General features: G+C 40.9%; 17 protein-coding genes and 1 long non-coding RNA gene across 27 annotated transcripts in view; 8 read left to right on the forward strand and 10 right to left on the reverse strand.

The window, feature by feature from the left end:
* wnt10b (wingless-type MMTV integration site family, member 10b) overlaps positions 1-3,192 on the reverse strand; it is a 6,802-nt gene extending 3,610 nt beyond the window's left edge. The window contains exons 1-2 of one of the 3 annotated variants that reach the window (XM_080899963.1): positions 3,089-3,192; positions 1-111 (exon numbers count right to left, since the gene is read on the reverse strand). The exon at positions 1-111 is cut by the window's left edge and continues 77 nt beyond it. In XM_080899963.1, the coding sequence (XP_080756089.1) occupies positions 1-86 (86 nt within the window). In that variant the 5' untranslated portion in view covers positions 87-111; positions 3,089-3,192. The other 2 variants (XM_080899962.1, XM_080899961.1) reach the window with 2 other exon arrangements.
* A 431-nt stretch (positions 3,193-3,623) lies between these two features.
* Positions 3,624-8,906, forward strand: wnt1 (wingless-type MMTV integration site family, member 1). The gene is made up of 5 exons (XM_080899964.1): positions 3,624-3,756; positions 3,988-4,093; positions 6,110-6,363; positions 6,562-6,827; positions 6,936-8,906. The coding sequence occupies exons 2-5, from the start codon at positions 3,993-3,995 to the stop codon at positions 7,425-7,427; spliced, it is 1,113 nt and encodes a 370-aa protein (XP_080756090.1). The 5' UTR covers positions 3,624-3,756; positions 3,988-3,992; the 3' UTR covers positions 7,428-8,906.
* A 13,558-nt stretch (positions 8,907-22,464) lies between these two features.
* On the reverse strand, positions 22,465-29,253 carry ikzf4 (IKAROS family zinc finger 4). Its single transcript, XM_080899568.1, has 8 exons — positions 29,133-29,253; positions 27,536-27,590; positions 27,330-27,437; positions 26,926-27,216; positions 26,629-26,796; positions 25,624-25,776; positions 25,354-25,485; positions 22,465-25,103 (listed from the first exon to the last, which is right to left on the reverse strand). Exons 2-8 carry the CDS (start codon positions 27,573-27,575, stop codon positions 24,283-24,285), a joined length of 1,713 nt encoding a protein of 570 aa, XP_080755694.1. The 5' UTR covers positions 27,576-27,590; positions 29,133-29,253; the 3' UTR covers positions 22,465-24,282.
* Positions 29,254-29,562: 309 nt separating this feature from the next.
* Positions 29,563-31,150, reverse strand: dnajc22 (DnaJ (Hsp40) homolog, subfamily C, member 22; the record flags this gene model as incomplete). Its single annotated transcript, XM_080897669.1, has 5 exons — positions 29,563-30,057; positions 30,144-30,436; positions 30,557-30,751; positions 30,849-30,910; positions 31,125-31,150. 5 exons carry the CDS (start codon positions 31,148-31,150, stop codon positions 29,881-29,883), a joined length of 753 nt encoding a protein of 250 aa, XP_080753795.1. The 3' UTR covers positions 29,563-29,880.
* A 1,792-nt stretch (positions 31,151-32,942) lies between these two features.
* On the forward strand, positions 32,943-46,374 carry lmbr1l (limb development membrane protein 1-like). The gene is made up of 17 exons (XM_080899903.1): positions 32,943-33,180; positions 38,094-38,178; positions 39,842-39,875; positions 40,195-40,334; positions 40,779-40,882; positions 40,997-41,120; positions 41,214-41,282; positions 41,373-41,437; positions 42,090-42,162; positions 42,430-42,516; positions 42,625-42,701; positions 42,818-42,895; positions 43,004-43,077; positions 43,310-43,400; positions 43,484-43,550; positions 43,965-44,126; positions 44,692-46,374. Exons 1-17 carry the CDS (start codon positions 33,118-33,120, stop codon positions 44,775-44,777), a joined length of 1,479 nt encoding a protein of 492 aa, XP_080756029.1. The 5' UTR covers positions 32,943-33,117; the 3' UTR covers positions 44,778-46,374.
* A 5,389-nt stretch (positions 46,375-51,763) lies between these two features.
* Positions 51,764-56,487, forward strand: dhh (desert hedgehog signaling molecule). Its single transcript, XM_080899904.1, has 3 exons — positions 51,764-52,790; positions 54,893-55,154; positions 55,323-56,487. The coding sequence occupies exons 1-3, from the start codon at positions 52,482-52,484 to the stop codon at positions 56,126-56,128; spliced, it is 1,377 nt and encodes a 458-aa protein (XP_080756030.1). The 5' UTR covers positions 51,764-52,481; the 3' UTR covers positions 56,129-56,487.
* Positions 56,488-59,857: 3,370 nt separating this feature from the next.
* kmt2d (lysine (K)-specific methyltransferase 2D) lies at positions 59,858-90,154 on the forward strand. 2 transcript variants are annotated; one of them, XM_080899228.1, is made up of 55 exons: positions 59,858-60,618; positions 62,901-62,983; positions 63,165-63,273; positions 63,361-63,563; positions 64,687-64,796; positions 64,883-65,045; positions 65,489-65,660; positions 65,793-65,907; positions 66,126-66,304; positions 66,403-66,680; positions 66,822-66,941; positions 67,097-67,890; positions 68,017-68,139; positions 68,293-68,406; positions 68,530-68,634; positions 68,719-68,900; positions 69,203-69,367; positions 69,522-69,631; positions 69,764-69,808; positions 69,909-70,097; positions 70,197-70,379; positions 70,485-70,607; positions 71,144-71,265; positions 71,361-71,490; positions 71,574-71,660; positions 71,743-71,820; positions 71,918-72,076; positions 72,210-72,279; positions 72,442-72,680; positions 72,786-72,859; positions 73,125-73,175; positions 73,284-74,900; positions 74,993-75,151; positions 75,476-75,594; positions 75,746-77,664; positions 77,751-77,874; positions 78,259-78,340; positions 78,433-78,499; positions 78,642-78,874; positions 78,985-81,891; positions 82,101-82,250; positions 82,358-82,522; positions 82,622-82,769; positions 82,863-82,944; positions 83,034-83,206; positions 83,436-83,560; positions 83,651-83,786; positions 84,145-84,266; positions 84,359-85,739; positions 85,839-85,975; positions 86,204-86,334; positions 86,745-87,030; positions 87,150-87,223; positions 87,328-87,436; positions 87,512-90,154. In XM_080899228.1, the coding sequence occupies exons 2-55, from the start codon at positions 62,935-62,937 to the stop codon at positions 87,602-87,604; spliced, it is 15,180 nt and encodes a 5,059-aa protein (XP_080755354.1). In that variant the 5' UTR covers positions 59,858-60,618; positions 62,901-62,934; the 3' UTR covers positions 87,605-90,154. The 2 variants fall into 2 exon arrangements, with proteins under 2 accessions (XP_080755354.1, XP_080755355.1); XM_080899229.1 differs by having other exon boundaries at positions 69,767-69,808.
* Positions 90,155-93,105: 2,951 nt separating this feature from the next.
* On the reverse strand, positions 93,106-108,541 carry acvr1ba (activin A receptor type 1Ba). The gene is made up of 9 exons (XM_080898112.1): positions 108,346-108,541; positions 98,732-98,968; positions 98,375-98,635; positions 98,003-98,233; positions 97,669-97,836; positions 97,416-97,572; positions 96,568-96,692; positions 96,342-96,472; positions 93,106-95,759 (listed from the first exon to the last, which is right to left on the reverse strand). The coding sequence occupies exons 1-9, from the start codon at positions 108,407-108,409 to the stop codon at positions 95,634-95,636; spliced, it is 1,500 nt and encodes a 499-aa protein (XP_080754238.1). The 5' UTR covers positions 108,410-108,541; the 3' UTR covers positions 93,106-95,633.
* A 2,789-nt stretch (positions 108,542-111,330) lies between these two features.
* acvrl1 (activin A receptor like type 1) lies at positions 111,331-121,713 on the reverse strand. The gene is made up of 10 exons (XM_080899107.1): positions 121,056-121,713; positions 116,252-116,323; positions 115,197-115,433; positions 114,677-114,882; positions 114,467-114,566; positions 113,951-114,097; positions 113,577-113,852; positions 113,239-113,436; positions 112,384-112,514; positions 111,331-112,274 (listed from the first exon to the last, which is right to left on the reverse strand). The coding sequence occupies exons 2-10, from the start codon at positions 116,319-116,321 to the stop codon at positions 112,131-112,133; spliced, it is 1,509 nt and encodes a 502-aa protein (XP_080755233.1). The 5' UTR covers positions 116,322-116,323; positions 121,056-121,713; the 3' UTR covers positions 111,331-112,130.
* A 3,383-nt stretch (positions 121,714-125,096) lies between these two features.
* Positions 125,097-132,993, reverse strand: ankrd33aa (ankyrin repeat domain 33Aa). 2 transcript variants are annotated; one of them, XM_080899588.1, is made up of 5 exons: positions 130,902-132,993; positions 129,036-129,353; positions 128,764-128,893; positions 128,538-128,678; positions 125,097-127,538 (listed from the first exon to the last, which is right to left on the reverse strand). In XM_080899588.1, the coding sequence occupies exons 2-5, from the start codon at positions 129,291-129,293 to the stop codon at positions 126,733-126,735; spliced, it is 1,335 nt and encodes a 444-aa protein (XP_080755714.1). In that variant the 5' UTR covers positions 129,294-129,353; positions 130,902-132,993; the 3' UTR covers positions 125,097-126,732. The 2 variants fall into 2 exon arrangements, with proteins under 2 accessions (XP_080755714.1, XP_080755715.1); XM_080899589.1 differs by lacking the exon at positions 130,902-132,993 and adding an exon at positions 130,470-130,576.
* Positions 132,994-138,957: 5,964 nt separating this feature from the next.
* LOC308408093 lies at positions 138,958-141,851 on the reverse strand. The gene is made up of 3 exons (XR_013973753.1): positions 141,714-141,851; positions 139,824-139,925; positions 138,958-139,215 (listed from the first exon to the last, which is right to left on the reverse strand). It is a non-coding gene; the product is annotated as an uncharacterized lncRNA (long non-coding RNA).
* A 421-nt stretch (positions 141,852-142,272) lies between these two features.
* LOC308408092 (uncharacterized protein) lies at positions 142,273-149,410 on the forward strand. 2 transcript variants are annotated; one of them, XM_080900174.1, is made up of 11 exons: positions 142,273-142,397; positions 142,499-142,607; positions 143,426-143,550; positions 144,357-144,767; positions 144,858-144,943; positions 145,344-145,480; positions 145,949-146,008; positions 146,340-146,578; positions 146,692-146,839; positions 147,488-147,597; positions 148,037-149,410. In XM_080900174.1, exons 2-11 carry the CDS (start codon positions 142,568-142,570, stop codon positions 148,346-148,348), a joined length of 1,668 nt encoding a protein of 555 aa, XP_080756300.1. In that variant the 5' UTR covers positions 142,273-142,397; positions 142,499-142,567; the 3' UTR covers positions 148,349-149,410. The 2 variants fall into 2 exon arrangements, with proteins under 2 accessions (XP_080756300.1, XP_080756301.1); XM_080900175.1 differs by having other exon boundaries at positions 145,344-145,468.
* Positions 149,411-150,242: 832 nt separating this feature from the next.
* arhgef25a (Rho guanine nucleotide exchange factor (GEF) 25a) lies at positions 150,243-192,879 on the forward strand. 3 transcript variants are annotated; one of them, XM_080898793.1, is made up of 17 exons: positions 150,243-150,798; positions 151,725-151,863; positions 178,512-178,819; positions 179,328-179,438; positions 182,952-183,076; positions 184,217-184,283; positions 184,710-184,813; positions 185,018-185,087; positions 186,523-186,612; positions 186,898-186,990; positions 187,297-187,347; positions 187,820-187,897; positions 188,024-188,215; positions 188,460-188,640; positions 189,580-189,809; positions 190,050-190,184; positions 190,953-192,879. In XM_080898793.1, exons 1-17 carry the CDS (start codon positions 150,703-150,705, stop codon positions 191,076-191,078), a joined length of 2,196 nt encoding a protein of 731 aa, XP_080754919.1. In that variant the 5' UTR covers positions 150,243-150,702; the 3' UTR covers positions 191,079-192,879. The 3 variants fall into 3 exon arrangements, with proteins under 3 accessions (XP_080754919.1, XP_080754920.1, XP_080754921.1); XM_080898794.1 differs by having other exon boundaries at positions 150,244-150,798; positions 190,956-192,879; XM_080898795.1 differs by lacking the exons at positions 150,243-150,798; positions 151,725-151,863 and adding an exon at positions 160,558-161,137.
* A 939-nt stretch (positions 192,880-193,818) lies between these two features.
* sp5l (Sp5 transcription factor-like) lies at positions 193,819-196,450 on the reverse strand. Its single transcript, XM_080898337.1, has 2 exons — positions 196,000-196,450; positions 193,819-195,642 (listed from the first exon to the last, which is right to left on the reverse strand). Exons 1-2 carry the CDS (start codon positions 196,207-196,209, stop codon positions 194,602-194,604), a joined length of 1,251 nt encoding a protein of 416 aa, XP_080754463.1. The 5' UTR covers positions 196,210-196,450; the 3' UTR covers positions 193,819-194,601.
* Positions 196,451-216,667: 20,217 nt separating this feature from the next.
* slc26a10 (solute carrier family 26 member 10) lies at positions 216,668-224,180 on the forward strand. The gene is made up of 18 exons (XM_080897859.1): positions 216,668-217,307; positions 217,708-217,818; positions 218,907-219,064; positions 219,154-219,318; positions 219,410-219,562; positions 219,638-219,720; positions 219,826-219,973; positions 220,050-220,163; positions 220,362-220,439; positions 220,524-220,619; positions 221,769-221,875; positions 222,067-222,136; positions 222,300-222,482; positions 222,608-222,662; positions 222,839-222,927; positions 223,055-223,109; positions 223,242-223,348; positions 223,434-224,180. The coding sequence occupies exons 1-18, from the start codon at positions 217,043-217,045 to the stop codon at positions 223,470-223,472; spliced, it is 2,076 nt and encodes a 691-aa protein (XP_080753985.1). The 5' UTR covers positions 216,668-217,042; the 3' UTR covers positions 223,473-224,180.
* Positions 224,181-228,254: 4,074 nt separating this feature from the next.
* On the reverse strand, positions 228,255-250,089 carry b4galnt1a (beta-1,4-N-acetyl-galactosaminyl transferase 1a; the record flags this gene model as incomplete). Its single annotated transcript, XM_080898658.1, is given in 12 exon segments — positions 228,255-229,725; positions 229,904-230,141; positions 243,059-243,199; positions 243,767-243,954; positions 244,057-244,149; positions 245,018-245,198; positions 245,297-245,334; positions 245,663-245,769; positions 246,134-246,316; positions 246,391-246,602; positions 250,026-250,058; positions 250,060-250,089. Coding segments are annotated over 12 exon segments (1,656 nt in total). The 3' UTR covers positions 228,255-229,513.
* Positions 250,090-266,054: 15,965 nt separating this feature from the next.
* Positions 266,055-273,258, forward strand: c1galt1la (core 1 synthase, glycoprotein-N-acetylgalactosamine 3-beta-galactosyltransferase 1, like a). Of its 2 annotated transcripts, none has more exons than XM_080898182.1 (4): positions 266,055-266,244; positions 267,370-267,624; positions 268,038-268,702; positions 272,395-273,258. In XM_080898182.1, exons 2-4 carry the CDS (start codon positions 267,414-267,416, stop codon positions 272,728-272,730), a joined length of 1,212 nt encoding a protein of 403 aa, XP_080754308.1. In that variant the 5' UTR covers positions 266,055-266,244; positions 267,370-267,413; the 3' UTR covers positions 272,731-273,258. The 2 variants fall into 2 exon arrangements, with proteins under 2 accessions (XP_080754308.1, XP_080754307.1); XM_080898181.1 differs by having other exon boundaries at positions 266,055-266,475; positions 272,395-273,257.
* A 75-nt stretch (positions 273,259-273,333) lies between these two features.
* On the reverse strand, positions 273,334-275,592 carry tac3a (tachykinin precursor 3a). 2 transcript variants are annotated; one of them, XM_080898184.1, is made up of 7 exons: positions 275,404-275,592; positions 274,947-275,062; positions 274,596-274,692; positions 274,281-274,310; positions 274,144-274,197; positions 273,993-274,059; positions 273,334-273,727 (listed from the first exon to the last, which is right to left on the reverse strand). In XM_080898184.1, the coding sequence occupies exons 2-7, from the start codon at positions 275,046-275,048 to the stop codon at positions 273,709-273,711; spliced, it is 369 nt and encodes a 122-aa protein (XP_080754310.1). In that variant the 5' UTR covers positions 275,049-275,062; positions 275,404-275,592; the 3' UTR covers positions 273,334-273,708. The 2 variants fall into 2 exon arrangements, with proteins under 2 accessions (XP_080754310.1, XP_080754309.1); XM_080898183.1 differs by having other exon boundaries at positions 273,404-273,727; positions 274,596-274,695; positions 275,404-275,588.
* Between the last annotated feature and the right edge of the window lie 10,750 nt (positions 275,593-286,342).

A 286,342-nucleotide genomic window follows, 5' to 3' on the forward strand; every position in this document is an offset into this window, starting at 1 on the left:
AGTTGGTGCTGGCATTCATGGATGGCCACTTGGATCCCCTGCAGAGCAGATGCTGTCACATCAGGGTTCCTCACACACATCCGCATCTGACGTTTACTGAGGCCTGCCAGCCTGAGGCACACAGAGTTAGGGGTTAGCACTGGATCTCCTGCCACCTTCAGGCTGAGGATATCATTACACAGCACCCTGCAGGGAGAGTGGGAGAAAGAGTGGGGAAGTGAGATGGTGTGTGTGTGTGTGTGTGTGGGGGGGGGGGGGGGTCATCGGAGATGGTCAACAGTTCATTAGTCAAGCCCAGAGGAATATGAGGCAATGGGAGGGGGTTCAGTACACTTAAGAAAAATACAAACCCAATAAATAATTAAGAGAGATATGATATAATTCATTCTTTATGGGAAATACACCTACCAATAAAATGCGTCCAAAAGTATTTGCTGCACTGTTTCTGCTCCAGTGTCAGTTGGTTAAAGGAGGGAAAATATAATTCTAAACAGATTATCCAGCTGAGAAATATCAAAAACAGATTTAATGGCCAAATGCATCTTATAAAGAAATAACGAGACTGAAAGTGAAATCACTTTGGAATTATTTTGACTCGTTTAAAGCTAAACCACTCAATTAACACTGATTGCACTTTTTTTAAATTTAACTTTACACGAAACCAGACTTCGAAATACAATGACTAATAATTCGTTTTTAATGTTTTTGTTTTTTTTAAAAATAGCTAAATTATTCATTTGAATAGTAACCTATGCAAAGAACTTCCCGCAACTCTGCCGAATCTCGTGCAGCCACAGTCTGCAACTCTCCTGGCGCTCTCAAGTGCACTTACGTGATTGCAGGTGACATAAGTGCTGCTGCCAAAATCAGGAATTGGTCCCAACGGAGTTTGTTTGATAGCTCCATTTTGTTGTGCGTCTTTCGCGACGTGACATTAAAACACTGGTAGTGATGGTCCGCGTCGAATAAGAAAATCGAAAGGACGATGTCTGCAGTATTATCGATGCACCGCCAAACGACCGAGGAGTGAAGACGGAGAGCAGAGGAGGTCGGAGGAGAGAATGAAGTGGAGGAGGAGGGGGAGGAGGGGGGTGAAAGAAAGAGGGGAGGGGAGTAGATGCCTCTACAGGCGGCTGTTTGCAAAATATTGGCCAGGATGAGAATTGGATCACCAGTTGATACTTTAATTATTCGATAACGGGATCATTCACCCAAGCGTAAAATGACGTCTCCAACATTTTACGCACAAGCACTTTACAAGCATTGCGGGACAGCGATTTCGAATTAAGCAGGTATTTAGAAATACTGGATCCAATGATCATATTTATAAGGATTAAAAAAATACATATTTATATATGCATGTACTTGTTCCTACTCTCTTTTGGTGTGATGGGAGGAATAAGGTAATTTGGTCCTACATTTTGGGGGAGAACACAGAAATCCTCGATGAGATGAAATATGGAAACTCAAGGAAGATTTTGTTCATAAAGCGGTGAGTTATTTTAAATAATGAAGGGGGAGGGGAGAGCTGCTGGTTCCACTGTACGACAGGGAGGCAGCAGCAGGCAGGCGGCTCCGCTAACAGACCCTCCAACAATACTGTTTTTAAGTCTTGTGCTCCCCCTTCCTCCCACCTCCATCAGAGCGGCTGCGCCTCATTGTTGTGCTTGAAACAACTTCACATTGTCAATCTAAAGTCTTTATTTCAAAGCAACGAAAGAAAAAAATGGCTAGAGTAACAGACTGTTATTTACAATGTTGTGCAATTACGACCGCTGACAAAACTCTAATGACAAATTATTTTTAGGGATTCAAAAGAACTGACAGACTAAAACACCTTATTGGAGACAACATATCTATTAAAAATCTTTTCTATGGTCACTGTTGAGTAAGCTTATGTAGCAAGTTGCCCGGGCCTTCAGTGTGGACGCGAATCAATCCGTATATCGATCCAGGTTATCCAAAATTAAACATAACATTGCTGCTGGGAGCGAAAGGTGCTTGTGTGCTACTTTCATAAAATTAAGTTAAAACCCCCCTCGAACACGGTTCGCTTAGTGACACCAATTCATCTAATCTCCTTCCATTCCCTAAGCTGCAGCAATGAAAAGTGCATTAGCATTCTGCCTTGGTGTGTATATCTAAGTGGCTTAAAAAGTGATTTGAAGTTGATTTGTATATAAAAGGCCCCCTTTATCCGGATTGAAGCTCTAATCTGCTCGGTGTCGCATGACTGCTCCAGGAAACCCGTTTGAGCAAATTCATATAAGGCTCGGGTAAAAACGTAGGGTGGCTGTCATTAAAGCCTTTTTTCTCTCTTTTTTTAAAGCCTACTTCCTTTTACTGTCATCTGAGGGAGAGACAGAGAGGTGCGGAGGAAGGGGGAGAGATTACTCACCTACAACCTCTGCAATGACTAATGTGGAATATGCAAATTAGCAGATAAATGTCACAAAATGAACCAATATGGAGAAGTTTGGGGACATTTAAGCTTGCTCCTAGTCTGGGGTTTGATGGAGATGCCGCAAAGTGGCTCAAGCTGTGATTACACTGGGTTACATTGCGTCGAGGGAGGTCTGCAAGCCAGATGTTTGGACTGGTTTTTATCCTTAGTCGTCCCCCTCTTTTCCTGGTTCATCATACATCAAACTTCTGATTGGAGGCCATATTTCATGTCTTCCGTGTTTGAAAAATATTTAAGTAGCCCAGCAGGCAGTGTGAGTTATAGGACAATTACGAGCTTATTATTGCTTCTGCAGGCATTCACGTTTCGCTGTGCGTGTGCGCGTTCGCTCTTATATGATAAAGACGGCTGATAACACGTTTTATTGAGAGGAAAGTAACCTTAAGGGATAACATTCACTTTTAAAAATACATATATATCATTTACATGTAATAATGAATAAACTCGATCTGTAGGAGTTTAAGTGTGAAAAAAAGAACATGTGCAGAAATGGCCTTAGTCACTGCACATTTTAAGAGCGCATTTGGAGAGAGGAGGAGATGCGGTTAGGGAGTAGGCTAATCCAACCACCGGGTAAAAAGGGCAGTTTCAGATGGCTCATATTGCGCTGTAACTATACTGTACCGTGACACCAGCTTTGAGCAGCGGCGAAGCACCAAAGCGGGCGCACCCACAGCATCTGTACCAACTCATCACTGCTCCAGGGCTCCGGGGGAACTTCTCTCAGCAAGACTGGATGCGGAGGCTAGCTGCGCGGTCACTGAAAGGGGAAGAAAATACTTTTAGCCGTACACGTTTACAGGGAATCGATTCTGTGATGACCGTGAGATTCCACAATATGCGTAACACCGTGGACTGCCCTGCTTTTCTCTCCCTCTCTCTCCCTTCCTTTCTTTTTTCTGCTCAGTTGTTTCCTTATTCATTGTGCGTCCTATGAAGAGCATTAACTATCCCTCCCTCCAATCCTATTGAAAAGGCTCCGAAAAAAAAAACAGGGAGATGAGAGCAGCAAATCCCTTTTTTATTCCCCTCGTAGCGCTCAATAAGAGAAGAATGTGTTGCCTATCAGTCACCGAGGGGATCAAGTCTTCGGAACTGTCCCACGCGTTCAATGCGCCGTGCAAAGCATCACTGAGAGAGACAGAGTGAAGAGGACTGCAGCAGCAGCAGCAGCAGTAGCATCCTGCCCGGACACCTCACAGCACAGCAACCTGTCTCCACTCAAGAGCCATTTAAGTTAATTAGGACTTCCTTCTCTCACCTTTCAAGTCCTCTCCTCGGATTGTGGCGTGGTGAGTATATCCAACCTGCTCATTTTCAAAACTCAGAACTCAAAACTCAAGTTGATCATTAAGATAAAAGTGACACAGTATGTTTGCATGTTTGGAACAAGAAACAAAAGGTGTTGTATTTTCTTGTTTTTTTTTTGTATATATATATATATATATACATATATATATATATATATATATATATATATATCACCAAATAATGACATTCTCCTCCTCATTTTTGAACTGAAGCCACGATGAGGAGTCTGGCGCTGCTGTTAGGGGTGAAAGCCGCTTGCATCCTCTTGGTGTCTTCGCTCTCGGGCACAGGGGCAGTCAACAACAGCGGCCGGTGGTGGTGAGTTGAGCAGATACTGATGATGCACTAATCGCGTTATGCCACTGGAAAACCTCATCCGCAAAGTTAAGTGCCAGCTTATAGGAGCCCTCTGGAAAACAGGGCGTTTTATTGAGTTGCCACATTTCGTGCAGCTTGATCGAAATAATGTGTTAGTTTTGGAGCCGCTCGCAGCTTCTGTTTGAAAAAAAGAAAAAGAAAAAAAGGGCAACCATATAGGATTGATGCTTAATGCTTCCAGGTTGCTCTACGTGAGCGAAACAGCCCCAAAAAACATTTAGGGTGTTTTTTTCCAGTCTTTAATTTATTGTGCCTGCAGTGAAATTAACCACAGCACACAGTTTAACAATAAAATAATTACATAATAATTACAGCATTTTTATTTGCGGTTGATTTAATTCCCTCTCTCTCGCTTTCTCTCTGGCTCCTTTTTTGGACACTGCGGTTTGAACACGAGACAAGATTTTTCAGTCCAGTGTGGAATAAATTGAATATGGATTTAGAGGGGTTCTTTTTATTTGTTTTTTGTTTCTTGTTTTCCGGGGACACGTTGATCTAATACTGGATATAGTTAAGCGATCATAAACTTTGCGGCAACGGTACAGAATTTAGATTTTTAAAACCAAAATAAAACCGGACCTATAGCTTCGCACATTTTCTTGTTTTTAACAAAAAACTGTGGGTCAGGGGTTTGTTGAGGTAACGATTCAACAAACGGTTTTTGCGGTTTTATTAGATGGACAAGGTTTTCGCACAGTGGCAGTGCGCTTTCAAGCATTTGAAAGATCAGCTGGCATCCAAAAGACGCCTAGAAAGCACACACACACACACACACACACACACACACACACACACACACACACACACACACACACACACACACACACACACACACACACACACACACACACCGGTGACTTTGGGAATTAAGAAAATATTCAGAAGATGAGATTATTATTTAAGTTCCCAGGCCTCTCACCGCACCACTGTCTGGGTCAAACCTCTAACAGGCCCAGGCTCGCCCGCTTTTCCGGATGATAATGCTGAACAGCAAAACGCCGCCAATACACGACACATGAATGAAAAATGTTGACACATAAACCACAGAAAATACCAAATAAAGTGGAAAATTACACAGCCTGTGTGCTGAAACGCCAAAAGTGTTCTAAAACCAGCGAAATGGGTGCATTTAAACCCCGTTCAGTGATCCAAGATTTGGATAAAGCTGAAGACGCACAGGTGCCACGTTTGGGCACAAATATGGACACGACACTTAAAAAAAAGAAAGAAAGAAAAAGCAACATCTCTCTCTCTCTCTATGCTATAGTAATAAATAATTACAGTTATTTGTTTCTATATGCTGTGGATGGATGACAGCATTTTTATAGCTTTTTAAATATTTGGCACAGAGGGGTGTTTAAAGGCCTACGTCTTAATGACATTTTGACAGAATGGACATATTTTTAGCTGAAGTTGCACCTTAAATCACATTTGGAGGAACCTTGTATGCTTATCTTTAATGTGATTTAACATATATGTAGGGAATCTTAACTGCCAAGCTAATAACATTAATTTGATACTACACAGATAAGAAATCTGTCAATTATTGTAATCCTTTATTATTATTATTATTATTATTATTATTATTATTATTATAACATAATGGATCCTGAGTATTTAGCAGACAAATGTGCTTACATATTCTAATTGTGAAACTGACAAGTAATCGCAGCCAGTCCAAGTTTTTATGAAGACATAAAAATAGCTTCATGTTATCTGCCAAGAGTGAAATATACACTGTTAGTCAGAGACAAAGTGTCTTCTCATGATCTTGGAACTGAATGTGAGACTCTGTTTATTACTTTAGCACATAATGAAAACTGTAATTTCAAAGGAGCAACACTCATTGGATGCCAAGAGCCATCAGTTAATGAGTTTAGAGGGTCACCTATAGAGCTTCATGCATGAACTGCCAGCTCCTTGACTCTGAATTCCCTTGTCCTTATGTTGCGCCAGGGGTATTGTCAATGTGGCTTCCTCGTCCAACCTCCTCACCAATTCCAAGAACGTGCAGTTGGTCCTGGACCCAAGCCTGGCCCTTCTGAGCCGTCGCCAGCGCCGGCTGATTCGGCAGAATCCTGGCATCTTGCATGCCATCGCCGCTGGACTGCACACTGCCATAAAGGAGTGCAAGTGGCAGTTCCGCAACCGCCGCTGGAACTGCCCGACCACCCACAGTCCAGCAGTTTTTGGCAAAATTGTCAATCGTGGTGAGCCCCTCTTGTCTTTCTCACCAGGAAATATTTGGACAATTTTGGACAGGATGTAACAGAATCGCTTGTACGCATTTGAAAGGCTTTGTCTGTAAATGATTTCCAGTTTTGGGCAAAAAAGAAAAAAAAAGGCAAATATAAAGTCCAAAACGCTGGATATGGTTCTGATGGGAAGTTTTTGTGTTGTTTCTTCAGGTTGCCGAGAGACCGCATTTGTATTTGCCATTACCAGCGCAGGAGTGACCCACGCTGTGGCTCGTTCCTGCTCAGAGGGGGCCATTGAGACGTGCACATGCGATTATCGCCGCCGAGGTCCTGGAGGACCAGACTGGCACTGGGGGGGCTGCAGTGACAATGTGGATTTTGGCCGGATGTTCAGCCGTGAGTTTGTGGACTCCAGTGAGAGGGGCAGAGATCTGCGCTACCTCACGAACCTGCACAATAACGAAGCCGGCAGGATGGTAAGACTTGCTTTACTCGTCTACTAAGACTGTTTGTCCGAGTTCTACTTGAAATGAATGTATTAATGAGTGAGATATCATGAGTAATCTTTAGTCTTCCTTTCTCAGACTGTGTCATCAGAGATGCGTCAGGAATGCAAGTGCCATGGCATGTCTGGCTCCTGCACAGTGCGCACCTGCTGGATGCGCCTGCCCAGCTTCCGCACAGTGGGAGACTTTCTTAAGGACCGGTTTGATGGCGCATCCAGAGTTGTTTATGCCAACAAGGGCAGCAACCGTGCCTCTCACCGAGCCGATCCACGCCATCTAGAGCCTGAAAACCCAGCTCACAAACCCCCTTCGTCTATGGATCTTGTCTATTATGAGAAATCACCCAACTTCTGCTCCTACAATGGCAAAACTGGCACTCTGGGAACATCGGGGAGAACGTGCAACAGCTCTTCTCCGGGCCTGGATGGCTGTGAGCTGCTATGCTGCGGACGTGGGTTTAAGTCCCGGACTGAGAGCGTGACTGAACGCTGCCACTGCACATTCCACTGGTGCTGTCATGTCAGTTGTCTGAACTGCACCAGTACAAGGACGTTACATCAGTGTCTATGATCAAATATGGGCACCTAGGCACACATGTGCTTTAAGATGTTAGGCTGAAGCTGGAAAAGGTTCAAGGCGGGTAAACTAATACAGGGAAATTCTGGCACAAAAATTCAATCAGTGTTTTTAAACTTAGGAGAAAGGGAAAGCACAAGTATGTGAACAGGGTATAGAAGGAGTGCATGTCTTACTCTTTATTACTTAACCTTAAGTAAATTAACACTACAACGATACTTGTAGAATGGGAATTGTCCCTCAAGTGTTTACATGCTAGATAAATAGGAGTAAATGGACAAAAGGATGTGGTGGAGAATTGATCGTTGTAACCAGGTACCACTAGGGCCTTGTTTCTCCCCAACAAAGGGCAGAAACTGGACACAATGTTTCACAGATGTTTCTGTGGCCACAGAGCCACAAACATATGCTCTCATAAACTGGCGAGGACCTCTAACAAGAGGAAGCTTATTTAAAAAAAAGAAAAAAAAGAAATCTGTGTTTTGTTTTCTCTTGCTGAAGTTTGGCGTCCCTCCCATGAAACTGGCTGAAGTTTATCTCCCTGGATGGGATATCTGTTCCATGCTTGTGTACTTAGGAATTGTATGCAACCCAACCACTTCTAGTTTCCCTGCCACATTTGCCCATTTTGTTTAGATTTCTCCAGATCTGAATTCACCTCAGCCACATGTACCACTCCAGCTTGCAACAGGATGGTCCTTATTGTACATGACTAGGAGTAGGGAGCACAGAAACCAAGTGAGTGAATCTTACTGAGGCAATGTAATTTGAATGTATTATCAATACACTGAATATCACGACGTGATTTAAGCAAATCTGAGGGATCAATAATGAAAATATCATAAAACACTAATAAAACAATGAATAGAAATGTGACCAATATACAAATTTCCCACAAATGCATGCAGGAAGGATTAAAATATTGCAGGTTAAAGTAGGCAAATGGTGCGTTGTTGGGGTTTTTTTTTTCAAGGTAGGTTGAATGAAAATATTTTAAAGAATACAGACTGAAAAAGAAACAAACTGTGTATCAGCTAAGAGGACCAAAATCTGTAAATATTAAAATATCTGATTATATTTATAAAGATGTCACTTGTATGTTTTCTAAATGATTTATGTGCCTGTCAGTGGCTGGAGAATATGCTATCAGTAGAGTCAGGTCAGAGGATGTTTTCATCGTTTGGCTCTTTCTATGTAGGTGTAACGTAGCGGGTTAAAAAAAAATACTCTTGATAGAAAAAGACTGTTATCACTTCTTTGCTTTTTTTCTGTAAAAAAAACACTCATGTTTGGTCATGCACTGAATATTTCCCTTTTTTTTTACTAGTGTAAATATATAAAATATTTATTTCTGAGGATTTTTATACTGTTCTAGAGAGTAAGAGAATACTTTTTTTTTAGATTTTAATCAAAAGACTTAGGTTCCAGTTGGTTTTGTACTGTACGATAGAACAATAAAGTCTATATTTTCAATTAAGCTGCCCTTGTGAATGTGTCAACATTACAGCCATTATGTGTGTTGTGTTTGCTGTATTCGAGAGTGTTTTGACTATGGACCGAGCCAACATATAAGCCTGTCCCTGGGTGTCCTTTGCTTAATCCTATTACCACCACCAAAGCAGCCTCTTTCTCCAGCTCCACAAAACATCCCTGCATCTGTGCGACCAACCACAGAGACAGACTGTTTATCTGCCCACATACCTTATTTTATACAGTATATGAGTTGCTTCATTTGCTTAAGGCCTGAAAGAAATATGAAAAACTTCAACACCTGGCAGTGTAGCTAACCACAGGAGTTTGGAAAGCGTGACACTTCTCAGTTCACCACAGAGAAGGAGCAATCAGGGTCATCCAGAAAGGGCAGAGTGGAGGAAAAGCAGTAACATGCAGGGACGAGAGTGCTTCTGAATTAGCATCGTATTACAGTGTAGATTTAACAGGGGTTCGTGGGCTTGTGGTATAAAATTAGAGAAAACATTATAAAAAATAAGAAGAGAATGGCTACAATATTACTTATCTGGAAGAACAGATCAGAGTGAACTGAAGTAAAAGCAAAGCAAATTCAGAAGTAAAGTGAGGAAATGTCTATAAATACAAAAAAACAACAAAAAACTAAGTGATTAGAAAAAATGTTGTTGACCTATACATAAGTAAAGCTCTGTCTTCTATCACTGGAAAACAGGGGTTAACACACCAGAACATGATATGGCTTACTGTGTAATAACTGACAAACTGAGAGAAAAGTCAGGAGCTGACGGAGTGAAAACACACGCAAAACGAGGCAAATCTGGCTGGAAAGAGAAATAATCAGCAATCATGGGCAGACAGAAACAATAGAAAGTAAAAGTGGTTGATTTTTTTTTTTTCAGAGTTCAAATCCCAGGCATGAGAGTGAGGTGGGAGAGTTGGTGGAGAGTGAAGTGGAGGGGGCGCTGCCTGTGGGAGTGCTAAGGAGTCAGTGATAATTAGCTCAATTAGTGACAAAGGCAGTGTAATAAATACCGACTTAGTGTCTGGGTCCCTGCTGGCCTCTCCCTGCGCAGCCTGCGATGTGGCTCTAGCCTGACGGACAATTCATTAAACTGACAAAATACCCCACCGTCCAGGCGTGACGCAGCGAGTTAGCCCCCTACAGGCCCAGCTCATTGTTCTAATTGTCTGGCCTGGAGTCACTTTGTGGCCGCCTCCTCTTTCACCCACCCCGCCTTCACACTCTGCCTTCAGAAAACCCATGGAGTTAATGCCACTACCTTACTCTGCAAGTAGGTGATCGGCAGGTTGGAAAAAAAACAGTAAGAGTTCCTTGGGGTGGGGCTGCTGGGAGGGGGGGGCGGTGGGTAGGCAGTGGGATTAGCGAATGGAGGTTGCCTGGGAGTGCTGGGAGCAGCACTGATCGGAATGTAGGAGAGATGAGTCCAGAAGCTCGGATGTGGGACAAAGCGAGAGTTAATAAGGAAAGATTGAAGGGGCTGGCGACAATGGGCTGCCACCCGAGTCGAGATGAAATTGCTTCCGAGGATTATTGGGAGAGGGTGTGAGCGTTGTAGGGTTTTTGTGTGAGTATGAGTTTAGTTGGGTATTTGTGTGTTTGTGCTTCAGTGTGTGTGCAGGGGTAGGGGGAGCGCTGGATTGATGGCTGCCCCTCTGGTTGGGGAGCAGGGGACCAAGGAAGGCTAACCGGCTGTTCCCACAGTCTGTTCTGCTGTAGCCACCTTTGACACACGGAGCTGTCAGGCGGCAAGCAGGCAGCTATGGTGTATGGTATGGTGAGAGGGGCACAAACAAAAACAACAGCTCCACTACACAAAAGTCACTGGCTCTATGGAAGGCCAGTGGAGAAGCGCAGACTTGGAGGAGGGAAGGAGGACAGGAATGTGTGACAGGGAGGATTAAAAAAGAAAAAAAAAGAAATAGAGATGGTACAAAATTGTACGCTTGAGTCCCATTTTGGTTTTGGTTCCTGCCAGCTACTGTTTTGCCAATATCTGGAGATAATAATACCGCGCTGACATCCAGTCGCAGCCTGCTCATAAGTGAGATACGTGGTGCATCGAAACGTTAGTTCCTTTACACTTTGTTCCCGTGGCTTGCTCATGGTTACTTTTCACGTCGCTGTAAATTCGCTTTCTATTTTTATGAAGAAAAAAAAAATCTCTGGGTAGTATCATAACAGGCCACAGCAGCCTAAAGGGTGAAGGTTAATGGGGCAATTTTGCTAATTATGTAACTCGACAACGAGAATTAAAAAGCCACGCTGCCTGCAACTGACCTGACAGCCACGAGAACACGTGCACAAATCCAGCAAGCAGGTCACATGCAAGAAACATGGCATACTGAAGGCACAGCAGCTTCACATTAAAATTCCTGCTACAGCTAGGAAAAATGTTTGGCCTGTTGGGTGGAGTTGGCTGTTAATTCGAAGGCAGCATGATAAATAATTGGGGTGGGCCACGGCACTGAATGAAAGGCTGTTTACAGTGCTTGTGATTGACAGTGTGGTGTGGCATGAGTCTGGCACGCAGTAGTGATTTGATTTCTGTGCTCGCTCCATGTCTCATTGTAATCCTAGCATTCAATTATGGGTCAATTTGAAATTAATTTGGGGCATTGTTATTATAGGGACACCCATATCAAGCTTGTGTAATAATCAGAAGAATTGAGTTTGGTGCCATTAGGTGACCACAGGGGTATTATGTAACAAGATGTGCAATTACAGCTTCGTCACTCGGATATTAAATAAAGAACTCAGACTTGCAGAAAACTACCAAGTGGATTAATAGCGGTCAGTGTAGTGGCTCAAATTTACTCAGATTCAATTCAGGATTCTAGGAAGTGCTAAAAAAAAGAGCATGCGTGTGCGCATGTGTTAAGTTTGTGCACACAGTCGAGCCAGTGTGTGCGCGTGTGTGGGTGTGTGGATGGCAGCTGGGAGGCAGACACGGTCCAGGAGAAGAATCATCCCCTAGCAACTGACCTTTTCGCCAGATGGCAGCTCCGGAGTAACAGCCACCCAGCATCACAATGGCCGTGGCCTCCTAACATCTCCATCACTTCATCATCTTCTGGCCTTCCACAACCTGTCACACAGGAGAGGAGGGAAGGTTAGATTCACCCCAGCAGATATACAAGCTCGAGCGTCCTGTTTGTGCGTCTCCTCTCGCTTCAGTTCCAGAAAGTTCCAAAACATCGCTTTGAGCCTGCGTTCGCTTGTTCCCATGTTTCTGGGGTGTGCGGTGGGCCAGTGGAAGGCATGAGAAGAGGACTGATTTAGGAGAGACACAGCGAACGCTCACTGCTGTCCGCAAACTTTCAGACACTCTCAAACCACTGTTTTCCGTTGTTGGGTTTTGTGCACAAAGTGAATCAGGGTGGGAATGTGGACAGACCACTCGACCATGGTGAGCAATCAGTATGATGTCTGTGGTCAGGCTCAGTGCCCCTATGGAGTGAGCTGGAGAACTAGCCCTGCAGTTAAGGTGGGAGGGATATAACTGTGCAGCATGTATATATATATATATATATTTATATACACACACACATATATGTGTGTGTGTATATAAAAGTGTATTGGGGTCTGTGTGTGTTTAATAGGCCAGCACTCTTCACACATGTATAAAAATGTTTTCAATTGCGGCCTCCTGCATGTGAACACACATGAATGAATGTGCTTGGGGTGATAATATATTTTGAGCTATCAACACGCTCACACGCATACGCACACTGCAGGGCCTCTGGATTGTCTTGGCTTGATGGCTTTTTCTCTGCTGGCCCATTTTTTGTTGATATTAAATTCTTTGCTAAACCTCAAAACTCCTGAGACGAAAACCTCACCACCATGGAACATCACCTCTAACTAAACACCAAAGTGTCCCTAAGTTCATCTAAACCACTGACGTCCAGCTTTAGGTACCATTTGAAATGCACAGGCAATGATTCTGTGAGAACCATTATGGAACAAGAAAAAGTAAAACTCTCTCGTTACACATCTGTGAATGGTTAACCTGGCAAAGCCAGATATGGGACAACAAACAGATAAAGTGCCATGTCAGACCGTGTCCCACTGAAATTAAGCGTTTCAGATGGAAAACTGTGCGTCAGAGCGCGACTTTAAACCGCGCCGTACTCCAGGGGAGACAATATGCTAGCAAACACTGTAAGAGCTCCCGTAAACAGAGCCGTAATGATAGGGAAAGACTTTGGGAAAGGACAACCAACAGTAGAATATGTTTACAGACATCTGACAATGTACGGGTACAGCGCAGCAACATTTCAGCTCTGAGATCCACATGAAACATGAGCACAAACTGTGGTGGAATCCATGTGACACAACATGAGCCTGTGCATAATTTCACCTGTCAGCATGGATGAAGCACACATTCGGTTAAATCAAACAGACAAGCCAGTGATAAACTTCACCGAGACGTGTCTGGCTACGCTGAACGTTAACACTTCTCCTCATCCGAACGTATCTTCGCGAAACTGTCCGCTGCTGGATTTCTTTTACTTGCCTAAGTGCGAGATCAAGGAAATCTGAGTGACCACAGCACAGATGGAGTAATTTACTGCTCTTCACTTAACCAGATGAGTCAGCTTGTTTTATTGTCTGCAGGCCATTGTCTGAGGCCCAGCATGGCCTCATTTGAATCAATAAACAACACTGAGACATTTTTGACGGCATGTGCTAATTATCTCTGTTCTAGTAATACTCGTGGGGACAAAAAGAAGAAGTGCCCTGCTTTTGGTTTTAATTCCGAGCTGTGTTTTACAGCGACAGTGGGCGAGCGCTCCAGCACTGACACAGCAGCAGAGGAATGTTTATTTGCTGCAGTTAGGAGCTGGGTGGCTTGCAGGAACTATGACACATTCCTGTGTCACCGGCTATCCCGCTCACAGACACACGTTGACATTCACACATTGGTGCCCCATGTGTTCATTCACAGCTTCATACAGAGACATAGACACACACAGCTATTCCTTGCCATTGTGTTTTACCCACGTCAACAAAACGTGGCACCTCTGGGTTCTTAAAGCGTGCCCAATCTGCATGCTCATTCACTTACTACTTAGTATGACATGCCTTACTAGGCCTAACACTTCCCCTGTGTGTAACAGAATGCATGTGTGGCAGTCGTACAGTGACTTAAAGATGAATTATTCACAGCTTACTTCAGCGCTACAGGGGACCGCTGCCCACAAAGTCTGCTAGCGTGCACGTGTTTGTGTTACGTGTATGTGTGCACTTTTGGTGTTTGTGTGGCTGGCTGAGCGCACCTCTCCATCTTTCCCTCTGCAGTCCTATCCATTATCCCCAGCATCTGGCAGCCAAAGCCTGTAAAGAAGACATTTCTCTTGGCAAGTGTTTTTTAAAGGCAGTGACACAGGGGACAGCCAACCACAGGAGCCACACATCTTCCAATCTACATTCATACTGAGAACTGCTTGCATAAGAGAACCGCCCCAGTCTCCTTCTCTTGCTCACTCGAAACAAACGCGCACACACACACACACACACATTCTCTCATCGTGTCACACTTAAAACACACACAAGATACTACTCCCACCCGCTTCTGTCTCTCTGCAATATATTCACCCAACCTTTGAGGTCTAATCACTTCCAGAGCCACAGCTATCCTACAAAATGTGCCGGCAACCTTTCAATACTTTTTACACTCTGAAAAGGTCCTCGGGGGCTTTTAAATGCATATCATTTTATTGCTGATTGTAACGTGTGGCCCGGCTATTTGGTTTAGAGACATTGAATATCGCATCTTCGTGACATGCAATACCCAAGGTGCAAATTTAAATGAAGATAATTGAGCTTTAAATGTCATGGTTTGGCATGAAAGGCCCTGAACCAACAACGCCGTCTTGAATATTGAAAGAATAATTACACCCTGAGAACACCTGAATGTGACCTTGCTCGACACTCATCTGCTCCATAAACACATTCTTAGCATAAGTGAAATGGCACAATAAGAGCATTAATTAATACCACATGCATCTTGTCGCTTGTTGAGGGTACAGCTGCAGTGAGGAGCTTCTCTGAACAGCAAGCATGTGGGAAGACACTTTTGCTTTACTTGGCGCTAGTCGCAATGTTTTCTGGCATCTGGATCTTTTAGAACACAAATGGGTGTGTTAGCTTGATGGAATAATGATTCTGATTTTGATGGGCTACCAGCTACCCATCTTTCTTGCAAACAGATGATTCTGATCATAAATCTTCTGGGATAGAAACAGCTTTGTTTGACAGCAGCTTGATTCACTTTTTAGAAGATGGATGACTTGTGAAAACCTGCAAGTCAGGTGAATTGCTGTTTTCCCTACACACTAGCCTAAGTTTAAATCTGTGGAAGTGTACTTCCACGGAGACCTTGGAAAATAAATGTTAAAGGCACATAAAGGAAGATAAACATATCCGCCTGAAGAAACTGAACCAGTACTCTTGACCTATCGTGTCTCTGAGGTGGTTCTGTGGATAGGACACTCTGTGATTGTGACAAAATAAAAGAAAAAAAACTTGATAGTTTTCTTATGAGTTGTTCAACGTGAATGCACAGATGTCAAATGTGACTGCTGATCACATCCTGGGTTAGAATACATGTCTGAACTAGTCTATGAACCTCTGCACTGAGGCCCAATTTGAGAAAGCTAAGAATAACATGTCTTTGTGCATGTCTTTTTTTAGTGCTGTGTATACACAGGTCATGTGTTATGACGAATGCTTTAAGACAGTAAGTGCCCTTAAGGAACAAAAGCCATTCTAATCATGTAAGCGTCAATGAGCTGTGCTGGCCTGGAAATTGATAAATGCTGCCACCTAGTGACGACATTTCCAAATTACAAGCTTTAATTTGGTTTGTTCAATTAACTTGATAATATTCTGATAATATAACTCGCCTGACACTTAAACTTGCTGGTACCAGGTTGGACCCCCGTTAACCTTTAGAACTACCTTAGATTTTCACAGCATAGATTCAACAGTGGAAAACTAAAGGCATTTTTGCCCATGTTGACTTGATAGCATCATGTCAATGAAGCTGTTGTTGACATGATGACAGAGATTTCCTGCACATCCATGTTGGCGATCTCCTGTTCCATCACATCCCAAAGATGCGCTATTGAACGTAGATCTGGTGACTCTAAAGCGTATTTGAGTACAGTGAGATGATTTGAACTTTAACATCTTATCCTACTTGAAGCAGCAATTAGAAGGTGGGTACAGTGTGGCCACAAAGGGATGGACGTAGTCAGCAACAACAAGGCTCATCAAGATTTTTCCAATCTTCTACCGTCCAATTTTGGCGGGTCCGTGTGAATTGTAGTCTCAGTTTCCTGTTCTTAGCTGACATGAGAGGCACATAGTGTGGTCTTCTGCTGCTGTAGCCCATCTACTTTTGCATTCAGAGATGCTCTTCTGCATAGATAGATAGAAAGATATTTAATTTATCCTAAAAATTTATTTTAGTATAAATTGGATAGTCTAGTGTGAGGTAGGGCAGAATTTTATATACAACAGTGATCAATCTAGCAATGAATGCTTGGATTTGTAGTGCAAATGGTCATCATAAATAATATGTACTTTATACATCCCAGAAAGAGAACCAGGAAGGTTTGATACAGAAAGGTGTGTTCACCTGTCACAACCTGTTGTACAGCTTCACAGAGAACAGGTGGACTGGTTCTCTGAAGAATTCTTAATGGCAGCCAGGAAACATAAATCTGAGAGAGAGTAAGCTGCTGCCTCAGTAATGTGGAATGGAGTGGGTGTGGTGTGATGGAGAGCAGTTTGTTCAGTGACCTCCTGTCTCTCGCTGACTCAAACACCCCCAGATTCTGGTCAGTTATGATTCCAGTCTTGTTGATTAGTTTTTTCATCTGCTGGCATCTCTGGCACTGATGCTGCACCCACAGCAGACAGCAGTGAAACACTCACTACCACAGACTGGTGGAAGATCTCCAGTATCTTGTTTCACGCATTGAGCCTCCACAGAAAATAGAGTCTGGTCATCCTCTTCTTGTACACAGCATCACGGCTGGTCCTCCAGTCCACGTTGTCATTCAGTGAACTCCCAAATACCTGTAGCTGTCCACTGTTTCCACCTCATCAGCCACGTTTTTAATGGGCTTATTCACATTTTTTCCTCCAGGGAGCCAACCACCATCTCCTTCATCTTACAGACATTCAGAAGGAGACAGGACTGTCTCTATAGTGCTAACCAACTTAACCACAATGAAGTTAGCTATTAGCTAACAGAACAGTATCCAAAATGTCTTGATGACTGTGAAAAGAGCAGGCTAAAACAGACAAAGTGAAAACGTAAATAAATCAGTAGGATGACTTATTTAGCTGTAAACCATTCATATCTATTAAAAGAGGGGTTGTTAATTTAAACCTGAATTGCCCGAAGCTCCTTCTCCTTGGAGAGCTGCTACAGTCTGCACCAGCCAGCTATGCTAAGGTAAGCTAGTAACCTTCCTGGAAGCAGCTTTAAAACACAAAATGTCCCAAGTAGGGTTGCCAACTCCCTGAAAAATAAATAAGGGACACCTCGTGGCCAGGGCCGGGCGACCCAGTTGTCTTCACCCTTCCCAGTGTGGTGAATTTTCTAGCTCTTTTTTTGTGTGTGAAATTATTTTTTTAACCATTTGACTTGAAGTTGATTTAAGTAGATGCATATTCTATTCTTTGTGATATGAACACATGTGAAACAAATGATCATTTAGCCATTTATTTTTAGCTCAAAATGACAACATTAACACAGTAAAACAGGTCTCTTTCTTAAACAGAAGCCTGTCATGCTTAACTTTTGAGAATATAAGTAAATCTTTCTTTAAAAGAACTCTGTCCTGCTTAACTTAAAATAATAGAAAACAATAGAAAGTGCACTGTTACAAATATTCTTGTAACAGTGCACATTTAGTGCATTTAGTACAATTGGCTTCAGTTGAGGTATTATTTCAGCTTTTCTAATGCTAATCAGCTGCTCCTGTTTGTAAACCCGCTTGTTCCCATGATTACGCATCATAACTCATCATCATTATTCATCTATGTATTACTTTTATGTATTAGTCATCAATTTGGTGTAATCATCTATCCTTGCAGTTGTTTATTACACAAAATAAATTATATTATCACACTTCTGGCCACAAAGCGCTGATATTCACTGCACATGCCCATATTAACGTTTTCCAGCCAGGTGTTTTCCTTTTCCCATTCTTCCCTTTCTCTGAGGGGAACAAACATTGCTGCTCTAACGCTGGGCTCACACTGTGCGATTTTTGGCCCATTTTGAGCCGATTTTTGAGTGATCGGACCGATTTTGGCCTTCATCGTGCATCGTGTAGTATACGTGGGGTAACGAGAAGCGATTAACACCTCACGACCAGCTCCCGATCATCAATCGCTCGTGAGGGTGTCACCACAGCCGCTCACACTGCGCACGTGCAAACACGTAAACGTTGGTGAAAAAGACGGCGCAGCACGGCTGTGCAGCGTGTGATCTGGACACAAGCGATGGAGGCACAACTTGTAGAACTTTGGAAAGCTCATCCGAGCCTTTTCGATGTGGCATCACAAAATTATCACGACCACAACAACCGTGAAAATAGTTGGATTTACATGCTGCTCAATCACAGCTGCCTGATCATGTTTTTCATTAGCAATTTAGCAAAGTTGATGGTAGTGGTGTGTCTGTGTGAGTGAAAGACAGAGAGAGCGAGTGACAGATTTTCTGTTATAACCTTCATGTTATGGAGGCACAGTGTGAGCACTCAGGTCCCATCAGAGCATCGGGCGGTATAGTGTGAGAGTACATCGTGACCTACCAACTTCTAACCCCTGCGAGTCAATCGTGCAGTTTGAGCAGGAGCTGAATAACGTGACTGAAAAAAATCGCACAGTGTTTGCCCAGCTTTAGGTGTACTGTCATCCGAGACTTGCACCGCAGAGTCGGCGTTTGTTCCCCTGTTGGCCATGCTTCTTGTTGTGGTCATCTGTTGTCTTCCGGTATTTTCTCCGCAAGCGACCTTTCCTCGACCAATGAGATGAGCGGTAATCTGAATTGTCATACTCGAATTGTCATAAGTGTGCTGTCAGCTCATTGGTCACAAAGCAGGAGAGGGGCTGGGAATTATGTTTTCAAACAAAGTGTTAATTCCATAAACATTTATAGACTACTTTTGATTCTCACTGTATTACGGGACAAAGTGCGTCCCTTATTAGCTCAATACGGGACGTGTGCTTTTGTTTCGAAATATGGGACGATTCCGTATTTTAAGGGACGGTTGGCAACCCTAGTCCCAAGTAGATCACGTTTTTTGCAGATAGTTAACACAAACTGTCTGCAAGGTATCTCCAAAACGAACTCACTCTGAGATCAGCTCAGTTGTATAAAGCAGAGATGTTTAGCTAGATAATAATTCATATTCAGCTGCACTGTCAAACAATAACAATAAAAGTAACAAAAATAAAGGTTAGACTAATTAATATTCGCATTTATATTAATTAATTAGTCATTGTAATGTTAACACAGATTAATTATGTGTCTGAATTATATATATTATATAAATAATGCAATAGACAGCTGTAGTGATTTACTGGAAGTGTGTAAGGTGGGTAAAAACGTGATAAATAACCATAATAGAGAATCAAATGACAGTGCTGACTGAAAACTTCCTGTTGAAGACAGGTGGCATTTCTTTGTAAATTCACTATAAGGCAGAGTACTCGCTCAAGTATTGTAAGCAGACTGTTTTCTCAGAATTGTACTGCACACCACAGATATATGATGTTTTTCAGGTAATTTTCCATAAAGAGCTTGTGCACTGATGCACGGAAGCATTTTTGATGAAATCAAAACCATTTTTAAAGCATTCAAAATACTGCGCTTGGTTAGTGGACATGATGATGTAGTATTTATCTTTTCCATTTAAAAGCTGAAGATTACAAAACTAATGAGAGGAGAACTAAGAAGTGGTTTTGAACGGCACATGCAGTCAAGGGTTAAAGTGACAAGAACTCCACCTGTCAATAATGACACTCTGCACTCTTCTTCAACATAACAACTGCCTTCATCAGAGAGTTTATGGGTGCAATGACATTTGCCTTTTTTTGTTGTTCTGCTTTTATAGCAATATCCCTCAGTATATAGAGAGCGTTGCAGTTTATATATAAAATAATAACTTATATTAACTCATATAACTTAATCAGTACACATCAGAGCATAATCTATTTAAGTTAAAAGATAACTTACCAACAATAAGTTCAAATCTTGTTTATTACTTTTAACATTAGTTTACAGAAAAACATCGATACAAAACATTAACTAAGGGATTATTTAATCCTTTGCATTTAAACATTTTTTGACACACATACTGATTGTTTGTGTCATGTTATTATTTGTATAGTTATAGTGTCGAGTTTGGCTTTTATTTAAGTAAAAATACTGTTTCAGTTACATGGAATTTGTATGTGCAAGCAGCCAAAAGAGATTTTCCTTCTGCAAAGGACAGAAAAGGTTAAAACTAACCTGAAACAGGAAAAGCAAAGAGCTGTGATATGGGCGCAAAGGTCACATGAGGAGAGAGCAGTAATGTTTAAGGTTATCCCTACTTAAACCTGCTGCAGGTGTGCTTTAAACAAAAACTACACTGCTTACTCTATGAAGGCAGAAAAAAACTGAAAAAAGTGCCATGTATTGGATTTTAAATCTAAAATATTCAACTTTTTGTGTCATGTAGTAATATTAAAAACACGTGTTTGAGGGTTAATCTTCTCTGTAATGTACAATATAATGCACCTCCTGTGCTGCTAAACTAATAAAACATTACAATTATAATTATATACATAAATTATTGTTCTTTCTATCCACATGTTTTTGTAACACCTGGGTTAAACAATTTTAAGTGATGCTCGTGTTTGATGCTGATTAAAATTGATGGTGCTTTACAATCCGAACAGACTGATTTGTCCTTTTTCCCAAATTTTGAATGTTAACACTCTTCATCAGAGCTTGTGGCTTCTTGCAAGATGTCATATTGTATATTCTGTCATTTTCATCAGTCATTCAGTCAAGCTAAATGATCAGATTCCCTGCCAATAGTAGACCAATAAAATATTACCATTAGGCTAATACGTCTAAAAATGCCTAAAATTTAAAATGGAAACTTGTTGTGTATATTAAAATACAAAAAGGCAGGTATGACACATATTTCAGTATAATTGTTAAATGAATAACTCTACAGTTTCTCTTGATCAGTGTGTCTGAATAGTCGTCTGAGGCTACGACACCTGACCTGCAGAGCAACGACGTTCACCAAAAATTAGACTTTTTTTAAAAGTCAGCTTAAGACGTGTCTGTTTACTCGAGTACAATGTACTTGTAACCCGTTTGTACCAGTTCTGCTTAATGCATATTACATTTCTGCCTTTTCATTCCCGTATTTGTCGTAAATCCTCTTTTATTCATAATGCATATCTTTTTTTTTTTTTTGCTTTAAATTAGAGCAGTTTTTTTATTTGTTCCATGTTCTTTGTTTTTTCTTTCATCTCCCATCGTCTTCTTTTTATTGGATTATTTCTCTGAAAAACACTCTGTGGCTGTCTATGAGCGTTATAGAAATAATTATTGCGTGCATCCTTGGATAAATCTATAAAGCCATATCCTGTCAGTCACTGATAAAAATGTTTTTTGTTTTGTGTTGCATACTTCAGCTGCTCAGTTCTAGTCTGCTAGCTTTTGCTCAAATGTGACACCACGAAACACTTCAAAAGCTGGCTTTTAATTTATTTATTTTGAAGCATATGATAAAATTTAGTGCGATGTGAGAAATGCGTTTAAACAACCCAAACTCGCTGTCACAACATAGCCCATTATAGGGCATCTAGTTTTCAGCCCAGGTAGAGCAGACACCATATTTAACCTCTGGATCTGTTAAGCGATTGGAAACATTTAAGATCTACAACATCCAAACTCAGACATTGGAATGTCTTTGAAGAATGAAGGCATTTAGATAAAGCTCAGAAGTTTTGCAAAACGACATTGACGTAGTTAAATTAGTTAAATTAGCCTCCCACACAAACACCCATTAGAAATAATGAATTAAAGAATTCACATTACAATCTAATTGCATCAAACAATTCTGGAAAGCAACATTTCACCAGCGGATTGCGATTCACTCAAATGGTGAATACACGCCTCAGATTAACATTTAAACTGGTTAATACAAACATATGTAAATCGTGTCAAGTTAAATTGTATTAAAACTACACTGTACATATTTGCTAAATGTATTGTATATGTCTAATATAGTCTGAATTTGATTTGTATCCAAAAGAACACGGCTGTAATAGATAAAATATTAAACTCGCCACTAGAAAGGATAACGTGTATCTTTGTCATTTTGTAGTTCAAATCTGTATTGTAACATTATTGATCAAGATTAAAAGAAGATATTCTTGAGAGGAAAAAAAATGTAAAAATCCCATTTACAATAAATGTAACTTTATTGACAGTAAAAAGTTTTTTAGAATATCGAGGGGCGCGCATTTGTAACTGCAAGAACATCTTTGAAAGCAACATGACTTTTTTTTTTTAAATAATGAGGCAGTTGTACATCTTGAACTTTGAGGTAAAGTGTTTTGTCATGTTACATCATTCACAAAATATTGTATAACATTGAGTCCACACAAGGAGACAAAAACCCATGCCTCACTTTCACTTCTTGAAATTACTTCACATTTCAAAAATAATTCACAATTTAGATAAAAGCAGAAAATGACAAGCACACATGCTATATTCCATTCACACGCACACACACGTTTCTCTACTTATCAAACCAAGTGCATTTTTAGATTTACTTTTTTTCTCAAACAGTTTCAAGTACATTTTGCTTGCTATTAAAGGAAATCAAGTTAAAACTATGAAGCAGCAAACCCACAATAACAAGAATACTGAGTTTGGTCTCATTCATGTTCCCAATATTAACATTGTCAGATAACTCACCATACTGTAGCAATAAGGTATTTGGGTGCTATAAAGAAGCAGGAGGTAACATTTCATGGACTTGAGGAATATGCTGGATAAGTTTTGGAATATAGCTGATTAAATACACCAAGGCTGAAACAAACAACACTAAATAGATAACCACAAGTGACAACTGAACATATCCAAAGTGATTCATTGTTAATTATTTTTTAAATAATTTATTAACTCACTTATATTATGGAAACTGTCTAAAATCTCAGCTTTAACCGCTGAGTGCGAAACCACAAAAGGATGGTTTTAGTTGAACTGATATTTAATTATCAGTCACACAATGCAGCAAACTTGAGTGCAGACCGCTGTAGGACTCTGTAGAAGGCCGGCTTCGTTAGAAATATACTGGCGTTGCAAATTAGAGGACCAGTTGTTGTGAGTAATATGCGATTCATCAGTGCAGTCGAACAATCAAGAAAAAAAATTGTAAAAGCCATCAAGTGCTTCAGCAAAGATGTTCATATATAAGCAGGGAACCTAAAAGTGCAATCCTGTATAGGTATAGCACCCTGGGCTATCTCAGTCGGGCTCTTAATGTACACTGCATGGCTCATGGTCTGATCTGCACCAGTCTTCTAAGGCTCACTTTAAAATCCAAAGCCAACTACTTTTTAGCTATAATTCAGCCCTGAACTGCCATTTTTGAGTTCATTTCCTCTTCGATTTTCCTTTGAGTTGACTCCACAAACTGTTAAAACCATGCTGTAAACAATATGTATTCCTACAGCAGCGCACCACTGTAGGAGTTAAGGCAATCCCTTTCTGTGCTTTGTCTGTGACCAAAGCTCCTCCTGAACATAGAGGCACAAAGCTCTCAGTGCATATTAAGCGTACCTGACACAATTCACAAAATACCCTCCGCAGCAACAAAAATGAAGCTCTTAGTGCACGCTAAGCAATATATTTCTTAAAATGTACATGCCATGTTTTTCTTAACCGCATCTCCTAAAAGTGCTAACTACTCATAATCACTTAGGAAAAGATGGCTAGTCAAGATTTTTGAGCACCAGACCCCCCTAATTTTTTTTTTCACTTAAGAGGAAATCCCCAAAGAAGGCACTTTTAAAGCAAAACCAGGGGTTTTGCAGTATGATTTGATATGGGAGTGCAATCAATCGTAATTTGTCTCTGCTAAACTTTGACTGGTGCAGTACTAAGTTTCTTCACTCGCGTCTGCCTTGGTACAATAAATTCTCTTACAATAAAATCACACAGGATTTAAAGCAACTGATCTGGTGCAGAACAAACGTGAGCCAACAACTTTATAGAGCAGCAGTCACCTCTCCTCATCCTGCCAGCGTCCCCTCTCCTCAGCCCACCTGGTGCTCTCCACGGCTGATGTGTGATGAGAACTCGTAGCGGTCCTGACTGCGGTGGCCACAGATGTTGCATTCGAATGGCTGGCGGAAGCCGTGGCAGCCCATGTGGATGGTAAACATGACATGGTCCAGAAAGAGGATGCGGCAATGCCGACAGTGGAAGGAGCGCACCTGCCTGCCATCCCGGTCTAACACCTGCACAGTGTCCCTGGAAGAAATGGGCGAGCCAGGGCTCCTCTTTACTATGGTGGGGGGCACAGGACACGCTCTCTCCCACTCTGGGTCCAAGTCTTTGGCCTGGCTGGGGCTGGAAGTGGGATGGCTGCGGGGCAGTGCTGAGGTTTGGTAGTGGAGGTGGTGGTTGTTGGAGGTACTTGTCGGGGCAGCAGCCCTTGTGCTCTGCTCTTCTGCTGTGCTCTCTGTGTCTGTGGAGTCGGGGCAGCCGTTGGGTGAGGTGGTGTGGCTGTGTGCTGTTGGCTGGACATCGCGGCCTTCACCTGCCTCCCGCACAGCCAGGCCAAGAGACATTGGTGCCAGCCCACCTCCGCCATGGGCCCGAGGGCCATGAGGGGTCACGTTGCTGCCGATGGAACCCATGACTGTGCGGAGCTCAGACAGGAAGGTGGGATGGAGCTGAGACAGAGCAGGCGACTCGTGGTTCTCACCTTTAACCCTGGCACAGTGTAGCTGTGAACCGGCCAGCACAGTTGAGTTGCCAACAGACTGTGAAGTCATGAGGTCTCCCTCTTTTTCAGAGCCAGACGACAATTCGTAAGGTGCTTCGAGTGGGTCAAGGTGCATGTGCTTTTCGCCTATGAAAAGAAGAAATATCGGTTGAAGCAAAGCGTGCCCCAAATTGTTAAAAAAAAGATATTTGACCAGCTGTCTTGGCACAACTGAATCCCAGTGTCTCCATTTGGCACAAGGATGTAAAACTGCTTAGCTCTTATGAAGCTAAAAATATATGTCACTTGTACTGTATAACATAACAAAGATATCAAACAGAATAAGAATAGGCTTACTAATATATTTCTACTTCTACTTCACTCAAAAAAAACTCACCCAAAAACTTCTGTGGCGTTGACCTCTTACGTTTCGTGATGCTTATAGCCAGTCGATCCACAAACTGGATTTTGTCATTGGTTGGCTGGAGTTCAGGTTTAATAGCTGTCCCCATATTTACTGACTCTTCACCTACGAACAGAAAACATCAGTCAAACATTAATCTATTGCCAAATTATGTGTAAGCTAGCATTTACAATATGCATGAAGTCAGAAATGAGTTAGTTTTATGTAACAATAGTGAGTTTTATGTTATATGCCATGTATTACCCTTTGCTGTCTGTGTGTTGACAACCGCCTTTTGGTCCAGACTCTTTTGATAAGTATGGCAGCGCTCCAGATGTTCCTCCAGTGTGCTTTGTTGCTTGTAGCTGCGGCTACAGTAGCTGCACTTGAAAGGTTTTCCCACCGTCGGAGAAGGAACTGTAATTCAAAGAAAAAAACATTATATTGATTTCATCTAGAATAGCTAATAAGTTGCCATAGCTGGTGGAACTTGTTGAATAAATATAGGACTAATTGTTGTTTATTTATTTATAGTTGGGGGAATTTTTTTGAATGAAAAAAAGGTTTGGATTTCCCCCCTGACTAGCAATTCCTGAAACTGACCTATGTTACTTGACAGAAAAAAACGCCTAAACCTTTACCGCAAGGTTCCACCCTAGTAAGCTGTCGGAAAGACTGACGTCAATTCACTGAAATCCAGTTTGTAATCATCTTTTCTTTGAAAATGAACCTTTTGAGACCTGAGGAGAGCGACCAAGACCTACTGTAACAAGACTGTATTTGAACACCTGTGAATATCTGTTCAAGAGCACCAGCAGGATTTCCTGTTTTGATACTGTTAAATGTCATATTCTGTCATGTGTTTTACAGAAAACTCTCATAAAGACCTATTTCCTCTGAGATAGAAAGAAGGGGGAAATGGACCTTTCTAATAGAGCTCCACTTTTACTGCTTACCTCTGTGTCACACATTGCACGTGTTCACGCTATGGAATCGTATTACTTTGCAGCAACAATAACTAAACAAGTACATTTGTGAAAAAATCTCTCCATGGACTGTATATGATGTGTTAGGTGCTGTTGTATGGCTATAAAAGCCCAGAGCTCTCAGCTGATTCTGGCTGTTCTCCATGCTATCCACCAGAGTTGTCTGGCCAGATTATGTATGTAGATTCCAAACTGTCCATATGTGATGTGAGTGTAGCACTTGACAATCTGGCTCAAGTGTTAAAGAAGAATAATTTTGCTGTTTGGGAGGTCACTCATTTACCTGCATGTGTGCGCAGATGTCCAGCCAGTGCATCTCTCCGACGGCAAGCGTAATTGCAAACGGGACATTTGAAAGGCTTCTCTCCTGAATGCAATTTAATGTGGCGCAACAGGTTTCCCTTCTGGGTGAAGGAAGCTCCACACTGGTTACACTGGAATGGTCGCTCCCCTGTGAACACATGGATGGAAAGAGGATGTGAGATGCAAATCCCACTGGGCATTGCACTCAACTGATACTTGTCTTTCATTTATTTAAAAACTGCCTTGCTGGGGGGGGGGTCCTTCTTTTTTTTCTTACCTGTGTGGCTACGCTTGTGCACCATCAGCACGTTAGGTCCAATGCAGATCATCCCGCACACCTCACACTGGAGCTTCCCATTGGGCAACCTGATAGGTCCTGGTGAAGCCGAATTTGGACTGGCCATCTCACTGTATATGCTTGCTAGGTCTCTTCCAGCCCCAGCGAACTCTGCACTGGCTTCTTCCATGGGGTCTCCCTGGTCATTATTCCCGCCGTCGATCCTCACAGCCTCTTTCTTCTCTGGCTGTGGAGCGCCATCACTGCACAACTCAACCTTGATGGAGTTTGCTTTGTAAAGAGAGAAGGAGAGGAAGAGATATATATTTACTTACTTATGTAACATGAAAAAGGTATTCTATACAACCGTATGGCTGCAATGTAACAAAGGAATGATAACTAACCACTAAGGGAGCGGTGTGGTGAGGACTGCTGACTGTTTGGAGATCTCGCAGAAGGGCCCTGCAGCCCGCCATAAAAATCCTGTTCTGTTGATGATTCTCCTCCATTACCTGAAATACAAATATGCCCACGTTATTAAAGTAAACATGAAAGTCTGTAGACAGCACACACCAGCGTACAGTAGTTTTTCCTTTATATCTACAATTACCTTGTGTGTATGAGCGTCCATTGCAGTCATCAGCATTCATTCTCTCACCAGATGCCTACAGAAATACAGTTTAAAGGCAGACTGTAAATACTATGGTTTGCCATTCATAGTTATACTTTCTGAATCAAACAGACTGAAATTGCACTCCTGTAAAAATTCTGTATCACACCTTGGATAATTATATAAAATGTACTTTTACACAACAGCCTGTTGCTTCAAGAATATGGTTCAAAAATAAATAAATAAATGTATGCTTTCTCTAATAAGTTCACTTAAAAAAATGACAAAGTATTATAGTAAACTTCAGGTCTCCCCTACGATGTCTGTATCCTTTCGATTCTTCTCCGCCAAGCAAATGACTATGAGAGGCTCCACATTTATGGCCAAGAGAGCTGAAGGAGGAGTTAAAGCTCGCAGAAGTAGAGAGGATAGCTGCCGAGGCTTTAACTATGAGGCATTCCAGTGTGCAACCACAACAAGACTATGTGCCTGATTTGATACTAACAGTGCACTGTATGTATATTAGATTACATTACAATGTTGAAGTTATACTGCATTATGCTGTATTACATTACATTATGTATGAGATACAACATAGTTACAATATTATTTTTTATTGATGGATCAAGTTTGTCAATTTGCACTTATTGTTTTTATTATGATGATGATGATGATGATGATGATGATGATGATGATGATGATGATGATGATGATGATGCAGTAGGCTGAATCTATGCCAGGCCTCCATAAAACGATTGTTACACAGCAAATAAAGTGAGGTATGCAGACTACACCAAGACCAGACTACACAGGCGTTGCTGAGTTACAGCGTCTTCAGACATACAGTAGCCTGTGCTCACTGTCATTGACCAGAATAGGCGATGCTGTAACGATGAACACAATTTCAAAGACGAGATAAGCAAAAGCACAAGACGTTCAAGGCTGCACCTTTTGCTCAAATGGATGACAGCAGTGGACAGAGGAGACTTTGGAGTGATCGTGGAGGGAGGGGGGCGGAGACAACACATCACAGGGAAAAAAAATTAATATCCTGTCATTGGCCGCGCATGGGGAGCAACAGGCGCTGATGCAGCCGGGAGACGCGCCAGTCACACCAGGGCACGGCGATTAAAAAAAACAAAAAAGAAATAAAAGAAAAAGAATAATAGAAAAAAATAAGGGACGCGCACCATTGCCGCCCCTTGCTTGACAAACCTTGCTGCCCCAACCCGAGCGACTATGTGCAATAAAAGATATTCCTGCATTTACAAATAACTGCCATGGCTCTCCACACGCAGGGTAGCTACTTGTTTTAGCTGCTCGCTGGATTTGCTTAGTTCTGACAACAATCGGCTCGCGGACGGTCGAGACAACAACGAGACACAACGGCAATTTGTTGCAAGAGTTGCGATTGTCCACATCCTCCGCATGAACGCGGCTGTCATCCAACACTGAGCACGTCAAAACTGGCCTGGGCTATACAATGTTTCTCATGAGCCGTTGCTATGGCACCCGACCACACGACAAATGGCATTCACCCTACCAACTACTAAAAAACATGCCGTACCTCCAAATTAACACCGACGGATGGTCTTACCAAGAGCCGCAGCGGAGTCCACGAGCCTCTTCCTTACCTGGCGACCGATCGGTGTTTTCCTTTAATTGTCTGAATAGCTGTTTGTTTTCCCAGGCGGCGACAGCATCTCCGGGATTTTTTTCTTTTTTTTTCTTTCTTTCTTTTTTTTTTTTTTTACCTGGGAATCGGAATCCCAAACAACTTCCGGGCCCATGCTGGGATACAGACCAAATAATTGTACAACAGAGCTCCTGAGTCGGTGATTGCCGAATTCATCGATGCGTGTCTTCTTTGCGGAGTTGTGGTCATAATGAGGGTGAAATGTGTGCTTTTAGATCATGTCGGACTCTGCACCGCAAATTGCTGCTGCGCATGAATATATTTTGTGAAATACTTGATGCAATACGCTGAGTGACCCTCAAATGTTTAATAAAAAACAAAAAATGGCATATGTAAATATACAGTGCGCCTGTATAAACACTACATGTACACGCGTCTTACAGAAAGCAAGCAGATATTAAAATAAAAGCAGGTGAAAATTGTTATCATGAGGTGGTTTACAATTACACTTCATCTTTAGCCCCAGGAGGTGGCAGCAAACTGCTGCATGGTCCAGAATTGAATAATGGACTGGACAGCTGTGAAACACACAGTCGATAAGTGTTATAAACCACAAAGTACAAGTGTCTGTGCGTGCCCTTGATTTATTTTTTCATGAACAATAAAAAATAATGACAACGCAAGCAAGCCCCCAATGAATAAAAGGCAACTAATTGAATCGATTGGGCCTGTGCCAACGTAGAAGGACCTCATAAGCCTCCTGGAGCTTCACAAATATTTCCTCAGCATCCTTGCTGGGGTTGTGGTCCGGATGCCACTTCTTGGCCAGCTCCCTATAACTTCGGGATATCTCCTCAAGAGAGGCCTCTGCTCCCAGAGACAATATCTGCAACATAAATACAATAAATCCAGATGAAACGGGCTAAATGGCAAGCAGAAAATGTAGACCTATTTACAGCATGCATTTCTTACCTTCAGTGCCTCTTTCTCTCTCTCAGTGTATTCTTTGAGCAGTATTTCTAGCACCTTCCTCCAGGCATCTTCATAGTACCCTCCTCCAGTAAGCACACACAATATCCGATATGGCATTAAAAGAAGGTACTCCAACACACTTCTGAGCCAAGGCAGGAACCATAAAATATCCAGCAGTGCTGCTATAGAGTCAGACAGATAGTACAGGGTGGCTGTGGTGTTGTGGAAAATACAGTAAGCCAGCGGGGCAGAGAAGGCCAGCCAACCTAGACCGATCCTATAAAGCCGTGGACCTGAGGTTGGAACAAAAAATATTTAACTTCAGGAAGCCACTTAAAACTGAATCAGAATGATTATTATCGACGTGCATAGTAAAATCATCCAATCATCTCAGATTGGTGAAACCAGCCCACCTAATTTCTGTTTGCTCCCAGGTGTCCGTGGAGGTTTGAACGTGCGGTGCTTTGCAGCAGTGACACTGGCAGCCAAGCTTATAGGAAGAGGAGATAATGTGCTGCCATAGAATAGCAGGGAGGTTGCGAGACAAGAAGTCAAAGTCTTTTGGAGATCGGATGTCTGCTGGCCAACATTGGACACCAGATGCACCCCTGCACCCACACATAAAGGCAACACAATCAAGTAGAAGAAACTGAGGGAGTTCAGTCCTATCATGGCCACAGTGCCAAAGTAGACTCCAACACACACCTGTCCTGCAAATCTGACAGGACTCACAGGAGGAGGGATTGAGGTGGGAGGCCTTTTTCTCTCTTTATTTCCTTCTTGATTGGCCTCACTAACATAAGCAGGGATGCGTATAAATTCCCTGACCCACCCAAATCCAAATCCTCCTAGTGTTAGCATCCATAGCAGAGCATGGGTGTCTCTACCTAAGTACAAATGGTGAAGGCCCAAAGGCCCACCTACTGCCCACAGGGTGTAGGCAACAATTATACTTTTTACCATGAGGCCTCAGAAGATTACCTCCTGTACAGGTGAATATTAGTCATCCTTGATACATACCTGCAATAGAGTAACAAAAAGTGTTAGTTATACCTCCAAACCTCCATCAGTGTTTTATAATTATATTATACTTTAATCAAATAATTAAAATGGAAATGTTCAGCTTATAATTTATTGGCTTTGATCTTTAATCCCATGCGCTTACATCGCCTGCTAACATTTTATTTATTTATTTAGTTTCATAACTATACTGTGTTACACCCTCCTCTGTGATCTGTCTGTTGGTCTTTGCCAGGACACTCAGATTTTTAATCTCTGCCATCCACTTCCCTGGTTAAATAATATATTATATAAGGGGGGTTTATCTTAGCTCATGCTGTGTATTGTTAGTTTTACTCAACTCATTATGTGATCCAAAACATACCATTTTTGACAAAGAGTGCAACTATCTTTTCTGATCAATCGAAGATATTTGCTGTTCTTATACATCCAAATTGTATTTTAAAAAAGAGTTTGTTACTTACTGAGCCCATAATTTCAAATCCTTATCCAGAGAAATCCTTTTCCAGTGCTTTCCGTAGTTGAAGTTGCTGCATGTTGTTGCAATAGTTGGACTTTGGATCATGACAATGGGATTGCGCAGCGGCCTGAGTGCACAAAGCACATCAACACGAGCCTGTAATCATTTAAACTGATAAGACAAGTAAAAAGGCTAAAAGCGACATTTATGAAGAAAAAAGGACACTGTTGACAATGCTTCAAAGAGGGCTTAAGTTTATTTTGTAAGGAAAATAAGGACATAGCCTTAGGCCTGTATGCTAAACTTCAGCATAGGATAAGAGTATAATCCTGCTCCCCAGTGAAGCCTAAAACAACTTCACTTTTTCTGTACAATTTTACTTAAAGGTGTATAATACAAGCTTAAAGTATAAAACTCAAGTTATATCGTATTTTTTTAAATCAAAGCAAAGCACTTTTATTTTGTAAAGTGATATTCATTATCATATAAGCTAAAATATGAGATAAATATTATTAATACATCAGTAATACTTAGCATTATGCCTGATTATGAGGCTAACTGTATGTGATATAAGTAGTATCCTTGTGTGCGGGAATATATTTGTTAATAATAATAATTTAGTCCAGACAGAAATAAAGGTTTAAAACTTATTAAACTTTTGCCTATGATGGTATTGTTTAGCCTTCCATCAAAGAATTATCACCAGAACTATAATAGGGGAACAACTTGCTTGATGTTCAATTTCCTCAAGAATAAAAACATTTTGTTTTGGAAAATGGCCAAAAATATAAAAAACAAAATACACATACTTCAGTGATGTAACCTAACAAAGGCTCCTTACCTTAACTATATACTGACCAGGGGTATTTATGTGTGCAGAACCCCAGTGACCACTTATGAGCCAAGAAAAACCCCAATTGACCCTGATATTAATACCCCAATAGTCAGAAAATGTTTGATAATATATTAGGCACACCAATCTAAAACAACCATGTGCATCTGAAATAAACCTAGTTTTCATTAAGGTCATATTCCGTTTCGTTAAAGGTGTCTAGGAGAGGAGAGGAGATGATTCTCATTTAATTTTTTAATTTTTGTACGTTCTGTGCACCCCATTTATATCAGTGAGGGTAAGTTAATGCGACCAGCATCTCTCTAAATTAGTTTTAGCCAAGTGTAGCTACCTGTTCAGTCAGTGGGTGTGGACCACACGCATACCTGGAAAGTAGGCTGGGTCCACATTAATATTTCATATCGCTGGACTGCCAAAACAATAAGCTCCCGTGGCCCCGCCCCCTGCGACCCCTCCTTTGCTGGGCTTTCGTCGGAGCTGAGCAGCCTTGCAGCAGCAGGTTAGCTCTTTAAAACCGAGCGAGCTCTGCTAGCTACACATCAACAGCATATCCAGAGAAGATGCGAAGTCGCTCAACTTTTTAACTATTCCACCCGCCTCCAGCGCTTTTAAGCCTGAGGACACTGTTATGGTTTCGGAGAATGGAAACGGACGACGTGTCGGTTAGAGAGCAACTTTTCCACAACCGTGTCCGGGAGACTATAGTAAGTAACGCCGAACCAACCTAACCGTCAGTGACTATGCTTATGAGCCCCCCGCAAACGTCGCATCACTGTAAGAAAGTCGCCTCAGTTAACGCTGTTTATTTCACTTTACCTAGCGGTAGCACGACTTTTGTTTCTCAGCTGTAGACTGCACGTCTTACTTTCTCAAGCGATAACAAGTTTGAAGTCACTTAAATGATAACGATTGAAATGTGCTCGCTCCCTGGGCTAGCTTAACCCATGTTCAAACTTTAACTGTTGCACGGATACAGCTGGTGAGCAGGCAGCAGAGAGGCACAGCATTTTGTTACTGTTGATGCTCTTTTTTCCCCCTCTGCTGTTTTATCGCAGTTTTGTATAATAGCAACAGCAACTATTTGAACCTTAGACTCGGTTCAGTTACAGCAAAGCACACGGCTCCTGACCTTTAACCCTCACATCACATCAGACGGGAGCCCGACTACTGAGATTGGAGATTGCTGAACCAGCCTATCATAAAAGCATCGTCAGGCAACACTTTATCACCTTCGTATCTTAGCATCAGGAGTCGATTCATCAACTTGGTTTGCTTTGCTCAGCTCCAGGTAGTTCGTTCTGGTTTGCAGAAGATCATGAGGTGAAAAAAATGTGAGGTTTTAAGGAACAACGTGTGTGTGTGTGTGTGTGTGTGTGTGTGTGTGTGTGTGTGTGTATAGATGAGTTGTATAATATGAAAAATAGTGATTCCTGTGGGAGATTGAGTCACTGCAGCAGCAAAGAAATCAGAACAGGGCTTACTGAATCCAAAAGAACATACATTAAGATTGTGATCAGTTAGACTGCTTTTATTTGTATGACGAGTCAAATTCTTGCTTTTAACTGTGAAACCTCTAAAGAATGTAGGTTTTTTTCCCAACAGACTAGGAAACCACCCCCCCCCCCCTTTTTTTTTTTTTTTAAGTGGTAGGCTGAGATATTTGCACATTAGGGCTGTTGGTGGCTTTTTTGTCTGCCCACATTAGGTATCAGAAGCAAGATTACATCCTCTGGAAAATATCACTTAAAATAGTATTCTACATTTGGTAGGCGGTATATATTTTCAGTGATAGATAGGATGCAGTTATTAATAAACCAAAACCAAATGAACAGCAAATAAAGTGCTTGCATTTCTTCTAATGCCCTTGTTTTGTCATTGTCCCTTTCAAATACCTAATGCTATTAGCAAGTGGCAAGTCTCAAGTCTCCAGCTTACCTCCTCATCACAGTACTTCCTCTCAGGCTTGTCAGCTGCCCCAGCACCTCTGGTTATTAATGGCTTTAGGCCAAGCCTATCTTTAATCAGCTTATTTTAAAGTCATAAACCTGTGGCAGAAGTGCATGTATGCTAGACCGAGAATAATATTTTGCACTAACAAAAAAGGCTGGATGAGACATTTTTTTAAAAGTAGAAGAGCAACTCTTTGATATCCAAAAATAATTAAATAAAAATAATTCCTTCCATCCATCTTTTTCCACTTATCCAAGTCGGGGTTTCAGTTGAGCTGAAGCCCATCCCAGCTGTCATATGGTGAGAGGTAGAGCTAACTATTTACACTCATGGCCAGTTTACAGTCACCATTCAACCTAACAGGTATGTCTCTGGACTGTGGAGGGAAACGCACACAGGTAGAACAGAGTCCACAGCCAATGGATTCGAACCCAGCACCATCTTGCTTTGAGATGATGATGCCAACCATCGCACCACCATGCTGCCATTTTACTGCATTGTATTTGTTTTAGTTATCAGTTAATCTGATGATTATTTTTTTACAGCTGTTTAGCCTATAATGAAATATTCCAAAAGGTCTTTGAGAAGCTAAACTGACTTATATTTGCTTTAAAATAACTGAATGGCTATCAGAACAGCTGCTGACTGAGTTTCTGTGGATAAACTAATGGTTTACTTGGGTAATTATTGTAACTCTTATTCATAAATAATATAATAATAGATATGCGTCAATTGTGAGATGCCAAAAACTAAACAAAAGAAAACAGTGTTTTAAATTCTTTCAGTCTTTTACAGTTCTGTATTTGAAGCTAGTGTAAAACTGATGTTAGACTACAAACATCAGCCACTGATATTTCTAAATGTCTGTTTATTTACCAACAGGCCAGAGGCAGTCAACGAGGCGTGTATCATCCAATAGAGATGTTTTTATAACAACATTTCCTTAGCCGACGCATATAAATGCTGGTTTGGCTACTGAGAATGCTCTCGTATTAGATATCCAAAGCATGCAAGCAGCTGTTCCATTAGTGCTTCTTTTTTGATTCTGAGGAAATGTGATGGAAAAATAATGCACGTATCAATGCACAGGGTAGATACATTTTTCCATAGGTGCATGACAAAGATATGCTATAAAGGCTATTTCTATATGCAACAAACATGCTTGCAGCTATTTGCCTGTCATGAGAACAGATGAGAGTAGTTTAATAATAATAATAATCAGTTAGATATCTTGTTGGAGTGAAGACAAGTGGTAAAATTCTGTGCTTGACTAAAAGGGGGGCGGGGGACGGTATTTATGTGAAGTATGACACTTTCTGGCTTCTGGTCAGAAGCCTCCCAGTTGGACCAGTTGGTACCGGATTCCTAAAAGTCGACAGTAATTCCAAACAAATTCTAATTCGATGAAATGTACTATACCTGTTTGGCCAAAGGCATAATAAACAGTTAATAATCAGTGGGAAAGTGCGATTACAGCCAAGTGCATGTCTTCACTTGAGCTGATTGTGTTCTTGTAAATAATCTTGGGTATCAGCAGATAGTAGAAAATTGAAGCGCAGAGAGCGTAGCTCGGCTGTGGGGGTAAACAGCCGAGCTAGGAGTGCTCATCCACAGACCACAGCCTGAGCCTGGTCGGATCAAGAAGGATCAGTGTCTAGCACGATAAAAGGTCATGATGATAAAATCTTGCAGTAGAGAACTGGAACAGCCAGCATCAGCACACACTGATATCTATTCCCCGCTTAGAAAAGAGCACTGTAATATTTGTATAATACCTGAGTCTCAGGCGCTCTGACTGAAAACTATAATAGCTCAGAACTGATGGGTTTGAGTCTTAGGAGTGACTTTCTGCAGTACTTTTGAGAGAAGGAAAACAGAGGACAATGTGTTGGATGGATCATCCCCCCCCCCCCCCCCCCCCCCTTAATTTTTTATTTATTTATTTATTTTAGTTTATTTGTTATTGAGAGACTCTATTGAAACGCTTAAGTATTAATTAATAATTATTGCAGACCATTAAATTGTGCTTAAGGTGTCTACTTTAAAAGCGAGTCCAGTTTTGGAAGAGATGCTTTGTCTTCGTTCTTCAAGGATTCAAGGAAACTTTATTGTCATTCACATCACATGTTTAAATGAGGTGAAACAAAATTACATTTCTGCTCTGTTCTTCTGCTCCTTTGTAAATTTTCACACAAACTGCACGGCTGGGCGAGATGAGAACATTTGCACTTCAGCTGTTTTTTGTTTTCTTCGGCAGAACAATTTTTGAATTACTCTGTGGATTGTGAAATAGTCTGCACTGACACTTTGTGTCACGCTAGAGCCTGAAATTCTCTAAACTCTCCCCTTAGCAGCCCTCTGTGGCCTGCCAGCTCTCAGTATGGCCAATTTAGCACGTTTTCCCCCCACCACACTCTACCTGTTTCTCACCCAACCTTTGTTTTCTACTTTTCTTGTTGTTGGATTAACCATAACAAGGTCCTTTCTAAATCCGACTGCATTATTCAACAATTTACGCAGACTGAGCTGATTAGTTGTTGCGCACAGTCGTTTGTTTTTTCCATGGTGCAGCTTTTGTGCTGCCACTGATCATTTCCTCTCGCACAGACTCTCAACTGTTTGTTTTTTTTTTAATCTCACACAGCAAGTGCAAGATTAAACTAAAATAACAAACTTTTGTGTAAACTCGATTTAGCAACAGGTTTTATACGACGTTGTATTTCTGCAGAGAGCCTCTCCCTCTGTGTTTGTTGCTGTTGTTACCTTAGGGACAAACGTCTTCATTGTGCTCTGCATACAGGGCTCCCCAGAGGCTCTGGAACAGGAATGTTTTCATTGATACTTGTGGTTTGGCAACATCACTTCATTCATGACTCACAGCAACACTTTGTTGCACTGATAAAAATGTATTGACGTGAAATTAATGCCACACAGTTTAGCTGTCAGATAAATCAGGATTCAGCATTAAACGGTCACATCTTCTGCACGTTCAGCAGCTTAGCTTACATTGCTGAGCTTGTCCAAGTTGCTCAGGTATGTTTTATACTTGGGTGCGTTTCTGAGCAGGAGCTACCATTGGTGCTTGCTTATTGTCTTATCTGTGGCAGGCAGCGGTTTGATCCATTGTTGTATTAATGTAAAGAGATTTAATTAGAGTTGGCATGTTGAGGGCTTTCCCAGACAACAGATTGCTGGTGGAAGACTGGTTTAACCTAAATTTGTTGCTTTAACGTAATGGTAAGCAGTGTGGAGGGGGATCACTCACCCACTGGCATTAACCCTTCTCTCTTTTACTCTCTCATAATCCTTCTCAGTTTATCACAGTGACCTTTTTTTTTTTTTTTTTGGACCAAATGGGTAATCTTCAGACGTAATCTGTGTCTCTCTTGGCGTAGGCAAACTCGCATAGCCAGAGTGGAAAGCTGTGTGAGGAACACATTCTGTAATCCCCAAATGTCTTTTCTCTGCTTTCTCCCAACTTACACTAAACCAGACATGTCAGCAGTTTAAAGTAAATCTATTGCTCATTGACTCATTGATTAACATAGCATGACAGGTGGTTTACATAGCTAATCTTATTTATGTAAAACACTGGTCCCTTTTAATGCCTGTCCTCAGACCTTTAAATGCAAAAATAACACTAGAATTTTCTCTGTTTCTTCTGCAGATCTGTGTTCTCCTGTTTACTTGCCTTTACATGCTGTCCTACCTCATCCTTAACCAATTCAGGAAGACTGCAGAGTTTGTCACAGGTGAGTTTTCTGCAACACACGAATACTGCACTGTGAGAACGTTTTCTATCAAAAGCTTCTAAAGAATTGCCTGCAGCAGAATCAGTGATGATGTTGACAAGCACACTGTCTACATTGGTGAGTGGGTGGAAGTAGGCAATACTTTTCAACCAAGCACAGGTGTTGTTCAGAAATTACCCATTCTATTTTGAGCAGTCTTTGTTTTCTAGTTTGTGTGCAGGCTGCAGCAGGATTTTTCTTTTGAGCTTTATTTGAAGAGTCTTCAGAAACCTGAATAATGCTCAGGCAAGCAGTAAAATCAATATTGTTTGCATACATGAATGTACCACATATGCACCCTAGCAGGAAGGCAGCTGTGAGCTTAGGGCTAGAGTAACTAAATGTATTCACCTCGTTAGGCTGAAAGCATGTGAACCATACACATGACAAAAGATGTTTGCTTTTTGTTTTCTGACTTTTTGCTGTCTGGAAAAGTGTAGTAAGATGTGTTTTGGTGAACACAGACATTATAAAAATAGCACTATAGCTAATAAGCAACCTTCATGTAGTTACAGTTAAGTAATAACTGTTGGTGTACATGCCCATGTTGTAACACTGCCTCCACCATCTTTGTGGTGTCCTAAAAGTTTTCACCTTTTTGTGAACCCTCTGTATTTTCATGAAGGTAAATCTGTATTGTAGACACTGACAGTAACACTCTTACCTCTTTGCTCTTGAATTGTTTAGATGTTATGAAGGTTTTTTTGGTAACCATCAAAGTAATTCTGTATTCATGGACTTTATTTGTCTTCCCGTCATCTTTCAGGCCTTTTGTTGGTGCTGAGCTGGGCAGTAAATGTTTAACACAAATGTTGAAAGTGCTGAAGTGTGACTGCAGAACTTTCAACAGTTACATAATAAATCCAATAACTTCCCACAATTGGAAGAAGATGTGAGATGTCCAACTAGTCAGGTCTCTGTGCTCCACTGTGATTGGGTGGGAGTCTGGGAGATGGCCAGATGCTTTTTTTTTTTTTTTTTCTAAAATAGGGAGCGAGGAAAACCTGCTATATATTAGCTCACTGCTGAAAAAGTTTGTGCATCAACAACAATGGAACAGTTGTGCCCTGCAGCCTAAATGACAATTGTGCAACAGCACTGCACAAAGTTGTTTTTGTCTATAAAGATTCAAGAACTGGTTTTTGCTCCTTAGGCTTATCTTCTATATCTATATTTCTCCTCTGTGCCAATATTGATACAGTAAGGAAAATACTGTAGTACTGAGCTACAGAAATTCAAATAGTGAATTTAGACATTAACTTTGTAGCAAGATCTTAAACATTTATTCATTTTTTAAAGCTTAAAGAGGAAATGGAGACATTTATAGAAGTGTTTGTTTGGTATTCTTAATTCCCCGCTCTTTCTGTATCCTGCCTATAGGTAGTTCAGTTTTATTAGAGTCTGGGTTTTGCTTGAACAGAATGTTCCAAACATACTCGTCCCCCGCTTACTCCCCTTTCTGAAGCCGTTGCTTTTTGCTGCACTTCTACACACGCCCAAACACACGCACACTGAATGTGTTCTGTGCTTAGGCTTTCCTACAATGTAAAAGTCAGGTAGTTACATGTGAAAACAAACTGAGGTCTGTCAGTTATGTAATGAGTGTTGCTCTGTTCCCTTGTAGATGATGTCGAAGATGCCACTGTCAACAAAATTGCGTAAGTGAAAAACACAACTGATTAACTAGCTGGTATCAGTCTGTTCTCACTCCCACTCAATATGATTGAGCAGATACCAAGTCAGTGTGACGTGTGTAGTGACCCAATACCATTTGGCTTTGGATTTATTGCCCTGCCTTGTGTGTGTGTGTGTGTGTGTAATGGTGTGACTTCCATGTCACTCTGCCCTTTGTCCTTACACGCCGGCACTATATTACCTTATTCATGGCCACTGTAGCCTTTCATCTACGCTGTGGTGTTTGAGGCTAAACATAAATAAATGCACAACACTCACAAATGGTGTTTCTTCTTTTTCCAGGCTGTGGCTGTGCACATTCACCCTGTCTGTTGCAGTCTGTGCTGTGCTCCTTCTCCCCATTTCCATTCTGTCCAATGAGGTGCTGCTCACCTTCCCACAGAGCTACTACATGCAGTGGCTCAATGGATCTCTTATTCATGGTACATCTGTCTGTTTTTTTTTTTTTTTTTAAGCAGGGATGACACCAAACATAACATCAAATAGAGATCTGTTTTAAAACTGGAACAGAATGAACAGTAGTGATGCCCTCTAGATCAATATTAAACAGGCCTGTGTCCAAACTGATAATTATTACTGACAGAGAAGCTGTGACCTCACTGTTCAATTCAGTCAAGTTTTCCAATCTCAGTGGAATGCCAGTGTCTCATTGTGAAGAACTGTGGTGCTGATTAATGTGAAAGTAACCTTTGCTGTAATGATTTTAGCTTATTTTGTTCTGTAATTATCGCACATTGCAATGTATGTATACAGTCTTGTCAGTGTTGGGAAGGCTGAGCCTCATGGTGGCCGATCTGGGTACTGCTAAAACTAATGCTAATCAGCGTTTGCCCCAAAAATAACAAATGAAAAATCTGTCTTGACAGGTTTGTGGAACCTAGTTTTCCTTTTCTCCAACTTGTCCCTGGTCTTCCTCATGCCTTTTGCATATTTCTTCACTGAGTCCGAGGGATTTGCAGGATCCAGAAAGGTAGCATTTTTAGCACAAGCTCACATTGGAGACTCAAAATGATTTATAGATGCAAGTCCACAGTGCCTGTTTTCGCACCCATCTGCTCACACATCATCTACTTTGGTTGTGTAGGGTGTAATGGCACGAGTTTATGAAGCAGTTGTGCTGCTGTTGCTGCTGGCCCTGCTTGTGCTGGGCATTGTGTGGGTGGCATCAGCCCTCCTACATGACAACATAGCCCGGAAGAGCCTCTACGGTGAGTCAACCACAGATTCCTCAATGACAGGTAGTTTTTATATGTTTCATATAGCCACTTGTGATGCTCTCTCTCTCTCTCTCTGGATTTCAGACCTGTGGGAGTATTACCTTCCCTATCTGTACTCGGGGATCTCTCTCTTTGGAGTGCTGCTGCTTTTATGTTAGTATATCTCATTCACAGTTGGTGGAGTAGCTATAAACCTGGTTCTATGGCTTTTGCATATCATCATCTCTGTGCTTCTCTCCTCAGTGTGCACTCCCTTAGGGTTGTCACGAATGTTCAGTGTAACGGGCAGCCTGCTAGTCAAACCACGGGTGAGTCACAGGCTCAGTGTCTTGAATTTAAACAAGTCTAGTTGTCTAAAGCTATGCTAGCAACCCACTGAGTCAGTACAACTTTTCTTCTAACACAACTTGTTCCATCTTCAAAATCCACACTTCCTGCTGGTTCCAATCATGTTGTTAATTTGTAGTGTTTATTACATGAGGTGCAACTAAAGAAAGCATACTGAATTATCAATTTTGAGTGTGCTGTTGATGCACACTAGTCAGGGGAGTACACAAAGTAAATGAGCAAGCTACATATAGCTAGTAAACAATTCAAATGAGTTGGTTGGTTTTTAAAAATGGGAAGCTTCTGAAACCAAAACCTTTTAATGCCTCTGAGGTTTAATTAATAGTTTTCCAACGTCTATTAAAATGCAGAGCACCATGACTTAATGTAATAAATGTACATAATTGGTTTATACTAGTCTCTTTAAAGAACAGTATGTACTACTGTTTGGTCGTGGCTTTACTTTAACATGTTGAACTTTCCCAAATAGCAGTGAAAAACTGCTGTGAATGGCCTAAATGTCTGTGCTATATTTCACTGCAGTGGTGTCAGAACACCTGAACATGACCATTTCAACTTGTGCCTGTGAACTCATTAAAAATCGAATTGACTGATTGGTCCTGTCCTCTCTAGCTGCTGGAAGATGTTGAAGATACTCTGAGCTGCACCACATTTGAGGAAGACTCTCTCTCCAGGAAAATCAACTGTAAGTAGGTGATAGTGTTCACAAGAACGTTTCCTCTGGTTACTTCTCTCTGTTAGGTTAATTGGTTATTCAAAATTGGCCGTGGATGTGAGGTGTTTGAAGACTATAGGAAAAAGTACTTTATCAATGTGTGGTTAAATGTGTAGTCTGGGGTGGTCATTAAGTGTAGAAAGGTGCTATATAAATACATTTATTTGTTTTTTATATTCATCCTTAAATTAACTGGTTGACATTTTCTCCTTCCCACCATCATGCGTGTGATTGTAGGTGGCAGTACATCCTGCTGGGTCAAGCTGAACATGGAGGCTCTGAAAAAAGAGTACCAAGCCGTCCAGAGTAAGCGCGTCGCCCTGGGTAAGACTGGGTGAACAGGCTGTCTCTCTGCTGGAGTTCTCGCACAGTGATTACAGAGTGTAGTCATTTGTTGTTGTCGCTTTTCTGTCTTTCTTGTTTTCCCCACAGAGATGCGGAGGAAAGCGTCCCCATGGCAGCGGAACCTGGGCTACCCGCTTGCAATGCTTGTGCTTCTCGCACTGACGGTACTTGCATGACTATCAATATAAGCATCAATTCTACTTTAAGTTTAATTTATCAAGACCACAATTATTTTTTGTTTTTTAAAGTATTATTTTGTAATTGTCTCTTGTGTCTGTAGGTGATGTGCGTGCTGATGGTCTGTTTCAACGTGCTGGAGTTGCTGCTGGATGAAACAGCCATGCCCAGAGGAATGGAGGTGGAGTTTCTGCCAAAACAGAATTAATAAATGCGCCCCTTTTAAAGGTTTATGTGCTACAGCTAGTCGTGATGATATATTGAGGATTGTTATTTTTGTGTGTTGTAGGACCCTCACCTTGGGATGGCCTCCTTTTCAATGTTTGGCTCACTGGGTGCTGCTGTTCAAGTAGTTCTCATTCTGTATCCTTTCATCCTCCCATCTTATAATTGGGTGCACATAGAGTTAATTAGTTGTCTACATTTGGCGCAGCCACTCACCAGGATGCCCTTGATATTTCACCAGGGCGTGGGTGATGTTGACTCATGCTGTCACACTCACACATTGGAAGCACCTTTTATTTTTTTTGTAGCCTACTTCTTGGGTGCTCTTTACCACTCTGCCTTCCACTGTTATCCTTAAAATTATTTTCAGTTATCTGATGGTGTCCTCAGTGGTGGGCTTCTATAGTTCCCCTCTCTTCACTGGCCTCCTGCCTCGTGCACAAGACACCAACCTCACACAGGTACCCAGTGGTCAGCAGGCTCACATATTTCATCCAGAAACTGTTGTTTTCACTAAAGATGGTAACCTCTAATTTTTTTTCAGATAATCGCCAACTGTGTTTCACTGCTTATCCTGAGCTCTGCACTGCCGGTGTTTTCACGCACTCTTGGTAAGCATGAAGCACAAATGAGAAGTGGGGCATTAACATTTCAAAGTTTCTAGCCTTGTCCACAGTTTTGCTCCTCTGTAATTCTGTGTGTGTTATGTGTGACTGAGCATATAGTCAATGTTTATGTTTATGTATATTACACAATCTTAACAATGCACTGTGTGCATGAAATACTAATAAGTTAGTTAGACTGTAATAGAAAACAACAACATTTTGAACAATTGTCTTTGACGTTACATGAAATAAAAAGTTTACCCTGACTCTGCTTTGACTGCATCTATAAAATGGAAAGCATTTGTGTAGTTTTAATGATGTCCACAGGAGGGCGTTTGTATGCCATGAATATTGTGCCTGCAGGTGAATTGGGGCTTTGGCACATTTTTCACAAGTTTTGCTTCTGTTATTTTGTGTTAGGGATCACCCGTTTCGACCTACTGGGAGACTTTGGTCGATATAACTGGCTTGGGAACTTCTACGTTGTATTTCTATACAACATGCTGTTTGCTGGCCTCACCTCTGCCTCCCTGATAAAGACGGTCACCTGGGCAGTACAAAGAGAGCTCATCCGTGCCTTTGGTCAGTCTACTTTCATTTTGAATTTATGAAGCAAAGTGAACAACGTTTGTAAGCATATACTTTTTTTTCTGTCAGTGAGACTGAGCTGTGCTTAAATTCATTGCACTTGGATATCTCTTTCATAACTTTCCCCACCTTTGGCCCCATTTCCCTATGGGCTGGTCTCTCTTCCTCAGATAGAAAGAATACAATTCTTTCAGGAAATTGTAAAGGGACAGGAGGAGAGTCAGGTCTCCTTGGGGACCTTCAGGCACACCGCCCTAGACCCCTCACAGCACACACACACACACACCCTCCAAACCTCCACCCAACACAAACAACCACTCGGAGCATGGGCACGCCAAACTCACACATGCATACACACAATCCCCTTCCTCACACTCCAGATAGCATCTCTGCGCTGTGGCAGCTCTGCTGCACTTTCCCATTGCCTCCCAGCATACTTTTGTTCTGTGGTTAATAGACTTTCAATTCACCTAAATCACAATTTTTCCTAGCTTTGCAAATGTAATGCTCCACCTTTTGATTGTGTGATATTATAGTCCTTGTTTCTCTCTCTGTACAGGTCTCCACAGACTACCTTTAACTGTGTCACGCTCCACCGTCCCCTTCAGGCTCCTCCTGGCCAGTGGATTGTCTAAAATCCAGTGACTTTTTTGGGTTTTTTTTCCTTCTCATGACTGCCTTTCCTAACCTTTAAAAACTGAGCCATTTCAGAGGTGTACCCGGCGGATTAAAGGCATTCACAGTTCAGTCTCTTTGCCAGCTGGTACATGGATCAGGTCACCACGTGTGAAGAGACTGAAGAATGTGAGTCTGTTTGCACTGTGTCCAGTGGGAGCACCGCTTGATGCTGTGTTCAGTGACCAATATATCAGGGTCCAAGTTTATACTGCTTTTTGACTGCAAAGGCAAATACTGGTACAAGTGGTTACCGAGTCACAGGTGTGACTGGATCGAGGGGAAAAGGGATTAAAGCCATATTAGCAACGATAACAGAGCCCCTGCAAAGTCATGCTTTGTAAAAAGAGGATCCTTTAGCAGCTGTTTGTCTGACATATGTGAAAGTCAGCAGAGTTATTTTAAAATATTGCATTGTAGCTGTGACATAATTTCCTCTTCCTCCTTCAGGTCGACTGAGTGCTCTCTCTTTCTTTGCGGCTTCCCCACGCCTTCCTCTTTAAGTACCACCACTATTTTAAGACTGGAAGATCTTCTACTTCCATGTGTTTGGATGTTCCAGTCTGCACCAGTGTTATGTTGGTTAATAAAAGGAAGTCGTTAGTGGGGAGCTGATGGGACAGAGAGCAGTTCAGTTGTCTGCGGATCTGCGGGTTACACACAGGGAATGTGAGGTTGACGTGATGGTCTCAGTGTTGGAGCTCTTTTCTTTGTCTTTTACACACTGAGGTTACCAGTAGGATTAAGAGCATTTTGTACGACGGCTTGACTTTACAAAAAAAACAAAAAACTGAAAGCTTTACACTTTGTCTTATAAAATGTATTTGAATGCCATGTGACACTCACTAGTGGGAACTCGCTGCCTTAAAAAAACCAATCAAACTGTGAATCATTAAGCATTTGTGTGGGGAAAGTGCAATATTGTGTATGTAAAAGCACACTTTTTAACTTTAGCAAAAGTTATGTTTTCAGTTAATTTTCTGTGATGTTTATTTTGCTTTCATCTCATTCCTCTGTGTTGGAAACTGGAGTGAATGCATCAGATAATGTCAGAATATTTTGGAACAGCTATGTGGCTGTCAGGCTTTTTTTAGAGGTTAGATTATCTACTGTCAGCATTATCTCATCATCTGATATGTGTTGGTGATCCTGTGTCACAGGTTACTTTTGCTGCTGTATCAGCAGGTTATTTGCTGTTGGTTTGACCAGCAGGGGACACTATCTCTTAAGTCCAATGGCAATATAACCCCTAATTCTGTCTGGTTAGTTATTGTATGCATTATATGTGGACAACTCTGAGGTTTACTCATTTCACTTGTTCTGAAAAAGTTCTTATGGATTTTTCTGGCATTGTGTGTTGTTTTTATTATTTATGGTTGTTTGGGAATCCATACTTTGCATTTTGATTTATTACTACTCTCTTTTCAAACAGTTAAAGAAAATGTTTAGTTGTTCTGAAAGATTTCGAAAAGAAAACTTGAAATGCTGTTGTTTCAGATTTTCCTACATACTACTTTTTTAAACTATTACGTGAATGTTTTTGAACAATAATCAATAAAAATGTGTTTTTGACCTCTTTGTATGCGTTTTGTTTTGTCTTTGAACGCACAACAAGGTTATTATTATTTATTCATTTCTTTGATGCAGTTACATCTCCTAACATGTGGCCTGTAGTGGGTGTGTTACTGGTAAGAGACGTCTGTCCTCCGTGTCCCTCCACCCTTTAGTGCACTACTTTAATCAGCAGCAGAAGAAAGCTGTATTTGGGCCTGTCTGTCAGCGGCATCCACCCGCGACGCCACTGCAGCCGTTGCCCATGCTTTCCCCACTTTGATGCAAATGCCAGATAACCTTCCAAATCAGGAGAAGCGGCGTTCACTTACGATCACTCCTTCACATCCCCACCACCCACCTCCTTTGTTTCATTCCTTTTCCCTCGCCTATTGTTCATTTCCTATTTTTCTTTCTTTTTTATCTAAAGTCTGTTCAAGAAAACCCCAGCTGATTAATTTCTCCCTGTTGATTTTTTTTTTTCTTGCATCTCTTGTTTTGCTTCTTTGGATGTTTTAATTAAGATTATTTTGTTTAGGTTTTGTTTTTGAACTTCATTTCCTTTGCTAACAGGAAATGAACTCAGATGTCGCCGTAACATTACTCGGACATCTGCAGGCCGGTTACTCTGAGGCAAGTGACACTGTAGGCCAGGGGTGTCAAACTCAAATACACAGTGGGCCAAAATTCAAATCTGGAACAAAGTCGCGGGCTAACAGTAATATTTATTGAAATATATTTATTGCTCCAGATATAAGAATGAATCTTTTCTTATGGACTCAAACAAGTTTTGCTGAGAAACTGAATATGGAACAAGCAAAGCTTAATACTAAACAATATATATATTAGCTGTATAATACCAGTAGGCCAGCTCTAACAGTAATTTGGTATGGCTTCACGGGCCAAATGTAATTAGGCTGCGGGCCAAATTTGGCCCGCGGTCCAGAGTTGGACACCTATGCTGTAGGCAGTTAAAAGGTGCATACGAAAGAACTGTTGGTGTGATTTCAGAAACGGGGTGAAAATTTAGATTTTGTTAAATGTGATTTTATATTTGAACAAACCCAAACTGATGCATTTAATCATGGGGCTAAAAGTTGGTGATTTTGAATTTACACCCATTATTCTCCATTTTCTTTGAATGTGACTAGAAAATTGCACTTCGGACTTCTGGTGATTGATGCTAAACATGTTTTGTTTTTTTTATTAATGAGGGTTTTTGCCCTCTGTGCTCCTGAAAGTCCTTCTTGACAACAACCAGTTTTGCACCTTGGAGAAATGGTGCAGTTTGTGCTTGAATCTTTTTTCTTTTTTTTTTTTCTTTTCTTTAGCCTTAAGAGCTTACCAGCTACAGCCCAACTGGATTGAATGATTTGTCTTTCTGGAGCACTGTGTGCACACATTTGCATTGTAAAACAACCCTAACTATCACTGTCAGCCTTGAAAGTGGTTGGTGTAACACTAAGATATCACAATTCCACCGTAGCAGAAAGTAAAGCTTGATAGCGATGCAATCAAAGTGTCTCAGCGGTCCCTTTCGGTAACACACTGTAGTAATGCATGTCGGGACTGCCAGGGAAAAGGCGGGAAACAGCCAGCTTGTTATGGGATGAGATAGGCTATCTTTATTGTCAAAACATAAGAATGAAGTGGGGGGGAAAAGACACAGAGTAGCTTTCCTGACAGTCGGTCATTTGAAGTTTGTGCCAAAGTGCATTAAGGGTTGTTATTCCCTCTTTTCTACACTTGCAAATACAGAATCACTCCGGAAAAGGCGAGACCTGCTCGCTAATCAGCTGATAATGGGCCACACTGTCCACTTGCTATAGCTGCCCGCCATCCTGTGTGCACACTCACGGCACACTTGCTTCACACAGTCGACTGCCACAGGCCTTTTGTTTCATCGGGTGAAGGATGCAGTGTTGAGCTTTGTTTTTGTGTGAGTGGTTCAAAAACCTTATCATCACAATTGACACTGAGAAATCCAAGTGAACAGTATTTAACAGTATTTCCTAAGTTAATTTGTAAATTTTTGTAGTAAATTGTAAATATTGTAAAACTTTTCTTCTGTCATTTAATGGTCGGGCATTGTACAGCTACAAGCATTTCACCCCCATGTCATACTGTGTATGGTTGTGTGTGTGTGACAAATAAAATTTGAATTTGAATTTGAATTTGATTTATTTAATCTGCACATTAGTGTGGAAAAGTCTTGAGACACCCCTCAATTCTTTATATTTTGGCGGTGGGAAATGGGAAAATAGGTGCAGAGATTTATTGAAACATGTGCAAAACAAATGCAAATGTAGTGCAAAAACCTCGATTTTTACAAATCTAGTGGACATGAAGTCTATGATGCGACTACTTTTATTTTTCGACACAGTCCAAACTCAAGCTTTTTTATTATTTCTTGAAGTATTCTTCAGAAATAGTTCTCTGCTTCTTGTTTAATTTGGCATACCTCCGATTTTTCTCCCTATTTCCCTTCCTTAACAATGACACCCTCACAGCCATCCGTCCACTGAGACAGCTTCTGATGAGGGTTCAGTGAACGGTGGATGTGTCTCTCAGGTCCCGTGTTAGGCCTTGCTGGATTTTCTTTTTCCTGTTTTTTTTGTGGCTTTCAGATGCTGTTCATCTGCTTCATCTACTTCAGGCTTCCCACTACCTCCAGTTTCCTATTTTTTTTTTTTTTTTTAGGAAACTGCACACCATACAGAGATATACAGCGATAAGTTTTTGGTTAATAGGTCTTTGTGAATCACCTTGATGGTGAAAATACTATTCTGTGTCTGTCAAACTCTGTTATCATTGGCATTTTTGTAAATTCAGATAAAGAAATGGGAACAGATTACGTGTTTCTGTGACATGCTTCTGGTAACAACGTGCTGAAAGACTAATGGCTCTGTGCTAAGTTGTTAGCTGAATAAACACAATTCTGTTTCATCCCTTGTGTTAAGTGCTTTTTTATGCTTGCTTAAACCAATATTAAGAGGATTAACAAACAAACAAACAAAGAAAACAGAACCATTCTTAGGTAAGAGGACTGGACTGAAATCGAGACAAGAAAATCTGGTTCCTTGGGAGGAATGAGGGGTGACTCGAGTCTCCCGCACACTACTGCACAATGTAAATGAATTTTGGGGATGGAATTAGCAGAAGGTATAGCATCATGTTTGACCTTTGACCTGCTTGTCAGCAGCCAGGAAGTTCCACCCTTCGCAGTCTATTGTCCACTTTCGTGCAGCATCGCCTCAACTTCACTGGTACTCTGTTTATTTTTATTTTGCATTTTTTTATGACCTGCATCCCTGCTTAATCTTAGCCATAACATGCTAAGGTAGACGTCTCACATCCGTATATGTGGCACACCTGAATTAAACATGAAAACATGACACAAACTGATGTATTAAATACAAAACCAGAGTTACAATACAGTGTGTGCAGCTGCACTAGAATGCACCACCCTGCGCTTCCTGCACTGATAACACAGTGACAGACAGTGGTGGGCAGTGAGAGAGGGGGGAGACGGTTAGGTGTCAGTTCCTTGACTTTCCTTGCCCTCACCCCCCTCGGAAACCCTTCTAATGGTCTCCATCTGAGGAAGTGGATCCTGCAGAATGTCTAATCAGCTCTATGAGACAAGACTAACACTTGAAAAGTCAAAGATGGATTGTTTAAAAAATGCTACTTCTGTTTTACTGAATCCTAATTTCAAACCCTTGCTGCATTCTGAGATATCGGCTATTCGTCGAGTATGACCCAAATTCACAGCGCACCTGTAAGTGCAAAGGCAGTCAGTGTGACCACCAGCTCAGGTGCAAGCACAGCCGTCTGTTTGGAAGAAACAAAGCAGGGTAGCCTAACCCAAGCAGGAAAGATCTCGTTTTCTGTGCTGTGGCTTTGCAGGAAACTGAACCATTCACCCAGTCATGTACTCCCATCCTGAAATGGGGGAGTAAAATGCTAAGAGCCAGAAGGAGGCAGGGGGAGGCTGGAGGATGGGGGCACCAAAATAAAAACTAATAATAATGACCTTTTTTTTCTCTTCCATCTCCAGCCCACAGATGTTTGCTTCCTTCCTTTCCCTTTCATGTCAGATGGAAATCTTTTTTCTCTTGTATAGCTTTGAAGAGAAACACTGATGTGAGTAATTGTAGATATGAAAGTGTTTGTTACTTTTTTTGATTGAGTTATTCCCTGCATTTGTTACAAAGGCCGATATCTCTCATCTGTGTTGCCTAAGCCAGACTCGAACCTTTCTCCATGTTTATCATAAGGACAGGAACATGCAGCTTCGCCTTACCACCCCTCCCTACAACATCCTGGGATCATCTAGAAACTTCCCCCAGTGAGAGTGCATTTCCATGGTCAGTGTGGAGCTCAGGTCACTGAGCTCCACACTGCAAAATGAAATGTTTAGGGTACAATAAGTCACTTTATAAATAAGTCTTTTTCTTCTTCTTCTTCTTTTTAAAAAATTATTATCTTCAGTTACAACAAACATCAAGACATATACTATTTGAAACATTCAGTAAAGACAGGCCACCGCCGCTCTGTTTCCCTGAAACAGCCACAGTGCAGAAACAGGCCTGATGTATTAGGTCCAGGAAGCCAGAGATAGGGCAGTGACATGCACTTTGACCTTTAATCTGCCATTAATTTAAGCTTCCCTCTGCGATTACAGATGTCCCACCCTTGAGATACGGTGATTACTTTCTTTTCTGCTCCCACTTTGGGCATTATCAGACACATTTTTATAATTCTCGCCGCTATTGTTCTAGGGTGGATAAAAATAATAAATTGATGATAGGGCCAGCGGGTGTTTCCACCAAAGAGGTCTTGGGTGCGCTTGGTTCAGGAGGGTCAGGCTAGTTCCCCAAACACAGGAAGGCAGCACTGTAAGTCATAGTCTGTGGGTGTCAAGGCTGGACACTTGTGCTCCATCTTTAGGTCCTCACCTTCAACTCTTGTCTATTTATAACAGAAGCATGAGTGTGCAGTGGGAGGGATGAGCAAACAGAGGCAAAGACATGTTAGCTCAAAGCAACTCAACTGACAAGAAACTTTGGAAATTGAAGCTACTGTAAAAGCTCCCAATGAATCCTAAATTTTGTGTTTTTAAAGCGTATTTATAATGAACAATTTGTCTCAACCAAAACAAACAAACAAAATACTGAAATAGATTTGTGTATTATCTTTGTTACAACTTTTCAGTTTTTTATGCCTAAACTTTACAGTATTTTGATAAGGGGGTGGGGTTCACGGTGTTAACATAAGTGGCCAAATGATGTGTTCTTTATATGGATGGATGGATGGAGGCGTGTGCTGTCGCGGTGGGAGCGCGCAGAGGAAGGGAGGGCAATCTTGTCCGGACTCTAATAAGAACCAATGGCTGGCGCAAGGTGGCCAGGAGCGCTGAAACGCGACAAAAGACAGTGGACGAAGGAGAGAAGGAAGAAAAAAAAAAGTGTCGGTAGAGGCATTACTGGATGGACAGCAGGGATGAGAGATTCATTGGAGCGTCCAGAAAAATCCCAGAGTCAGGCGGCTATCGGGCTTTAGGTGTGCGTCAGTTTGTGTGTCCAGTCCAGGAGACGGCGTGGGGGAGAGACAGAGAGGGAGAGAGAGAAGCGGTAAGTGAGCAGAAATCCACCAAAACACCTGCGTCAAGACAGGCACCTCCGGAGGATATCTGAAGATGACTCTCGGATCACAGGAGACGTAGTTCCCGCTGATACGCACTGAAATCTTCAAAGAGCCTTTGCATTTCCACATTTTCAGTGACCCAACGCATGCCAGACTTCAGCCAATCAGATCGCGCCGTCACCAAAACAGTGAAGCACTTGCTTGGTATTTTAAAACTTTTTTCTTTTTCTTTTTTTAAATTAAGGTGAAACACCGGGATATGAAGTAACCTACGTGTCCCGGAACTTTATCAGTCTCTGGGCTAAAAAATAACTAAATAAAAATAAATAAATATCACCTCTAATGATCAATGATTTGGAATGGACCAAGATCTGACTCTCATTCACTTGCTGTCACACACCTGGAGCTATCACACCTGGGCTATCGCCGCACGCATTGCGAGCCACTGACTTCTGGGAGACCCAACCCTCCTCAATGAAGCAGTTCTGGTGGGCCCACCTGGCACAGCTCACCCTGGTTGCTGTGTGGACTTTTATATGGCTGGTCCAGGGATGCGGACCGGGCCCGCGGTACGGCACCCGTCCGAGGCCCAGAAAGCTCACAGCCATGCGCCTCAAGCAGTTTTTCCCCAACTTATCAGAGAACAACCTGGGGGCCAGTGGGAGAGCAGAGGGCAAGATCGCACGCAACTCTGAGCGTTTCAACGAACTTGTGTCCAATTACAACCCAGACATTGTCTTCAAGGACGAAGAGAACACAGGCGCTGACCGCTTCACGACTAAGGTGAGACTGGTGTCGAGCTGGGTTAGAATCTTAGATTTGTTTTATATGACTGTGATACAGTGATAACAGTCGTTTCCATTGCTTCCCATGATCGCTTATGACTGTTGTGTAGTAAGTCCAGTAAATGCCCAAAGATGCAGCACCAGATTGACTCAGTGAGGTGATGCTCAGACTGACTTCCCTTTTCAAGATAGTTTCGTTGTTGGATGGTTGATCAGCTACATTTCCCTAAATGGACAAACTGCTGTTTGCACCTTCAAAACGAATCATATAATCCCAGTCATTATCTACCTGCACTTGCCAGTCTGTTAATAGATAAAAATGCTCAGCACGGCCTGTGTAAGCTTTAACCAAATCTTACCTCACTTTTTTTTTAAAGATAAGAAGATAAGGATGTAATTCAACACTACCCTTAAGTGGCTGAGTTTCTCTACAGGAACATTTCCTTTTAATCTTTAACCAAAGTCTTTGTTATTTGAAATAAAACACTTCCCATGACAGGTTCTCAGTGTGCCCAGCAGAAGAAAAATCCAGGCAGGGCACTTAAATTCCTGATTGATTACTAAGGATAGGTAGCCAAATTTACAGTGTCTTGAGAAGGCAGTCAACGTCCTCAAGGATTTAAGATCTGGGCCGCATTAAAGAACTTTCAAACTACCCATTTGGAATGCCACACTTCTGAATGTGAACACAAGCTCCATTCACACTCAGTCCACGGTTTTGGATACTATGGTCTTGTGTGATTGTTTAGGATATTAATCTGTGTCCCTTCTCCTCCCGTAGTGATTGTATGTGAGGGAAATCTGTGGTTGTATACGTGTGCCCTCCTGATACCAGTTTGAATGTGTGTGTATGTGTGCATGTGCCCCCTTTTTTGCCCAGATGTGAAAGACGTTCTTTGTGCGTCATTTGGAGACTCAGAGGGGTCGCCTATACAAAATTCCCTCCTACTGAAGTAATGGCACCGTCGGAAAAGCGACTATTGTAGTTGTGACAATGAAATGCCTCTCTTCAATGGCATTGCGAGATAAATGTACCCAGTTTGTTTTCTGTCCCTCTCTCTTTTTCTCACTCTTGCTGTCACATTCCCAAGTCCGTGCCCATACATTCTTCCCCTCTGCCCTCTCTTTTTAGTCCCAACCTCAGGCCTTTGCTACGCCGCTTTCTTCTTTTCCAACTTTAGCTCCCATGGTTTTCTGTCACTTCCTCCTTCGCTGTTGATCCGTTGTGTATTCGAAATGAGCTTTACTGCCATAATTATAGGTTTTAAAACCTGCCACAGCACAAGTCACAAGCCAGCGCCGTTCAGTAGCTGCATGAGCGTATCACCTCGGATGCTGACGTCATTATTTTTCAGCCTGCTATTTTGCGACAATGCTGACACAGTCTGTAACATTATGGCCCACGGGGGTGTTAGGAGTCACTGTGCACATATTTGATCACATGTCTCAGGGGTGAAACTGAGAAACTCAAGTCTGGAACAATCTGGAAAGGCAGAGAATGGCCTTGATTATTCTGTCACCCTGTTGAAAAGGCCAAGGAATGTGCCAAACTGGCTACAGTAGGGTTTGTTCTTGTACTCTGATTGTTTGAGCAAGGTTGAAATGGCCTTTAGCAGAGTAGAGGAGGAACTGTGTGATGATGCCAACTGACAAACAATCAGAACCTGGGAGCTGGAGACAGAGCTGAAATACTGGAATCGTTTTCTGCCGAGGCGCACTGAAATCAGTCTACGCACTTAGGTGTAAAAACCCCATTTTTCTTTTTCTGCCTATTGTTAGAGAGTGGTAATATTCACAAGTGTCTGTCTCTTGAACATCTCTTGTTTGCTGATGAGACTGAGTGACTTGGTTTTGGAAAATTAGGAACTCTTTAGATTCTACAGTTTCTACTTCTGAAAACTAACAAATCATCATCTGTTAGTTTGGGTTTCAGAGGAAAAACAACACTGAGTCAAGTCAAGGTTTTTCTTCTGTGTTGCAATTTTTTGTTGTAGGTAGGCTGAGATGGGTGCTCATGCTGATAAATTTGTGAATATATTTACAAGTTTACTGAAGTGCTCCAAAATGAATATCTGCCCTCTTTCTTATTCTGCCCCGTAGCGATGTAAGGAGTGCTTGAACAGGCTGGCTATTGCAGTGATGAACCAGTGGCCAGGGATACGCTTGCGTGTGACAGAGGCCTGGGATGAAGATGGCAACCATCCTCCTGGCTCTCTGCACTATGAAGGCCGGGCTGTGGATATAACAACGTCTGATAGAAGACCTGAAAAGTACGGTCTCCTGGCCCAGCTGGCTGTGGAAGCAGGTTTCGACTGGGTCCACTATGAGTCCAAACATCGTGTCCACTGCTCAGTAAAAGCTGGTAAGTTTAAGAAGGTAGCTGCCATTAAAAGCCATGCTTGTATTGTTAAATTACTTTACTTCAGTGTGAAATGTATCAGGATATTTAAGTTTATAAAAAAAAAAAAAAAAAAGGGGGAACACAATTTGTGTTTACTCATCTTGGCTTTGTCTGCTGATCCTTCTGCAGATCATTCTCTTGCTGTGGAAAAAGGTGGCTGTTTCCCAGGCTGGGCCCGGGTAACTGTGGCTGGAGGGATGCAGAAGAGCCTGTCGTCACTCACTCCTGGGGACAGAGTCATGGCCCTATCTGGGACAGGCCAAGTCGTGTATAGCCAAGTCCTCTTGTTTCTCCATCGGGATCAACAAAGCTGGTCTGCTTTTCTGTCTCTGGAGACAGAACATGGACATAGATTGGCCCTTACTCCAAATCACTTGGTCTTTTTAGACCCGCACTGCAGACAAGAAAACAGTGAGTACCAGCCTCAGTTTGCAAGCAGGGTCAGACAAGGAGACTGTGTTCTCATACATAAAGCAGAGCAGCAAGTGCATGCATCCCAAATCATCTCAGTTTCACTAACAGAAAGCATGGGAGTGTATGCACCCTTGACAGACGCTGGAACTTTGTTTGTTGATGGCGTGCTGGCATCCAGCTATGCGCTGGTGGAGGACCACAGGCTCGCGCACTGGGCTTTTGGACCCCTGCGACTTTTCTTCTCATTCAAGCAGCTACTTTGGGGAGAAACAGCAGAAGAGCAGCAGGATACTGACATTCAAAAAAGTTGTACTAAGACTCCAATGCATGTTAGCACTTTGCCTGCAAAGGACAAAGCAGGTGTGTATGTGAACAAAGAAGTCAACGTGAGTGATGCCCTGAGGATAGAAAGTAGAGAGAAGCACTCCTTGCAGACGGAGACATCAGAGGTGCACTGGTATGCTAGACTACTCTACAGTTTTGGGTGCATTCTTTTAGACTCAGAGTCATTTCATCCTTAAGAACCAAAATCTATGCACACTTAATAAGTGCCATAGCCTACTGCTACGTTTATACAATATGTTAACACTTCCCATTTATTCCTTAAAGGATTGAAAAACACTGGAAATGCTTGCTAGCTTTCTCCCCTATTTTTGTAAAATAATCTGCCATAATGTTATACATGCTAACAAATGTTTAAGAAACTGAACATAATGAGACTTTGAGCAAGTTAATATAAAAATGGTAATACCAAAGACTATCATATTTTTGTTTTGTTTTTTTTGTATGTATTTTCTCAGTTATATATGTTAAAAAAATAATAATAAAAAAAATGAAATATATATATTCTAATGAGACAAGAATGAAATCCCTGACGAATAGAATCTTTATTTTTGTACTTTCTGAATCATAATATATATATATATATATTTTCCATTTTATTATAATATCTACTACATGTGCTGTATGCCCTTGCTTGTTTTCATGTCATAAATCAAATTAAAATTGTACTTTTATGAAACGGCAGGCTACCTTTCTTTTCAGCTGTGGTGTAGATTGGTTTTGCATGTTAGGTTAATTGATATTTTTACTTACTAAACAATAAATTAGTTGCTCAGTGTGGAGGGGGGAGGGGGGGAAGGGATATGACAAGGAAATGATAGATTCCAGCACTTACAGTCGAGTTAATGTATGTTGTGTAACCCTGTGTGGAAACCCAGGTTAATGAAAAGCCCAGAGTACTTAATATTCCGCCACAGTCTGCAAACACTCTGACTTTATCTCAGTCACAGATCTCTGCTTTTTTGGAAGCCCACTTTAGGGTTTTGTTTTTTATTATCAGGTTTTGTTTGTTTTTTAATCGTATTGGAATTGCATTATTTTGCGCCACCCTTATCTGCTAACTGTTGCACATTACAATGCCACTTTCTATTCTGTTACATCCCGCTTGCGCATCCCACCCAAAAATCGAGTCTGGCCTATAAAGTACAATGTGACTTCCTACAAAGACAATAAACATTACTACTAAACATCTAATTTTTTACTGGTTTCAAGTAAACAAATGTTTTAAAGGTTCATAATAAAGTGTAGGGTTCTGTTCAGCACTAGTCTGAGGTTATACACCCCCCTTGTGGAGGAACTGATATCACCCCACTGAGTTGTATTTGGTACCATCTAAATTAATAAATAGCAAACACTCCTGATCCTCTCTTTAATTTAGCAGGCCTCAATTTGATTCAGAACATTTATGATAGAGTATTATGAGTTAAAATGTTCGTCGTAACCTATCAAATAGGAGGACTTTATGCTGTTTTTCCAGCAGACAATATGACAAGGAGAGAGCTCCATACCAGAGTAACAGGAATCTGAAATCAAAACCAGCTCAATATTAATAAGTCAAGCCACAAAACAGGTGAAACTCTATGCAATAAAAGTAACTTGAGCTGTTTATTTTAACCATCATTACTGTTACATCAGAATATATTCTTGTCTTCCAGTTCTGTTGTAAACATCTGTGAAGGTATTCCAGGGGATTATCCTTGAGATACAGGAGGCAGATGGGGGAGAGCATCCGCTTCACCTACCGTCCAATAGGAGAGTCCTGGTGCCCTAATACCACCCTCCCTGTGCATCTATCAGCCAATCAGCAACTATCTTCCAGCCAGTCTCAGCCGACCCAAAATCTAATCCAATCTTACTAAAGCTGAATGGGGAGTTAACTAATCCTGTCAGGGGGACCAGTAATAACCTATTTTCAAAATGGAAACATGCACTCCCCACAGTCGTGCACTGAAAGAGTCAAAGAGAAGTTGAATAAATATTACCATTTGTAACAGAAACAAGTGTCAGTGAGGACTTTTCATGGCTACAAAATCCAGCAAAGGACATTTTTGCCAACATTCCTTCCATTTTTTAAAATTATCAAATAGATTTAAGTATTTTTATTTTCGTCAATGCAAATAGCTCCTGTCAACCATGGTAAAAATGGCTTTATTATAGCATACCACAATAATTAGGTGTGTTAAGGTGACTCCTGAAAAACAACAATAAATTGTAATATTTTTACAAAGAAACAACCCCCCACCCCCCCAACTCTTATTGGAGTAAAAGGTCACACTCAGAAGACCATTCCTTATTTCTATGTGTTCACTCAGCTTAAAATAATTTCAGCGGCCTAATCTAAAGCCCGAGGTGTATATATGCCTCTCCACATATGAAATTAATGCATAAATGTACCAGTGCAGGGTCAGCTGTGGATCCACCCCCTGCAGCAGGTGCATAATGCAATATGTATGATTGTCTTTATTTGTAGGTAAGGACCATTAAGAACTCAGATCACTCACATTAATTTCACAATTGTGATATTCAGCCGGACTTATTTTATTCCTTTTTTTTTAAAAAAAAAGTTACTTTCAGCTGCTTCCTTATTCACAAGGGGTCACCAAAGCACACACGTGTGATGTGGTAGAGTTTTTACTGCAAATGCCCTGCAGGAATTTTTGTCCTCGGCTACTTGAAAATGTAGAGGTACAAGCAAGGTTCCTACTGTACCTGTAACAGTTGGGCGTTCTGCTCTAAGGCAGAATAAGAGTTAAACAGTAGATGATTAAACCTATGACCTTCTAGTAATCGGACCCACTGCTACCCAACCTAATTTCCTGTAGGTTCGCTGGATCATCTCAATGACTCTCGACCTTTACTTTGTGTTTATACAGCCTCAGGCCCCTGGTGTTTCAGCATGGGCTCAAGAAGGTGTGACACAAATAGGTCAATGTCTTGATTTAATTAGAGCTACACATATACAATCTTTACAGTTAAAAAATCCCCCAGAATGACAACTTTTTCACAACTTTATAAATAAAAGCTTCCTGTAAACAACTCTTTATTGTCATGCAAAGTTTATTAGATTGTCTTGTAACTTGTTGTCAGTGTCACAGCAGTTCTCAGGACAGCTTTCTTGAACCTATATTGTCCTGTGTTATCTATACCACTATAGTTTTCTCACAGTGATAAGGCAAAAATAAAGAAAGAAAACCTCTTTGCCCACTGACAGGAACTGGGGTTTGGTCACCTTCCCTGACATTACCACTGCACTTTAATCCTATCTGCAAATCAAATTTGAAGTTGCATTACAATGATAAATATTTTAATAGAAAGGTCATACACTCAATGTGAATGATCAGATAAGAGATTTAAAATGTCTGCTTAAAGACTGGGCATTTTAACACAAAAGATTATTGTTATTCGTCCTGTTTTGTTTGTTTTTACTTCTTCTTCTTTGGATTCATTCTTCCTTGAAAGACGTTTATCTTGCAGGCATATTGCAAAACAAAACAATGGTGTAACAAATTGCACGATTACACGATTTCAAAACGCGCAACATTACACGACCCGCTAAAATGTATTTATTTATTTATTTTTTAGATAATCGATTACGACCCATCGGCAATGGTCATCAGAAAGACAGGCGGAAAAAATTAATCGTTAAACACAATGAGCACATTTGTTAAATCAATTACAAAAATAAATTTGCACCACGACAAATGTAACATAATCGAACCCACACACATCGTGGCCCATCATTTAAACAAGCAAACCATTCATCAGCAGACATGTGCACAGCAGCTGTATTCTTACAATCATAACAGTCTAATGAAAAATGGCCTCCCTGGATCCGAAAATCAAAATGATCTAATATCCACCATATTTCACTGGTCAGCGCTCACCAGATTGAAATCGTATGTGGTAAAAACTATTAGCCTCGCACAAGGTTTACTCGAGGTTTAAAAAGTGTAGTAGAAACTAGTAGTAAATATAATTTCTGCCCCTTGGTTTGCATGAATTATTATTTTTTGACGTAGTTGTTATTAGCTGGCACGGCTAGCAGCAGTTAGCCACTTGGCAGAACAGCCGTTTGAGGACGCGAAGTGAAGAAGAGATGCTAGTGACCCACACAAGGGTACCCATGCAAAGTTGACTCGCAAATTTAGGTAGATGAAAAGTCTGCGGTCGACTGACACCAGACGCCAAAAATATATACTTTTGGTGACTTGTCAACAAAGTTCAGCGCTGTCATTTTCGCATACACTGTTGTGGTGCAAACTTGCAATAGCTTATCACGACCTCGCGAACGAGATTCCAGAGCAGAGCAAAAGCTAGCTGATGTTAGCCATTCCAGCTAAAACCCTGAAGCAAGGAAAAGTAGTTAGTTTCGATTCGCTGTATGAAGCCGGGGAATCTTTACTAGACTTGTGTCTGTGACTAACAGTTCCCCGATAGCGTACTCGACACAAAAGCTCAAGTTGCCTGTTAGCTAATGGCATTATCCATCTAGCTAGCAGCATCGCTCAGCCTGCCTTCCGCCGACGTGCACTTCCCCCCACTCTGACTCCAGCCGGCTAGCCGTAGAGTTAGTCCGGTACATAAAATGAAGCGACCATCAGCATTTTGGGACGCTGCGTGGCTCTGTGGATTTTGCTGATACATGAGGAGACGATATTGTTTTTGTGAGGTGAGCTGCTTTGATTATGGCTCCTTTAAACCTGTTACCTAAAGACACGCCAACCCTGACCTTAGACCGGGTGTTAGCTCTACAGTCGGTAGTGTTTAGCTGTTAGCTTCGAGTGGATGGGGGCTGTGTAATTGCTGGAAAACTAGCAATGTTACCTGGGAGCTAACTTTAGGTTGATATATGTTGCACATCGACTGTTTCCGCGCCATTATACGCAGTGTAGCAGGTTAACATTTTTAAAGGTATGTCCATGTTTGTGGGATTTTGTGTATTTTATGAAGTTTTTTTCTCTTTCCAAGACTTTGCAGCTACGTCACTGTTGGTAGTTTTTAGCTTTTCCGTTTCAGCCTGCCGCCAGTGACATGGACATGGCAATTTTCTGGACAGAACCAACCCTTTGAAGTCGATGTTTACATTGAGAAATAGTGCTTAGCGCTGCAGTTGTTCAATTGTAAAATATCAGTAGCTTTTCTGTTATTATTTACAGTTACTGCAACAAATCGTTGTCGCTATTTGTAAAGAGTATAAACTAAAAGCAAACACCTCTACCCTTTAAGTTAATTTGTAACGTTAACACTTTTAACGTCAACTTCGCTAGCCAGGATGTTAAGACGTTAAAGCACTCGTCGTGTTATTACTTTGCTTTACGTGTTAGTAACTGTATTATTGAGATAAAACATATATGGTATCCACATGAACTGAGATATGAGTCGAGTTAGATTTGGAAGATCTAGTTTGTTGTCAAGAAGAAAGCCCGTTTCTGGTTCCATCGAGTGTGTTTAATACGGACATGCAACGTTAACGTTTCATTTCGTGCAGTAGCTCAGTTGCATTCTCCAGCTAGCAACGTCTGTGCAATCTGCTAATGATGCGCACCACCAGGCAATATGATAGTACTTTTAATCGCGTTGAGTTGAAATTGTTTGAGAGTTTTTTGTTTTGTGTTCCCACTAATGGGGAAAGACGTGCAAAACAACCCTGGGTAATTTTGACAAGGATTGAAATACTTTTGATACTTTGTGCTGTATTAAAAGCGTTAAATTCGGCTTGTAATAACTGATGCTTCTGTGCATGAACCACCAGAAAAGCCCAGTCGTCCTCGGGCTGGGATCCGCTTCCACCTGCCCCAGTGAAAATGAAAAGAAATCATTACCAAATGGGTATGACAGCGTTAACCCACAGGAAGGCTTTTTCCTCAAGTATGATGGCACAATTTACATTTTGTAACTCCTGAAAAAACGCTCTTCTGTGTTTGATTTGTACTTTGAAGCCATCGTCACGTTATTTGCCAGCATCGCACTGATGTCGATTGTGCGGGTCTTTTTCGGTTTCGCGATCATACTTATAAATCCTAGCGAAGCTGTAATATAGCAAAAACATATGGGCTACTACGCGAATTGAAGTTGTCCGACCTCGTTTAAAATGCCTGTTAAGAGCTTTAAACGTTACACGCATGAGAATGGGTCGTTTGATTAGCTATGTGGGTAAAATATGGTGAGGCCCTCGTTGTTTGTTTTACAGTATTTTTGTTAATGGCGTGAACCTCGCAGCGGAACTATGATGCTTGCGACGAGGTTCTGCACGAAAGGAGTCCCGCTGCAACAGGAAGCTCCACACACGGAAGTTGTATGTTCTTTGTGTATCCCGATTTATGGTTGTTTTATTTAGCAAAACACCATTTTAGTTTTAACATTTCGCGCTTTTCCACCAAAACTGCTTGACCGATTTGGATTATGAATTGCTGGGTAAATAACTTGAGTTGTTAAAACGTTGTCGGATTGATCGTGCTCTTATAACCTTAACGCTGTTTTTACGAGTTTGCGAAAAAAGCTCGATTGTACAGGATAAATACAAGGAAATTATCTTTAAAAAAGAGGGGGAGAGGGGGGGAAAGAAACAGCAGGCAGCATTTATTAGTTGTGTTGTTGGCTTTTATGTAAAAGTGGGTTTGGATGCGTAGAGTGTGCATTTTGTGGTTAAGATGGCTTTTTATGTTTAATATGTTGGATTATGAACATTGGAGTTTTCTGTCTCAGCAAGTGAGAAACTGGAGATCACTTAACTGCTCAGTTTTATATAGGAGAAAATAAGGAAAATCTTTCGGGTTTTTTGTGTTTCTTTTTCTTTTCTCTACATTATGTGATGATGATGACATTAGCATTTTAAAATAGTATGCCCATTTTTTTAAATGTATTTTTTATCTACAGTATTGTGGAATTACCATAATAATTACTATGACAATGATTTGCAAACTGGTGCTAGTTTACATTTTTAAATTGCAGATCTCTGTCAGGGAGGTCAAAATCAGTACGGGGGATGGACGAGCAGAAATCAAACTGCGAAGAGAATGACTCTGAACCAACAGGTAATGTTTTCTTTGCTTTCTGGACTCTCTTCTGCACCTTTATGAAGATAATGGTGTGTTTTTTCCCTTTAAGCTGTGGCTACCATTGTGAATAAGGGAGCTATTTGTGTGTTTCATGCAATTATTCTTAAGATTTATTTTTAAAAAAATTTGCCTTTAAACATTTTTTCCTTTTGTCTAGCTGATGACAATGCCACTGCAAAGCAGCTTGTCTCTTCTGCCGGGGCGTCTAAGGCCATTCCTGCTGTGGAGTCGTCGAGTGCTAATGCAGCCTCTTCTAGCACATCTGTGTAAGCCCTTTATTATATAATAAAACCTGCTGTGCTTCTTGCTTTATCCAAAGAAGGTGCTTTCAACAATTTCTCACCTGTGTACAGAGAGAGCGTTCGAGCCTGTGCGCTTTGTAACTGTGTGGAGCGGAGTCTGCATGGACAGCGGGAACTGAGGCACTTTGGACCATTTTCTGAGCGGCCAACCCTCAAGCCATCAGCTTCCCCACTGCCACAGCCTGGAAATGATGACCTGTCTTCCATTGGATTTCCTGATTCGCCTTGTCTGACAGCACTCCTTGATGACTCAGGTTAAAGTCTAAACAAATAAATAAAAAAAAAAAAAAAAAAAAAAAAAAAAAAATAATAATAATATATATATATATATATATATATATATATATATATATATATATATATATATATATATATATATATATATATATATATATATTTATTTTGGGGTTGGGAAATATGGTCTAAAATCCATATCATGGTATAATTTGGAGCATGTGTGGTAACGATATATATCGCACACACTTAAAATCCTTTAATTTTCTCAAAAATCGACGGTGTGCCTTATGTATGAATTCTGCTTGTGCTTACTGACCATGAAGTGATTTTATGTGGTACACGGCGCGCAGAAATCTGTCAAAAATGTTTTAGTACGACTTTGGTAAGCTATGAAGGCGCACCGCTTGATGGATTGCCAGAGCATTACGGCTGCTGTAGTCAGGAGCCTTGCGGAGTGATCTGGGTCCAAAACTCTGTCTTCTTCAGGTCCCAAAGTCAAACGAACATTACGGCATCACTGAGAGTTAAAAACTGTCTAAATACTTTTATCTTTAATAAAATTATCAGTGTTGCGGCTTTACCAGGTGTAACAATTAAGTTTAACATCCAGGCGTCCATGAATACAGAATTTATTAAATTCAACGGAGTTAGAACTTACCAGGAACTTAGCTCGCTAGTTTCCACCTAAACATGATATAGCATGTTCTGACTGAGAGATTTCTGAAAAAAATTAAAACGTACAGCACTGCTATCACTTCCGACATAAATGAAGATAGAAAACTAAACAGCAGTTACTTTTGTAGGGTTACTGAAGTTGGACTAGCTGGTATATAACGATGTCCTATGTGATCACTAGCAAAACAGCTACGTTAGCATAACATTAGCACAGTGAAATTATCACGGTAGAGTGGTATAGTCAAAATCTCTAGTGTTGGCCAAATTTATATTGTTTGTACCGCCCACCCCTAATTTAAAAACAAAAAAACTTCATATATATATATATATATATATATGATTTTATTTTTTTAAATTTCTGTTAGAATTGTTTGAAACATGTTAGGTTCTTTCTGCTAGAGCATGCTGATGTAGAACAGAGGTTTGGTTAGATATTTTACTAATGTTGGGCTTTATTATAAACAGGGGGATGTTGGGTTCACCACTGGTGTGCAGTGTGGTCAGAGGGAGTAAAGCAGACAGAGGATGAAGAGTTGGAGAATGTGGATAAAGCTGTTATCTCAGGGACACAGCGGGTAAGTGTAGTTTGATTAACCTGGATTAGATGTACTCGATGAAAATATAAAGACAAACCAAACTTGATACCCTTGGCTTGCTCCAGATTTGCGAATACTGCAAAAGGCTGGGTGCAACCATTCGATGCCATGCTGAGGGCTGTTTGCGGTTCTACCACTTTCCCTGCTCAGCAGCCAGTGGATCCTTTCAGTCTATGAAACAGCTGGTCCTCCTCTGTCCAGAGCACATAGATAAGGCAGAGGAGCTGGGTAAGTGACACTGTGTAAGAAAGTCATCACAATTCTGACAAAGGCTTCTGTTTCAGACTAGGACTTTACACACACATATGATGTCCTGCTGCCAATCAAACAGCAAAAAAGTAGAAAAGCAGCATATTGTTTGGCTTGGATATTTGTTATGCTCCATGTATATCTGGCTCATCATCTGTGGACTAGCAGTTTGACAAGACTTAAAGACGTCTTTATTGTTTAAAATGTCAGCTATCTGTGTAACTTAATTTCTTTTTTGTCTACTTTTAACTTGTCTTTCTTAAAAACTGAAAACTTACTAAAATTTAAACAAAACATGAGAGTTAAGTGCTAGCTTCATACCTTGTTGAGTCTCATGATAATTTAAGGTGAACTGAGAATATTTTTATGAAACCTATTCATATGTTTTTTTGTTTTTTGTTTTGTTTGTTTGTTTTATGCAGCTGGTGAAGAGTCTTGGTGTGCAGTATGTGACTCAGCAGGCGAGCTCACTGATTTGCTCTTCTGCACGGGTTGTGGTCTCCACTACCATGCAGCCTGTCTGGAGATTGGAGCCACACCTATCCAGAGGGCAGGATGGCAGTGTCCAGAGTGTAAAGTGTGCCAGACTTGCAGGTGAGTCTAACAGTCTAGCATCGTTCCTTTTTCTCAGATGTGTGTCCTGTTTTACTTTGTTTTTATTTTAACTGATTATTTTATTTGAATTGATTAAATCTCCCTTTTCCACTTATTATTACTTTTTCTTAGACAACCAGGTGAAGACTCCAAAATGTTGGTATGTGATGCTTGTGATAAGGGATACCACACCTTCTGTCTCCAGCCAGCCATGGATTCTCTTCCCTCTGACCCATGGAAATGCAGAGTAAATCCTTTTTCTTTATTTAACCCTCTATCCAAAAAGATTTCCGTATATTGAAACTGGACATTCACTTATTTAATAAAACATAATCTTACCTTATTTTATCCAAATTATTTCTGTTTAAAAAGACATTGGTAAAGGGTTTTTTTTGTTGTTGTTTTTTGTTTTTTCCCTGTCTGCTTTTTTTGGGTAATTGTGCTCTGTAATCTTTATTCTATTAGAGGTGTCGTGTATGTGTGGTGTGCGGAGTCCGTGGACTAGTGCTGCCAGGCTCGGCCCAGTGGTTTGATAACTACGCCGTGTGTGAGGGATGCCAGCATCACCGCAGTTCTATATGTTGTGTGTGCAGCAAAGCTGCCAACCCGTCTGTTGCTTTGCAGTGTTGCAGCATGTGCCGCAGGTTAGTTTAAAATATAACAGAGCTTGCCATGATGTGTGACCATGTCAGTGTTACGATCATTAAAAACAAATAAAAATCTTAATAATCTTTTGTCTCAGATGGGTTCACAGTGAGTGTAGTTCAGCGGGGGAACCCCCAAAAGCTGAGATCATTTGCCTGCTTTGTAAGGAGGGTCAGCGGCAGCCAGTTGCTGAACCATACACAGCAGACACTCAGACCACAACGTCCCTTAAGGAAACTGAAGGAGACATTAAATTGGTGGGAATGCCAGTCCAAATGGATACAGACTTATCAGAAGTGACACCAGGACAGAAACACACATTAGAAATGGGACAGGCTAAAGATGAGGCTGATAAAGAGACACCTATGGACTTTGGTAAGTCGTTACTGTACACTACATTGGATCAAACTTAAAAGAAATGCCTGTGATTTGCATATGGTTGTTAGAGCATTTTGCGTGTGTGTGTGTGTGTGTGTCAGCAATGTTTTTATTTAGTTTAATTATTTTTCATCTTAGTGATGGAGTTTGCAGCGGTTCAGGCAACAAACACTGTGGAGAGAACAATGAAGGGAGAGCCACCCTTACCAACAGAAGCTTTTGGTTCTGAGGGACCAGCTCCTCTGCTTGAGTCTACAGGTAAACCAAGGTCGCACGATGGATGTACTATATATGAAAATAAACACCAAGCAGAACTAGATTTTTTTTTTCCCCCCCCCCAAAAGATTATTGTATCTAATAATGGATGTAAAAATGACAGTGGTGATAATCACACATTCCTTCATTTCAAATAGGCTGTGCAACAACAGAGCAGAGGGGCTCTTGTCCTCCCGCTGCTGAAGACGGAGCCAAAGAGGCACAGAGTCAAGTGGCAGCTTCCCAGGATCCCACAGCAGAGACACAGTCTAACAACAGCTGTGAAGTAGAACCAACACCAGTGTCACAGCAAGGCCCTGAAAGCATGGAGGTGGATGAGGAGAAGCAAGATGCTCCTCCCTCAGTTAAACAAGAACTATCACAAGAGTTATTGAAGAGTGCATCTGGTGACATCTGTATAGGACCGTTCTGTAACGATCCCCAGAAGTTACCAGCTTCCACAGTCTCTGTGGTTAAAACGGAGCCTTTGTCTATGGATGAAAAGCAGGAACGAAGTCCATGCCATGACTTCCAGTTGCTTTCTAATCGTTCTTTATCAATAGACACACAAGAGTCCCTCTCTGCAGCTGACATAGAGGGGAGGTTATTACCTCACTCTGAGGAGGAGGAGGAAGAGGAGGATGAGGATGATGACCAAATGAAAGGACACAGTGAGGACATCAAGAGAAAACTACAAGAGGTTAAGCCGGAGTTGTTGCTGGATGAAATGTCAAATATGAGCCATGGTGATGAGAGCAGCAGTGGCTTTCTAGGCTCTCCAGGAGAACCTGACCCTCAGCTTTCCATGGAGCTTGGCCTTGTACCTTCCAGCCGCTCGCACACTGACATCTTGCTCACTGAGACCGATGACTCTCTTCCCTTTGAACCTCTCAGAAGTGACAGAGAAAAGGCCAAACGCAGAGGGTCCCCAGGCCGCTCAAGGGTCAAACAGGTGAGGTCACCATGTACTAGTTGATATATATTTTTTGATAGCTGGCACTAATTTAAGTCTTTGTTTTTAATGTGTCATTGTTATAACGTGACTTGACATTGAGAAGGCTGTTTCTGTGAATTGCAGGGACGAAGCAGTAGTTTCCCTGGAAAGCGTAGACCTCGAGGTGGTAGTGGTGGTGGTGGAGGGAGAGGGCGTGGTGGGAGGTCACGCCTTAAAGCTATGGCCTCCTGCATCGACGCCTTTTTGGTGAGCTGCACTTTTAAGCATGTGTTTTTGTTTTTTGTTGTTGTTTTTAATGTTATTTAACTTTTTAAAATATTTTAGTAATATGTAGTTCTCATAATTTTCATAAATTAGCTTGAAATAAAATACTTCTGCAAAATTACTACACTGTTACAGCTAAGCATGACCTCAGACACTGGACTGAGTAAGGAGGAAGACGAAGAAGAAGATGACACCATGCAGAACACAGTTGTTCTTTTTTCAAACACCGATAAATTTGTTCTGCTACAGGTAAAGCTGCTTTGACGTTTTCACTTACCCTGTGTGGATTTGCTGTGTTGACATTTCTGTATGACTGCAAATTGACTTATTGTTCTTAATTTTTCTCTTTTGTTTTCTCTCTTGTATTTTTAGGACATGTGTGTCGTCTGTGGCAGTTTTGGAAAGGGTGTAGAGGGGCAGTTGCTGGCTTGCGCTCAGTGTGCCCAGTGCTACCATCCTTATTGTGTTAACAGCAAAGTAAGAACAATGCTAAACTTATGATGGATTATGTTTTCATTGTTTTGTTTTGAAAATCCAGATTAAATTTGATGTCTTCTGCAGATCACCAAGACGATGCTTCGTAAGGGCTGGCGTTGTTTGGAATGTATTGTGTGTGAAGTGTGTGGAAAGGCTTCAGACCCGTCTCGTCTGCTGCTGTGTGACGACTGTGATGTCAGCTATCACACCTACTGCTTGGACCCTCCCCTGCACACTGTACCCAAGGGTGGTTGGAAGTGCAAATGGTAAAAAGAGAGAGACATGATAAAAAAACAAGAAACTTAAGTGCACAAAGCTTTGTTCATCCATGTAGCTTTGAATTGGGTCAAATGGAAATGAATATATCCAAATTTGCATATTATGTAAAACACTGGTGGCTCAGCCTTCATTTGCAATTCAGAGGCCCATCCCTCCGGCTCTTGCTTCTGTAGCAACAGAAAATTTGTTACACCAATCACATTGGTATCAGTAGTTTTATTTTTTTAATCTTGCATATTAGCTGGAAAAATGTTATAAAGCACTAAACTACATCTCTATCTCTGTCCAGGTGTGTGTGCTGTGTGCAGTGTGGATCCAACTCACCAGGTTTCCACTGCGAGTGGCAGAACAACTACACACACTGCGGGCCTTGCGCCAGCCTCGTCACCTGCCCGGTATGCCGGGAGAATTTCATGGAGGAGGAGCTCTTGCTGCAGTGTCAGTACTGCGATCGGTGGGTGCTGATTATTGGAACTACGCACAAAATAACCAGAAAATGAGAGCGAGTAAAGCATTACTTATGTATTTTTGATGTCATAAATTATTCCATATCATCTTTGATTTGTTGAAAAGTGCACATAGCTAGGTTTTTATGTGTGCCTATGCAGATGGGTCCATGCCGTCTGTGAGAGTCTGTACACAGAGGATGAGGTGGAACAGGCTTCTGATGAGGGCTTTGCTTGCACATCTTGCACCCCATATGTTCCAAAACCTGTGGGTAAGTCTCAGATTGACAGTGTCTAGGTCTTCAGAAATACAATTAAGATATTGTGGGGTGAGTTTTTTGACTGGTTGTTTTATTGGTGACACAATTTTCTTTTTCTCCCTACTTTTTGCCCTTTGGTCACAGTAGTAGAGTCAGCCATTATGGCTTCAATAAAGATAAAAGAGCCAGGTAAGAAGATGTAGCTCCTTATGTTAGTTAATTATTCCAAGTACATTTTCTGAGTTTGTGCCCTTTATTTTTACTTAAATTTGTGATTGTCACTTTTTAGAGCCCCAGTTCTACCGTTTGGAGGGTGTTTGGCTTACAGAGTCAGGCATGTCCCTGCTTCGTAGCATCTCTATGTCTCCCCTGCACAAGAGACGGCAACGTCGCTCCCGTCTTGGCACTATGTGCTCTGAAGGAGGTCCTGATGGAATGGATCTAAGAGAGGTTGAAGGAGAAGGGGATGAGGGAAAAGGTTTGGACAATTTCCACTCGTTCATTTGTCTCTAAAGAGTTTTCAGGATTACTTTGTGCCTTTTACAATAAATAAATAAATGTTCCTCTATATAACCAGGCTGTGGGGATCCCATGGACTGTGAATCAAAGATAGACCAACATGGGAGCCCTGAGAGAGACGGTGGTACTGAGCGGGATGCAGGTGCAGAGGGAGGTGCTGACGGTGACTGTGAGGGTCTTAAAGGGGGAGCAGAGGAGACAGATGACAGCAAGAAAAGAAAGCGAAAACCTTACAGGCCTGGTATGCAATCATGAATGTGACTGTATAAAGGCATTTACAGTATCTACATAGATGTATCATCATATCCAAAATAATTAAAACATATGTTTCCTTTAATTATGTTAGGAATTGGAGGTTTTATGGTGCGACAAAGGAAGTGTCACACACGGATGAAGAAAGAATTTTTTGCCCAGTTGGCTGGAGAGACCATGTTGGATGGACAGCCAATTGAGCGAACTATTGAAGAAGGTTTGTGACAACAATTAATTAATTAATTAATATATATATATATATATTTTTTTTTTTCTCCACTGTTGTGTCACATTGTTTTTAGGTCAGTGGTAGTGACTTAATTGATATAACTGTTCAATGGTATGTCAGGTCAGAAAGCTTGCTAGGGAACATAGTAGCTTGTTCACCTTCTTTGTGATCTAAGGCTGCATTTAGACTTATATCAACCACTGACATCAAACCAAGCCCTTGTTTATTTAATTAAAGCCACAATGCTGAAGTGAACAAGGTGGTAAAGTAGAGGAATCAAGCAAAAAAATAATCAAGGTGATTCAATAGAACATCGTGATCAGGACTTAATTTGTGACAAAATGCTTTAAAATCCGACATGATGCAAACACTACATGCCCCCACCTTCACACACTTAGACATTTTTAATGTTCAGCTCCCTTGGAACGTCCTCATCTCTGCTTAACTTGTAGAGTTGTGATTCAATGTATTTTATGCAAATAACCTAAACCAAAGAAAACTGAATTTTATTATTACATTTTTAGGGCCCCACCCTGACACAGACAACATTATGGATCCTAAACCAGTGGAGGGAGAGGAACAGGCCAAGAAACGTCGGGGTCGGAAGAGGAGCAAACTCGAGGATATGTTTCCAGCTTATCTCCAGGTTTCTTGTCTCTCTATGTGCCATGTTTTAAAAGTGAAAATAAAGATATCCACTGATTTGATGTATATATTGTAAACATTTGTAATTCCCGGCAGGAGGCATTCTTTGGAAAGACACTGATAGACTTGAGTAAGAAGGCAGTGATGATACCTCCAGGGCAGAGGCCAGGTTCATGCCCCATCAGACCTACTTTACCAGCACCAACCAAGAGTACTACCCCAGACAGTAAGAACATTAACTTGAATTTGGGATGCTGGTTAAGAAAAAAAGTCAGTGCAGGATATGTAAATTTTTGTTTCTTTCACTAGCTGATGCCGGGGATCGTGTGGTGGACATAAATTGTCCCCTCAAGCAAGAGGGGGGTGAAGCCCCCCAGGCTCAGGGAGACGGTGCAGGTAAGTATCTATGTGGCAGGTGAAGTTAATAGACCTTTTTAACATGCAGTTCCAGGTTGTTTTAAAGTTTTACACCTTTTAGGGATTCCTACACCATCCTCATCACAGACAAACCAGGTGTCAACTGATCCTCATGATTCTGATGCAGAAAAAAATGAAGGTAAGTTCCTGCGGAGGGCACTGTGCTATATAGCATTTAAGAATGACTTGTAATATAATTTATTCCTTCCTACCATGCTGTTGTGCTTGTGTGATAGGTCTTCCACAGGGGGTGGAGAGTCAGGATTCTGAGCAGTTCTTCAGGAAGGTTCTGGGAGTGTCGGATGGTTCCTCCTTGGGAGGTATGAAGCCCATCTTGGAGGGCAATAAGGGAGAACTCAGTCGTAGTGCTTTGCCACAGAGAGCTCTCCCCTCAGGTGAGAACAAGGGTTTCCTACAGATGTTCATATAATTAAAACCGCAGCTATTATTACCTGTTGTATGATTCCTGAATTATTAAAAGCATGATTGAAAAACTGTTGTATTTTAATTCAATTACCGGAATTGCAGGGTCCCTGCCCTCAGCTGGAATGATGGATGCCTTTCCTGGAATTTCTCAGTCACCGTTCTTCGACATGCGGTAGGCTCATTAGTGCATTTTATTTCACAGCATCTCAGTCATGTAGTTACAACTCATATAAAAGCAGAAGCTTAATTCCCAATTATTTATATTTTTCCCCCCGCATGTGGCCTTTTTATTTGACCAAAAAACAAACCCTCTAACTTATTATATGGTGTACAGGGACAGAGGAGGGCTGTTCAGTCCAGATGGCGGTGAGGAGAGCCCTTGGGCAACTCCCTCTACCCCAGCAACTCCTTCCTCCCCACCAACCCCCACAGAGGCAGAGGGTGATGGTCTGTCCTATAACCAGCGTAGTCTGCAGCGCTGGGAGAAGGATGAGGAGCTTGGAGAGCTCTCAACTATTTCCCCTGTTCTTTATGCCAATACAAACTTCCCAACTCTCAAACAGGACTACCCAGGTTAGTGAAGAAGAAACATATTGTACAATGTATTTTATCAAGGTCATGATTTTTAAGTTTATGTCACAGTTGTAACGTAAGTGTTAAATATTTCTCTCATCACAGATTGGGCTAGTCGCTGCAAGCAGATCATGAAAATCTGGAGGAAGGTCCCAGCTGCTGACAAGGTTCCATATCTGGTAGGTTCTCTGTTTTTGTTTTGTTTAATACATTATTCTTTCATATTATCATTTGTTTGCTGTAATTCTCTTTTTAACACATTTCTAAATTTGCAGTTGGTCATATACTAGGTTCTCCTTTTTTAATTTTTTATTTATTTATTTATCCATTGTGTGTTTTTTAGCCTTGTTTTTATAAGAGTTCGTGCTTGGACTTGTGTGCCTGTACATACGTGCAGAAGCCGACTCTCTCTCTCTCTCTCTCTCTCGCTCTCTCTCTTTGTAGCAAAAGGCCAAAGATAACCGAGCAGCTCAGAGGATAAACAAGGCACAGAAGGTGAGTTAAAAGTAGATTTCTTTTTTTATTAAGTTTAGCAAATGACTTCATTAGGTTTACGGTGTGTGTGGTTAATATTCCTTTGGTGCTCTTTTTACCTTTTCACAGCAGGCAGAAAGTCAAGTGTGCAGGCCAGTAAAAACAGAGCAACCACGTGCAAAGGGAGAACGGCCAAGTTTACACCTCCAGATCCCACCACCTTCAGGCTCAACATCAATCTCCTCTCAACCCAGCTCTGCAGACAGCCCATTTCCCTTGCCTCCCGATTCAGGATCGTCTTCTGTCTTTTTCTCAGATGGACCTGTCAAAACTCCATTATCAGCTGAAATCCGGACAGATCCTTTGGCTAAGCTTCCGCCTCAGTCACCCCATTCTTACTCACACCCAACCACACCTTTCTCTAATGCCGGGGCCAGCCCCGTACAGGCCCCTTCCTCAGGTTATTCTGCTTCCGGCCCGCAGGGCCCTCCTCAGGGACGGCCAGCCAGTCTTGGCCCTTTTGACATGCAACCAGGAACTCCTGGAACCCCCAGACGGGCTCAGCAGGTTGACCCCTACTTCAGATCACAGCTGCAGCAGCAACAGGGTCTTCTTCCACAATCCCAGCAAGGCTCTCAGGAGTCCCTAGGGCCTCCAGAAAGTCCTCATTCAAGAGGTCCTGGGCTCGGGGAGTCGACCATTTTTTCACCATCCCACAATACCCACTATGGAGATCCCTTCAGAACCCAGCAAGGAATGGGAAGGCCAGAATATGGTTCATCACCGTCACCATCTGCATTGGCTTCATCTCCTGCAAGCACAGGGCAGTACAGGACTGATATGAGTGCACCCTCTCCACGTTCCTCTGCAGTTGGCAGACATGATCTGTCCACCGGCTCCCCTGCTGGAATGCTTGAGTCTGGAGATGGTTTGTTCAAGGCACCTTTAACGCCACGAATGCACCAAGGAGAGAGTGGGGCACTTCATCCTGGAGCTTCACCTAGCCATGTTGCTGAAGGCTTCAGGCAGTCTCCCTCTCACTCTGATCCCCATATTCATCCTCCACTAACTACCAGACCGCAGTCAGGTGATAATTGTTCTCTTGGACCCCAGAGACACGCTGTAGCTCAACAGGAGCAATGTCCTAGAGTACCCTCCAGCCCACAGTCCCAGGGCAGCTGCCAGTCTCCCCACACTCCTGGTGGCATGTCCAATGATGGTTACTCTGTCCAGTCTCCTGCTACTCCTCGTTTCCAATCTCCAGACCCTTGTTCTCGGCCACCTTCAAGGCCACAATCTAGAGACCCGTTTGCAGCAGTCCATAAGCCACCTCGCACTTCCTCTATTGGCCCAGAGGGAACTGGAAGTTTCAAAACATCCCCTCATCCTAACCAGCCATCTCCAGCCCATTCTACTAATACATCTATAGGGGATCCCCTCTCTGGAAAGCCATCAGCTCCCCCTACTTTCAGCCGCAGCCCGAGCACGGGAGGCTTTCAAATAACTCAACAGCAGACTCAGATGGTGCAGCAACCACAGCCACAAACTCAGCCGGCTTTGTCAGCAGACAGCCTTACCTCGCGAGTGCCACCTTCCTCTGGATCTCAAGAAATACCAGCTGTCCACACTTCAGACATGTCAAGTCAGCCATCTTTGCCAGTAACTCAAGAAATTCCTGATATTTCAGCAGTACAGGACCCTTCAGTAGCAGGACTCAGCCCTGCTGATCTGGAAAAGCACAGACCGGTATCAAAATATTTGCCTTTGAGCAGGCATTGAGTGCACTTCTGCATGCTTTTGTTTTTTCTTTGCTAATCAAAGTTTCTCGTGTTTTATAGCGCCAAAGACTGAGGGAATTTGTGATCAGACAACAAATGCACAGACAAGAGAAGGAGGCAGCTGCTGCTGCTGGCAGTGCATCCCCTGGATGGTCTGGGGGAGGGATGGGAGCCTTTCAGCAGGATAAAACTCACAGAGCACCACCACCTTATCCACAGGTAGGGATCCTGTGATTGAATAACATTACATTATTAATGTGAAATCTTGCAGGCATTGTTACATGCATGTGGGGAAGATGCCCACAGATGATTAGTGGCATTGTAAAGCGCTTTGGGTGCCTTGAAAAGCGCTATATAAATCCAATCCATTATTATAATAATAATAATAATAATAATAATAATAATCTGGAAGATGTAGGGTTTTTTTTTTTTTTTTTTTTTTAAAGTTTCTGATTTTCATGCAGACATTATGAAAAAAGTTATTTTTGATTTATTAATAACTAAAGAGTCAAGGGACAATGGTACAATTTTTACTTCCTTTAGGAACGTATTGCTGCTGCCGCTTCAAGTGCTCAGGCTTCTGTATCGGGGAAGATGCCCACAGATGATAAGCTCATTCGCCCACCACATACAGGAAACCCTGCCGTTGTTGATCCAGTTAGGTAAGCATTTAAATAATGAGGTACTTGGATTGAATAAACCAAATACAGGCATAAATCTTTTGGCCCTGAAGATACAACTGGCGTCTTAAATTAGTCCAACTCCCTTTCGTTGTTTTTGGGGGGGAAAAAAAATATTTTTGTCTTTCTTCAGGCTACCAGGATCTTCCAGACCGCAGGGTATGTTTACCCGTCCACCATTCCCTCCTCAGTGGCAGGGCCAGGCTCCAAGGAGGTTCCCTCAGCCTGGCATGGAAGCTGTGGGCATAAGGCACAATCTTAACCCTGCTGTCAATATCCAAGGTATGGAAGGCATGGGTAATACTCATGCCATGATGCCAGGGCACGGAGGTGAATCCATGCAGCCAATGAGTCAAGGTCCACCACCACAGTTCATTGAGTTGAGACATAATTCACAAAGGCCACCCCTGCGACACCAATTTATACCCCGTGGACCCCAGCCCAGGCCACGTCTCTTTGTCCCAGAGCAAGAGATGTCAACACCTTATGTTCAGCAACTTCCTATAGCTCAAGTTGGTGGGATTCAGACAGAGGGGTTACAACAGGGTGGACTGTCAGTTTTACTGCCTCAGCAGTCCCACATGCAACCTCAAAATGCTACTTCAGCCCAAAACACTCGCAGTACTGAGCAGCATCGACTTTCACAACCAGGTATAGTCACAGAGCCCCAGCCTGCAGCTGTAGAAAATGCAGAAGAACTGCCAGAACCTGATCTTGATGGGCTAGGCGATGCTCCAGGAGATGGAGGAGTAGAAGATGAGGATGATTTGGCTCTTGACCTGGACCCTGACAAAGGAGATGATGACTTGGGCAACCTGGACAACCTCGAAACCAATGATCCACATCTTGATGACTTACTCAACAGTGATGAGTTTGACCTGCTGGCTTACACTGATCCTGAACTGAACCAAGGAGACCCTAAAGATGTCTTCTCAGACCAGCTGCGGCTGGTAGAAGCTGAAAGTGAGGGTCCTTCAGCGTCGTCTGGTTCTGCACATGTTAAAGTGGAAGACAAAGCCAGGGTGGAGCCAGAGCGGAAGGCTCTGACAAAAGTCCCTTCTACTGCACTAGAGTCTGCTGCTCAACTAACACGCTCTTCACAAACCGCTGATGCCTCTAAAGTTAAAGTAGAGAACAGAGGTTTGACGCCTCAGCTGCAAACGGGACAGACTGTGGTGAAAGCTGAAATGGGAGAAGCGGTATCCATGCCTCTTGGTGTGACCGCACCAACAACAAAGACTCCACAAAGTGAGAGCCAGTCTGCCTCACTCAGTTCTGTTCGATTAGGGGGACTTCCATATCCCTTGCCAGGCCAAGGTAATCCATTGCCTTTTCCTCCAGCTCCTCCACATGGCGATATGGGTGATGATCCCTTAGGACTACCTGATGTAGGGGAGCAGCACTCTCCTGCTGTAGATCTGGCAAAGGTAGAGAGCTCATTAGATGGTGAACTGCCTCTTCTAATACAAGATCTCCTGGAGCATGAAAAGAAAGAACAACAGAAACAGCAACAGCTCAGTTCTCTTCAACAAGGAGGCATACCACAACAGTTTTCAGGCATTCCAAATCCACATCCGAATCAACATTCATCTGGGCAAATAATGTTACCACACCACCATCGTCCACCACCCCAAGGTATGATGAATCAGCCAGGGATGGTACCGCGTGCGTCACACATTTTGCAGCAGCAAAGGCTTATGGGACCTGGTATAGTACCGCCAACTCACATGATGGCCCAGCAGCAAACCATGATGAGGACGATGCAGCCTGGGATGCAGCCTGGGATGCAGCCAGGGATGCAGCCAGGGATGCAGCCAGGGATGCAGCCTGGGGTGCAGCCAGGGATGCAGCCTGGGGTGCAGCCAGGGATGCAGCCTGGGATGCAGCCTGGGGTGCAGCCTGGGATGCAGCCTGGGGTGCAGCCAGGGATGCAGCCTGGGATGCAGCCAGGGATGCAGCCAGTGATCCAGCCAGGACTTGGCCATCAATCACAACAGCAGCAGCCAGCAGTAAAACAGTCAACTCTGACCAACAGCTTCTTCCCAGATAAAGGTAAGCTTCATGTCTTGTCACAGCCACAACTTCTTCTTTTTTCTTTTGTTTTTCCATACTTCCACTAATTTCACCTATTATTGCAGATTTGGACAAATTTGCTACAGATAACATTATGGATCCCATTGCCAAGGCGAAGATGGTTGCCCTTCAGGGTATTAAGAGAGTGTTGGCACAGGATCCAATGGTTGTTCCCACTGGCATTAACAGGTATTTCTAATAATGTTTTTTTTTGTTTGTTTGTTTTTTTAATAAATAACATGGATATGTTTTTGCCATTGTTAAACTGCTGCTAGAAAGCAGAGCATGTGTTGATTGTGATTATCTTCAGATCTAGTTTTTGTTGTTGGTTCCAGCTCTTGTAAGCTGTTCAACGTAAAAGTAGCATCCCTAACACCACTGTTCACAAGGTTAACTGCTCAGCAACCACTTATTTGCAGTAGCTATGTGTCAGAGACATGCCTGCAATGGTAACTTCAGTGTTAAAGACTGCGATTAGACGATCAACTGTACCATTAGCACACCTGTTTGCTGAGGCCCATGTTAAATATTTTTAAGTGGATGTCACTCAGCACTGTTTTGCTTTCTCTTCAGGCAACAAGTTTCTCTGCTTGCTCAGAGGCTGGCTTCTGCCCCAGCCACAGATCCAAATCAACTTGCATCTGGACCTGCAAAGGTATGTTGGTTTATTTTTAAAAAGTGATCGATGATTTAATTTGTAAAACTGATGATAGCTGAGTCATTTAAATGCCACGTTTTTCTGTTTAGGAGGGAGAGACAAGTGATCCACCCCAGTCAAGGCCTAACCCTCCTCAGTTTGTGCAAGGAATAATCAGTATGTTTGACCAATACTGCCTTTTGAGCTGAATTGAGTCTTTTTTTTTTTCTTTTCTTTTTTTTTTAAGATTATTTTTTTTTATTGCAGTCTCCATACATTTGTGGATAGCTAAGGGTGGTTTGTGATTTCTTTTCTATAGATGATGCTGAACAGCACCAATACGAAGAATGGCTTCTTCATACCCAGCAGTTACTCCAAATGCAACTGAAATTTTTGGAAGAACAGATAGGAGTTCATCGCAAATCACGCAAAGCACTGTGTGCGAAGCAACGCACTGCTAAGAAGGCTGGCAGAGAGTTTGCTGAGGCAGATGCAGAGAAACTTAAGTTGGTCACAGAAGAGCAGAGTAAAATTCAGAAGCAGCTTGACCAGGTGTGTAGATGTTCAATGTTCTGAAAACAATTTTTGCATTGCACAAAAAAGGCTTCTGGCACATTTGATATACATGATATACAGATGTCCTCATAAATATTCTGTTTTAGGTGCGCAAGCAACAGAAGGAGCACACAAATCTAATTGCAGAGTACAGAAGCAAGCAGCAGCAGCATCAACAACAACAGCAGCAGCATCAACAACAACAGCAGCAGCAGCAGCAGCAGCAACAACAGCAGCAGCAAGGCTCTGGTATTATAACCCAAGGTCATTCTGCACAGGGGGGGCCCTCTCACATGTTTCCCAAAATGCCTGGTCAGATGATGATGGGCCAGCAGGGGGCACCAGTAATGGGGCAACATCCTGGCATGGTACCCCAAGGTGGGATGCCTGTCAGAATGCCCCAAGGTCAGCCCTTTATTGGAGGAGCCCAGCCACAGCTTTCTGGGGCTCTTGGAGCCAGTGGTGCCAGGGTCCCAGGTCCTCCTGGGCCTTCAGGAGGATTTTTCCCTCAGGGGCCTGGGGTGCAAGGTGCAGACCCTAGGCTTCTTCAAGAAAGACAACTTCAGCATAGGATGCAGATGGCAAAGTTCCAGCAACAGCAGCTGATGGGCCAACAACCAGTGTCACTCCCAAATCAACAGTCTAGTTTAATCAATCAGTCGCAGGCTGGTATGATGGGGCACCAACTTATGGCACAACAACAGGCGAACACTCAGCAGGGTATGCTAGCTAATCAGGCTAATCAGCAGAACATGGTCCAGGTTGCACAAGGAATAGTTGGAGGCCAGACTGTGGCTCCATCACAGAATCTTGTGGGCAGCCAGCCTATTAACCATTCTCAAGGCATGGTATCAACTCAGGCAGGAATAATTGGTAACCAACAAGTTGCATTGTCACAGCAGCAGAGGCCTCAGCTGATGATGGGACAGCAGGGTATGGTTGGTGCTCAAGGTCACCCTGGCCTGAGGGGGCCCCATGCCCAGTTGACTCCTCAACAACAGAACATTCTGGCCCAACGCATGCTTGCATCTCAGCAAAATATTACAAAGAATTTAGCCCACCTTCAGCAGCAGCAAATGACACAAAGACAACCAGCACAGTTGATCAACCAGTCTGGCCAAGAGCAAGGTCTTTCCCAACCCTCTACCCCACAAATGGGTTCCTCTCCTTCAGCAGGAAGTAACACACCCCAGCCCCAGGGATCTACAGAGAGCCAAAACTCAGGACCCAAAGAAGGTGGTATCCTCAGCCCTGATTCAAGAACCCCACCACAGCAGAGCGGACCCTCTACTCCCAACCAGATCCAACTAGGCTCTGCAAATGATCATCAAACTGACCTGGGACGACAGCAGCAGCACCAGAATCAGGTTTATGTAGGCCAGCAGCAACAATCAAATCCCCAGTCTGTACATGAGAAACAGTCGGGTTTGGTCGGGAACCAGCAAACTGGTATGCAGCAACTGCAGCAACAACTTCCAGTCACTGTCCAGAGGCAAAGTTCCCTCACCACTGACAAGCCCAGTTTGATGACAATTAAAGAGGAAGGAAAAACATCTGATTTCTTACATCATCAACAGCAAACTCTTCAAAATGCCACACAGCAGCCACAGGACCCCACCATGCCGCAACAGATCACAGGACACAACCATCCAGGGCAGCAACAACCTGCTATGATGGGTCTTAGTTCACAACAGCAGGCCATCATGGCCCAACAGCAGAAACAGCAGGTTTTAATGAGTATGATGAGAGCTCAGCAGCAAGGAATGATGGGACAGAGACCTGGTGTTCCTCCTGGACAGATCCGCGCCCCTATCAACATCCAGGCCATTATTGCTCAGAATCCTCAGCTCCGCAATCTCCCCCCCAACCAACAAATACAGCACATCCAAGCCATGATTGCACAAAGACAACAAGGACAAATGCTGCGGATGCCAATAGGTCAGGGCCAACAACATCAGTTGAGGCCTCAGCTCCCACAGATGGGACAGCAAATGATGGGGATGGAAGGCCATCAAATGTCACATGGAGTCATGGGGAATCCAGGAGCAGTGGGAAATCAACACCAGCCAGGTATGCCAGGCCAACAACCTGGTGTTGCTCCTCAGATACAGCAAGGAATGATGGTCTCTGGGCAGCAGCTCCAAGTGGGAGAGATGATGCAGCAACATATGAGAGGACAGGTGCCACATTCCCCAATGGACCAGGGCCCAATGGTGAGGCCAGCATCTCCACGTCAGCCATTAGCCAACTCCCCTGGGGATTCTCAACGGCACACTTTTAATCAAGCTATGGGGATTCGTCCACCCACTCCCACCCAGAACCAACAGCAAGCACTAATGGCAGGCCGTGTGCAGGGCTCTCCATCGCATGCATATTCTCCAAGAACTCCCTTTGGCATGAGTCCAGTCCACCCAGTCTCACCCCATTCATCTCATGTCTCCTCACCTTCTATAGCTGACAGCAGGGCTGGGAGGGGCAGTCCCTACAGTCAAGTCAAGGCTTCTCCACTCAGGTCACCCGGGGCTAAGAGTCCACTTGATTGTCCAGGACCTAAAGCAGACACTCAGTCACCAGGCAGTGGTCTGGCTGCTTCAGTGACTTCCAATGGGCCACAGAGAGGTACAAATGCTCAGCGTCAGTTGCAGCAGGGTGCAGAAGACAAACAAGAGGAGCTATGCAAAATGACAATACAGAATATTAAACAGGAACCAAGGGAGGTCCAGTGTGACAGTGCGGCTGAAGCTCCTACTGGGACTATAAAGCATGAAGCAACTGGGGAGATGGTTAACGCTGGGAACAACACTACCTTTATTAATGCTGGAAGTGCTGCTGTGACTCAAAGCCCTAGATCTGAGACTGGACAGCAGTTGCTGCAGAAACTCCTAAGAACTAAGAATATTCAGCTTGGCGCTCAGAGGCCTTGTGAAGGCATCCACAGTGAGATCAATGGTCACATCAACAGCAAACTGGCAATGCTTGAGCAGAAGCTTCAAGGGACTCCACGAAACATGGAGGTATGTTTTCCTAAAGTGTATTCATTCTCTTTACCCTGATCCCAAAAGGTTGATTCTGTTTATCTGGACGTAGCGTTTTCAATGGGAGAAATGTTTCGTCACTCAACCTTTTGGGATTTACTTACCTGGATGATTGAGCATGCATCAAGACTCTTTACCCTGATGTTATATTTGGGAAAAATCTGTTTTATTTTCTTGACCTTTTACAGGATCTGCAATCGATAACAAAAAGGCCTCCTGTGCAAAAGCCAAAGCGCACTAATAAGGCAGCTGGAGATCGAGGGCCTAATGCACGGAAGAAAAACAAGAAGGAAGAAGTTGGAAAAAGTGCTGAAGCCTTGTTAAAACAACTCAAACAGGTACAATAATGTCAAAATACATTTCCCCCCCTAATGATATTTTGCCACTGATGATCTGAAGATTGATTCTTTTTCCTTTTCTTGGCTAATGGATTTTTACTCTGTAGGGCCTCTCTCTGCTGCCCTTGATGGAGCCGTCAATCACTGCCAGTGTGGATCTTTTTGCACCTTTTGGAAGCAGTCCAGCCAATGGAAAAGCCCAGCTAAAAGGCTCATTTGGAAATGCAGTGTTAGACAATATCCCAGACTACTACTCTCAGTTACTCACTAAGGTCAAACTAAGCTGCCAGTGCACCACCAACATTTTGAATAAGGCATAAAGGTAATTTCAGAGCAAAGTCTTCAAGAACATATTGTTTGTGCATTCACAGAGCAACCTCAGCAACCCCCCAACACCCCCATCTTCCTTGCCACCTACTCCTCCACCATCAGTACAGCACAAACTGCTCAATGGAGTAACAGCTGGGGAGGATCTGGCTGAGAGACAGAAAAACAGAGAGCCTGCTGAAGAGCCGATGGGTACATTTATTGTTAATTATTAATCCACAGTTATGCAGTAATTGCATTCTAAATGCAATGTATTATTATGCTGCATTTTGTTTCCTCCTTCAGATTCTGTGAAAGAGGAGGTAAAGAGTGTAGATATTCTAGCAGCTCTCCCCACACCACCACATAACCAGAATGAGGATATCAGGTACACAAGGACAACTGTGCATAGTTATCAGTCCATAGCATAGATATTTTCATAAAGAGGCTATAAATGTGTGAAATATCTTTTAACAGGATGGAAAGTGACGATGAGGATGCTCCAGAAAGCATAATTCCAGCATCATCCCCTGAGAGTAATGTAGGAGATGAAACTCCACGTTTTCCTCACCTGCGGGAGCCTAAAGAGGAGGAGACGGACAGGGCAATATCACCTATCATACCCCTCATACCTCGCACTGCCATCCCAGGTATTCTACTCAGCATGTCACATCCTACGGTCTGCTGAGGTAGCAATGTGCTGCTCTGTATGGGGGATTAAATTCTAAGTTAGTTTGTTTTATATGGTTGCATGGATACATAGGTCATGGGGAAACCTGCTTGGAATTTATACGATTGTCAAATTTTTTTATTTTAAATATTAAATCTGTTTGCGTCTTGAAATGCAGACAAATGTTGAATTTACACATTTGCTTACAGCATTCACAGAAAATAAACAATTCGAAGCTCCTGACGGCAAGGTAGATTCAACATCCAACCACTGGGATAAGAGCAAAAGCAACGAGGTGTCTGTAATGTTCACGTTGTCATCTGCTGCAGCCAAGGTACTAAGCCATCATAATCTTATATCGTCTTTAAAAGCTTTTATGTCTGAATCTATTGAGGCAATCTAAACTTCTACTAATATTTTCCAGAAACTAAATCACGTGATGATGGCCATGGCCCAGCTTCTCAACATTAGAATGCCAGGTACTTATGAGGTCACTATCCCTCCCCAAAACCCTGAAATGTCAGGAGGAGATGGGCCTGCGAAAGGACCTGGCCAATCAGGTACACACTAAAATAAATAAATTGACGGTTTAGCTTTTTTAGATTTCTGCTGATGTCTTTTTTTTTTATTATTTTCTTTCTCTTTTTCTTTTTTTTCTTTTTTTTTGTGGAGTGAGTTCCTATTTAGCTAAAAGCAAAAGGGTGCGAGTCTGTCAAGACATTCAAAATTCTGCCTCAAAGTGACCTGTCATATTATTTGCTAATGTAAATATTTCGTCTTTCATTAATCCCATCTCATGATTGTAGTTTAAGCACGTTAGTTGAGCAAATTTGGTGTTTAAATGTTTTTGGGGTTTTTTGTTTTTAAAACAAATTGTGGCAGAGTGACTATACCATCTATCCATGTTATGTTTTACAGGGGTTCTGTGTACAAAGGATGGTGCTTCACCTAGTCAGGATGAGTGGCTAAGGCAATTTGATGTGTCTCTACCTGGCTGTACACTGAAGAAACAAGTTGACATTCTGGCACTTATTAAACAGGTTGGTCCCTAAAGGTCTCCTATTGCCTCATTTAATCTTTTTTATTACATGTGTTGAAAGCGTTACATCTCCTGCGTGCATTTTGCTCTCAGGAATTTGCAGAGACTGAAGAAAAACCGGTTCAGCACTGCTATACAACCAATGTAAATGATTTGGATGTGCGCCACCTTCCTATTATACCAGTGGAGGAGTCTCCACCCCCATCACCGTCTCCTCCTCATCCTCCTCCATCTCTGCCAGTTACAACTAGTGAAGCTGAACCTTCCAAAAAATCAACTTCCTCATCACTGTCTCCCTCCAGTCCGGCCAATGTCCAAACAACAGCTGAGCCTGAACAGCATGTTAATCCTCCTCTTGATGCTGCTCAATCAACTGAAGTCACAGAGCCTGAAGTTGCTGCTCCAGAGTCTTGCGCAGACGCAGCAGCTACCTCGGCAGTTTCTGATCCTGCTGCTGCTCCTGAAGATCATCTGAGTGCTGTTGTCAAGGAGGAGGAGGTAGAGGATTTGGTCACTGATCCAGCTCAACCTCCTAAAGATTCTCCCACCCCCATGGAGTCTTCCCCTAAAGCTGTCAAGCAACGCAGGCCTCTCTCACCTGATGAGGAGGTGGTGCATCCAAAACTGAAGAAATGGAAGGGGATTCGCTGGAAGCGTCTTCAGATTGTTATCTCGATTCGGAAAGGTGGCTCTAAGAAAGAAAACAGCCGTGAGGTGTCTGAACTGATGGAACGGCTGCGCATTACTCTTCGACCAGAAAGGCTGCCTCGGGATAAACGCAAGTGCTGCTTCTGCCACGAGGAAGGCGATGGTGCCACAGATGGGCCCGCTCGTTTGCTTAATATTGATGTGGACCTATGGGTGCACTTAAATTGCGCTCTGTGGTCCACAGAGGTGTACGAGACACAGGGGGGTGCCCTAATCAACGTGGAGGTAGCCCTGCGTCGCGGATTGCGGACTCTTTGTGCGTACTGCCAGAAAACTGGTGCCACAAACAGCTGCAACAGACTGCGCTGCCCGAATGTCTACCACTTTGCCTGTGCCATCCGGGCACGCTGCATGTTCTTTAAGGATAAGACCATGTTGTGCACCCAGCATAAACTGAAGGGGCCCAGTGACGATGAACTCAGCACATTTGCGGTCCTACGCCGCGTCTACATCGAGCGTGACGAGGTGAAACAGATAGCCAGCATCTTGCAGCGCGGAGACCGTATCCACCTGTTCCGCGTCGGAAGTCTCATCTTTCACGCTATTGGCCAGTTGCTGCCCTCCCAGATGGCCAACTTCCACTCAGCTACTGCAATCTTCCCCGTTGGCTACGAGGCCACACGCATCTACTGGAGCACACGCGTACCCAACAAGCGATGCCGCTACCGCTGCCGCATCAGTGAAGATGATGGCCGCCCGCTGTTTGAAGTGCGTGTTCTGGAGCATGGGATGGAGGATTTACAGTACCGTGACCCTACTCCAGAAGGTAAAACAAAAGTGCTTTCTGATTTTTGTGCTCTATTCTCCCTTTGTTATGTTTCTTAACCTTAAAGAACAGAGTTGAATTTGCTGTTTTTGTCTTTAGGGATCTGGGACCGGGTTGTTCAGCAGGTGGCTAAACTTCGTGAGGAATCATCCATGTTGAAACTGTTCACTGAACACATCAAAGGGGAAGAGATGTATGGCCTTACAATTCACGCTGTCATGAGAATCACTGAGTCGGTAAGAATCCCGAGCACTTTCTGTCCCTTTTTTATTTTGTCTTTATCTCCCATGTTCACTGATCTGTGGTTGGATAACTGTTTCAGACTGTAATAAAACAGCATTACAGACTTCACAAAATATCTGCTCTATCTTGTATTAACTGAACTCAATGTGACCAGAAATGATAAGCTTTATAGCCATTATAAGTCCATTATGATGATCATTGACTGACTTGTTGTGTTTTAGTTGCCCGGAGTGGAGAACTGCCAGAATTACCAATTTAGATACGGCCGGCACCCTCTGATGGAGCTCCCACTCATGATTAATCCCACTGGCTGTGCTCGCTCAGAGCCCAAGGTCCCCACACACTGCAAGAGGTAAAGCATTATTTTTAGCGAGAAGCTGCACACTCAACACGTTCTGACATATCTGTTAATCTGTACAGCCATGTGAATCACGTCGAAGAGGCTTGTTGACTAAATGTTAACATTTTTGCGGAGTTAAATTCCAGACAGAATATGTTGACTGGTGAGGTAATATACATTAAAAAATGAAACTCTTTTAACATCTATGTAATGTGTAGCAAGTACATAAGCTAAAATAATTTATGTTGGTTATGAGTAGTTGGGCACGGACACGCTCCGGTTGGAATTTAAAATTCCGATTTAGTTATAGGTGCAGTTCTTTTTATTTTTATGTGGGTTACAAATGCAAGTAACTTGCTTCAAAACAACTTCAAACCTGTAAAATTCAAAACATTCAGACTTTCATTTTTCTTTCTTTTTAGGCCTCACACTCTTAACAGCACCAGTGTGTCCAAGGCCTACCAGAGTACCTTCACTGGAGAGCTCAACACACCGTACAGCAAGCAGTTTGTCCACTCCAAATCCTCCCAGTATCGGCGCTTGAAGACTGAGTGGAAGAACAACGTGTACTTGGCACGTTCCCGCATTCAGGGCCTGGGGCTGTACGCTGCGAAGGATTTGGAGAAGCATACGATGGTTATTGAGTACATTGGTACTGTCATACGCAACGAGGTGGCCAATCGCCGGGAGAAGATCTATGAAGCGCAGGTACTCAAACAGTTGATGGAGAATGGGTGGTGCAGAAACTTTGTTTGCTGTGCCGCTCAACTTTCTACAGCTGTAGGACACGTCTGACCTTTTTTCTTTTTCTCGCTCTTTTGCTGTAGAACCGAGGGATCTACATGTTCCGTATCAACAACGAGCAAGTGATCGATGCAACTTTAACAGGTGGCCCAGCCCGGTAAGTGTTTGTTTGTGCATGCCTGCCTTGTTTTAAACCCTTATTTTATGTTTATTTTCTTCCCCCAAATTGATTTGATTTTCCCCCATTTCCCTTCTCACCAGCTATGTCAACCATTCCTGTGCGCCCAACTGTGTTGCTGAGGTTGTAACGTTTGACAAAGAAGACAAGATTATCATCATCTCCAGCCGAAGGATTCCTAAAGGAGAGGAGGTGCAGTGTGATAAACAGCCTTCATTGTACTACTACTATATCTGCAGCCTTTAACTGTCTCTCTCTTAATTCCAGCTGACGTACGACTACCAGTTTGATTTTGAGGACGATCAGCACAAGATCCCTTGCCACTGCGGAGCCTGGAATTGCCGAAAATGGATGAACTAACCAGAAAGATGGAAAATTCCCTCTCGCTGGTACCAGAACACTCCTGCGCCAAAGCCTATGAAAATCCTACATCGCCAGTGCATAAGCTGTTCATAAAGATATGGAGGAAGGCTGGCCTCCGCTATTAAAAGACTAAAGTGTTACCTGTAGCCAAAGGTTTGAAGAGCATTAATCAATAAAAGCAGCCGACCACCATTCATCAGCAGAAGCTTGATGGTGGGACTAACTTTCGTGTTTGGAGTAGTTGAATCACCCTTTCCTCAGCCAAATCCCTCCTCTTCCCCATCCCCCACTTCAAACCCTCCCAACTATTCTGGTCTCAATAAGCTTACAGTGGCTGGAAAATGATCCTCACCATCTACCAAAACATTCTGACCCTCTGATATCACTGCTCGTAGTACAGAGCTCATCTGGAGCTTCGACAAAAAAAAAGCCATTAAAAATGTTGAGAATGAACTAAGGACACTTTTTAAAAAAATTTTTTTTTTTAATGTTTTAAGTCGGACCTATTTCCTGTCCCGTCTGACCACACCTCCCCCCCTTACCTCCCAGACAAGGCACTTTCCCATCAATGACTCATAACGACAACATGGATATTGGCTAGCTAGACAATCTTGATGTGGCTCTGTGTGAGAACTACATGTGATCGATGGAGAGAGGAAAAAGAAAAGAGGAGAAAAAAGTAAGTTAATATAAAAAATGTAAGATACTATTGATCTGTGGCTTCAGTCGCACCAGATGTTCTGACTGTGTGGAGTCCCATGGTGGGTTAGTTGGACCCAGTCTACCTCACTGATTTAGCGAGAAGTGACTGCTTTGTATAAAAACTGTTAACTGCTACTGTGGAAATACTCCGGGGGGTTGGGGAGGGGGCGCGATGGTGATTTTTGGGGGTGGGAGGGTTGTTTTTATGGGCTTAGCCTTCTCGGACAAGCAGGGAATCTTAAGCAGCAGGTTTGCTCTATCTACTCTATGCTGATGATGATTTACAATAATGAGCCAACATAATTATTATTCATGAATTATTTATACAGATGAACTATATGACAGTTTTGATAAGATATTGCATTAAAGTCACAATCAGAAGCTTAGTGGGTGTTCTGTATGCCACCAAATCATCCTGGATATTGATGTAGCTTTTTGCTTTTGTGTTCTTATTTATGCATCTAAAAACAAAATCCTGCTATTAGCTGTGTGAAAGCACAATAACATCCACATTTATTTTTTCTGAGTTGCTTAAGACAGTAAGAGTTTGAGTGAATGGCTCAAGGATCACGCAGGTCCAAAATTAACCAAGTACCCATTAGCTGGTTGTTTCACACCTGAAAGTTCCACTTGTTTGGGGGGGGAAAAAAGGAGCCAGCAGATGCATGACTACTGTCCCCATTCAGTGCTTTTTTTTTTTTTTTTTTTTTCTTCTTTTTTTGTTTGTTTTTTACTCCCCAACAAGTCAACCTTAAACTTTAATCATGCCTCTTCCTCTCTCTGTATTATTTAATGGACTGTTGTTAAACTTTTACTGTAGTAAGTCTTCCTCCGCCTGAGTACAGCCTGCAGTGTTTCTACTTCCCCTGTAGTGTGCTTTTTCTAGTGCTGGTACTGTCTCCTCGAGGCTGAACTGATGGCAGGGAAAGACTTATTGGAAAAAAGGGCATTTGTTTTCATTTCTGTATAAGAATAATGAGAAAAAAAAGTCTTTAAAGGGAGCTTTACTAAAACTCCACCTTCCCATACTACTTTGGTTCCTCCTTCCCTTAACCTAAGACCTCACATGATTTTAAAATGCAAAGTTGTAAAAACTGTAAATATACTATATGCATTGAGGGAGGGGGGGACAACAGCTCTTTATCCAGACCCTTTGTAATCAAAGTCAAAAGTGTAGAAAAATAAAATTGGAAAAAAAAATCAACCACTGGATATCATTTTAACAAAGATAAAGCTGTACATAAATATAAATATATGTAAAATGGCAAACTAATATCTTTATGTATATGAACCAGAGTGTTTTGCATTTACTTGTTTTTTCTATTAGTGTTTTTTGCTATAAGCTTTCAGGTGAGTTTGTTAAAAATAGATGTGAGGAAAATGTCCGGGGTTCTCGACGAGAAGCCGACGTGATAACGAGGCTGTTTGGATTCACGCAGAGAGTTGTTAATTAGACATGGAAAAATCACTTCTTGCATAAAGCAGTACAATGGTGCATAGCATTTGTATTTATGTAATATTGTTCATGTTTATTTTTTTCTTTTTATTTATGCTACTGCTTGTTGATTTACCAAAACCTCCCCCTTTAATCGGTCAAAATTGGATTCATATAGTCTTGAATGGACAAATCTTGAATTCCCTAGAATATTGTTAGTGTTTTGCTTTTTCTTTTTTTTCCCTTTAATATCTTCCCTATAGAAGTGAATGTGTTGGTTAACATTGTGAAATGGTTACTTGGCCTGATGTATGTTATGATGTAATAATCAAAGTTAATCCCATACTTAACCTGGTAATGAATTGCACTCTCGTAGTATAACAGAAACTTTCTCTGAAGTGGTAGATATTGATCAAGTATCCGAAGCAGTGATATATATATACATATATATCTATATTTTTTGGTATGTTTCTATTCCAAGGGAAGAACACGAGACATTATGCCGCTCACTGGATTTCCGCCTGAATAATTTTTAACTTCTCTGAAACTTAATTTAAGTTCTCTGCATATCTTATAATTTAATAAAGGTTGCTCATAATTTGATTTTTTTTCTTCTTTTTAACCTCACGTACTTTAAAATACAAAAAAAAAAGATGTTGCATCTGTACAGCAGAGATACTTTTAGGGAATATGAATAAATATAATGATCATTTTTATTGTATGTGGCATGTTTTATATGGATATTATTTTGAATTGTACATATTTTTTTCAGGACGCCAGAGGTTGCATCTCTTTATATACTGGTTTTCCACTTCCTTTCCCCTTCATCTTATTTCTTTGTCTTTTGTTTCTTGTAAAGGAAAAATAAAATGCATTTTAAATATGTGCTCATTTTCTATTGTCAGCACATGACCACGAAGCTTGATACTTGGGTCAACCGATGGTTATATGAACCGTTTTTACTCGTGGTGGTCCTACTGGTCAGTAAAGGGATGCTTTACTATTCTATACATGAACCAAGAAAATCCACTAAATTATTCTGGGAAAACAAAGCTTTCACATGGCACTTGTGCAAACCATAGGATGATGCCAAAAAGCAGAGTAAGAGCACTCCCATCATGGTTATAATTCTTAAATTGGTCATTTGTAGATTTTAGATTTGAAGTTCCAAACAAAAACCTCTAAAATAAACATGTTTTATTGCTTAAAAATCTCAATTATATTCGCATACAGGCCAACAGAAAGTAAACAAGTTGTGCCATTGTCCTTGTCAGCGGATAAGGTCTGTGAGCTGTGTGCTTTTAGCTGGTAGGATTGAAAGAGTGAATTAAATAACCGGGTTCCTGGAACCAGTATATGCAGAAGAGCATCTCTGAAAGCACAGCAGATGGGCTACAGCAGCAGCAGACCACACTGGTGTCGCTCCCGTCAGCTAAGGAAAGGAAACCGAAGCTAGAATCAGCAAAACTGGAAAATTATTGCCGAGTCTGATAAGCCATCATTTCAGCAACATTAGGGATTGAAGGGTCAGAATTTGGTAAAACACCTGCCATGTATGGATGTATGTCACAAAGTCTTAATGAACTAGCAAATGTAGTTTTTGGTAATGCTGTATGACTGAGGGCGTAGTGGTATTAAATTATATTTACATGCACATACTTAACAGCTAGGTACACTACAATAAAGGGGGTAGCAAGTCAAGTATAATTATTTCTTTGTAAAAACCTAAGAGTAAAAAATAAATAAATAATAGAAAATCCAACATGCACATCAACATAATGACTGAGATAAAAACACTGGGAGGGGCCAGCGGCACCCCTCAGCCTCCTGCTAGATAGATCTATGGTACCATTTAAAAAAAATAAATCCTACGTCGCATTGTTCACAAGTTATCACAGTCACAAGCTTTTCAAAAAAAGTTGACCTCTGACCCTTGATCTTGAGATCGAGGTCAATGAGATTTGAACTTGAACTGTTGAGATTTTTAATAGGTCCACCTGTGGTGTCAATTTCAAAATCGTAGGTGACTTCCTACTCAAGCTATCGCATTCACAAGATTTTCAGAGAACTTGACCTCTGACCTTGAGGTCAAAGTCACCGATGTTCAAACCAGATTTTCAGTAGAGAAACTGATGATACTGGCTGTATCCCAGCTCAGGGTCTGCAGCCTTAAAGTACGCATTTCAAGGCCGATTACGTCACAGCGGCGCGCCGAAGGCTGTCCCAATTCAAAGGCTGCTCGAAATGCGGCCCTGAAATGCGTCCTTCATTTCCCTGAATTTTAAGGATGTGGCAGTGTAGACTTCGTGGCCCAACATATCCCAGAATGCATAGCGCGGCGGTGCGTGTGGATAAATTTGCCGAAAAAAACAAAACAAAAAAAAAACGGCGGATGAGGGGCGGCCGAAGAGTAAACTTTAAGTACTGAATATTATGTCACTTATGTGCAAATGTTTAATAACGAAGAACATTAAACATTACTGTTGGCCACATGTCGGCAAAGTTATGTGACATTAGTGACGTTTGTACTAACTTGGTTTTAAAGCCTTTACTTTAAAATATACACCGATCAATAGCTGAGCTTAATCAGAGAATGATCAAAGCTCATGTAGAAACAAACAAATGAACAAAAGATTTTCTCCTTCATTTCTGTCAAACACAGCTGTATGACACGTTTCCAGCTGTTAGTATCATGGTTGCTAGGCAACCTGGGCAGCGCAACGGAGGCTAGACCGTCCCATTTCACAAGCCTCGCACTTCCGGCCTTAGCGGTCTTTGAGTACGCGGCCCTTGAGGATCGTTGAGGCTGCGTACTTTAAGGCTGCAGACCCTGAATTGGGATACAGCCATAGACGTGAAACTGCTATGTCGCTTCGTTCTGGAGTTTTAGCTTTCACGGGTGTCCACGTCACCTGCCCGTCTGGCAGGGTGACGACAATCAGCTTTTTATGGCTGTGGGGGGAAAATGCAAGTCACTCCATAATATGCCCCCCAACAATATAACAAATTTATAATGTAAGATGGGCAAATATTGCTTTTCTGTAAAACTACCAGGTAATTAAAATACTACTTACAATTATTTACTCCATGCAGTACTTATTACTTAAGCACTACTTAAATGTACTTCCACTGTAATTGTTTCCTATAAGAACCTGAGATGTTACCAGTCATTGTAGTGCACCTAAGTATTTGTATGTAAATATAGTTATATTGTAATTTATAATCCCCCATCAGTGTATTTTGTCTTTAGTCACAAGCCATAATTTAAAATATTATCTTCTTTATGAAGAAAAAAAACAAAAAAAAAACAAAAACAAGAGAAAACCAAACATCTGAAATGAGCACTGGCCAGAGTCACGGATAAGAAAAAGAGGATTTTATTGTATATCATCTATGTACACCTTTGAACTAATTCTGAAAAGATCTGCACAATATTATTTTTTATTACCTATGAACAGGATGTCTGATGGTCATATACCCATGGCAACAAACCAAACATGGACAGGAGTGTTTTGACAATTTTGGTTCAACTGACAGCAGTCGCCCACTTCCCCTCCCTTCTTTTATTCACTTCCCTCTGCCCGCTGAACTTCTACCCATGTTAACAGTAGCAGCAACATTTCTGGGGTACACAACCAACAACACAAACAGAAAACAAAAACAACAAAAACAAAATAAAAAACAACAACAAAAAGCACACAGGAAATGGTGGGGGAAAAAAAACAAACAAAAACAAAACAAAAAACATCATCTCTTAAGTTTATCTACCTCAATGCAGAGGACCCAGTGTTTGAGACAGCATGCAAAAAATGGATACCAACATGACACATGGATTCTGGATCAAGTGATGGCGTAACTAACGTTAACTAATCGCCCTTGTGGACATAACAGTGCAGAGCCCGATGGTGACAAATGTCAGTGTAATACTTTCATAGTCTCGTCTGGAGACGGACTCAAAGTCAGATGTAGAATGAAAACATGCAGTTTCTCTTTACAGCATGTCAGTCTTTGACAGTAAAACTCCCAACTACATTTTACATCTAACCACATGTTCCCTGTGCACGAACTGTCAGCAATCGTCTGGATTTCTGAATAAACAGCCAGTGGCAGTATCAGAATAGTAAGGTTTACAAGAAGCTGCTAAGTATTCCAGTGTCATTGAGAAAGATGTCACCCCAGAAGACGTATGTAGAAACAGATCTGCATTACTCAGCTCTTGAAAGAACTCAACAAGCACCTGCAATAGTTGTGTTTATATAGATTTTAAAAATTAAATTAAATTAAAAAAAGGAAGTTGCAGCAAAATGGCCTGGGATCAGTAGTACCACCAAATTACCATGAGAGGAGCAAGTGAAATACAAATTCCAGCAGATATCGCAATCCTTTCCTCGGACAGTCAGAAACCATAGACGGATCAAACAGATGCGTGAAAGTACCATCAGATTAAAATCACTGATCAATGTCACACTGGAGCTTGTGGCATAGAAGGAAAAAAATAAAACAAAATGCATGTTGTATATACAAATCATATGTACCCATCATCAGTAGTGTCTAATGTTAAAGCCAGAAGAAAAAACACCCATCATGATCTTTTACACAAAAAATATATATATTTTAAAAAGAAAAGATTGTTTTCATTGCCTTTTCATACGCCTCTTATTTGGCCCGTGTGTACTACGTCTTCACCTGTCACCGCCAGAGGGTTATGGCTGCATTCATTTTTCAAACAGCATCTTTACTTTAAAAAAAAGAAAAGAAAAGAAAAAGAAGAAATTAAATTTAAAAAATAAATGAATGCAATAACCCACGACTCTGAAGACTTTGACTGAACTACGACATTTAATTTTGTGGTTTGTCACATCTCATCTCACAGTGTTCATCATTATGTAGTAAAAACTATGAACAAATAAATAAAACCATCCCAAGAAGAAAAAAAAATTAGAATAAATTCAACATTATCCCTGCCACATTTCAAACTAAACGCCAGGACTGGACCGCATCTGCTATGTGACACCTGCCCGGTCTCACATGTGATGAGGAAGCTACAGTTGAGTGCAACTAATTTGTGTTTGAAGATTCAAGTGAGGGAATAAAATGAGGGGGGGAAAAAAAAGCACAATCCAGCTGTTCATGCTTAATTACCACATGTCCAATAACTGATTTTCTCTAATGAACTACAGCCTACACCAGTAGACATTGTAGTGTCTTGGGAACATGCTAGTAGTCCAGACACCTTTTACTTACACACACACGCGCACACACACACACACACACACACACACACACACACACACACACACACACACACACGCACATATATAAAACAGTGCTTCAGCCTCTTTCCCCTCCTTACAGCGACAATATGATGTTGTATGGCCAACACAATGGAAAGTTATGTGTAATCGTTCCTAAACTTGAAGCCCACGACATGCCCGACTCTTCTGGACGACTTTAGTCCATGTTGGACAATTTCAGAGAGGTTAAAAGGAAAAACAAGAAAACAGATGATCAAAAACAGAAGATTCTTTTCACTGTACAAGAGTTCTACTTCCTGCCATGGGAGATGAAAAAAGAAAGGTTGAGTGTGATGATATTAACAGTGGTAGTGCTGTAGTGTTGTGGCCCATGGAGAAGGGAGTCAGAGGGAAGGAGGAAGAGACGTGAGGAGCTAAAGGGAGGCAGGGGAAGGGAGAGAAAAGTCAGGAGGAGGAGGAGAAGGGTTGATTCTCAGTAGTTTTGGCTAAAAAGGTGAGGTAGGCCTTGTCACAACTTGGAGTGTGGCTTTAAAACTGGCAGGGTTTTCATTTGCAGTCTGTCTTTAGTGTTTCTTTCCTATGGGAGTGTTGTCTGGTTGTGCGTCTCCAGAGTGTCTTTCTGCCGCCTGTACGCTCACATCTTCACATCCTCCTCCACGCTGAGCTGAGACAAAGTCTTCTTGATGCGCAGAGCTGTCAGTCTGGCTGCTCCGTTGGCATACCAGCACTCCCTCATGATCTTCCCCATCACGCGCAGTGACTGCGCAGCAAGAGGACAAAAGTGTTACAACATGACTTATAGCCACAGACATTTGAATGAGTCGCGATCTGTGCTTTTCAAACCAGCCTCTGTGTGTGAGAAAAATGTCAGAGTTTAAGGTAAGACAGACCTGTGCACCTACATCAGGGACATTAAATGTTGATTACTGCGTCTTGCACTAAGGCAATAACAGACTGTTGGACTGGCTCATTTATTTTGTATATTGAGGGCACCACTGCTAAGAATAGTACACTTTATGTAAAAAGCTGTTTTTCTGTTTTGTTTTTTAAGTGAAATTAAATCCAGAAATGAACTGATTTATCCAAGTTTTACTTTATTTGCTGGTAGCCAGCTCAGGGACATCATGAACCCCAAATTTTAACAATGGACGACTGAGTAGATAAAACTATTTTAATCCTCCCCCACAACACTGACTCAGAAGTTGGCAGTCTACCTTCATACTTGTAGACCAGAACATCTTGTACTGCCAAACTAATACAGCCCAACTGGTTCCATATACTGCCATTGGACATATTTTTAGAAACCACTAGTGCAGCTGTTCATATACATGGTGTGAAATACCTCATAGCTCTGCCACCAATTGGGCACATTGGGCCTCAGTTTCTGGTCACACACCACCTTCCTCATCTCTTCTATGGACGGGTCAGAGGGCACAAGGTCATAGTAGGGTAGCTGGTACTCCTCATGGATACCTGTAGTACATGACAGAGAAGCATTTTCAGTCTCAGATTTCATGTTTCTGTTTATTTGACCAACTGTATCATATTTATTTATATTGTGCTCTTACCTCCTGTGTTGCAGCGACGCGCAATCTCCCAATACACCAGGCCCAGTGCGTAAATGTCAGCACACTTGAAGGAGTCAAAGTGTTTCATGTTTATGGATTCGTCCAGGACTTCTGGAGCCATATACCTGAGGGTGGACACACACAGCATGAACAACAACTTTAGCACCACTAATAGAAACTGAAGTAAGATAACAGCCTCCCAACAAGTCTCAAACTTTCATTCCTTGTAATGCCCACTAGGGGGCGATACCTGTGGCTGCAAAAAAGATTTCTGGTCCTCAGAATATGAGAAAAAACAGCCCTCACGCTTCACCCCAGTAAACACTTTCTTGATCACCGTCTGCCCTCGGTGACTCGTTTCTGGTCATGTTGAATTTTTGCATTATGCCAAGTTGTTGGCCAATGAGCATGCAGTTTCACAGTCAGCTCTCCTCCTCCTCAATAATTGAGCATGCAGTTTAAGATCACCAAGACAGCCATTGAGAAAAATCACATCTTAAGGCTTTAAAACAGGATTTGACAAACCACTGTGTGGTCATTGTAGCTACTGCCATCTTTTACACTCTACATCACAGTACATCTATCTCACTCAAAGTTCTACCAAGGTCTCCCATTTCTGTGGTGCAGAGAATAACAGGGTATTACATCCAAGAGTGACTAGAATTATGAAAAAGTCAGAAAACTAAAATCCAGCTTTTCAAAGTTTTCACTTTCTGATATTCAAAGTATTAGAAGAAAAAAAAAAGAAAGAAAGTTGTCAGATGTATTCTTTAAGGCCTCAGGGAAGACCTGTAAAATCCCCTGTGCGCTTTATCTACTTGAGTGCTGATAAGTATGGAAACATTTACCTCTTAGTGCCCACGCGCTGATTCGGTGCAATATCGATCGTGTCTGTGATAGACTCATGGCGGACAGCCAGACCTAGGTCAGCTATAGCACATGTGCCGTTCTTCTTAACCAGAATATTTTTGGACTTGAGGTCACGGTGAGCAATGCCAGGTTTACCTGCACGAGAACCAACACAACAGCATTACACTTGCATCAAGAACATGCTCGCCCTTTACATATAACATATCCACTCTGCAGACATGAAAGTCCCACCCTGAGTGCCTAGGATCTCCATGTGTAGGTGTGCCAAGCCGCTGGCAGCTGATAGCGCCAATTTGATCATCCCCTCAATGGTGACAGAGTAGCGATTCAGGTAGTCAAAAAGTGAGCCATGCTCATGATAGTCTGACACCAGCCAGAGTTGAGTCCAAGTGCCGTTGTCTGAAAGGGAACAAATGAATAACGTCGATCAAATAATCTACTCTACTTAAACAGCAGTGAGCTTGTAAAACATTTTATTTTGAAAAGGCCTAAACTTTTACTGTTGAGGGTTGTTTAAAGCAGCCTTCTTGTATTGTATCTTCATATAGCCAACAGTTTTCCTCACCTTTGTTGTCTGCTGCAATAAATCCTAGGATATTTTCATGCCGTAACATGATTGTCTGGTAGATTTCAGCCTCTCTGAACCAGGAGCGCTCCTCTCTGGATGAGAAGATTTTCACTGCTACGTCGCCTCCCCTCCACTTCCCGCGCCACACCTCCCCAAAGCGACCTTTTCCTATTATTTCCTGCAGCACAATAGTCCTGGCCACAGTCCGCTGCACAAACAGGGGCAAACCTGCAGAGGGGGCAACAGACAGGCAACAAATCAACAAGAGTTCCCTGATAAGTATCCTCACACCGTTATGGTGAATGTTACTCATTTGGGCATACTGATATATCTAAGGATGTATGGAAGCTCCTGCTTTTGCATACTGACCAGAGCCTGATCCAGAGGTGGACATGTCATAGATTAGGTCCTGGAGCGTCTTGTCCTTGGCCAAGTATAGATGGTCACAGGAGGGATCTTCTACCTCCAGCCGTTGTCTGTGGCTGTAGGCCCTCTGGTGATACTGGAACAGGAACACCCCGACCATCAGCAACACACAGAGCAGGAACACGGGCCCTGCAATCACTGCCACCAGCTCCACTGGCCCCCAGTTGCTCACTTGGGTTGACCATTCCCCCCCTTTGGTTGGGACTAAGACGACAAAACAAAACAAAAGAAATGGGTTAAAAAAAATAAAAAAATAAATAAACAGTCACAATTGCTCTAAAGTATTTAATGAGGTCTCACCTGGGACTTTCAGGTCAATACTGTTGCAGTAATCTACATAGCAGCAGTGAGTATTGAAGAAACCTTCAGCACTCAAACAGTAGAACGGTTGCCCAGGAGGGACCAGGCTGTCCTGGTTGATGCAGACACGTACGTGTTCCTCCTTCCCATTGACATAATAAGTTGAAGCCATGCAGGCACCGTCTGTCTCGCACTCATAGCCTGTCTTCTCACAGTTTGTGCAGTTGCAATGTAAAGCTGAGAGAGTGAGAAAAAGAAAAGAAGTTTATCACCACGAGGTTACAGAGTCCTCTAGTTCACTTCTTCATTGTGCCCAGCAGGGGGCAAGCATACACCACTGTTTCAATACAAAATGTAATGAGGGTCCCTTTAAATTGTGGGCATATTATGATGTGCAGACACAGATCCTTAGTGTTCAGCAGAAGCAGCCAGACAGCCCTGAAATCAGATCCTTCACTGCAGATGAACCCAGACACGCAGGGTGGAGACAGTCCTGCCCGTCGGGACAGACAAAGTGAAACTCAACAAGGGGAGAGGGCTCCTGCCAAATCCCCAATGCAGCATTCTGCTCCATTCCTCTCCCGGCTTTTTCTCATCGACACCGAGAGCCGCCACTGTTTCAGCTAATGAGACCAGAGTGTTATTAAACACAGCACACTTCTGCGCAGGAACCTATTAAAAGGTGACACACTGGAACTCCTGCCGCTTTCACAATAAAACTATGGTGGTCCATATACGCGCAAACAAATGAGGTCAGTGCCTGCCACATCTAAAACAGAACCAGTACTGGTTGAGCAATCCAGAGAGCAAGAAACTGAAAACTGATTAGATTTGGAGTGAAATGTGATTTCGAGTCATACCACACATGCTTCTCATTTAGAGCAAGGCCAGCACATTGGGTTTCTTCTAAGGTTTACTCCTACCACAGCGCACAGCAGGGCATGGCATAGTTGGTTGTAGGAATGTGGAGCCGTTTTTATTTTTGGTTGTTCCTTTTACACAGGAAAACCCAAAATGAAAAACGTACTGTCAACACTACCGTGGGTGAGGCCAGACAAAGGCTGGACCACTTGAGACTAATCACTGTGGAATTAACAAAGACAAGACCACTATACCCTAAAACAACACAGGAGGAGACACAAAGAGAAGAGGAATTTCAATCCCTATTCTTCTTCAAAAAGAGGCTCAACATTGGTCGGACAGCTGACAATGCCTAGCCTAGAGGAAAGAAAGACGTTGAGAGTGGCAAAATTCCACTAATCCTCTGTGTCTTATACTAAAGGGCTTCTTTGACCAGATGAGCTCAGTGATCTTCTCTTTTTGAACCAACGAAGAGGTCGGCCAAAAGGTGTCAGCAGATTCCAGCAAATTAAGCAACTACCAGAGTAGTAATAAAAAATAATAAGTAATAAAAAAAAGAAAAAATTCAATGAGTGATATACTTATTGCAACATCTGCATGTAACATCCAAGTGGCCTAAACCACAAACCGTGGTGTCATAGCAGTGGTTTCCCCTGAACTCTTGAAGGTTTATTTCTGCGTGGGAGCATTTTTTGCATGTAGCGTGTACGCTGATGTGTCTATGCTTGTTCACCGAGTAGTAACTGGAAATGTGGAACACTTGAAGCAGAGTTTCAGTAATATTTCACATCTGGTTAGTGTGTGTGTGTGTGTGTGTGTGTGTGTGTGTGTGTCTCTTGTTCTTGAGGAGGTGAGTGGGAAAGTGACAGGAACTCAATGCTGAGTGTGTCCAAATTTCACTCAAGTTCGCATGCAGATGGAATTTCCTGCAGATTACACAGAGGTAAAGCAGGCTGGGCCTGATAAAAAGAGAAAAACAAGCCCTGTGCCACATCAGGCTAGTGCGTGGCAAATAGTTTAACAAAATAAAACCGATGACAGGAGTCATGGCTGTAGGTTTAAATGCAGGATGACACATTACTTCCATCAACATTCAGACAACCTGAAACACCTCTTTCCACCAGGACCATCTCTCCTTCACGTCTGCCGTTTATGGCTTTTCAGTAAAGCATATCAAATTTTTACCAAGTGAATCCAGACAAGAGCCATTTTCATCAATACGTTCTCAAAAGCAAGAGCAGCATTTAAAAGGAAATACACACGCAGCACATTTTAAGACAAAGCGCCTCCTCACCACACTTAGGATTGTAAACCGAATCGCCTCACAAAACTCAAATTGAAGGCTATAAAAGTTTTTTTCATGACAAACATATTGCACCAATACACGATAATGAGCTAACAGGAGTGATCTGACAAGAACACGGTGATCTGAAATGAAAAGGCACATTCATCACTGGAGAGTCTGTGTGTGGTAAGACAGATGGCACACAGACACAGACAGAAGCTCAGGAAGGAAACCAAACATGGCTGAAAACACACACATTTGCTTCTCAACTCTACCATGGATGGTTTGCGGCCTACCAAGAGTTTGGTTTGTGGGAAGTCCTCCCTTTCATTTAGGGCTACCTCATGACTATACCATGTGTAGCCCGCTTCCACGCTGAGAAGCAAAAACATTATGTGTGTTCAGCACAGCAAAAACATGAGAGGATATTTATTATTAACTTGATGGTGATTGATTCACAAGTTTAGATAAAATGATCTGATGTTTCATTACTGACTAATGCTTTTATCTAAATGAAAACATCCTGTAAGTTGAACGCCCTGTGACTACAATGTATAACATTTATGCAATCAGCAAACAGGCTTAGGCGATATAAAAATCTGTCCACCAGCCGTAAACGGTTCTACTGGTGACTGTGTAATATTTATCGATATGTGCATGATGAAAAAACACCCAAATAAAAGTCATGAGCAGAAAGCCCGAGATGAAGCAATTAGGCGGAGGACATTTCTCTCACATCCTGTTAATAATGAACAAGCTGCTGGGAAAAACACACGTCACTAAACCATACGGGCACACGTACAGTTATTGATTTAGTTTTCAAATATAATTTATACCAATTGGACAGCAAACATTAAAACACACTCAAATGTCACCTCTGCTTTCTGAAAAACTGAAAGAGGGACACGAATGTGCAAAATATGGGCCGACTCAACTCATTAGCACAAGCTTTGAAACCTGCTTTACAGGTTCTTTATCTGCCAAGTTAGATCCTCATGGAGGCAGACCACCAAAATAGAATAGTAAAAAATTGGCCTTCAAATTCACTCCAAAAGAACAAACTGCTCAAGAATTCAGCCAACGCTCACCCGCCAATATATTCATCTAACTGCTAAATCACAGCCCCAAACAAAACTTTGCAAAAGATGGCACGAGGTAGCGGTTAAAAAACAAAACAAAACAAACAACAACAACAACAACAACAACAACAACAACAACAACAACAACAACAACAACAACAAAAAACCATCCAAAAAACCGAGATGAACATCAGGCAATGTGGAGTTCTGCTACTTAACTAATTCAAACAAAAAACATTTATCCAAATGCTGTGTTGTTTACACAGCGCTCTGCATATCTCAATAGATTCAGAGCCAAAGTGTTACAAAGCCAGACTTGCAGGAATATTACCGAGCCTAAATACACTTGGATCTGAGGAAAAGGCCGTGTGTGTGAAGTTTGAGTGAACTCTGCTCTTGTATCCACATAATTGGTGGTCTTTACACTGGTCCTTTGTGTGGAGATTAAGGCGACATGAGGAGGGGATTGGACTGGCCCTACATGAACAAAGACTGAAGTGGGGGGTGTGCACTTTTGCGTGGGGGGATGGGTGGCATACAGGGGACAGCAGAGTGGGGTTACCAGTAACAACCCCGATGTTTGGGGGAGCTGCTCTGGGCCAGACAGGATGGGGGTTGGTCCCCATTTGGGAAGGACAATACAGAGGGGGAGGCGGCAAACAGGGCCCCCCAGCTGCGATTGAGGTCTGCCCAAGTGACCAGCTGCGACTGTCATTAAAACCCAGTCTAGACTTTAACTTATGGGAGGGAGCAGAAAAGGGAACACATGACAAAAACAGGGAGAGCAGAGCCTAAACGCAATCCCTTTGAGCCGTTAGCACGGAGTTCCAATCATTCCGTTCGTGTTGAGACAGGAAATGGAGAACACAGTCAGGAAAACATTATTAAAACTTTGTTGCCATAAACAGCGTTGCCTTAATTTGGCGGTCCTATGAACCTAACGAAATAAAACACAGAACAGCCCCATTCCACAGAACTTTACCCATAAACCACGATGACAGCGTTCAGCAGATGCATGCGCCGTTCAGACCGACTTGGTGGAAACAACGCTCTCAAAACACGACTGAAGTTCTGTGTACGATAACATAAAGAAAATACTGTAAATGTGCTTGGCGCAGGGCGGCAGGTTACACAAACACTGTGGGTTTCTGGGGGCTCAGACAATCAGCACGTGTGCGTGCATGGGGAGGGGAGAACCATTACCAAAATGCACTGGCTGAAATTAGATCCATACAGATACCAGACTGAGAGCTGATCAAGACAAGCAGACGCCACCAGACAGTGTGAGTGCAACACACATACACAGGCTAACATACACATGCACACACCACAACTGTGTCCTAATCAATGCTAGGGGAAGGAGGAAAGTCATTACCTTTGTCTGCATCTCAGGGTCAGATTACTGATCTGATTCTAAAGTGAAGTCTCTGGGGCCGAGGCTGCTTCTACCATGTCTACCAACCACCAGCCTGAGGCTACATCCCTTCCTGTCTTGTCTGTTGTTCTGCTTGGGTTCAAAAGCACACGAGTGTGAGCACAGGTTCACTTTGGATTTGTTGCAGACACTTGTGCTCAGATTCTCAAACTGATTTCTAAAATGGTGGTAATATGAGTCAATGACATTTGAAGCTGCTTGAAACCCATCCTGGATGTTTGCAGAAGTGTCGTTTTTTTCCCCTCTTCGGTTACAATTATTTGTTAAACACAAACACTGTTTTCTTACAGACCAACAACTGGCGCCAAATACACTGCAGACACTTACACACTTATTTTTAGTTTGCTTGTGTTTAGCCTTGATGTCAAGTTCTTCCTGTTAAAAGGGGAGTTTTGTCCTGTCCCACCATTGCCACGTGTCTGATCATAAAGGGCAGTTTCATAGTCCAAACTTTTTTTTTTTTTTTCCCCCTTGGTGATTTTTGTAGGGTTTCACCTTAAAATATTAAGCACCTTGAGGTAAACTCTTGTTGTGATCTGGTGTTACATAAATAAAACTGAAGTGACGCACTGAAAACTAAAGCTAATTTCCAAAACTCCTTGATTCTGCTGTAATTTGTATTTTCATTGCATAAATAACTGAGAAGAATGATCAGAATGACAATATATACATAGCACAACATATATATAGAAATTTCACATATGGCAAAAATATAAATTTTAGTTATGTCACTCTTTTCATTGTGAAAAAAGACAGATTAAGTTATTTTGCAGATAATCCTTAAGCTAATAATATTGTGAAACCAAAATAAAAACAGCCCAGACAAAATGCAACGTTGATCCGAGAACACCACAAGGATTTGGCATAAATCCAGCAGTTACCTTTAAAGCTCAAAAAAAGCAACTACTTTGCATATTCACACACTTACTCATAACAAATTTTTGCTCTGTTTAAGCTACCAACACTATCTGAGCCCAGGAGAGAAAATAGGGTTAAATGGTATTTGAAGAGCTAGTTAGATAAGGCACTCTCACTGGATTCCAAAAAGCAAAAGTTTTACCCTGGATCACACTAATCAAAGTAAATCATTGTCACGGAAGTATTAGAGAAAACTTGACAAGTAGACTGCATACCTTCTAGCAGAAAATTACAAGGCAGTGTGGGTCTGATCTAAATTCCAACAGCAGTCAGAAAAAACAAAAAAGAAAAACAAATCAAAGAGACATGCAATGGAGGAAGCTGTCGAGTTTAGCTCTATAGACATAAATTAATGTAACTATCAAGTCTGTGGAAGCACGGTGAGAAATCACAGATCTTATGTCTGTGTATGCTTAAGATACGCCACAGAAACAAATGCAGGTTCATGAACAATATGCAAAAACTCTTTAAACAAAGACAAGTACTTTAGAGTAAATTGAAGAGAAGAGGACAGGCAAGAAGTTGGCTGGCTCTAAAGCGATAGTAATTTCTTGCGGTCTAGCATCAGTAATTGAGGAGCCGGGTCAGTCCGGGGCTATGCCGTCTGCTGTAGCAATTAGGGCTCTCTGCCTCCGGGCCAAAGGAGGTCATTAACAACACTGGTCATTATGGAAGGAAAACTAGACCACCCCGGACCTAACCTGACCCCGACTGGCTCAGTGCCACATTATGGAAATTGTTAGTAAACACAAATTGCAAAGGAGGTGGTGTCTGAGCCAGGAAGCAACCAGAAATTTTATACAGAGGATGTGATGCAACTTCATTTGATCACGACATAGCTGCAGGGATCTGGCAGACAATACAACTTATCTAGAACAGGTTTAAACAACTTCTACACACTGAGGGAGAAGGAACCCCCGCCCCTTTAAAACACGTTCTACTTTTCAAACTCAATCTTGCTTGAAATCCAAATGTCCATCTCCCCTCCCCTGTCCACACCGTCTTCTCTTTACGGGCTTACACCTTGGAACCTATAAAGTTTCAACCTCTCTGTACATTCTCCCTGCTCTGATCTAATGGGCAGGTATACGCATGTTCCAAACTGACTAGCTCACACAGCCACCACCTGAACTCTTTCACATCAAATTTGACATTACACAAGCACCTGCACCGTTTACCCCTGTAGAGTGAGTTCCCTGTTCAAACTGAAAGGAAGGCATGTTTTAGTTTCAAGCCACAACCACACGCCACAGACACGCAACATTATCCATTAATCTGAGTGCACCTGAACAGGTCTACCTTACATCTTAATGAGCACTACGGCCTTTTTCCATAAAAGCAGCAGACCGACAACACTCTACTATCTAATTCTGAAACCTATATACTTGCATAAATGTATAGGCATGCGTGCAATTACAATGTGTTGATGTAAGCCACTGTGAATCATGCCGTTGCCTGCTGTGCATCTCAGTTGCTCATAATGAGAAGGGGGGGAAAGAATCCTTCTGAATACACTCATGTTCGGTCACTATGTTGCAGTCAGAAAACTCTGATCTAATGCATTCTGTTATTCACACATAGGCCACTAATGTTCATTTATTTATTTAACACATTCAATGTGTTAAATAAATGATGGGAAGAACATTATACGCTCTATTTGCCTCCTATTGGATATCATACCTCACTAGATGCATGATATCCAAATCTCACATGTATGTGGTTCTATCCATCAACGTTGTATGTGTAAAATAAATGAAGAAACATTAATAAGCCATGTCTGAATGACAGAAGGCGGTCATTTTACCAGAAAGACAGCAGGGTTATGCATCCATGACTAAAGAGTGGAAAAGAGGCACATCAGGAAACGACAATAGTCTGGCAGGCCTGGTGATTGTATGTTGAAGAGCTTCCAAAGGTGAGTTCAAAGGTCAAGAGATAGCAGGAGCTCATCTATCCAATGGCCTTCCTCTAACCTAGAGATAAAAAATTTAAAAAAAAAAACCCAACCCAAACTAAAGCTTTCTTCACCACCCTGTTAGAAGTAAGTGAATGAAAGCAGAAACGGGACCACAGACAACAAAGTACAGATTAAATTCTGACAAAGCAGCAGGCTTTTATATAAGTGAGATGGAGAATGTAGAGAGAAGGGGAGGGACGCGCCCTACCTAGCGGCACTGTGGTTGACAGTGCCCATATCACATTGCTACTTTGTTCAATTCACCCAGTCTGACTGCGTCACGTAGACATGTAATGCCCATAACACTAGTGACTCCTAATCCTCGTGAAGTCAACAACACGTGACAGATTCAAACCTGTGAGTAAAGCATATTCTCACAAAAACATACTCGCGCAGGCCTGGAATCTGCTCCAGCGAAGCAGCTTTCAGGTTTGTCTGGTTTCAGCCTGTGCATGGTGTAATCCATTACATAGGGAGAAAGCAGCTCATGATAGACTCGTGGCCCCCCTTGCATGACAAACCCTGCCAGATGGACAGACCCATTATCACTGTGTGTGTCTGCACCGGTCACAGACCCACCCCCAACTCTCCCCCTTCACACATCTCTGTTAATGTTGGTGTAACCCAGGCAAACAAACTGGCCACTCAGGTGTGACAATTTTCCCAGCATGCCTTGAACTGATCAACCTTAGTGTACTGCGCCCTTATCTAAACTTGTGGGGGAGGAACAGTTTTTATGATTCTCGGAAGGATGACTCAATTGTTTAGCACAGTACACTTTAATGGATAACAAATGAAGCAAAGATCATTTTTTCCCCCTGGCACACGGATCATTTTAATAATAAGTGTATCCAGTGAGTGGCAAGTTGAAACAAAGGTGCAAAACTCAAAGGAAGAGAACAGAGTTTTTCATAAAACAAGACATGCTTGTGTCTAACCTACTGAAGCATAATGAAAGTGAAGGGACGTTTGGAGCAAACTTAAAGGTCAGTAGATGCGCTGAGGGGCCAAACGCTCTGTGCTTTGGCTGAATATTTGGTGATATACTGTGTGTGCTGTTACATATAGTGATATATTGTGATGTGGTGCTGTTGTGTGAAGCTGGGCATCAGCTGCTCCAGCAGATGGGGAGGAATCGGACTGAAGAAGGACCATAACTGGCGCCTCAAAAGACCCCACTTGCCACATTTCCATCACAATGAACCCAGACTTCAACTCTGACTTCTGTCTGGGATGGCTGAATGTACGGCTGCTGTCGCCCTATGCCAGCATTCACTTTCTGCTGTGCAGGAAGGAAAGGGGGGGTGGGGGTCCACTAAGCACCCTTTTCACTCTTTACAAATGGAAAGCGATGGCAGAGCTGCCAGTGTTTACCCTCAGAAAACACATTTCATGCACAAAGTAGGTTAGGCCTTCATTCAGAGGCTCCTTTCTGCTCCTTCCAGCGTGGAAACCAGTCCTCACAACATGTGACGAAACTGTAACTGACCACATTACGCAAATTCAACCAGCCAGCTATCATTATACGATGTCCCCAAGCAAAACAGCGATAAGCAGTCACAAGCCAAAAAGACACTATTTTGTAAATAAGTTAGCATAACAGCCACACAAGAGATTAACCTCAGCATCAACAGCACCATGTAGACTACTATTCCTTGCTTGGGGTGTTCGTACAGAATAATAAAATCATATTTATATCAGTTTTGTATCCATTTAATAACACAGATTTATCAACATTATTGAACTTTAGCTAGCAGACGTTAGCTGGCGCTTCGGAACAGACAGCCCCACCATGTTGTTGTTGTGGTGGTGGTTGTTGTTGGTTTCGCTACTCGTGTTCAACAACAGCTCAATTGAATTTGTCAGCGGATAAAAGCCAAAAATATCGATAAATCATCAAACACGGCACGGCAGCCGGTTCGACCAAACAGCAGCCGTGGTTTTGAGGTCGACGCTAGCAAGACACGGCTAGCCAAATCCGCGATAGAGAGCGCCATGACGATTAGCGACAACAGGCGATGCCCAGTCCAGGAAAACACATCGAGACAAAAGCCGGAGAGGTGCTCGGATGAAACTTACCATTACCGACGGCCACCAGCCCGAGCAGGGCCAGCAGCGTTGGGGCAATTTGTTTTAGAGCCATTTCTTCATAACTCCCATCTCTCCCGCGATGAAATGCGTCGTAAGTGTGTCGTTATCAACACGACCAGACCTGAAACACAACCACAGTCCAACCGCACACCACCACCGCCAGATACTAGCCAGCCTGCCAGCCAGCCGAGTGACGTGTTTAAAGGGGTGTGTACGTGCGAGTTTAAAGGGGAGGGCTGAGGGCTGCACGTCCCCTTCTGCCCCTGAGGTCAGGGCTGTGTGGTAAATAAAGCGGTGGGCGAATTGCCTTCTTCCAGTTTCACATCATCTAAAGAGCAGGAGTGATCACTGTGTGTGTTATTTATGATAAATTAAAAGTGCTTTTGGAAATTAGGTGCCTGGATAATATTCTAATGATTGATGTTAAAATGATCTGGGATATATTAAGTCAAATCTTCACTATCCAGTAATTGCAGTGTGTTTTTCATGATTATATATAATACCAAAAAGAGCCTTGTGAGCTCAGTTCATAGCTAACATTGTGCATTTGATGGTTTAGCTACTAAAAATGTATGACCACGCTCAGGTGCTGCTTTCACTGAAATCAATCTGTTTTCTTTCTGTGAATTTTTATGTCTCAGTTCACTTTTTCCAAATATATATTTTCAAGCAAGTTTCTTTTTTTATTGAGCTCTGTGTATTATGTAACATGAAAGAAAACAACAAGTGAACAAACTGAGTGTAACTGGCAATGTTTATCATTTCTGAAAATGAAAAATAATGTTGGTGTGTATGTCTGTGAAATGTGACTAAATGTGTTGCCACAACTGGCTTTAATGTGTGTAAACAAAGTGCATCTAGGGCTCTATAATTTATTTATTTATTTTTATGCATGTGTTTCAGCTGCAGGATGAATTAATCTTCAGCAAATATGCTGTGCAGATTGCGTTTATTACTCATAGCTGTACTTTTGGTGAACAAAAATCTATTTAAGGATCTAACTGGGTCAAACTGCTTTTCATTAGAATTATTGCTCAACACTTAAATTCATCAGGTAAAACAAACATGAAACAAAATAACACCTTTTTCATGTTGATTGCTTAAAAACACTTAAAATTTTGACATAAAGTCACAGCTGTTAACACAATGTTCTGTCAAAATTTCATGCTGTGAAGTCACCAAGCTTCTTCATAGGAACGGTGATCTAATGGAAACGGACCAGGAAACCAGTGTGAGTGACAAAACCTTTATCTTATCATGGATTGTGATTTGGATGCAGAACTTGAAATCGCAGGCCCCATGAGAGGAGATGATTCTAGGCCTCCCTGCATTTGACTGGAATTAGATTAGTAATACTCTGCTGCACTCAGATGTTTATCCACCCATATTCAGTGATTGATTCATTATCAGACAAATCCCCCACTGATATTACAGCCATGGGGAACAACATCTGACAAATGTATACTCGTTTGCTGTTCCCTGATCAAAGCGCATGAGGTAAATCTGGTTCAAATCTGCATAAGAGACCATTTTATTGCTTTATTTATATATATTTTTTACTTGATCTCAAATCACATCTAAGCCACTGTATCAGATTTTGAGAGAGAGTTACATCCGTTTGCAATTTCCAGTCCGAAAGTGTAAAATAATCGTGCATCCAAACATAGCACAAGGTGTTTTGGTCCAGCTCTATTCAGGATTGTTGTCTCTCCTCAGGGACCAAACCTGTCTATACTAATACATTCATCTGCCTCCAGCTGAGAATGTAGCTCAGGAAGAGGTGAGCCAGGCTGCAACCAGGTGCATTAGGGACTTTCTCTGTGCCTGCTTTTATCACCTGTCCTCTTACTAGCACTCTCACTGATCTATCCTTGGGCCTAACTGTGTCTGCACAGCCTCCTCTGTGGCTTTATATCTGTCCATTATCGGCCCTGTCCAATTTATCTGCACATTTCTTCAGCGGGCATTGTCTGCTGAACAAATCTCTCCTGTCTCTACAGAGCCACTGGGAATGATCCCACAGTGAAAAGGAATACACAGAGGAGGAAAACACAGGGAGATGTGAGATGGGCTTCTGCACTCACTGACACACAGCTTGGCCTCTCTGATACTTCAACAACCCCCTGCAGTGTTAAAAATAACCAGCTCCTCATCTGACTGACCAGACAGACTGGGACTTCAAGGGAGTATTATCTCACTGGCATTTGTTCAACAACTAGGAAGACAGACAACACACACACACACACACACACACACACACACACACACACACACACACACACACACACACACACACACACACACACACACACACACACAGACATAAACAGATAAAGAGCAAGCATGACAGATGCAGAAAGAAAACATTGGAATGCTAATATTACGCAAAGGGGATGAAGCCGAAAGTCTTATTTTCACCAGTGACCAGGCAACATTTTAAAACTGTTGCACAGTTTTAATTCCCATTGGACATTTCTTATTCTTTTTGACATTCTGCTCCAGTGCTTAACTTTCAACATATTTTCTATGTGTAGTTTTTTTATGTATGTGTGTATTCATATATGTGTATGTTCCTCCTTTTGTAACAGGATCTAAAAATTAGTTTGAAATAGAAGTCCTCACATTCAATATTTCCATAAAGGAAATCCAAAGCAGAGAGAATATTGAGGCAATTATTACTCAACTAAATCATTTGACCCAGAGAAAATGTATTCAAACAATACACTGAAGGTCACATGAGAGCTTTTTAAATGTAGCTCCTACAAATTGTAGAGAGACTCTCTAATTATCTGATGAAGAATTTTTTTCATCTTAATTTTAAGATACACTGCAGATAAAATAAAATAAAATAAACAAACAAAACACTACACAAATCTCCCATGTAAGGAGTATGGATTCTTGTTTGTCTGATGACCTCTGCTGGTCAATGTGAGAACTGCAGTAATAGGTGCTTAAAAAAACGTAAAGCAGAAATATTTCCAAAATATAATTCTTTATTTAAGGTATCCATTATTACATGTATGTGAATTCCTTTACTGATCATAGTGGTTGTGATGGTACATTTTAGCCTTACAAAAATGTATGAAAAAAGTTGTTTTTAAAAAAAATTTTTTTAAAGCAACATTAACACAGTCTCATTTCTGAATAGTAGAAAACAATATCTCTCCTGAAACATATTTACAATATGGTTGCAAAAGAAGACATCAAATTTAATTCTGTTACATAAAAATGTATTTACATCTAAATATCTCACTGCTTTTATGTGCAGATAATATATGCTTAGTTTAGTTAAGTTAAACATACTTACAGGACAGGTAATGTACTTTCATTTGAGTGTATAAATACTTACATATTTCCTGTCTTATCTGTGGTTTTAAGGATCATTGGTCATTTTGGGAAAATCCACATTATACCTAAGAGAATGATTTTCCATTCTGTCACAACAATGAGAGAGTTAGACAAGGAGTACAAAACTATGTTAACTGTTTTGTGATAATTAAAAATAACTGGCCTAAACCTGAACTAACTGAAATGTAGCTCCCTCATTTATAGAGGTATTAAGTATCATGGTGGATGAATGTTTGCGTTTGCAAAAAATATAACATTTGGTACAAGAGGCTCTAGATGCTTCTACACAAAGTCATATGGTTTTAATATGATACAGACACCGAGTGAGTGATTAGATCAAAATATGGTAATGATATGCACTTCATTTGTTGGAATGTGGTGCAAAATCCCTTCTGGTGTTTTCAATCCAGTTTCCTCGTTTCAGTCTAGAAATCCTGCTTCAGTTTTTCAATGCTGAAGTCGTCGTGGTCCAGTTTGGAGAGAGTCTTCCTTATTCGCAAGGCTGTAAGGCGGGCTGTTGGGTTCTGGTACCAGCACTCCTTCATGACCTTCACGATGGCTGACAATATCTTAAAAAGGCAGAAAAAATATAAAACACCACATTTCCAAAATGTAATTGTACTTTTGCGTTCATTTTTATGTCTACTTGTGTGTGTCTGTTTATGCCAAATAGCCTACTGGGTGAGAATGGAGTCTGTTGTGCAGACTGGGCCTCTGCTGGTCCACACACACCACCTTTTTCATCTCCTCAAAGCTGGGATCCGAGGGCACCAGGTCAAAGAAGGGTGGACGGTAATCTTCCACAATGCCTAAAAAACCCCCCAAAGTTAAACAGTGGATCACTTGTTCCCCTCTTGTCATTCAGTGGGGTGATCAAGCAAAGTAAGATGTCAGAATTATCAAATTAAAAGCCCAGTGAGGTGTCTTGTTGTGAGGGTTATCTCTTCATACATCTGCGGAACACAAATGTGTTTTCATATGAAGCCTGAAAGAGCACACTCAGAGACTCAGACAGGCTGCGGTGGGAGTTTTGTAAAGCATGTCTCGCTAAACAAGAGAACGGGGAGAGATATGAACTCCCTGGTGACTACATTGGGATGGAAATCTGGAAGTCATGCACACACACGCATACACACACACACAGTCATTGGTGCATGGCTGTGTGCTTGCATATAAAAATTGCATGCACGGGCATCTGGACTATGTACAAGTGAGTGCTGACACCAGATAAGACTGTTTATAATTACTGCAGTGCTAATCATGAGAGAGGATAGCAGAGGCAGACACAGACTAGAAAAACACTGGCCTGCTGAGAGACATGGGACTGGCTGCTTGTTCTATATACTCTACAAAAGCAGACAGACGTGTGACAAAGAACTTGTTTTTAACACGCTCGCTCGTGTGATGCATTAGCTTCATAACAAATTTGTGGATATATATCTACATTTGCTTCCTGAGGTTTAATCTAAGGCCAGGTTTTTCTGCTAATGGATGGAAAGGCATAACATTAAAAACAGATCACTGTTAACCTACCATTGACAAGAGTCCTGCGGGTAATTTCCCAAAAGACCAGCCCGAGAGCCCAGATGTCAGTTTGCTTATAGGACTCAAAAACATCCACACGGATAGTTTCATCCAGCACCTCAGGGGCCATGTAGCGCTTGGTCCCCACGCGAGGGTTATTGCCCATATCGAGGTAGTCATGGGACTGAGAGTGTATCACTGCTAAACCTGAGGAACGAATGAACACAGAAAAAGCTTTTAATTTACAGTACAATACACACTACAAAATGCATCTTTAAAGAGCTCTTTCTCTAAATACATTGCTATAAACTGTTAGCAGATTTTGTGAATATCCTTGCAAACCTTACCGAGATCAGCGATGCAGCACTGTCCGTTGCGCTTTACCAGAATATTTCGGCTTTTCAGGTCTCGGTGGGCAATAGCTGGTTTTTCCTGGGAGCTAACAATCTCAGTGTGGAGGTGGACCAGGCCACAGGTCACAGACAGACACATCCTCAAGCAGCTCTCTGGGTCCAAGCTGCTGTACTGCAAGAAATCGTAAAGAGACCCGAGCTCATGATAGTGGGTGACGAGCCACAGCTGGGTACTGGAATTCTTGGATGTCATGTCGGAGGCTATGAAACCTAAAAAGCAAAAGCAAACAGAGAAAATGTTGCTGTTTGAATGTTTTTTCTTAAAGGTGCAATTTCTTTTCTTTGGAGGCGAAGGACTGGTATCATACCGAGTATGTTGTCGTGTCGCAGCTGTACAGTATTGTAGATCTCTGTCTCTCTAAACCAGGAGTGCTCATCTCTAGAGGAGAAAATCTTGACGGCGACACTTTCCCCCATCCACGTTCCCCTCCAAACCTCTCCATACCTGCCTTTGCCTACGAACAAAGTGACATCATTAATTGCAAATAAATAGAATAGAATAAAATAGAACAGAGTTTATTTGAACGTGCAAATATAACAAAAATTAAAAGAAAGAAAAACTTCTCAACACGCACACGCACACACACACACGCACACACGCACACACACACACGCACACACGCACACACGCACACACACGCACACACACACACACACACACACACACACACACACACACACACACACACACACACACACACAAAAGTAAAGACATCAAGCTGTCATGAATATCTCTATATCCCATACAATTTTCATGCTCGACCACATTTCCAGAATATAATTTTACTTGTGTGTTCAAAAAAAGGAAGAGAAATGAGACTGACCGACACACTCAACAAGTGAGATTTGCCTGGCCATAGTTCTCTGGACAAGATATGGAAGCCCTGTCCCACTCCCTGATGTACAAAACTCATCATAGATATTCTGGTGAGAGAAAAGAAGACAGGCAGGCATTTAAAATCCACACGTAACAACTAAAAGACAGGAAAGTTTTCCTGTATTCTGTCTGACGTCAGCCATGAAACGTCTCTTACGCCATATGTGGGGTCATCTCCACTGGGGACTTTGAGTATTTTGACATCATGGCCTTCAGCATCTTGTAGTCTGCGGGCTGCACGTCGGAAGCGCAGGAGTAGTATCAGGCCAAAGACACAGGCAATAACAAATAAGAACAGCAGGAACAGGGAGATCCACAGCGCTAGGTAACCAGCTTCTGGGGGTGTCGGTGTCGGGTCCCCATCTGGAAACACAGAAGAAGTCAGGAACATACACACATATAGACACAAAGAAACTGAAAAGATTAAACTCATGAGATAAAATTCAAGTGGCATGACATTGATATGTTCTTACTGACCACAAGGGGGAACCAGCTGCTATCTAAAGGGAAGCTACAGTAATATAAGTGCAAAACAGTGCTAGATGTTAACTGAACTGTGGAGATGAGCCAGAGGCCCAACTGAAATAAGACAAAAGCATTATTTACAGGGACTAGCTCTTTGTTTCTTGGATAATGTGATGTTCCAGTATTGAAAAGGAAAGGCTTTAGGTACTGACTTATGTTTGGAGGCACTGTGAAGTTGGAGTTGCAGTAGTCCTCTCTGCAGCACTTCGTAAAGTAGTTGGGCAAGGAGGAGTGGCACTGCACTTTGGTGACCTCACTGAAACAGCCCAACTCCTCATATCCGTCTTTCATCCAGTTATAAAAACAATGTTTTCCCCTGCACGTTTCATTTTTACATGTGCCTTTGTCATTTTTGCAGGCACACAGCAGATCCCCATCATCTGTGGTGTCTGGAAAATACATGAAATCAGCACTGAAACAAGTTGGAAGATGGGGGGTCATGTAATAACACAAATTACGTCCAGTAAAACAAAGCCAAAAACACATGAAATTCAAGTATTCCATCTTTGTTTTGAGAGAAAATGTAAAAATTCTAAACTCTACCTCCTCAAATATAATTAAGTAAATAGTTGTTATAGAAAGGTCTAAATAAACAGATACTTTTTATATTTTAAATCGTCATATTTTTGAACTATGATACTAAAAAGGACTCAGTGGATGGATAGGGTAACATATAACTTTAAATGTTAAAGTGTAGCATGTGTGCATGAAAAGCCACAAAACACCTTTTGCTATAAATGTGTTATAAAAAACCCAAAACAAGCAGAACTCTGCAGAAACCATAAATAGTTTACGGTGCTGCAAACATTTTTGGAAGCTAAGAGGAAGACAGGCTGTGATATAGCTCAACCAGCCCTGCAGTTGGCATTTGACTACCTTCACCAGGCACCCGTTTATTCTGCCATTTCACATCTGACAGGTATTGCACAGCCTTCTTGTCTCAACTTGCTTTCTGGAAACAACTACTTATGTTTATGACAACCAGCAGACTGAGCCATCCAGTCTATGTGCAGGCTGCAGATGCAAAACAATACCTATGAGGCGCATTCTCAGTGGGTTCTGCAGTGCAATCAGACCCTTCACATTAGTCTAATCTGATTTAGCGTCAGAACCAAAAATACTCTGTAATGCACCTTTAATTGAATGAAACAAAGGGAATGTCCTCACAGTAGTGAAAATTATTTTCTACATCCGACCGCCAACTCACCTCCATGGATGGCAGACGTCCACAAAATAACTCCAGCTATCAACCCTGTGAGCACAGCAGAGCTTCCCATCTCTGAAAAAGCAGGGAAACCAAAATATTACCAAAAATATTACCAGGTAATGTAATTACATAATGAAAAAAACAATTGGTGATGTTTAATTATTAGGAGCTGTCTCAAAATCCAAAGGTTTAGGTAAAAAAAAAAGTCAGTTGGGTAATTAATATTATGAATTCCGCTTAAATTTGCATACAGTTACTGAACAGCGGCTGAACAGGGGCTAAAGCTCAGACTCTGAGGAGGAAGCAATGAGGTAAAACAAACAGTCAAAGGGCCCAGCCTGTCTGCCTGTGTTGTAATTGCATTGGGTGGGAAAAGGGGTCTTAGGGGAAGCAGGCTGTTCAGAGTGTTTGTGTATGCGTGCTCAGATTATGTGTTGCGCTGTGCTAACCAGGCTCCAAGCCCGCCGACTCCAGGACTGCCCCTGTCGCAGAGTAAATGTTGATGGCTATGCTTCCTGCTATTGAGTGGCCCCACCCGGCTGGCCGGCGAGACTCAGGTCTGCTCATTGTTTAGAGCTGCACTGCTGAGAGTCACGCAATAAGAAGGCATCACATAAAAGTCAGCCTCTCTTGCTCCTCGGACCTCTAACGTTGATAGCAAGGATGAACTTAAACCTGTTAGATTAAACTATTAAAAGTTGCAAAATATGAAATAAACGATGAAATGTGAATTTTAATTTAGAACTCTAGAAACACATTGGGAAATGTTGGAGCAGTGGCATGTTTAGCTCTGTCATATCACCTCCTCTTTTAACAACATGATGTAAGTGTTTTGTTACCGAGGAAACCAATTTTCAGCAAATCAGCAGTTTGAGGTCTCATTTCATAATGTGCTAAACGTTTTCAGTGGGTGACAGAATTGAAGTGCAGTTCATTACCTGGACTCTTTTACTAGAGTGCCATGCTTCAGCTTGTCATAGTATATGTTTATCCAAAATTGGTATGTTGTATATTAAGGTTACAGATGTTCACAGATGTTCAGGTATGTATATTAATAGACAGCATACCATCATGGATGCTAAGGTTTGAACTTTCAAATCAGCCAGTCACATGGCAGCAAATCAGTGCATTTAGGCACATAGTCAAGATGGTCAAGATGACCCGCTAGAATTCTAGTCAAGCATCAGAATGGATGGGGAAGAAAGGTGATTTAAGTGGTTTGAGCGTGACACGGTTGTTGGTGCCTGACTGGCTGGTCTAAGCATTTCAGAAACTGCTGATCTACTAAGATTTTCCCACACATCCATTTCTAGTGTTTACAGAGACTGGTCCAAGAAAAGAGAAAATATGGACCCGGTATCTGGGCAAAAATGTCTTCTTGATGCCAGAGGTCAGACAGAAATAGACAGACTGTTTGAAGCCGACAAGACGCAACTGTAACTCAAATAACCACTCGCTACAATCAGTTATGCAAAAGAGCATCTCTGAATGGACAACACATTGGTTTGAAGCAGATGGACAACCGCAGCAGAAGACCACACCAGGTAAAAATTGGACAACAGAAAATGAGAAAAATGCTGTTTGGTCTAATGAGTCTTGATTTCTGCCGTAGCATTCAGGTGGTAGGGTCAGTTACAGAAAGCGTATTTGTTGATCATGTCAATACCGTTCATGACCACAGCGAATCCAGATCCCACAGGATAACGTGCCATGTCACAAAGCTCTGATCATCTCACAGTTACCAGATCTCAGTCAAGGGGATTCCCTCTTGGATGTTGTGATTTGCATCTTGGACATGCAGCAAACAATTCCCCAGCAACTGTGTGATGCTATCGTGTCAATATGGGCCAGAATCTGTGAGCAGTGCTTCCAGAACCTTGTTGAATCGTTGCTACAAAATGCTTAAAGCAGTTCAGAAGGCAAAAGGCAGTCCAATTTGATACTAACAATCAGTAACTTGTTAGTATGGGTGGTGAGTGTATTTGTTTTAAATAAACATGAGATTTAAAAGGTTTCTAACCCAACTCAGCAGATAACGGCAGTCACTCATTCAGTGTTGTTTGCACGAATAATTCTAATAATCAGACTGTTTTCTGTTTCCCTTCTCTTTAATTAATTAAGCATTTACTACTGACTGCTTTCACGTGAGATGTTTATGTAACACGATAAACTGTAGCTACACTAGGAATCACCAAAAGTCAATGTTCAAACTGTGGCACACTCTGCTGTGAGAATTGTAAAAGAAAAGCTCTCAGATTGAAGTCTCAAAGACAAAGCAAGGGTGATTTCGCAGGAGCCACATCACTCAGCATTAGTTCAAGGCTCACTTCAAGTCTTTGGTGTTTAATAACAGGCGCACAGCTCTCCTTTTTTCAACTTTAAGCCTTCACAGCATCTCAAAATTGTAGCTGCAGAAAAATCTAAGTTGCACACACTTGCACATGCTGGCACACTGTGTAAATTACACAGAAGTTATGCTTTAAAAAAGGGGATTACAGAAAAAAAAAAATCTATCCAACTGCACATGTCTCATAGCAGTTAACCGTTGAACTTTGGATGTGTGGCAGCAGAACTTTCACATGTCTGCTAAAAACCACGGATATCCGCTTTTAAATTTGGCACATCAAGCCACATATTTTACAGGATGTAGTCACTTTGGTGATTCCATCAAATCGTGTCAAATGTCACTGATGAGAAACCAGATGGGTAAAAAATAAAGATGAATATTTATATATGCTTGGCTCGCATTTAAGTGCATCTTTCCTTCAATTCTACGGAAGATCTTCTTTAAAGTTTCCTATACTTATCAAAGTGTCAAATCAAACATGAAACTTATGCTAAGTTAAGATATTTCTGTTTCCTATTGGTTAAAAATATCACACTAAAATGATCTTTATACATTCTTTGCATCTAGGGTTCAAGCTCAGTGCACAACAACCCGCTGCACACAGCTCTGGCACACTAAAACCACAAGCTATATTCTACCAAACAGCAAAGCGCACTTCCTGAATCACTCAGACTGAATGTAAACTGTGTTAAATCTGTGGGTCCAGGAGAAGAATAGGATAAACACAACTACTCCTACACAATGTTCTTATTCTCGGTGGACAACTGACAACTGGATATAATTTTACCATGCACTGGGTCCTAATATGAGAGTGCAGTAATCACAACCTCAATCGTGGGCAGCCTAACTTTATACTCCAGCAAACTTCCTCTCTAAGCTCTCTCCTGTTTGTCTCCATTCTGTCCTAAAACTACACAGGGGAAAAGATCCACTGACATCGCTTCCTGTCATCTACAGAGAGACAGATCTCTCATTCCATCGCGATGACGGTGTAGTTAAGAGCTGGATTGGGAGGAACAGCAAAGGAGTCTCAAACTTCCTTTCTGCTGGGCCTCGTTTCACCCCCCCCCCCCCCCCCCCCCCAAAAAAAAAAAATGGAGGAAAGTAACTTTAAGCAGAGTTACTGTAAAAGCTTTTATTCTCAGCTTAAACATCACATTCAGTCATTTTAACGTTTAACCTTTGCGTGTAATCCAGTGATTGTCATCAACTGCCAGTAACCTTGGCAGCACTGTGCCTTCTTTTCAAGACAAGCTTGGAAGGATTTATGGCTTACTCAGTGCTCCTAACATGCATACCTACAATAGACGTTGGTCAGAGAATGGAAAAGACAAATGAAATATTATTGTACCTCACACATACGGTGCACAGAGAGTGGCCTTTGCTTCTCAAGAAGAAGAAGAAGGGAAAAAAATGCATGAAGATCTTGGTATGAGTGATGCACCCTGAAGAGATCAGCAACAGCACCCACTTGGAAAGAACCTGTGTCACTTTTACAATGAGCTGCAGCCAAAAGACACTTCCTGTGTGTGGATGTGTGTAAATCTTTGTAAGCAAATGTCACATTCTGCACACTTCAAAATGAATGGACTTTTCACCTTAAAAGATTTGTTAGAAAAAAAAGGTCACAAGGCATATGCCAGTAGTTCAGGAAGTACCCACATCCTTATTTGGGTAAAAATAGCCATGCGTGAAGAATAAACCCTGTGTATGAAAGAAAATCTGTGTTTTTAGTAAGTGTGCAAAGATACTATCAGTAAAGCACTCTTTCTTTTTAAGTTTAGGAAGTGGACCGATGTTTTCTATCAATGTTACATTGAAATAAAATTGCAATACAGTGATACAATTAAATGACGTAGGTGGTCAGTGAATGCTGTTTAACTACTTCAAATGGGCCTATGAATGAGATGAATGTTTCTCATATTTATAAGATATAAAACATAGGATATGTTAAATCCTTATGTTTAAAGTATGAAACAACTACAGAGTGACCACTACTTGAGTTTTAGGACTGACACAGATAATAAAATACCACAACAAGCCACATTTGACACGTAACACACGCAGGGCAGGGAAAAGTAAGCACCTCTAAAATCAAGTCTACTAGACCACAATTTTTGCTGTGGGCTATTTAAATTGTGCGTAGTGCTCAGTTACATAGAAATAAATAAAGGTAGTTCACCGTGTCCTGTGCCACAATATAACAGATTAGCTATGATAACAAAAACACGGCAAGTAATAAGAAACAAATACCGCAGTTAAAATCTGTAAATGCTGTTAATTCTGACTTGAAGATCAGGCCATTTGACACCTGTTCACATCTGGAAACACGTGGATTGATGTAAGCCGCTGTCAAAAGGTAACTTTTAATCCGGTGTTACAGTGTTACAGTGCTACAAGATTCATAATAATAGTTCAGTGAACAGAATAAAAAGAAAACAAACCCACGACCATTACCTGTTTCTGCTCGTGTTGTTTTTGTGTTTTTTAACTTGACAGATGTAAACGCCTCACGTCTCCCATATCAAAGACGGCTCCAAGCGCTTCTCATTGGTCCAAGTTTTGTCAACGATAGGTAGAAGAAAGCTTTACAATGCCAACAGCTTCATTTTCCCTCCGTCTACACGGCCCTAATGCAGATGTTTCCCCTCACAACTCTCATCCTTCGCCGCTTCGATGACGACTAAACGACGTTTTTGAGAAAAGTACGTCCTTTTTTTCCTTCACCCCTTCACGGCCCCCTCGAATTAAAGTTAAAAATCGTAAATACACACACTTCTTAAAAGAAAAAAAGGAAGAAGGGTGGCAGCGTGGCAGAAGTGAAAATGAAAAGGCAGCTGGTGGAGTCCTGACAGGGGGACAAGCTGTAACTATCTCATCTCGGTCCAAATCTGCGCTGATAAACCGAGAACACAAACCGCCGTCTTTTTGGAACCACACTCCTTCCGCTTTCTGGCTGTTCCCCACCGAGTCCTCTACTTACTCACTAAGTAAGAACACTTTGGGTCTTGTCTGCGTTCCTGATTTAAAGCCAAGATTGCAGATTTTTAAATAGTATACAGTTCTGTCCCACCCCTTATTGTCCCACCGCACAGGGTCTGCTCGGCCTGGAATGTGTTCTCATAGTGGTTTTCCTGTTGCTTGCTAAACCTCTCATTTTCCTTTTCCCCTGTGTCTGCGCCGCACCGAAAGGAATGCGCTTCAAAGGCCCCTCTATGATACAATAATATTATTGCAAGTGAAGCCAAGAAGAAGCTAGCGCTTATTTATCTATTTTATCAGCTGTTAAAAATCAAAATTCTGCTTTTGCAAGAGTTCAGAAGCCACTGCAGGGTTTATCCTAAACTTGAGATCAGACTGTTCTCAATACATTTCATGTAACAGATGTCTGGTGTGTCTGTTTTCTTGCAACAACCAATTCAAAAAACCTTGTCAAAAATGTAAATATCAGGTCCAGCACTTCTTCTGTTGAGCAGTCTGTGAATACTCAATATTTAATGCATGATTTCCTGTCCACCTGGTGGCAGCACAAACAGGCTGTCACTACAACAGCCACACATTAGAAAGTTTTCAAGCTATGCTACTGTCCTGCAACTAGTGTATACATCTATCTTTGAAATATGTAATTTTTATTAAATTTCAGTTTCATTTATATAGCATCAAAGCTACTGTCACCCTAAGCTTTATATTGTAAGGTAAAGGCCATACAACAGTTAGCAATAGCGCCCTACGAGCAAGCACCTGGCGAAAGGCAAAGCTGCTTTTTAACAGGAAGATAGAACCAGGATCAGGAAGGGGCGGTGAGAAGAAATAGAGGGAGATGGGACAAAAGAGACACAAGAAACCCAGCAGCCTGGGCCTATTGCAGTATAACTAAGGGAGGTTTCAGGGTCATGGCGATCCATATGATAAAATGCATTACTCTGTTTTGGTCTCTGCTAATTTCTGACAGAAATATGTGACTCTTTAGCTGCTAAACCATGGTTTGTTATGTACTGTCACCTCACAGCATGGAACAATCAGCTGGCTGAGGCCTCTCTGTGTCACCTTTGCATGTTCTCCTTGTGCCTGCATGGATTACCCTTGATTCCTACTACAGTCGAAAGACAGGTTAATTTTAAACTCATCAGTGATGAGTAAATGTTTTCTTGCATGGTTTCTCTGTGTTAGCTCTGTGTTACACTGTTGGCTTGTCCAGAGTGTATCACCAACGCTTGTATTTGTGATAGGCCCTGACCCCAACATGGATAAACAGTTTAAAAAAGCAAGGCTTTATGAAACTGGTTGTTTTGGCAAAAAAAGAATGCAAAGGGAAAATATGAACATGCTTGATTTTATCATCATTTTTCACTTCTAATTACCACATTGTAATGTTTTTCAGAGAACAATGGCTAGCAAACCTAGCTCGAGATTCAGAGATATGGTGAAAAACATGATTTGACAATGAACAACTAGAGCAGATTGTGGACGAACTCAGTGCTTTCAGGGTTGTTTGGACAATGGGGCACCTTGATCGCTTGAGTGTTGAGAGTTAACAGACATGTTGAACTCTGCATATGCATCTTTATGCGTCATGCAAGTCAAACTTTAAGTAGCAATGAGCAAAACAAATTGTTAATGGAAGGTGACCTTAAGACATATGTTTCCTTTAAGAAATATATCCTGCTTCTCTGGATGTCTAATGTATGTGGTGGGAATTACTGTGTGGGTTACATGTCCACTCAAGCTGGGTACAGCATATTTGTGGTCAGCAGTCATTGTGTGTCTTAAGTGGCAAATACATTGCTGCCAGAGAGGCTGCACTGTGTGACATTACTTCCTTCAACAGCGCCTGAGAGAGATGTCTTCATGTCTGTAATATGAATTCCCCTCCTGGTTCCCAGGCGTCATAATCTCTCCTTTTTGGCTTACGGCAGCAGACACAGCTGGAAGCTCTCACATCAGCTGTCATGTAGAAGAGAGCAAATTGTTCTTTTTGAATTCAGCAGTTGTATTTTCTTTCCCACTAATCCCAGAGGTTTGAAGAGCTTGTTTCCTCTGGGATTTTCTTAAAGAGTCTGTTTTTTGAATAATCTAGAGTACAGGAAGTGTTAGTTGATTTAAAAAAAAGAAGCAAATTGTTGATAAAGAAATGACCTTTTTGACTTGCTCATTTATATCTTTGAACAGCCAATAACTTAGCCACAGACAGCATGGTGCACACAACACATAAGCTAAAATGTTGTGTTAACTTTGGTCATAGTTGCCTTTACAGGGTGGTACTGCGTTCTGAGAGTTTTGCTGCTGAACAATCCAAACACCCTGACCCAGTTTATGTGTATAAAGATGTGTGTTTACTGCTTGAGTCTGCATAGACATGGCAAGAGTGTTGTTCTTTCAGTGAACTCTAGAGAGGTACTTATTTTAAGCCTGACCTCAAGTTCCCCTCTGAGGTGGGGAAGTTAGCCACAAACGTGACAATGTTCCGATTTTGTTTTTCTGTTTAGCTGCTAGTTCATTGTTTGCTCAATAATCTTCAAAATGAGTCATATAAAACACAATCAGTTTGTTAGGCATAAGATAAGATTGATTTTATGTTATCACCCATGAAAGCTAATTGTTGTGTAACGATATTGCACAGCGGATTAAAAGATTACAGGTCAGAGTTCAAAAGTCATGCAGTGCCACTGCAGCGAGTGCATCACGGGCTTGCTTAAGAAAATCTATTTAACTTCATTGTGAAAGTGTGATCAAGGTTACGACACGGGGCTCGTCAGTCACATGCAGATCAGGCAGGAAAATGTTGCCCTGGCGGTGAGTCCCTTCTATATTTTTCATGAAACAAAACTGCAAGAAGGGGAACGTACCCGTATAAAAGAACTGTTACGAAGGTAACCTTGAATTCTTTTCCTGTTCAAGTACTATGCATCACCAAATCACCACTATTCCCAGAATTAAATCCCAGTTTGCTTATGGTTCTGGTTTGGAACAAGCTGGCTGCTGACCTCAGGTCAGTTCTAACTCTGTCTACAGTCAAAAACAAACTTAAATCCTTTTTATTCTCACAGGATTGTATTTAATTTCTATTTTATTAAGGCATAGTAGATCAGGGTAGTTTAAAAATATTTTTACGTTAAACATATTGAGTCTCTATGTTTTTAATAATCAACATTACATCAAGCGTGATATGATTTTAACACAGACCTTTTTCACAGTTTCTGAAAGCAAATTGATGATAAAGAGGACATTTTTGACTTGCTCATTAATACTGTTGAATAGCAGGCACAATAGGCCTACATATGTGTTTATCTTTTACGTAAAACACATGTAGTTAAAGTGTAATCAAATCACTGCATAAATTAAATTGCCATTGCCAAATGGTCACTATGTGATGACACCAAACACTAATATTTTGTCAGTAATAAAGACCAACACACAAACCTTTGCAAAGGTCAGTCAGTTTATTCCAAACTTACACACACACACACACACACACACACACACACACACACACACACACACACACACACACACACACACACACACACACACACACACACACACACACGAACACGCAGACACAGTTTCAGTTTTACAGACTTTATAAAGATGTTGAAGACCTGAGCTTTTTGCATCTCTTGTTTTGACTTTAAATGACCCCAGAAATGATTGTCTAAATTTTCACCACAATGTATCTAATTATATATAGTTTTCAGAGAACACAATTAAACATATTTAGCTGTATTTGGGATATTTATTGCAGTTAAATGCATGATTTATTATTTATTATTTTAGTTCGTTTATCTATAAAGAGAATAATTTAAAAAATCCCAAAATTAAGCTATAGTCCACAACAGGTTTCTGTTCTTGAATATGCAGTTTGTTATTCTGATGATAATAATATGCTTATTGTATATTTCCCTGAATAGCAACAGTACTCGTTTTCAAATAATAATCGATGAAACAAACAATATGAAGCAGCAGGCTGAAGATTTCTATTTGCATCCCACTGAGCATTGTTTTCCAGTATGAAAGAAGATGCTTCAGAGATGGCTCTGTTCCTTTTATAGTATCACACTCACATCATTTGCGTGACACAGCAAAACACAAAAAAGAGCAAAAGAATCACAGAAAAGATGACAAATTAAAGGAAAACCTGAACCCTTAGTCCTTGCAGTTACATTTTGCAGGCATGGCTTGGGGTTACTTGTCTCTGTACACATTTGATACTTTTGGAATCTGCAAGGTTGCAGTGACTGCTTTGATTATCAGGGAGAGTCCTTGCAGATGTTCACATATGCCTCCAGTATACCTTTTTAAGAGACATTAATAGTGTATTAAACCTCCATTCAGGGGATGCTGGGTCCTTGTCATGGCTCACTGAGACGCTTAATGGAACTGAACCATAGATAACACACTTGTGCTTTCCATACGGCACAAACTAAAAAACATCTGTAGTAGTTGGTTTGTTGTAATACTGCTACTGCACAAACTGTGCATTCTTCCTTCAAGCAGAAGAGAAAGTAAAATAATAAGAGCAGCTACTTGTTCATGGTTTCTGCAGCTGCCATGCACAAGTCTGTAAGGGAGTATATTTCAGGTCTAAGAGGGGATAGAAATCAGTGTTCCGAGTCATCATAATTATTCCATGATGGAGCATTTCTCACTGATTTTTTCCTTTAATTTGTAGCTTAAATTGTTTTGTTTTTTTGTGGTTTTTTTTGGCCTTTCACGGTCTTTGATTAAATGTGACTTTGATACATTCCCTGAAGGCATCTGATCACATACAGTTGGCTATGGGCTATTTGGTTATATTGCAGTGAAATACCACAATGGCACGCTACTGAGAAGTTGTTCATGAAATGAAGATGGGTAAAATCCTTTTATAGAGAAAAATAACACCATCGCAGGTGTGTGCAGTCAGTGTAATTGCATCCTCAAAAAAACAATTCACCCTTTCAGACAGGAAACCAGTAAACCACAGTCTCTGGAAAACCAGATTCTATTTGGTTAGCATAATTTTTCAGCTTGTACAAAGATGCTGAAAAAAGCCATCCAGTGCATTTTCCAGATCAAGGTTCACCCATGTGTTTCCCTTGTCAGCTGCTCACTTCAGAACTGTTTTGCTAGAAAGAAAAAAATGGGCGTTTTCACTTCATGAACGTTTGGACCCCTTGGATTTTTTCTGTTCCTCTTTTTCCTTTTCTTGCTTTTTCTTCTCTCTCTTTTTTTCCTCCTTGGCTTCCTTGTACTTCCAGACAGGAGGTTCCAGGTAACCCTTTTGCCTTTTGTTCTTTTTCTCCTTCTTTGGAGTGCGCTCCCCAGATTTTGTAACTTCAATTTTGGGAATGCAGCCTGAGGGGAAGATGCTGTTTCTGTGTGCCATGCTGCGGGGGATGAAGCTTTTCATGCCACCTGTTGGTGAGCTTTGCCTGCGCTCTGAGTCTTGGCAGCAAGAGGTCAGTGATACAGAGGTGGCCGACACAGGTGAAGCTGAAGTGATGGAGCCATTACTGTGAGACACCATGCTCTCCTCCAGTTCCTTGCTGCTGTGCTTGTCAAGCAGTTCCGGTACAGCAAATCGTCGCTTGCCAATCTCTGGGGGGCTGGTGGGACAGAGTGGACGGCAACCAGTAGCTATCAAGGGGCTGTGGATGCTTGTAGTCATCCGCACCATGTGGTCCATGACCCCATTGTCTTGGGGGTCATGTGGGAAGCTGAAACTAAGACTGTCTTTTAAGCGCTGCCTCAGCTTCTGACCTGCTGTTTTGGCTGCAGTGGCCTTTGCCACCAGTAGCTTTAGCTCAGGCCACTCAGGAATGTAGCTTTCACAGAACTGTTCTGCAATAGGACGAGTTTGCAGGCGACGCAGTCTGTTCAGAGTCTCAAACCTTCCTGTCCTAAGAACCCAGTCCTTTAGACCTTTCCCCTGGATGAGGTCGACTGCATTGATATCTGCACCTGCACACCGAGGAGAGAAAACAGTAGAAATGTTGAGTGGGAGGAAATCAACTGCCGTCAACTCAGCGTAACAACACCACCATGTGGTGATTTTTGGAGCACAGGTTATTAGGTAGATGGCAAGCATCAGTATGGTGAGATGGGACAAAAATAGCTGGGAATACTTTTTTTTTAACTGCATAATTTTTTTATTTTTAAGTTTTACACCTTTTCATATTATATTACAGTAATTAAGTAATAGAAAAACAACGAAATAACAAAAACCTCTGGTGTTTTTCTGCTATTTACACATTTGTTTTTTACAATATAAACCCAAAGAGTCATGCTGAGAGATTTCTTTATTTACTACAGCAACATTTCTTTATGTTGCTTATGTTGCTAAACGTCTTTACACTGACAGAGGGTATACTATAAAAGTAAACAATAAATAAAACTGAAGTAACTGAGGTGATCTGGCCCACCTGAGATCAAACTGGCTGTATGTGGCCCACAGTGTAAGATGAGTTTGACATCCCAGGTTTAACCAATTTCTGGCTGAAGACGCTTAGTCATGTCTACTCAGGAGACTTTGGAAGTCTACTTGGCAAATAATCAAGGCTTTAACTGACCAAATATACACACAGATATTTTTGTTGCACACTATGAACACAGATGGATTATAGATTAATGTCTGACATCATTAAACTTTAAATAGAACGTGGACTGAATTATTACAGAGCTTTCTTAAATGTGTCCCTGCACAGTTCATACAGGACTAATCTCTGTAGTCCAGAAAAAAACCAGATTAGTTGACAGATCGGATGTCCGGCTTTGCCCTCTATATTACATATATAGGACATTAATAGATTTGTTATACCTATAAGAGTTTAATTGCAATCACACCAAACCAAATCCTCTACATCTGAGGTGTACATCCTGACTCTCCATGTGGGCTTGACATTCGGTCACAGGTGAGGGACATTGTTAGAAGATTTGATGTAGAAAGACATCTAGACGTACCATGCATTAGCAATGCGGAGACACACTCTTCTCTGCCTTGTAGGCCTGCCTTGATGAGAGCTGTGAACCCACGGGGGTCCCTGATCTCAGTGTCCACACAAGGGTAGTAGTTAAAGATATAGTTCAGGATGGTGATGAAGCCTGGATTGAAAAGATTATGTTATGTTAATATTCTATGATCAGCTTAGGAATTGATGTTGAAGTCATCTGATGTCTTCAGATGTACCTGCTTGGGCTGCAATCATGACAGCAGTGTTGCCATCATTGTCTTGATGGTTGATGTCTATTAATGGGCATGTGTGAAGCAAGGCGACGATGTCCACAAAACCCTTGGACACAGCCAGCATCAGCCCATTCTGAGGGGAAGAAGATATAAATAAATAGGCCTATTATAGATGCTGAGGTTACCTTTCTTCATTAATTGATTTAAAAAAAAAAGAAAAAAAGTCATTGTCATAGTACCTGTGTGGAAAAAATGAGAAGTGACATTTATCTCACCCTGCCATTGATGTCTAGCTCCATGACCTCATCTTTTGTGACTCCTCTCTCCATGATGCTGCGCAGGGATGCAGTGTCATTCTTGGCACAGGCCTCGTACAATGTTTTAGCCGGCTCTGTTGATTTTCCGTCCCTTTCATAGATGGGAAGCACGGAGTCGTCTGAAAGCACACTGCCCGAGTCAGAGTCATCCAGGAGGATCTCTGAGTCGTCAGATGGGCCACTGCCCAGGTGTGGGTCGTCATTTGCAGCAGCCATTGGAACCCCCGCTGACTCTGGTCACACCTGGGTGTCAGGCCTGCAGCAGAGATCCCTTATCTTAAACAGAAAAATGTAAATGTTGTTATCATACACACGAAATGAACACAGTTCACACAATTATTTTCCGTAGCCACATATATAGGTTCAGATTGAGCAGACAGGTGTTTGTTGTTGTAGTTAAAGGGGGATAACGTTTTTCAAAAAAAACAATGCATAATCTACGAGCAGCTTAGAGTTCATTTGCAGTAACGTTACCTTCGACAGATGTGCGAAACACTGAAAGCGCTTTTCCGGGTGTACACACATTATGTATGCACACAAAACTGCGTGCACATAGTTTGAAATGTGCCGATGTCTATAATTCGTTTTTCCTTTGCAAAAGCCAAATCCTAACAAGTGCTGCTGTCTCATTCCAGTCTCGTTTTGGCAGGTGTAAGACCTCTTCCCCTCCTTAGACCAGTTCACGTGTGATTGTGAGACGAGCAACACAGACTGGCAGCTTTTAAAGTTAGCATTTTAAATAGATCTGGTGACCTGAAAAGGCCTTGTTTAAAAGGCATGAGGCCTAAAGAGGATGAAGAGCTTTACCTCAGCCCTCCTGTCAAAGTAAGTCTCTGATTTACAACATAGGTAACCTCCCTGTGTAACATGCTTTGCTGCCAGTTGATTTTTCACTGGCAACACACAACAGAGAAAGACAGTAAATACTTATCACCTTGAAAGCAGTCTCATAATTTAAATATATTTAAGACAACTGAAACGTAAATAATGTGAAGGCACAAATCTACACATAAATAACAGCAACTATAAAACAAGAAATCCTGCAGAGCCGAGGTCGCTCAGTCTGCACAGTGAAGTGAAAGAAGGCATAGGGACACTCAACTGGGATGAAAAAGGCCATATGGTACTGGAAGCAATGGGAGGCCAGTCTAGTGACAGCATGTGTCATGGTGTCTTAACACTGTTATCCTGTGCTTCCATACATCAGCACACTGGCATATCCTGTAGTGTAAAGTTTGTATCTAATGTGTAAATATACTTTCAAGCCACTGAAGACACTATTTCTCAAGACTCAGAAATATGATAGTGTCAGCTAGTTCTAATTCTCTATATTTTAAAGACTGGAAATAACAGAAGAGCTGGCTGTGGTCCTGCATGCACCACAAAACTCACCCATTTTTTCAGCAAATTAGTTTTGCACCTATTGTCAGTCACAGTAATTAGAAGTTATTCCAATTGGTTATCTTTTTAATAAGCTCTTGTTAACGTCCATAAATCCCTTAATCCCACGAGCAAATGCTTGTATTTCAGCACTCTGTCATGCACAGTTCCCACACAAGTCTTTTCTCTCTCTTCCTCATTCTGCACAAACATAAAATGCCCTGACTTTAGTGTTGATGTGTAGGCCACTGTGGCCTCCACTTCCTGTTGAGCAACACCTTGCAATCTGGCCAGACATCTTACTCTGAATTCTAAATGTCAGCTGTCTTTTTTGCCTTTTAACGGTGGAATAAAGATGATTAAAAAGGGAATGTTCATAAAAACTAAAGCAAAAACAACACATGTCAGAACAAATATTACTAAAAATAATAACACAGCTCTCACCTGAAAGCAGTTCAGCCATGAGTTAGTCCTCTTCTTTTTTTTCTCCTCTGGTTTCTTACTTCCTCTTGACAGTTAAACCATCCTGGACTTCCACGCTTCTCGCTGGCGCTTAGTAGAACCTGGTTAAGGCTAAGTTTCCCAAAACTGACTGCAGCTCCAGATTTTCCCCTCCCTCCATTTCTACTAGTGCCCAGTAAGGTTGCCTCATCAGCCAGGTCCCAACATAGACTCTGCTGTCCTAAGTCAGCCAACGTGCTCTCTTCCTCTCATCCTGATTACAGAAGATTTAAGGATTAAGAGAAGGAAACAGACAGCGGCCAAACTTGCTCCCCTTACAGTCTTTTGAGTTGGTCTGCTTCTCTTTCTTCTCTCTTTTACTTCTCTCTGATCTCTCAGATCTCTCAGCTGCCCATCTGCAGCTTTCTGCTGCCCGTCTGTTGTGTCAGGGCAAACCCCTCAAACTGTCCAAAAAAAGTCCTGTGACTGAATCATAGAAGCTGTTGCTCCCAAATCTGCTCTCTGCTGCTGAGGACCCCGTGCCTGAATAATTCCAGTGAGTCTGCCTAATGCAAGGCAGAGTCTCGGGTCTGTTTTGGAATGGAAATCCATCTGCTGGGACAACAAACTAACATTTATGGGGGAAAAACAATGGCACACAAGATGAAGTTATTGTGCATTGGCACAGACACTGTGGAAGTGAGTGTAAGCACCTGGTTTGAAAATGCCCAGTCCTTACATTATGAGGCATGAACAGTTAATACATTTTGTTCAGGAGGAAGTGCTTGCATAAGTTATATTTCATTATCCACAAACTTCATCTGTAGGTATTTAATTATCATATTAACATGATTATTTAAGCAAGTCTGATATTGAATCCAATATTATAACGGAAATAAATTAGGTTAACTTTTTAGCATTGTTGGTTTAGTAATGTCCCGTTTGAACCGTGACCACAGCCTTTCTGCTCACAGTGTCGAATCTCATATGTGGACAGGAATATCCTGTTAACAGGTGTATTCACAGCATCAGTGTTACAGTTACGTGGGTCCAAATGTGCATGTAAACAGATTAACCCTTATATTAAATTAGAGTAGGGCCAAGCCTTCACTTCAAGCATATGATTGTTGGCCTGTGTTATGTGACAGCACCTCTTGTTCAGAGGGGTTGCTGACTGCCCTCTTCTGATGAAACTTGGAAATGGACAGCCTGGACATGAGTACAGTTTGTGTGGTGGCATTCAGCAAGATAAAAAATAACATGATTCCTCACTGTAGGCCTTAGCTACTACACTTCCAAATGAAATATACAAACTTTTAACAAGGCATGCAGACAATTTAGGCTTAATTTAAACAAATTATAATCACTAAATGCTCCTGCATTATTAAAGATCAACATTATTTCAAGTAGCAGATATCATTGCAGAGCCCAGTCATAACTGAGTAAAGCTGTTATAATAAAGGTTGGACATTCATTCAAAAGCTGCTTGATCCTGAGAATTATAGATGGTTATCTGCTTTCAAGAGTTAACAAACAAGCATGTTGATAACAGCCAGCTGAAGCTGACACACCTCCAACATCATAATCCCAAGAAATCCCATCAAATGTCCCACTGACAAGCCCTTATCCGAAGACACCTCTTTGGCTTTAAAGCATCAGATTGGACCTATAGTGTCACAGTAACCTTAACCGTCACTGAAAAGGTTCTATGTTTAGACACAAGACCCTGAGGTAGGTCTGATATGAAACACAGGAAGAGTAGAAAAGGGCATGCCTGTGGGGGGAAGATTATAGCTTCTGGGAGCAAAGCAGAAATAAAATTGACAGGAAATAATACAGAGGAAAAGGAAGTCTGTTTGGCATGACAGGGTGGGGTAGTGATTGAGGGTGTACTTTGGATGTTTTCCGTTTTTCTTTAAGATCTACAAAAAAAGGCCAATCAAGTTTACCAGATGAGGGCAGCATAGCACATTTAGCAACCTCTAAGTCATTTTCTCAAAGAAAATCAGTTGTGAATGAGATTTAGAAGTTTAAGTACATTTTGTTCTGATTCCCACCTCTTGATAGTACTCAGACTTTCCTTTTAGGGTCGGGGTTATTTTCTTTCTATTCTGCAAATTCCTGACAGAGTCATTTACTCATCACTGTGAAAGGCAGCCCAACCTCTCCCCAGACACCACATTACCCAGCACAAATCAGCGGTGGAGCAAAAGAAAGAGGCTTGGGACAAAGTGGACTAAGTTTAGCCAGCTTAGTGACTGATTCTAACAACAGCAATGTGCTTAGCTAATATTAGACTGTTGGCAGTCAGTGCAGGACCGTGCATCTGCTATATTAATTCCATTTATCTGCTAAAGACAGAACCACCTCTAATGCTATTTGCCTTAAAGCACGTACAATCCTCCAGCATCCAGGAAATAGTTAAACATATTTTAAACATATATTTAGATCATGTTATTACAAATGGGAAGATAAGGTGTGGTGGAGTTGCTTTAATTGATGAGTAAGTAAATACATTTTGCATTGACAGAGAGGATTTGTTCAGGGATGTGGGATTCAGACAAGAAATGAAGCTTCATATGGACAGCATCATGGTTGGGAAAAATTAAGGAAATAGGGCAAAATAAAATTATGAAAATATTCCCCCTCCCTGTCGTTGGAATTATATATATATATATATATATATATATATATATATATATATATATATATATATATATATATATATATATATATATTTAAAAAGATCTTTTAATGAAATAAAAAGAACAAATATATGTTTGATGGACACATCTGGGTGTGTAGTGTAATATGCTTGTTATTTAGATGCCTTTGGATGTGATGGTATAATTTCTTACTTACGTGATATAGAAAAGCATTGCATCCATGTGATAGGGCGATACGTGGGGTACACTCTGGACAGTTGAGAAGTCAGTTGCGAGACTAACTCAGAGAGACAGACCACCATTTACACTCATATTCACTATAGAATACCAGTTTATGAAAATGCTAAAAAATGGTTATTAGAGTCTGTTATTAAATAAAAAGTCATTGCCAGGCAACTGTGGCTTAGCCCTAAGCAGTTGCTGATGTGTTCATAGTTGGTGAGGGAAGGGAAAATTTTGAGAGATGTTTTTTTATGTGTTCTTTACACAGCCTGTCAGTTTCCTTGAGTTTCTCACACACATTCCTGAGATTTACTCAACTAAGCCCCAATGGTGATGATGTACTCGTGCAATAAAAAATACCAGCATGGCACATAAACCAAACCAGAATGTCAATGACATAATAGCTCATCCAGCTCACGATCCATCACGATTCATGGCTAATCCCCTGTGAAACAACAAATATGACCTTGACCTTGAGCACAGTTTGAGCCATTAGGTGATCATTTTGCGTTGTGTAAGTTTGACCAGTACTTTAGGAGGAGTAGTGATTCTTGTGAATTATAGGCAAGTTTACAGATGAACAGATGCTTTTCTGGTAACTTTCAGTTTGAGACAGACACAATGTTTTTTTTTCTATTTTAATAAAGTTCACAACCAGGTTAGGTATGAGCCATGTATCAGCAAACAATTGTCCAACCTGTTGTTGGTGTAACATTACCAATGTTTCAACTCTAACCAGACAGCAGGGTAAGCTATGGCTGTGAGAGTCAGCCAACATGTAATACACCAGGGATCTGAGACGAAAGGAGGTAAACAAGCATCGGTGTTTGCTAGCTCATTCTGCTGGGACATATTCTTAGCGTATTTTTATTGTGTAATTTTGTGTATTACAGAATGCAATAAGAACATACTGCAGGGATTAATTGGTTTCTCTAACTTTAATCTGAATTATACATTCAGAATAGAGGAATTCATTAAACATTAAAAAGGCACACTAAAATGAGGGGAAGACAATAGAGATGTCTTCCCCTCATGAAACATTTATGCTGCGAAGACCTTTAAAGCTGTCTGTCATGGTGGAACCATGGTCACCTTTGGCCTTGACTATATATGACAAAAACAGGAACACAAGCAGCGCTCTGGCTTAGGAAAGGTAAAAACTCTGAGACATGGATGTTACTTGATATAAAAGCTGAGACTGGTGTATAAAAAAAGAGTTTGGGCCTGGGTGGGTTTCCAGGTGATTAAAAGGTACCTATCTGTTTCATCAGATTAAACTGACACCTAAACCAAGAATTATTCTTTAGATGAGTAGCTGCTATTTTCAGGTTTGGTTATACAACCTTTGAGAGTTTGTGCTTGAGCAGAAAAAAAGTGGAAAAAAGACAAGAACATTAAGAATATAATGCTTTTTATCCAGGCAAGCTGTCTTTAGGACTTTTTATTTTTTAGATAATTTTCGGTCTGTCTGCATTTAGTTGCACAAAATCAAGATCCAGTTTCAAATAGTTGTTTCATTGACCAAGCTGTTCTTTAAACAGAGGTGTACAAGTCAGCATTACATTACTGTTTGCCCCTTGACCTGCTAAATGAGTCAATCAAACAAAGTCATGCAGCTGCAATCCCAGCTGAAAAAGGCTGGTGTCAATACCCGTCCACATAGCTGAACAGATACCCTTCTATGCTATCAGTGCTATCTTATGGAGAATCCACACAGACACGTCAGACACTGTTCTTTCCTCTCATTCCCTTTGAATGAGGTTACATCATCTGTTGATGTACTAAATTATGGATGCTTTACTTGGCTTGTTCTGTTTGCACTAAAATGTTGAGACACCACCCAATCAAAATGTGCCAATACTGCTACTAGCCAATCAGATAGGTTATTAATCAGTTGTTAAAAATACATTTAAAGAGCAGGGGCATTGCTTTTGCAGTTTGAGACGTCCAAATAAAGAAAAACATCTACATGAAAAAAGTTTAGCTTAGCTCATGCTAACTAACAAAACTGTGTTAGCTTGACTTGTGAGTGATTAGTTATTGTTGCTATAACAAACTGGACAAGATATTCCCCAAACTGTTCAGCACTGAAGCAAAACATGTGTATCCTCCCAGCTGCCTGCAGTTGCTGCACATCTGTGAGCCGCTTTGCAACCCACTTCCACCCTAGCTCCTCTTTGTCGCACTCTATTTGATTTATTCAGTCTGATAGAAATATCAACATCAATCACGGCCATTGGTAGTGACACTTGCTCTTTTCTGTATCAGTCCTTTCTCCCTGTCAAACCACCATATATAAAGTATTTCATTTGGAAATATTATTCCTCTTTTGACAGAAATGATTGTTTATGAACTCTGACCTAAATAACACTAGCTTACATGCTAGCACACTAAACTTGATATTCTTTGTAAGTCAGGTTCTACACTGCAAAAACTCAAAATCTTACCAAGTATATTTGTCTTATTTCTAGTCAAAATTATCTCATTACACTTAAAATAAGACACAATCAGCTACAGGGCAACATTTCAGTAAGCTAAAGGAACTTGTTTCAAGACAGTGAATCTTGAAACTAGAGAAAAACTAGAGATTTTTCACTTGTTCCACTGGCAGATTTTTTCACTTATTTTAAGCTAAAATATCTTGTATTAAGTGAAAAAATCTGCCAGTGGAACAAGTGAAAAATCTCTAGTTTTTCTCTAGTTTCAAGATTCACTGTCTTGAAACAAGTTCCTTTAGCTTACTGAAATGTTGCCCTGTAGCTGATTGTGTCTTATTTTAAGTGTAATGAGATAATTTTGACTAGAAATAAGACAAATATACTTGGTAAGATTTTGAGTTTTTGCAGTGTAAAAATTAAATATAGATCGCTACACTGCAAAAACTCAAAATCTTACCAAGTATATTTGTCTTATTTCAAGTCAAAATATCTAATCACACTTAAAATAAGCCATAATCAGCTAAAGAGTAACATTTCAGTGAGATATAGGAACTTGTTTTTAGACAGTGCATCTTGGATATCTTGTTAAGTGAAAAACTCTTGAAAACATATTGTTTTGAGTCATATCTCACACGAAACAAGCTTTTTTGGCATTTCATAAACGTTTTAAGCTGCTGTGTTATTTGTAAAAGATGTATCATCTTGTTTCAAGAAATAGACCTAACTTGAATCAGGACATCAAATCTACTTTATTGAGAACTGCAGGTTAATATCATGCCCAACATTGCATTATTATGAGTCTTAGTATCTTAAGCACAGTGTATTTATTTTTCTTACATACCAGTCAAACCATATCAATGTGACATTGAAAAAGAGGCAAAACACTGAAATTGTTTCCCTCACTGAACAGATTGCGCCAAAAGTAAAATAAAAAGTAAATAGAACAATTTTTTTGCCAGTCTTTAAAAACCTTATTTCAGCCCACATATTCACAAAAGACTCAAGAATAATGTTTGATGATGTCAGTTAGATCATACTTCACTGGAATGTACTTGCTGTTATTAAAGTTTACATAGTGGTATGCTGTATAATCAACAAGATTTCCAGCATCCACAAAAATATTTGCCTGAGCTAGACAGGGAACTTCTACCTCATAAGCTAAATATTGATCATTCCACCCAACTGTAGAGAGAGGCTGGCATTCAAAACAATACACAGATGCATTTACAATATAGATGTTTTTAACAAGTGCAAACTCTGGAGCATCATTTATGACATCAGAAATAACCAAAGATTTTTCACATGAATGTATATTTCCATGTAGCATAATCCACTGTACAGAAACTACATGTTCAACTTGCTCAATGAAGTCTTTAATCTTGCCTTCTACATAATGAACATTTTTCACCTCTTTGGCTGGACCCATGTCGACTTCACTTGAAAAAATGGGATGTTTCTCATGCACGTTCTGACTACATTCATAAAGTTGGTTGTGCTTCACAAGAGATTTACAAATATTCTTAAAACTACTTTTCAGAGCCCACTGCTTGAAGAAACAATGTTTTGACTCAAAACGCATACACATATGCCTCACTGTAGGACCAAGAGCCTTAATCTGAGAAGGAAGATGCAGTAAATAATGCTGTTTAGGTATAATATTTTCATCTGGAAACAGTTGTTTGAAATGTTTTAAATGCTGCTCTATTAAAAGCTTCAATCTGGAGAGAGTTGAGACAGCAATTTATTGTCATTTGATGACAGCGTACTGACAGATATGGGGCAAGGCTTATCCCTCACATCAACAGGAGAATAAGGGAAACACAAAATTGCACTATTGAATGAATCTAAGTTCATTTGCCCTGAAAGCACAAGATTCTTTAAAACACATTTGATTTCATATGGGGCAACGCCTTCAAGAATAACATGCATGATGTCTTGTGGGGTTTGATTGATTATATCAACGTGAGGAGATTCTGTTAACTTGCTTCTCCTGTTTATACCATACGTTATTTTTAGTTTGTCTTTCAGAAAGTCCGTACTTGCCTTCTCAATGTCATTACATTGCCTGTTATGACTGGCCATGGTCCTTTTAACAAAAAAATCTTCATTAAATTTTTCCTGCATGTCTTCAAAGTGGCATTCGCAGTGCCTGCATTTACTGTAGGCAAAACCCACTCCTTCCTTAAATCCAGCCACTTCATGCTGAGCTAGAGTGTCTCCACACACAGATATGAGTGCCCCATGAATTGTCCTCTCACCACTTGCAGTGACAACTTGGACACCATCACACAGCTCAATTAAGTCACGGTTAATCCTCTCAAATATCTCATCTATACCACAACGGGAAAGATCTTTTGATTTTACCATGGCAAGCAGACGAATAGCAGGAAGTCTTGATCTGTACTTAGGGCTGATGTTACCTAAGGTGTAATAAATCAATAACAGCTTGTTCTTGTTTGCCCGAGATCCAAGAGGATTGCATAGTTCAATTTCATCTGTATATAAAATCAACTGTAATGCTGTAGGGACTTTAATAAACAGTGGGTGCCACTTAAAAATGTCTCCATCAATGAAATCATGAAGAAAGCCATCCTTGCATGGCTTTGGCCTCTCATCAATCATTGCAAGCATTCTTGGATGTGATAGCAGCTGCTCCAAACTTTTCACCAACGGTATGTAATGAAAACAATGGTCTTTAATGGCAAGAACTCTGGAGTCTTCACGCTTCGAATAACAGACTGTTTGTTTTGTGACAATAATCTCTGGTTCAACTGGTTTTAACAGTTCTTTGATGGTCTTGTCCTGCAAATGGGTGGAAGCAATTTGAGTGAAAGGGTCAACAAACTGGTCAAATACCCCCACTGCATCACTCTTTAGTTGATCCAGGTCCCCAGAATGTCTCTCAATCATGTCACTCATTTGTTGTTTTAGGTGCTCCAATAATACGGCCTGATATTGCTGGATTCCACTCACGATGTGGTTAACAGCTCTCTGTGGAAGAGGAAAAAACAAAGGAAAATCCTTAATTACAAAATTCATATGAAAACACAGTCAACATGCAAACTCACAGAGACACAATTTTTGAAAAAGGAAACCTTCAGTTACATAAAGTTAGTGAGATACAATGAGCAAAATAAGTTACCCCCACCACCCAATTTTTTTTGTAAAGAATAATATTGCCTTATGCAACGTTAAAACCTTGTATTCACTTAATTATAATGCATTTTGAGGAATCGGATCATAGGTGGAAATGCAAATTGAAAATTTGTGTTGTGTGTATTATGTTGTCTCTATTCTTAGCTCATGCTAAGGAAATATAGTGATAGGCAGATTTTGGATGCAACATACATGTCTATTTCCATATATAGTGGGGGAGTGAGATCTGAGTGGTCACCCATGAAGTACATGGAGACACATTCGAATGTCAGGTGTTTCACTCACATACCTAAAGCTGTCCATTTATGACATCTCGAATGATCTATTCAAGATGCCAGGTCTGAACAGTGCCCAAGTTATAGCTTGAGCACTGTTAAGCATATTGCTTTTAGGTTCTCTAACAATGAAATACAATTCAATGGAAAATTAATGGCATAAATTACCTGTGTCAGTCGATGGGTTTCCTTGGCTTGAAGAAGAAATGCAGTTGCATGTTTATAAATGTCAAGATTCAGGTGACCCTCTCCATCTTCTTGAAATCCACTCTGAAACAGAATAACAAAAACATATCTATTAAAACAGAAATAAATAATTGCATTGATAGGTAGCAATCACCAAACAATATTGCATTCATTAGTTAGCTAGATTCATGCCCATAAGGTACAAGGTAGATGTATTTTTACTGACTGATGTCTTTAATTTGAGCTTTTAAAATGACAACTAAAATGACAAACAAAGCAGTACTTGATAATAGATTAATAAGACCAGCAAAGCACATGGAGAGTTCAGTACAGTATAGTTTAAATTCCTTGATCATGCCTGATCACCCCCAAAATTGAATTACTTGTTTATTGGCCCATTTGTGACATTTCCTGAAAATTTAAAATCTGTCCATAACTTTGAGTTATTTTGCTAACAGTCAGACAAATGCCACCAAAAACATAACCTCCAGAGTTACTAAGAAAAAAAGGTAAAGAAAAGAAAAACAAAAGATAGTTTTAGAAAAATAAGTAACAGTTAATGTTGTCAGTAGTCTTACTGTTACTTCAGAAATGCAAATAGTTATTTATAACTGATTACTCATTTAAAAAATATACAAAATAACTTACTGATTGGTTTGTATGAAAGTAATTAGTTATGTCAGTTATTTACTGTCGGACAAGTTACTGACAATTTGAAATATGTTATATTTAGTAGTTTCACCTTTAAAAAAAATGACCAATACTGACAATAAAAGTAATATTGACTTTAATGCTCTTATTAATGTGAAGATGAGTATTTTTTTGTGTGTTTAAATTTTTTTTGACAGTAACTCTGAACAAATCATGTAATTTTGGTTTGCTTTGCCTAATAGTCATTCTCTTAGGCTACGTCCACACGTACCCGGGTATTTTTGAAAACGCAGATTTTTCTATGCGTTTGCACCTTTTGTCCACACGTAAACGGCGTTTTTGGTCACTGAAAACGGAGATTTTTAAAAACTCCGGCCAGGGTGGATATTTTCTAAAACTCCGTTTTTGCATTTATGTGTGGACAGAAAAATGGAGAAAACGCAGCGTCAAAGGTGTGCTCATTTTTTGACGTCACACTGTGCGCCACGTTATTGTTTCGGTGAAATGAATTTCTACAATACTGTTAATTGTACTCTCTGCACTGCCTCCACACATACCACTTGCTTCTGCTTCTATGCCCCAGCTTTGTTTACTTTTTCCCACCGAGGCTTCTAGACTTCTGATTGGCCAACATTTCTGCACGGTTAGGAATATATCGCCACCTGTTGCTTTGGCATGTTCATAGCAGCGTTTTCCTTCATTTCTGCGTTTACGTGTGGACGGGATTATTTTTTAAAACGAAAACGGAAAATCTCCGTTTTCAAAAATACCCGTGTACGTGTGGACATGGCTTAAGTTGACCTTGAACACATATGTAAACATGATAGCGACCTATTCAGTTAGCTGACTGGCTTTTACCAGCTGATTTCAACATGTATTTCAACAATATATCAACTTTTTTTAAACTAATAGGACTTTCTGCAAAGTTTGGATGCATTCACCGGAGCGAACGAACGGATGACTGAAAAAAAAAAAAAAAACAACAGTCTGACAAGACTGCAGCTTTGCGTTTCTGCCACAGCTCTCATTTACGTTTCAGGTGAGTTACTTAATTTAGCGAAACAACTAGTTCGACACTCATCACTGTTAAAATAAAAGTACAACATGAGTCTGTCAAAAACAACACATTTAATGGACGTACTTGGATCAGCCAAAGTAAATGCTAACATTATGTTACAGCTTCTGCAGCTCATTTCTCTGGCTTTGGTTAAAATAACTTACCGTTAGTGAGGGGATGCTTGAGCCCTCGTCAGTTACTGAAGAACTGGCGTTAGTTTGGTTGATTGGGGCCGTCCTTTCACCTGCTCCAGGTAAACCGTGGCGGGTTGATCCATCCTCCTCATCCGCTTCCACTCCGAGAAGGTGACGCGCGTGTGTCCTCTTTACGTGATAGTAGAAGGAGTTATATACTCTGTACTCACTCGGACAGCCATCAATTCCACACACCACGCGAAAGTCAGGGCTGCGGCTGTGCATGGTATTAATGTGACTCAAAAGTTGTCTCAGACTCAATGCTACAAACACGTAGCATATAAAGCAACGCCAAATCATGTTGGAAGCTAGTATGTTTCATTCGGTAGCGCGGGCTGCAGTTGTGCCGTAAAATAACTCGTTACCATGGTTAAACGCGCCTGCTAAATTGTCGTAAATGTGGGGGATAAAGTAAATTATTTTTTTATTAACCTATAATAATTAACGTTATTTTGCAATGCACAAAGACAGTTGTTTGGTTTAAAAACCAATCAATCATCCTTTTAGGATTTTTGGGCCAAAGAAATGTCAGGCAAATTGAAGACGAACTTCGTTTCTGGCTGTCGTGAATGATCTGGTGGACATCTTAAGTTCATGTAGACACGTGCCTGCCACTACTGTCCCAGAGTTCTTTGCATTCGCGTTTTATTGGAAGTAAGTTAAAATGTATTATACAGTGCTCATTTTTTGTACATATTACACTCCTTTCGAAAGTTCTAAATGTTTTGGTGTGTTTATATTGTGTAACGTTGCAGCCGAACAGTGACTGGACGAGGCAAGCTAACGCCAAAAAAGCTAACTAGTGTGCTAAGTAGGCTAACAGCATGGAAGGACTGGATGAGGTCACAGTGTCGGTTTTAAAGGGTAATGTATGCAAATTTATTTTTAAACAGATTAAATGGACTTATGTTTTACATAGGTGTATGAACACGGAAGTGTGCAAATTACATTATTTTGTAAATAATGTCGTTGATGATGTTTAAGTAATTTTTTTACCTTCCATTTCATGTGATCATTTCCTCATTTTAGGAACATTTGTAGTTATTTGTTTTACTTATGCAAGTGTATTTATTCATCCTTAGAGGTGGATAATTCTCAGTAACATTTACCAATTTACATTTAATTGATTAACTTTTTTTTGGGGGGGGAGTACTTAAGAGTAGTTTTACTGCACTATAGTTTACACTTTTACTTGAGTAGATTTGTAAAGAAGTAACTGTACTCCACTACATTCCAAAAAGCTCAGTTCCTTTAATAATACCTAAAGCTGGATAAAAATTCAGTGTCCAATATATAAAAAATGAGGTCAACAATGCTACTAAAGTAGTGTGACGATTTGCTTGTCTGTAAACAGAATTTTTCCACAGCAGTTAGCCCAGCAGATATATATTTTTTAATTTAATTAAGTAATTTTTTTGAGGAGAATACTTTTTTCTTCTACTTCATTTTATTTTGAAGTAACACTACTTTTACTTAAGTTCAGTCTTTTTAGCATGTTGATCATTAGCTCTATACAAAAAACAGTAGCAGACAATGAGGTATCCACATTTCTATACTAAACTAGTTAGCAATAGCAACACAATTTTAATGAAGTGTCAACTTTCATAGTCTCATCTCTCATGCAGTTTCCTTTGTAGGGCATAATTTCATCTTGCTATGTTTTTCTTCCAATGTGTTCATAGCTGCAAACATCAGCGAGGGAATGATGGGCACCCTGTCTCGTGAAGACTTGCAGGATCTTTTCCCAGGCCCAGAGAACTTTTTACGGAGAAAAGCTGTCTGGCGTGCCTGTCAGGATGTACTGGAGGTCAGTTTCTCAGTCACTCACCACCTCTTAAAATTGGCATCGTCGTGTTTTTGTTCCTTTTGTAATTATTTTTTTGTTTTAACACCAGTCACCAAATATACCTATTTTATTTTAAGGGAATAATGGAATGAACCTGCTATCAACCTGCTATTAATGAGGGCTGTCAATTGATTAACAAAATGCACTCAGTTATCACAACACAACTCTGTGATTAATCACAACTAAAATACTACAAACCACATATACTACTGTTACCTGAATTTTGTTTTGTATGTTCTTATATAGAATTGAAGGGTGCAATATAGGTAATCATTACAATTTAAGGAGGCAATTTTATAGACTTGTGAAGAATAACACTTTTTTTTCCTTTTTTCTTTTTTTTTTTTTTAACATCAAAATTACGGTATTGAATAAATCAATCTGCAAACCTCAACTTTGATAAATAAGTCACATCATGGTCAGTCTATGGTCACTTAGTTGTGAATAGAAAATATTGTCTCCCTGAAGCTGCCTTGCATTGTAGGAACCACCGTCCATCATAGAAAACCCTTGCAGAGTAACAACCAGTCTGATTGTCAAATCAGTTTACCAGGTTTCTCAACTCTGGAATGTGATCAAACCACCGATTACAACTAGTTTAACCGTGGGCAGAGTTGAATGGCTCTTCACTATTCCCCCCCCTCCACCCACACACACACACACACACACACACACACACACACACACACACACACACACACACACACACACACACACACAAAAAAAAAATTGCGTTTTGCTTTTATTCATTATTATTTATTTTACAGGAATCTGGCCAAGATGACTCAAAATCTTCAACCAGCTCCTCCATTAATGAGTCACCCAAGCAACAGACATCCACTACTGTAAATGCAACTGCTGCAAAATGCACAAGCCCTGAAAAGGTTGTGAAGTTATTCTATCCAGAATATGTATTGCACACTGACACTGAGCTTGAGCAAGTCCGCCAACAATACTTTGAGTTGTCAAAGAAAGGTGAAGAGCGCAGCTGCAAAATGTCAAAGGAGCTCAGATGTCGACTCATCCGAAACACCATGACTAGTATGATTGCAATCCTGAGGGCAAAAGGGGATGGAGAATCGCATAGATACCCATCAAAACCAGAAATTACAGCAATGGCAAAGAGAATAGTGCAGTACTACCCTATGCTACTGGACCAAGGCATCAAGAATACATGGGTAAGTGAAATGCATCCACTTCAATACCAAAGTGTTTCATGTTGGACATTTTAGCAGTGGTTGGAAAAATGTATTAAATGTCCTATGCAGGTTACTGTGTACACACAGCTAAACAAAAGACTGCAAAATGTGAGATCCCCACAAAAAGCCACTCCAGATGGGAGACATTCAAAGAGGTAAGGCTGCAACTAATTAATTTTAACTATGATAATTCTGTTACTCATTTTCCTCATTAATTGATAAGTTGTTTAGTCAGTACGATGTTTGAAAGTTGTGAAAGTTTTTCCCCAAAAGTCTTCTTTTGTCCACAACCTGACAATTTTAATTTCAACGATAGAGGACAAACAAAAAAGCTAAAATCATGTTTGGGCATTTTATTAAGGAAAGAAAGAAGTGATCCAAAATGATCAATCAAGTATTTGGTGACCTGCCTTTAGTTTCCTCACCTGTTTTAGCATGAAAGGAAGAAGCACTTTGTGTTACACTTTGTATATATGAAAATGGCTATACAATAAAGATATGAATTGATTGAGTTTATAGTTGATAACTAATTGATTAACTGACTAATCTTTGCAGCTCTGCCAAGAGGCGACGTCTTGATCAGCCAAGTGACGTAGAAGAAATGGATTCAAGTGACTCAACAATCATTCTGGATCTGTCCACAGAAGGGAGGAGCAGCCCAGAGTCGGCCAGTAAAACAAGTGAGTTAGAAGGTGAGTTTCAACTTTACATTTACAAACCGGTCACTGTGTGGTCATCATAAAAAAATAAAACAAATATACCTGCATGTTGAGTCAAGATGGCAGTCCTGACATGACAGAAGTAAAAGGCTTTAAAATGGGCATCAGAAAATGATAACTACATCACATTTTTCCTGTTTTATCATCAGTTTGTTAACATTTCTGTGGAAATTAATGTTAATAAAGTATTGGTATTAATAAAAGCCAGTATATTATAAATTTAAAGAGCTGGGTACTGTGGTGTGTTTATAGTATAAGTCTGTGCAACATCACTGTCTCTAACCACTCAGTATATCATGTAAAGTAATGTTTTTAAAAAACAATGTGCCTCACAAGAGGCTTTTTTTTTTTCTCTTTTTAACAGTTTTTTAATTTAGGTTCCAAACTAATTTTTAAAGTGTATTACCCTGACACAAAATATCTCTTTGCTGTGTCTTTAAGGAAAAAGGAAAGCACAAAACCTACTTGAAGAAGAACACTCTACCCTGCCAAGTCCTAATAGTGAGTCCATCCAACTGCCTCATGGCTGTGTGTGTGTGTGGGCACTTCTTTATAGGGGTGCACTTGTGTGCCTACATATAATTGTATATGATTGCATGACCATATGTAAATTGGCATTTACATGGTAAATATTTTGAAAAATGAATAAGTATTTAATAGTTAAGTTCAGAGCTGTATTTTTTTTTTTTTTTTTTTTTTTTTTTTTAAGATTTAACTCCATTAAAGTATAGTCTATATTTTTTTTTATGGCAGATTTCTGAAACTTGTCATTTTAATGACAGATTTTTTTTTAAAGTGAGAGACATTATTTATATAATTTTGTGTCTTGCAGCAAACAAGCCTGCAGATATCAACAGTCCAGACACCCACTGTCCAGCAACCTTGGCCAAACACTACAAGACCCTACAAACTTTGTTTAAAAGAAAAAACCCAAACCAGCAGGATGTCTCTCAGCTCCTGGATTTGGAATTTTCAGCCAGAAGAGCATTCATTGATTCAAATACTATTCGCGAGGAGGACAGACACAAAAAGGTTCTAGAAGCATATCCTTGCTTCAAGGACATTGGACATGTAAGTCATTGTTGAATCCACGTGATTCAAGCCAAACAATGTTTATCATACCAACTTCTTGCTCCTCAGTGATGCATTGACATGTTTGTATTGGTATGCTGAATATTTTATAGGTGATGGAGGAGCTTCATCGCATTTTGGATAAAGAAAATGCCAACTTCATCAATGAACTGAAGGGAAGATGGCAAGATTTCTGCCAGAAGGTGCAGTTTTTTGGTGTATGGAAAAAGACGCTGAAGCCCCCAATGGGAATGGATAAAGGTAAGCAATGATGTTTTGGTGTTATTGGTCATCAGAGTATAGTTTGGATCTTTAAGCATGTTAAAGCAGTAGTCTGTAAAGTAATGTCACTGAGGACAGGAGGAGGAGAATTTGAAATTTTAAAGGCCTAATCCCCCACTCACCCTCTCCTTCTTGAAGGAGCTGAAAGCCGCACCTTTACTAGTTATGCGCAGGGAAAACAGACTCAACGCTACAAAAGGCTAAAAATACAAACCAACAGGCCAGTTTAGGAAAAGGTTGTTGTGTAGGCTCACTACACAACATACAATGTAAGATAAATCCCTTTTTGTTCCCCCTCCCTCCCCTCCTCGGCATTAAGTTTTACAGACTGACATTAATGCAATGTCAATGTAGGTGTAGTTAGCATACAAGCATAAGTCATATTAGCCTACTGTAAACACAGTATACAACAATTATCTACACCATTTAGCATTTTTTAGGTTACTGTGACAAGTTTAAACTATGGATTACAGCTTTAACTTTCATGTGCTAGTGTCTTGTTGTTCACCTTTTCAATCCACGATGGTTGTCACTGGCCAAATATTTGTTGTTGTTGTTTTGTTATTTTTGATCTTGAGGATTTTGTTTAAGTGTGGTAATGAGATGATGATTCTTTTTTCTGTATAGCTGAACAGGCTCTTGAGATCCTACATGTGCTGCCATCACTGTTCCCATCCACCTCTGCTCCTCCAAAGAGGGCACGGGATGCAAGTGAGGCTCTGGTGCATGTCCTTGAGGTGAGTTGTGTAAAATGTTTTTTGTTTTTGTTCTTTTTGGGACAACAGTATTAAAAAAATGCTGCTTCTGATGAGTGCCAAAGTATTTTATATTCACATATTATATGTTCTAAGCCTTCAAAAGGCACCTAAAACACATTTTTGGAATGAGGGTTCTCACAGGTTAGGTCTCTGTGACCAGTAAATACAAACATGGATGCATTACATGGTAGCACATTTTTATCACCTCAATGATACCTAATTAAATGTAGCCTTGGTTTTCTGTTTTTCAGGAAGGCTAGACAGATGTGAACACTAATTCCATCGAGAATAATTAAAAGTAGCAATTTCAGATGTGTTTTCTCAGAACCTCAACTTTTGTTGTAATTTAGCTTAAGTTATGTGTTTGAAACAAAAGTGCATCATCCTTACAAAAGTATGTCTGTGTTATGTGTTAAAGGACCAAGAAGACCCTAATACCTATCTGAAGAAACGTCCTCTCTCCTGCCCAGTGCTGATTGTGAGTCCATCCAACTGCATCCTAGCGGTAGGAGATGTGCCAATAACCACGTTTCCAAAAGACTTGGTTACCGAGGGTGCTTTATACCTTATGGCCTACTATTACACCCTTCACCTTACATACCCAAAGTGTGTAGCCACTCTGCTTTCCGTCATACAGACGGAGGTTCTCTTGGACAAAATCCATGAGAGAGATCTCACATCATCTTACAAGAAGAGCATGTCTGAGTGGACTGCTTTTATTGGCCAGTAAAGCCAATATGGTCAGATGGACTATAGGAAAGCACTTCCTTTCTCCTTCCACGGCTACTACAGTCCATGTTGGTTGTGATTGATTTTTGTTTGTAATTTGGCCAGGTTAGCCCAGTGTTATAATTAAGGGTGCACGATAATATTGGCTAACATGCCGGCATTTTGTGTTTGGTTTGTGCAGTGCAGAGACAGCCTCACTTTTAGTTAATTTTAAGATTTTTTTTTCTTTTTCTTTTTTTTTTTTTTAATGTTGAGTTTAGGACTATTCAGAAAATAGGCTCTACTGTGAAAGAGTAAATTGACTAAGCTGAGACTGACTAGTTTGGTCTAAAAGTAAGAATTGCTTTATTGTGTATTGGCTAGTACAACTGTAAAATATTAGATATAGCTGAAAAATCAAATACTGTGCATCCTTAATGATACTGTTATGGTATTGTTTGAAGAATGTGGTCAAATGTTCATGTTAAAAGCACTTTGTAATAATAAACGTTACAGGTTGAGGAGTTTTAGCCTAGCAGTGTTTGTCTGTACTTTGCCTGTGCAATGCACATATGTTACAGGTGTGTTTAGTGTTAGATTGTGCAGGGGAAAAAGTCACTGCAAAATGGCTTTCTTTTATGTAGTCCCCTCTGTTTATGGGGTTTTATCAATAAAGTTGTTGCTTTTGAAGTCTATAGTTCTCATTTTTTTTGTCTTATAAACAGTAGGTAAAAGTCTTGAATATGGGGTAAATGCACTAGAAATAGAGAATTATTACAAAAAAGATTGCCTAATACTAGTAAAAGAATGCTAACTTTAGTACATTTTGTCTCGAAATGCCAATTTCTAATCTTATTTCAAGTAAGGTGTTGGACTTAAATCTAGATGGGTGTCACATTTTTAGAACTGAAAATAAGTTATATACACTGAAAACAATGAGGATGATGTTGGGAGGTTTATAGAAAAAATGCTTTTTTTGAGGGGAAAATACTACTTTTGAGCACCACAAACTTATTATGAGACACAAAAACGTCACAACACTAGTAAAATATAGCTAAGAATGAGTTTTTCCAGCTAATTTCAAGATCTCGTAAGGCTTGATTCACTGTCTTATTTCAAGAAATCTTGTCAAGAGAATTTTCACTTGTTCCATTGGCAGATTTTTTCACTTATTTCAAGCAAAAAATAACTTGTATTAAGTTTTTTTTTTCTTGTTTTTGGAGGGCCATTTTTTCCAGTGTAGAAGCACAGGGAGTACAATACGTGTGTTTTTCTTGGAGGAACACAGCGACTGCTGCAGTGAAAATCTAAGACTGATAGACACTAAAGATAGAATCGCATGGCATTTGAACCTGAAAGTTTGATTAAGTATGCTAGTGTTCTCCAATAAAAGTTAAGAATTTGAAAGACAGACACACTTCTTTATGACAATGTCTCTCTACTTGGTCAGCATTGTCAAAATGTAAATAATGTTGCAAGTCTTCTGATTTTAACAGCTTAAATAATGAGCATCTAAGCAGTTGAAAAAATAAAGTAAGATAAATGTGGAAATGGCGACAGTGTCTCAAATAGTTGAGCTTCGTGGACTGTGTTTTCATACCTTATTTGGGGCTGCCCCACCGCTCAAGGGTTCGCACAGTCTATGTGTCACTGCCTTGGGCTTGAGACTTGGGCAAAAATCAAGAGAGTGTGGAGTTTTACAGGAGTTCAATGAAAGATCAGATTGAAATACTTTGAGCTTAAAAAAAACTACAGGTGCTAACCAAGGAAACAAGGAAAGACAGAAGAGAAACAATGATGAAAGGGGTGAGGTTTGGGGGAGGGGGAGGTGATATTGTATAGCCAATGAAGAACAAGAAAGGAGGATTTCAGGGAGGGTGGTGTGCTCAGCCACTGCGCTCCATTTCAGCATTCAGAAAACATACAAGAAGGCCAACTTCACACTGTCAAACCTCATGATTTAGAAGAACCACAAAGAAGAAGACTGTGGACTTTACAAAAACCTCAGAAGGAGGCTGAAGAAGAAGAAAAATCTGTCTGTTTTTCAGGTTCCTGACAAAACAGTGCAGACTATCAGAGAAGGAAGCTGCACAGACACTTGCAGCCATCTCACCTGTGCGTCCTGGACGTGCTGAGGCTCCTGACCAAGTGCACGCTCCCACACAGACACGAGCCCTCCTCCTGCTCCTCCTTGATCTATTCTTGCGCATGAGGTTTCCTGTGTGTCATGGTAGAAAGAGGTGGGCTCAGCTCCAAACTGCAGCACAGTGCACAGTGAAGGGGCAGAAAACAAGAGCACAGGACAGACACGGGACACGAAGATTGCATCAGAATCAGAGACCAAGCTTGTAGAGTTTTTGTGTGGTGTTCAGGAGAATGAAAGCTCTGCAGAAAAATCAGGGACGCACTGACCAGATGTTAGGAGCCATGGCTGATGTGCTTACTTCCGTGGCCATGCCCAATCAACAGTGGGTGAGTTGTGACTGCTGCCCAGCTGGCTCACTTGAAATCTGTTTGGATATATACTGTCTGTTTATATGAAAGAATAATGCCTTAAATTCAAACTGAACGCACACATGGAGGTGTTTTTCAGGGTTCGTAGAGCACAACATATCCACAAATCCACATTGTACATGCCAAGTTTTTGTGGTTGTGTTTTTTGTTGCTTTTGTTGCTTTGTTGTTCATCGCTATAACCTTTTCATCAACCTAAAATGATCAAGATATAGTGGATAGGGAGAGGAGAGAGTGAGGGGTATGGAAAGTTTGCAAGTCTCCGTTCAGTGCTTTGGAGGAATCTTGGATGTTTCAGTGGAACAGGAAGCTCAGTAGTGTTGATTAAAACATCGAACCATAAACAAAGTCATGCAGGTCTAATGCCTCATTGCAGCCCTGCAAATGTATTCTCCTCCCCCCTTTCTCTTTTTTTTCTCTGCCTGTCCTCTCTTCTGTAGGACAAATTCTGATTTGACAGAAAGAAAAAAGAAAAAAGAAGTTGGAGGGTACCACAGTGACCAGTGAATTCCTTTTTGAAGTTCTGTTTCTCTTAAAAAAATGTTTATCTTGACAGATTATTTCCTTTCCGGCAGATATAGGACATGGCCATAACAGTGAATCTAATCTCCCTCCATCCCTGGACTTAAAGACAGTTTCAAACCTATTTCTGAGAAACGGTTCTCATCCAAGCTCTGTGGCAAAACTAGGGCCTCATTTCCATCACATTCTTGTTCAGTGTGTAATGGAGAAAAGGATGAAAAAGATGCAGGAAACTGGAAAAAAATCAGCCACTGGGATAATGTTCTGTGGTTATGTGACCATAAGTACTCTATACAATCTTGCAGTCACTTCCTCCTTGAGTGCAGGGCTCCACTGCTGACAAATGCATCTCTCTGTGTATAGCTCTCAGAAGGAGGTGAGGTAGACCTCCCATCATGCGAGGAGGAAAAGGGGCCTGTCCAGGGTCAGTGGGAGCCAGAGGGCCTGGACTGGGAGCAGCAGGCCTCTACTACAGAAAATTCAGACCAGAGAGAAAGAACAGGTAAGACCTGAAAGTGCTGCACCGAGTGACCCTAGACCAAACACTGCAGGTCTCACCAAACCAGTCAGAGCTTAGAGGCTCACCGAAACGCAAACTTCCAGCTATGAAACATCTCAGATTTCTGTGAAGTAACGTTTAAGAAACCTTCCTTGTGCACTCCTCAGTCTTTTTTTCTTTTTATGATAAGGTTCATGTGAGCCACTAGCTACTGCCTGTGTTTTTGCTCTCAGTTCACCCTGTTCTTGAATGTTAGCCATCAAAACAGGCCTGGGTCCCATCTGCCATATCTGATGGTGGTCATTAGGCAGTAATAAGCTCAGGAAAGGTATCAGATTGGAGTCACCTGAATGTTGGTGGTTTGCTCTTATTAAACTCCACCCTCTATATCCTCTATTAGCACTGATAACCTTAAATTGCTTTGCTGTAATGTACCATATATGAGTTCGTGAGACAGAAAAAGACTTCTTGTGTGCATGCATATACACAAGCAATACTTTCCAGATGGGGCAAGAAAACATGCTCCACTGCCTGCCCTCCCCTTCTGCCCCATCACTGTTGGTTGAACTTATTTTGATTTTTCTGTGAAAGGCTTGCGTGCGTTGCCATTTTACTTGAGTGGAATGGAACAAAAGGAGCTTTGTTGCTGGATCTGGGTTTGGGTTAGAGGGAGTGTGTGTGTATATATTGGAGGTTTGGTGGTGTGTACCATGTGGCCAGACCACTAACTGTTGTGCAGAGCAGTATATGGCTTACAGAAGGGGTGTGAGTGAGGCCAGAGGAAGCTGTCAGCGATGCTTATCTGTAACGGTCTTACTCAGACAGGGAATGCTATTGAAGTCGATGCAGCCAGAAATTCTTTTTGGTCGGGGCTCAGAATAGCGGAGCGAAAAAAAAAAGAAAAAGTAAGGAAATGCATTATTCAGGGCCATGTAGAATGATGATGACCGAAAAGGAGATTGTTTATTTCAGCTCCAGACAAGCTCGATTGTTTTTGTGCAGCCCATTTTCCTCTAGATGGAAAATTGGATGGAAAATTAATGAAACACAAGGAAAAAACATCTGAACCAAAACGCCAGACAGACTTCGTCTTAGCCCAGAGAAGGTTTGGCAATACACGTTGTCACTTATTTGAAACATTACGTTTACGTGAATATAATTATACTCGGCTGTAACATGTAAATGAACAAATGTAATTTTCTCACTTTGTGATTTTCGATATCACACTGAATGCTGCTTTATTTTATTTCATTAAGTTGGGGCAGCTTTGTTATTTTGAGGTCTTACCGCAGTATCTTTCTACTTACCTAATATTTATTTTTGTCTGTGTCAGTTATTTTTTGTTGGAGCTGGCAGTACAGAGCCCATGAAATCACAAAGCGTTTACCTTTTTATGGCCTTGACACAAAGCCACATTCATTACTAATAATTTTCTTAAAATGCAATTTAGCAAACTTGGTAACCTCGAAGATAAATACAAATTTTACTTAACATTTTTGTATTATCGTTAAAAACATCAGAAATGTTCAATCTTTATTTATCAGTTGAGAAAAATGAATCAGGTAATTCATCAACGTTATCACTTGAAAGGGTGCTACATAATTCGATTTTTATCCTCAAGATTTTCCATAATTTCTGACCTTCTAAATGTAGGACAGAGGAAAGACGATAGGCCCTTGCTTTCTTCAAAGACATGGTTCGTTGGCTCATAAGGGCCATCTGTTATGTGTTAGAAACGAGATGCCTGCTAGTGGTTTCCCAGGAATCACAGGCCAGTGCCAGCATCCACAAATTCAGATTCCCCCATTTTTTATACAATTCTTAAACATTCCTGTTTTTCTCATTTCCGTGAATTTAGTGACTTTCTTTTTTCCCTCATTTCACCTCGTTGTGTTTGTTTTTTCACCAGTTCAAAGCTATATTTGAGTTTGAATTACATTTTTAAAATTTTGTTTTGAAACAAGGCTGTGTCCACAGCATTGTTATTTTAACCCTGACCTCTCCTTCAGAGCTAGATGTTAGGATTTTGACCTGTACATCTGTCTGTCTGATGAAAAGGGGGCTTCTATAAAGTCAGCTTTACTGTGATATCATAGCATTCTGTTAAAAATATAATTTTTTTCCTTTATTTAACACCATAACTCTGAAACAGAAGGGAAGATTGCAACTTGGCTGATTAACTATAATCAGATTTTTTTTCACAGACGTATAATTCACATCTTTACTCTTGCCAGATAATACAAATATTTCCTTTATTTAAAACACTGATTTCTGATGGAGAGCTGTAAGTGTGTCCATGCACTCTGGGTTTTATAGTTTTGTCCTTTTTTGAGGTAAGATCAAATCTTCACTGAACCAGTAATACAAAGTGCTAAATTTTACCTATAAATGTCTACAAGAAAAGCTCACGTGTACACAACACACCTTGTGTGTCATCATATGTGTCATCAGTGTTGAGGAAGAGCAAGATTTTCAATTGAATTGTGCTAAAAAGCAAAACCATGAAACACATAAGAATTCCTAATGTGTAAAACCAGAGACCAAAACAAAAGAATGGAGAGAAATTCTTTTTTAGTCATCTTAGTTTAGCACAGTGCACCTCACTGGTTCTCAAATTAAACCATTCATATTTTTCCATAAGTTATTATGAGGAGAAATGTGCGGGAAATCCATGGTTTTGTCCATATCTGGTTTTGAGAGAGGCTGGGAGAGTGTGCCATTCAAGGAGTGCTGATCCCCAAGGACCTTGGAACTGAACTGTGTGCGAATGACCTTAAATGGGCAGAGATCAACCTGAAGCTGCATCGTATTGTATAGAGCCCAGAGATCGGAGACATTAGCATTACTTCACATAAGTCAATGACATAATTATTCCTGTTTATTTATAACAAGTCCAGAGTTTTGCCCAGAAGAGATGCATAAATACTGTAGTATAATTTCAATGTATCTCTCATTAATAGAATAAATATAAGTTTAATTGGCAAACTAAAGCCACCTCACCAACACAATTAGTTATACATCTTATGTATACAACCTTCATGTGCAATCTAGAATAGCTTTTGTTATACACTGTATCAGAAATACTACACTCTCCCAGGTTCTATGTAATGACTAAATGTTACCGTGATTTGTTTTTGCACCTAATCCTCTGGTATTTGTTTCAGTTCTTGTAGGGATGATGTTACCTGAACTGTCAGCACTGTCTTCCTGTGAAATAGTGGTGACTGACAGGTATATTATGGAGACATCTATTTCTTGAATTCACAACATCCATCAGCTCACTAAGCTTGCTGTTGCTAAACTAAATATGTTTTGGCCACTTGGGGGCAGTGGAAAAAAATGTGAACACAGCAGCAACATACAGAAAGTTTTTTTTTAACAGTATTTTGGTGATTTTTAAGTGACCCCGAACTGAATAAGTGCATAAGGTGGATATATTTAAAGATTTATATTTTAATATTAGGATATAGAAGTATTTCATTCAGGCTGAACTCTTACTGTAGCAGGGGCACCTTTTGATATTTTTTTCCAGCAGATAATCCCTTGGGTTTGCATTTGTTTAATTAACTTTTTATCCTTTGGGGGGCGTTTTAGATCATACTTAAGCCCCAAACTCAGTCACCAGCAGTCTCAGTGGTAGCATGCTGCTTTTAGAGCAAGGTTTACACTTCAGCTCCAAGGAGATAAAGGCAGAGAGCGATGCTGTGGGTCAGGTGAAGCTGGAAAACTCCAACCTGAAAGCTGGATAGATTTCTGGAAAAATAAGAGCTGGATGGGAAAGGGAGTATATGTTTGTGTAAAGGCAGATCTTTTGCTGTATGTGTGTGAATATTGTGAGACATGGACCTCCTGTCTGTGCAGCCTAGTGCAGAACTGCTGCCTGAGAGCAGCTCTGCTCGATGAGGTACAACAATGGGAGGTACTTAGTGGTACTAGTGAAGTGCACACACACACATGCATGTACAGACAGAGAGAGGCACACCCGTCTGCCTCCCCGGTGTATGCTAGCAGTGCGTAGTTTAGTCTAATTGGACAAAAACAGCATCTCTTTGCAGGGCAGATGAGTTACGAACAGGACAGTTACTTCACAACTTCTGCTCCATGACATCAGCCAAAACAGCCCCAAACCTCCCCCTCATAGTGGCTTGTCCAAAATGCCAGTTTCCCTTAATTGGCACTCAGAAATAGCGAGAGCTTAGGAATAGGGAGGAAAAAATAGAGAGGAAGTAAAGGAGAAAAGGGGAAGGAAAAATTGGTATAAAAGTGAAATGCAGTGAGCATATTTTGGCAGGATTTTAGCAGAGTGATGGGGTGAAGAAAGACTAATGTCAGTGGGGGGTTGGGGGACACATTGTGAATAAGCAACTGCGTATCTGCTGAACTGAGACTTGCTGTATCTATTAGCATGCATGTTTATATCACATGAATTTTCTGTATTTTGCTGTTATTTCTGTAATTTATTGCCACACATTATGAAGGTTTTTACCTCAGCAGGGCGTACAGTGTTTGCAATATATGCATCCCAAGAGTGGCACATGAAATGAGCAGGAAATGTTGTGTATGAGCTGATTTACAACACATTCATAAATCACACTTGATATTCCACTTTGAGCACACACTCTGAAATGCGGCTCACTCTCTCTTTCAGTGGAAACATAATACTCTCTTCCCTGCTTGGCTGCCTGGCTCTACATAAAAATGTCATACCCATCTATTTGCTAGTGTGCTTATCTGCAAACGAGTCCAGTCCAGCGTGAATGTAAATGTATAGATTTCATTCATTCTTACACGTCTCTGAATCTGAACAAGCAGAGGAGTCTTCTGTGTGTGTTTGTGTGTCTGTATGTGGGGAGTAGGAGAAAGAAGTGAGTGAGCAGAGAGGAGAGATAAAAGGAGAGAGATGAATGTGTGTTAATGCATGCCTCACCTCACATCCCCCCTCTCCTCCCTTCAAGCCGAGGGAGGAACATTTTTTCCATATTTCTGTTAACGTTCAAAGCTTTGTGCATTGTCTGCTGGTCCAGTTTTGGTACTCATTTATTACACTCCATTATTGCACGAAGGACACTGCCAGTGTTAAATGTCAGGGCTGATGCACAGAAATAGATGTTAGTTAAAGACCAAAACGAAACATAGCACTCAGTATGCCAAGTACATGTCAGATCTGGTCATTGAGTGTCTAATAATAGTCCAAAGATTTGTTATAATACTGTAAATGAAAACATTTTTTCCTATTTGTCGTGCTTTGAAGCGGCACCACTAAAAGAACGCCTGCAATCAACCTTACGCAACAAGTACAAAAGCACCCCCTCCCCCCCGCTGTGGGACTTGTAGGATCATAATCTGGCAGCTTCTAGCTTAAGAGCATATTAAAAGATTCTCTCATATTCATTAATTTTGAATGTGTCTCCAGAGCGGTTTCTTCTTTGCTCTATAGCTGTTTTTTTGTTAATTGGTAGTGCAGGCAGTATTTGTTCAGTTTGTAACACAGTTTGCTGTCGTCTTTCTTTGCCGTCTTTGTTTTATCTTGTTTCTGTTGCTGTCAAATCAACTGTTTCTCAGCCCATTTTGAGTTGTGCTCCTTCGCTCACACGGTGTTTGGCAGCCATATCAGCATCAGACAAATGGAGACGTTCAGCAGTGCCTTTCAAGAATCCTCTAGCGAATTGCCCTTTCAATCACAGTTGCTTAAAACATCCATTATAAGCAAAGAAACTGAGAGAGCGATGGAGGCTGTGATGGGGAGAGAGAAAGGAAAGCTGTGACCTGTGTGTATCTTTACAGATATGTGGTGAACCACTGTGCTGCCTGAGCCTGGGAATTGATAATGCATAAGTCTGTCTCCAGTCCAGAATTGTATTTTCTATCTGCTTTAGATCCCTCTTCATGTACAGAGTGCTGAAATGCTGCATAGTCAATGCACTGGTTTGAAGCACTCTGTTTGTATGGCTAATGGGTGAGGCAGCCAGGCTTCTCTGTTTACCCTGACAGAAACATCCTGACAGGAGTGTGCCACCACCCTGCCACTGGACAGAAAGATGATGGAGACACAGTTCTGCCAGCTGTTGAAGTGCCTGACGGTGCACCTCAGTGATGCGTGCGCTTGTGTGTGCCTGCATGGTGGTTCAGTGCCAGCTGATACTCAGCCTTCTCTTGTTTCCATTGATGCCCCGTAGAGGAACCTGAGTGGGTGCTGTGATGCTGCCTGTCTTTGTTGCAGTAATCAGGTGGTGATTTCCACACAGTTGGACTGTAGCCTGTGAAAGGATGTGCCCAGGAAAATTGAGATGGGCTCGCACGCTGAGTCATAAGCTTAGCAGCTTCAGGCCTGAGAAAGACTGTTTGTTGATCAAATAGTAATTGTGCCTCAAAATATGTGGCATGTCTTGAAACAAGTTTTATTTTCCTCCCCGCGCTAGTTATATCTCGAGTTGGATGCATTTGCTTTACTTACTGACATTTCAACAGCCTCTGCTTTCACATGCATGGAGAATGAGCCATAATCCAGATGTTAATTGACTTTAATGTGCTTTGATGTAAAGTACACATCTAAATATTGCATGCTTTGTGTACAGCGCTTTGTTAAGAATTGCCCTGTGTAGCTTTCAGGTTGATCAGATTGACTTAGAAAGAAAGGGAAACAATTCTACAGTGTTCCTCCTTTGAATATGCACACTCACAGCTAATGCTACACACAAATGCCCAAATGTGCTCCATGCTCGATCCGATTTAGTCACAGACACATTTACCCAAAGACACATTTGCTCGCAAAAAGATGTGGGTCAAAGATTGCAGCTGCTGCTGAAGATTTTTGGGTAAAAGCACCTCTGAGTGAAACTAAAAATTCTAAAAATGTCACTCATCAGGTTTTGTAAATGCATGTATTAGTTTGATCGGTGTACTTTGAAGAGCATATTTTATTATCCTAGTTGATCGCTTTGGTGATTATGTCTAAATATACTCATTTGCCACTTTATTAGGTCTAAGTTGTAGGTCTCGTACTAGGTTGGACTCACTTTTTTCTTCAAAATTGCCTTAATTCTTCATATCATAGATTCAAAAGGTGCTGAAAACATGTTAGCATTCTTCTGATTTGTCAGTTGCACATTCATAATGTAAAACACTGTATCCATCCAGAAACCAGTTTGAGATGATCTGAGCTTTGTGACGTGACACGCTATCCTGCTAGATGCAGCCATGGTCATGGTCATGATCATCAGCAATATCCATGTAGGCTGTGGCTTCTAAATAATGCTCAGTTGGTACTAAGGGGAACAAAGTATGACAAAACCCCATTCCCCACCACTCGCAGTAGCCTGAACCATTGATACAAAGCAGTATCCAGAGCAATGCTTTCATGTTGTGCATGCCAGATTTTGTCTCCTGCCATCTGAATGTTGCAGGAAAATTTGAGACTCATCAGGCCAGATACCAGTTTTCCAATCTCCTGTTGTGCAATTTTGGAAAGCCAGTGTGAATTGTAGCCTCAGCTTTGTGCTCTTGGCTGTCAGGGCTGGCCCTCTGTGTGGTCCTCTGCTGCTCTTCTGTATTTACTGTTGCCTTTCTATTAGCTTGAAGCAGTCTGGCCGTTCTCCTCTGACCTCTGGCTTCAAAACAGCATTATGACCCAGAGAGCTGCTGCTCACTGCGCATTTTTTCTTTTTTGGGCTTTAAACACTCGAGATGGTTATAAACAAACATCCCAGCAGATCAGCAGTTTCAGAAATACTCAGACCAGCCTGTCTAAGTATTTCTGATACTAAGTTTGAACCTCAGGATGTTATCTTGATCACGTCTACATGCCTAAATACACTGAGCTGCTGCCATTTGATTGGCTGATTAGATATTTGAGGTTGAACAGGTATACCTCACAAAGTGGGTGTTTATCACAAGATGAAGTTACACTATATGGTGATAACATGGTGTAACTATATTACAGTGCAAAGCCCAATTCCCTTACGGGGGGCAACTTTGTCACTGATACAAAACTGCTTTATTCCACGAGCTTCTTTGGTTAGACTGTCCCACTGTGTACTTCAGAACAGGAAATTATCAGCCCAAATGATTGATGGTACACACACACACGCACGCACACACATCAAGAATGCCAACATTGTGAAATATGAGACTGCCTGTTCCCTCCATGGAAACACACTTTGCGAGCTCTGTGATCATAAATGAGCGCAGAAGTCAATATTGGAGCTGTCCCAGCCAGAAAAGCCCACTCTGAGCCACAAGCCCACGAAGAAACATTCCTAAACTGTCAGAAAGAGTCTGATACTGGCTGGACAATGCATGACACCTTCAGCATAACATGGCCATTCTGCTGTAAATAGCACCGTGTATCACTGCAGACCTGGGTGTTACTATTTCAACAGCCAGCTCCGAGCAGACACAAGAGAGCGTGTCATTTCATCTGATCTCGGAGTTGGCTATGTGAGAGCCCCTTTAAGCATTACTTACGCTAAAATGAGACTCAACCATGTAGAAAAGAGGATAACAGACAAGATGGGGGGCAGCAGACGAGAGAGGAAACAGAAGGGAGCAGAGGAAAAAAACAGCTGAGAGGGGGGAAGAGAGAAAACTATGGGAGTGGGAAAGCTATCCTGGAATAGCCAGCAACTAGAGCTACAGACTCCACCCTTCTCACCCCTCCCCTTACTCTCTCTCGTTCCCTTTCCCTTGCAATCGCTCTCTCTCCCCCCCTCTCTCTGAAGCAGTCTCCCAGTGTGTCATTTGACCAGGCAGTTCACAGAGGCGAGAGCTCAGCACCAAAAAGAAAGCAGTGGGAAAAAAGAGACAGAGACAGAAGGAACACGTTCAGCGTAACGATAAGCTTGCTGGAATGTTTCTCTCACTGCTTATCATCAGATGCAAAGCCCTGTGAGTGCGGATTTCTTCTTGGCTTATTGCTTTTGGGGACTCTTACACTTGGGTTCTTGGATATGGGTTTTAACTCTGCGTACAGTCAGCTGAAGAGGAGGATCAACTGACACCTTTTTGGGGGATTTACACTTTTTGAGGAGTAAACCTCTACTTGTGTGAGGGTGACGAAGAGAGACCAAGAAAAGAGAAGGAAAGGGGAGATAGATAGATAGAGAGATAGAAAGAGAGCTAGAGAGAGAGAAAGAGTGCCCGGGCCATGCCCACCTCAGCTCATGGTTCAACAGCATGAAAGGGGGCCACCATCACCATCGCCACCACAGAGGCTGTGGCTGCCAACACTTGTTCCGTAAAGTCCTGGCCAAGTGTGGCTGCTGCTATGCACGAGTCAGAGGTCAGTGTCACACACAAATGCACATACACACAGAACGCCTAAAGAAATTTGATCTTTAATATCTGATTATCTGATTTTCCTGGCTTTGAGGTTGGAATTGTGCTTTAAAAACTGCTTTTGTGATCCTGTTTGTTGTGTATGTGCACGTTTGTGTGTGTGCGAGTGTGTGTGTGTGCAGTTTCTCTTGATCATTCCACTGCTCCTAATCTCCTTCTCCAATATATTATCTGAGATGTCCACCCATGTCTCTCTTATCTCTTCTCTCTTTTCTGCGAGCATATGTGAACAGTTTAAATGTAAGCCTTGGCCCCCTGCCCTGATCCCTACACCTCCAGCTAAAGCAACAGATGTACACACACACACACACACACACACACACACACGCATGCACGCATGCACGCACACATGCACGCACAAACTTCAGAGCAAGTGAAAAAAGTTCTACAGAGCACAGCACAGTGAGGAACCGGAAGGAGGACATGGATCATGCATTCTTCCAGTAAGGATAGAGAAGAGGGAAAGAGCCTGCATGTGATTTGGAAGGTGACTGTCCTCATCATGACGAGTTCATGTCACTCAGTTATGTGCAGCACGTGGATGAATGAATCGCGCGGGGGGTCGGGGGTTGGGGTGGCTGTGCTACGCTGAAACATTCCTCGACCCAAAACAGTGGGGAGCAGAAGAAAACGACAACAATCCCCAGCAGCACCCCTGTCACTGTCTTCCCCTCCGTTTGCAGTAATGACGTGCAACATAAATAGCAGCGGTCCACCAGAGTAGTGTTGAGTTAAAGCAGCAGGTGGCATGATATGTAATAACAACAAAGTCAGATGAGCAGGCACAGTCGTCCATAGGCAGCCGTGGTTGTTTGTAGTTTATACAAAACTCAGGACTCGGTGTAACCTTGAGCTTAGAGCAGGAAAAAAAATCGTCTTAATGTTCCTACCTCTTTTGGTCTTTCTTCTCTGTTCGTTTTGCCATCTTGTACACATGCATGACCTCTGCCACTGTGGCTCCAAGGCAAAGTTAAAACAACAGCGGTGTCTAATAGCAGTGTACGATTTTATGCTGTGGTGGCACGCTGTGCGTTTGTTCCCTTTTACAAGCGTACATCAAAGTTGTAAACAGTGGACATACCCTTTGAAGTTCAGTACTTAGCAGGGGGGGCTTTCATAAAGTAGATTTTCATATTGCTGGCAAGCATTGTTGAATGCATACCTTAGATTCCTTCAGTTTAATCTCTTATGTAATAGATATTCTCCTTTTCCATCGCCTGCAGCTCCCTTCTGCATCTCTACCATGTTATCATAGCAAATACACACACACTTAGATCAAAATATATAAACATGTGGGGGACTGGAGGAATGAAACATTTCAGGCTATTAAAAGAACTCTCAATAAGCCTATAGCAAGAACATTATCCCAACAGTCAGGATTTCCTTAAATATATATTTTATTTTATATATTTTTTAGTGTATTGGCAGGGATGGCGGGGGGGGTACTTTGGTCCACTATGAAAAGATGAGATTTTAAATTTTTATTTTGCAAGCTGAACAAGAGAAATATGAGCACTCTATCCTGTCTGTAAAAGCCATGTGTGCTCTATAAAACCTCCTCATAGAAGAAAGCACATTTTTCATGTTGCGGCTGCCTTTTGTGCTCACATACTGTACTGCTCTCTCCATTAATCTGCACAGCAGTTTCTCTGATTAAAACATGGGGGTCCAGGGTCAGTTGTAGACTTTTATATTATTGAAAAACTGTTTCTCTCTCTGTCTATAAAAAACCTGATATTATTCAATTCTTTCCTTTCTTTATAATTGTATCTCATACTTTTGTGAGATATCACATATCTGACTTTCCCATTGTTTTTACTGTGGCGTCTACAAGACAAATACTGAATAATGCAGACTTTTTTCCGTTCTTCTCCCAAGACATTGTTGTTTCAGGTGAGGCACGTAACTGTATCAATTACCATCTATTTGTCTAAAGCATACATTTTTTCAAAAAAGGCCCAAAGTGGTGCCTGCACTGTCTTAGCTGAGATAATCAGAGCGGCAGCTTACTATTAGCTCCCACATCCCTAACTCTGATATCAATAGCAACAAAAGAATTTCCTCTTTGTTGTCATTTTTTAAAATCATGACAGGCCGTCTTTGCTCTATTGTCTTGGACACAACTGTTTACGATGCATTTCCATCATTCATTGATTCCAAATAAAAAAAAAAAGCCTGATGACTGACTTAAGAGGAAACTATCATGTGCGGTGTGATTCATTCCCCTACTTAGGCGTAATGGCACTTACTTGCAGGCCGGGTGATCACATGCACTATGCTATTATGTCACACCATATGTGTTCCTAGTGGATGCCTATCGCTTAGACCAGCATACTCACACTTGACTTTTCAATGGGTAAGCTAAAATAAGTTCAGCTGCTCACAGACTAAATGAGTCGCACGGGACAGTCTTTAATTCTGAATCTGACCCGTTTGCTTATATGCAGAAAGAGACTGCAGCTGAATCAATGTGGCATCATGCTGGCTACCCTGCCGGACTTTTTTCACATCTTAATCAATATCCAGTGACACGAGTGCAGGGGTCCTTATTAAGTTAAGAATGTGTGAATGGGTGTTATTTGCACTGTGTGTGGATTTGTGTTTATCGCAATACCGACGAGAACTAGAAGGTAGGAAGAGTTGGAGGAAATGTCTGACAGAAGAGCTGGGATTATTGATCTGGGCACTACTCATCGAGATGGAGAGGGCAGGAAGATGGACAGGTGGGGAGATGGGTTTAATGAAAGAGAAAGGCATGTATCATTTTAGCTCTGATACCAGCGGTAGTCTGCACAGCGCATTAGCAGATTGGCTTCCAGAGGGCCATTAGTGGGGCCTGCTTCCCAGCAAAGACTGTTGACAAACCATTTGAAAACAGATGGTATGCTTTGTCTTATATTGTCCACGGTGAGCTGAATTCACAGCCCAGACGGCATAAAAGCAGGTAACCTAATTATTTATCAAATGATTTATCTGAACAGAGAGTTTGGGGAAATATTTTGTAATATGTAAAGGAGAGGTGGAATGGACAAGGCCCTGACTGCAAACGTCTGTTCACGCCTTTTTGAGCGAACTTTCAAATCTTGCAATCAGAGGAAGGAGTTCACATGCTGTAAAGACTACTGATGATGGAACCATCAATGTTCTCCTCACACACACACACACACACACACACACACACACACACACACACACACACACACACACACACACACACACACACACTGATAATGTTAGGAATTACACCCATGCAATTTGAGCTAACACGTCTTATCTTTTCTGTGGCACAGCCTCCCACACATCTAATGCTATTTGGGATGCACCCTCAAGTAAATCTAGCACACATACGTGCAGACTGTCAGACAGTAACCAAACAAAGATAAGGATGGAGCAGAGTTAAGATCACACTTAAAGGCAGATACTGTAATAGGCAGACCATATGGGAAAGAGTACTTTTTATACACATTTATATATCTCAGTTATTCAGTGGTTTCTTTTTCCGCATTGTTCCCGGACTCGTTCCCGGTTCCCACTCCGGGTCGGGGATGAGTTCCTGCCCCAAGTGGAGGAGTTCAAGTATCTCGGAGTCTTGTTTGCGAGTGATGGGAGAAGGGAGCCGGAGATCGACAGACGGATTGGGGCTGCAGCTGCAGTAATGCGGACGCTGCACCGGTCCGTCGTGGTGAAGAGGGAGCTGAGTGTAAAAGCGAAGCTCTCAATTTACCGGTCGATCTACGTCCCTACCCTCACCTATGGCCACAAGCTGTGGGTAGTGACCGAAAGAACGAGATCGTGGATACAAGCGGCATATGAGCTTCCTCTGAAGGGTGGCTGGCCTCTCCCTTAGAGATAGGGTGAGAAGTTCGGCCATCCGGGAGGGGCTCAGAGTAGAGCAGCTGCTGCTCCACATCGAAAGGAGCCAGCTGAGGTGGTTCGGGCATCTGACAAGGATGCCTCCTGGGCGCCTCCTGGGTGAGGTGTTCCGGGCATGTCCCACCGGGAGGAGGCCCCGGGGCAGACCCAGGGCACGCTGGAGAGATTATATCTCTCGGCTGGCCTGGGAACGCCTTGGTGTTCCCCCGGATAAGCTGGAGGAGGTGGCTGGGGAGAGGGAGGTCTGGGCCTCTCTGCTTAGGCTGCTGCCCCCGCGACCCGGCCTCGGATAAAGCGGAAGAAGATGGATGGATGGATGGATGGATGGTTTCTTTTTCATTAACATATTCCTCACCTGCTGTGTTCCACAACTGAGGCAACAAGCAGCTTTACCTGTGTGTGAGAGGGTTAAGGTCACATGGCAGCAGTCAGGGTAGGGCAACAACAACAGCAATAATAAAACTGTTTCCATCTATGGATCTGTCTGTGTCTCCATAAGTATGTTTGTCTTTCTGCTGCTGTCACTTATCTCTTTGTGTTCCTTTTCTTTAATGATCCTCCAAAGAAGGAAAAGGGTCGGCGTTGTCTTGCATATGCATCTATATGTGTTCCCTTTGCATCTGAGAGCGTGTCTATTTGTGAGTGTTGGGGGCTGGTGTTGACTCATGCATGCAGTGTGTTAGGACAAGAATCCCCCACAGCAATGACACATACGCTCACACACACAGACACACACATATATTTACATGGTTGAACGGCAAAGACAGGGCGAACGAAACCAAAGACAACCATTAAAAAAACAAAAAAACACCCCAAAACATACACTGATATATATGTAAGTTTAAATTAGCTTCAAATTGAAAAAATGATTAGCATCAAAGGCCTTTGGGGCAACTTGCATCATCTGTATCGCTGCCACGGTTCTGCATTCAGCCGTAGTAAACAGTTGCTGCGCATTCAAGCCATCGAGAAAATAAGAAGCAAAAACTCACAATAATCTCACGTGACAGGCAGCGATTAAAATTTAGCTGCTCCACAATGTTCGGCATCAACACGCAGCTCGTAAAATAGAATAAATCACCGAACATTTATTTTTGTCCCTTCACAGATTAGTCAGAGTGCACGATGTGCTGCAGACCTCGAGGTGGTTGGGTTCAGTGTCTTGCTCAAGAACACGCGCTTGCACATTTCATCAGTTTGGCCGCCGTCAGACAAGAACTTGATCCCCGCAGCGAACCTGGGACCCCGCGATGTACGAATACATTTTGATAACAAGTTGAGAGTGCTTTTGACAGAAAGCAGCACTGCTGGCAAATGCGGGGGGGCGGGGGGACCAGTGTGTCTTTTTATGTCTCAGCTAGAGAAACTTAGTTGTCATCAGCTTATAAGGCAGACTTCAGACATTATGGAAAAAGCAACAAAAATAGCTGAAATTGAAGGTATGCTAGACTGCCGTGGCTCAGCTCTGTGTTCAGCACTCTGAGATATTTTTAAACTTTGCACCCCAGCCCACCCTCCACCTCGTCATCTCTTCTTGCCCTCCCACCAAACCCCCAGCCTCCTTCCCAGCCGATCTCCACCATATTGTTTCTCTGTTGCAAAAGCGAAGCTCCCCAGCTGGATGAAGAAATCAGCCAGCCTGAATTTGGGCTGAATGTTGCGTGATCTGCTGGCTTGGAATATGAAGACCAAGTGGAGCTTTAAGATCACTCCTGGGGCGTTCTCATTTTCTCCCTCCTCCTGCTTCTCTTCTTCATTTCTCTCCTCTCCTTCAACTCCCGCTCTTTATTAATTATTTTATTATCTATGCCCTTTCTCCTTTAAAACAAACACACATTTATATATGGTTAATGTATTTTTACCACGTCCCTTTCTTTCACAGTTCATTGTCATTTCCTTTTTGCTCTACTAAACTGCCTTGCCCTGACATATTTGCAAGGCTCCCACAGTCTTTCCTTCCCTTTTTTCTCTTCCTTAGGACTCTGTTTGTAAATGTGCAGAGGAGAAGAATGAGGGAACAAATTATGAAACACAGGAGTGCATTCCATACCTTGTTTAGAAAGAATTCTCCAACAGTGCAGAGGGGGAGAGGAGCGACTTCCCCCCCGTGATTCTACCCCCACTTTCAGTCCATATGGCTCTTTTTATACCTGCCTCCTTTTGGGGGGGGGGGGGGGGGGGCTATAATGTTTGCTCTTGCTTTTCTAATACTCAGCTCTTGCTTTCATGGAGTTTTACTCCTTCTTTTTTTCAAAACAGCAGCCGCAGTATAAAGACTTGTGAGTGGTGTGAAAAAAGTTTCAACTTTTGACTCTTTTCATTTGGCGAGATTGGAACATGCTTGCTGTAAGTCTTAGCGACAGGTTGACTGCAATGATTGCTGTCGTGTCCCCTCTGGCTGTCAGAGTGGAGAGATTTTGGCTGCTCTGTTCTGCAGTTCTCTCCAGAGAATACTTCACAGAGGCCTCAGTGAGAAACTTTCCAAAACGGTGCACAAGGCAAGGCAACACAGGAGCTGAGCATCTTACTTACCTTGTGTTTAATCAAATTTACTGTTGGGACTGTAGTTCCTCGCAGCCTGGGATCAGCTTATAGAGCATTATTGTTTGGTTCACTTCTAACCTAAATTTGCCATCATGTTTGTCTCTGCGCCTCACTAGAGGATAGTTCTGCGAGTTCATGGTTTATCAGTTGCACAAGAGTCTCTGGGGTATCTTAAAGGGACAGTTCACACCAAAATTTAATTTAAATGTTTTCTTTTGCCCGTTTTGGCGTCAGTTGACCAGTTATAGAAGTGTTGATTGTAGCGATGTCTGTCATCTGTACAGTATAATTTTTTTTTTTTTTTTTTACTATTTAATTTGTAAAAATGTGTATACACACACACACACACACACACGTAGGAAAATATTTAGTATACACATCCAGAAATGCATACACTATTATATATTGTACATATATTTATTAGTTTCAGGTTGGCCATTCTTGTATTTTGCTCGTTTGTGTTGTTGTGTTTGCACATCTCTGTTGCTTGTGGGGCTCGCACACAAGAATTTCACTCGCATGTGCTGTGCCAGTGTGCCTGCACATGTGATGTGACAATAAAAGTGATTTGATTTGATTTGATTTGATTTGATAATGGAAATTATGTTTTCATACGTTTAAAAAGCTGACCTGCTTAGTCAATAAAAAAAAATGCACGAACATTGTTTTGAGCACTCTAATGGCAGCTATTATCCATCTACTGAATCATACCTGGGCCATGTCACTCTGCACAAAGAAGCACATCTGCAAAGAGGATTGTGTTAGGCACAATGGGACAAGATATGATTATTGCTGTTGTGATGCTAGCTACCTGCACACTTTGCAGTTTCTATATGAAAGCGCTCACAGCAGGGTTGGTGCATTTTTTGTGCTGAATTGCTGCTGATTTTTTCCAAATAATTATTTGTCACTTTGATTTAGTTCCAATATAGCTGACAGCAGGCAGTTATGTCAAAACAAGTTTACATCAAAACAACCTAGATGCATGAATAATTCTACAGAATGTAGAAAATATAAGCAAAAATAATTTGGAGGTGAACTGTCCCTTTAAGCATTTGTAAATCCCAATGAATTCTGGGCAAAATAGAGTTCTTTTCAAACTAATAAACAAACTTGTATGTTTTTACTGGGAATCCACAGCTAAGAAAAGCAAAAGATACAAGCAAATACTTCCATAAAGTTTTTGCATTGTTAAATAAGCTTTCCCCCGTGTTTCTGCCTTCTACACTGGACTGGAGAAGACAGCAAACCAAAAATTGACCTGTTTCCTTCTTATCGGCCTGCAACACTCTGATTGTCAGTCAGGCACCACTGATTGTTACTATAGACACAGCTTTCTGTTCATAGCCTGCAGCCAATACGTAAGGATTAAAGCCACATTGGTGGACTCAAGAGAAAAACAATTTAAAAAAATGTAAAAACATCCTAATGTGTATTTAATAACCCCCCAAATCTTTAGAATAAGTTTTTATTTATGTGCAAAATTCACATTGTAGCAGCCAAACTAAGACTACTGTAGCTGTTACTTTATAAATGCCAAATTTAGAAACATTTGAGTGTCTGAGTGTGACTTTAAAGATTTGCTTTTGCCGTAACAATCTAATTACACTAGCTAATAGTTCACAGTATTATATATATTTGGCAGTATACTCAACACTTGCACATTTTCTATTGCTTTACTTAATGTTAATTATTCAGTTTCGTTAACCTATAGGAAAACTGTCCACCTGATGGATTTGGCACAGGTGGAACTGTGCCTCGGGTCGCCCTCAAACACTTAAATGGATTTTGTGTATTCATAAGATGCCCTCTTAACAGCCATATGGAGAGCTCTTGCTCAAAATGCAGGATCTGATCGAAAAGCGACAAAAGCTGACAGCTGCAGATGGTTTTCTTGAATTCAGAATAAGCTTTTCAGAAGCATCCTTTGTGCCTCTGGCATTGTCTTACTAATAAGCATAAGCCAGGGAAACATTTGCTGGGTTGTCACTGTATGAATATTGATGCAAATCTACAGTAATCATTGTGCTTTGTGTGTGTGTGCACGTGCAAGCGTGTGTGTGTGTCACAGACAGGTATATGTTCACGAGTGTATTGCTATGTAAAACAAGACTGAGTGCGTGCGCCCACATGTGTAGGTTGATTTCTTGCTGATGGCTAATCTTTTGTGCGGCTGTCCCTCACTCTCTCTCCTTCTGGGTTTAGTTGCTATGGCAATAAGAGTGGGGAGAGGTGGAGAGCTATGGAAAGGAATGAGAATATGTGTCTGGAAAGCACATCAAGTCTGACTGAGAATCGCTATGCCAGCACATCTTTAGGTCTCGAGGTCGGAACTGTGTGCCCCATTACAATGAAAGCTGAGATATTTGTTTTTGCACACAAACCTCGCATGCTTGCTCCAAATACACAACATGTTCTGAACGCTTGGATGCTCAGGATATAATTTTATGAGAGAGCATATCTGAGACAAGAGAAGTTAGACAGTTTTGTGTCAAATCAACAATTCACATTGTTGACTCAGTTTGTTATAAAGCCGTCATGGTTACTTGCAGTGCAGAGCACTGACCTTGTGCACAGCCAGCGACAAACTGCAAGAGCACAGTACTGGAGCTGTCAGGCAGACTGGGGCCAAAGGAGAGGCTCCACATACCCGCGACCCAGCGTGCATCGCAGCTCTGTCTCCAGCTCTCCTTGGAGGCCTCCTGACTGGCACTGCCATATGAAATCACAATCGCTTTTAATTTGCTCGTTGTTTTCGACCACCTCAAACACAAGTGCCAGCCATTTGTTCTCTGACTTTTTTTTTTAGAGTGAGTGTGTGTCTGTGAATGCGTGTGTGTGTGACTAGATAATCATAGTGATGACCGACAGTACCCAGGGTGTGTGCTTCCTATTGCTAAAAAGGGTAAAAAGAGTAGTGCTGATCATCACTGTGATTATCCGGGTGCACATACATACATACACACACACGCACACTGGCACAAGATATACACACAATTGCACACACACTAAATCAGAGTGCCATGCAGCGCCTGCAAGGTCATTTAAGTACTTTTCCAACCCTCATTTTCCCAAAATGCCTCAAAGCATTTTTCAGTGGACCTCATATAAAGACTGAACAATCTTATGGTTACTTTGGGAGCACGAGCGGTTGATATATATCCACCTACAGGAAAACATCCATTTCACAGTTTAGGTTTTTTTAGTTCTTGTTTTGGGAAAAGAAAATTGTGACTGTGACGTTTTAAGCTGCTGCATACTTCTACTAAACAGTTCCTATTCATTTCTCCATTATTTTTGTAAGAACAAATTGGCAGATATTTTATAATATAAAATATAAGCAATAAATTGACAGTTAAAATGTTGTCCAGCTTTAACAACTACAGGGTTAAAGTAATGTAAAAATAAATGTAGCACTAAATATAATCAAATATAATTATTGATAGATTACGTACAAATAAAATCAAAAAATAAAAGCATAATGAGTCATTTTGCTTTTGGTGTGCTAGCGCTTCTTTACTAGAGCAAAACAGGCAGTTGCTGCGTTGATCTTCAGCCTCTGGGCCTCGTATTGTACATGTAACGTGCACGGTATCATTCATGATAAACAAAGGATGTCTGTTTAAATATTTTCTTCTTCTCTGTCACATCTCAATCTCATATCTTCTTCTTCTGGAGAAAGCTCCCCCAAAAACAAAGTACTGTAGTAATGAGAGAAAATTACTTTGACAGTTCATCTATTTAAGGGAAAAAAACATGTCCGAACACCCTCAACTAGAGTTGGCTATTGTTGAGATGCAAAGTAAGGGGAAAATATTGAGAAGCTTATCACGTATCAAGCTGACAAGGATTTATTTGGTCCATCTCACAACTTTAACTGATCATAAGAGGAAAAAATAGGGAAAAGGTTACGGCTGCCATAGGTGGGCATCATTCAGAAACAAAGCTATGGAGGTGGGGTGTTCATGTGTGTGAAAGATGTGGTCTACAAGAAATGAAAGTATTTATATGAATTTATAAAAATCAAATCCATTTGTTCTCTTTTTCTGCCTTCAAACTGAAGCTGTGCACTTTGAAAAGCAACATTTATAGCACATTTAGACTTTATTAGTTTTTTTACTTATGCTACGGTCACACCAGGGGAACCAGGGGGTGGAGACCAAAATTACTGCAACCATTTACAATAAACTTGTGATCTCCTTGACTTCTAAGACAGTCAGTGATCTTCAAGGGGACTTTGGTGCATCAAGTTGGCGATAAAACTGCAATAACATGGAGTCAGTCTGCTGTCAGTCTGCTATCAGTTGACAATCGAATGCACCTCAGGAAATTACAGCTGATGTGTTTGTAATTAAATGTAGTAAATCAGCGAAAATTGCAAATCTGTTCTATCTGTTGCAAACCTGTTGCTGTCCACATGCACAGAGATTCAAATTAACTACTTACATTCAGAGTACAGCCAAAATCTTAAATCTCTCAAACAGAAATTGACAAATTCCTCCAAAACTAGTGACATAATTATTGTTGGAAGGCGATTTAACTGTAAAATGGCATAGGTGCTCTGCAACATTGCTTTTAAATAAGAATATGATCAGAATAAAACCAGAGGAGTCGAGTCCCCTGTTACAAAGACATGCACAAACAACAAGATGTTGCCAAATTGTCTGCATTTATTAAACTGGAAGGAAATTATTTGCATACCTTCACCAATCTGAGAGTGATTGCAGTCAGTTTGAGTCAGACCGCCACTGTTTGGAGACAGTTTGCATCCCACCAGGTGACCTGCTGCCATGACTACTTGCATTTTGTTGCCGAATATAAAAGAATTGAATGTACTCACTGGGTAAACACCAATATTTCCCAGCTACATTGCCATCTTACCATAACTCTAGCATGACTGAGGTTTGGGCTTGTACTGTTCAAATCTTTCTTTTCACTTTCATACAATTGGAATTTTTTAAAACTTTAATGAGTGAGAGAGAAAGCTTGAGTTACATAGTAACTGGGATCTGGAGTTTAGCAGTTACTGCATATGCAGGGTGTAATGACTGTCTCAGAGTAAGTAGAGCTGAGCTTCTGTTGCTTGAAAGTTTCTCCATTGGTAACAGTTCAGTGAAAGCGGGGCAGTAAATGACTTGACTCTGGCTCTTGATTAAATTATTGGATCATGATTTGTGAATATGGGACTTTCCATCTCTGAATACCTGTTGATCCTGTGGTGCTTAGTTAATAAATCTGTGTGAAATGGACCACACTGCAACCTTAATCCGGAATCTGGCAAGTCTCTCTCTAAGTGGTTCTAGAGGAATGTCTGGAGTTTTCAAGGCCACTAACCACAAACATGGTTCCAGTCTCTCACTGTACACTGCTGGGAGCTTGCAGACAGTCTCTGTGGTGAGACTGCCGTCACAGCCTCTTTTTTTAAAATTGCAAATTAAGAATCAAGTTGAAAGAAAATGCTGATTGAAATCTCAGGTGAGATATCCACAACCTCTGCCACTTTGACTGCACTGCTATACTCCCACTGACCTGATTTTCACAGTCAGTGGCAGCAGTAGTGGTTTAGATCTGACTATCAATTAGAGCTGTTTCATAATCCCTCATCAGGAGAAGTGTCTGATTTACTCTTTCACATTGTTCCACAGACGAAAGGATTAATGCCAGCGTGTTTTTTTTCGGTCTTGTTTTTCTGGTGACTGGCAGCACTTTGATGCATTAAACTGATAAAGAATATGCCACAGAGTCTGGCTGTGGGCGATGATGGCAGGAGACTGACTCTGATGGCTTGTTTGCGTGTCACTTGATGTGTCTAGCACATATTTCCTTCTGTGCTCTGGGAATAACAGTGGTGTGTGGATGTGTGTGTGCGTGCGTGCGTATAAACTAGGTCAGTAGGAGGACAGGAAACCACTGTTCACTTGTCTGACTGCAGTGTGTCACTCCAAAGGTTTGACACGAACACACTCACATATGGCACACACAAGGACGACAAGAGTTGAGCTGCTGCACATGTCTTTGTTGCAGTGCCCACAGTTAAAAATCAGCACAGTTCCTGCTTATGTGCACTCAAGTGTATGTCGCTTGTGCCCTCATGGCCTTCCTTCCGCTCGTCTCGTCAGTGTTTCCTCCCATACTCTCACTGAACTTCTTAACTTTAATCACACTGGCATCTTTTTGCCCCTCTGCTGCTTAATCTTTATACAGAATCCCTGCTCTTCCCAGCAGCTCACCCCATAGCCTCTGCTTTAGACTGTCAGAGGATTCCTGAGGTTGTGGATTCAGTTGCTTAAGCCTTAATACCAAAACGAAAGATAAGAAAGGAGAATAAAAAAGGATTAAAAACTTTTTAAAAACATTTTTTTTTTTACTTCTGTAGCGTTGTCTTCTCTGCTAGCTTGTTTTGCATGTCGAACTTGTGCTGCACTCAGCAGCTTCGGGGCAGTGCAGTGGAGGCCATTGCATAAGAGGAGGGAGCTGTGCAGTGTCCTGCTCCCAGTCATTATCTGAAAAACACTGCAGTGCACAGAGATGCAGAGGGTAAGAGTGCGTTAGAGTGCCAAACGGGGTGGCAGAAGGAGGAACTTATCGTAGAGAAAAAGGTGTCAGGGTGAAAAAGAAAGGAAGGAGGGAGGATTGAAGGAAAAGCCAGAAAAAGACGAGCACAATTTATGATTTGAAATGTTTCATTGTAAAAAGCACCTTGGTTAGAACATTTTCCGTCATGTGCTTCAGGTACTTGCCTCGTGGTCTTTCAGCTCTTTCGGTTTGAACGTGAGTGCAGACCGGGCCCTGCTGGTTGATGGAAAGGGTGTCCATTTCCTCTGAGTGGGTGAAATGTAATATAGCAGCTGAGTCTAGGCTGAAGAGCATAAGGTGGAGAGGGCAGTGAGTGAGAGAGAAAGAATCGAGAAGATAAGTATGGTGCTGTGTTAAGAGTTGTTAGCAATGACGCGGGCGGGCACCTATGTGTTGATTGCCACAATTCCCCAGAGCTGTAAGCCACAAGGTGCTAGTATTGAATGGCAGCTCTAAGTTTGTCAAACTCAGCAGGATATTTGACATGTTTGCCACAGTGCTGAGCAGCAGGATGCTCGCCTCTAATGCTGTGTATTGTTACACTGACAGGCTGATGACTCTGGATAACAGGTTGACAGCCTGCACCTGTGCGCCCATCAGGAGAGCCTCTCTGGAAAAAAAAAGCGTATGGGCACCTGCATGTCTGCTTATTTATTTTTTATTTGTGGAGTCCAGTAATGCCTAAATTGCCTATATGATCCCGAGAGGCATGGGATTGACAGGGAACTCCACAGTGGAGGGGGCTGTGAAGTTTGCTCCATTAAAGCCAACGCTTTTAGCCTGATTTGTTGGCTCAGCAGCACTCACTCTTCAGCAATCAATAAACAGAAGTTAGAGCAGACTTCTTCTGGTGGACGACCACTTAGCGCATATCTATCTCCATCAATCACCTGAAAAGAGGGGAAGAGATTTGCTTTCTCATTTTTCTCTGCTTTTGCATTTCAGACATAAATTAAAGTAAATTTACTCTTAACTCATCCATCCATCCATCATCCATCCATCCATCTTCTTAACCAACTTGGGGACTTGGAGCCACAGGAGTCTGTCCCACCTGGCATAGAGACAGGCAGTCACATGCTCTTATAGCTGTCCCTGCCTTTGATTCAGTCACATCTAACTCAAACCTTCATGAGAACAGTGAATCATAAGTTTTCCCTCTCCACATGACTGGACAAGCTGTGCCACATATAGTCATTAGATAATTCAATCAGCTATAAGTGAATTTAACTGTGGTAATAACAAATGGTTGACTGTGAACCACACAAAAAAGGACGGACGTGAAATTATGTAGTGTTCAGCAATCAATAGATTTATCAGACTGACCTTTGGAAAATTAATCATTCACTATATTGACAGAGTTTGAGGATTGCTTAAGTTTATTAGCATTCATTAAACAGCTGAAGATTTCTGCTTCTCAAACGAGTAACTCTTTTTTTTCCTTGGCTTGAATTATAGTTAATTGAACTAAACTGGGTTAGGCTGTGCTTGAGCAAACAAGACATTTGATGAAGTCACCTTAGGTTTAGGAAATAGTGACAGACAGTTATCTGTAGTCTTGTGCCAACTTATTAGTTGCTTAATCTAGAAACCAACTGTGAGTTGAAAAAGAAAAATTGCTGCATAGCTGTATTGACTCTGCAATACCGTACAAATACTAATAGTGAAAGATGGCTCTCTTAAGTTGCCCTCTTAGATGATGTGGGCTGTCTCTTTTCTGTATTGTGACCGACCAACACTAAGAAAAATCTGGAAGTGCCTTGCAACAGATACCCACTTGGCTACAAAGTTACACAGTACAGCAATTTTGGATGAGCCTCCCGCCCCGGCACTCGCTCATCCTCTCAGACAGCGAGTGGGCGAGTGGTGAAAACCTAGCATTAACAAATCACCACAGATCAGGGCAGCTTAATGCAGCCCTTTTTCTCCTGTGCCCTTAACTCTTAATTGTTACAAGCACATAAACAATAGTCAAGTTGCATTAACAAAATCAGCGTGGGTAATCTTTTCTTTGTGGTGCCATTATGGAGATGAATTTCAGTGGGCACTATCAGCATGAAGCACAGCAGGGAAAGAGTGGGAAGGATAGTCCCCCCACCCCCCAGTTTCCTCTTTGTAGGTGTATAACAGTATTAACTCCACTTATCTTGCAATGTGTGGGGCGAGCGGAGGTGGGTTTCTCTAAGGAGAAGCTCATCATCTCCCCTTACAGTTGTCTCACTGTTTCTGTGCAAAAGTGTTATTGATGTCTCCGTAATGACTTGTATAAGGTACAAAGAATACATGATCAGTGGAAGTGCTCAGTTGCCATGGTGACAGATGTAAGGATAGTCGTTATAAAACCAGTAAATAATGTACGCTCTGTGCATCGTAAATCTGTACGTGTGACAGAGCTACTGTATCATCCTGATGCAAAGCCTCGAATCGGAGAGCTGCTCTGTCCTGTCTCCAGTCATTTCAAATTGCTTCCAGGCGCTTCAGCGGTGTCAGTCTCTTTAGCCTATTTCTTCAGCTGATGCCTCAAGATAGTTAGAAACAATGTTGCTGGTTGTATCTCTGCACTTTGAACTGCAAACGCTGACCTGGCTAAACTTGAGCAGGAACCTTGGGAAATACAAACCTCTGGGTCTGGCCCTTTGTTAGAGGTCAGGAGAGCTGGGTTGGGAGGGTGCACAATATCACATGTGCTCCCCAGCGTTTTCACATCCTTTCTTCTCTCTGACTGGGGAACCTTCACAGATGGTGGACGCTTTGCTTCTTCCAGATGCAACCATAAATACAATGGCTCTCAGATGCATTTTGATATCCCAATAGTTCCCTGCAGGATACAGCCATCTTTTTTCTTTAAACTTGCTTGTGTTCCTTATCTTGCTCTGTTCAGATGCTCCTTCTGCTAGGCTTAGATCTCCTTATACACTCTATTTGCAGACTTTTATATGGATATTTGGGTGGGAATTAGAAAGAAAAGTGGATGGGAAAATTGCATGATACATGCTGGGGAAAAATAGAGGAAATGGTATCTCTATGGTGGAAATACACAAGTTAAAGTTATTTTCTTAGTTATCACCTACCATTCACAAGTTTCTGCATTAGCAGAAATACGATCTTATTAGCATGGCCTGTTTGCGCTGAGGTTAATGATTCGTCAAACACTGTGAGTTTTGTGCTGTGCAGAGCACAAAGCTCATTATTATTGATCAGTACTGTGGCTGCTATTGAATTTCTCAGACAAAGAAATTGAGTGAATAAAGTTGTGGAGATTCTTAAATCTTTTAATTATGAACACTGAACTAAGCTGAATGATTTAGCCTGGGTTTAAGTTTGCATCTTATTGCTGAGAACTGCAATAACAGACTGTGGCTCAAATAAAGCGCTCTGAAATCAGGTCAGTGTTGTCTTCTCATGAACAGATGCACAACATAAACTACAAAGTTTTTTTTTTTTTTTTTTTTTTTTTTTTTACAAGTAATGGAAAATAGTTTTTTCTTGAAAGAGTTTCAAGTGTCAGAGGATTAAGGCGCAAAGATGGATAAGAAATATGACTAAATTGTTACAGAAGAGATGAAACACTCCCGACGCACAGTTTAGAAGAAGAGCTCAGGACTGAGAAAGGCTGGAGGAAGGGCGGTAGGTTGATTGGCCGAGGCAAGATGGGAAAGGAAGACAATAAAGAAAAAACAAACAGTCCCCGGCAAGGAGCTCCCCTTCTAAAAAGGATTAAAGAGGATGTCCGGTCCCAGCTCAACCCCCCAACTCACTTCCCATGTCCTCCTGACATCAGTGTGCAGCAGTCAATCTGCAACTGCTTTTTAGTGTATTTTTGTTTCAAATACCGACCCTCATTACCTCTGCTGTCGGCCTTGCATCAGAATGTGGTCAAGTAACGATGGCATGGACTGGTGCACAGCTCAGCAATGTAAAAAAAAAGAAGACAAAAAGTCTGCTTTGCATAATGAAAACATCTTTTATAGTGTAGTTACACACCTGCACAGCCGTGTTTGTAGAACAGAAATTTATATTTCCGCTCTTTATTTTGATTTCTCTCGTTAATCTTTCACTCCTGGTGTGTTGACATGTGTTCTGCCTTCAGTTCTGCATCACCTCGCACACCTGCAGTTAAGCCTCGTCTACTAGTCAAGCGAGGGTTGTGTCCCTGAAACAAAATGCTCTTTTTGCACATTTGTCGAAGTCCACAGATTCATTGATTAACTTAAGTCTGTACTTGGAGCCTTTACTCTGCCTCATGACCCATTTAACCCTTATCTATTGATTGTTTTCCTTCGCCAGTAACCTTTTGCTTCTCCTGTCTCTTTATGCCTTTTCTTCAGACTCGTATTCGGCAGCAGGCAGTGAGGGCAGCATCTCCACCTCCGTGGCGTCGCTGCCCCCACAGGCATCAGGCAGCTCGGCCCCCAGCTCCCCAGGCTCCAGGCGCTCTGTGAGCACCCTTAAAAAATGGCTCACAAACCCTGTCCGCAAACTTAGCGCTGGATCCACCGCCAAAGGAGAGCGTCAGGTCCGCAAACTTGAGGGAAAGCCTGCATGTCTTCCATCCCACAGCCAGAACCAAGATATGGGGAGCCTCCCAAGGCCTGTAGAGAGTCTCACCATCTTGCCTGTCACCCACAGAGAACCGGTGAGAATTTTTTTGATCATACGAACTAATCAAACAAAGCTTTGCCTGGTGAGTTTTGCAGTTCCGTTCTGCACATTTCACATGAACCGCCTCATAAGTAAACTGAAATTATTACTGCACCTCGTTAACAGTAGGTATTTGTATAAACTGGTTGTGATGCATGCAAAACTTCATTCTTGGGCAAACACAAATTAAAACCAACATCTTGACCACACTTGTTTATTTTAGGTAGCGCAAGGTTGTCAGTGGAGAAGCAGGTTTGATGTAGAGTTAATCCCCGGAGGAACAAGTACCATGTCAGTTAGCAGTGTTGCTGTGAATGACAGCAGCATTGCTGGCTCTTCCTGCAGTCTCTCACCCTACCCTGTTCTCTTATGTGTCCTCTTTTTCTTTTTAGCGCCGCCTGTGTCTCTCTGTGCCAGAACACATATGCACGCAACAGATTTTGTTATTCTGACACTGTGAACGTTTGTGTATGTGTGTGTGTGTGTGTGTGTGTGTATTCCAGGAGTGGAAAGATGGCCTGGCAAGCCCTGAGGACCTGTCACCAGCTACTCTACAGTCACCCAGCTGCATAACTGACTCGCTGATTGGCTGCACGTCACTGCCAAACGCCCAGGTCTGCCATCTTGATATGCTATCAAAATAACACCCAACCCTGTCCTGTTATGTCTCATATCACATATGATAAGTATCGCATAGAAATGACACCAAGCAGAACTTATACGTTGCTAACTTAAATGCAGTTAGTAATCTTTTGAAAGGAGGCCTGTTTTATATGATCTAGTAGCTGGCTATGAGATTGAAACTATGAAAATAATCCATTACCAATTCATTATAGCTGACAGTCTCAGAGAGGAGTAGAAATAATACTCTCAGTGAGGACGTAGCCTGGTGGGGAGGTGACATCAGCGCTCTTTGTCTCCATGGCCCTCCAGCCAGAGCTGGAAATGACTAACTCCACTGCTGCTGGAGGAGCTCAACGATGAAGCAACATGAGCACACAAACGCACGTAGGAGGGCTGCTTTTTGTAGCCACATATGCTACATACATATGCAGACATATATGTGTGTGTGTGTATATATATGTACACAAATGCAGACATATGCACAGATGCATATGGAGACAAACTCTCAGACCAGATCGATGCCCCGAGGACCAGAGGGCAGAATCTGAGCGTGGCCAGTGTGATGCATGACTCACATTCAACATGTTGCAGAAGGACATGCCTGGAGATAAATAAGAAACGGCAAATGTGGTGAAAGATGACTTCACTTTTAGAACAAAGAAATGCTTAACAAAGAAGCGAGCCCGTCTCCATTTCTCCATCAAACTGCTTGTGGCAAAGGAGTGTCTTAAGCTGGCTGGTCCCTTTTTGCTGCTAGAAGCTTGCTGGAAAATGGTGTTTGTTTGAACAGCGGGAGTGTTGCGTTAACCTGCGGTGCCTGCGTCCCATCAACAGGAAACAATAACGATGTCTGAGCATTTAAACACTGTGAAGTGCGTCCTGTTGTTGAATCGAGACCTGGGCACTTAAACTATAATTTCAGCCTCAACAACACTTTGAAAGACAATAGCGGGATTACATCAGAGGGATGAGGTCAGCGCTGTGGTGTTTTTACTGCCAGTGTTTGGTAGGAGAGCGAAAGCTACACACAGGGAGAGAGGTGGTGTGAGAGAGATTAAATTATGTAGGTCAGTCATCTCCGATGGTTCCTGTCATCTGCACCACCTTCTCCGCCGACGGGCTCAGCGTTAAATGCGCTGCTCGTCTCCCCCACCCACCTTTTTAAAATAAAACTATAGTGTTTTTGATCAAGCACGGGAAATTTCTTACGATGTCCGCAGGTCTAACAAGCCGCTGTGTTAAAAAACAAGCCGGAACAAATGATCAACAGATCTATTAAATCACTTTTTCCTGAAGAACAGCTTGTACAGTCTCTGATCTTCACTCATAAAACGTATCAAACAGAAAACTCTTAACTAAAAGAATAAACTTTAACTCAAACCGGGACAGAAACTGTGAAAAGAGTTATGTGGTGCATTAGTTGTGAGCGCTCTTCAAAGCCATCCTTTGCTGTGTGACACCGGTGTTATTGCTGTTAAATTAGATTTTTCTGCACTTGAGACATAATGAAATCACCCAACTCTGTTTGTATCACAGTATCATAACTTTGATGTGCACTTGTGTGCATAAGGATTGCTTTGCCCCATCCCTTATAAAAATAAAAAATTGCTGATGCCACCTCTGCAGTGGAAAATACAGTTTCAAGCACAGGCCGTAATACCTATATTACAGTTTAAACAATCACATTTTAAGCCACACAGATTCATGTTTCCTTACATGAGGGCCTTTAAATTCACTTTACTACTGGTGATTTGCAGCAGTCTGTGTTCCAAGTGAAGAGTGCAATCAAAAGTTGGTCCACAGCTATAAATATGAAATAACAAAAGGCAGATATCAAATTATGGACAATTTATTTATTAGATTAAAACACTGTGCTTTAATCCAAGACAAAAATATAGTCAATGCAAATATTCTGTGGTGCAAACCTCTACATGCAAACATCCTTTTTTTGTTCTCATATCCAGATAATTACACTTTTATAATAAAATTCTTTCTACACATTTCTACACATAAAACTTGGAGCTTGTATTTTTTTTACCCATAGAAAAAAATAAGTTTTGTAATCACTTCGCTCTCAACTGAACTTACTTGCTTGGAAAGGTTTGGCCTCGACTTATTCTAAAACTGTTGTCAGTTTATTTCGCAGGCTTCTGGCTAGAAAACAAAACTTACAACAGAGAGAGACAAGGGATTTTTTTTTCCTGTGGGTTTTGCCACAGCACACCTGGAAATGATCAGGGAGCCAGGGAGACCTGTCAGCTAGGTTGGAGCACTCCTAGCGGGGCAAGATGAGCTGGGGGAGAGAGGGTCTTCGTGGAGTCTCTCTGTCTCTCTTACTTGGCTTTGTCTCTTTCACACGCACCCCTGTGACACGACCGGAAGCTCAAAACTTCTTGATGGCAGCAAGTTTATCAAGGGGAACGCAGGTGAACAAGTTGAACTAGACCAGAGGAGAAAAGGAGAGTCTTGTCCCTCTTTCCGTTTGCTTATATGTGTATCAGTCCAGCCGTGAATTTATTTCTCTTTTGGGCAGCCTTCTGCCAGGCGGGTCTGAGTGGTTAGGTGTGTGTCTGGTGGTTTGTGTATGTGTTTAAGGCGGGGTGGTTCTGCTTGACTGGGACAAGGGGACACTGGGATTTAGGTAAAGACAGATGTCTGCCCCTATAGGTTTCCGGAGTCAGGAGAGAGTCAAAAGGCTAAAAAGAAATGCTTTAAAAATAGAAGGAGCAACTTTTTAAATAGATACAGTTAGACAGACATATTGTAGTGAGGTTTGAAGGGATGAGTGTGAATGCTAATATAGACAAACTAAGGGTTGTCTGCAGATGTTAAGCACGTCTCTATTGAGTTAGTCATGACTTAAATCTTTGCAGGCCCTCTTTGCGGTGTGCACAATGACTCTATATTTGTGCTAGAACCCCCACAGGAAATTATATCAATTCCAGGAAAAAGCTTGAAAAAGGAGGTCACGTATGTACCACATGAACACAATCGATTAGATCGCAGTAACCCTGGGTTTATCTCGGGTACAACGTGGCCAATAAGGCAGGAAGTACTAATGTAAAAGATGCTGGTGCCAAGTTAAACCAAAGGAGATGTGCCATGCGTGTTAATATATAGTTTGTTTGAATTCCCAATTGGCAAATGAATTTATTAATTTAAACTTCAATAGTGTAATGCCACAAAACACAGGTTTGTTCTAAATGATTATCAGGAACAGCTTTATTTATTATCTTCTACAAGCACAGGCCCCCCCCCCCCTGACTCTTTATCTGTTTTTTTCTATGTGTGTCACACACAGCATGCATCATTAACAACAACAATCTGATCTTTTTATCATTCAATCTCTGTTACTCGTGTCTCTCTGCGCTCCCTGGTCACCCTGGCAACCTGCATCATTACCATTTCTCTCCTGCTCTTTATCTCCCTTTGTTTACTTTATTCCTGGCATGATCCACATTACCTTTGATAAACAGTTTGTCTGCCTGTCTCTTCCTCCTCAGGACACGCAGTCCATCGGTGTTCTGCCAGATGACAGCGAGTCCGTCTTGATGGACGACACCTCCAGCCAATGGTCAGCTGCAGCTGACACCGAGGAGGAGAGGAAGAGTGCCTTAGAGAAAAGCATGTATGTGTTTCAGACGTCACTTAATTTATGCCCGATGGCAATTCGGGCTGTTGTCCATTCTTTAAATAAATGTGTTGTCTCAAACAGCAATATATTTAAGTGCAGCTGCTCTTAGAAAGCGTTAGCACTTGCAGCTCAGCTTACAGCCGAGATGCAGCTGAGTGCGTCTCCTTGCATGTTGAGTTGATGGTGGAACTAAATGACAATTTCACTTATTTTGAGGATTTTCCAGAAATCGCTGTCTGACTTATAAAAGAATATGCAGAGTAATAACTAAGATTAATGGTGCCTTTGTTCCATTCGGCTGCTTTATTTTCAGGTTCATTGCGACACTGCTTTACTTGGACACTTCAAATAACTGAGCCATTGTTAATATGTTTGATGGTCCTTTTCCTGCTATGACAAGATAAATGTCTGTTCAGAAGCACCTACAGGGCAGGTCACTGCACCAAAGAAGAGAAAAGTAAAGCTTTTCCTTTTACTAGTCTAAAAATTCAGATTGACTTCTGAAAAAAATGAAAGGAATAACAGTAATACTGAAGACAGACACAGTGCTTTAAGATGACTCATATAGTAAGTACTGATAGTTTTAGATTGAAGTTTTTATAAAAGGTATTTGTGAAATATGTTTTTAGGTGGTAAAACTGTAATGATTTATGTGGATCATCTTACTTATCTGTTGAGCTTAAAACATTACTATTATTACTAGTAATGTTTACTATTACTAAGCATTAATTAGCAGTTGTCACATGACCAACGCTCCATACTGTGGTCATGACGTGGTATCTTAGCTTTCCTCCTGATAACGAGTGCAAGGCAGTCACAAGTCACGGGAAACATAAACATAGGTGTTTATTTAAATTTTGCACGTTCAGCTGATCCTCAGTTAATAATTCTGTTAGCTAATTAGATTTATTGGACTTAGAGTGTATGGTCTGAATACCTGCTGTGTTTTCTCTCTAGCTTGTACCAAATCACATATTCATTTCCAGGAAACTCCTTATAAACTTGTTATTATTATTTCCATTCTGGAAATATATTAGCAAACTGGGACCTGTAAAATGAAGTGTTTTGCAGGGTGCAGAAAGAATTCAGTGAGATAATCCTAACCGTAATCTTTCCTCATTTATATTTTTATAGGTATGTGCTGAAGGAGCTTATTGAGACTGAGAAGTACTACGTGTCAGACCTGGGGCTCATAGTGGAGGTAAACCACCGAGTCTGGCAGCTAAGAACACACAATCTCCCTGACAAAAAGGAGCACGCTTAGTCATCCTTGCAGTCTTTCAAAGCGAGCTCTAAAGCTTAACCATCACAGTTCTGTCACTTTACTCCACACTTCGGTCTGCCTCCATCACACCATCTCCAAACTTAAGCAGATTTTGTGAATTATTAGCGTGAGGAGTGTTATATTGCCAGAGATCCATCTCCTACTGCTGAAAATAGCTCAAGATATTTTGGTTCAGAAATGAATTCTTGCCATCTGAAGGTTAATTAAAGCTCCAAAACAGTGTGTGTGTGATTGCTGCTCTTTGTTATAACAACTTCACTGTATTTACTTTTACTGTTTTGAGCCAGCTGCAGATTTTTGCAGGACTTAAGAAACAACAGCTGCTTTCTCTCCTTTTTGCAGGGCTACATGGCCACAATGAGCGCCAAAGGTGTGCAGGAGGACATGAAGGGAAAAGACAAAATTGTTTTTGGGAACATTCATCAAATATTTGACTGGCATAAAGAGTAAGTCCCTATTTTTTTTCTCACGGAAGTGAGAGGAGGAAAGTGTGTGAAAAATATACGCTTGCTCTAACTGCATGCAAAATGAAAGGCAAACAATAAATTGCAGAGTACGTGCTTGTAGCTCAGAGAGGACAAAGGAAAAAAAGTGCAGGAGGGAAATCTGACCTTCCGTTTTGTGGATGTGTGTGTGTTTCCTCTATGTAGCTACTTCCTGGGAGAGCTGGAGAAGTGTTTGGCAGAGCCAGAGCGGCTGGCTCAGCTCTTCATTAAACATGTGAGTATGGTGTAAAGACACACACACAAATGCACGTACGCACATAGTGCACGTGTCTAGGTCTACTTTTTGTGCTGTTTGGAGTAAAGGTAAAAAAGAGCTACAGAAAACAAAACACAGAGCTCCTGCTTATCCTTTACCGTACCTCTTTCCGTCTCTCTCAGCTGCCAACATCTCTCCTTCCTCTTCCCTGTTACTGATACGTCTTAGTCAGGCTGTGTTTTTACAAGCGTGCACATGGCTAACAGACACACACACATGACACGCTGTCTGATCTTGCAGTCTGGGCTGGAGGACTGGTCAGGAAACACCAGGGGAAAACAGTCTGAAAAGCAAACAAGAATAAAAGGAAGAATAATAAATTTTAAGCTCAGACTTTTTGATATGAAAGATTTTTTTCCTCCCCTCCCAAAAGCAGGGTCGTCTTTCTTTCACATCTTGACTCAAGAACGATGACACATGCAAAAAGATTCCCTGTTTAGTATATTGTTCTGCCAGTAGAACAGAGCTAGAGTCACTATAAGGTCACAACACTGATACAGCAGGAAAAATTAGATTTATGTATACTGAGTGAGTGGTGACACATGCAGACGAGATAGACATAATGCACAATTTTACCATGTCGCTTCTTTTTGTGAACGTGATTAACTTAAATGTGTGTCTGTCTCTGACTGTAGCTCTTTAAACAATCCAATAAGGCTGAGCCCTCTGGACAATTAACTTAAAAAGCCTGTGGGGGAATAAAAAAACTTGTAACTAAATCTAAGCACAGTGTCAAACTGTGAAAACAAGCAGACTGGGAACACGGTCCTAATGAAAAACAGAAAACACAGTTGGCTTTTAACAAGCTGAGTCACTTGTATACAACACATGTGCTCACTTGCACACGTATAGAGACACACATGAACACGTGAACCCTCGTGTGTCAGCAGTCGCTGTCTGCAGTGTTACATGATGTCCACTGAGGTGTAGCAGCTTGCTGTTCTCTAGGTTACAGAGCCATGTCTGTTGCTAGGTGTACTCCCATATTGGCAGCCTTTAAAAGGCTCTGGTTACACAGAGGGCAACCTGGGTAAATTATACATAACCTGATGCTCATCTACATATAACTCCATTAGGCCTCTCAGGTCTGCCACATCTGCACTTCCACGCCAATTAGTCACACAAGAGTAGGCACTACCAGACAGAGCTGGCTTCAAAGGCCCAGTCTTAGACGAATCATTATTGCTCTGCTCCCTTTCATGCCAAAGAGCAACCAGAGACCCGCACATTGATTACTCATGTTTGTACTCACTTTCATGGGCATTTTCATTTACTTGTAATGCTCCTTAAGATCTGTATTTCTCATCTCATCTTTTTTTTCTTTTACCATGTGGCTAACGTTTTGTAACAAAATGCTCAGTGAAATTATTTTATAATGTGGCTCGTATTGCAGGAGAGGCGCCTGCATATGTATGTTGTGTACTGTCAGAACAAGCCCAAGTCAGAACACATTGTCTCAGAATACATCGAGACTTACTTTGAGGTGAGTGAATTTCAACGTCTGACTCTGTGCAGTTTTTCTGTTTAGCCTAACCATCTTCAAGATGCTGTTTATATTTCTGTTCTGTTTATGCCCACGACTGTGTACGTGCGACTTTGTTTTCTGATTTGCCATTTGTTTATTATTCCAACTGACAGCAAGAACAAGACAAATAGGTATTAGTTGCAGAGCCTGTGCTTTATGGTCATAGAGGAATTATACAGGCCAACAGCTGCCGTGTTTTGTGCTGTCACGTCGATAAAATGTTGCGTCCGTTTCCGCTGTTAGGAGCTCCGGCAGCAGCTGGGCCACAGGCTGCAGCTGAACGACCTGCTCATCAAACCTGTCCAGAGGATCATGAAGTATCAGCTTCTGCTCAAGGTAAAAAGCATGTCATTGCTGTACTGTTAGCCAAACACCAGCGCCGTGTCTGCTATGGGGTTGCAAACATACAAGTAGAAAAACCAAAACACTTACATACAAACCTCTGTGCAGAAATGCTGATCACACACAATGTTGTCTGGTCAGGGTGCGATTAAGCGGGAGAGAAAGAGGCTCTATATATAAAATTTAAACAATAGTGTGTAAAAGTCCTTGAGCAGTATTCAGCTCATAAATACTGCCTCTCATTATTCTGCCCAGCAAACCTGGAATGCTCTGGTGACCGTGCTGTGTTTATTTCAACAGGACTTCCTAAAGTATTACACCAAAGCTGGGATGGACACGGAGGAGCTGGAGGTGGGTTTTGCTCTTTGCGCTTTAAATGGATAGATACATTTATTTATCCGTGTGGGGAAATTTGCTTGTAGCAAATTGTGGCTGACATTTGTATACACCATATAAGAACAATAACATCAACATAAGCAGCCATAAGCACACAATATGCAAACACTTTCACTGTCCTTGCATCTTAGGGATGACTTTAGCCACATCAATCTAGCCTCCTATGCGTTGCCCATGTTTAGAAATTTGATGGCTTGAGGAATATAAAATTGGACCTGTTTTGGTAAATATGAGGGAACAATAGTGTTGTGCAGATTGTAATAGTTTAAAGAAGGAGGCGAGTGAATGCCTCACATCACTCACAAAATTATGTACTTTATTCCATACTTGATCCCTATAAATGCTTTCTAAGCTTGCTAATCAAATTCCTAGCAACATAGTTGCTGTCGTTACTGTGCTTCTAATTGCCTTTCCCCCTTGTAAACAGAAAGCAGTAGAAGTGATGTGTTTTGTGCCAAAACGTTGCAATGACATGATGAATGTGGGCAGACTACAAGGTTTTGAGGTATGTCTCTGGATGTTTGGATCATCTTTCCTCCAAAAATTTGCCTTGGAATAATTTGTGTTCAGCTCATGAAAACCACAGTCTAACTACTTTCCCCGTTTTTTGGTTTTGTTTTAACTTTACCAGGGTAAGATCACAGCCCAGGGCAAGCTTCTCCAGCAGGACACCTTCACTGTTATAGAGCAGGACAGTGGCTTCCTGTCTCGTGCCAAGGAAAGACGCGTCTTCCTGTTTGAGCAGTTGGTCATCTTTAGTGAGCCGATAGACAGGAAGAAAGGCTTTTCACTCCCTGGATACATATTTAAAAACAGCATCAAGGTGAGAGCCTACTAAGCCTTAATAAACTCAAATGAGCCACACAGGATGTTTTTATGAACTGTATGCACTAATAAAAAGAAAAGAGAAAGTTCAACTCACTCCCAGGTTAGAAGTTACGTAACAGAACCAAAACGCACTCATTCCTGCCTGGCTTACATAATTCTGTCTTGTGGACTTTTTAGAGGCATGCGTGTGTTAACAAAGCATTTAACAAGCAAAGTCTAATCATATATATATGTTTCAGGTGAGCTGCCTGGGGGTGGAGCCCAGTGTGGACAGCGATGATGCGCGCTTTGTGCTGACATTACGCAATCCCGATGGAAGTGTGGTGCGCTTCCAGATGCAGGCCTCCTCCCCAGAGATAGGAAGGGCCTGGGTCAATGATGTGGTTCAGATCTTGGAAAGCCAGCGCAACTTCCTTAATGGTAAGTGCCAACCGAGTAAAGAAGACTCACATTTCAATCCAGTTCAGTTCAAATTTAATTTATATAGCACCAAATCACAACAACAGTCACCTCAAGCCGTGGTGAAGTGAAGCAATCCCTTATGAGCAAGCACTCAACCACGCTCAGTGAGGGGCAGTGGGGGTGATGGCAAAGAAAAAGATAGCAGATGAAGGGGGAGAGATGATAAAAATTCAATGACATGCTGCAGTGGGGGAGTAATTTATGGATCTCTCACATCTATAAGTTATATTTTAGCTTGGAGTTTAGAGTTTCATTTATTGTCTATGTGACAAGCTTACAAGACTGTGTAGTCTTTATATTCCCAGCACACCTAGAAGAAAAAAGAAGGTTAGAAAATATTCAATTATTATTATTAAAATTGCAAGATTGCATGACGTTAGCATAAAGCATGGCATATGTAAATATACTGACCAACTTTTTCACGGTTTTGGCTTTGCATGAAAAAAATAGAAATAAATAAAAGACTGTCATTGTGGATTTTTGTAGTGTTATGTCAGAACTTTACATTTAATTTGCATTTTTATGATCATAACTTTAAAGTTGTAAGGATTTGGTATCATCCACTGTGTTTTTTATGGAACACTGACATGAAGAACCCATTAACTTTCTTTCTTTATTATCAACAAAACCTAATGTTAGTCATTGCTTTTCAAAAGCACTTGTATTTATTGAGGATCTTTTGGTAGTACTGAGCAGCCTGTATGGGTTCCGCTGTATAAGCAGGTGATGATTACAATATAATGCTGTGATGTTGTAATAATATGAAAATATGTCTTATCATAGATGTCTTCATTTCCTCAACAAATACATACTTAAATCCTCTGGATGCATTGTTTTATAAAAGATTCAGAATCAGCAGCAGAGTTTCATAAGACCTGCCTGTTGTTTCTCTCTCAGCCTTACAGTCGCCTATTGAGTACCAGCGGCGAGAGAGCAAGTCTAATAGCCTGGGCCGCAGTATGAGGCCCCCTCTGTCTGCTGCCAGTGCCCTGCGGCCTCACTCCTCTGCCTCCATTGACCGTCATAAACTGCCCTCCCTTCACTCTCACAACACCTCCCTTCCTGCGCTCTACCTTCCAAGCCAAGGCCAGAGCCAAGGATCCAATGAGACCTACTCGCTGAGGGATGTAAGTCACTTGTGTTTCTTTCATCTCTGCATACAGTGACACTGTCCAGCAGTAACTGCTTACTCAAACTCAATCCTTCTGTTCATGAGACACTGCATGGCCTATTTATCTCTTAAGCTTTTACTGCTTCTGGACTGGAATGTTGCAAAAAAAATAAAATATTAATAAAAAACAGCAAATGGTATTGTGTGCATGCACTCCTGTACTTAGAGACTTATCTGTTCTTACCTGCTTCTGCAGCCCACTGTGGTCCAGCCATGCCCTGCTGACTCCCACACTGTTTCTCCATCACATGTCCGACTTGGCTTAACTGATCAGCCAAACTGTCAAGCTGTGTCAAATGGGCTGTACACCCCAACCACACAAAGTGTACAGGTAGTGTATACGTATGCACAAATCAGTCTGTGGGGTTGGTTCGATGGTACACATGTAATTATTTCGCACAAAACGTCACAATTAATTAATAGCAAAAAAGCGTCACAAAGCTCTACAGTGGGAAATAAGGTCTAATTAACGTTACACTGATTTCCTTAAAGGCATTTACCATTAAAATGGTAACTATTTTTTCAGACACACCGTAGAGACATTGTTGAGTCATAAAAAGAGTTATTTCCCCCCCTGTTGGATGGTAAAGGAATTATTAAAACTCTGAACATTTTTGAAGGAAACCCGATTACAACAGCTTCACAGTAAGAATTCGGGTCTCGCTGTCCTGGAAGCTCGGAATTTTATTCAAAAATAGGAGCATCCTGTTATTGGGATTCCGTGCATTACCATTAGCAGAGTTTCCCTCTGTCATCACTTGGCTCGTGTCCGTAGAGGGACTGCGCTGACCGGTCAGAAGTTGTTGTTCTTCGTTTCGCTCTCTGTTTACTCAGGTTGGACAGACTTGGCACACAACAAACAGGAAGTAGGCAGAGACAGAATTCAGCAAAAGGAAGTCAGAAAAAGATGCCTATCAAACGCAGATAATCGTTTCCTATACTTGTGCTGGGGAACATACAGAAGATGGGTGGGCCAGTGCGTTTTTCAGGCTGAGGCTGTAAAAGAAAAGTGCTGGGATAGAACGGTGTATCGTGTTGTTTTTGATATGAAAATCAAAATGCGGTATGTCTTTGTGATGAACATCCCCTCTCTCCCCAGCAGAGAGCAGGAGAGGGCTGCCGCAGGGGTCAGGCTTCTGATGCTGGAAACCAGGGTCCATTGTCGGGTCCATCAGCTGGACGACGTCCCAGCAACCTGGCCCAGCTAGCTGAGGATGACCTTTGAACTTTGGTGCCGTGTGCGTCATCGGTCAGGAGGACGGCAGCTAAGGCCACAGCTGGGAAGACAAGAATCGACTATTTGTTTATGCCAGACTGCACCTTACCTGGTTCAGTCAAGATTTCTGAAGATCAATGAAGGACCCTGATGAATATATGAAGGAACTATGGGCTGCAACTATGATAAATGACTTTGCTCCTTTTTAGAGAGCCATTTAAAGGGAGGTGACTTAGCCTTGATCACCTTCAGTGTACACGAACAGCACCCAGTGGGATGTCACTGGACTCATAGTTACAAAATACTCCGTGGACACTTACTGTTGTGACAGTTTCTGCTTTTTACCTTTTTTGAGAGTTTATATTCTCTCTTTGAAAGGGCAAGGGGAATTTGTTTGATGATTCCATTCCTAAATGGGGAAGTCACTGGAGTTACGTGTGTGCCTGAATGTATGTTTATGAAATTATGTGTGGATGTGTTTGTGCGCATGAGAGTGTGGAAGGAGTGGCTCTGGCTCCTCTTGTACTCTCTGTTAAACTTCCTTGAAGAGCTTTTTTGTTTTCTGATGCCCCATTGCGAAGACAAACACAGTTACATTTTTACATTTTATTTTCATTTCCCTGCTGACAACTGAGTTTGCCGTTTGTGTTAACAAGAAGAGGAAAGACAAAATGTGCCACAAGTACTTTACTCGCTCAAATTTCATCTGCAAGTAAAAGAACTTTCTTTCTTGCCGCCATGTTGAGAGCACCTCTTTGCTCTGTTATTCTGTTTGACCGGCCTCCCTTTGATCCGGACAAAAAGGCATGAGGAAGCCCCCTGGAGGCTCTCTGTGGGTATGACGTCACTTCAGAATACTTTTTACTCTTTGGGCAACTCCAGAGGAGTTGCGAGATATGCATTAAAGGGCCTGCTGTGCTGACCCAAAGTTCTGCATGCAACATCTTTACATACATCTTTCTTTCTTTCTTTACAAGCCAACTTGGGTTGCTTGTGATTTTTGGGGACAGGGGTCCCTAAAACAGCTCATTGGTTTAAACTAATATGAATTGTTTCATCGGTTCACTTTTGTCATGTTAAAAGCCGTGCACCATTTCTATAAACTCTGTTAGCTTTTGGCCACATGGGCTAAATACTGTACAGTGCATACCATAAATTATACATTTTCACTTGTACCACGAAGAATGACCAAGGTATGCCAAAAAATGTCACCGTTCCAGATGGTCCCATTGAAAATGACATGTTGTTGCATAAACAGAGCGATGCTGACAAATCTGCATGCGCCCACCTCCTCAACAGTGCCAAACACAACTGCAGCTCAGCTTGCCGCTACTCTTACCACCAGTCGTTGATATTTGTGTTTCTATCTGGACGGTGTCAAAAAGAAGAGGAGAGCGGAGTAGGTCTGTTCTTCTTTGTGGCCAATAGAGGTCCCCACAAGGCTTCCATTCTCAGTTGAGTTGAATCATACAGCTGCACCAAAGATCAATAGGCCTCATGCTTCCTGCTAACAGTGAAGCTGCTTGCTAATCGATCGGTCCAAAAGGCAACACTAAATTACCTTAAGTAAACTGAAAGATGGGGCATTAGATGACTTGAACCATCTCATAAAATGTATCTGCAGTTAATGTGAAGTGGTGAGGTTTTTCATGGGAATTACTGATCAGGCAGTTTTGCATGTAACACAAAGGAATACCACTACAGAGAACCAAAAGCAAGGACATAAAACCAAGAGAGGGTTTGTTAATGACATGCTTGACTGAGTAGAAACAGTTGTATCATATGAATTAAAAAGTGTCTTTGAAACAGAGTGTAGTTTTTGTGTTTTTCTTTGTATTTGAGACTTATTTACTTTAAAATACACAACCATCTATACAGAGTATTTGAACAAGTATTTGACCTCGATGTCAGGTAAGTAAATTTAAAGGAAATTCACTCGATGGGCTCTGCAATCTGCGCTGAATTCTCTTAAATTCTGATTTGATTCAGATTAAACTTTCAAATTTGCCGTGGAGGTCCTCAGACTCCACCGCGGGACCTCTGACAAAGACAAAGCATTTTGCTTGCTTTTGCATCCCAGCTGGAGAAAGTTCAAACAGGATTAAAAACAAAGGGAAGAAACCCCTGGATGAGCAGACATCTGGTTGGCTGGCCTTTGAATAAAGCCCCATTCTGGGCAGTAAAGCGAGGCCGATCGTAATGTGGCTGTGATATATGGAGGCTTGTGGCGGAGTAGGGGGGAAGGGGGTATTAACTTTCACAAGGGTGCAAAATCAAAGGGAGTTCCTGCCGCTGCTGAGGGGGTCTCAACAACAGGGGTCCTATTCACAGGGAATTCCTCTCCAGTGCCCTCTGTTGCATCTGTTGACTCAATTTTCTCCATTGAGAGAATGAAAACGCTCATTAAAAGCCACATGGCTGTGAACTTGATTGCAGCGAGCGAGACAAACAGCTCCATCAATGGGATGAGTATTTACTTTGAGGTGTGAAAATCTTTGAACAGCCACCATGTTAGGTCTTTATGAGGATCTTCCCCCCACACACCAACAGCACAATGAGCAGCACTTGTATTCTGAAAGCAGTAAAATATCATTTGAATAAAAGGTTAGCTCAGTGGGTGCTTCAGATTGCCCTGAGAAATTCACTCGTTTGCTGAATGAGTTGCTAAGAAGTTTAAAACTGTGACTGACCCCAACTGTCTTTTTACTTCAGTTTCTTGTAGGTGTAAAAACGAGAACGTTGCTAGAAACCGTTTTAAGGACAATGTTTATTCAAATTTACATGCTGCCATAATACAAATAAAACTGTTCATGATATTTATACACAATTTACAGAGAACTTAAAAATGTAACATGTTTGCTGATCTGCAGCAATGAACATTACTGCTTCAGGGCAGATACGTATGCGGCTCGGAGACACTCATGTTTATATTTAAAAAAAAAAAAGATTCTTACCTTGCAGTAGACAAATTAGCATATGTTTTGGAAAAAAATTCTAACGATCAACAGTAACACAGGCATTCATCCATTCGCTCGAGGGAACAGAAATCAGAGCTGTACTAAGGCATACATTTATTTAGGAACATATTAGGAAAGCCTTTTGAAATGTTTTTCATGTCTTGCAAATTCATCACATGAAAAAAATATTTACATCACAAAATTAAAAATAACAAAAAACCCCCAACTCTGATCAAATTTAAATTAATTTGAAAATGTGAAAGGGATACAATTAAGTTAACTCTAGGCGAGATCCGTTTGTGTGGCTTGAAGAAAGGTACACTGAATGCAGCACAAACTCTCACAATATCGCTTAGAAAGGCTTCAAGTTTTCTTTAAAGGTGCGTGGCTCCAAACAGCACATAATTATTAACTCAAAATGATCACTAAATATACTTTATGGTAGTATTTGAAGTCCAAAGCAGAGCTTTGACAACAGAATATATTCAGGGAGCTTGACGCTTACCCTCTAGTGCAAACCTATGGCAGTGAGTGTGAGTCACACATTCTTGTCTCTGATTGAAGAACCATAGCGATTATTCTCTCTTAATGTTGGTGAGCAGAGGGTCCGTGCTCTGTGAAGGTTGTCCAGATCGGCTCTTCCTCGTCTGGTGGGTCTTCACGTGTTTGGAGAGGTGGTCACTCCTCATGAATCTCTTGCCGCACTGCTGGCATCCAAAGCGCTTCTCCCCGGTGTGCGTGCGGAGATGCCGCTGTAGCTCATCCGAACGGGTGAAGCTTTTACCACAGAAGAGCCAGTTACAGATGAAGGGTCTCTCCCCGGCATGCCAGCGCAAATGAGCCTTCAGGTGTGAGGTCTTCTTGTACACTTTGCCACACTCTGGGATGTGGCAGATGTGCAGTCTCTTCTTTCCGAACTCCAACCCTCCGCCATTTGCCTGGCAGTTGGGGCATTTGCAGCGGCGGCAGCGGCGAGTGGAGCTCAGCAGACCTTTGGAGGTGCCCTGGAGAAGAGCAGCTATCTGGGGCTGATGCCCCAAAACCAGCTGTCTGCCCAGGGAGAACGGGTGGTTAGAAGGGGTAGCGTTGGTCTGGGGAAGGCTCCACCATTGCTGCCCTTCTTCCACATGGCCTCCGGACAAATGATGCCTACCTGATGAATTTGGGAGGAAGCTGGGGAAGTTTTGTCCCACATTGTTATGCTGAGGATAGTAGTGGCTGTTGGTCTGTGGCTGTGAGGACAGAACTTTAACAGGGGAGAGTTCAAAGGAGTAGGATGATGGTGGTTCAGCTGGAGGGGTAAGAGGCAGCTCATGGTGGTGATGATGGGGGTGATGGTGATGATGATGGTGACCCAGGCCAGACTGCATGTGTCCAGGGAACTGCATCTTGGGCACCGTGAAGGTCATCTGATGTGTGCTGAGGGCTGTGCTGGGTGGCATGTCATTGCTCCAGAGCTGAAACATTCCAGATGTTGAGCTGACGGTGCCCTCATAGGGGAACTGAGAACCCTCTGAGCCCATTGTGCTCCCCACCTGCCAGGCCTGGCTGCAGGTGGTGGCCAGAAAGGAGAGGGCGTTGGGTGCCCCCTCTGGAGAAGAGCTGGGCGTCCGGTCCTGTGTAATAATATACAAAAACACATCAGGTTTCCTGTCCTACTCGATGATCTTCAGGGTCAACAAATTGATTTAAAAAAAAAAACAAGCATTAAATTTTTTTTCAATCATGCAAATTGAAAATTAAACTTTGAAGTTAAAAAAAAAAGTTTACATCAAAAAAATATGTGCAAACTATTTTAGTTCCCTCCCCTCGTTTCCTGCTAGTTTCAGTTGTCATAAAATGATTTTACCATCCGAGAAGCTAAATACTATTTTACAAGTTGTGAACACTCGCGCTCTCACAACAGAGAAAAGGAGGAGCAAACAAACGCATCCGCCTTAAAACAAAATAAAATAAAGAAGAATCTAACAAACCTGTAAAAATGTGTGCAAAAAGTTGTCGGTCCGTTGTATCGTCAGCGCAGCCATCTGTCCTCGCGCTGCTTCTCCAAGCACCTGCAACACAAACTGCGCCGAGAGGCACCGACGCACCGGCGCTAAACCACAGCTGGTCGCGCAGAAGAAAAATATGCTCACAGTCTTGAATGACTCCGACGCTTTGGCAGCAAACACTGGGAAGTTCATTCACATTCACTCCACTAGGTAAATGTTTTCAGAGTGCTAGCAGTCCAGGTGGTTATTTTAAAACAGCCGAAGGTGCCTGCCCTTTAGAGAACTTAGGGGCAGAGAGGCGCGGAGTAAATCCTGGCGATCATCTCAAAGGCGCCGGAGCTGCATCTTCTCTATATAGTGAGAAAAGATCCTCTCAACGGGGTCTTCAGTATGATGCAGGCGAGCCCGTCAATAGAGAGGAGATGTGAGGGAGGAAGGAGGGGGGCTTGTTAGGTGAAGGGGTGGGCTACTCATAATTTCACTCAATTTCAACCAAACGCTGACCCCAACAACTGACTCCTCCCTCAATTGTTCTGAGACAAAAAAAAAAAAAGACTCTAACAATGATTTTAAAAAGGCTCATGTAAAATCTGTGTTTTAGAAAAGCGTTTATTTGAGCTGACATGGTGTGTTTGAGATCCACTTCAATAATTCAAAAAAAGCATACGCAACTGTTACCCTATACAGTAAGAGAAAAAAAGAAAACAAGTTGCTGTTATGTGTTTCAGCAACTTTCACTGAGTGCATTTAGGACTAAATTTTGCACAAGAACAAAATGCTTAGTCTGTTAAAAGATCTAAGATAAACAGAGCCAGCTAAGTAGAAAAGAAAAAAAAACCTCTCTCACTCTGGGAGTATTTACATGCTGATTTAACTCCATTGTGGGAAGTCAAGTAAAGATAGAAAGCGGGTGGATTTTTATTTTTGGCAACCATTACAGATGCAGTGTTAAATGAAAAGGTGGCCAAACTATGATCTCAAGTCAACAAGCAGAAGCAGAAACAATCATACAGGACAGCAGTAAAACAAAGTGCACCACTTAAGGAAACAATGCACAATGAATATAAGCCTTCTTCTTACTTGTATAGATTGACTGGACATTTTAGAGGATTGTTAATTTTCTCCTAACAAACTTGTACCTCAACACAACAGCAGGCGCTTCTTGGCCACGTAAGGCTCGCAACTTTAAAGAAAGTCCCAGTATTTTCCGTAATTGATAAAACTCAATCAAAGGCTCCGAGTTCTCACCAGTAGGTGACATGTCAAATAGGCTGCCCTGTGTGACATCTCACATTTCAAGGTTCAAGTAGAGGCCGCCTCAGATCTGCTCCATTAAATGCAGATTGAATCTTAATCTTATTCTGTAAGTCTGTTCACCATTACAATGTTAAGAGTTTAAATCCAGGCTGGGAACCTGTTTCTCATGTAAATTCCTTGTTCCTCACTTATCTGCTCCTCACTGTTTCACAGGCTGTGATCCTTAAATAAACACACCCCACAGTGAAGCCATCTGAAATGAGGAACAAAAATATATCTGCTTTAGAAATACATTTAAACACAAGTGTAAAGTTCCTTTCATTCCTCTTAGCCGGTGAGTGAATTAGCAGGTTTTTAAAAATACATGGGAGGCAGCGATTTAATCACCTAACTGTACCATTTGGTTATGGGACTTTTTTTTAAGTTACTGGTGTGAAAGCCAAACGGAAAGCGCAGGTTATGTAGCCTCCTTAACATCCAAAAAAGATGTGACATGCAGACTTAAATCACACCTATAGTTTTTATTTTGAAATGTGAAAGGATAAAGATGCCAGTGCTGCTGTCCTTAAAGATTTATTGATTAAAAAAATGTTTTTCAGTGCTTTTCGGCATGCAAATCAATGCTGTAGTTAGATTAAAACAACGTGGATTTGTTTCTTGATAATTAATTACCTGTGCATGAGGTAACAAATATAATGTAGTCACATGCAGCCTTGCTAGGTAAAAAAAAAAAGCTCTCTAACTCCAAATAAAAGGCTGAAAGAAAAGAGCAGAATCAAAAGAGTGAGGAGGACATGAAAATAGGAATGTATCTTGGAGGCAGAGGTATACTATGTCTCTGGTTTATTACAGAGCAGAAGTTGTTAATTACCCTGATTCTTATTTCCTGTCCCCTCTCCCCCACGCCACCCCACCCCCACTGTACTGCCTCCCAGATGAGTGTCTTTGAAGTGCAAAGTACTCTCTCCTCACTTTGAACTGTGAAAACAATGCTCATGTGGTGGTGCTTACCTTCCCCATGTTACCTCATTTAAATAGACCTGGATACGGCTTCCACAGTATTCAAGGGAAAACTAATTTCCAGAGAAAGAGGTCCCTGTGTTCATTAAACAGCTGGTGAGATTGCTGGTAATCAGGCGCGCCCCGTCATACATCGCACGCTGCTTCTGACTGGGTGGCTACCAGCGACTTCAAAATCCCGGCAAGATGATGCAGATGTTCTCATGCACCTATTTCCAGTCAAAAACATGTCAAAGAGAAACAAACAGATTTTAAACTCTACAGGGATGCTCGTGATAGTTTAGTATTTTTGAAAATCTCGCAGTCTTGGAGGAGTTTTTCAGTTTTTTTGCCCATTGCAGAACACAAATGGTGCTGTTTTTGTTTTCAGACATAATCTTTGCCTGCGTGGAATATGCAAGTGGGTATTCAAGCTGTTTATCATGCCTGGGGGGCATTTTAAAAGCCTCAGATCACTAAATTGTCCCAGCTGTCTTGACCATCTGCACTGTAAAAGGGCAGCCACAGAGGAAGGCAGTCTTTGTACTGGTGGCTATGTCAGAAAGCCTGTTTTACAACACAGGCCTGCTTCAATGGCCCTCGTGTGACAAATGTGGCCTAATGGATAAGACAGACAGCATGCAGAAGCCTGCAGCTAGCTTTAGTGCTTCACTCTTCAACCATTCACGAAGACAAGACGGGACACGATGGGTCATAATTACCGTGACAGTCAGTTTCTTTAGGATGAAGAGCAGCGCTTACAGATGGAGTTTACAGTGCAATCAGTTGATACCTCATTCAGGAGTCAGTTCTTCTTCATACTCAGTTAGAAATGTGTGTGATGTTGGAGTGGGAGGCACAGAGGGAGATACTGAACAAAGACTGATGTTTACTCTGCAAGGTACTAATAAGGTTCTTTTCTGTAGTTTCAGGGACACCATATGTCAGATTTCTACCACAGCCAGACCATTTCTACAGCTAAGCGTTGAATACCGTGGAGCCCAGAAACTTTAGATTCTTTCCAATTGGCACAGTCAGTAATTGGAACTGGTCTCAAACCTTAAAGATTTTAATATCTTTCTCTAGCTTTCAAATTCCTTTTTTTAGAGCATGATGGGAAAGAAACTGATGAAAGTGTTTCATTTTCTTTTTCTTATCATATTTAGTTATTTAATAAATATGATGTTTTGGTGTGGAAACACATCCACATTATTTATTTATTCATTTCCCCCTGTAAGCACAGTAGGTTTGATTGCATGAAGAGATTTATCTTAAAGAGCTTTACTCACAAGTGTCTTCATTTAGCTTTTTAGTTTGCTAATGGAATAAATGATAAATTCTAACAAGTTTAATCAGAATTGGATTAAAACAATTCCCAGACTTAGAATTGGTACTCGGGAGTCTTGATATCACAGCGGGATTCTGAGGTGATTCCCACCCCTGCACCACAGTTTACATTGCTCCGTGTGTGAAAAGCAGAGAACTATAATAATTCCCTCATCTCATGTCCATTAGCATGTACAGAAACCCCAAAATCTCCTGTCTTGGGCAGACACAGGCAGACAGCACGCATCTCCACTCGTCAAAGAAAACTTTTATCAATACCAAGAGCACTTGAAGTTTGTTTGCATTTTGTTTTCCAGCACTCTTAACAACTTCAGAAGTCAGATCACAGGAGTATCTGATCAAAGCGCTTCGTGGTTAGTTCTGGAAACACAGGAGTGCTACGCCACGCTTTGATACTCCACATCAATATTTCAATTCAACAATCACTTGACATGCACCCATACTCCCAGAGACGAAAGACGAAAGGGGGGGGGGGGGGGGGGGGGAGAGAGCAAGAGAGATCCAGGGAAGATGGAGGGGGGTTTGTGAAATACATATACAGTAAAAGAAATGGATTGAGAAGAAATTACTGCTTTCTTCACCTTCATAGCCAAGTTAGATAAATTACACTAATGTAATTCTTGAAGGTTAATCATGCAACAACTCCAACCCCAATATCTATCTATCTATCTATCTATCTATCTATCTATCTATCTATCTATCTATCTATCTATCTATCTATCTATCTATCTATCTATCTATCTATCTATCTATCTATCTATCTATCTATCTATCTATCTATCTATCTATCTATCTATCTGTTTGTGTGTGTAAGAGCAGAGTCCTGAGTACTGAAACTAAAACACACAGTCTGAAAATCTGAGCAGAGGAGGTGTTTCATGTTTTATCAAAGGAAAGTAGTACAGGAACTCTGCAGTGATAAAGATGAATGCAGTCCATCTGCCAAATGTCACTTTCACGGTGCTTCATGATCATTTCATCATCTCGACAGGATATGATATGCTTTGAAGGTTTTGGCCTATAAAATATTGCGTTTGATCTGAAAAAGAGAGTTGTGACAAAGTTGCATGACGAGACATGTAGTCATTCAAAACATAAGTGACGCTGCTACTTAAGGTTTTCTTTTTTGTTGTTTTTTTTTTTTTTTACCTTAAAAAGACAAACAAAGTGACAAATGTACACAGGTTATGCTCTTTGTGATGAGAATAAGATGAAAAGACCAACAGCCACTGCTTCATATCTTTGTGGTAAATGTGAAGCTAAAGGCAGTAGCTGGTTAGCTCGTAGGCTGGAAACAGCAAGGTCTGTTCAAAGATGACAAAATACACTTAAAGTTTCAATCTTTATTATGTATTATTAAATTATTATGTAACATAGGCATATTATTATTGAAACAAAACGAGGTGTGGCACTGACTCTCTCAGCCTTTTGAACTCTGTTGAAAGTTTCTCTAAAAGATATTTCCTCAAACAGCATTTTTATTTTTTCATGCACTTTGTTATTATGTATGTATATATTTACTTAATTTATTTATTTTGTGGCACGATTAACACACAGTTGCAAACATGGGTCGAGATGTCACACTCCTGCACTGTAACAGAGCCGGGTCCCCTCGATGTTGAGGGGAAGGGTTCAGGTTTTTATGTTAATTTGCCAATGATCTGTTTATTTATGGGGATGTCTTCAGTTGTATTTCATGAAGTTACATCAGATATATACTGTATATTTGTTCATGACCAGTGAATTTGTCATTATGATTGAGAGAGTTTATATAGAAGGTGCTACACATCGTGTGGCGTCCTCTCTGCGTTTAAAGTATCCATTGTTGCACTTTTGAGCGTGATAACTTTATGTTAATTTATTTTCCCCAGCACAGCATTTAAAATTAATGATTACTAATTTACCGGGAAAAAAATGAATTGTTTATTCATAGGGTTTGCTGTGTAAATTCCCTAAAAAGATGAATTCCCTACAATTGCCTGTCTGTGCAATGTGACACAAAATGAATAATAAAAAAGCAAACACAGAGACAAAATGAGAAAGAAACAATGGGATTATCAATCACAGAGCCTATGCAAACCCACTTAGACAAAGACGACACAGGTAAACAATTACCTTTAACACTTGACAATACAGTTTACAGCCATCAAGTTAATGTGGGTATTGTAGCATGCAGGGACCTCTGCCAATTGATCTTATAGCGTTGTTCAGTGGCTGCGGGAGACACGAGCACCTGTCATGGTAATATTAGCTGATCTGATATAAACTAGTGCTGCTCACTCCCAAAGGAAGCAGGAATTAAAGTTTAAGAGTTAGTAAAAGTCTGTGTTTTTATTAAAATTGTGTATCATGAGTATATGCTGGAGAAAATGACTACTTGGAATATTGATGTAACAGAAGGCCTGTATTAGCATTAGCAAAGGCCCATAGTATCTTGTCTCTTAAATATTACCCAGGAAGCCCAAACATGCCATCTGGGAAGAAGGACTGAGATCAGTATGGTAACCGGATCTTATGGCAAAGCTCCAGCTGAAATCAGAAATGCAAAGCAGGAGCAGAGATACAAGGGCTACATGTGCAGAGGAGTGCTGCACAGCCCGAGCAGTAGATATATTTGTAAATGTACGCCTGTGATGCCACTATCTGTTAAGCCCCTCCGTCAGCTCAGCCTGCGTAATGTGAGGGGAAGTGTCACCCTGTCACCACCATGCCAGGGATCAGCCTGCTGTTTGTGTGTACTGCTAATCAAGCCAAGCTTTGAGGAGGAGGGGAGAAAATGACACAGAGGCTCTTTCATCTAATCCTTGTGGTGTAATTTGCACCTCAGTAAGTTTAATTGATGACTACTGATCAAATGCTTGCCTTTGAAAATAAAATCTTTGGGATTGTTATTTTCCTCTTCAACCTGCAAAAGGAATTCTTAATGCACCTGATGAGAGGTTTCCAACTGATGGATCCGTTTTAACTTTAGTACAGTGCAGTGAAGAGCCACAGCTCCTGCCAATATCATGTGCATTTTCTTTTATTCACTGCAATGACTTTAGATGCATTTGATTAAGCAAACTTAGAAGACGTATATTTTTTCCCTTTTGCAGCACTTGCAGCATATGCACCTGGGTTCTGTGTATGCACAACTTCCTCCAGAGATCCAACCTGAGTATCAGTGTCATTCAGATAAATGGAAAGTGACAAGCCCAGCTTATCAATGTCAACGTCAGGGCGCTCTCCGGGTGTTTGATTCCGCTCTTTTCCCACAGCTGAACAGAAGGCTGTGCTTTCCAAAACAAACCAACAAACAGGGATCCTGAAGAGTGTGATGAAAGAGTAAACAACATGGCCCGGTAACATGCCCCACAACCATGACACTTCCTAAGTAGGTTACCACGGAGGGTAACCCAATTTAACAGGTGTGTCTGACTGTAGTCAGAACATCCAGAGAACTTCAGGAAGTTAACGGCATCCCAGCAAAGTGAGGCTGATGAAGGCTGATCCAGCTCAGGACCGTGGCCTTGAAAAATCAAATGGGCCCAGCACTAATCCCCCCCACGTTCATTCATGAGTTCATTATCAAGAAAAATTATAGGGAGTCAATCTATTGATGTTGCTTAACTAATTGTAAAGCTGGGGATTCAAAAGCAGATGTTGCATTTCAAAGCAGTTGTTAGCAAGGAGACAGGTTATGATTTATGCTAAAATGTGTGGCTTCAAAGCGTCGAACGCGGCTTCTAAACAAATTGAACAAGTCAAGCGCTATTCACCCAGGACCAGGAGAGAGCCCAGCGCATGTAGATCAGAGGCGCGCGGCTGCCGCTTGTAATATCACTCAGTGGAGGAGGGGGTCCCACTGGGGGGAAGCAGCACATAGAGGCTAACACCGAGCCGTGCTCGCGCAGAAAGGAATTATGTACGAATGCAGCTGCAGCACCTGTGCAGAAACTACGCCCGCCTCCCTCCTGGAGCATCATCCACACAGGGGGAGTGGAGAGGGGTGGGCAGCATCTTGAGACTTGACATCCTTTCTGTGGATGGCACTATTATTTGGGAGGGGATGGAAAAGTTGGTAGAAGATACCAGGCCTATGTCAACACACTGATGCAATTTTAGAAAACATGGAAAGCTGGGTTAGTTGTTGGGAAGATTGGTGGCTGGGGGAGGCTTAAAAATGTGTTCATCACTGTTGTCTTCTAAACGAGGTAAAGTGTCTGAAAAAACAGAAGATGAGCAGGCTGGACTAATTTCCCATCTTCAGTCCAGAATTATTGATTTAGAGAAAGAGAAAGGAAGAGTTAGGAAGATGGAACTGGAGAGCTATATATTCAGTGTTTGGATTTATTTGTTGAAATGGAAATACATGTACTACACACAGGATGTAACATATTTCCTGATAATGCATGCTGCATGAAGGAAAAAGGTGGATAGGATCGGTGTATCATCCTGAATTTTACATTACAGAAGTATTCCTCCTTGTTGATGTTGCTATACATGTAAAAAGACAGACTGCACGGACTCCTCTCACAAGTCATTTTTTTCCCTTCAGTTTTCTGCTATTTGATGCAGCCTAAATTGGGACGAGAGAAATGAATTGCTAAATTTTTAATTAACTTCATAACATCTGCACTTGTGCTTTGAGAGAGCAGCGAGATTTCCTTTTAACCTATTCCAGCACATTTGCACACCAAGGTAAATCTTGATGCTGGCACTCTTACAGAAAGGAAGGGGGAAAAAAATCAAAAATGGAAATGAACTCTCACTTGTGTGTGCAGATCAAAGAGGCGGAATTATTCAACTTTTTGCCATTGCTTGATCTTCAAAAAAAGAAGAGAGGAAAAAGTAGAGGAAAATCTGGATGGATGAATGAGTTTTAGTTAAGAGTGTTCTTCAGTTGTTTGAAGGAGTGTTCGTTTTCTCATTTGATGTATTTAGTTGTACATTATGACTTTAATGTCTTGTGTCTGGCTTCATTTCGCAGGTAAAACAGCTGCATGATAAGTGAGATTACCACTGGTTAAAAAGTGGATTCGCTCCTCTGGCTCAATTAATCTAACCCTTTATTTTTAAGTCTTTCTCCGGCCTGTTAAATGTCCATTTTTTAATGTAAGTAATAGACAGTGTAGAATGCATACTATACAGGAATATGTAATAAAAATAAGAGCTACAAAGGTTAGATAGGTAATCAGGCAGAGATGGTGACTTTAATCATAGCACCACTAACACTAATTGTTCAACTGCAACAGCAGCTGTTTTATATTTAAGGGAAATTTCTACTCAGCCTGCTCGTGCTTACATCCTGTACACACAGGCAGGCCTGTGTTTCGTTCACTATCAGCCTTAATAATACAGTAACAGAGTTTTCTCAGTTCCACATTATAAGGAATAAACGAGCACACGTGTTAAGGTAATATACAGTTTGTCTTTGCCCCACTAGGGAGAGCTGTTGAGGAGCAAATATAAATAACAGGGCAAGAAGCACATCTCTGTGGGGCAAATATTTACACTTCCGGGTATAGATTTGAAGCAAAAGAGTGATTCATGCAATTGTTGCTTTAACTTGGCTTAAACCTGACTCTTCTGCACTCTTGATTCTTTACCTTCTGCTATTACAGGCTTTCCTGTCATGTCAGAAGTCTGTGAAATTGGAGCAGACAGTGAGACCAGCTTTGCTCTAAGCCCCCCACGCCCCAGACCCCCTGCTCACCCCCAGGGTTGCAAGCACCTGCACAGGTAGTCCTGACTGATGTGGGTGATATCGCAGCACACCAAAGCTCCTTTAACAAATCTCCCTTTGATGCAGCACAAACAATGGTGTCTCTATAGGAAACCCCCTTACCTCTGTCTGTGTATGTGTGTGTGTGTGTGTGTGTGTGTGTGTTGGGGGGGAGACTCTCAAACAGAAAAAGAAAATGGCACAAAAAACTTCCAAATGAGAGGGAAAACGTTCTGGTTAAAGGAGGAAAGCACTGGATTTGCTTTACCCCATCTCTCCACAAGAGGACACTGCCAACTTGCATCGGCCCTACTGTACTGTGAGAGCATTTCACACAAAAAAATGCTACAATTGCTGTGATAAAATGACATTTTACAAAAAAAATGCTACAATTTCTGTGATAAAATGAGTACTGTTTCGCTTCCTGAAATTCTTTCCCTTTTTGGAGTTTTCTCTTATTTCTTTTTTCCCCCTAAATTTTAAAAGTGCATCCTAAATTTCTTAGAGAAATCTGCACATACAATAAATCCTGGTGACGTGTATTTTGTGATTGAAAAAGTAACAAAATGCTGGTGAAAATTTCATCATGTTCATTCAGGATAGAGCCGCTCAGCAGAAAATGAATTATCAAAGCACTTCTTTCCAGTGTTCACATTTGGGGTGACTTTAATCAGCAATGTTTTGAGGTTGTTCCATGATTGTGGTTTAGATTTGTTTTTGATTTCTGCTTAAAGAGAAACTGCTTGTTAAAGTGACTTTAAGTGCAAAGAAAACCTAATTACTCGTGAGTTGTTCCATCTGTATTACATAACTGTCTCAGTTTTATTTGCCTCTCCCTCAACTTTTATAAAACGTGTTAATAACTTGTATATTAGCAATAAACCAATAAAATTAATTAATGCAATTTTTGGGAAATGCTTTTTTTTCACTATGTTTTAATTATATATCTTTTTTAAAATTCAGGCGTTCTGTTTTTTCCCTACATTTTACACAAAATCCTATGTGTTTTCTCCCTAAAATAGGCAGGATAATCAATCTGTGAACATCATAATTGTGATTTTTCACTGTCACTGTGTTACTCGTGCGGTGCCTTTATGCACTTAACAGTGTTTGCAGAACTCCCTTCTTGAGCTATTGATATGTTTAAAAAAAACTCAGCGCAGCCTGCGAGGTGGAGGGGGGCAGGCCCTTGGCTTTGTCTCTCTGTTGAGTGGAGCCATCAGATAACAGCCAGGACAATAGTGCTCCATTCTGAGGGCTCACTTAAATGAGCAGGAAGTGGCGGTGAGCGCCTAGCGGAGGCTTCTGGTGGACTCCCTGGGGTCTGCTCAGCCCTGATGGAGCACCACTGCTGAATGGTTGGAGAGCATGAGAGGAAATGAGAAGCTAGCAGCCACCCAGCTGGAGCCACGGGTGTCCTTTGATGGTGAAAGTAAAGTTGGGAGCAAGGTAAAGGTGATGGAGAAGTAAGAAGAGGCAGAGGAAAAATAAGGAGAAGTTAGAAAAGAAATGGAAAAGAAAGGCGGTGGCACAAGGGGAAAAGGAAGAAACAAGGAGAGCGCTGAAGCAGACCTCACTGGCCTAGAATCAGGGGGAAAATGCACCAGAACTCAGTTGATGACTGTGTAGGTGTGCACCTCACAGGAATGTGCAAAACAAAAACCATTCAACACCAATGTGTTTTCAGAGGTGAGATATTTTGAAAGATATTTTCTCAGCCTTGTACATCACTGATGGTATGCCCTGAGCCCTTTCCCCTGGCTGTATCGCGCATATGATGCTTCCGAGCTCACTCACTGCGCACACTACAAAATCTGCCCTGCACTTATATTTCAGAATGCTTACAGCCCACTACTTTGCATTGATAAGCATTATATATAAACAACACTCTGAAGGCGTAACATAATGAAGGGTTACAGGTCTTTGAACATCAAAGAAGCCCACTGCTTCTTTCACTGCATTTTTATTTATTTATTGTCTTAATGTTTTCGACATCTAACAATAAGTAGACTAATAAAAAAAAAAAAGCTAAAACAGTTTTCTGGTTTTACTATTGTTGTCTAGCTTCAAATGTGATTTCATGAGTGATGTCCCTGTGTGGCAGGAAGGTGGTTTGGCAGTGGCAGCCGGTACAGTTCAGCCCCTGCATCTGTTTGCCCTCTCCACCCTGCTTATTTCAGCTTGGTACGTGCAGGAGAGGGTGTCTGGTGCTAGAGCTGCCGTGCAATCCCTCAAGCTGACAAGATCAAGTCAGGAAATCCAGTGTTAATGAATACTATTAAAGCAGACTGTAAATGAAAGTGCACACAAGTGATGCAATGGAGAAAACAATGTTTTGTTTCACGTACGAGAAACCCGCACATTTAACTTACTATTGTACTGTAGTGAACTAACAGTGACATTCAGCTTGGACGTGACACTATGCCAGTATTACTGTTTTAGAATAAGTCCCAAACTTAACCAGACAGTTTGGGAAGCATATCATATATTTTTTTAATATACTGTTCCGCTACTTTCTGACACTTTTACTGTTAATGATTTTAAAAATGTGACAAAGACCCTACACTCCGAGCCTTTTATGAAATATAGCTCTTTGATCCACAACCTTGAGCACACCACCTCACGATGTAGAGAAATCCAAAGTCTGAGAGTCAGGGAGTAATAGAGGATCTTTTACTTTAGCAAGTATACATTTTTGGAAAGATACATTTTACGTAAAGTTTTAGTAGAAATCTCAAAACTAACATGACTAGATGCCACTACAGCTCATAATGTGTTCAATATGGAGATAGCAGCCTGTAAAGATCACTGTGTTGGTGCCCACAACTAAGCTGTTGAGTCAACATAACCATCATGAACTCTGTGTGAGGTAAGCCTGGCCGCACTAGTGATTCTCAAGGACCACTCAGAGTCTTACGCACAAGATAAAGTACAGGAGTCCCTGCAGAGGACGGACGCAAGATCTCAGGTTGCAGTCAGAATATTTAGTGCAGATCTTTCCTGTACAGATGAAAATGAAACTCCCCCGTCCCTACAATAACTTAATGCTTAATGTTTAAAGTTTTATTTATAAGGCTTATTGAAAATTAAATATCATACACATAGTTGAGTCATGCGTACTTCTTATTTATGATGACAAAAATGCAAAAAGGGAAACTTTGATGGGTACAGGAATCTTTCACAATACATAGAAAACATAAGCTATTTTCCCCCATATGCTGCACAGAAACATCCCCCATCTTTCTTTCTTCTCTTTTCAAGCCCACCATTTTTTGTTCAATGCCTGTGGGAGTGATTATTACTCTCAAGTGTGCAACGCCACAAATGACAATGCAGAGAAATGCTGTTTCCCTGTTGTGTGGAATGCTCTTAGTGCTCTAAAGCTGAAAGTGAATCCAGTGTTGACAGAAGTGTTGAGGTGAAACAGACAATGCAGTCAAAGCTCTTACAATGTGGTTCAAGGCTGTGTCGCCAATGTGTACTTGAGCTGCACAATGCTTTGGCATAGGCTAGGAAGTGACACATCCCAAAACCCAGGCTCTCCAGTCAACCCAGAGCCTCAGTAGCCCCGGTCAAAACAACTTGGGCATCTTTCTTTGCCTTTAGACAACAATTCTGATGGCAAAAGAGCCAAACGGGACAGGCGAAAAAAAAACAACAAAAAAAAACAAACAAAAAAAAACAACAACAACTCTCCTTCATGACTTCAATCAAACAGTTATTCTAAGTGGCCAAATCATCAAAAATCATCATGGCAGAGTAAATGTGAACAGGAAAAGCAGTGCACTTCATCTGTGACAGAAATCCTCCAGATGAGACTGAACAAAAGTGAGTGTTTGTGCATGTGTGTGACAGCACATCCTGAAAGGCGACACAGCCAGCATGACACAGCAAGGAAGGTCAGCTGGGAATAGAGCTCTCACCTTTTGTTCTTTTCAGATGACAGGCGGCATGCCTAGGCAAAGCGTTAACCATTTGGTTTCCCAAATGTAAGAGCAGTAAAAGTTTACTTCCTTCACCACCAGCGGACCAAACATTTGCTGTACTCAATAAATCCATTATTGCCTTAATCATATGGGAACTGTAGTATGAACATGTGCTTAATTATCTTTATTGTTACCTAACAAGAGCATAAAATCTAATCTCAGAGGATGCTTTTTGAGTGCTCACTCGTTAGGGGGACTTTTGATATAGGCGGGTACTCCCTTACCGCCCAGGAGATGCATGGCCCAGATGTTTGATGAATGGACATGACTTGTGTAGGTGTGGTGGGGGTCAAGAGACGTTCATCACAAATGAACAGGAAAAGCCACCCACTCCGAAATCTTCCCGACTCACGCAAAGGTGAAAGCTGCTTTAAAAGCACTGAACTAATAACTGAAAACCTTTATGTATGACATGCCTTTCCCAAGCGAGACAAAGAGATCTGGGACATGCGAGTAGAATTCACTACACATCTCTGACACTAATTAAATTATAGTGTGTTGCCCGGGGACAGAGATGATGATGATTACAGGTGTATTTAAGCATGGAAAAATTATTAGAAGAAAAACAAAAGCTAAAAAAAATATGCAATTTTTGCTTTCATTAATGTATTTTCCAAAGACAAGCTTCTTTAAAAAAAATATACTTTTTGAAGCAAATCAAGTGGTTGTCTGAAAAAATCCTAGTTTTTGTTTGGCATTTAACCCTTGCAGGAGCTTTCTGACATGTAAGTGACAAATTACCATAAATTTATGACTCAATCTTATGCTTTGTAAGGGAGATGATTTCTGAAGTCAGACAATACTTGGACAGGACAAGGAGAGGCACTAATGGATGGAGACGAGCAGTAGACGGAAAGGGTTGGGAGAGGTAGGGAGACACAAGGAGAGGCTTGGCTTCTAGCAGTCAGCCTCATTGACAAGGTCACTTCCAAAGGAACATGCCATGGGGGGTCGGGACAAGCGTCCCATAAAGTAGATAAAGAACAATAGCAGGAATGATAGGCCACAAAGTAACTGGAGACTCTCCCTGGAAGAGAATAATTGAAAGACCCCGTAAGATCAGGACACACACTCAGCATGAAGGAGACAGGCTGGATGAGGTATTTTTATAATGTGATTAATGTTATTGCAACAAGGAAAGTGGGATCATGAGGTGCGCTGCCAAACAAAACTTCAGCTGCCATCGGATTGGATGTTTTTCCAAGCCTCACTGAACTGTAGAGGTTTTTTTTAGACAAGATAACTGTTTTTCTTCCAGGAAAATTCTGCGCTTCAAAAACATCAACAACAGTGAAAAAAAAAAAAAATTAGAAAAAAATAAGGAAGTAAAAAAAGCTCGTTGGGACCCATAGTTTTTGGTTTTGTGTCAGCAGGTTTACTCCGATGTTGTAGTCAGTGTTACTCAAATTAGTAATGTATTACACATTACTCATTACTTTTCTTAAAAATAATGCAGTACATTTATTACTCTCTGGAGAAAGTAGTTTGCTACATTACTAGTTATGTTATTTTTGCGTTACTCTTTAACATCAACTGAACCGCACTGTCACATAATTACCAGTTAGCAATAATAATAACAGTCCCACACACTTACATAAATGCCTGTTCTAATGAGGAGACACACAAGAGCTTTCTGTACGTGTTTTAATATGAACACAGCACCGACAACACAAAATGTAAAGCTGAAACCAGCTCAAAGAGACTTTAATTCTGATTGTACTGTAGAAATGGAGGCTACAATGCTGCACGCCTGACTGCTCAACACTGCTTCTGTTACCTGTACCTAAGATCATGCTGCAGGGCTCAGCATACACTCAGCTGCAACATCGGCCTGGGTTCTTTGTGAGCTTTGTGTTAGGATGCTGTCGGTGCAGATGCTTAGTTGCATTGTGTCTGTCTTAGATGCAGTTTGCACTTTACTATTATGCTCTTGTCCTTTCTTGCAATAAAAATAACAGTAATGGTTCCTTTCTTTGAATACGAACTATTATCAGCTGACTGTAGTGAAAGGGTGCTGTAAGAAAAAGCATATTATTCTCTTTCTATCTGCCTTTTGATGAAGATAAGTGAAGAACCTTTTTTAACTCAAGTAATCATTGTCAAGTTCTACAATCGAGACACACCTTCGTGAATGTTTACAACATGGTGCAAACCACTGGTTATAATCAAGTACAAGAAAACAAGATTAGAGTTTGTCAGAAAACGTCTAAAAGAGCCAGCACAGTTCAGAAAACGCATCTGTAGACATATGAAAGCAAGATTACCTTATATGAAAATGATGGGAAGAGAAAACTATGGAAAAGGAGAGAAACAGCTCATGACATGAAGCATGCTACTTGTTGTATTACTTTTGCATTACTCCCTAAAATGGCCTGAAGCGTATTAGCACATAATTACCAATGAATAGTGTAAAACACAGGCTATAGCCCCACACACTGACACAAATCCCTGTCCTAATGAGGGCATACAGAAACAAATACAGGTAGAAACGAGGCTACGGTGCTGCAAGTCTGACTGTTCACTGCTTGATTTTGTTACATGTTGAAGATCAGACTGGCTGCTAGGATGGGGTCAGTACATGCAAATTTTTAAGACTGGTCTGTTTTCCTTTGTTAGCATGCTGTGTGTGCAGATATTTGCAAAGTTGTTGTGTCACTGTTGTTATCTTTGATGTTGTGTTGGCAGTAGCGGCTTTACTGAATGCAGCATGTGTTGCAGGTGTTTCTATCCTGGAAGCAGTTTGCACTTTACAAAACTGCTCTTGTCCTTTTATGCATTAAAAATAAAAAATATTGTGCATTTTAATCCTCAAAATTTGTAGATGTCCACCACTTCCCTCCTCTCTGTGCACAAACTGAAATGAGCTGATTATAGAAACTACAAAGGAAGAAAAAGGGCACGCTTGATGTTGTTTTTTTTCTTTTAATCCACCCATTCTTACAGCGTCCCTGAGAGGTCCGATGCACCGCAACCTAAGAAAATACCAGCATGCACACAAAACACAACAGAAGTTGAAATAAAAGAGACGCTCATAAAACACAGGTGAAGTCATTTAGGGGAGACACTTAATGTCATGGAACAGCTGCAAAAGTGACAGAAACCAAAAATACCAAGGACTGCACTGAGATGTGCTTATAAAAGAATTGGATGCTGGTGTTTTCTGCATTTCATTGAATAACTTTTGTAATGTAAGTAACATAACTGTAAATGCAATGTGATTAATGAATTCACTATAATAATCCATTACATTACCAAAATATATAGTGTGAGTATGGTGGAGATAATGTTATACTAGAGCCGTGTATGACTGACAGTTTCTCCAGTCAAAGAAATGGCCGAGCAAGTCACCTAAACTCAGCCAGCAGAGCCTGCTTTCACTTATTAAACACAAACCTGCACTGTGAAAGCAACTGAAAGTGGCTGCAGTAAAGGCCGAGCAGATCATCTCAAAGGAGGAAAGGCAGCATTTCGTGATGTTCATGGGTTCAACACTTCAGGCAGTCACTGACTACAAATGATTTTCATCCAACTATTAAAAACAATCATTATATTTAAAATTGTGTTAGTTTTTCCAATAATTTTCACCCTCTGAAAACAGGGGACAGCGACTAAAGATGGCTGCAATTCCCAAACAATTTATTATTATTATTATTATTATTATTATTATTATTAATATTATTATTATTAGTAGTAGTAGTAGTAGTAGTAGTAGTAGTACTGTTATTGTGTTATTCCCCTTGAAATAAAGCTGAGAGTCTAATTATGGTTTGAGCCACTATGGTGGATAGAAATTCTGTCTTTGTCCAATAATTTGTGGCTCTAACTGTGTAAAGGACTCAGGTTTGTAGCTTACTGTGCCCCTCGGTTATTCACATTTTCATTGTTACCATTCCTAAAGAACCCTGTTTGTAGTTTGGGGTTTTCATTCAATATCCTTTTCTATTCAATGCATTTTTCCTTTAACAGCTGACTAATATCTTGTTTAAACAGTCGCAGACACATCACTCTGCTGGCATGTTTATAAATCCTCTGGAGCTAATCAACACAATAGCCCACATTCCTGGCATTTAAAGGAAGTCCCTAATATCACTGGATCGCTTCTCCACCAGAGACAGAAATTCTAGGAATATGACACAAGAACAAACAAAAACAAGTCTTCACATGCATGTCTGTTTATTTCATTCAGTTATAAAGGCAAGAATACATCACACTTTGCCAATGCAGCGCTTTGCATCTGCAACACATCCTTGGACCTTTCACCTACACCCTGTCTGACTCCCCTTGCATTGTTAGCAGTGAATTCTCTTTCGGGGAATAACAACAACATGGGGAAGTTTTAGCTCAAATTAGCTAATGTTTTCATTTAAAAAAATGAGAATGAACCGCAGTAATAAGAATGAAAGATTTCTCAGAATTAAATCACTTGACCTGGATCCAGCTTTGTCGCCGTATGTGAGATTACCTAACACCCCCTGGGCTGAGGTGACATGACATGTGAAAATGATTTCATGAAAACTCCAAAAGTGATTAGTTTTATTTTAAGAATTACTCAGATGACTGCATGTAATGTGTCTGATGCACTGTGGTGATGAAATCTACGAGAGCAAAGTGTGCAGCTTCATAGCTTGGTTGCATTGTGCAGTAATAGTTATAAATAGATAAGTTAATTATTGTAAGCAATTAGAAGCTCACCTAACCCCCAAGTACGTATTTAACCCTAACTCTGACCTTTTCCCAAACCTGACAAAGTTGTTTTGTGATTGTTGTGCTGCCTTGCTGAATGGAGTGTCAGATTAAAGACCTTCAAAACATCTGACTGCTTTATGGAACTCAGTGGCTGAAATCTAAAATCTACCAACAAAGCATTTTTCGATTCTGAGCAAAGTAAGTGTGAGCAAATTAGATAATTTTTTTATAGAACTGCAACTCTTTAGGGGGATTTAATATCTGGGACTGAGCATTCAAAAGTAAGTGAAACTTTAGCATTAATAATTACAATATTTTGATCACCTGTCTCTGGTATCACACTGGGATAATAGTTCTTGTACAGTGTATTGTTATACCTGTATGGTGCTCTATATTAATGATATTACAGTGTGCGTGTGGGTTCATGGTCAGTAACATTTGTAGCTCATGCTTTGTTATCTTTGATGTTTGGGCGTGTGTTACAGTACATTTTGAATTTTCAAATTTAAACTTGATGCCCTTCTAGCCAAGGTCTGGATGCATTCAAGCCGAAACCCCTGGGTGTTGCCTTGTACAACAATAGAAAGCAGTGGCGTTGCCTTCCCTACCTCACGTAGCTTCTCATAGAATGGGAGACTTTATTCATGAGACGGAAGAGATTCATTCACAGCACCCAAGACTGGGTTTACTTTTAAGATAAATTCTCCATTTCCTTAGTTTTATCTCCACCATTCAGACCAGTCCTTTCTTGAGACTGTGATTCCCTCTGCTTCGCCCTTGCTCACACATTCGGTAAAACCATTTCTGTTTTGATTATACGGTTAGATTTCCAAGTTGCGTCTTGCAGAGAATACGGCCAGCAGGCTAACTCACACACACACACACACACACGCACGCACGCACGCACGCACACACACAGACACACACACACACACAAACATACAGATCCCGTTTTATCTTGTATTTATCCAAAGCTCCCTTGTATTCACTCCTGTCTGACAAAGAAGATCTCACTCATCACATACAATCTGTGATCAGAGTCAAGGTGTGGTTTGATCCATGAACCAGGATGCCATGTAAGATTGAGTTTCACAGAGGTTTCATGTACCATGCAGACTCTTTTCCTTATGGCTACACAGTTTAAACAACCCCCTCCACTACAGACATTTATCCTTCTCGGAAATGAACTCCTCGTTAACAGACATGGTTTGAGGTTACACCTCAGCTCCACCAGCGACACTACTTTGATGTCTTTAGGAGTTTCACAGTGCTATACATTGTATGACTTTATCAATTGTGCCTCCTTTGACCTCCCACATAGCTGTGCAGTGTGAAGGAGTGTGTAGGGGAGACCGGGGATAGTTGTAACATTTTTGACATTTCTGTCTGTAAATTGGAGCTCGTTTAAGGTAGTGGATTCAAAATGTAATCCAAAGTATTTACATGTCTCTGCTATTAAATAGTGCAGCTATTTTCTCTGCAGCACAATTACCCATTGCATGGTATGGCCTCAAACACAAAGAGTGAAATGTTACAATTAACCCCATAGTCTGGGTTAGTTGTAACATATCCTGGGGTGAAATGTAACACAATGAAATAAGGGTACTAACAAAACATTAACATGTAATCTTTGTTTATTCAACACATGAATGCACTTAGAGCCATTTATGTAGCTGTGTGTGTGTGACAGAATGCAGAAATCTAGCTTTTGAACATATTCCAACCCCCCAAAAAAGACAAATTATGGAATTTTCTGCAACTGAATATTTCATTAATTTTGGTTGGTCTTCCTTGAGTTTGGCCTCATTGGCTCAGTGGGCATTATAACCTACAACTCTTGCACCAATTTTGAACATAACAATGAAGCTGAAAAAATTTAGTTGTTCACCAGCATCGCAATTCCATTACTTTTTATCATGGCTTACCTTGGTGTGGTTTGCAGAGTGCTTCAGAAAGATGAGGAAATCTGTTTCTTGCACCCATCCTGACTTATTTCCACCAATATTTCTTACTGGTCCATCTCTGACACAGTGGTCTGCAGACACTGTTTGTGTTCCCACACATACATTATGCATAATGTATGTGTGGGAACACAAACAGTGTTGCCAATGGCATTAACCACATATACAAATGCGACCAGTGAACCTCTCTCTGCTGATGTCGTTGCCCCAACTTGTTTAATATAAATTAAAGTAATAGTGTGGTAAGTTGTAACATCTGCATTATTGTTACAACTGAACTAGCTAACATTACAGCCAACGGCTAAAACATTAGCACTAAAGACCTACACAGAATATATCCCCATAGACATACAAATAACTAAATTTAAGTTTGATGAGTTTAGCTGCAAAGCAGATAATGCTATTAGAAATTGAAATAAAGTAGAAAAACTTACTTTTTGGCATACAAATGACTTATTTTCATGTTAAATTGTCTGTGTTTGACAAAATGTGCTGATTTTTCACATGTCGTTAGCTTCATAGCATAAGTGCCTAAGTCATTGACTTAGTCAAATGACTTAGGCAATTATGCTATGAAGCTAACGATGTGATAGCAGAACTGAATTGGGCATGCACAGGATGAGTCACATCATTTGAAACTTAGCCCTGATTGGAGAAATTTGAAGTGTTACAACTGACCCACGTTACAACTATCCCCGGTCTCCCCTATGTGTGTGTTTAGAAGTAGGTATTGAGAGTGAAGGACAGGAAGATTGTATGTCTGGCTTTCTATCTTCTGCTGGGGAAAAAAACAAAAAAAACTTTTAGCAGTAGGACCCAGAGGATTTCTCTCGGGGGGAAAATCGACCAGCACACCTTTATGATTTCTGAGGCTGGACAAAGATGTGAAAAAACTTGTTGATTACTGTAAGAAAAAAAAGTAGAGCTATGAGCAATGTCATTGGCTACTTAGAGTCTGACAGGAAAATGGAATGGCTCTTGAGGTCAGAGTAGAGTCAACTATAAATGTATTATAACTGACAACACCTCTACTGAGTCAACTGCTGCGGCTGCACGGTGTCATTAGTCATCTCTGCAGGGACAACATGAGCGCTTCTGTTGCTGTATACAGGAGCATTTACACGGAGGACCGATTCAAACAGGCTTACGGCTCTGACGATAACGCCAGTGGAAGCTTGCGGCTCCGGGAAAAACTCGCAGGGAGGTGCAGGTGTTCAAACCGAGCCTGCCTTCACCTGTTGAGGGAGAGAGTGCCCATTTTCAGCTGGCTGCCAAGATACAAGCTAAAGAAATGGATTCTAGGAGATACCATAGCAGGACTCACAGTCGGTATTCTTCATATTCCTCAAGGTGAGAGAACACTGCGTCGAGAAAAAGAAAAAAGTTTGCGTTAGAATTAATTACTTGGAGCTTCTCTCGTACTTTAATTTTTTTTTTTTTATTAAAATCCTACATTGCCAAAATTTAATATTAACAAAAAAAGCATCTCACGACAAAACATAGTTCATTATTAATACTGATACTTTGAAATAAATTTATTTTGAACAAGTATTTCAAAAATGTTTCAACTGTAAACTTCAAACTTCTTAAATGTACATTTACATAGTTGGTGTCTGATCTGGTCACACTGCACCTTCATCGCCTTAGTGTGAAGAACAGGAACAGATCGTAAATTCCTAAATGAAAGAGAAGCAACACACCATTAACTGTCCTTTCCTTCTCTCCTTCTTCTTTCCCCCCCTCTAAACAGGCATGGCCTTTGCTCTACTCACATCCGTGGCTCCGATATTTGGTCTTTACACCTCTTTCTTTCCTGTTGTCCTTTATATGTTTTTTGGCACGGGTCGCCATGTATCCACAGGTAAGATGTTAGTCCACAGGGTGTCTATTTATTCACAGAGAAGTGTATAAGATGAAATTCAATAATCTGGGACAACAGCAGAGTCATGATCAGATGTAACCCTCACATACTGTGCATATTTCATGCCCTCTCTGTAAGTTTTGATGAGGTCAAGAACTTCCACGTAATAAGTGTCTATACTGAATCTCGAACAACAGATCTCTGTAAAATACCCTGCATGTCATTATTAAACGGAACCTTAATCTTTTATTAATGTTTCAGAGAGCAGGTGGAGTGTTTTTGTTTGTTTGTTTGTTTGTTTTTATGTCCTGTTTTATAGCAGCAATAATTATTTGAATATGTCCAGAACATTCTAGAGCTGTTGGGATTTACTATATAAATGTAAAACTATTACAATTAAAAAGCCATTACAATCATAACTACCATCTATATCATCAGTATTTATTAAAAAACAACTATTTTGTTTATTGCAAACTACTGAGTGCATTCGTTGAAATTTTATAATCATATGAAACTCACAATGGTTCTATTGATCTTGGTTGTAATCTCACTTATCTCAGAATATATATTAGATTCTTTTATGGCATTGCTCGTGCTTGCAGTTGCAGATTTAATGACCTCTGGGCTTCTGTGCACCTTAAATGGTTGCTGCTACACAGTTTTCCTATTTCACAGTTTCAAAGAGCAGCTGGAGTCTGACACCAGGGGAACCTGGGTAAATGTGATGAACAAAGGCAGTTGTTGGGACAGTCAATGTCCCCCTTGAACCACCAGTATCACATAAAAATACACACAGACAGTTTCACAATTTGAAGATTCCCTAAAAACACCATTTCCAATGTCTCAATGGATGCAGGTCAAATTTGACCAAGCCTTAAATATACTGAATCTTCTAGCTTGTAAATAATATATTTCCCTTTTTTGTGTTTTGGTTAATTTTAGGAAAAGTCATCACATTTCAGGCTATGAAAAACAGGTCAATGTTACCCCACCTGTATGTGAGGGTTAAATGATTTGAAGCATATCTCTTGGAATTAAAGTCAGATTACTTTTATATTGCTTTATGGATATGTTTGGCCTCTTTTCAGGGACCTTTGCTGTAGTGAGTTTGATGACTGGCTCTGTGGTGGAGCAGCTGGTTCCCAGTCCTCTGGAGATTAACTCAAGTTCTTCTGAAGCGAGTGACTTTGAAGCCCAGAGAATTGGAGTGGCCTCAGCTATAGCACTTCTCTCAGGAATTATTATGGTAAAACAGACACAGAAAGTCAATAAAGTGAAATAATAGTGTATGTGTGTATCAAACTCACAGTGTTACATTAAACTCTTTTCGCCCAGCTCTGCATGTTTGCTCTTCAGCTGGGATTTCTCTCCACCTACCTATCTGAGCCAATTGTTAAGGCCTTCACCAGTGCTGCCGCCTTCCATGTTACCATCTCACAGCTGCAAAGCATGCTGGGCCTGCGGCTCCCTCGCCACAATGGGGCCTTCTCTCTCTTCAAGGTAAAAAGCAGTGCTTCTTGGTGAAGAAGAAGTGTTCTCATTTGAGCAAAGAGTTATTTTTTGTAGTCTTATCACGGTCTTGTGTGCTCAGACTTTAGCATCAGTGATGGAAAACCTGCCTCACACTAACATGGCGGAGCTGCTGATCTCTTTGGTGTGTTTGGCCATCCTGGTACCAGTTAAGGAGCTCAACATGCGTTTCAGGAAACGCCTCCGAACACCTATCCCTGTGGAGATCCTCACGGTTAGTTAACTAGCTTTGTGAACACTAAAGATATATTTAATAATTTGCAGTTGTAACTCTGACTTTATGCTTCAGGTGATTATTGCCACAGGTGTGGCTTATGCCTGCTCACTGGACTCCACTTACAACATTGAGATAGTTGGCCATATCCCTGCTGGGTAAGCTTTTAGACTTAAATTTAAAAAATAAAATAAAATAAAAGACTGATTCATTCAGTAGTTAAAAGTGCTCTGACTAATTTTCACAAATCTTGTGGTCTTCAGATTCCCGAGGCCACAATTGCCTGCCTTTCACATGTTCCCTGCCATTGCTGGGGACACAATAGCCATAACATTTGTTGGCTATGCTGTGTCCGTGTCACTGGCAATGATTTATGCCGATAAACATGGATATTCTATACACCCCAACCAGGTAAAATGTAGGAATGTCACTGCTCGATTCTTGCAAATCTGTCAGGTATTTGGACTGAACCTGTGTTTTATTTCAGGAGCTGCTGGCTCATGGGATCTCCAACACAGTGTCATCCTTTTTTACCTGCTTCCCTAGCTCAGCCACTTTAGCCACCACTAATATACTCGAGAGTGCTGGAGGATACACACAGGTAGCATACATGATATTCAGTTTCCACTAAGAGTTCTCACCAAGGAGCAGAAAATGTGACACCTGATGTTATACTGATGTTATAATAGGAGCAGAAAAACATGCTTCAGTTTCCAAACAATCTGCACAGAGAATACAAAATGCTAATTTTACATTTATTAACATAGAAATCCTTGTATCTTTTGGTGTATTCGTGCAGCTCTCTGGGTTGTTCACTAGTCTTGTTGTCCTGATTGTTCTTCTGCTAATTGGACCACTGTTCTACTTCCTACCCAAGGTGAGCTTAAATATGTGTCTCAACAACCTTTAGAGAAGGAGAGGGGGCAAGTTCACTTATCCTATCCTCTGTCTGTGTCTGCAGGCAGTCCTGGCATGCATCAATGTTACCAGCCTCAGACAGATGTTCCTGCAGTTCCAAGACTTACCTGACCTGTGGAGAATCAGTAAAATTGACTTTGTAAGGCCACTTAAAAGAAAGCTATAACACGATAAGTGTTTCTCACCTATGAAGACAAATAAATACCAGAAAACAGAAGAATGATTATTTAATGCAGCCAGAATCTTTATTTATTTTAAAACACTGCAAATAGACATATAAATAGCTATCTCAGGGATTAAATATATAGATAAACTTCTGTACGCTGCCAGAAAGGACTATTTCGCTGGTCCGGCCCACATGAGATCAAAGTGTAATGTAAAATGAGCTTGGCATCCCTGCTCTACATCATCAGTAGGATTTCTTTTTTAACCATAACCTGCTTTTGTTTGTTTATGATAAAAAAAAACAAAAAAACCTCTGAGCAACAAATTGAACAAAAATGCTGGCAGTAGCAAACATGATACAAGTTAAAACACATATATGCAAATTGATATTTTAATTTCTATTTTTTTTTTAAAAAGGTCTGAAGATTAAATAAATGCTCCAGTTTAAAAAAATGAGAATTTTCTGGCCATTTTCATATAGTTCAGGCTTTACAGGGTTAAAGCCTCATGTCATATTGCTGGGTTTTTCCTCAAATTTCCAGAATTGCAGCAGAAGTTCTTGCTGGCAGTGTGGAGATAGAAGACTGGCCTCATAGCTGTCATCCAGACTTCTAAGTAATTAGTGCAGCAACTAATGTAACTTTAAGAATTAGTGACACAGATTTCCTTGGTCTAGTGAACATTTTACACAGGTGGGGTGAAGTATATTATAATGTTTAATTTAATCATGCAGGATAACAGTATCTCCAGCTTTGAACTGTGTCAAAGTATGTGCCATTTAAAGAAATGCTGTGAATATTTTTCCATGCACGTCTTCCATACTTTGTAATACTAACACTCAATTATTCCAAGTTCATTTGACAAATTGATGTCACCTGTACTGTCTTTAAACAATAAGTACGGCATCATCAGTTGCCAGACTTTTTGAAATAAACACTGCCTGAAGCCAAGAAGCATTAATCAGGACCCTGGAATCCTGACCTACTGGAACACGGGGAGCACATCACATAAATTGCTTGATCCTTGCACCTTCGCATTAATTGCTAGGCTAGAATTAATCATAATTTATATCCTGTTATATCCTGACAAGACAATGCATTATTGTGTCTCTGTTTGTGTGTAGATGGTTTGGCTTGTAACTTGGCTCTCTGTGGTGATACTCAATGTGGACCTTGGCCTGGCTATCGGGGTGGTCTTCTCTATGATGACTGTCATCTGCCGCACACAAAGGTACATTTTCCATTCCCTCTGCACAAATACCACAGTGCAATCCAGCAAAAGCACTTATAAGGGAAAATGTGCACATCTGGAAGGTTAAAAATAAAACTCACATAAACACAAACATCATACTTCATGTATGTAAGTAGCATATGTGGTCTATCATAACTTCTTATATTAATTTAAAGTTTATGATTTAACAGGGCTGGTTGTTCAGTGCTTGGTCGGGCCAGTAACACAGAAATTTACAGACCTCTGGAGAACCATAACAAGGTGAGCGAGGGTTACTTCTCTTCTTTGAAATATGAAAATGAGCAACCAGCTCCAGAAATATACAAACTTTCTCTCACCCTGTCAATATCTCGTCAAATTTGCATGTGGATTTGCAGTATGAATATCCAAGAATACAGGTGATGCATTTCTATTTTTCTTACAGTGCCACGAAGTGCCTGGAGTGAAAATCCTGACTTACAACGGGCCCATTTACTACGGCAACCGTAGCTTCTTCAGGGAGGAAATGATTAGGCTGTTGGGCCTGACACCAGAGAAGATCCGCAGGCGGGAGAAGGCCATAAAAGCCCTGGAGAAACGGGAGAGGGAGACCACTGTCAGCACTGTGGTATGATTATTGCTATTCCTCGTTAATCTGAGTCACAAAATATAAAAAAAAAATAGAGTACACATACATGGTAAAAATACAAAATACTTCAGTAACTTTCCGCTTCCCCCTGTGTTTTTTTGTAGGAAAGAGGGATTGCAAACACATCGTTTTCCTCAGAAAATGAGTTCTTCAAATCAGGTAAGCAATGACTTTGAATAAGTGTATGCTAAGTAAACAATTCTAAATACAACTGCTATTTCATGAATTAAAAAAAAAAAAATCAAGAGACTTTTTCACACCATATTAACATTTTCTGAAGACGTTCTTGTATTGCAAATAGTTTGAACTTTCAAATGAATACATTTTTTCTGCAGAAACATCTGAAAGCTATGACCAGGCAGTGTTAATCGATTGCAGCAGCGTGATATTTGTTGATGTTGCTGGAGCAAGACTCCTGACACAGGTTAGTCGGTGAAAGTAAGACCTAATTGAAAACATTGAGCCTGAATTACACCATGTCACTGTATAGGCTTTTCCTTATTTCTTGATGCATTGTAATCAGTGCAATTTATTGCTTTTCCCCCATTTAGATGTGTACTGAGTGCCAGAAAGTTGGAGTTCATGTATATTTGGCTAACTGCAATGGTGAGGCCCATGTACCCCAAATATTTTATTCCTAATTGTTTTCTTTCTGCTTTATTCTGTGCAAACTTTTATGTAGAAGCTTTCATATTTTCTAGAGAGTAGACATGCTGACCGCTTGTTCTCTGTGCACAGAGAGTGTTTTAAAGATCCTAACGTCCAGTGGGCTGATGAAATACATGAATCCACAACATATCTTTGTCACCGTCCACGATGCTGTGGTGTATATCCAACAGCAGAAGGTAAATGTCAGAGTATTTTATAAATAGATGAGACTTTAAATTCTGATAATAAGAACAATGATGTTAACTATCTTGTCTGTTGCAGGAAAAACCTTCAGCGAACACCACGACAGTTTGGGTATGAGGCTGAAGGAAGGTGATGAGTTATGTTCCCCTCAACCAAGTGTTGAGTGCTAAAATGGCAGAGACCATTTTAGCAGAGACCATTTTAGCTGCTGTAATAGCTAAGACTGTACTTGCCAGTGTTTGAAAGGCGCAGTAGCCTGTTGTAGCATGAAGTCTTAATTTGTGTTAACTTCTTACATGATAGTTTTACCATGTTTTTTATTTTTCAAATATCAGACTGACTGCCAAACTTAAATCAAAATCAAATCAAGCAGAAGGAATTAGTCCACAACACAAAACCCATCAATACAAAACAATAAAAAAATGATATATATGACTGACGTGAATTGTTTTCGCCCGTTTTTTTTTTTAGTTGTTGTATAATTTTGTATTTTTATTGTTGTATATGATGTATTTTGGCATGTTATCAGCATTGGTTGTATTTATTTTTTGTTGTTTTTAATACAAATGCATTTCATGCACATTGTATATATTTTTCTTTTACTATGCATATTTATACATTTTGAAATCTGTGCTTCAGTATGCAGTCATGTACAGTAAATAGCACTGCGACTCCAGAAAGACTGAATAAAAGACTTTAGGAATGAGCTGCGGCGACTGTGCCACCCAGTGGCTGTTCTGACAATGAATACATCTTACAAACAAAACCTGGAGCATTTTAGTGAATAAAAACATGCAATAAATAGAAGTAAAATGTCATCTGTAGGTTTCTAAATCAATGTATTGATTAGCAATAGTTATTAAGTGTGAAGACTTATACTTTTGAAGGAAAACGGTGAGGAATGTGAAGAATGCCACTCTGAGATTTGGAAGGGGAGAGAAGAGCAGTCTTTGTACTTTATCAGCCATTGTAAACCAGACGGTCTGGACTGAGAAAGATTAAAAAATACTACAAAGTCTCATAGCAGCAGAGAAAATTATATTTTAGTATTATAAAAAAAATGAAACAAACAAACAAACAAACAAAACAAACAAACCCAAAAACAATTGGAGAAAAACAGGTTATTAATCTTGCAGATTACTGGTTAATTTATGATACAAAATGCAGTTTTCACTGGAAACACATAAACATGCCACTTTTATTCTGGTATGTGTATCTGTCTTTACTTTCAAAACGCAGACATATTCTAAAAAATGTGATGAAATCTGCTATATTCATTACAATAACTGAAAGCATCTCACACTGTTATGCTGCCCTCTGCTGTCCGACGGGTAAAAACCTCCCTGCTATCACATTCTTGTTACCTTGACCTGATAAAACTACATGTAGTGAGAGTCAAAAACCAGGACAAAAAAACAAAAAACCCTAATTATTTCCCTGCTTGATGTTGGATAGCCAAGTTATTAATTTTTTCCTGTGCATATTTCAAAGGGCCCTCGGGATACCGTGCCCTTTGGGTTTTCCCTTTAAAGCTCAAGGAGTGTTTTACTAATTAGTAGGAAGTTGTCCACTTTAATTAGAACGCCATACACAAGGCTGTGGCCAAATGTTTACTTAAGCCCGATTCTACACTCAGGCCTGCCTACACACACACACACACACACACACACACACACACACACACACACACACACACACACACACACACACACACACACACACACACACACACACACACACACACATACTTTCCAAAAAATAAATCTAAATCAAAATAAAAGTAACACTGGAAAATCCCCCAGGAATTTCAGCGATGTAGTGATCAAACTCGGATTTAAATGAATACCTGTTTTAAGATAATCTGCAAACATGGAAAACTGGAGGCGTGCAGAAGATAATTCATATAAGCTGACTTGACTACTGAGAGGGAAAAATAAGGTAATTTTCTCCCCACGCTTTGAGTACCATTATGGCAGCAAAGAAAGAAAACCAGGAACAAGAAATAAAGTGGATTATAATTGAAACGTATCTGGTAATAACAGGAATTTGAAGATAAAGAGCGTGAATTAAAATAAAAATAAATATGCTGGAATTCACTTCATAGCTGGGATAGGCTCCAGCGCCCCCCCGCGACCCTGAAAAGAATAAGCGGAAGCGGATGGATGGATGAATTCACTTCATAAAAATGCAACTTGTATTGCATTTTTGTCTGATGTTTTATTTTCACCTTGTGGTCAAACGTTGGAGCAGCAGTTAGTCTGCGGGTGTCTAGCCTGAGAAAATGGTCACGTGCTGCTCCATCGTCATCAGTGGTGATCTGTTCTGACCCTCGGCAAAAATTCACAGACGACCCCTCCCATCTCCGTTGTAGGGCCCTCTTAGGGAGGCCAGGTTTCTCATACTATCCTTGCAAAATTTGCACATTGCCACTGCTGCAGTTTAAAGTTTGTGAACTCTCTGGCCTGAGGCCCCGAGGTGTGGCCTGTCTTGCCAGGTGGGAAGCCTCTAGTTGCCATTTATCCTAGTGAAATTGAATGTCTATAGATCAGGCCCAATGATGGCACGAAAATATTGTTAAAGAGCAAGCAAACAGAATTTGATTTAACTTGAGGTGGCGCTAGTTTTAACTGCTTGTCTCCAGGGGGCGCCACTACTCCAAAGATACATTATAGGTGACAACACGATTAACAGCAGTGTGTTAATTATGTCAGATGAGATTTCCGCCTAATCACGTTCACTAACTAGCGCCCTTCCCCCTAATATTTACCAATAGGTAAATGTTGGATTTTTATTTATATATTTATTTAGTCAGAGACTGAAACACCCTCGCTGCAGGAAGGAGCGCTTTCACAGATCATTCATCCCAACAGCAGTTAGACTCTATAACTCCTCAATCACGATGTCATAAGTCACTGGACACTGAACATCCACGGTCACCACTTCATGCATAATGGACCTTCCATGTGTATGGACATGTGCAGGTATATATGTATGTATATATATATATATATATATATATATATATATATATATACATATGTATATTTAGTGTGTACATGTGTGTGTGTGTGTCTATAAATAGGAATAGTAGTGGTACAATAGCTATATCAAGCTATATAGTTTATGTCTTGCATATTTCCAACCATATCCATAACCACATACTGTGTATGCGACCATTGTATATAGTGTATTATCTTACTTTTTTTCATTGATTGTACTTATTTGTATTTCCTTCTGATATCTGTACCTGAGCTGAGGTGATACAAAAATTTCCCCGTTGTGGGATCAATAAAGTCTTATTCAAAGGAGCTTGCAAAGAGTCCAGACGCTTTTCTTTGCAAGCTCCTTTGACTACGATGACCTGGATGACTGAGAACCTTCACAGACAAAGTCTTATCTTATCTTATCTTATGACACGCTGTGTAAGTAAACAAACAACAGTTTGTCTGCATTTCTTGAAAGATTACATCCCCCAAACTTAGTTTAGAGGGTCTACACTGCATATAGTGAAGTCTGCAAGTTTTCTAACAGCAAAATTTGTTTTGTGCCCAAATCATTTTGAAGATCATTAGAATGAAAGTTATTGGCCATGTTTGCATAGCCCTTTTTAAAATGATGCTTTCATGACATTATTGTATGTTGGGTGGTGGTCACGGCTATCTAGACTGACAAGTGGGATGTTGAATGTCACCTCTCCGGTGGGGAGGGGGCCTGAGATTGTCTAAATTGGAGTCTGTTTTATACCAAATGCAGAAAAAATGTTTTAAGAAGGCAATGAAGTTTGTGTTCCAAAAAATAGGATTGTTTGCTTGCAGGACACCAGGAGAGATGAGTCCTCCGTCACAGATGGTGTGGTCAGTGAAGATGGTCGCCTGCAGGTTCAAGCTCATTGCATCTCCAACCCACATCCACTGCCACTGTACTTAAGGAAGTTAAAGACTTTCTTCTGCACCTACATTTGGATCACCTCGATCCATGACAGTCATTCAGGCAGTAATGCCTGGACTGGAAACAAGCATCCTTAAAACATTACAACATTCCAGCTCCTGTGTTGGAATGAAAAACAAATGTGTTGTTTAAATCAGAGACTGCACTTGTGACAGAACAATAAACATTTTATTTTGATTATATAAGTAAGTACAAAACAAAGTTGTGGTAGGCCTAAACTTATTTTCAGAATAATTACATCTGAGACTTTGTTTCATTGTAAGATTATAACAGTGATGGCAATATAATTGTTTGTTGTTCAGCAGAACAGTGTCCAGTATGTTGGCTGTTATACTTTGTGTTTGAAAATAAAAGTTGGGCTGATTTTAACACCATTACAAAAAGTGTTGTTAATTATTTTTAATCATATTCAGGTTACCACAAATTTTTTTTTGAGTGGAGGATTGCTGGAGGCGATATGAGTGAGACACAAAGAAGTATACAAATAGGTTCCACATTATTTATTCATAATTTGTGTTCGTTATTAGAAATGATGAACTCTGATGAGGAAACTTCCTCTCTCCTAAAATACAGGGATAAAGGACTTCCACTTAGTTCTTTTCTACTCTAACTGAGCACTCAAAACGCTTTTTATGACAAACATTATTTACCCCATTTGTTCAATGTCGAAGAGTGTCGATGAACGCATCAGGGGCAACTTGGGTTCTGGTGTCTTGCTCAAAGATACTTCGACATGCTGACTTGAGGAGCTAGATATTAAACCAACAACCTTCTAATTGATAGACGACGCACTCTTCCTCCTGAGGCCCTGTAGGCTTAAAGATTGACTGTCAATCTGTTGGGTGCTCACTCTCTCTTACACAGTTTTTCTGTGTTATTACTTAGCCAGAAAACAAGAAATTTAATATAAAAAATAAACAGGAAATGGATGCTAAGGTTTTTTTTTTCAAACAAACAAACAAACAAACAAACAAACAAACGATACACTCTAAAAAATATTAAACAAGCATTTTTAGAAATACTGTTAAGAAAAGACAGAGACAGCATCTGTTTACGTAAATTACTGACTAAAGGTTTCATAGATTAAATTTAGAGACACAGTCACAGCAGCAGGATATTGCGAAATCACTGACATTAGGGGAGAGGGAAAAAACAAAGAGTGTTGACCTGAGTGTTTGTTATGGTCGCTGACCTCTAGTGGCTCTCCCTCTGTCAGAGTTTTTTTTCTCCCTTTCCTGTGTTCCAGGTCTGCCTCATGAGCCGCAGCTGAGGTGTATTGCAGCTCGTCAGCCACGGCATATCTCAAACCGCCACGCCCCTTCCACTTTCCCCCATTTCTTTCTTTCTTTATTGTGAGCAACGGTGTGCCTTTACAGTGGTAATTGGTTAATCACAGTGGAAGCAGGTAGGGGTTCTCTGCCATTTTTGTTTCAATCGTTTTCTCCTGCTTTTGCTAGACAGGGAGCTCAGCCATTGTATTTTGTTTTCGGCTAAAGAGTTCTTGGTTCATTTCTTAGTTAAAGAGGGTGTTTTATTTGTTGTTTTGGCCTTGGAGACCCTGAAGAAAAGAGCTTCCCTGTGTTCATCTTTACTTTAGTAGTTTTGTGCAATAAATCATGTTTAATGACATTTTTCAGTAGTTTTCTTTTTCACTTTGTGTCCCCCCCACCCCAGTTAACACTTCGTTTCTAAGTGGGGCATAACAGTATCCTACTAAAAATACATACAAATGAAACAACTTAAACAACAAAAACAATCATGTGACACTGGGCATTAGTTTACAAAGCCATTTTTATCAAACTGGAACTGTTTTGCTGTAGAATACTTGCTGCTATATTGTGACTTGCAACAACGTACCTTTTTCTTAACTCCATTTTTTTAGAACCCGTTTAAATAAAATAAATAAATAAAAATGCGGTGCTTCACAAGCTGAAGCTATTTATTATGTAACTGAAGATTTTCCTTTTCAGTGTCAACATTTTGCAAATCAGTTTGAAACGCTTTGAAAACAGTCAAAAGGCGATTTACAAGTTTCCAGAGAGTTGCTAGAAACACTACAAGCCACAAACATAAAAAACAAAAAAAAGAAAACAAACACCAACCTTGGATACCAAAGATCATAACTGGGTAATCCACCCAGTTCTTTTGTCAGTAAAAGCCAAAATAAACAGTTTGTCTTATTTTACCCGAGCAAAACTATTTCTCACACTTCATTGACTGGTCATGCATTTGAACCTGTTCTTAAAGTAGAAGATTTCATTATGAGTTTTAGCATTCGTGGCTGACGATGAGTAGCGGAATTTTTCATAGGCTTTTTGTACGTCTGTTTTACTCCAGGGTAGTATGATCTTTGACGCGTGACTCACAATGACGTCACTACAGGAGCCAATGTGGAGGTGGCCAAGAGCGTCGATGAAGAACTCTGCAAAAAGAAAGTATTCCATTTTCCACAAGCCTTGATTTTGTGCCACTTTACTTTTTTTCATTGCGAAGAAACTCATCAATGTAATTTCTACAAGTTCTATAAGTTCTACACAAGTAACACAAATTCCTTAAGGATTATTGAAGTATTGTGATTCTGATAACAATTAATAACTCACCTAGATGGGCCTGCCGTGCGAGGCGCGGGTCAAATCCAACCTGCTGCACTTTGACCGTCCGCGCCATGAAGAAGTTGATGACAGCATCAGCTACCACGCAGTTGGGAAATCCTTTGATGGCATGGTGGTAGCCAAGTCTGATATGTAAGCAGTCACCCTCGTTTCCGCCATCCTCCACCGATATGGTGTGACGATAAGTTGCAGTGTAACCTGTCACCTCTCTGACTGCACCACCAACCTGAAATCAGTAAGACAATAATGTTAAGGCAGAAAAGATATGCATGGTTTCAAGAAGCAATACGTTGACTAGGCCACCATTGCAACTTGGATCTGGGCCCTATTTCTGGAGTAGTGTTCAAAATTTTTAAAAATTACAGAAAAACAAAAAAACAAAGAAAAACAGTCTGACAACTGTGAGTTTCTTCTCTTCAAGAAAGGCTGATCATTGATTTAGGGTTGTGCGTCAGTACGGAAAGAAAGCCATTGTTAGCAGTTTTCAGTTCGAGCACAAACTGATAGAAGCTGGCTTAATCGACTTTGTGAATGTTGCTCCCCAGTTAACCATGTGCATGGGCAGCCATAGAAAGCTATGATTAGCTACCAAACCTGGTTTTACCAAGTAAAATGCTAAATCTGAGCACATTTTAATGAGCACTAAATAGCTGACCTTTGCTTTTCACTGGTAGTTAACAAAGTTAACAAAACACAGCTTCACAGTTTTTCCAAATGTTTTCTGGAACAGACCAGGTTTCTTTTTTTGGAGACCTGAAAAGCACTTTGGATCAACTCCTGTGGCTTTAAATCTGCTGTAGAAATGACAATGACATATTTTATTCAAGCATTTTCATAGTTCATTTGAGGTATATTTTTGTTGTTCCAAAAAAAATATATTATTTAACACCTTTCAATAGGTAGAATATATCATATGACTGCCTGAAAACAGTCTATAGGTAATCGGATTGCTGAAACGACTAACTGAGCAATAACATTTTGAAAATCAAAGTTAAGCAATGCTGAAGATATAACATCATCTATTACAACTGAATCCTTACTTTCACTGTTGTATGAGTTATTCATATCTCATGTAACTGCATATTCTTTGCCTAGCTGAAAGGACTCTGCCAGTGACCTCAGTCTCTGCGCAGTCTCTGGATCTGTCTGAGGGATTTTCCTCCTTTAGTATTTGTTTTCTTTTGCTGCTTGTTCTCTTTTTTGTGCTTCTTCCATATGCGGACATAAAATGGTGTTATCACAGTAGAGAATTTCCTTTCTACGAACTATTTCCAGTGTTTTCATTTCCATCTGGAAAATCCCTTTACAGGATGTCTGTTTCTGACTCACACAGCCTGTGTGTCAGTGCTCAGAGTTGCCCTTGAATGGAAATGTAAATAATAAAAAGAAATCCAAATTTTTTGCAAAGTGCACATATGAGAGAATAGTAACTTGAAAAGATTTCCAATTTTGGCCAATTGATAATGTCTACAGGAGCTGATGGACAACCAATCCCACAGGGTACCCACTCACAGCCCCCCAGCCTCCACCTTCCCCCAACTTCCTCAGCCTTTGATGTCAACAGCATTCTTTTGCATTCAACAGTTGCAGCATTCCTGTGTCCTTGCTGCTGTTGATATCAAGTGCAGAGGAAATAAATAAGACAAAACAGAAACATAGCAAGTCATTCACAGCTTGGGGAATATTTCCTCCTGTGAGCCTGAGCAAAATATGTTTTGATCTTTATTTTTTTGAAAGATAATTTAACTATTTTGCATGAAAATAATATCTTACAATTGCTTTTTCCCCGCAAAATTGTGATTTTGAAAAAAAAAAATCGTAAGTCTTTTGTAGTGGACATCGGGTCATGTCTTGATCACAGGATGATGTGGTGTAATGTAATGACATCGTTTCCATGTGTGGATTTCTGAACATTAGAACTGCATCTGAACACTAAAACATAATTTTAAGCAATAACTTCTCATAGTCAAGCTTTTTGATTAAACTTCAATCTGCTGACCCAATAGTCACCTAAATGTTGTTAGATCACATCACCCATGGCACCAATAATGGTCATGCGTGGTATGACCGAGCTGAGTGAGGAAGAACTGTGGAAGATGAGTCACAGTCAGTGCTGAAAGGAGATGGCACTAAAGGCACTAAAGCAGGAACAGGAAAGCAGGGGCATAAATGACGACATCCAGAGCCCTATACAATACTTCTTATTCATTATGGATAAGAAGTATTGTATAGGGCTCTGAAGTTGTGGGAATTGGTTTCTCAAATGCCATACAGGACAGCGGCCCATCTTTCTATGGTCTCAGCAGATTGAGACAGCCTTGTCGCATACTGTTTAAGAGAGGTCTCACCTTCCAGAGGTCCCTTACCAGAGACATCAAGATCATTTGTTACTTTGATCTTAAAGAGTCTGTCTTAATTTACTGAACTGACTAAAACAAAGAACCAGTAAATGCAGATTCTAGGTTATCTGAGTTTTTCCACAAACACTGGTATGTTTTCAGTTTAAATGCTATCTACAGAGATGAGCTGATCTGTCTGTGTTTTATGTGCTTTGACATTTGTCTTTCTCAAACCTTTACTGTTTGATCTTATCAGAGAGCTACCGCTCTTGGCAGTTGTGACCAGGTGTTCTGCTTTCATGTTTCATGCAGATTTCTATATGGTTGAAACTGAACTGACAAAGACAGGAGATGTGTGTGTCTAATGCAGTTATAGCCCCAGAGGGGCCGATGGCGCGATATGGCAGCCTCGCTTCTGTCAGTCTGCTCCAGGGCAGCTGTGGCTACAACTGTAGCTGCCTCCACCAGTGTGTGAATGTGAGAGTGAATGAATAGTGGTATTGTAAAGCGCTTTGAGGGCCCCAAAAAGCGCTATATAAATGCAATCCATCATTATTATTATCATTATTATTGCATACTATGATACTAACTGCAGAAATCAACAGTGTAAATAGTTAAATAAATCTAACTTTTAGTTGATGTTTTTAATCTGTCACACTACCAGGCCTCACTTCCACCCCGTCTGAAATCCTACACCATAGTCCCCTTACCAAAAGAAAAAAGACAAATCACCCACAACCTGCCTGAATGAGTATCGGCCAATAGTTTGATACTCACCAATTTGCCTACAGGGCTAACAGGTCTACTGAGGACGCTGCTGCTCTCCATGCTACCCTGTCCCACCTGAAGCAGAGGAGCTCCGCACACCTCTTTATTGATTTAAGCTTTGCCTTTAACACCACCCTCCCTCACAGATTGGTGAGCAAGCTGTTGACCCTAGGACTCCCATAATCCACCTGTCTATGGATTAAGGACTTTCTGACAAACCGGACACAAGGGTGGGTCCCCACATTTCCTCGGCCATCAGCATCAGCACCGGCTCTCCCCAGGACTGTGTGCTGAGCCCAATGCTCTTCACACTATACACATATGACTGTGCCCCCGCTCACCACAGTAACACCATCATAAAATCTGCAGACGACCCACTGTGGTCGGGCTCATCCCTGGGGGAGGATGAATCTGCCTACAGGGACAAAGTGGAGCAGCTGACAGCATTGTGCAGGGACAACAGCCTGCTCCTGAACACAACCAAGACAAAGGAGATTGTTGTGGATTTCAGAAAAAAGAAAATGGACATTAAACCTCTTTACATCAATGGAGATGGGGTGGAAACATGGGCAGAAATCTGTGCCATCAGAAACTGAATTTGAATAAGGTAAATTTGAATTGCTGAGATTGAATCTGAATTGTAACTTGAATAAATGCTTTTGAAAACTGAATTTGAATTAGTCTAATTTGAAATTGAATTTTATATTTTGAAAATGAATTGATTTGCTTTGAAACTGCATTTTATCCTTTAAAAATTCAGCTCTTGCATAATTTCAGTTTCACTTCTCACGATTCAGTTTCAGTTCTACAATTCAGTTTTTTGGAACTTACATCCGGTTCCGGTTCAAGCGCAGATTAATAGAACTACGTTTTACTAGCGGACCGAAAGTGTTACTGACGGGAATCTACAGCGTCTTGAGCTGAATTAAGACTTCAGAAGTCATTCGTCATGTCGAATGACCAGCGGATAAACTCTCAGGTTGGTAATAAATGTACTACATGTATAAGAACAAGCGTCATGTTAACAAATGATAGCCGTACGGTAACTTTTATGCTTATTGTAGCTGTTAGCTAAAAACGCTAATTTAGCGTAGTTTGCCCTGAATTCAGCTTTGACAAACAAATATGATCGACTGTTTCTAGTAGAATTCCAAAGTTGTCATCTTGGACCCTCTCAGAGTACCCCCTCTGTATGCTTGCAGAGACCCCTACAGTAGGGAAACATGCAAAACGGTGTCCAAACCTTTGTATTTTAGCTTTATTTATGTCTTACACAGCATCCCAACTCTTTAGCTAACTTAATAACTTTAGCTAAAGTGAATAGTTAGTCTAATTCATTAGTGCAGCATTACTGGATCACCTCTGTTTGAAGTGATATAATGTGATATACAACTATCACTGAAACAGCAAACTTTGTAAATAAGCAAACAACACTTCTCATTCTCTAAACGTTTGGCCACAGCTGTAGATTACACTATCAGTGCTTGTTCATTCTTGAAAATAATTACATTTCTAAATTTACTTTGTGCATTTACAGGTAAACAATATCTAATATTTTATCTAAATGACTGCTTTGTTTTTGAAATGGGTGAAGAGCCTGAGGCCGGTGACAGTCCAGTTCTACTCTTAAGTACATCCTTACGGTGGCTCACAGGACAAGGCCACATTCCTGTCCTGCCAGAAGAGAAGAGAAACTTCAGAGTCTTCATGCAGTTCAACCACACCTGTCATATTCCATATGACAGGGGCCTCAAACTCCAGTCCTCAAGGGCCAGTGTCATGCAACTTTTCCATGCCCTCGAGGACTGGAGTTTGAGACCCCTGCTGTATGGTGTTCATGCTGTTTTCTACCCCACAGTTACAGCATGTCTGACTGCCTGTTCAGCATATGCAAAAATATATGATGAGTTTAAGCATGTGATGACTAAGGCCTTCCATTATGGTCCTATCGTTGTTCTATTGAGAGCATCCTGTGCTACTCCCTCTGTGGTTTTCCAGCTGCACGACAGCGCAGGAAAAAAAAAGTTCAGGGGATTGTAAATATTGCCCAGGGGATCATTGGATATACTCAACCGCTTCTGCTGTCTCAGGAAAGGAGGAAATATAAAAGACTCCTCAAACCCCACTCATAATCTTTTTTGAACTGCTGCCATCAGGCAAAAGATACAAGAGCATCAGAACAAAGACTAATAGACTAGATAGCAGTTTCTACTCTCTAGCTGTTAGGGCTTTGAATCACAAGTAATCACCTACAATTCAAACTGGCAAATAGTGCAATGGATGACATCCTGTGCTATAGTGTTTATGTGCAATAAGGTTCTATTTATTATTACTGAATATCATGCTCTACTTTTTTATTCTATTCTTTTGTAATTATACTTAAACTTTCTTTTGACACTGCAATTAATTTCGTTATACTTGTTACAGTGATAAAGGTGTGTGTGTGTGTGTGTGTGTGTGTGTGTGTGTGTGTGTGTGTGTGTGTGTGTGTGTGTGTGTGTATGTATAAAGGTTCTTATTTAGTTTTCTACACGTCTTCTCATTCATAATGATATCATGTCTTCTTCTGACCTTTCACCTCCATGTTCCAATGTCTGACTTCCCTTTCACAATTTTAAGTAAACTCTAGACTCATCTGTCTCTCTTCCTCTTTAAGTATGGACACAGGTTAAAAATCTATGGTAGTGGTTCAGAGTTACCGAATTAAAGTTTTGTTTTGGAAGGTAAAGTTACCGTAGTTTTCTGAAATCCCACTAAAATCCAAGTTAAGACAAAGACATTAAAGAAGCGATTTGGGTTTTAGCAACAGAATCATTTAACTTCACTTGTGGCCACAAAATGTGAAACATATCAATTCCTGTTATTCTGAAAGGAAATGTCACGTACTCTGTTAACCCAGCCTCCACAAATGTGGTAATAGAAAGCCCAGAGATGGACTCACAGAGGTTGACTCACAGAGATTGCACAAATGGTGCTTGACATAGAGCTTTCAGATTCACAAGAGAACAAGATGGCGCCGAGTATGGCAGCCTCGTCGCGAGCTCCCCCAAGCAACAGCTTTTTTCTGTGTTTAATTTTACTTTTCCTTCATTTTTTCGCGAGCAGCACTTGTCTCCTTGTGTACGACCGACAAACCTTACTGGACATAAAAGACGGTCTTTCTTATAACTTTCCGGAGTTCAAGTTTTGCAACACGAACGCTCCGTTTGCAGACCCCCCATTCATCTCACCTGAGACGCCTTTGTTCTCTGGCCCTGGAGGCCGCAAACGCCGACGCAGAGGGAGAAGATCTGGCGTTCTGGTTCGACTGAGACAGCGCACTAACAGACCACCGTTACCCAGTTTATTACTGGCTAATGTGCAGTCTCTGGAGAACAAGCTGTGCGAGCTTCGGGCACGGATCTCATTCCAGCGAGAGATGCGGGACTGCTGCGTGATCTGCCTCACAGAAACCTGGCTATCGGACAAGGTACCGGACTCCGCAATACAACTACCGGGGTTCTCCGTGCATCGCGCGGACAGGTCACAGGATCTTACTGGGAAAAGCAGAGGCGGTGGTGTGTGTTTCATGATCAACAACAGCTGGTGTGATTATGCGAACGTGCACCCGGTCAAATCCTTCTGCTCACCGGACCTGGAGTACCTGATGATTAAGTGCCGGCCATTCTGGCTACCGAGGGAATTTACAGCAGTGATTATTACGGCTGTGTACATTCCCCCACTGACCGAGCACTCAGGGAACTGTACAGCGCGATCAGCAGCGAGGAAACCGCACACCCAGAGGCAGCATTTATCACAGCCGGAGACTTTAATGAGGGAAACCTGAAGAAAGTCTCACCAAAACTCCATCAACACATCCATTTTAACACTCGTGGAGATCGGCTACTCTTTCCGGGACGCGTACAAAGCCCTCCCCCGTGCCCCATTCGGCCAATCAGATCACCGCTCCATCCTGCTCCTGCCCGCCTACAGGCAGAAGCTGAAACAGGAAGCTCCAACCCGGAGGGCGGTGCACTGTTGGACGGACCAATTGGAGTCTCCGCTGCGGGACTGTTTTGATCACGCGGACTGGGAAATGTTTCACGTGGCTGCTAGGGACATTGATGAATACACAGACTCAGTCTGCGGATTTATCAGGAAATGCGTGGAAGATGTCGTCCCATCCAGAACAGTTAAATCCTTCCCAAATCAAAAACCCTGGATTAACGGAGATGTTCGCGCGGCACGGAGCACCGCCTTTGCCTCCGCGAACACATCGGACTACAAACACGCACATTACCAACTCCGGAAGACGATCAAAGCAGCCAAACGTGAGTACAGGGACAGGGTGGAGCAACAGTTTGACAACCCGCGGAGTATGTGGCAGGGACTCAACACGATCACAGACTTTAGAGGGAAAACCAGCACACCGCAGACCACGGCCTCTCTGTGTGAGGATCTAAACGTATTCTACGCTAGATTCGACACAGCGAACACCATGAGACCGGACAGTGTGCGCACCGCGGATGACGTCAGTGCGCACACTGTGTCTGAGGAGGATGTGCGGAAGTGCTTCAGGAAGGTGAACGCGCGCAAAGCTACTGGTCCGGACGGGATTCCCGGCCGCGTCCTCAAGTCATGCGCGGCTCAGCTGGCTGGAGTGTTCACACACATCTTCAACCTTTCCCTCTCTCTGTCTGTAGTCCCAGCCTGCTTCAAAATGGCCACCATCGTCCATGTACCCAAATCCTCCACCATCTCCTCATTGAACGACTGGCGACCTGTAGCCCTGACCCCCATCGTAAGCAAATGCTTCGAGAAGCTGGTCAGGGACTTCATCTGCTCTGCACTACCCGACTCACTGGACCCTCTACAGTTTGCATACCGCCACAACAGGTCCACTGATGATGCCATAGCCCTGACACTACACACTGCCCTGTCACACCTGGAGAAGAGAGACACGTATGTGAGAATGCTGTTTGTAGATTACAGCTCAGCATTCAATACCATCGTTCCCTCGAAGCTGGACAGGAAACTGCAGGATCTAGGACTGAGCAGCTCCCTCTGCAGCTGGATCCTTAGCTTCCTGTCTGACAGATGCCAAGTGGTCAGACTGGGCAGCATCACCTCATCCCCCGTCACACTGAACACTGGTGCTCCACAGGGGTGTGTACTGAGCCCTCTCCTGTACTCACTCTACACCTACGACTGCACAGCCACTAACAGCTCCAACATCATTGTGAAGTTTGCGGACGACACTACAGTGGTGGGTCTTATCACCAACAGTGATGAGACGGCTTACAGGGAGGAGGTCAGCGCCCTGACCCACTGGTGTCAAGACAACCATCTCACCCTCAACGTCGCAAAGACAAAAGGAGTTGATAGTGGACTTCCGGAGGTGCAGAGAAGTACACACCCCCATCACCATCAACGGCGCTGCTGTGGAGAGAGTGAGCAGCTTCCGGTTCCTTGGTGTACATCTGGCTGAGGATCTTACGTGGTCAGTACACACAAACAAAACAGTGAAGAAGGCGCAGCAGCGCCTCTTCTTTCTCAGGAGACTGAAAAGATTCGGCATGAGCCACCGCATCCTCAGGACCTTCTATCACTGTGCCATTGAGAGCATCCTCACTGGATGCATCACCACCTGGTATGGCAACAGCACCGCCTACAACTGCAAAGCTCTCCAGCGAGTAGTGCGGTGCTCTGAACGGATAATTGGAGGTGAGCTTCCCTCCCTCCAAGACATCTACAGGAAGCGCTGCCTGAGGAAAGCGGGGAGGATCATCAAGGACTCCAGTCACCCCAGCCATCAACTGTTCAGACTGCTTCCATCAGGAAGGAGGTTCTGCAGCATCCGGTCCCGTACCAGCAGACTGAGAGACAGCTTTTTCCATCAGGCCATCAGACTGCTGAACACGTCATAGACACCTCAGTTTCACTACTGGAACTTTAACATTATGCACTCCATACTGTACAGTAACGCCACTGTTTTGCACATGTCTCACTCTGTATATTTTATTTTATATATTTTATTTATTGTTTACTCTATTTAATTTGTAAAATATGTGTACACACACACACACACACACACACACACACACACACACACACACACACACACACACACACACACACACACACACACGTAGAAAAATATTTAGTATACACATCCAGAAATGCATATACTATTATATATTGTACATATATTTATTAGTTTCAGATGTAGCCATTCTTGTATTTTGCTTGTTTACATTATTGTATTTTGCACAACTCTGTTGCTTGTGAAGCTCGCACACAAGAATTTCACTCACATGTGCTGTACCAATGTACCTGCACATGTGATGTGACAATAAAAGTGATTTGATTTTGATTTGATTTGAGATTCATGGCACCCACAGAGGGGAAAAGTGAACTCAGAATCAGAAAGGGTTTTATTGCCAAATGTTGAGCAGGTTTACAACATTAGGAAATTGCTGCGGTGCTTCAGTGCAAACATACTGTCATAAATTATGCTTAAATAGACATGAAAATAAGAATAAGAATTAAAAGTGCTAAGTAGATAGATATATACATGAGTGCAGGTAGTGATCAGTGCCAAACATGGAATGATGCAGTGAACACAGCGTAGGGTCATGTGTTAGTGGTGGGAACAGTCATACGGTTATTGTTCATGTGTCCGACAGCAGAGGGGAAGTGCTGGGTTTTTAAGAGGATGTGGAATGAAACTTATTTTTTTTTAACATTTTGCCTTTTCAGAAAGGACATTTACTGGTAAAAGCACAAATCACCACACACCTTCAGTGTTGGGGAGTAACGGAATACATGTACCGCCGTTACATATTTAAAATACAAAATATGAGTAACTGTATTCCGTTACAGTTACCGTTTATAAAGGTGGTATTTAGAATACAGTTACTTTGTTGAAACTTATTGAAACAATAAGTTCCGTTGGAGCAGTCTTTCAACGCCTCTCTCTGTCTCTCGCTAGTGTAGCCGGATGGGCTACTCGCCCTTCTTTTTCTCTCTCGCTCGCTCTACCACCCTCGCTCTCTTTCCGCTGCACTCGCTCCTTGTATCATGTGATTGGGTTAATTAGGAACCCACCTGCATATTGATTACAGGGGGGTGTTTACCTGTATAAAGGGAAGCCGGTTTTTTGTTGGATCATTCCTCCCGAGCTTCTGGTGCGATACAGCAGTAAATGCTGGCCTATTGGTTAATTTACCGATACAATCGGATTATGTGACTGCTACAGGTAGGCCTCCTTTCGACCTCTTTCTCTCAAAAGTCAGCAACTGGTAGTCATAATTCTGTGGCCCGCTACAGCGCGGCTGTTTCTCTTTCTTTACTCCAGCTGTGGTGGAGAGACGCGTTCACCGTACAGTACAGCGCCTCCAGTCTTGGGGTAAGCCCGCTTATATTATAGCTGCTAGTATTTGTAAATTGGAGACGATTAAGGTTATCTTTGCGTTTTTTTGTTTGTAGGGTTTGATTGCTGCTGCACCTTCTCAGGGACCAACTGCCTGATTTTTAAGCAAAGAGTCGAGACGCCTGCCTAGCTGCTGTCTTGTCTTGTCTTGTTTTTATTAAGTAGGCTCACTTTTTTTTTTTTTTGGTTCGCCTGGTGTTCTTCTATTTTATTTTGGACTGTTGCTCGTACCCACGCTTCTGTGATCGGGCGGAAGTGACACTCTGCCCGAGCGTCGTGCTGAGACTCCAAATCGCCTGGGTTGCCGGTCTCAGCCGGTGGGGAGCCAGACCGGCCTACGCCTGAGAATAATTATTACCAGTACGAGTGGTAGTTTGACCCGTGGGGTATAAGCCTTTCCTGTGTGTGCGTGTGTGATTTCTTTTATTAAAGTGTGTTTTAGTTTTTTGATGATCTGTAGCGAGCCTGACGCTCAGTGTCCTTTTTATCCTTTTAACATATTTTTCTGTGTTTTATTTCAGTGAACGGAGGACGAGCCAGTGGCCCTGGGACCTCAGGTGGTGGGTCGTTTTCACACTTTCTTTTGTACAGCACTGGGTGGGCTGCAGTGATTCTTTTTGTGTGATTTTTCTTTTGGTTCCACGGCTGCTGGTAAGTCCAAGTTCCACGATTGTTTTATTTTTTTACTGTAGGACACTGTCAATAATGACGCTACATCTTGACTTTTAATATTTTATTTATTTTTTCTATAAATAAAACTGTTTTAGTATTGGAAGCCAACCTGCCTCAGTGTGCATCCTTGAATCTGTGCGGAGTCCTTTTATTCCTTTTATCTATTTATCTTAAATATATTTCCTGGGGGTGCAATTCCCCTAGGTGGCGTTGTCAAGTTTATTATTTTGTTTATAACCCTGCCGACCACTTGGTCACAATAGCAAAGTTGACCCAGACAACAAAGTAAAGCTAGTTTTCGGCTACGAGCCCGACGTATTAGCCAGAGGTCCCTTTACTACGGTTCGGAGCCGCGGACCTTCAGTAACAGTAATAAATCACAGCAATTAGTACATTCATGTAGTTGTAAACAGCATGATAATATATTATTATTATTTGCATACCAGATTGGTGTACTGTTAATTTGATACATGGTAAATAATCGGTTAAAGTTTTCTAAGTTTAAGGTAAGGGCAGAGGTCACTTCCTGTTTTGGGAAAAAAGGTCAGAAGCTGCTCATGGTGAATGTCAAAGAAGAAATAAAAAGTCCTAAGTTCCAAATACACCGTTTGTCTACTTGCAGGCCAAAGTGGTATGTTTGTTTATATTTTGTGAATTTTATATTGCAATATGTTTGCTGAAATATAATTTCCTTGTACATATGCATTCACCAGTTCTACGGTGTACCTGTGTACGTTAAGAGAAGCACAGTAAACATCAGTAAAGAAGAACTCTCGTGCCTCTCGCGTATGTGTGCAAGCCGGCATACAAACAATTACATTGTTTGCATTCGTTGCCTGCATGGTAGAACACCGTGGACAAAGAGGACAAAATGTGTCAAATATACAAATTATCCATCAAAAGTTGTAGCATACTCCAATTTTTCCCGTTATTTATTGCAATTTGTGTCATGAAGCCCAGTGAATAGCTTGAAATGGTACAAAGGTCAGTGGTGAACTGCCAGAGGTTTAGAGGGAAAAAAAAAAAAAAAGGTAAGGTTACCCAAAACTGAAAAATAATGTACATTTCAGAATTATACAAAAAGGCCTTTTCAGGGAACACAAAATGGGATAACAATTTAAAGCTGTTCTGCAGCAATGGAGGTTGATCAAGCTTTGAAAGCTGGTGCTACAAGTTGCTACAGGTTTTCCAGCTTTTCTGGATTACTTACAAACCCCCTCTGTCTGCATAAAAGCAGTGTTGAAACACACTGTGGTACCATACGCTCGTGAGCATCAGTTGAACAGTATTGTACTGCAGAAAGTAGTGCGTTGCTAGCAAAAAAAAAACCTTTCCCACAGAGACTTTGCAAGGAAAGTCAACGTGTGCGTGAGTACAAGTAAAGGGACTCAGAAACTGGGACAAACTGACAGGAAGAGGTCTGGCAGACCCAAAGCCACAACAGCTTTTGTGATAGGCGGCTAACAGGAAACTGCATGACTTTCAATTTAAAAAAATAAATAAATAAAAAATTGGGTTTCCTAAAACTTTTGACTGGTAATTCAGATCTACATCACCACTGCACTTCCAAAACTGGCACCCAAGACTTGTCATCAGGGCAATTTCAGGGAAAAGAAATGTAAAACGCAGTCACCATTTCCCTTCTGCTCCTGACTATAAGTAATAAATGAATGAATAAATAGAAACATACAGTGGCAGAAAATTATGACACGAAAAGGAAGTTAACTTGTATTTTACAAGTTAATCTTGTAAAATGGTAATTCTAGTGATTAAATTTCTTTCAGCAACAACTGAATATTCTGCTCATAATCAAAGATTGTAAGGGCACAGTGACATTGCGCTTTTCTAATTACTAGTTTGCATATTTGCATGAAGTTTCAGGCCACTCCTTTAAGCTCACTTTAAAAACAAAACAAAACAACCAAACAAACAAAAACAACTGCATCGTCTTACCAGATCCAGAGTGGTCTTTTCTAGGATGTCCACCATCTTCTCCAACTTGGTGTTTGCAGTAAAGATGAAATCATCATCCACCCAGAGTACATATTTGGTGATTACCTGAGACACTGCCAGGTTTCTACCTGCAAACCAACCCTGTATAAACAAAAGCAATCAATAATAGAATAACCACAGTAAAAATGGCAAAGCAGGATCCTATTTGAGGAAGCAGGTCAAACTGACTGAGATAAGCAACTCTGAGTTTTGGTTCCAGAACAGTTTTGGGCAGAGAGGAGAAAGAGATTATCAGGGGAGCTCTGATACTAGGATTCACCATAGCAACAAGTAAATAGGTGGCACAAACTAAAGATAAAAGTATTAAGTTTGAGGGCATTTTTAAATTGAATAAAAAAAACTAAAACAAAGTAAATATGTTGCATTTGGGTCCTACAAATAACGTAAACAAGGTGGTTAAAGTGAAGCAGAAGGGGAAGAGTTGGAGACCAACTCAGATTGTTGGAGACCAACTCAGATTGTTGGAGAAAACCTGCCAGCAAGCAGGTTAAGTTCACAGTCTGTTATTCCAGTTATTGAAGTTAACTCTCTTTCTGGAACTCCCAGAGTGTCCTTCATCTCAGGCTTAACAAACTCAGAGTTTTTCACTAACCTTGCTTCCTGGAATAGGGCCCAGGTCATTACATACAGAAACAGTAACTTGTTTACCTTTCCAAATGGCATAATGTAGTGTTCAATATGAGGACCAGTCACGGGCTGAGGGTGTTCATTATCATCTGCTATCACAATAGTGACGGTGGGATAATATTTTCTTATGCTGTCAATGAGATCTTTCAGTTTGTCATAGCGCAGAAAGGTCTTGGTGGCGATGGTAACTAGAGCTGTAATATTGTACTCTAAGGGAAACAAGAACAACAAATTAAATACTCATGTGACTTTTAAACACTGTGCATCAAAAAGCTAAACTTTACATGTGTTCATAGTAACTGCTCACGAACCTTTTTGGTATCCCGAGTTGTAAAGTTTCGGATTGTTTCTGTGTTCAATTTTGATGGTGAAAAATGACTGGTGATCTTTAGTTGCAAACTGAACTGCAGAATGAAACAAACAAACAAAATGATAAAGGCCAGCTGCAGAATTTATGGGCAGTTATCGTTGTGAAAATAACCTTTGCACATGAAGCTGTAAGCTGCATTTGCCTAAGCACAGCCCCGCCCTCAATGACATGTCTTAAAAAACCCCACTGGAGAAGCCTTCACTCACCTACTTCATTGGCTTTTAAACCATGTGGTCAAGTTGAATTTCTATTGGAACCTTCTGGACAAGAATATTCCTCAAACATTACATTGGTCAACTCCTTTTTATTTTTGTTGTGGTCAGTCCTATTTGTATATATTAGAGCTATTTCTTATACTTTATAAACATTGTAATATATCGATTTATTTAATTTAGTTCTGAGTATTCTGATCTGATTAAAGTAGTTTCTTTCTTGTCTTTACAAGTGTGACATATGCTGATGTTATCATCAACTAGGAGCTGAAAAAAACTGAATAGTACACTTACATTTTAACTTCCTGAAATACATAATGAGTCAAGAAATAGCAGTAAATGTAAAATGCACACGGCTGTCAGACTGCCATCTGTAACCTCCAGTTCACGGATATCATCTATCATTCTGTAATGGTTAATGCTTAGCTAGCATGTGTAAGCTCTTTAATCAAATACTGTCAATGCTTTAAAAAAATCTACTTGAGTTTAAATCTCCTTAAATTTGTATTCTAATGCCCATTTATTTATTTAATAGATAAGAAAATAATTGCTTGTATAAAGTTACGTACCAAACTTTGCCTTCCTTTCGTCTCATTGTGGGTGGGGGTGCACTAACTGTTTATATGTTCAAACAGGTTCATTCTACATTGCACTTTTAGTATCAGTTTCATATCCACATCATAGCTTTACTTGTGTCTGCTGTCTTCGGATGAAACACGATGTTTGTATAGGTGACAAACTGCAGTTGTTTGTTCAGAGCAGAGAGAAGAGGACTCGACAGAACCATGTTCTTCTCTCCCACTCCCTGGATGGAGACCATGTCCACCTTAGCAGCAACATCAAAACTTCCAAGTGTTGCAGTCAAAGATACCTGTTACAGGATAAGCATTGGTTGCAATAAAGAATTAAAAATAATCATATTTAAAATGATGACAAAAAAAAAGTGCAAGACAATAATTGAGGCATTACCATGTGAACTGATCTTGTTTCTTCTTTAAGGGCTAAACCTGCAGAGAAACGGTTATTTTTGGAGACAAAGTGAAATTATATAAATAGAAGATTTAAAAATATGCACCCATTTAAATAGCAGTTTTATTTCCTCTTTTTAACAAGAAAGTGCTCATGTAGAACACAGACGGTTAAGTTTTGTTTTGCTTTCTGTAGCTTTAAATAAAAAGACCACACATGCACTTAACCTTCCTGTGATTGTTCTGCATCCTGTATTATACCATGCACAGTGTTTTCAATCAAAGTAGGGCCCAGTGTAACTGACCTTTTAAAGGTAAAAGTTAGACTGGGTTTCAATGTTTTTTTGCATGTTAAATATGCCTTTACCAGGAATGATGATTGTCTTTAGGGGTCGCACCAGCACCCCCTGGGTAGGATACTGAAGAGGACTGTTGGCCTCAGCTACATTAAGCACATCTGCAGGATTGTAGGACCTTTGGAAACATGACAATGATATACACACACTACAACATAAAAGCTGTGAGTTTTTACAGTTGTAGTCTGTACACTTAGAGCAGTACAATTTATTTGATCAACTCAGGCTTGATAGTGAATTTAACAGGTGACATCTAAAAACCTAAATTCACGTATCCTCTTGTATATCTAAAATAAATAAAATATCTTACTTTAAAATATGATCATAGACAATTGCAGATTGTATCAAGAATGCCGTTCTGCTAAGTATATTAAAAGCCTCTTGGACGAAAAGGTTGCTTGATGTGGGAAAATTTCCAGATTGTCATCTAAAATCTTATAAACCATTCCTTATTTAATCAAAAGATGCAAAACATGCTTCACCTTTCTTGAAGGTTGTTGTACTCATCAGCTCTGTGCTGCTTTACACTTTCAGGATCAGGGTGGAGCTCCAAAAATGCTTGATCAAGATTGTGAGCCCACACGTGTGGAAAGAGCAGATTTGACAATGGTAGGTGAAAGGTTTCTTCATCAGCCTGGCATACGCAGGCATTTTGAGCCAAATGACTGTTGGAAATAACAAAGAGTTAAGTAATAGGAACAAAAACTTGAATTTAAAAGAAAAGGTCACACTTACACACCTTGCCATTTCCTCCTTTATGTGGTAGGAAATGTCCTTATAACCATTTGTGGCGTCTCCAATTTTCCCAGTGAAGAATTTTTTAATGGGCGTAACCTGGCTTGAGCTTATGTCAACTTCTTTGCTGCTAGGTTTCCAAAAATAACAGAGGGCGACCAGAAGAATTCCACTAAGCAAAGCAAGTTGAACACACTTCCTAGAACTGTTGTGCATCTAGAAAGAAAATTTGTATAGATATCATCAGGTTGATAAAGCAAAGTGGCTTGGGAGGGACAGACATTATGTGTTTCACACTGGAATTACTGTGTTTCAGTGGGTCATTGGAAACTTGAAATGAGCCTACACTTTATTAGTGCTCGATGGAAAACCTATCTAGGTGCAAGGCCGAAAGCCAGACATGCACACTGCAAACATGTGCTGAAGACTACAGTACAAAGTACTAAACCATAAAATAATTGAACTTTTAGACTTATAATTTCAAAGATAAAGTTTACCTAACTTTATTAGGACTGTCAAACCTTATTTGAAGACGTATTATGCTGCAGATGCACAAATCATCACGAGGAAATTATATCAAAACTCTAACTCCAGTATAGCTTTTTAGAGCTGCTCTACTACTGTACTGCTTATTTTGTCTTTCTTGTCAACAGGTCAACAGGTTGTGCTCTTTTTGAAGCATGTGGGTCTGCTGTTGACACAATTTTATGTGGTCTGAACTGGAAAATCATTGGTTGTGTAACCACAATCAAATTCAAATTTTATTTGTCACGTACACAGTCATACACAGTACGATATGCAGTGAAATGCTTAGACAACTGCTCGTGACCTAAAGAAAACAAAAAGGAAAAGGCTATGAATAGGATAGGAAATAAATATGAAAAATTAAAAAGGGTAAATTTAACTGGAATAAAATATAAAAAAATGAAGGTTAAAAATGAAATAACTGTACAACAAAATACACAATACACAGTATAGAACTATATAAGAATGTATGAAGAAATATAAATAAATATATATATACACAATAACAGCAGTTTGTCGGTATCATAGTTTCTGTGGGATTTAATAAACAAAATCTACAACTACAGAACCTGTGTAGATAATCATTTGAAAGGCAGCAGGTCAAGTCTGTAGGACCATCTGTGATCGTTTGTAACCATCAATTAATCAATGTTGGTCTTTAATAGGTATTTTTATATAACTGACTGAGCTACATTGGCTGCTTCTCCAGCGGACGTATAATCCTAACAACTGAAGTCTGAATGTAGCTGTAAATGGTTATGTTTGTGAAAAATTGTAGATCTGCTTTCATTTAATGTTTCCACTTTCCAAGATATTGTCAAGAAAATACAGACTTACTGACTTGCCAATTTAAGATGTCAAATTTGTGCTTCCAAAAGACACAAAAGGAAGTGTTATCATAATTTAAAGGAAGGAAACATTTTTTATTAAGAAGGAAACACACAATGCAAAGGAATAGATCAGCCTGACTACAGTAGGGAAGTTTAATTAATGTCTTTGATTTATTTGGTCCGTATTCTTCCCTCCTAATTAGTTCTTACTTTTAGAAAACATGACAATATTAGTACAATTTTGCTGTGCTGACATTATCATTTAAAAACTAGAGCTAGGGTTAATGTGTAGTGTGCAATGTGTTTGCTCTTTCTGTCATATGGAGGGCAACTAGCATTGCATGTGGGAAATAACTATCATTTATTTACTTGCACTCAGCCACTCATCACTGGCTGATAGTATTTCCTGCTTTATAGCCTGAATTATTGGATATGTCAGGTAATGAAACTAGCTTTTCGTTTCAACCTTCAGGAGGAACAGGTTTTTACCACGCACTGTGGTTTGTTGGAGGTTGTTACAGTAGCTTCCTTGTATGGCACTTAGGCTACGTTCACACTGCAGGCGAAAGCGCATCAAATCCGATTTTTTGACCCTATGCGACCCATATCCGATCATGCTATGACAGTGTGAACGGCGCAAATCCGATATTTTCAAATCCGATCTGGGTCACTTTCGTATGTGGTACTGAATCCGATACATATCCGATGTTTTAGAAAGCGACTGCTGTTTGAACGGTCAAGTCGCATTAAATCCGCCTTTTACGTCACCGACACAAGACTGAAGCCAATTATCAGCGCCCGAGAAGACATCGCGAACGCTTCCTGGCCATCCAGTGTAGATGTCAGTGAAACTGTTGGGAAGACAACGTAAACATTTTATTTGTACTGTATAATCTGCAGATTCTGACAGAAATCTACAGCTATCCTTTGAAGCACCGCTCCTCTCTTAAACGGCAATAAGGATCATTATTAGGTTATTTACATTATTATGTAAATAACAAAATAACTTAAAGCAAAAATTGGGAAACGTGAAGACCGAAGTCTTTATATTAAGGGCCATCAGTCAAACAATACTGTTGCTCTGGGTCTAAACAGAGCGCGTTGTGTGTGACGTCTTCTTTTGCGCATGCGGGCCGCTTTGAGCGTTCACACTAGAGAGCGTTTGCTGTCGCATTTTATTTGTAGTGTGAACGAGCAGACAAAAAAATCGGATTTGATCAAAAAATCGGAATTGAGCATTAAGACCTGCAGTGTGAACGTAGCCTTATTAACAGTGATCACTTATCAATCAAGTTTCAGACCGAGGTCTCACACTCAAACATGCCCACTCTCATCTCAGTATTGGATGAACTGGGGGATATACATGTAGCAATGATATTACAAATGAACTGAGTGCTTGTTGAAGACTTCTGCACAGCAGTGTTTAAAGATATAACTTCGCATTTTGGAGTGCTACTGTACTCTTTCTTTCAGGCTTTAGTTTCAGACTTTAGTTTACAAATCAGCAGGTACAGGATGTAACGCGCAACAGTTCTTATCTATATATATCTATATATATATATATATCTATATCTCTATATCTATATCTTCTAGATAATTTTCTTTCTTTTAATTTATCCAGCTGAAAACGTAATATCTTGTATTAAATTAATATTTTATATTAAAACATATATTAAAACATCTTACCGAAATGGGATGCTGTCTAATTATTTTATATTTATTTACCTCTTGGTAGCTTATTTGCAGTACTTATAACCAGGCAAGGCAGCTTTAAAAACAGCTTGCAAACACTTTAAAAAAGTGTTTCTGTTCTTATTGATCACTGAGTCACTTGACGCAACAGATTTTACAGAAAATCGTTGGGATGCAGTGGAACAGGAAGTTCAAATCATGGTCGTTTGAGGAATGTTTCTAGAACCTCGCTGAATCTACGAAGCTCTGAAGGCAAAACCCAGTGCTAGCAAGAGCCTTAGTCAAATCAGCTCAAAGTTAACTAGATCCTGGTACACCACAACGCGTTTTTGTTTTTTTTGTTTTTTGATAAATAAACTTGGGGGCTAAACGATCATTCAAAAATGTTAGTTAGTGTTTTTGGCAAAATGAGAATGCTCCGTTTCATATTTTCTTAGACAATTAAAACTATTTAGCACAACATATTCGCACACATTGTAGCCCCATTACAAAGGGAAATGAAAGAAAACCACTGCACTCTGAATATAACCAGCAGCCTGCACTTTTTCAGAAGATATGTGACAGTAGTACAGGAAAAAGAAATGTTTCTTACTGTTGCTGCTTCCCTGCGATAAAGACGTTCTTTACGGCGGAGAACTCTCCAACCAGCTTTGCATAGAGTGCGTTCACGTGTTTGTGGGTTCTAGGCTGTCAGTACACGTTACAGCTGACAGCCACACCTCATTTACAAACCAACTGCTTCTGACTGGTCAAAGTGTAAAACATTTTCTTTAAAAAGGCGGCCATTTTTGAAAGGTGCGAATGTCCCCTGAATGAAACCTGATTATTATCCATTCAGTGGTTTTGTAAAATTCATGTGGTGCTATAGTACTGTTACAAATTAATATATTGCCAAAACCACACTTGTTTTTAAGCTCACAATTTACTATAGTAAGGGTTGAAGCTAAAAGAAAATATGTTTGGAGAGTCAAAGGCTTAACATATACAAACATGATTAGAAAAGCCTCGTCAGTACCTACAATAACTTAAAAGTATTATAACCTTTTGGGTCACACCAGCCAGGCCGATTACAGGTTTTGTCTGTGTTCCATTGCTGCTCCCTTGTGGGCGACACAGAGTGTAACTCTGCAGGCCACTTTGGAGGTCTGTGCCTGTCAGAGATTTACAGTTAACAGTCAGGTGAATAAACAACACTGAGACACTCGAGATAGTTAACGTGCTGCACGGGTGAAATACTCAGAGAGCAATCACACCGAACTGCAGTATTCGTTTATTTTCATAGGTTACATCGTCAATATGCAAATATAATCACATTTCCTGTTATGCAGGTCCTGATGCTGTCTGTGTGTAAGCTGTGTGTGTCACGGAGTGTGTGTGTGCTACAAGTCAATTTCTAAGAATAAGATACAAGTCAACTTCTGCAGATATGTATTTCTGTACTGATCTCTTGCGGTAAAGGTCACAGAGTCAGCTTCTTGTTTCAACAGAAAACTGTCTGGTGAAATATGTGAACATAAGTATAACATAACATTTGAAGCATAATCAAATAAAACAGTAAAAACTCCTTAACAGTGCCTTTTTCCTTTTACAGTTTTTCCCTCATTTGCTTTGGTGCATTTCTCACAGAATTGATCTCTGCACCACTACTAAGGCTCTTCTCAAAACAATTAGTGCAAACTGCAAAACATGGTGGATAACTTGCAAAAGTGAGTCACTTCATCAAAAAGAAAAGTCAGTTGTTCAAAATAAGTAGTCAATGCTTCAAAAGCAAGTCCCTTAATCAAAACAGATAATATATCCATCAAAAGCAAGTACTTATATCAAAGTGTCAGGGCTGTCACAATTACAAGTCACTACACCAGCACCTTTGGTCACAAAATCAAATGGTTTGAACATGTTCTCATTGTGATGGATTTCTTTGTAGGTGCTTCCCAATGACATGTCAAGTCTGGACAGCATGCACGGCATGTTGAAAACCATAAATTGTAAAGAAAAATCAAGACAGTTCATATGCACTCTTGATAATATTTAATTGAAACTGTTCACAGCATTGTGCAACTGGGGAAATACAGTAAATCAAACATTTTACAGCAAACATAAACTCACTTAGACAGTAAACCTTACTGCAGTAGTCATGAAACAAAAACCTGAAAAACAGACACTGCTGCATATCAATCATTGCTATCTAGACGCTCCCGTCTGTCTGCCCACATATTTGCATCAACATCGCAGCGAATGTCAGCTCTATCGATGCATTGGGGAAAGCATCTTCTGGAGTGTCGAATCCACCCTCTGCAGGACTCTGCTGTGATGTCATCACAAGCTGCATCCATAGCTGCTAGCAGGGTCATTTGGGTATGTGGATGCCTGTCATATACCTTCCACCTCCAGGAAGAGAAAAACTCCTCAATTGGATTTAGGAATGGAGTGTAAGGAGGAAGAAACTCCATAAGCATCCTGTCGTGTGCTGCAAACAACTGCCTGACTACAGCAGAGTGATGGAAGCTAACATTATCCCAAACCACTACATACATTGTCCGATTGTCACCAGGATCATCCCTTTCATTTTGTGGGATTAGGTCCCTATAAAGAGCGTCCAGAAAAGCCAACAGGTGTTGTGTATTGTATGCACCAATACGAGGAATATGGGTGTGAACGCCATTTTCTGAGATTGCTGCACACATTGTAATATTTCCTCCTCGTTGGCCTGGGACATCAATGGTGGCTCTTTCGTCCACGCCGTCTGCCTTTTGCGAGATTGAATCCCGCTTCGTCAAGATATACAAACATGTGCAGGGGTTCCCTGGCCTCCAATTCCAGGATACGCTATCCAAAGGATGAGAATAAAAAAAGTCTGTAATGGTGCATTTGGCACAACAGATTGTACAGTTTGAACTGTAAATAAGATTACAGTAACATGCATAAATGTAAGTGCAGTACATGGCCTAAACTTTTACAGTAAACAGAGGTACATATGCAAACATGTTTTACCTGTACATACTGGTGATGGCGCTTCTACACTCGATCACTGTTCCGTTCAAATGGTACTTTGTACAATTGCTTCATGGACATTTCATTCCGTCTGAGGACTCTGTCTATGGTGGAAATTGATATTGACTGAATATTTCCGAAGATGGTGTCATCTTCTACGACAGTTCTTTGTATTTCTCTCAGTCTCAAAGCGTTGTTTGCAGCCACCATTGCACAAATTCTTTCCTCTTGCTGTGGAGTCAAAAGTGGACCTCTTCCACCTCTTCTAGGTTGTCTGGCAGTCCTTTTTGAGATGCAGATGAAAAAACACAAACATAAATAAGCGCAAACATGCTTACAGTAATTGTTACAGGACTATCATTCAAAACTCCTTTCTTTACAGCATTACTGTATTGTACCACAGCACACTATGCCACACCTGGGCCAAGTCTGCGCTTCAGTTACACTACGTCTATATGTAAAGATCTATAAGGTCATGTCCTAATGCAAGTCTCCTGTATGTCTATGAAAGTGCAGAGCAAATTAGTTTGTGCTGAATAACTACATTACAGTATGCTTGCCTGTTTTCCTGACGAAATGTCTGAATAATAGAACTTACAGTAGTTCTCCCAACATTTGGCTGCACCCTTCGACCAGCCTCGGCCATTGTGAGGCCATGGTTTATCACATGATCCACAAGTGTTGCCCTGATTTCGTCAGGGACGTGTCTATGTGGTTGGCCTCTTCTTACCCGGTTTTGTCCTCGTCCTCCACCGATCCTCACCCCTCTTCCACAAGGCTGACGTTCCATGTTTTGTAGATTCAGTATGCACCTCATGCCAATCCTGTCTGTTGGTTTACATTATATATATACTTGTAGAGTAGGGGATACTGTAACGTGATTCACCTGTGACTGGGTAGAAGAGGCTTTTCATTGGTTGCAAGTAAGAGTAACACACACCAATTTTCATTAGTGTGAGATAAGGTTCACCTGAGAAAAGTAATTTATGGAGATTTTCATGGAAACTCCTTAAAAATAGGGTTTTCAAAATGGGTGTACAAATTGTTTGACAAGATGTTCAACAATTTTGAGTGCACTGACACAAGCAATGAAATGAAGACTATTAGTTGTAAGGACAATGACTATTCAGTCGGTACAAGTATAAATAATTGTGACATTCATGATAAAAGCAAGGAGATGGTGATGAATAGCAAGTCAAAAGTGACCATTCTTTAGATATTTGTACTTACTCAACTGCTTCGGACATGAAGCGAAATGAACATGAAACTGGCACAAGGTTGTGCCAAAACGACTACATGTTGTGGAGGTTGAACTAACTATTGTGCAAAGTTTAGTTCTGTTGTGAGAAATGCACCAAAGCAACTGAGAAAAACTGTAATTCCAGTTGTTAAAGATATTCTATTATCAAAGTACTCAGATGCAATGAAATATCACTCAGACACCTAGAGCAGTTTTAAACGTGCACGGGTGAGAGACTCAGGGAGAGACTCACACACCTCCTTGCAGTCTGGCTTTATTTATACACATCATGAAGCATACAAAAAAGGAAATATCATCCTTATCTTGTCAAGAAAACAGGTGTGGTTTATCAAAAAACTTTGTGTTCTCTACAAGGTTGTTTCTTACTCGTGGGTGGCAGTTTCCTGCTAGTGTGAAGGCAAACAGTGACAATGTGAAGGCAAAGACTGATAATGTGAAGGCAAACAGTTTCCGTTATAGAGTAGGGAGCCAGCAATTAAAATATGCAGCTGGTTGAGTACAGAACAGAAATATAAACACTCTTAGCTGATTATTATATGAATAATAAAACCTTCAAAAGCAAAAATACTCTGACACCAGTGCAGCTGTAGATTGAAAGGTCAGAGTACATCATACACCCTTGTTGGGGTATGATGACAGGGAAATCTCAACATGGAATCTTGCAATGGCTGGGATGAATCTAAGTGGTGCAACCTTTGACCTTAACCTCTGTCTGGGTTGTCTGTAGTATCTGGAATAGTCACTGCCACACTTTCTACTTTCAGCAGGAGCTGGTTCTCTGGAGATTTCTAATCAGTTTCCTTGGGTTTATTTCTCACAGAAACGCTTTGGCTACTGCACCTGAATCTTGTTTGCTAGAAGGGAAAACATCCCAGCAAGCACCAAACACTACTTTTTAATCACCACATGGTAGCAGTTCAGATCACATAAAAAAGGGAAGCAAAATTAAACGCATTCAGGACAAGAGCCTATTGAAATAAGACAGGAAGTAACACATACTGAAACCCAGACTAAGACACGTAAACTTTACACGGGGACATTGGAATGAATAGACATGGAGACAAAAAGACACAGAGATCAGACAAACAGCATCAGGAGATGCTGAAGACTGAACACAAACGAGACGTAGTCAGACGGCACATGAAAAAGAAAACAGCCATGAAAACAAGCAAGAACCAAAAACTAGAAACATAATTAAGTAAAACAGTCTCTCAACAGCTAAACATAATCATCTCATAATTCCAAAGAATGAAAAAGTCCAAACAAAAACCTGAGGTCAAAGACCCAGGACCATGACACTTCCTATGTGTCAATTTAGCATAATGAGGGGAAAAAATGTGGGGCAGATATGGTTTGTCACTAGGGCCATACAGGACCTCACCTGTTATGTACACTCCTGCTGTTTTCCACACATTTCTCCTCTGGGTAACCTTGCTATGGGTAGTCTGTAAGTCAGTGTTTGGAGAGCGTGTGGTTTTGATGTCATGCTGTGGTCTGGTTTCACATTCTGATTAGCTGCTGTGTTGGCTGAAGCATCCAGTGTATAGCTGTCTGTAGAAACAGAGTCTTCTGAGTTAGTGTGAGCTTCACATTTACAGAAAGGTCTTTGGGAGTAACGAGGCCTCCAACAATGGAGCTACAAGTTTATGATGTGCAGTGGATTTCTCTGAATTAGTTAAAAACTATTGTTTCCGTAATGTGACAAAATAATTTATCACCGCATATCTGGAATCAGATAAAGTGATTATTTGGACCTTAGCAATTTCACATGCTTGTGTGAATGCTACCAGTGCAGCTGCTTGAGCTGAATAGAGACGACAGTGATGAGCATGATGCTAAGATGTCTTGTTCTATGCTCTGTGCATATTCTACTTGATTTTGACTGGTGTCGGGATTGCATGATATTAAATCCACTAGCTAAATCAAAGATAGAATAGTATTTTGATTTAGTCAGCACCGTCAAGATCTCTTCGATTCAAGCAAGCATCTTAGCTTGTCTTGCTCCTCTGTAGATAGGTTTGAATTCCCTTGTGTCATAACTTCAATATCAGGTGCATTACTAGCCCAGTTAGTAGTTGGTGGACACCAACTTCAGCAATACCTGGCCTGTTTTGCTCAAAAGTAATTTCAAAAGGTTCCTGAATGTCAACGTTTTCAGTAGAGAATATAGCAAAGGCCTCATAACCTCGTACAATAATATAAAAAAAATGGTTGCGATTCCTTACTTCGATGGGGACTCTGTCTCTACAGACAGTTCCTAGAGATCGAGCAACAGCAACTGTACTAAGCCCCTCAAGTGGTTCCACCAAAATACATTGCTCTTTCCCTAGTGTTTGTGGGGCCCTGACCCAAATCACCTGCTCACTCTGTCCAGGGATTACCACTGGGTGGCGATAAGCTGGTCGAAGAGTCCTATTGCAGGCAGAATTCTCTGACAGTCCTGAAAAGCTGCTGCCCATACTTGTTGAGTGTTTACATTGGATCCAACAGCATCTGTATCTGAGGCTTTGAGAAAAGCATATCCCAGCATGGAACAATGACATTCATTCCTAAAATAGGCAGTGCATTTGGATTATTATTGTCATCACAATTCCCATATCCTTCAGAGTAATATCTCCCATCTGTACTTCGGCTAAAACATAGCCCACATAAGGAATTGCTAATCCATTTGCTGTTTTCCACTTTAACCAGTTGAGATCTCTTTCATTTCCTGGTTCATGATCTCCAAACAACCTCTTAAAACAGGCTTCAGGCATTATTGTTACATTAAAACCAGTATCTAACAAAAATATCACTTCCTTACCATCAACAAATACCTCTAAAAATGCCCCTAAAAATTGAGAGTGGCTTATCTGGACTGGACCATTGTCATCCTTCCCAGTCACCTGGTCCATAGTGACTGGAATTAATCATTTAAAGCCATCTTGGATGGAGCTCCCCAACACTCCCTTGCCACGTGTCCACTGATTCCACACTTACTTGCCCTTGTTGATCTCACTCATGCCCTGGATGTTCTACTGGCAATGAAATTTGCTTTGTCTCTTGGAGTGGCTCTGAAACTTCAGCACATCTCCTGAAACCAACAGGGACTAAAGTCCTGCCTTTCTCGCTCCCTTCCGGGAGCTTGGCATATCTGTGGAATTGGTGCTGGTCGAGCAAATTCCCTCAGCTCCTCCTGAAGAGTATTTTTGAGATCTTATGCACCTGTTCGAATGAAAGATTAGGATCATGCCTTAACAGATGCCGTAGATCTCATTGGATCTCATTCTCTCTGAGGCCCTAGACAAACTGATCATGTGCAGGTCTGCACGCCGAGGGTCTTGTGGCTCTTTTATCTGCAAGCGATGACCTAGCTCTCTTAAACATAAAGTAAACTTTTTAATAAGCTCTTTTGGTCTTTATCTGCAATCGTAAAACATGGCACACAGGGAACCCACAGCTGTTGTATCCCCATACAGTTCTTTAAGTTAAAGAAAGATCTTATCTGGTGTATCCTGTTCCACTTGCTCCAAAATAAGAATTTGCACAGTGGTTCTCCTCCTAACGCACTCAGCACAAAATGACACTGCTGTTCTATAGACCATTTTTGAGCACAGAGCATTGCACTAATCTGGCTTTTCTAGTCTTCATAATTAGTGTTAAGCCCACAAAATTTTGGTACTCATGGTGCACCAATAAAAATGGTCAGACAGTATTAACAGTTTCAGATAATTCATCTAGTATATTGATCAGTCTAAGGCAGGTGGTTTCATATACTGGCCCCAATTCTGTCAACGTCCCCAACATAGCGTTTTCAATGGGAGAAACATTTCGTCACTCATCCACGTGACTTCTTCAGTGTCAGCTGACTGCAGGTTTCCCCAACCTTATAAACAGTACCTTTCCCCAATGACTGAAACTATCCCAGTGAATGAACAATGGGCTGTGGAATCAGTTTTTTGATCATTAATATGCAAATTCTCATGTCCATTGATCAACAACCACTAATCAAAGACCAGTGATCCAGGAGGCCCCCTCCTGGATTTAGAGATGGTCTTTTCCTTTTCACGTAAATGCCCTCTTTGACTCCCTGCTCAAACCAGAGTTCCTACCTGTCCATAATGTGTACATCCTCATCATTGAATGAGTGGCCACTTGAACAATTTCTTCTTGTTCGCTACCTCCTAATTACAGAGTAGGCTTTTTCTCCTTGAACTCCCCGAGGCTCCCTTGTCCCTAAGGCAGTCCCCCTGCCTTAGGGACTCCAAGCATTAGCTGCACACGCTCCACTCAGGTGTTACAGTGGATGATAGCATCATCCAAGTAGGTGGTGGCATAAACTGCATGCGGGCACAGGACCCAATCCATGAGGCGTTGGAAGGTGGCTGGGGCTCCAAACGAGCCGAACGGAAGTGTGAACTGGTGCAAACCGTACGGAGTGGGAAAGGCTGTTTTTTCCCCTTAGACTCTACAAACGGTAGCCCTTGGTCAAATCCAGCATTATGGAAAATCAAGCAGTGCCTAACCGGTCCAGGAGCTTGTCAAGCCGGGGCATGGGGTACACTTCAAACTTTTACACCTCATTCAACTTGTGGTAGTCAACACAGAACCGTATAGACCCATCTTTCTTCACTGCAAGATCTATGGGGATACACCATGCATAGTGCGACTCTTCTATTGCTCCCATTTTTATCAGCTTAGCGGATTCCTTCTGAACAATTTCTCTTTTATGCTCAGGTAACCTGTGAACTCTTTCCATGCTTTTAGGAGGTTGAGGTGATATTACCTGTGTGTGGCTCCTCCCCTGTCTAACCACTTCATAATCAATATCTCCCAACATCAACATAATGTACATTTGATTAGGGGGTAAAAACCTGGTTAATTTTTCTTTTGCAAATCTCAATTTTTGGTTGAGAAAAAGTAATTGAAAGTTAATGTTGATGAGAACTAAAAGTTGTGTGTTTTGTGTGTGTTAAAAACCAAATTACCATCACAAGCTATCCTCTTGAAAAAGTCTGTGCATTTTCCCATAATGTGATATACAAATGATCTATATATTTTTTTATACTGCCTTAATAAATGATAAATTAACAAGTAAACATTATCAGATTTAAACATTTCCTGAATAATCAAGAACATAAGGTAGGATTTAACACTAGATTTAAAAATATATAGTTACTAATAAAATGTTATTATTATTTTCCTTGAGAAACCATCAACACTTCCGTTGATACAGATGTCATATGGCTTCAGTTTATCATATGATTCCAGGTGCCAGGTGAGGATCGGCCCTTTTGAAAAATAGTTCCTTCGTGTGAAACTTCTTGCTTGCCTCAAACAAGGGGATCCAGCTCTTTCAACACCAAGCGCACATCCTGTTTGCTAATGCTTAGTCCATGTTTCCTGTTTTTCGCATACATTCTTCAGTACCAGTGGAGCTGTCCAGAACACTTTCGCTGGTTGTTAATGAATTCAACCAAGAATGACAGGGCAGAGTACGTCTTGCAACAAGTGTTACCCTTGTACTAAGAATTCTCTTCAGATGTCTCTCATTTATATAAAAACATGTCTACTGCCAAGCACCAATTTAATATCTTTATAGTTTAGGTCAAGTTAAAAATAAACATTTATGAATTGCTCCTGCTGGTATGTAGGAATGCATTTGGAGCATTGTCTATCAGAGTTGACTTGTTCTATAAAAAGGTTTGTGTGATCTGTTCTGATCAAATGCTCACAGCATTCCAAAATGACAGAAATGTATGCACGTTTTTACCACATAGCTTTCCAGCTGCCTATTTGGCTAGTGCTGTGTGGCAGGCAGGAGGGAGGACTCATATGCAGGACTCAGAAATAGAGGGTGGAACTTAGAGCGTAGCTTTATTGCCGGACGAACTCTTGTTAGAAATTAAGACTTACAAAAACAAACAAACCAACAAACCAAAACCCAGAACTAGAAACTAAACTGGAACTGGAACCCAGAAACTCGGAAACTCAAACTAGGAGATGCGGAGGACATGAAGAGAGAAGACACAGCACAAGGAGAATGCAGGTTAGGTTAATGACGCGACAGCAGGCAGAGAATGACAAAGGACTAAAATACGCAGCGGAGTTATCAGGGAACAGGAGACAGGAAGGAAACACAGCTGGGACTAATTAGGCAGGATACACTGACATAAACCAGGAAACACACCTGGGCTTGGAACCAGAGGGAACAAAGAGACAAAACCTAAGGACTAGAAATCACAGAGCCATGAACCAAAAGTCTAGTAATGATAAACCGTGATGAAAATCAAAGCTTAATAATAATGCAAAACTCAAAACACTATAGTGTCAGGACCGTGACACTATTAGAGCTAAGCACCCACCACACAGCTCTCCTGTCAGGTCCTGGTGGCCTGTTCATATAGGAAAGGCATGATTAGAAGGCATATGTGACAACCAGCCTCCCCTGACACCACACACTCAACCTACTGCTCCACCCCTTCTCTGCAGCTGAGCAACAAGTCACACCCCGCCACATATCCCCATTGCCCAACTTAGGATGGGGAGCCATCTGGCCTTTTAAGTGCCACCTTGAACTTAAAAAGGGACCTCCCTGACAGGAGACTAGCTCAAGTGATCATGATAATGAGAATGCTTCAAATCAGCTTCAGCTTTGCAATGATTTCCTCTGAAGTAATTATCTGACCGGCACAGTTCTTGATGAATTTTCCCAAATAGAGTCCCAGTACACCTGTCCTGAAGCTTTTGAATTTGTTCTAGTCATAGATGAAGCAGATACATTTGTATGAAATCCTGAAGAGGACCTGAAGAGAGCAGATGGTGATGATGCTGTTGTGATAACACTGAATTATGTCAACAAACACAGATAAGATCATGGACAATTGTGGGTAAGGTGTATTGGCAACTGTCAAACTGAGTCGCTGAGCAGCTGAATAGGGGAATAATGTTGACACACCTGCTGTTCAAACATAACTCAAACTTTGATTTTGATTTTGATTTTGATTGAATCTTTATTTTGAACATGTTGAAAAAGTATAAAAAAAATAGAATTAAAAGAGACAAATGAACAAAGCAAACAAAAGGAAAACGAGCAACCACAACTCCAAATAACGTCCATGTTCAAAAACTTTCCATTTAAGACTCTCATAACACATACATATAGGATCGTGGGGGTTGGCACGCTACACGAAATCCAAAAGACCATCAGGGTGTACAACCTCACCCCTGGTGTCGTTGCCCACCTCTCAATTTTAAATACATGTAGACATTGAGGGCTATCAGGAGGGGCTATGCGCTTACCTGCTGCTCTCTGGCAGGTAGCTCCATGCCCTCCTGGGTTTTAAATGCACCTTAGAACACACATGCATCAACACTACATATGAGCGGGCGGAGGGAGGTTTGGAGTCTTCACACAGCCCCCGTCGGGGCGGTCTGCTTCTCCCCACCCCAGGGAAAAGGGTAACACCACCTGGGTCTGGGTGCAGTTTCCCCTTCCAGGGGCAAGGGTACCTAGACCCGGGGTTTAGAGTACGCTTGGGGAGTGTGATTGTATGTACAGTGTCTCTCTACAGGGAGTGCAGAATTATTAGGCAAATGAGTATTTTGTCCACATCATCCTCTTCATGCATGTTGTCTTACTCCAAGCTGTATAGGCTCGAAAGCCTACTACCAATTAAGCATATTAGGTGATGTGCATCTCTGTAATGAGAAGGGGTGTGGTCTAATGACATCAACACCCTATATCAGGTGTGCATAATTATTAGGCAACGTCCTTTCCTTTGGCAAAATGGGTCAAAAGAAGGACTTGACAGGCTCAGAAAAGTCAAAAATAGTGAGATATCTTGCAGAGGGATGCAGCAGTCTCAAAATTGCAAAGCTTCTGAAGCGTGATCATCGAACAATCAAGCGTTTCATTCAAAATAGTCAACAGGGTCGCAAGAAGCATGTGGAAAAACCAAGGCGCAAAATAACTGCCCATGAACTGAGAAAAGTCAAGCGTGCAGCTGCCAAGATGCCACTTGCCACCAGTTTGGCCATATTTCAGAGCTGCAACATCACTGGAGTGCCCAAAAGCACAAGGTGTGCAATACTCAGAGATATGGCCAAGGTAAGAAAGGCTGAAAGACGAGCACCACTGAACAAGACACACAAGCTGAAACGTCAAGACTGGGCCAAGAAATATCTCAAGACTGGTTTTTCTAAGGTTTTATGGACTGATGAAATGAGAGTGAGTCTTGATGGGCCAGATGGATGGGCCCGTGGCTGGATTGGTAAAGGGCAGAGAGCTCCAGTCCGACTCAGACGCCAGCAAGGTGGAGGTGGAGTACTGGTTTGGGCTGGTATCATCAAAGATGAGCTTGTGGGGCCTTTTCGGGTTGAGGATGGAGTCAAGCTCAACTCCCAGTCCTACTGCCAGTTTCTGGAAGACACCTTCTTCAAGCAGTGGTACAGGAAGAAGTCTGCATCCTTCAAGAAAAACATGATTTTCATGCAGGACAATGCTCCATCACACGCGTCCAAGTACTCCACAGCGTGGCTGGCAAGAAAGGGTATAAAAGAAGAAAAACTAATGACATGGCCTCCTTGTTCACCTGATCTGAACCCCATTGAGAACCTGTGGTCCATCATCAAATGTGAGATTTACAAGGAGGGAAAACAGTACACCTCTCTGAACAGTGTCTGGGAGGCTGTGGTTGCTGCTGCACGCAATGTTGATGGTGAACAGATCAAAACACTGACAGAATCCATGGATGGCAGGCTTTTGAGTGTCCTTGCAAAGAAAGGTGGCTATATTGGTCGCTGATTTGTTTTTGTTTTATTTTTGAATGTCAGAAATGTATATTTGTGAATGTGGAGATGTTATATTGGTTTCACTGGTAAAACCAAATAATTGAAATGGGTATATATTTGTTTTTTGTTAAGTTGCCTAATAATTATGCACAGTAATAGTCACCTGCACACACAGATATCCCCCTAAAACAGCTAAAACTAAAAACAAATTAAAAACTACTTCCAAAAACATTCAGCTTTGATATTAATGAGTTTTTTGGGTTCATTGAGAACATGGTTGTTGTTCAATAATAAAATTATTCCTCAAAAATACAACTTGCCTAATAATTGCAAAACAATTGCAAAACAAATTTCCCACGTGTGGGACTAATAAAGGTTATCTTATCTTATCTTATCTTAATTCTACACTCCCTGTATGTCTGTCTCCACGTTGGGTGAGTGTTGAGTAATTGCATATGAGAGCATGAGGGTGGGAATGGATGTTTGTGTCTGTGTCTGCCTGTATGTCTGTGTCTATATGTCAGGTTGGGTATCAGACGCCACCTCTCTGGGGACATCTCAGGCCCTCCAAGGTATGGAGGCCTATCTCCCCCCACCACCACTTCCCCTGCCAGTGGCGGACTCCCTCAGACATCGGTGCGTTGGTAGTTCTTTGTGTCCGGGAATGGGCGTCCAGGTACACACCGGCTCACTCCTTGGTGGCTGCTTATCGGGGCCTGGGGCCTGGAGCCTGGAGCCTCGGTCACTCAGGCACAGCTGGCTGCCGGCGGAGCTCACGGGCGCGTCACTGCAACCCCCCCTGGCTTCTGCTCCGTGGCTGCTGAGTGAGCCCTCATCTGGGACTCTCGCCAGCTCTTTCTGGGACAGTGGCGCGGCTGCCCCTCTGTTGGTCTTCCTTGGTCTCTTGTGCTCTGAGGGCCTCTGGATGTCTGGAGTCTTGATCTCCTCCATACCTGTTCATGCCCTGGTGGACAGGGCTGTGGCCCCCCCCACACCCTCTAGCAGATCATTACATGAAGGAACCTTTTAAAAACAAGCGCGTCCATGCTCACAGGTGTACACACGGGTGCTCACACACACAAACTACACCCTTTTTGGCTCCTACCTCAAAGCACACTGTGCGCTGTCGATCTTACGTGCTGCACAATAATGTTTAATATTTAGCATTTACTGTTATATTCCCATATATCATCGTGATGTTGTTTATTATGTTGCTCTCTTTTTCTTCTGCTCGTTTTCTTTTTTCTTTCTCAACAGGTGATCCAGCTGATTGATATATGTATTTTTTGTCTGCTTATTTTGTTGGTGTCAAGAAATATACTCTAAAACACTTCTTCAGTAAAGAGTCAGAGAAGAGAAACACACAGAACTTCTTGCTAGCAAGGGCAGCCTCCAGCACTGAGGCTCGCGCTGAGGACTGCCCCGGTCTTTATTTATACTTCAGTGGGTGCTTGTGTGTGTGTGTGTGTGTGTGTGTGTGTGTGTGTGTGTGTGTGTGTGTGTGTGTGTGTGTGTGTGTGTGTGGGGTCAGAGTGTGACCCCATAAAGACTTCCCTAAACCTGCTGGTCTCGAAGTCCAGCAGTTCATCAAACCAAAAAGCACTTAGACTAAAACTGATATAGCTACGTTAATCCTACCGTAAAACAATAAGACAAGGTACGACCTCTTCCCATGCTCCCAGGATGTGGGGGTGGACGCTAGAGCACCTTGAAAGAATGTTACAGACCTCCTAGGATGAGACATTCTTTCAATATGCCACCAACTATATACTTCTAAACACAAATGATTACATGCAGTATTCTACCATATGCAAACTTATATCATTAAAATATTATACTGACTACTAAGTACAATTTTCCATTGACAGTTGGTTTTTGTTTTTTTTGCCCTTTATCCCCGTCCCTCTTCTCTGCTGTTTTTCTTTCCCTCTGTCTTCCTCCCCTTTCTTTTCCTCAGTCAAGTCTGTCCCGTATTTAGCAAGTGAAAATAAACAATAAAAGGTGAATCAAATAGACCATTACGGTAAGGCTGGGATGGACCATTTGGTAAAGTAAATCCGTTGGGCATCTTTCTTCACCTTTAGACAATAATTCTGATGGCAGAAGAGCCAAACAGGGCAGGCAAAAAAACTAAAACAAAAAAACCCCCAAAAGAGTCCTTTATTTGTTAGGAAAAACCTTTCAAATCCATCCAACAACAACAGTGATCAAACCATTCCAGGCTTGAACGATCTGCAAAAGTCGACTTCCCCCATCACTCACTATGTTAGTGTTATCGACTAGTAAAAATGGACAAAACATGGAAATTTATTTATACCCAAATTCAATAACTTCCATAGTTTTAGATTCTCTGAATTAAAAAAAAAAAGTCAATTATGCATTCCTGCTTTGAAAGAATGTAACCATTTACAGTATTTTCCTTTCTGTTATTCTTTAGGACCTCAAATGAAATAACCTACTTTGCTGTGAAACACTTGCTGTATTTACAATTATAAGAATTCATCTCTTGTTAGTTTAGAGCTTAACCTCTTAAGCACCAGCGCCCCCAGATACAGGGACAAAAGGGAGGAGATCGCATTTAGGGTTAGGCGTGTGTGCTTAAGAGGTTAATTTTGTTGCATCAATAATTAACATTTCATTACTTAATTAATTGCTTACTTGCTTGCATAATCTGTTCTGATCAAATGTTCTTGTTTTTATTTTCTATGTTTTTGTATATTGCAGTATAAAAATATAAGCTGATGCACATTAACCAGTCTTGCTCTGTGCAGCTGTTAAAGCTCTTTCTTAGTGCACAGTATACTCTAAATAGACAAAGTACAAACAGAGATTGTACATACAGTATAAAAAGTGTAGCTTTATCATATATGAAATTTGCTCGTACTCTGTTAACACATTCTTTTTGCACAAGACAAAAAAAGCTACATTTGCATTACAGTGTTGCTGTCTTTGCAGAAGTTACTAAATGAAAGAGAAAACACCTATTACTCTCACAGTTTGACTTTGGATTTCCACCACAATACCAAATGACTGTTTACAAGAGGTGAAAATGACCTACAAATGAATTGAACTGTGTGTGTTTAGAGGTTCAAGAACATCAAAACTCTAGAAATTTAGTCCCCTTCAAAAGTGCTTTGTTAGCACTTTTGTATATGTTGTAAATTTAAATACATTAAATTTTTTAAGCTTTACATTGAGTCACATTTGTTGTATATATTACATTTGCTTATCTGGAGCAAGCTAAGAACCCAGCTGTAGAACAGAGATAAAAACAGGATCATAGCCATGGTTTTATTGGTTATGTAAGGTATGTAAGCTTTTGTAAGGTAGCATCAAAACGTCTTTACTAACTGGGGAGCTGAGCAGGTAGTTATAGCCAGGTTGCCTTTAACTGCAAGAGACGAAATGGGGATCCAGGGCAACAGGTGACTCGGAATGTACTTTAATTTCCGAGTTCTGTTTGAAAGTGGAGTCAGTAGCTCTGGTTAGGTAGCTTGCATTAACGTAAAGTGCTTATGATTGCTGGAGCTGGCTTGAAGCCTTTTGGAGCCGTTGTAAGGGTGACACCTAGTGGCGATTATTTGCAGACGACAAGTCGTCGCCATCATTTAGCGTTACCCTTTAACTGTCTCACCGGCGTCTCCGAAAAACCAGTGTCACTTGTGACAAACAAATCTTGATCATCTGAAACAATTATTATTTCTCAGGACTCGGACGAGCGCTTCCTCATACGTCACCGACAGGCGACCAATGGCAGCGTTCATTTTCAGAGCTTACCCACCGCGAGGTAGAAGAATGTAATTCTACTCAGAAGCTTTTCTTTGCTGGTAATCATCTTATTTGGCGACACAGTGCAGGGAGGACTTCACTGAGAAACAGTATTTCGGATGAATGAGACCTGCATGTAGCCGTGTGCTCGACAGGTGTAGCGTCCTTGTGCTGTTTTTCACGAAATACTTTAGCTGCTCCTTGGGGTGACAAGCACATCGTGCTCACAAATGACTGATCCCCAGCAAAGGTAAATAACATACAGGAGGGAGGGAGTCTCTTAAAGGCTTGTATTTCTCATTTATTTACTCAGTGGACATACACGAAACTTTTGGTATTGATTTATTTCATTTGGAAAGCGATCTGGGTTCCCTTTGGCCTCGTTTTGCTGCCAAGCAGTTTCTGTCGTGTTTATTCATTTATTGTCTCAACGGACGAATCCCTGATTATTGTAACCAGATTGTCATGTCATTTTATTTATCGTCTGGATAAAGTAGAAGAGCAGCATACAGGAGAGAAGCTGCTTTGCCATAAACATTTCTCGTCACGTTAATCGTTAACATCTGTCTCGGATTTGGGGTCTTTAACCTCATCAGACGCAATGAAAAACACTGCCAGCGGCCCGCTGACAGTTAGTTATGAAGTGCGTGTCAAAAGCACTTCTCTAGTCTTTTTTGCTCCAGCGACAAACTGAATTTAAGTGTTGCTAATATTAGTTTTAATCATCCCGTCTTTAAACTAAACAAAAGGAGGAGGTCTTGACGTGACGTCACCATAATAAATCAAACGGCTTCTCTAGGCACGAGCAGCGAAGTTAATCACTATGTCGTCATTTGTGCACATTATACATTAAACGCATGTCTACTGCTGTGTCAGCGCGCTATGACTTCATAGACATTCAAATAGTTTTTTAATGACATTTTTCAAAGACTAAAATCATGAGGCAAAGTATTATAATTTTAAAATTATTGCAATTAAAAAAAGAAAACAATGATAGCAAAATTAATTGTACAACTACATGCAGTCAGCCTGCTATCAAGCACCTTACGCATGTAACGCAAAAGACGTTTAATGACTGATATTTGTTGGCCTTTGTGGTTTGGCTGTGCATCAAATTGACTGAGTGTGGTGCTGTTTCATGTAGACATGCAATAACTTGGACCTCGCAGCTGTGGAGACATTATCGCCATGAAAGGCTTCAGCTCCAGATTGGGCTTTTCGCTGGGCTTCATTTTAGGGGCCTGCAGTACGTACTTCTTCCTTCACCAGGTGTGGTTTGAGAGAAGTTACCCTGTTCTGTCAGGAGCTCAGGAAAAAGTCACTGCTGTAAGGGAGAGGCCGACCAGCTGGAGGAAGGAGGGAGCTGCTGTTAAGAATCTGCACCTTCCTCACCGTACAGGTGTGTTATGTTGTGAATACATTTTTTTTTCTAATTTAATAATAGCTTTCACATATTTACAGTGCAGGAAACATTCTAAGCCCGTGACTGAACTTTGCCTTAAAGTTTAGAGATTGGTTTACAGACACAACGGACTTGAAATAGCACCAAGTCTACTTTAGACTGTATAATGATGATAATACCTATTCTGCTTTGGACTGTGATGCATATATGGATTTTTTCCACTATTGCTTTCATGCTACTTCCAATTGGCATGGCCAAAATAATGACAGCTGAAAGGATGTGGAAGGGAACTAACTGCATATGTATCCAAATGTGTTAAGCAGAGTGTGGTGTGGCTTGTAGAATGACAAATGCAACAGGTCAACTGCATACCAGTTAACACTGCTATATACTGTCGTGTGTCCCTCCAGATGAAGACAGCCAGGTGGCAGATATGTTGTATCAGAAAGTACGTGTTCTCTGTTGGGTGATGACGGGGCCGTATAACCTGCAGAGCAGGGCCCAACATGTCAGGGCTACCTGGAGTCGGCACTGCAACATCGTCGTGTTCATGAGCTCTGTGGACGACCCTGACTTCCCCACTGTGGGCCTGGGGACAAAGGAGGGCCGTGACCAGCTCTACTGGAAGACCATTCGAGCGTTCCATTATGTCTACGAACACCACGGGAATGAAGCAGACTGGTTCTTAAAAGCGGATGATGACACCTATGTGGTAGTGGACAACCTGCGCTGGATTCTGTCCAACCACTCCTCCGAAGAACCAATCTATTTTGGCAAGCGCTTCAAACCTTATACCAAACAAGGCTACATGAGTGGGGGAGCAGGTTATGTACTCAGTAAAGAAGCCCTCAAAAGATTTGTGGAAGGCTTTCGAACCAAAGTTTGCACACACACGACCCCTGTGGAAGACCTAGCTCTCGGTCAGTGTTTGGAGAAGATGGGTGTTCTGGCAGGAGATTCCAGAGACACTTTGCAACGAGAAACTTTTCACCCATTTGTGCCAGAGCACCATCTTACTGGCAAGTTCTCCAAGAGCTTCTGGTACTGGAGCTATTGCTACTACCCAATTGTTGAGGCAAGTCCCCTCACATTAGTTTTATTTTTGAGCGAGTAATAGTGAAATGGGCTTACACATTGTGGTGGTAAAAAACAAAGAAATCTTTTCATACAAAGGCCATTTCTAAAATCCAGTTCACAGATAGCGCGTAGATAAAGCAGACAAACAGTGAGTGGATTAACCTTGTTAGAAAGGGGCAAGTTAGGTTAGGACGTCATGCTGATGACGGACTGAACCTTAAATTAGAAATCCTTTAATGTCATTAGCTTATGTCTTCCATTCAAGTGACAGAGGTCTTTCATTTAAAAAAGTGTACACACTTTTTTCTTAGTGAAAGTTACACTTACTGTCATATAGGCAATAATGTTTACAGTCTTTAACTGAAAGTACTTCAAAGACTGTATATTTAGTGCTAACACTAAAAAGTTCCTAATTTAGAAAAATAATCAAATTTTGAATTTAATGTCAGGCACATACAAACTTTCAAAAAAAGTTGGATCAAGAACATGTTTACTGCTGTGTGGTGTCATGTTTTCATTTAACAAAACTGCTTTAGAACTAAGGAGGCCAGCTTATATAGAAAACTTTTCAACAGTTCAAGCCCTTCTTTGAATTTTAGTGTCACACCATGCCAAACTTTTTCAATCGATGGCGTATCTGGACTTGTAAGCTAGCCAGTTTAACATTTTAAATATGGAGACATGCAATCAGAATATTGGCAAATTTGGTTTGACAATATTCTGACTGAAACCAGGAAGGTGTTTTCTTTAAAAACCAAAAAAGGCCTTCCTTTGGATGGCAACATAATTTGCTCCAAAATATGTTTGGCCACACATACTGTAGCAGTCAATTAGCCAATCACATGGCAGAAACTCAGTGAATGTAGGTATGAGGACCTGATCATGATGACCTAGAGACTTTCAAACTGACTATCAGAATGGGGAAGACAGTTTCAGATGGGCTGGCCTAAGTGTTTCAGAAACTGTTGCCCTACTGGAATTTTCCTTCATAAACATCTGTACAGTTCACATAGAAAGGAGAAAATATCTAGTGGGAGGCAGTTCACTGGGTGAAAATGCCTTGTTGATGCAGAAGTCAACGGAGAATAGCCAGATAGTAACTCAAATAGCACTTGTTATAACCAAGATATGGAGAAGAACATCTCTCAGCGCACAACATCTTGAGCCTTGAAGCAGATGTACCAGAGCAGTAGAAAACCACACTGGTTGCCACTACTGTCAGCTAAGAACAGAAAACAGTCTCGCACAGGCTCATTAAGACAATCGGATGGTCCGGTCAGAAATTGCCATAGCAACATGAAGGTATGGTCCCATCCTGCCTGTATCGCAGGAATATTCTCTTGGCACACTTGGCACAGCACCAACTGAGCATTGTTTAAATGCCAGAGCCTACATTACTATTATTTTTGACCATTTGCATCCCTTTATCACCACAGTGTATTTATCTTCTGATGGCTGCTTCTAGCAGCCATCTGTCAAATCAACAGAACACTGTGGTGAAACATGAGAATCATGGATGCGGAGCCCATGAATCTGCAGCAAATGCATGATGCTGTCAGGTTCATATTGAGAAAAATCTCTGAGGAATGTTTCCAGCACCTCGTTGAATATATGCCAGTATTAAGGCAGATCTAAATGCCACTAGCAAGGAAAATCTAATGAAGTGGCTAATGGATGTATATTGTTGAGCATTAATGCTACCTTCACAGTAATCCAAGTAATCAAGGGTTGAGGAAACTTCTTTGAAAGCACAGTTTTACAAATTACAGGTGACACCATGCTTCAAAAGGTTGAATAAAGAAAAGGTATGCTTGACACAAATCTAATATGATAAATTAAAGGATAAAGTGGTTAAAACTACTTGGCTCAAAGAGTGTTGCAAAACGTGACCACTTGTTCATAAGTGATACTTAAATAAACTGATAAATAAGTAAATAAATTATCCAGCTATTCAGTGGAACGTTTGCTTTGATTTCCAGACCAAATGTCTGAGTGAAACGTAAGCCTTTCCAAACCTACAGTTCATCTACGGTTATCACCCGAAGCAGGATTAGTCAGTTAACCAAGTAACAGATTTAATCGCACCGAGCAGGGTCTCTGAACATGTGAAGGAATAATCAATAATTCTGACCAATTTATATCTCTTTATTTATTTAATTATTTAGAATCACATTTAAAAACTGTTGCCTGATGTTTTGTATATTTTACTTTGAATTAGAAACATAGGCATTGATTTAAATGAATCATCAGAAGAGTACTGACTAAAATAAATGAATATGTGAGTATCTAACACATTCAAGTTGTGTGCCTGACCCTTGCAAACAATAATTGAATTGGAAAAAAGAAAGTGTTCATTTTAAAGTAGACGATTGCAGCACAGACAATGTGCTGTCGAATGAGGGGAAAATTGGTCAATTTGTTGCTGATGATGCAACTAATCTATTGTACTTTGCAATTAAAATGAGGCAGGTTCATTACTGATGCTGTCAAGTGCTGTCTGCCTGAGTATGGAGCTGCTTTATTTTTATTTTTTAAAGGGTAATAAGAACATAAATGTACTTTTAATATTTTTAAGCCACAATTATTTTATTTTTTTTCCTCAGACAATGAAAAGGAAAAACTGTGACAACATGTGTCCGTTTATGAAACAGTAGTTAGTTTTAATATTACTCTTATTATTCTTTCTGGGCCACAAAATAAACGTTTAACATATTTTCAGGCGAGAATGTAGCTGTGTAAACTTCAAATATCTGCTCAGTTTATCAGGACACCGCATATTTTCAAAAGCGCTCCACGTTTTCGGAGACGTCTGTTACCCACTAGCTCGATAGCTACCCGGGGACAAGGCTCACTAGAGCCGTGAGAACACCGGACTCCCGGCAAATCGTGTTCAAACCCACCACCGTCTTTCGCTACTCAGGTTAAATATATATGAGTCACTTAGATAACTTAAAAATGTTATTGTTTGGCTTTTTTTAGTATTTTATTTGTTCTTGAGTAAATCGGTTTGTCTGAGATTAAAGTTATAGTTTTTACACAGCTGAATAAACGTCAACCAGACAGCTGATCATCAGAAGTATGAGATGCTGGAGAATATACTCCAGTGTCCTGTTATATTTTAGATAGCAAGGAGTTTATTAAACTTCACTGAAACAATCTGCAAATTTCATTAAAATTTAATAAACTATCATCTTGTCTTTATTTTTAGTTAGCACAGACCTTAAACACTTAAAGCTGTAAGCTAATGATAGTTATATAAGAGCAGATGCTGCTGGTGCAGTAAGCTGTACGTTTTACGTCCAATGGATGATGATCTGATAGTCGACTATCAAAATAATCGTTAGTGGCAGCCCTAATGTGCAGCACTCTCTTTTCTTTGGACCGTATGTGGTTATTTGTCTTTATTAAATCCAATATTTTGTTGAAAATTACATTTCAGTTCAGAGATTGAAAGCAGAGAGCAGTGTACACTTTGTACAAGGACGATTACTGATCATGTTCTCAGGTGTGGGCATTAAAGCAAAACTCAGTGGTTTACAATAGCAATGACTATCAATGTGATTATGGACGGTGACTGCTACTCATGTAGTAAAAATATGAATACTTCAGTGTTAACATATTTTGAGTGAGTTGCTTTTTATTGTTCTGTGTGTGGTTTATGTTTTTAACCTACGTGTTATTCTTCCTTAGGGTCCGCAGTGCTGCTCAGACCTGGCTGTATCGTTTCATTATATCGAAGCAGAGCTGATGTACGTGATGGAGTACTACACCTACCACCTAAGAGCGTATGGTTATATTCCACGCTACCAGCCCTCTTTACGTCATGGTTTGAATGTCAGCCCACACTCGCAGACGGCTGTAACAGCGGGACTTAAAGCAGTTCGAGGGGTGAAGGACGGAAAGAATCGCACAACTGTTGCCTTTTCTCTCAATGGAAACCAAACCAAAGAGGATACGGTGACAGAGGAAAAGGAGACGGAGAATTTAAACTCCCATCTCACTGTGAACAGGACTGCAGTCGAATAAAACGCTGTATTGTATTAGCTGTGTTGTGTTTTTAGATGGTACTGAATGTGTTTTAACTGCAGTGTGTCTGATCGCCATCAGAAACTACATCAGGAGCACCTGTGGCTACTTTCCTTCTGTGATTAGTCAAGAAGAACTGTGGTGAAAAGTATGACTTTTTCAGATAACCCTTTTACTGCGCACTAACAACTCTTTTCTGCTGAGTATGACAACATGAGTGAGTTGTTAAAGATAAGAGATGTTTGAGTGGAGGCTACATGTGTCTCAGCTGTGTTCAAACAATATGAACATCTGGTTTAGCCTTAATTATATTTGACATCATCAGTGTTTGAATTTATTGTCACAGCCAATGTGCTTGGAGTTATGCAGGAAAAAGCAATAGATGTATGACATTTATTATTAATTGTGAGTAATTAAGTAATTTGGCATAAAATGCTTCAAGTTAATAAATTAATTTTGTTTAAATTTCGTTTGTAACTCAATCTAATTAACACACGCTTTAAAACCAGAGCCAGGATGTTTGATATGTTTGTTTCAGAAATGCAAAATAAAGTGTTTTCTTTTCACCTTTCAGAGTATATTTGAAACCCCCCGTTGAACCGTTTGAGCACCTGATTTTATTTAACCCAACACTGTGATTGAACAGTATTGTCTCAACATGAGACAACAGCTTGAAGAATCACTTAAACAACAAGGGAAACTGCACCGACGTTTAAATGAATGAATTATGTATAAAAATTACATTTATTTTGAACTTTAAGAAAAAGAATGACATGATAAAGAAATAGAATTTATTACTTCTAATTATACTTTGTCTCCAAATAAAACCGTACATTATGCTTGGTACATTGTCACTTTCATAAGCCAGGTACAGTGGGAATCATGTGGTTTTTTTTGTTTCTATCAGACATTTGGTTTGCTGTTGATGCTCTCGGTGACATTCTGTCATTGTAGCCAAATGAAAGTAACTCTCAGTGTCTACAGTCCCTGAAGTAACCTGCAGGAAAAAAACAAAACACATACATGGACATAAGTACCCTAAAAATCCACTGTGAGAACTACAAGTAGAGATTTACTTTAAGAAATGAAAAGCATGCAGATGGTTTGCATAAACCAGTCCCTTTTAAAACACCCCAAATCTTCCGAAGTTCTATGTCTGAAATCGGTTTTATCCTTAATTATGCAGGATGATCATTAACTTATTTTTTCTAAACAGCTGACATTTGGTGATGTCTGTTTAAGAATAAGGAAGAAGCACTCACCTCAGCCTGCACTTGTTGAGAAAAATGCCTCTCCTCTCTGGATACTCTCTCCTCCAGGCACCATTATCTGTAACATATACATAGAAAACATGAATATGAAAGGCGACAAAGCTAAAAGGACATGGATATTAGACACCTGCCATACACTCACCAGTCTCTGCGTTTCTCCGTCCCATAAGTCCAATAAAAATGTCATCCATCTCCCCTTATATATAAAAAGCAAAATGCAATATTTCATGACAATTTTAAACGGTCGTTTTACGCCATAAGTAAATTACAAAATCTTACTTTTTTGGGATGGTTGTTCAGCGTCAGCCTCTGATGAAGAAAATAAAACAAAAACAGAAGACCGGCGAGATTTTCAGAAACATTGCAGCAAATATTTTATTCTTCAGTTTATAGCTTCAGCATTACTGTCATCATACATCACACACACACACACACACACACACACACACACACACACACACACACACACACACATATATATATATATATATATATATATATATATATATATATATATATATATATATATATATATATATATATATATTTTTTTTTTTTTTAAACTGGTCATGTTCGCCCGTCGAAAACACTAACCTGCACTTCTTCTGCCCATCAGACCCACAAAGCTGTCATAATCCAAGTCATTATATCTCTTCAGGATGTTCCGCTTAAAGTTCTCTAAGCCTATGGTCTGCTGCAATAATGAGAAGAATAAAACAAAATCTGATTATTCTAAAAGATGTTCTCAGACTCTGGCGCGATATGGCAGCCTCGCTTCTGTCAGTATGCCCCAGGGCAGCTGCGGCTACAACTGTAGCTGCCTCCACCAAAGTGTGAATGTGAGAGTGAATGAATAGTGGAATTGTACAGCGCCTTGAGGGCCCCGAAAAGCGCCATATAAATGCAATTATTATTATTATTATTATTACGTGCCCGGGAACCTACATCTGAAGTTGATCTGCGCGATCCGGGCTCGTCGCATCTGCACCGGCTGTAGCGAAATTCCATGACGAGGAAAAAAGTCACCAGTAGCAAACCTCTTCTCATCTTGTTGGTGTCGCCTGTGCAAAAACAATTCGTTTTATAAGGTGTTTTCGTAATGGGGAAATTCATTGCATTTTCATTAAGAAACCCACTGCGCACAAGGGACGATGCAATCGGTGCGTAAAAACGCACAATTTACTGTTCGCAAAGTTAGATTGAAGAGAATTTTTCAAAATCAGTAAATAACAGATTCATATTGATCAAAGACAGTAGTTTTACGCAGTGTTTCTTTCTGTTCCGTTACCAAAGAGTTAAAGTAAACCTTAAACTATCTTCTTTCACAACAAGATAACAGTTTAAATGTTATTTTAAAGATCATTTTTAAGCATTAAGACATTTTTTTTTTTTTAGCTTTTACCTGTTTTCTGTCGAGCAGATAATGCGGTTGGCAAGTCAGCTGAGTGCGCCCAAGTGCAAAGTAGAGTGGAATCGGCTAGATCCCGCTGTGAGAGCCAGTCCGGATGAATGAAGCGTCTGGGCTTTGGGGTAATAAATAATAGCTGGATACCTGCGTAACGCCAATCAGCAGCGTAGGTGGAGTACTCTTTTATCACGTTGCACTGAAGGCTACAGAGCCTACTCATTGATGGTCATGATGATGATGATGATGAGAGCGTCTGCCCCTCCCCTCCCCCCGCAACTCCTCACTGCACACAAAACACGCACACACCCTTTTAAAAAGAAAAGAAAATAGAGAAAAGTTTAGGATTCGTGACGAGGATACATGTTTGTTTTCGTGGACTGAAGCACACCACTGAACATATTTGGAAAAAGATAAGGCTATATCTGCAGTTAGTTTGGGGAAGAAAGGATATAGAAGTCAATTAATCTGACCATTTTAATGGCTTTTAATTTTACATCAACATGGAATTTTTTTAGGAGACAGAATATAAAATATACCATATATAATTGATCTCTGCTGGTTTGAAAGCAAGACTTAAATATGTTTAATATCACTGGGTAGAAATATTATCAGCACAACCATTTTTAGAGCCTATACGCGGTGAGCTGAGCTTGGATAGACACATCTTCATACCAGTCCTGACACAATGAGTAACATGTTATTCAGACATCATTTGAAATTGTTTTCATGCTTGCTAAATTCTCTGTTAAATGGTGTGCGACAGGTGGTGAGATGAAATGTCATCACCTGACAACCACTGAGGGACTTTTTATACATTTTTTGTGAGTGAAAAACTGCATGGGTAAAATGCTCAAGAACTGCTACTTTTTCAAATTAATTCAGCATAGCCTGGAAATTTAGTATATACTGTCAGTATTCACAGAAATCCTGAAATGTGTTTAAACGTGTTTAAACATGTTTTCACCAGCCTCTGAAAATGGCTCAAATTTAGTGCAAGTACCAAACCTATAATTTTTCTTGCAATTACACAAGCAACTAGAGTTGTGTTGGTGTTTGTTTATGCATTCAGAATGCAAACAAGCATAATTCTTCAGTAAAGCAAAGTTTGAGATTCAAATTGTAGTGCAGGCAAAGGGAAGTAATGCACATCAATTACTGTGGTCTGGAGATTTAGGACAGATGTGAGAGGGTGTGACACTGACAACAAAGCATTAAGCCGGAATCCAAATTGTGCCTTTCACATGTTAAGAAATGGCTTCCCATTTCCATATTTGTCTTGTTCCTGTCTGTAATCGTGCGGGGATGGGTCAGGGTGGGGATTGCAGCAGTGCAGGGGTCCGGGATGGGAGATCCGTCAGAAGTGGGGAAGTCATTAATTGCGTTTTTGCATTATTGATGAGTGTTTCTTTCTTATCTCCCCTGGTAATCAAAGCAACCCAGTAACACAAGGAAAGAGTGCCAGTGGCTGTTTTTCCACAGCATGCAATTGCAGGGAAAGCTTCTCATTTAATGACAAGGTGAGTAGATATATTGTATCGATTATGTTAGCCAACATTGACATCCTGCTACAGACGACATTACAGGCACATATCTTGCATAGTGCTGAACAATAATGTCTTGTATCTTTCTGCTTTACAACATTTGGAAGTCATCCAATCCTGCCATCCTACTCAGTACCAAACCTGTTGAACTGTCATTATGTATGCGCTTCCCTCAGAGCTGCAGACAGCTGGATAATCTCTAGTCCTGACAGGTCAGCTGGACCTTCACAGCTGGCTCAGTAACAGCAGGTAGACCATGGTGGCTATAGGTGAAGCAGTATATAAAACAAAAACAAAAACACAGACCAACACCATGATGAGATCATTCTATGCGAATGAATTTGAAACAGTGTTTCCATGCAAGCCAAATTTCTGTTTTTATTATAGTGACTAATCCTTTGGCCAACTAAATTAATCTCAATCTTTGTTTGCAGCAGTTAAGTGTTGTTAAAGTTTAAACCTCTCATGTAATCACGTTCTTCTATATCTCACAGATATTCATCTGAGTATAAAGAGTGGGACATCCTTGTCCACATAAAATATCCTCGGGTTTCAACCTGTTTGATAATTTAAAAAAAAATTGCCAATTGATCCTGCTTTTTCTGCAATGCTTATTGAATTAACAGGCTGAATAGATAGAGGTAACCTTGCTGTGGAACCCATAGAAAAAGAGAATGAGAGAAGGAAAAATGTTTAAAACATGCGCAGACAGAGAAAGGATAATAATTTCCGTGTGTGTTACTTTGTGTGGGTTTCTTTGGTTCAAATTTCCAACATGTTTGGCAGCTCAGTTTATTTGGAGGTCCACGTAAGGACATGAGGATAGAGATTCATACATCTGTGTAGCTGCGTACTTGGCAGAGGACAGAGCATGGAGTACAGTCATAATCCTTTTGCTCGCCTTTCTCTTTAATGGAGCTGCCAATCATCTGTTTGTGGGAAGGAGGGAAGAGGTTCACAGTGACGCCACAGCCCTTATATGGGAGTGATGGTATGAAGAAATACAGGATCAGATGGGTACAGAGGAGCTTATTGTGTGAGGCTGAGAAGAAGGAGTGAGACTGTAAGTGTGAGAAATTGCATGGTGTACATTTAGCTACAAATGACTGCGTGTATGCTGCCGGACTTACAGATGAGAGTCTCCGTCCATTGAGTCCAAAGGGTATTCTACAAGTGTGAACGCCTTCACACACTCAGCGGCAGTTCCTGCTGATCACTGTTGCTTGTGGCGACGTATAGACGAAAATAAGCAGATCTAGTCTCTTCTCCACGGTAGATCATAAGACACACCTGTCAGTAATTGACTTAATAGGCTTTTAATCCAGTGGGTGATTTTAACTCAGACTCCACTTTATACATCTCCTTGAGGCGTGTAAAATGATTTTGATGGACCCGTTTTTTTTTAACCCACTCTTTCCTGATCTCTGACTCGCGAGGTCCTGAAGTGTCACTTCCATCTAAATGTTAATTTGAAGGCTGCTTCTTTAAAACTGACATGGATGTTGATATGTCTTGAAATACTATTAGCATAAGACCATACTGGGTATGTGAGATTGTGAGCTGCGGTGTCTCGAAACCAAAATCCTTTTTGTTTTTCTCAGTGTTTTCCAAAAGTGTTTTTCTGCAGTCTACTTGTCAACAGGTTTTTTCTCTTTGTCCTCTTTAATCTTCTTTCAGTGACAGCGGTTGGCACTGGCCTTCGGGAGAAAATAAGATGCTCTGGTGCTGTTGAGCCTCTTGAATCACTCTTTTTTAGATTGGTGAACTTTTCCTTCTGACTCAAAACAGTATTTTGTATTGATCATGGAGTGAGAATAGTCTCAAAGACACATTCACATCCTGTTCATCACAGACACAATCGCCGTCTCTCACGTCTCATGCCTACCACCTTTTTTTTAGTTAATAAAATGTGTGACATCAGAAGTTTTAAATCAAACACACCGGGAACATAGAAAGTTTGTTATTGATGATGCAGTTTGTTTTTTGCCAAAGGGGGTTTACTTTTTAAACTTACAGTGTATTATCAAGCACAGTCTTATCAAAACTAGGATGATTTTTCATTTTCAGCGCCGTGATGAATGCCTCTCTTCCTCTGTTAGGGTTAGATGTTTTTGCTTTATGAATTGTACCGCTGCCAACTTCCCAAACCTTTTAACTGCTCCTGTTACCACTCACAAATTTTCTTTTCTTCCCCCCCCCCCCCCCCCCCCTTTTTTTTTTTACATTTGGCTTTTGTGTTATTGGGTAAAGAAAGTGCAAAAGAGCGAGGCTATATTTACTGTAATAACAGCAAAGAGCTACAACAAGTAAGAAACCTAGCTGACTGAATATTCACTTAGACCTCAACTACATGTGTATTGTTTGACACAAAGACAGAACTGTCTCTGAAGATCTGAGCACTTTACGCATACAACACCCACCCAGTGGTGACTGAAGTCACCATTCATTCTGTTAACCTTAACTTTAAAGCTGACTTTATACCTATTATATAAGCTTGAAACCAGGTTGAAGAAGCAATAACTTGAAGTAATGTCATGTGCTAAAGATCATCTTTTTTATTAAAATCTTTAAGCTGAACCGAACAATTTGATTGAAACACAATTTTTAATGCCCACCTCTGTTTTACCATTCTGTTTTTTCTGTTTTCATCTGTATCTCACTCCATGCAGCCTCTATTCAGTGTTCAGACCGGCTAGAAAACAGACGAGTTGCCAAACCAACCAATGAAGAGGTTAAGAGAACAGGCTCTTAAACCACTATTTTGGACTGGGAGGTGTGTCTTTTTGGGCATGTGGGTAGATGATGGTGATGTAAAATATAGTTCACAGGTCATTACCATGATGTCTCTGAGCACCCACAATGCAACAGAGCTTCCATCACACCTGCGTATAAAAGTGATTGAGTGTGTTTTCATGTGGCCTCTCTCTGGAGCTTATTTTATTTTGTCCGTGGCCTGCTCATAAAATTGTGTCAAGAGCAATTACGGAAATACAAGATCAAGCGAGCAACATACTGACTGAGGCAGAAATTGGAAATCATGAAGCAGTTCATGCATTATTCACCCTCTGATTCAGAAATTTTGTTATTAAGTGTTTTATTGATGGTGGATGTTTGTTTATCTATTTGAGCAAAGTTTTATGTCCATATTTGGAGTAATGGCAGCATAAATGTTTAAATGTATGAATGCACAATTAGCAAATAAACTGCCCTTTTTTTTCACTTGGGATTTGACAGAAACTCATGAGACACTGGGAAATTTCCCAGGAGAGTGTCGGAAATAATCTGGACTCATTGATCTCAGCTCTTTTCTGTAGCAATCACCACAGCAATCACCACAGTCATTTCCCGAATTAGTCCTTTGTTCTTAATTTGCTTATGGGGTCAGCTGCTTCCAAATAAGATGCATAAAAAGCTTTGAGGTGTGTGATCCTCTGCAGACCGATGGCTGCTTTGACCATGCTTGCCAAAATTCAAAATCTGAAATTCACCTGAAATTCAAAAGTCAAGGAATGACAAGTCTAGACCAAACATGAATCCTGCACAGCAGTAACTTCAGACAATAAAATCACTTGCCTATGAACAAACCTCTGGCAATTGTTTGTTTCATGTGGTCTCTTCACAGGAGACCAAGTCAATGAAACACATTATTCATGGAACACTCTTAATATGTTGCTCCTGTGTTATCTGCAAGAAACAGCTGTTATTGCTTTTATGGTGTGAGGGTCAGCTATTGATCAAACTGACACAGCAGGATAGCGGTGTTTCACTTGAAAGGAAACCTGTAGCAGCTATTGGCAATTTTTTGTGTTTGCTCATGTTGTGAACCCAAAGAGAATTCTCCTGGCTCTGTTGGATTGATATAAGGTGGTAGTAATTGCTATTTATTTTATAAAGTAATAATAACTAACAATAAAATATAGATTAGATACATTTATGATGCACTTATGATGATTTAAGATGCACTAATTAATATTTAATTTAATTTAATTTAATTTAATTTAATTTAATGTTAACAATTGATCAACTAATGTGAATGTTGTAGTGACAAACTAGGTCAGGAACAACTCTGACTTTGATAATGTTATTTTGTACCATCTATGGTCATCTGCAGGTCAGATGACTGATGACCTGCAAACTAAAAACACCGCTGTGATGCATTTCATTAAAGCCGAGCTTCTTCAGCTTTGACTTCATTCTTCTGAGCCACCACTGTATCATCACCTGGATATTTTCTGTCATTTTCATCAAAAATACAAAAAAAATTGTGGCTCTTAACAGAACTTCAACTGTCATGATCAAAATCAAGTGTTATCATTCTAGTCTACACTCTACCTCCACAGCGATCTGGATGGACTGTTGACCACAGCTTGCTGGCTAACCTGTCAAGGTTGACTAATGCCACAGTTGAGATGAACAAACTGTCGTTCTGGCTATTTAACATTCAGTCACTCACCATCTCCTCTATTTTGTGATTTGCTGAGTGCTGTGAGTTTTACTTGACAATAATTTTGGACAGCTAAATCGAGGTATTTCTCCTGGGATCTCATTCTACAATAAGAAGTGGAAAGTATCCTCTAAAACTATTCCTCATTATCCCTCATTTGAGGCTATTGTCTTACAAATCAGCGGGCCTACTCCCAGTATACACTTACTACAGTGTACTGAACGCCCAAGCTAAATGAGGTCTTTGTAAATTACTTTGCAAATTTAGTTTGTTTCATATCCTCTAATGCTATTTTATTCGGTGATTATAATATACATATGAACACCGTCACTAATCCTCTTATAAGTGCCTTCTCATTTGGTCTTTTTGTAACTACTAATTTATTGATTTTCCAACTCACTCTGAGGGCTATATTCTTGATATTATCTGTTGGTGTTGTTCCGCAGAACCGTAGAACATCTTATCTTCTCCTGATGAACAAGTGTTTTTTTTATACAATTATGCACTACACAGTTTTCTGAATACTTTTGTTGCTTTGAGAACTCAGACTTTCTCATTCACTCTGCTCCCTGTTTCACCCTGGAATCACACCAACTTAAAACTGCAATCAAAGAATATGGAATACAGTTTTACTGCAATGAGCAGTGTAATACTTTTCTGGCCTTTTTCAATACTAAGGTTAGTAATACTCATCAGCAGCTGTCTCTACGTAATTCCAGAAGCCTTTACAGCTAACAGTACTGCTATACTTGTACATGCTCTGGTTCCATCTCGTATTGATTATTGTAATACTATCCTCTCTGACTTATCAAACAAAATTTTCCACAGCCTTCAACTGGTTCATAATGGGGCTGTTCTTGTCATTACAAGAACCCCATCTGTAGAAGATATTACTCCTGTCCTCCAATAGCCTTATTGGCTGACTGTAAAATATCACATCAATTTTAAGTTTCGGCATCTTACTTTCAAGTATCCCTATATAAAGCTCCACATTTCTTTGATATTCTGCACATTGCCACTCCTTCCCATACTCTGAGATCATCCTGCGCTGTTACTTTCATTATACCACCTGATCGACTGACCACCATGGATATTAGGGCTTTCATCTAAGTTGTCCTTCTTCTTTCCAACTCTTTCCTGCACCGCACTTGCAATATTGATTCCCTCTCTATTTTAATGCCAGTCTTAAAACACATCTGTTCAAGCTTCTTTGTTCTGTTTGATTCTGTATTGGTTGAACTATTTAATTCTTTGTGTTGAACTATTAAATTCTTTGCATATACATACAGTGATTTTGGTATTTAAGGTGTTCTTGAGTACCTTGAAAGGCACCTATAAATAATATGTAATATAATGTATCATCATCATCATCATCATCATTATTATTATTATTATTATTATTATTATTATTATTATTATTATTATTATTATTACTACTACTACTAATAATAATAGCACTGTGGGACCAAATTCTGGATATATAAAAAGTTTTACATAAAACTTTTCCTATTTATCTGGATGCCATATTGCAAATGCTGACCTGACACTCTCAGTGAATCATCTCTTCTTCCTTATATATTTCCTTACATAAGCTCAATAATAAAAATGTGCTCTTATCATCTGATTAGTGAAAACAATATTGTCGATTTTACTCTAAATTTACTCTAAATCGACCAATTTCAGAATGCTGGATAGAAACCTGCAGATTAAAACTCAATAAAGTAAGTTTTAAGATTGCTGGGTAGATGCTATTGTGGCTCGACTCACTTGTGAGCTCATCACCCAGTATCAGTAGTATAAATGTAATCCTTTTGGCAACCCCCAAAAAACAGTCTGTGTTTTTGATCGTCAAATCAGCATCTCTACAATCAAATTGCTGCAGTATGAAGTATTAGCTTATGCTGTACTGGTACTGGAAAATAATTGTAATATAATTAGGTTGGCACTTTGTATAAAGATTAGAACCGAAACTGCCAGTTTAGAGCACACAGCACGTTTGACCTCTGTGTACATCAAAAGGGCGCCTTTTGCTTTTAGTCCACTCATTTCTAAATTTTGTTTATACTTTGAATAACTGAATTATTCACAGTATTATGTTGCTTTCCTCCTTCAAACGTGTCTAAAACATATGTACAATGTGTGTGTTCTAATGTTATTTTTAATATCTTTAAAAAAAGTGAATACAAGTGAATAGACTTTTAATGTCGTTGCAATGAAGAGAATCAAAACAGCTGGTGGGCAAGTGGAGTTCTAAATAAAGTCATACCACAGTTTACAAAATGGCATGGCTGTTACATGGTGACTAATATTCTGGCAGCAGGACTGAGTTATAAATGCCCAGTGTCTGCTCTGAATGTAATGGCCGATTAGCTATGTGAGCTTGCAAGTGTAATTGTTGAATGCTCACAGTACTGCATTTAAATGTTTCTGTTCAGTGATTGTATTTGAGTAAATCTTGTTTTGTTGCTTTCCACAGACGGACAGAATGTACAAAAAAGCCCAACCAGCCCCACCCTCACGAAACACAATGAAACACTTGTGCAGGAACACACTCACACATAGCGATGACTGATGGCCCAGGGCTCTCCTTTGTAAATGACAAGTGCCATCCATAACGGGTAGGCAGGGGTTGGTAAAGTGATTATGTTCATAACACACAATGTCCTGGTAAACACAGCTGGCACCACGTCTGTCAGGCTAGACATGAGAGCAAATCGCTCAGTCCATGTAGAATTACTGATTGTGTTTTAGGTTCGTCTTAAGAGAGGGTTGTCATTGACATGGCAGATGGACTACACCTTTATTCCACCTCACTTACTGGAGAAGCTGACTGTTTAAACGAGAGGATGTCAGAGACAGCCAAGTATGATAAAACCTGATAATATGCTAGGAGGAGGAGACTTCGAGTCTATCGTGAGCATGGAGTGCACATTAAAAACTCATTAGGCATCACTATCTGATACTCACATGCATTATAATTCATTAGAAATATGGCAGCACTACATAATGTGACTTTTATCTGTCAGTTTCATCTTCTGATTAGAATGATTGTAGTGTGGTTTGCTTATGATAATACACTGTCCATAAATACATGGTCAAAGGCAAGTGAACAAAGCAACACTTAAATGCTAGTTAGCAATTTTGCAACATATAAAAAAGGGAAATAAATATTATTGGTGTAATATAACACTTCACAAGTGAAACAGATCCATAAGCGATCTAAAAGAGCCAACATGATAAAGCAAATGACAAAAATGTTTTTCCAAATCTTTATTTCCTGAAATAAAAAGACATTAAAGAATCTGATAGCTGATTGTTTTCATTCAAATACTAAATGCTCAAACCACAAGCACAAAAAAACAAAACAACAGCTGATAAGGTTATATTTTAAATTGCATATTAATATTCATTGGGAAATTAGTCAAAGGAAACATGTAAACATGTATTTTAAATTGTAATTTGTAGATATATATTTATTTATTGGTTGATGACGTATAAGAACCCGAATATAAAGTTTCTTTGCTGTTGTCAGGTCAATATTCTTTGTTCTTAAATCTTTTTTATTTGTTTGTTTGATTTCACTGTTATGCAGCACTAGATAAAAGTTATGAAGTATACAAATAAATCCTAAATCCTGGTACACCCATTGTCAGTATGTGGGACAGTTAATGGAATATATCTATATATCTATCTATCTCTATATATATATATATATATATATCTTAATTGCCCCTTGGGGATAAATAGAATCAGAATCTTTCTGATTCTGATTGTCTTGCCCCTGAGGGCGGTCTATCCTTCAAGCTCAGGTCCTCTACCAGAGGCCTGGGAACTTGAGGGTCCTGCACAGTTTCTTAGCTGTTCCTAGGACGGCGCTATTCTGGACAGAGATCTCCGATGTTGTTCCTGGGATCTGCTGGAGCCACTCGCCTAGCTTGGCAGTCACCGCACCGAGTGCTCCGATCACCCCTGGGACCACTGTTACCTTCACCTGCTCTTCTCTGAGCCCTTGGTATTGGTCAAGTTTCTAGCAGCTGGGTAGCGTAGTGGAGAGGAGGGTTGCCAGATCAATTCCCGCCTGGGGCGTCTGTATCCAGTCCTGAGGCTAGAACCCCCCCCCGCCTTCCACATTCATGAGTGTGAGAGATAAATACGAAGTCATGACACAGATGTATATTTTAATGTGTTAAACATCATTTTCCATCAAATATCAAATTGCTGTGAAAAAGTATTTTCAATGAAAACATTGGCCAACCAGCCTGAAAAGTGGCCCAGTCATCCAGAATAACTTTAAACACCCGTGTGGGAAGGATGCTGGAACAAAATGGAAAGAAGGACGACATCTGCCTTTAATGTGGAATTTGTGATTTATTTAACTGACATGTTGATTTAGTGAAGTCAGCTTCAATTCTTTGATGTTAGGTTTTGGTTCTGACTGAGAAACTCTGTGCACTCATGGTGTTGACTTTTGAATCATGAGACAACCACGATTTATCCTTAATTTTATATAAATATGGATATAATTTAGAAAATCATTATGTTATCCTAAATTAAACTTGAAACTGAGCTTTTATTGATGTTATTAGTCAAGTTACTGGTTCAGAGCAACTTCATTCAATTCAGTTTTACTAAAATAGTGCCAAATCACAACCACTGTTGTCTCAAGGCTGTTTCAGGTAATAGTGGAAAATTTTCTAGTACTCTGCAATTTAGGAAAAACATTTACAACCTGCAAATGGGAACTCTTAAATATTTTTGATGATTTTTGTGATTCTGGCTTCAAGGCTCTTGAGCAGCTACTTTGCGTATGATAAGATGCTGCAAGATAAAAAGATAATATTAGCCCCAAATTTAACTGATCACTATCTGAGCCCATGTATTTGTGTAATTATTGTAAACAGTGCTACCAGTGCTGATTTCAGTCAACTGTTTGTTCTCTCCATGTTGT

This window comes from Rhamphochromis sp. 'chilingali' (assembly GCF_963969265.1).
Source record: "Rhamphochromis sp. 'chilingali' genome assembly, chromosome: 12".
NCBI classification, from domain to species: Eukaryota; Metazoa; Chordata; class Actinopteri; order Cichliformes; family Cichlidae; genus Rhamphochromis; species Rhamphochromis sp. 'chilingali'.

Bases quoted from the DNA above. Each gene is read 5' to 3' on its own strand.
- arhgef25a (XM_080898793.1), top strand. From the start codon at position 150,703: ATGAAAGCTCTGCAGAAAAATCAGGGACGCACTGACCAGATGTTAGGA. The intron at 185,088-186,522 runs GTGAGTATGGTG...CTCGTATTGCAG, and splicing joins CTCAGCTCTTCATTAAACAT to GAGAGGCGCCTGCATATGTA. The intron at 186,991-187,296 runs GTAAAAAGCATG...TTATTTCAACAG, and splicing joins AGTATCAGCTTCTGCTCAAG to GACTTCCTAAAGTATTACAC.
- c1galt1la (XM_080898182.1), top strand. From the start codon at position 267,414: ATGAAAGGCTTCAGCTCCAGATTGGGCTTTTCGCTGGGCTTCATTTTA. The intron at 267,625-268,037 runs GTGTGTTATGTT...GTGTCCCTCCAG, and splicing joins GCACCTTCCTCACCGTACAG to ATGAAGACAGCCAGGTGGCA. The intron at 268,703-272,394 runs GCAAGTCCCCTC...ATTCTTCCTTAG, and splicing joins GCTACTACCCAATTGTTGAG to GGTCCGCAGTGCTGCTCAGA.
- lmbr1l (XM_080899903.1), top strand. From the start codon at position 33,118: ATGGAAACGGACGACGTGTCGGTTAGAGAGCAACTTTTCCACAACCGT. The intron at 39,876-40,194 runs GTAAGTGAAAAA...TTCTTTTTCCAG, and splicing joins GCCACTGTCAACAAAATTGC to GCTGTGGCTGTGCACATTCA. The intron at 43,551-43,964 runs GTAAGCATGAAG...ATTTTGTGTTAG, and splicing joins GGTGTTTTCACGCACTCTTG to GGATCACCCGTTTCGACCTA.
- acvrl1 (XM_080899107.1), bottom strand. From the start codon at position 116,321: ATGGGAAGCTCTGCTGTGCTCACAGGGTTGATAGCTGGAGTTATTTTG. The intron at 114,883-115,196 runs GTCAGTACCTAA...CTGTGTTTCCAG, and splicing joins CACAGTGCCTCCAAACATAA to ATGGGGACCCGACACCGACA. The intron at 114,567-114,676 runs GTAAGAGACGTT...TTCTCTCACCAG, and splicing joins GAGATGACCCCACATATGGC to AATATCTATGATGAGTTTTG.
- sp5l (XM_080898337.1), bottom strand. From the start codon at position 196,209: ATGAACTTCCCAGTGTTTGCTGCCAAAGCGTCGGAGTCATTCAAGACT. The intron at 195,643-195,999 runs GTTTGTTAGATT...ATTATTACACAG, and splicing joins TTTTGCACACATTTTTACAG to GACCGGACGCCCAGCTCTTC.
- dhh (XM_080899904.1), top strand. From the start codon at position 52,482: ATGAAGCAGTTCTGGTGGGCCCACCTGGCACAGCTCACCCTGGTTGCT. The intron at 52,791-54,892 runs GTGAGACTGGTG...TCTGCCCCGTAG, and splicing joins CTGACCGCTTCACGACTAAG to CGATGTAAGGAGTGCTTGAA. The intron at 55,155-55,322 runs GTAAGTTTAAGA...ATCCTTCTGCAG, and splicing joins CCACTGCTCAGTAAAAGCTG to ATCATTCTCTTGCTGTGGAA.
- acvr1ba (XM_080898112.1), bottom strand. From the start codon at position 108,409: ATGGCTCTAAAACAAATTGCCCCAACGCTGCTGGCCCTGCTCGGGCTG. The intron at 98,234-98,374 runs GTCAGTATGCAA...CCCCCTCTGCAG, and splicing joins CACCTCTGGATCAGGCTCTG to GTTTGCCCCTGTTTGTGCAG. The intron at 97,573-97,668 runs GTGGGACTTTCA...GTTCTCGTGCAG, and splicing joins GGAGATCCTAGGCACTCAGG to GTAAACCTGGCATTGCTCAC.
- slc26a10 (XM_080897859.1), top strand. From the start codon at position 217,043: ATGAGCGCTTCTGTTGCTGTATACAGGAGCATTTACACGGAGGACCGA. The intron at 219,721-219,825 runs GTAAGCTTTTAG...TGTGGTCTTCAG, and splicing joins GTTGGCCATATCCCTGCTGG to ATTCCCGAGGCCACAATTGC. The intron at 219,974-220,049 runs GTAAAATGTAGG...GTTTTATTTCAG, and splicing joins ATTCTATACACCCCAACCAG to GAGCTGCTGGCTCATGGGAT.
- ikzf4 (XM_080899568.1), bottom strand. From the start codon at position 27,575: ATGAATGCTGATGACTGCAATGGACGCTCATACACACAAG. The intron at 27,217-27,329 runs GTTAGTTATCAT...CTCTTTACAAAG, and splicing joins ACCACACCGCTCCCTTAGTG to CAAACTCCATCAAGGTTGAG. The intron at 26,797-26,925 runs GTAAGAAAAAAA...ATGTGTTCACAG, and splicing joins GCACAAGCGTAGCCACACAG to GGGAGCGACCATTCCAGTGT.
- LOC308408092 (XM_080900174.1), top strand. From the start codon at position 142,568: ATGGAAGGACTGGATGAGGTCACAGTGTCGGTTTTAAAGG. The intron at 143,551-144,356 runs GTCAGTTTCTCA...TTTATTTTACAG, and splicing joins CCTGTCAGGATGTACTGGAG to GAATCTGGCCAAGATGACTC. The intron at 147,598-148,036 runs GTGAGTTGTGTA...TATGTGTTAAAG, and splicing joins CTCTGGTGCATGTCCTTGAG to GACCAAGAAGACCCTAATAC.
- kmt2d (XM_080899228.1), top strand. From the start codon at position 62,935: ATGGACGAGCAGAAATCAAACTGCGAAGAGAATGACTCTGAACCAACA. The intron at 70,608-71,143 runs GTTTGTGACAAC...TTACATTTTTAG, and splicing joins TGAGCGAACTATTGAAGAAG to GGCCCCACCCTGACACAGAC. The intron at 83,561-83,650 runs GTACTAAGCCAT...AATATTTTCCAG, and splicing joins TGTCATCTGCTGCAGCCAAG to AAACTAAATCACGTGATGAT.
- wnt1 (XM_080899964.1), top strand. From the start codon at position 3,993: ATGAGGAGTCTGGCGCTGCTGTTAGGGGTGAAAGCCGCTTGCATCCTC. The intron at 4,094-6,109 runs GTGAGTTGAGCA...ATGTTGCGCCAG, and splicing joins AACAACAGCGGCCGGTGGTG to GGGTATTGTCAATGTGGCTT. The intron at 6,364-6,561 runs GTGAGCCCCTCT...TTGTTTCTTCAG, and splicing joins TGGCAAAATTGTCAATCGTG to GTTGCCGAGAGACCGCATTT.
- tac3a (XM_080898183.1), bottom strand. From the start codon at position 275,048: ATGAGAAGAGGTTTGCTACTGGTGACTTTTTTCCTCGTCATGGAATTT. The intron at 274,311-274,595 runs GTTAGTGTTTTC...TTTCTTCATCAG, and splicing joins GATGGGCAGAAGAAGTGCAG to AGGCTGACGCTGAACAACCA. The intron at 274,060-274,143 runs GTGAGTGTATGG...TATATGTTACAG, and splicing joins ACGGAGAAACGCAGAGACTG to ATAATGGTGCCTGGAGGAGA.
- ankrd33aa (XM_080899588.1), bottom strand. From the start codon at position 129,293: ATGGCTGCTGCAAATGACGACCCACACCTGGGCAGTGGCCCATCTGAC. The intron at 128,894-129,035 runs GTGAGATAAATG...TCTTCCCCTCAG, and splicing joins AGCTAGACATCAATGGCAGG to AATGGGCTGATGCTGGCTGT. The intron at 127,539-128,537 runs GTACGTCTAGAT...CTCGGTGTGCAG, and splicing joins CTCCGCATTGCTAATGCATG to GTGCAGATATCAATGCAGTC.